Source organism: Homalodisca vitripennis, chromosome 3 (assembly GCF_021130785.1).
Source record: "Homalodisca vitripennis isolate AUS2020 chromosome 3, UT_GWSS_2.1, whole genome shotgun sequence".
NCBI lineage: Eukaryota > Metazoa > Arthropoda > Insecta > Hemiptera > Cicadellidae > Homalodisca > Homalodisca vitripennis.
In genome coordinates, this window is record NC_060209.1 from 121,408,260 (window position 1) to 121,627,556 (window position 219,297).

The 219,297-nt window shown below is 34.4% G+C and overlaps 5 protein-coding genes across 6 annotated transcripts; all 5 read left to right on the top strand.

Annotated features, from left to right (window-relative positions):
* Window positions 1-28,696: 28,696 nt before the first annotated feature.
* On the top strand, window positions 28,697-68,568 carry LOC124357450 (transmembrane protein 53). 2 transcript variants are annotated; one of them, XM_046809272.1, is made up of 7 exons: window positions 28,697-29,040; window positions 33,311-33,464; window positions 51,605-51,880; window positions 54,889-55,040; window positions 61,155-61,271; window positions 62,301-62,478; window positions 67,146-68,568. In XM_046809272.1, exons 2-7 carry the CDS (start codon window positions 33,381-33,383, stop codon window positions 67,326-67,328), a joined length of 990 nt encoding a protein of 329 aa, XP_046665228.1. In that variant the 5' UTR covers window positions 28,697-29,040; window positions 33,311-33,380; the 3' UTR covers window positions 67,329-68,568. The 2 variants fall into 2 exon arrangements, with proteins under 2 accessions (XP_046665228.1, XP_046665227.1); XM_046809271.1 differs by having other exon boundaries at window positions 28,697-28,947.
* A 16,580-nt stretch (window positions 68,569-85,148) lies between these two features.
* LOC124357451 lies at window positions 85,149-86,105 on the top strand. The gene has a single exon (XM_046809273.1). The coding sequence runs from the start codon at window positions 85,149-85,151 to the stop codon at window positions 86,103-86,105; it is 957 nt and encodes a 318-aa protein (XP_046665229.1).
* A 5,287-nt stretch (window positions 86,106-91,392) lies between these two features.
* On the top strand, window positions 91,393-92,244 carry LOC124358334 (zinc finger MYM-type protein 5-like). The gene has a single exon (XM_046810635.1). The coding sequence runs from the start codon at window positions 91,393-91,395 to the stop codon at window positions 92,242-92,244; it is 852 nt and encodes a 283-aa protein (XP_046666591.1).
* A 247-nt stretch (window positions 92,245-92,491) lies between these two features.
* LOC124358335 (zinc finger MYM-type protein 1-like) lies at window positions 92,492-100,224 on the top strand. The gene is made up of 3 exons (XM_046810636.1): window positions 92,492-93,115; window positions 99,430-99,626; window positions 100,092-100,224. Exons 1-3 carry the CDS (start codon window positions 92,492-92,494, stop codon window positions 100,222-100,224), a joined length of 954 nt encoding a protein of 317 aa, XP_046666592.1.
* Window positions 94,720-208,194, top strand: LOC124357452 (receptor-type tyrosine-protein phosphatase eta-like). The gene is made up of 25 exons (XM_046809274.1): window positions 94,720-99,626; window positions 124,392-124,485; window positions 135,427-135,753; window positions 143,204-143,488; window positions 150,774-151,064; window positions 151,554-151,829; window positions 152,008-152,271; window positions 161,631-161,764; window positions 164,036-164,177; window positions 165,345-165,626; window positions 176,527-176,853; window positions 179,934-180,088; window positions 182,621-182,765; window positions 185,017-185,295; window positions 186,544-186,714; window positions 190,381-190,480; window positions 192,360-192,625; window positions 193,903-193,970; window positions 196,037-196,174; window positions 196,979-197,101; window positions 201,080-201,228; window positions 201,323-201,464; window positions 201,745-201,814; window positions 204,002-204,034; window positions 206,797-208,194. Exons 2-25 carry the CDS (start codon window positions 124,401-124,403, stop codon window positions 206,910-206,912), a joined length of 4,368 nt encoding a protein of 1,455 aa, XP_046665230.1. The 5' UTR covers window positions 94,720-99,626; window positions 124,392-124,400; the 3' UTR covers window positions 206,913-208,194.
* The last annotated feature ends 11,103 nt before the right edge of the window (window positions 208,195-219,297 follow it).

Consider the following 219,297-nt stretch of genomic DNA (forward strand, 5'->3'; position numbering starts at 1 on the left):
AAAAGCCTTGTTTCCCGATCAAGAAAATATACATATCACAGATTAGAAAAGCCTACTTCTGTCAAAAGTGAACTAAGATGGGTTTTAATCAGTTTTTAAATGTATAGTAAAATTTAGATAGTAACATTTCTTTCAGATCTAATACTCAATAGTCGATAAAAAAATGTACCGTTAAAAGTAAATTAACAATGACAGTACGCGTTTTTCTCTTTATAAACTGAAAAGTATTGTTAATATCTTAAAACATTAGAGCTGGAATTGGTCCATTAGCTCAAAAGCACAGTTCAGCGAACTTACATCATAGTTCTTAATGACTGCTTCAAAGGTAGTTTTCGGTTTCAAAAATCTGACCATTTTATGTTGTAACGAATTTTGTAAGGTAGATCAGTGCTCTTTTAACTAATATTTCACAACTTTAGATTAAAAAACGGGATTTTTCGCTACTTGGAGGGATTTTCTAAATAAGATTATGCCTATATTTATCCAGGAACCGTAAGAATGTCCATCTAAAATTTCTGTACAATCGGTTGAATAGTTTACACGTAAGAGCAAACAAACAAACAAAGGCACTTTCGCACTTAAAATATTATTAAGATTACGATTGGGATAATACAGGTATATCATATTTAATATGTCTTAAATGGAGTATGTAAATAAATCCCTATTCACTAACTTGATGTTTAACGAATTTTCTTCAACATTTTTCAAAACTGATAATCGTGACACTGTTATCAGACACGTTTGTATGAGTGTTGGTCGTGTTTCAGTCCCAGAATCCTGGTTGCACAAACGAAAACGAAATAAATGATAATCTGGCATAGAATAAGATTATATATAATTTATATAAAAAAACCTGTTCACACCGAAATTCCGGCGACATTTTGGACGCGTCCACGGAAATCATTCGGAATCATCAAGGAGTATTTGTCTTGATACTCGTATTATCCACGAGCAGAGTTGACGTTAATTAATACAAATAAGACGAAATGGGCACAAGTATAAGTAGTTATGTAGTATTGTGTTCCTCATGATCGCTGTTAAAGAGTAACTCAAGAGAGAAAATGTGGATCAGTTCCAGCAGTATGAGTAGTGTATGTATATCATATTTAATGTGTCTTAAAAGGAGTATGTAAATAAATCCCTATTCACTAACTTGATGTTTAACGAATTTTCTTCAACATTTTTCCAAAACTGATAATCGTGACACTGTTATCAGACACGTTTGTATGAGTGTTGGTCGTGTTTCAGTCCCAGAATCCTGGTTGCACAAACGAAAACGAAATAAATGATAATCTGGCATAGAATAAGATTATATATAATTTATATAAAAAAACCTGTTCACACCGAAATTCCGGCGACATTTTGGACGCGTCCACGGAAATCATTCGGAATCATCAAGGAGTATTTGTCTTGATACTCGTATTATCCACGAGCAGAGTTGACGTTAATTAATACAAATAAGACGAAATGGGCACAAGTATAAGTAGTTATGTAGTCTCGTGTTCCTCATTATCGCCGCTAAAGAGTAACTCAAGAGAGAAAATAATTAGTCTCGTGTTCCTCATTATCGCCGCTTAAGAGTAATTCAAAAGAGAAAAATTTGGATCAGTTCCAGCAGTACGAGTAGTTATGCAGTATCATGTTCCTCATTATCGCCGCTAAAGAGTAACTAAAGAGAGAAAATTTGGATCAGTTCCAGCAGTAAAGGCCGTTTCACACCGCAGTCACACTATGCCACGTTACGTAACGTGGCAGATGTCGCGTACAGTTCACACCGCCACCGACGTCTGTCACATACTGGGACATTGTTTCAGCTCTGTCAGTCGGTTTAGTTGAAGCAGGTAACATGGCAAGTGGTGCCTCGGTTGGATAGTAGTTCGAGTAGTGAAGAGGAACTCATGCTGTTGTGTTCGCACTGTGAACGCACTGGGTGCACCGTATCAACCACTAGAACTACTTACTATTTTGTTCCAGTTGCTCTGCTATTTCACCCCATGCTGTGTCCTTTAAATTCCTGTCTCTATACTCCTCCAAATCTGTATTCCACAGCAGTGGACGCGTTCTGACGGCTTCAATTAACTGTTCCACAATAAATAACAAAAATAGCAATCCAGCTTCTTGTAAAGAGTTACAGCACGAAACTGCGCGACAGGTCTGGTCATGCGCGCGGCGGGGTTGCGAGCCAGTGCGCATGCGCGAGGCCACAGACGTCGACAGATGTTTTGAAAAGATCGCTCTCGGAGCGATTCCGCAGATTCGTCTGTCGACGTCTGTGATGTCTGTGAGGTTCTGCGAGGTCGGTGTGAATTACACCATTTAAAACTATGGAAACAGATCCTTTGAAAAATCTGTCACGTTACGTAAAGTGACAGATGTCGCGTGACAGACGTACACTTCACACCGCCACCGACGTCTGTCAGATACTGCATTGTTTCTGCTCTGTCAGTCGGTTTAGTTACAGCAGGTAACATGGCAAGTGGTTCATGGTGCGATAGCGCGTTTACTAAAAATGTGCCTTGGTTGGATGACGGCGATAGTAGTTCGAGTAGTGAAGAGGAACTCATGCTGTTGTATTCGGTTACAAACCGAACGCACTGGGTGCACCCTATCAACCAAAGATGGGAACAGTGCGGCGAGTATCATCATCTGATGAAGGATTTGGAGCTAGATGATGACAGATTCACAACATACTCTCGGCTATCTAAACCTGAGTATGAAGAGATCTTAACATTGACATGTAACGATATTAGTAAAAAAGATACCAACTACACAAGATGTTTTTACAGCAGAGAAAGATTGGCGCTATGCCTAAGGTAAGTTTACTAATCTTAACAACGAAAGAAGAATTTTCAACTATAGACTTTGTAGATGTAGAAGAGTAGTTGAAAATGCTTTTCGCATTCTTGCACAAAGATGGCGTATCCACTTCAAACCCTAAAACTGTAAGCTGCACTTAGTAAACAAGATAGTCAAAGCAACAGCCGTCCTCCACAATTATCTTTGCTCAAAGGGATCATTTTCTCCAGTAGTGGAAATTTTAGAAGCTTATGACAAAGCATGGAAACCTATTCCTTGTTATGGTGCTCAGGCATCTAAAGAAGCTACCGAGATAAGAAATCACTTTGTTAAATACTTCATGTCCAAAGAAGGAAGTGTGCCATGGCAGTGGAACCACATCTAATGATAACCGAAACAACAATTAATTCTTCTAACAATTTGTATGTATTCTGCTCTTGTGTATGATTAATATTTAAAAAATATGTTTGCTTACAGTTTGTGGCATGTAGTAAGAATGATTATTCTACTGTCTGTATATGAACATTATTTAATATGTAATTTCCGTTGAATCACTTTCGTATAAACATAATGCCAATTTGTATTTAACATGCATGTGTTTTTCTTTTTTTTAAGTCGTGTTTTTTACCCTTGCGAGATTTTGTACTAAATTTAATTTGGGCTGTTCATTAAAGAGTATAAATGACACAAATTTATGCTAATATTAAAGCCAGTGAAATAGGTATTAACACGCATTTTTGTGGTCAATATTATTAAACTATACTCAATTGTGAAGGGTTATTTGGATAGTTTTTAAGCTTGAAAAAGTACAATTAAGAACTACTTACTATTTTGTTCCAGTTGCTCTGCTATTTCACCCCATGCTGTGTCCTTTAAATTCCTGTCTCTATACTCCTTCAAATCTGTATTCCACAGCATTGGATGCGTTCTGAAGGCTTCAATAAACTGTTCCATAATAAATAACAAAAATAGCAATCCAGCTGCTTGTAAAGAGTTACACCACAAAACTGCGCGACATGCGCACCTCGGGGTTGCGAGCCAGTGCGCATGCGCGAGGCCACAGACGTCGACAGATGTTTTGAAAAGATCGCTCTCGGAGCGATTCCGCAGATTCGTCTGTCGACGTCTGTGGTGTCTGTGAGGTTCTGCGAGGTCGGTGTGAATTACCCCATTTAAAACTATGGAAACAAATCTTTTGAAAAATCTGTCACGTTACGTAATATGACATAGTGTGACCGCGGTGTGAAACGGCCTTTAAGAGTAATTATTTAGTCTCGTGTTCCTCATTATTGCCGCTTAAGAGTAACTCAAGAGAGAAAATTTGGATCAGTTCCAGCAGTACGAGTAGTTATGTAGTCTCGTGTTCACATTATCGCCGCTAAAGAGTAACTAAAGAGAGAAAATTTGGATCAGTTCCAGCAGTACGAGTAATTATGTAGTCTCGTGTTCCTCATTAACGCCGCTAAAGAGTAACTGAAAAGAGAAAATTTGGATCAGTTCCAGCAGTACGAGTAGTTATGGAGTCTCGTGTTCCTCATTATCGCCGCAATACGTGTTTTGCCATGAGTAATTATCTTGCTTTTATGAATACTTAGTTTAATTAGAGTAATATCCGAGTGTTTTACAACATAACCTTTTCTGACTTACTACTAATCGAACTCGTCATTTATGTAAATAATATTCATAAATAAAGTATATGCATATAAAAAATATATTAATTATGAGATACGGCATGTATAATATTGTTGCAGAATAAGTTGAAATTGAAGACAATAAAATAACAGTTTAAAGTGAGGATCACTAAGTCAGCACATGTGTAATTCATTAGCCTGTGTGTTGCCGGGAGGGTCCTTGTCTGTACACTTGTCTCCTTTATCACACTTTCTTTTCGACTAAGGAAAAAGAAGAGCTTCGTAAAAGTCTTGTATTGTAGAGTGAGGGGATAGAAGTGCCATTGTGTTTGGTTACCGATCTGGTTTTGTTATTGTTTTACTCTCGTAAATTTTCTTCCTGATACTAGAAAAACGAATTTTAAAAATGTAAAAAGTGCTTTTGGACAGAATTTAAATTGTTGATTTTATGCACACTTCTAGTCAGCTATCTCCATTAGTTGAATAATTTTCACTAGTGGTCATATAATTTAGTTCACTACTTGTATATAATATCTATATACAGGCAATCAAATGGATCCGTGAATCCAACGTTGAAGTATTTAGTAACAATACAATGTAGCTATCATACTCCACGCTCCGTGGCGCTTGTCGTAACCTTCAGATTTTTCAAAACATAACCAAATGAATTATATTTAAAAGTTTACATTTGTCCCAGGTGTACAAGGGGTTTGGTAAACCTCCTTCTAAAATGTTCTTCAGACACACACACAAATTTGAATATTTTTGGTACTTAAAGGTTTAGATGTACAGTACCTCTCTTGTATATTTGGAACAAAAGAATATTTTTAAGCCATGTAAATCATATTTTTTTATGATTTGTACATTTCTCTACGTCAATCCGCTAGTGTTGGCTTATGAATGGCCAGGTGTTGTACACTTCTGAGTTACTGTGTTTGCATAACAGTATGTAAAACGTATTACAGAAAACGTAATCTACAATCATTGGAAGCAGTCGCGCATTCACCCAAACAGCCGTTTGAAATTCCGGGTCCGTTTTACGCTCTTTCTGTCACGAAAGGACGGTAGATGGGTATACTTGATAGGTAACATTCAGAATGAAACAAGATTTTAACAGAAGGCTCTCGTGACAATTCCTATATTTTCCCCTTATATATATTATCTTGCCAAGGTTTTTACTGAAGTATAAGTCTACAGTATGGTACTTCATTTTTTGTTGATCGTATAGTCAAGGGATTCGCGACCGACCGACCTTATAGAGAAAAGATAATTTTACAACAATAGCATAGCATACTAAGATTTCTAAACCCCTATAAAGATTAAACAGTTTCACTTTCATTTTGAAATTACTGAAATTCATTTTGAAATACGTTACACATACTTCGCCAAAGAGGTTATTTTAGTAGTATTGTGGAATTACTATTGGACTAATAGACGAAGGTATCATTAGAGCTATTATAAGGAAAATACTTCTTAAATTAATACTTAACAGTTGGCACATTCTTAGTCCAACAGCTAAACAATTTTTACATAAAACATAATTTATGGCAGTATCAAATGTTATAATAATTACATCTCAAATAATAATGATTTATAGCCAATTTATAGAATAATAACACAAACAAAAAGAAACTCATGACAAAATGCATGAATAACTTCCTACGTTGAAGCTAAAAAATTTAAACTAAGAACTTAATGGACCACCTTAAGTTCTTCCTTAGTGTGTGATGGGAAATCCACTTCACAATTAGATACAGGATTAGATACCTGTATACGGCTTGAACGTCAGGAGAATCCAGAATAATACTTGATCTACCTTAAGGTGACTTAGAGTACTTCAGAGTTAGATATGTGGCTTTGAACGTCAGGAGAGTAATGGATTATAAGGTTTTAACAGTACAAGTAGGCTAGATCACTTCACAAAAAGATATACGGCTTGAAATCGAGGAGAATTCGGAATGATACTCGCTCGATAGTATAGATGACTTAGAGCATTTCACAGTTAGATATATGGCTTTGAACGTCAGGAGAAGACAGAATGGTACTCGCTCGATAGTATCGGTGACTTAGAGCATCTCACAGTTAGATATATGGCTTAAACGTCAGGAGAGTAATGGATAATAACGTTTTAACAGTCCAAGTGGTCTAGATCACTTCACAATTAGATATATGGCTTGAAATCCAGGAGAATTCGGAATGATACTCGCTCGATAGTATAGATGACTTAGAGCATTTCACAGTTAGATATATGGCTTTGAACGTCAGGAGAAGACAGAATGGTACTCGCTCGATAGTATCGGTGACTTAGAGCACTTCACAGTTAGATATAAGGCTTAAACGTCAGGAGAGTAATGGATAATAACGTTTTAACAGTCCAAGTGGTCTAGATCACTTCACAATTAGATATATGGCTTGAAATCCAGGAGAATTCGGAATGATACTCGCTCGATAGTATAGATGACTTAGAGCACTTCACAGTTAGATATATGGCTTTGAACGTCAGGAGAAGACAGAATGGTACTCGCTCGATAGTATCGGTGACTTAGAGCACTTCACAGTTAGATATAAGGCTTAAACGTCAGGAGAGTAATGGATAATAACGTTTTAACAGTCCAAGTGGTCTAGATCACTTCACAATTAGATATATGGCTTGAAATCCAGGAGAATTCGGAATGATACTCGCTCGATAGTATAGATGACTTAGAGCACTTCACAGTTAGATATATGGCTTTGAACGTCAGGAGAGTAATGGATAATAACGTTTTAACAGTCCAAGTGGTCTAGATCACTTCACAATTAGATATATGGCTTGAAATCCAGGAGAATTCGGAATGATACTCGCTCGATAGTATAGATGACTTAGAGCACTTCACAGTTAGATATATGGCTTAAACGTCAGGAGAGTAATGGATAATAACGTTTTAACAGTCCAAGTGGTCTAGATCACTTCACAATTAGATATATGGCTTGAAATCCAGGAGAATTCGGAATGATACTCGCTCGATAGTATAGATGACTTAGAGCACTTCACAGTTAGATATATGGCTTTGAACGTCAGGAGAAGACAGAATGGTACTCGCTCGATAGTATCGGTGACTTAGAGCACTTCACAGTTAGATATAAGGCTTAAACGTCAGGAGAGTAATGGATAATAACGTTTTAACAGTCCAAGTGGTCTAGATCACTTCACAATTAGATATATGGCTTGAAATCCAGGAGAATTCGGAATGATACTCGCTCGATAGTATAGATGACTTAGAGCACTTCACAGTTAGATATATGGCTTTGAACGTCAGGAGAGTAATGGATAATAACGTTTTAACAGTCCAAGTGGTCTAGATCACTTCACAATTAGATATATGGCTTGAAATCCATGAGAATTCGGAATGATACTCGCTCGTGGTATAGATGACTTAGAGCATCTCACAGTTAGATATATGGCTTTGAACGTCAGGAGAAGCCAGAATGGTACTCGCTCGATAGTATCGGTGACTTAGAGCATCTCACAGTTAGATATATGGCTTAAACGTCAGGAGAGTAATGGATAATAACGTTTTAACAGTCCAAGTGGTCTAGATCACTTCACAATTAGATATATGGCTTGAAATCCAGGAGAATTCGGAATGATACTCGCTCGATAGTATAGATGACTTAGAGCATTTCACAGTTAGATATATGGCTTTGAACGTCAGGAGAAGACAGAATGGTACTCGCTCGATAGTATCGGTGACTTAGAGCACTTCACAGTTAGATATAAGGCTTAAACGTCAGGAGAGTAATGGATAATAACGTTTTAACAGTCCAAGTGGTCTAGATCACTTCACAATTAGATATATGGCTTGAAATCCAGGAGAATTCGGAATGATACTCGCTCGATAGTATAGATGACTTAGAGCACTTCACAGTTAGATATATGGCTTTGAACGTCAGGAGAAGACAGAATGGTACTCGCTCGATAGTATCGGTGACTTAGAGCACTTCACAGTTAGATATAAGGCTTAAACGTCAGGAGAGTAATGGATAATAACGTTTTAACAGTCCAAGTGGTCTAGATCACTTCACAATTAGATATATGGCTTGAAATCCAGGAGAATTCGGAATGATACTCGCTCGATAGTATAGATGACTTAGAGCACTTCACAGTTAGATATATGGCTTTGAACGTCAGGAGAGTAATGGATAATAACGTTTTAACAGTCCAAGTGGTCTAGATCACTTCACAATTAGATATATGGCTTGAAATCCAGGAGAATTCGGAATGATACTCGCTCGATAGTATAGATGACTTAGAGCACTTCACAGTTAGATATATGGCTTTGAACGTCAGGAGAAGACAGAATGGTACTCGCTCGATAGTATCGGTGACTTAGAGCACTTCACAGTTAGATATAAGGCTTAAACGTCAGGAGAGTAATGGATAATAACGTTTTAACAGTCCAAGTGGTCTAGATCACTTCACAATTAGATATATGGCTTGAAATCCAGGAGAATTCGGAATGATACTCGCTCGATAGTATAGATGACTTAGAGCACTTCACAGTTAGATATATGGCTTTGAACGTCAGGAGAGTAATGGATAATAACGTTTTAACAGTCCAAGTGGTCTAGATCACTTCACAATTAGATATATGGCTTGAAATCCATGAGAATTCGGAATGATACTCGCTCGTGGTATAGATGACTTAGAGCATCTCACAGTTAGATATATGGCTTTGAACGTCAGGAGAAGCCAGAATGGTACTCGCTCGACAGTATTGGTGACTTAGAGCACTTCACAGTTAGATATATGGCTTTGAACGTCAGGAGAGTAATGGATAATAACGTTTTAACAGTCCAAGTGGTCTAGATCACTTCACAATTAGATATATGGCTTGAAATCCAGGAGAATTCGGAATGATACTCGCTCGATAGTATAGATGACTTAGAGCACTTCACAGTTAGATATATGGCTTTGAACGTCAGGAGAAGACAGAATGGTACTCGCTCGATAGTATCGGTGACTTAGAGCACTTCACAGTTAGATATAAGGCTTAAACGTCAGGAGAGTAATGGATAATAACGTTTTAACAGTCCAAGTGGTCTAGATCACTTCACAATTAGATATATGGCTTGAAATCCAGGAGAATTCGGAATGATACTCGCTCGATAGTATAGATGACTTAGAGCACTTCACAGTTAGATATATGGCTTTGAACGTCAGGAGAGTAATGGATAATAACGTTTTAACAGTCCAAGTGGTCTAGATCACTTCACAATTAGATATATGGCTTGAAATCCATGAGAATTCGGAATGATACTCGCTCGTGGTATAGATGACTTAGAGCATCTCACAGTTAGATATATGGCTTTGAACGTCAGGAGAAGCCAGAATGGTACTCGCTCGATAGTATCGGTGACTTAGAGCATCTCACAGTTAGATATATGGCTTAAACGTCAGGAGAGTAATGGATAATAACGTTTTAACAGTCCAAGTGGTCTAGATCACTTCACAATTAGATATATGGCTTGAAATCCAGGAGAATTCGGAATGATACTCGCTCGATAGTATAGATGACTTAGAGCATTTCACAGTTAGATATATGGCTTTGAACGTCAGGAGAAGACAGAATGGTACTCGCTCGATAGTATCGGTGACTTAGAGCACTTCACAGTTAGATATAAGGCTTAAACGTCAGGAGAGTAATGGATAATAACGTTTTAACAAGTCCAAGTGGTCTAGATCACTTCACAATTAGATATATGGCTTGAAATCCAGGAGAATTCGGAATGATACTCGCTCGATAGTATAGATGACTTAGAGCACTTCACAGTTAGATATATGGCTTTGAACGTCAGGAGAAGACAGAATGGTACTCGCTCGATAGTATCGGTGACTTAGAGCACTTCACAGTTAGATATAAGGCTTAAACGTCAGGAGAGTAATGGATAATAACGTTTTAACAGTCCAAGTGGTCTAGATCACTTCACAATTAGATATATGGCTTGAAATCCAGGAGAATTCGGAATGATACTCGCTCGATAGTATAGATGACTTAGAGCACTTCACAGTTAGATATATGGCTTTGAACGTCAGGAGAAGCCAGAATGGTACTCGCTCGATAGTATCGGTGACTTAGAGCACTTCACAGTTAGATATAAGGCTTAAACGTCAGGAGAGTAATGGATAATAACGTTTTAACAGTCCAAGTGGTCTAGATCACTTCACAATTAGATATATGGCTTGAAATCCAGGAGAATTCGGAATGATACTCGCTCGATAGTATAGATGACTTAGAGCACTTCACAGTTAGATATATGGCTTTGAACGTCAGGAGAAGACAGAATGGTACTCGCTCGATAGTATCGGTGACTTAGAGCACTTCACAGTTAGATATAAGGCTTAAACGTCAGGAGAGTAATGGATAATAACGTTTTAACAGTCCAAGTGGTCTAGATCACTTCACAATTAGATATATGGCTTGAAATCCAGGAGAATTCGGAATGATACTCGCTCGATAGTATAGATGACTTAGAGCACTTCACAGTTAGATATATGGCTTTGAACGTCAGGAGAGTAATGGATAATAACGTTTTAACAGTCCAAGTGGTCTAGATCACTTCACAATTAGATATATGGCTTGAAATCCATGAGAATTCGGAATGATACTCGCTCGTGGTATAGATGACTTAGAGCATCTCACAGTTAGATATATGGCTTTGAACGTCAGGAGAAGCCAGAATGGTACTCGCTCGATAGTATAGGTGACTTAGAGCACTTCACAGTTAGATATATGGCTTTGAACGTCAGGAGAGTAATGGATAATAACGTTTTAACAGTCCAAGTGGTCTAGATCACTTCACAATTAGATATATGGCTTGAAATCCAGGAGAATTCGGAATGATACTCGCTCGATAGTATAGATGACTTAGAGCACTTCACAGTTAGATATATGGCTTTGAACGTCAGGAGAAGACAGAATGGTACTCGCTCGATAGTATCGGTGACTTAGAGCACTTCACAGTTAGATATAAGGCTTAAACGTCAGGAGAGTAATGGATAATAACGTTTTAACAGTCCAAGTGGTCTAGATCACTTCACAATTAGATATATGGCTTGAAATCCAGGAGAATTCGGAATGATACTCGCTCGATAGTATAGATGACTTAGAGCACTTCACAGTTAGATATATGGCTTTGAACGTCAGGAGAGTAATGGATAATAACGTTTTAACAGTCCAAGTGGTCTAGATCACTTCACAATTAGATATATGGCTTGAAATCCATGAGAATTCGGAATGATACTCGCTCGTGGTATAGATGACTTAGAGCATCTCACAGTTAGATATATGGCTTTGAACGTCAGGAGAAGCCAGAATGGTACTCGCTCGATAGTATCGGTGACTTAGAGCACTTCACAGTTAGATATATGGCTTAAACGTCAGGAGAGTAATGGATAATAACGTTTTAACAGTCCAAGTGGTCTAGATCACTTCACAATTAGATATATGGCTTGAAATCCAGGAGAATTCGGAATGATACTCGCTCGATAGTATAGATGACTTAGAGCACTTCACAGTTAGATATATGGCTTTGAACGTCAGGAGAAGACAGAATGGTACTCGCTCGATAGTATCGGTGACTTAGAGCACTTCACAGTTAGATATAAGGCTTAAACGTCAGGAGAGTAATGGATAATAACGTTTTAACAGTCCAAGTGGTCTAGATCACTTCACAATTAGATATATGGCTTGAAATCCAGGAGAATTCGGAATGATACTCGCTCGATAGTATAGATGACTTAGAGCACTTCACAGTTAGATATATGGCTTTGAACGTCAGGAGAGTAATGGATAATAACGTTTTAACAGTCCAAGTGGTCTAGATCACTTCACAATTAGATATATGGCTTGAAATCCAGGAGAATTCGGAATGATACTCGCTCGATAGTATAGATGACTTAGAGCACTTCACAGTTAGATATATGGCTTTGAACGTCAGGAGAAGACAGAATGGTACTCGCTCGATAGTATCGGTGACTTAGAGCACTTCACAGTTAGATATAAGGCTTAAACGTCAGGAGAGTAATGGATAATAACGTTTTAACAGTCCAAGTGGTCTAGATCACTTCACAATTAGATATATGGCTTGAAATCCAGGAGAATTCGGAATGATACTCGCTCGATAGTATAGATGACTTAGAGCACTTCACAGTTAGATATATGGCTTTGAACGTCAGGAGAGTAATGGATAATAACGTTTTAACAGTCCAAGTGGTCTAGATCACTTCACAATTAGATATATGGCTTGAAATCCATGAGAATTCGGAATGATACTCGCTCGTGGTATAGATGACTTAGAGCACTCACAGTTAGATATATGGCTTTGAACGTCAGGAGAAGCCAGAATGGTACTCGCTCGACAGTATTGGTGACTTAGAGCAGTTCACAGTTAGATATATGGCTTTGAAACGTCAGGAGAGTAATGGATAATAACGTTTTAACAGTCCAAGTGGTCTAGATCACTTCACAATTAGATATATGGCTTGAAATCCAGGAGAATTCGGAATGATACTCGCTCGATAGTATAGATGACTTAGAGCACTTCACAGTTAGATATATGGCTTTGAACGTCAGGAGAAGAAGACAGAATGGTACTCGCTCGATAGTATCGGTGACTTAGAGCACTTCACAGTTAGATATAAGGCTTAAACGTCAGGAGAGTAATGGATAATAACGTTTTAACAGTCCAAGTGGTCTAGATCACTTCACAATTAGATATATGGCTTGAAATCCAGGAGAATTCGGAATGATACTCGCTCGATAGTATAGATGACTTAGAGCACTTCACAGTTAGATTTATGGGTTTGAACGTCAGGGGAGTAATGGATAATAACGTTTTAACAGTACAAATGGGCTAGGTCACTTCACAATTTTATATGCGGCTTGAACGTCAGGAGAATCCAGAATGATACTGACGAATAATATAGAGCATAGTGAGTTAGAGAATTTACAGTTAGTTATACTGTTGTTCCTGAATGATACTGGCTCTACAATTAGTTCACTTTACACTTTGTAGGAGGTTTTTTACTCCTGAAGAAAATGCAAATTCCAATCCTCGAAACATAGTGCCATATTTTTTTACATTATCGATGGCATTTATCAAGAACATGTTCTCCTTTCAAAATAAATTATTTATCATCAACAATAAACCTTAAACAAATTATTAATAGGTAATTATCAAGATAGCATGAAAACATAATACACTGCAGTCTCAATGTAACGTATCTCAAGGGTCCGATAAAAAATGCGTTGCATCGGGAAATTTGTAATAACGAGATTCGTTATATTGAGGTTAAATGCTTCTACTATTTTATACAAAAGGATTCTTAACACGTGAGACATCCCACCACCTCCTTCTGGTTACAAGAGATTGCGTGAAGGCGTTAAACTCACGCTTACTTTTTATTTTCATTCAGTAGGAAAACTTCTTAAGAATCATATGATTAGTTTGACTGTGTCTCTGAGTATATTGCTTTAAACTACTTTCAAATAAAGCTGTGTCAATAAATCGCATACTACAAATACTGTACAATTTTCCGTAAAATTGAGACTACAAAGAATATCGCCCGTGAGCAAACTGCCGCATTTACTTTTTAAGTGCGTAAATGAAAAAATGTTATTACATAATGTGATGTATCTAATAAAGATAGCCTTGCTATCGAAAGGCCTCAAAAAATAATAAGATACACCATATTGGTTGTTGTGAATTTGTAATATAGCGATTAAAATAAGAAAATCCAATGTAAGCTCCATATTTAGCATTGAAATAAAATTTGTGTAATAATAGAACAACATGCAAAATGTAACATGTTTTTATTATAAGTGAATGATTGTATTTATGAATTTATAGTACTATTGTATCAGGGAATATTGCCGGACTGGATATAGTGGACTACAACATTTTAATTCTTTGAAGACAAAGTGACTTTAAGACAGTAAAAGTGAGTAACAGGTGCACCTTGTGAATAATTATATAAGGAATATAGAATGTTATAAACTTGCAGCAAACTGTTGGAAGTGAGAGCTTTCTCGTGTTAAAGATGAACGTGAATATCTTACAGCTTAATCTGCATTTTATGAATAATTAATAACTGTAGGACCTAAGTCTAGGCATAGATTATTCAAAATAGGTAACAAAAATACACACATTCATTGAAAATAATTTAATGTATTTTACACTCCACCGTCATGCGAGATCAATTAATTTTTAAATTATAGGTTATATACTTTAAGTCATGTTTAGAATATATAATATATTCTATAATATTATAGCCTACGTTCAAAATGGTTTTCTCATAGATAATCTGTAGGCTAATACAGTAGTTACATCATGGCTAAAAAGAATAGATACGTATATTTTTTCTTAAATGTTTGTATAAACCTATACAAATGTTTAAAACACATTGAATTAAATCCTTTCGATATTGTTTAAATTTATTTAACATTACTGTACACGTACCCTATCTAATAAGTTTTAATGTTTTTGTTCAATGCCTTAATTAAGAGTAAAAAAATCTTTCACTTGTTATTATTTAACTCGTTCTTTTAGTCCACCCAGTTCACTGTCCTGCACGTTTAAATATTTGACAGCTCTAAAATTTAAAGTACTTTTAAAGAATAAACTGCGCAACACGTTAAGAGCGTCTCTGTCGTCTCTTGGTATAGGCTCTGGTTAATTAATAATAGAATCTTCATCCTCGACATCTTCTGTGTCTCTGCCCTTCGATTGGTTCTCGATGTTGAACTTCTGGATCATCCTCATGTAGGTTTTGGTTATGATCATTCACTTTAAAGTACCTTTCTTGAAACAGTTGGTAATAGATCGTCAATATTGGTTCCAAGCTTTTATAACCATCCCTGTAGCTTTTAAAACACTAATTTTGGTTGGCGACTGGCATTCCATGTCGTTTAGGAATTCATTGACAAATTACAATCCTCCTGTAGTTGGTTTTGAATGTTTTTATTATTCCTTCATCAAGCGGTTGGATGCTGTGTTAGGGGGAAGGAACTGAACGTAAAGTTTGTTAGCGTAGGAATGTTTCCATATACAGTACAATAAATTGTCAATAAGTAGAGGAATGTACGTATTTTTCTTTTTCCCTAACTTATTTACTGGTTTGTTTCAGTGAGTGACTAAATGCTTATACGTGCATCCACGCTTTTTTATTAGCATTGTAATATATTGGAAAGGTTTGAAGCATCCGGGATTTTTTGAACTTCCAACAACTAAAGGTTTCACTTTGTAACAGATGACTTAGCACCGAGCAAGACTTGCTGTTTGCTGTTGATTTGCTGTTTTTTAGCCTCCATTGCAAGTTAGTACTTAGAAGAAGACTTGCCTCGTCTGCGTTGTAGATGTTATCTCGGTGTTATCCACGTATCAAGTCAGGTAATTTATCTTCTAATTTTTGCACGTCGGATCATCCACGACAGCCCTTTTACCATAAACTTTTTTTAATTTATTTTCATGCCTTTTTTGAACCAACTCAACCAGCCATTACTGGCTCAAATTTCACCATGTCCTTGTGGTTTTGCAAACTGCTTAGCCGTTTTAGAAAGTTTCGATAACCCACCTTGAAACTCGCTCATCTCTTTATTTTTTAATGATTGTGGGGGAGTAGAGGGAATAATGTCAAATTAATTAGCAATGTATATTTGTTCTGTTTTGGAAAATCTTTAATAGCTTTTAAAACTTTAAACGTTTAAATTCCACTGTTAGCAATTTCCCCGAGGTTGTGTCCGCCATAGCACACTCGAACAGTTAATATAAACAAAAATACCGTCAGCTGTAACAAGATATACGAACACGATTTTACATATCACGTGCTGGAAGCGTGCTAATGTTTTCATGTCTAAACTTGTCTATGAGTCACCTGAACGTGATAAAATCGTAATTTAGAGATTACGTTCACAATATAGAGGTTTTGTACGTTAGATATTCTTAATATAGAGTTTTTATTTTCCCTCTCAAAATCATTAAAAATCGTTATATCGAAGTACAAGCCAAAATAGTTTGGAATATAGCCGCATTTTGAACATTCAGTGTTACGAATGTTTAAAGAGGATTTTTAAACATTTTTTATGTCGAAGTTCGTTGTACTGGAACTCCACTGTACGATGTTGAGGTACATGAGTGCTGAGGTCGCGGTCGTGCTCGAGTTTGATGAAGAGTCGAGTCGTTTCAGAGACCAAAGTTTGCAGTAAATATGTTTACTACATCGGCCGTTAAGGGAAATCGTGAATAGACCTGAAGGAGCTTCGCACTTTATAAAAACGCAATTTTATCGGGAAATTAATAGAGGAATTTCACCTATGACAGAAACCGCCAGACACGCTAGTTATAGCAGAGGTCAATATGTGACTAATTTGAAGTTGTTAAACAATACTAAATTATACAAACTTCACAGGTCATGTTTTTTAGTAAAAGTCAGAAGTGTAAAATGGCAGCCATATTTTTTTATTGGTTCAAACTACGTCGAACACAAAGATAGGACGTTGAACCTTGAAATAGTTTGTTGGCCAATCTTAACGATAAAAACTTTCAAGATGGCATGTATACACAAACAATTTTATCTCTGGTATGGCACACAAATACCAAAAATTACACATTTAAAATAGTTGAGCGATTTAAGCAAGTTGTTTTCTTGCCTGATATTCATATCTCTTAAAATTCTATATAAAAATAATTTCTAACCCAATCCAAACTTGCTACGAAGATTCTATTTATGCCTTAGGTAAGTTAATTAGCTAGTATCACTTAATAAAAGTATCAACGAGGCAACCTTTAACATTTCAGTATGGATTTTATCTCGGCTAACATTTATTATAGACAAAAATGTACATGTTTTACTGGCAATTGTGAACAAATTTTATACCATGCATGTTTCGATATGTCTTAAGGTTTCAAGAAGGTAGTCGTTCAAAGTTTCAGAAATTGGCTTTATCTCAGTTATAAGACATTATAGAACAAAATTATAACGAGACTTCGAGTTCTTCAGTAATTTACAACAAACGTTAACTAAACCCGATTTTGGCGATATCGTTAGCTTTCCAGATGGTTGTCGTACAGCGTTGTGACGAGTGTACGAGGATCGATATAAGTGAATACATCGATTCAAACATAACTGACAATTTTAGAAACGGTATTTATTTATTTCCAACGGTTCCACCATTTTTACAAAAGTAATTCAACAAATCAAATACTTAGCAATCAAGATGACAAATCATAATCAATATACACAGTCTTATGTAAGCTCTAACTTGAACAACATATGCAATAACAGAGTGATATACTATAAATATGAATAACAAAAACAGTGTTAGTTAATGTAAGTGGATCTGTATTAAGCATGTGTTAGGTGTTTACATTTAATAATTTTGTTTTTCAGGGTGTATTTTGAATCGTGAAAAAAGTCGATGTGCGCTGCCTCACTACCCAGTTTTAGAAGTCTGCATATTCCATGGTTTGATGCATAATATGTGGGCCTAAATCTTCTGCAGAAAAGTGTCTTAGAGCGGGTACCTCTTGGTATAGAGAAGTCTATATCCGACACTAGATGAGGGCAGTCGAGGAAGCCGTTCACCAGCCTGTACAGGAATAAAATATCAATATATTTTCTTCTTTCCTGGAGAGGTTGCAGTCCATATAGCATCTCAATCTCAGCGACGGGGGTTGCAAGATAATTATATCCCAGTTTGACTCCAAGAAGTCTTAAGCAACGCACCTGCACTCTGTTCAGCAGCACAATGCGGCCTGCTTGATATGGAGACCAAACAACGGAACAGTACTCCAACAAAGGACGCACAAGAGTCTTATAGAGGATAGCCAATGTAGAGGGGGATCTGAAGTCTTTGCAGGTTCGGGCAATAAAGCATAGAAGAGGCCTTATTTGTAACATGCATTATGTGTTCGTAAGGGCTTAGGGAGGGTGTCATAATAACTCCGAGGTCCCTGATTCTTTCTACTATCTTAAGAGGGGATCCATTTAGAGAGTAGTCTAAGGGCCTGGCTGTGTTGCTTCGAGTGTAGCTGATGACAAGACACTTGGCTATATTAAGCTCCATAGCATTTACTCTGCACCAGTTACTTATCCTGTCAAGGGAATGTTGGTATGTATGATCATAACAATATAAATGTTGTAAGGTTTATAAATGATGATGGAGTTTCTATTTTTGATTATTACTGCAAGCATATTAACACTCAAATAATTAATAATTTTTGATGCCATCGTTGTTTGCATGATAAATGCATGATACTTCGAAATGATACATGAAATCCACCTTTCTTTGGACTGAAATTACTATTTATCCTGTTTCAAAAATGCTAAATTTTTGCCCTCATCATTTCTTATAAGATAACTAGCAGTTTCCCGCGGCTTCGCACGCAATTTCCCCTTGAAAACAGTACACTATATTCACTTATTCTCTTTCTATCACATTCTAAACATTGCTGAGATAATTGATAGTCGTTCCTTCGTGAGCCTCTTGGGCGCATTATGAAGGTATATACCATATTCCTGCCTCTATCTTTCGTGGTTTTTGCTAGGTTTTGATAGGTTATTCAGAACAATTAATGTATATGGATGAATCTCGGTAAACTAATAAATTAGGTTATAAAGAATCAAATTCGGTCTGTTAAAATTAACTTTCTGTCTAAGATATTTCCAGTATTATTTAGGAGTGTGCCTTCAAGAAAATGTATCAAAGAAAACCCAATTTTGATCATAAAGTGTCCTCTTTCGGCTCTTTTCATTTACCTTCTATCCAACCAAATTCGATTACCTTATGGGCAAACATTCACGGATTTGTACAATGAGGTTGTTTTCATAATAGCATTTAATAGTATTTTCATTGCATTAGATAGTTTATTGATCATTGGTGCAATCTGAATTTAAAATTAGGCAATGACGTCTTCTATGCAACCTTCATTACACTACTGATCAAGCACTTTACAATACACATTTTCTAAATTTTAAATGTAAACAAATAATGTTTCTGCCTCTTTGATGAAATCCAGCTGAAAGTATTAACAGCTGTTAAGTATCAGTTCGCTTTGTATTACGTGTCGTAGCGCAGTCTGTCGGATCAAATATAAAATACTCCAACATCAAGAACAATTTATAATTAAAAAATTAATTAAATAAACTATTTAAATTGGACCAAATTGTGAATCTAAACCATTCTCGAATTCCACTGAAAACACACAACAAATTTCATCAAAATCGGTCCAATAGTTTCTGATGGACAAACACACAAACATTCATTAATATATATATATATATATATATATATATATATATATATATATATATATATATATATACTTTTCGTAAGCTTTGCCCGTGTATGTGCACTTCTGGTTCAAGTGAATTATATTTCCAGTGCCGATGTCGAGTTTGCCTTGTTGCCACGATCAAGAAAATCTGTGTATGTTTATAGCCATCATACACTTACATGTAATTTATTATAAAGTGGTCTAACACTCAAACTTTAAGTTCAATCAGAAATTTATCTTCAAGACAAACATACATCATAACTTCAATATAGTGTTTGGTTATTTAATACACATAACTGTCTCGTAATTGCAGTTTTTAGTGTGTAGGCGCTTTGAAAACTTGTATCTTTTGCAGCACTGCCTGGTGGCGAATTACATCAATGGGCATAGTATATAAACCTTCTCTGTGGGAAAATACATATACATACATATTTTCATAATGGTCGGTTAAATAGTTTACGATTCCATAAAGGACAAACACACAAACATTCATTTATATATATATATATATATATATATATATATATATATATATATATATATACTAGCGGGCCCGGCGCGCTTTGCTGCGCATTTCAATAATTTTTTGCAAAAGTTGCCCGCGGCTTCGCACGCAATTTCCCGTTGAAAACAGTACACTATATTCACTTATTCTTTTTCTATCACATTCTAAACATTGCTGAGATAATTGATAGTCGTTCCATCGTGAGCCTCTTGGGCGTATTATGAAGGTATGTACCATATTCCTGCCTCTATCTAGCTGTTACCCACGGCTTCGCACGCAAATCTTAAGAACCGAAGTCCTTATATTACTTAGTAAATTTTTTTTTTACTATAATAAATTTTAGATTAAATTAGTTATATCTCCGATGCCACGATTGAGCTTGCTTTGTTGTCTCGATCGAGAGAATATGTACACACGGAGTTTTGAGAACCATACTTCTGTCAAAAAAAACAACTAAGGTTGATTTTATAACATTCTTTATATTTGTAGCCAACGTAAGATAGTAATTATGATATCTGCATTACTCTTCTGATCAAGCATGAGCATGGTTTATATTAAATAAATATTGCAGTTAAAGGTGAATTTTTACGTCAAATTTGAATTGTACCATTATCTGGATAGTAAAGTCTATGTTTAACAGTGATTGCAAAAACAGTTTAAACAAAATTTGTCGTTTCTCTTAAGCTTACTCTATGCTTTAAAACTATAAGTGTAATATATGTTTACAAAGAACAGCTGATTAAAAATTTGAAAAGACGTTAACATATGTTTGCTGCAATGCATTTCTTATGGGTATTTCTGTAACCAGTGGGGCGGAATCCTGAATCGGGAAAGGGATGGGCATAGCTTATAAACCTTCTCCGTGGAAAAATACATATACGTACAAATTTTCATCATGATCGGTCCAATAGTTCACGATTCCATAAAGGACAAACATACAAACATTCATTTTTATATATATAGATATATATATATATATATATATATATATATATATATATATATATACATAGATTAATTGAGGCAACCATTTTAATATCCTCTAATGTAAATCGAAGACACTCAATTAACAACTCTTAATTAATCGGTGACAAATAAACCTTTTGTCGAATGTCAAAGAGTTTATCACAGTAATGAGTTACACATGTTCGGCCATCCGGGAATTTAATCTGTGGCTTCTGTTTGAATTAAAGATGCAATTTTGTTTACCTCACACCAAGTCCCCTTTTCAACGAATTTTTCTTAACTTTTATTTTGGCGATTCTTTAATGCGTTTGATGTAAATTTGATAATGCATATGTTAATTTTTATTCATTACGTTTAAGAAGAGCAAACAGGTACGAACTTAAATTATGACTAAGTATCAACTAAATTATGCTTTATGATATATGAAGCGCAATTGTAATTTTATTTTATTGAATAAAAACATAGGTACCATGTAATATTAAAGATAACTGATTAAGATGTATATTAGTTATTTCGTAAAAAAAGTTTTTGTAAGATATCTTAAGAGTCATATTATTAAATCGCTGTAAAATTAAGAATAGTGGTCTCAATCTACACTCAGAAAGTTCTGAAATGTATATAACTTTTTAGTTGACCAATTATTTTACTGTGTATTACTGAGTTTGTTACTGTTAACCAATAGATTATTGGTTATCTAATTGTTAATAGGCTGGTTGAGAAAAGTGTATTTAAAATATAGGATACTAGACTTACCACAAACAAATATGGTGTTGAGAATATTGAGTCAATCACATTCAGGTTAAGGGCCACGTGTAATTTGTGTTTCTCGACACAAGACGCGGTAGAGAGACAGACGCGCGCGGTGCTCGGCGACTACTGATGTATGATGCCGCGCTGCGTCCCGACGCCGATGCTGACGCCGACGCAGCTGGATTGTGTGACCGAAAATCCTTCCATCAAAAACCTTTATAATTTACAGAATTAAACTGCTACCTCGTATTAGAACTTCATTCATGCGTTGAGGTTAATTAGCTTACTAAACAAAATAATTCGATAGTGATGTGCAAGGTACCGTTTGTGGTATTATTAGGTCTTGGCCGTCGGATCACACTGTAAAAGTTTTATAAAATTTACTTTCATAGCTTTAATACATTGGGGGGGGGGGATCTGACCCCGACTGCCTAGTCAGCAACTACATCAGTTTTGCAATATAATGTTGCCCAAAAACGAGGAAGGCCTATGCTGTAAAAATAACCAAGTTTGGAGCATATGGTGAAAACCTTAAATATTCATAATAATTCTTTATTGCATCTTGTTCACAATAACATTATAAAGCAAACGTCAACGGCGATATTAAATAAAAACTCATAAACATCCACACGAATTCAGGCATACATTTCATGTATTCCCTCAGACACAATTGCATTGACTTCAGATACAACAACTTCATATATCTTAGCGGCTCATAATGAATGCATCACCGGAGCAGAACTTATTGAATATAAAAAGGTGCTTGATTCCAGTTTTAAATTGATTTTGACTGTCGGGATTACATTCTCAGAGAACGTATTGAGTAGTCTGGCTTCAACTTGCTGATGCAGATGTTGAGATAGCGTCAGTCTATGTTACTGAGTTCTAAATTTATGAATATTACAAAAGAAATTTTGGTTTCAAGAGAAAAACTAAAGATTGATTCAAGAATTAAATCTGAAAGCAATATTTCGACGCAGCCTAAAACAGTAAATAAATATATGATAATAATTTATAATATATTAAGACTATAAACCAAGTTCACCATTTTACAAAGTTTTTCAATATTTTAAAGTGTTACTAGTATATACAAATGCCAATATTTAGAGTCAACATAACATCAGTGTTGTAAACATTAATCGTCGAAACATAATAACCTTTAATTTGACATGATGGTGATATCACCACGTGAGATCGAACTACCTTTTTCAACTAAACCAGAAGGGATATGTGTTAATCAAAATCGATATAAAGTCAAAAGTGTAGGCTAATCACAAAATATTTTACCGGTACTCTGGGTATTTTTCTTCAAGTTCATTTCTTAAAGATGGAAATATGACGTTATGTATTTTATTAAGTACGCCTTGATAATCCAATGCATGACAAGAAGGCAAGTTTCTTAATTGCGTTTAGATATTTTTGCAACTTTTATAATCGATGTGTGATGTTCGCCATGACCACGACTTTCCTAGCAATCATGACAAGTGTATGATTTGCAATACTCCACTCCATGCTAAGGATTCACAACAAAAAATACTAAATAATGAAAGCATTGGTTATTTGTAATCACATTAAATTTAGCAATTTTTTATCTGAATGCCTTACGGCTGACTTGGAATTACACCATGAAGTCAACTTTCACTTAAAAAAATGTTTGCACTGATTTCATCTGCGATTGGCTTCGATCATTAATGTAATATTGTTATTTAACTAAGCATTAAGAGAGATCAGCTGTTGACCTCTTGATACTTTATTTAATTTTCCGCTGTTTAACACTGGTAGGTATTTAAATGCAATATGCGGTTGTTTTAAATCTCTTTGATGCATAATATAACTCAATTTGCCAACTCCTGTAATTTAGTTTAAGACTAGATAATTTCTAGTGTTTTATTTGGGTAACTACCGGCTCTCTATTGATTGTTGAATATAGGCTAATCAAATTTATATTTACTCTTAATAATTGATAAGTTGATATATATTATATCAGTGTTTGTGAATCGTGTTCACCCCTTTCATTGAATAAAGTGATTTTTATTCTTTAAGCACGTCGTGTACTCTACATCTTTTGTTTTAATTTTCGCAATTTAACACGGCTAATAAAATAATCAAGCTATTGACCTATGATCGGTCAACTTCTGTAATAAAAACAAGGTTGACAAATATCCAGACAGCAGTTAATGAGCTCGCCAATCAGGATGGCCCTTAAATGTGGTTCAAGTGCGAACTCTAGCTAATTATCTCACTGAAAGCAAGAAGAAATACGGTGAATTCGAAGCAAATCTCACACGCATCATTGACCATACTGATCATGTTTTGGAGGCAAATTTAAGCCAAGATGAAAATTAATGTATTAAAAGAATTTATGAAAATCTAATGGCAGTCAGTACAGCAGTTCTATCCGGCCAATTTCCCTCATTATGGTTTTAAATTAAAGTTATTTGTTGGCCCCTGATGATTTAATGACATGTAATCCTTCTTTCTATAAAAGAAGACGACTGTTACATCCACCAGCTAATCAAAATTTAATGATGAGTGGTTCTTCGACCATCAACAATTTTGAACTGATTCCCATCATGGGTGATGATAACGGTTTTTTAGCAATCTCTCATTGTTCATTTGGAACTAAAGATAGACACCATGAGATCCGTTTTACTGCTATTGACCACATTGCTCATAAGTAGCGTGCATTATTGTTAGGAATGAAACAGTATTAATAATGCTACTGATTATAAACGTGTAATGAGCGTCAATGGCCAGTTTTTAGGACATGCTGAAGTTCAGAGTGTGAGTGAGCTATTTCCATGTAACTTACTTACATTAACACATAAATCCAATATTAATACTTTTATTATTTTGTGAGGCCTTTCGATATCAAGGATATCTTCTTCAGACACATCACAAAAGTTTTATGATGTGTCTGAAGAACATATCCTTGATATCGAAAGGCCTCACAAAATAATAAAAGTATTAAATATTGGTTTTATGTTTTAATGTAAGTAAGTTATCAGTACCAATATAAGCTCCATCTACAACATTACAATATTTCCATGCAGTTTGTTTAGAATTTAGAGGAAAGTTGTGACATACTGTAATTGCTAATTATGATTCTGGAGGGACTATTCATGACTTGCTATTCTCTGAAAACCAAGATAATGGGCATTATAGTATAGAGCACCTATGAGGGAAACACTTTATATAAGTTTTGTAGTTGTTAATCTTGACATTAAGAGAGCTAAAGGCAAGGCCACTCTGACTAGCCGCCGCGAGGAAAAGGCCAAAGCCCAAAATGAGTGAGAGAGAAGAGTATTTAAGAGTAGTAAGAAGTTTACTACTTCAAGTTGTGCGGTTTCTGATGTTACTCCAGACATCAGTCCTTACTCTGTAGATGGTCTTGAGAGAGTTTGTCAGTATTGTATTTCAAATCTGAGAAGAATACAGGTGGAAGGTTTACTCTCTGTTGATATGATTAAAAATCAAATTTCCACCTCCTACTACACTTGAAGAAATGAAAGAGTTTTCTCTGATAATAATTAAAAAATCTAAAATTTCATACACAATATTTGCCAGTGTAATAATGCAATTTCATTTGTTTCATTTAGTGCAAAAGTTGATTTACCGCCTAACTATGGTCCTTATTCCTTTAGAATTCATGGCATGGTTTATCACCGAATTTCTCCATTACATCCTGGTTATTCCTTAAGTAATTCATATGGTCAGTTATATGTTCTTGATTTTTCCAAAATTAATGAATTGAAAATGTCAAATGACGCTAACAAAGGTTTGGCCAAACAGACACTTACAAACTTGAGTGATCTGCTTTGTAAGTTCAATCCTTATGTCCGTTCATATAAAACCATGCATACGAAACTTGAAGAGGAAAAATACCGTTCATCAATAAATTTTGTTACTGTATGCGATTCTATCCCAATGATCCTACATTTCGCGTAGAAGATTTAGATATCTAATACATACAGTTTTTTAACACTCCCAGTTCAACCTTTAAGGTGCGTGCGGGAAGTAAGTTGGCATAAATTGATAATTATAACAATTTACTTACATCTGGGCATTATTAGTTTATTTCAGTTGGTTTGTTCAGATTTATTACCCAATACTATCAAATATGGACATTACAACTATATGACAATGAATAAATATATAAATAAAACAATAACAGTATAAATATCAAGGAAGAAACAGCAAACGACTACAAAGAAATAACACCAAAATATTTTGTTTAACTCTAAAAACGTGCAGTGATAACATTTAGTAAACAAATATCGGTAATTGGCTAAGATCGAATTTTAAATATAATTCAATACTTTCATTTCAACTTTTAGTTTTTTTGTTAAAACTAATTTCATTGCCAAAGCATTTAAAGGTTTCGTAAAATATTATTGGTCTCATGTAATAAAATTGGTGTATGCCAGATGTCTCTCTTTCTCTTACGTAACATCGTTTGGTCCTTGGGGGCCGGAAGTATCTCTTTCTTAACCATAACAGGCATATATACTTAACTGCTAATAGTCCAGTCATTTTAGGTTTTTAAACCTCAATCTGCGGAAAAACTCCTAGTGAGCTGAATTTTGGTATACACCTTCATTATGGAGTTTTAATGAAGATGTGAAAAATCGACATTGATATCGTGCCGGCTAAAAAAGTTATAACGGTCAAAAGGTCACGAAAATAAGTTTTTCGCGAATATCTCGCGACCTAGAGCACAGCAGACAAAGAACCAAAAGATAAGAATAACTTTTTTTGCATAGAAGCGCAAGTTGCAAGAGTCATGAAGTGAGGACCTTACTAACAACGGAATCTATGTCCAAGGATATGCAGACGACATAGTCCTTATGGTACAGGGAAAATATACAAATGTTGTTGTTGATATCATGAATACCAACCTTCAACATGTACACAACTGGTGTCAGGGAGAGGGGACTGAAAGTAAAATCCCTCTAAGACAGTAGTGTACCATTCACTAGGAAAAAGAACCTAGAGTCTCTCTTTCTAGGCTGAAACTCGCATCCACTCAGCTGGAGTGGTCAAAGACAGTCAAATATTTAGGACTGACTCTAGATCATAAGCTTACGTGGAATGATCATCTTAATAATATCCTGCACAAAGCAAAGTGGGTGGGCGCTCATGACGTCCAGGAGACTTGCAGGATTCTCATGGGGCGTAAAACCCCACATAGCACTATGGCTTTACAAAGCAGTTTGTAAGGCCTCAAATCACTTATGGTTCATTAGTCTGGTGGACAAAGGTGAATCAGGTAACTGCCAAAGCCAAGCTTGAAAGCTTACAAAGGCTTGGGCACAATCTTTGTAACCGGAGCATTCAGGAGCAGTCCCTCAGCGACCCTCGAGGTGGCTTTAGGACTTCTACCTCTTGATGTCCATATAAAAGCTGAAGCGCGTAAGTCAGCTTATCGGCTGATGGTTGCTGGCTTGTGGAGGAATGGCGCGTCTAACGCGAGCCATGGCGCCATCACTGAAGCTGTAAACCCAAGCGCTATTCTCGAAATGGTCTCCGACACAATGAGAACGGAGTTCGTATTCAATAAGCCATTCTCAGTTGACTTCTACTCCAGAGATGAGTGGAAATCGCAAGATAACATCCCAACAATAAGAAAGAGCTTTGTCTGGTACACGGATGGCTCGCTTATTAAGGGTAGAACTGGATATGGAGTGTTTAGTCAATCCCCTAGAACTGCCCTTAGCGGCAGTTTGGGTCGGAACTGCTCCATATTCCAAGCCGAAATCTATGGTATCCTAGCCTGTGCCAGCCTAGGCCTCACCAGAAGGTACCTAGGAATGAACATCTGTATAATGTCAGACAGTCAGGCAGCTCTTAAAGCTCTTGACTCCAACAGCATTTCATCCAGGCTTGTGTGGGAGTGCTTTAACACTCTCTGCAAGCTTGGATCACGCAAACTGTGTGCGTTCTTGGTTGGGTACCGGGCCACACACAGGCATAGGTGGCAACGAATGCGCCGACAGGCTTGCCAAAAAGCGGAGCAAGCATGCCATACACACCGGTCCAGAACCGAGTTGTGGTATAAGCAAGTCAGCCGCTTACCAAAGTATAAACAAATGGTTCCAGGAAGACACACCGCGTGCGGTGGCAGAGTCACCAAGGACAAGCACTCGGGCAAAAGACTGCTTGCCGATTCTAGCTTCCGGATTCACCAGATGGCTGATGGGGCTGGGGCAGGGATCGGGTTTAAGCAAGTGATTGCCTTGATCACTGGACACGGCCACTTCAGGAAAACACCTAAAACAACTCTAGGTTTACGAAATGAGGCCTCGGAGTGTAGACTCTGCAATAAGTCTGAAAGAGACTGCAAAACACATAATACTGGACTGTGAGAGACTGGGAAGCAAGGAGAAGGGCTCTTTTCGGTGACAAACAACCAGCGACGAACCAGATGCTAGTATCGGGGAAAAGCTTCTTAGCCTAATTAAGGGCACGAAGATAGGCTTACCCCTCTAACATCAAAGGGGCACACAATAAGCTCAGGTTGACGTGTGAGGATCTATGAATCCACCCCAATATCCCAAAGGAAAAAAAAAGAGTCATGAAAAATGAATAGTGGAAACGTCATATCTCAAACGGCATATCTTAAGTTCGTCATATAATCATGTTATGGTATCTACGTTTTGAAGGTCTTTGATATACTAAAATCAGCTGAGCGATAAAGGTTAATTTATGTCTCTATGACTTTATTTGACCACTGAAACACTGACGTATGACAACTCAGCGGAACTCTGGAAATGATTCTATGTAAAAAAAAAAATAGTTATGGTTGGTTATGGACTAAGACTATTGAACTTGAACTTTGGAATGATTCGAATTTAATTGTTATCTGCGCTGCTTGTCATATTTTATCTTGGAGAAAGTGTTAAAAGTTATTCTTATCTTTAGGTTCTTTGTTTGCTGTGCTGGATCTTGTTGGTTTTGGTGGTGTGCAGTGTGTCTCTTCATTGTTATGTGAGAACTTGTAATTATTTTACTTAGTACGGTCTGCCGGTAATCCTAGTTAATTTCCAAACTATTTCGGAATTATTGTAATACAATTTTGAAGTAGGTGGAATAAAAAACAATGTTTAAATAAAATTTCCTTTGCTATTATTTATTTCTTTATTATTTTGTTTTGGGGGAGACTTATAAGCGTCTACACTCTATTTGATTGCAAAAATCATATACAAGTGTTATAAATAACCGTAACAAGAAGAATCTCGTACATCACAATTTTAAAAACATAGGGTAGAGTACGATAAGTGGACCCAAATCCTAGACTATCAATCTATATAAAAGTATCTGTGGTCCGCAATAACAAACATATGTTTTAAATTAAAATGTGAATTTAATATTAACAGTGATCAAACAAATTATTATAACCAAAATTAGGAAAACTGAAGACGATCATATTTGCTCCTCACATTTACATTCGTTTCTTTCCCACAAATTTCACAAAATTAGGAAAACTGAAGACGATCATATTTGCTCCTCTCACATTTACATTCGTTTCTTTCCCACAAATTTCACATAATGGGTTTTTCGGTAAGAGTCCTACATGTTGAAGCCACGAAAAACATGTCTTATCATCTTTCAAAGCAATGTTGTGTAGTTTTCTAAAATTGACTGCCATTTTTAATAATCAAATGTTACGTAAAATTGAAATATTACCTTACGTGTATTATTTGAAAGTGTTTACAGCTGTTGATATAGATTATTTAAGTTAATTGTTCAAAATAATTAATTAGTATCGATTGATTATATTGATGGTTAAGTTATGGTTTGCCAATTTCGATATAAAAAACCGGGTCCGCTTATCGTACCCTATCCAAAACATAAATTTAACAATAACATTACAAAACGAACTGTCACCTAGACTTAGACATCAAAGAAACCTTACAATATTACAACTTGCCCAGCTTGATATCAACGAGTGACCCCGCTTTTGTAAAATATAGAAAAGAATTCTTCCCATGGATACCATTGAGCTAAATCCACATGTTGAAGCCTCTTAAACAGTCACTTGTGTGAAATATTTTACATATTTTCCTCATACTCATCGCAACTTTCAAAGTTTAGAAATACTAGTCTTGTTGTGACTGTGAGTCAACCTCATGTTGGTTGCTGCTCACATTGGCTGTTGTACCGTCTTGGATATGTGAAATAACAATAATACTGAAATCAGTGAGATTTTGATCTAAATAAACAATTTTGATCATATAGACCATTTGAGAATAAAAGTTTATATCGGGCTGGCACAAGTGCCTTCGACCATAAGTGCAGGCTATGTATAGCCGCACTGCTGGCAAAGAAAAATATCCTAAGATAGTGCCTATCACTAAAAGATAAATTTCTAGAGGGCCATTACTGCGAGCTAGGAAACACAACTTGACAAAACAAACAAATACTCAAGTAGAGTACAATAAGTGGATCCGGTTTTTTATATCAATATTGACAAACGATATTAATTAATTATAAATATTGATACAACCATCCAATACTGATTTTTGAACTAAAACTAACGTATCAACTATAAACACTTCATATAATAAAAGTATTGTCTTTTATAGATAGCTAGAGTCTAATGAACTGTTGGACAAACAACAACATGGCTTTCGTCGTGGAAAATCAACAATAACGGCCAGTATAGAATTTATCCAGTCCATTATTGACTCAGTTGATAAAAGAGAAATAGTAATTGGGATATTTTTAGATCTTACCAGAGCATTTGATAGTGTCTATCATGTAAAGTTAATAAGGAAATTAAACAGCTTAGGTATATATGGAAAGGAGCAAACATGGTTTGATTCCTATTTAAGAAATAGAAAACAATATGTAGAAATAGAAGAAACCATTTTTCAAGGTAAAAATCATTATGTGAGGGCTCATAGATCACAGCTGCAGACACTGCAGCATGGTGTGCCCCAGGGGTCTATCCTGGGACCTCTATTGTTTTTATGTTATATAGAAGGTTTGCCAGGAGTGATGGAGGGGTTGGATGGTGCCGTATGTCTGTATGCTGATGATTCAAATATTTTGTTTTCTGGTCAGAAGCTTGTGAAAATTTAAATTTCATCATATATTGGTCTAAGTAGGATTAAGGATTTTTTTTTTACAAAAATAATCTTTTATTAAATTCAGATAAATCTAATTATATTTCTTTTTGTACCAAGCAATCCAGATAAAATTTAAACTGTGACATTTTTCTAAACAATGACAGACTTAAACAACTAGACCACACAAAGTTTTTAGGACTTATTATAGAAACAAATTTAGCTTGGGATAAACATGTAGATCATGTTACTAATAAGATGTCTACTGGTCTATATGCATTGCGACAAATGGCAAAAATTAGTAATTTACATACACTGAAATTAATATATTTCTCATTGGTCCACTCACATTTAACTTACGGAATAAGCATTTATGGAGCAACAACAATAAGCAGTTTAGATAGGCTATTGGTACTACAAACAAAATCTTTGAGAATCATCAAAAATTTAAGATATACAGATTCTGTTACACATATTTTTTCTGAACTTGGAGTTCTAACAGTATATTACACATATTGAATCAATAATTTATGTAACACAATTTTTTGATCTGATACTAAAAACCAATAAACATACATATAATACTCGTTTTAATAGACATATATCGATCGACACAATCTCGAATTTTACAAAAAGAAAACATATTACAGAGGTGTTAGATATTTACATAATTTACCAACAAAATTTATAAAGGAAACAGATCTGTTAAAATTTAAAAAAGAAGTAAAGGATTATTTAACTAATTTGTCTCTATATTCTTTTAAGGAATATTTCAATGCAAAAACCGATTAATTCATTTAAAGAAGAATTGAAGATAAATTTTTAAGATGTTACCCTTTTTTTAATTTATGTTTTAAAACTAATATTAGTATTTAGTTTTATTGTAGTGACGCTATTCTTTGTACCTTGTACATATTACAGAATAAAGTAGTTTGACTATTGACTATAGCCTATAACAAATAGTAGATAGGGACAGAATGGTATCTGGATAATACTGAAGTACCAACATTTCTTTTCCTTATTAAAAACAAACTGTGAATGACTAGATTCAATTCATAACAATGACTAGTGAATCATAACAATTAAGACCAAAATAATAATTTGACATAACAATAGCAAATAAATGTTTTATATATTAAGAGTAATATACAATTAGTACATAGACAGCTAATTTAAATGGATACAGACAACAAGCATGCAACATAGAGGCTTTGTGTTGGTAACAGATGTGACTATTATATAGGGTGGCAATAACCTTCATCTTAAATATTTGTAATTTATCGTGGACAAAGTCCGCTTCTCTGGGAACACAATTACCAAGCCTATGTACTCTAGAGATGGGTCCAACCTTGAGATAATTTGTCCTGTGGTGGTTGTGAGTTTAGTGGATCTAGTGAACCATTTGTTGGTAGTTATGTAAGATTTACTAATTAGCTTTTCAAATGTTTATAAACATTTTTGATAATTATTGTTTACCATAAATTGTTAAATAAATATGTGGCAGAAACCACTAAAAATGGACAAAAACAACATTGGAGCATATTAGTACGCAAGTACCTGGTGCTTATATGCTGCTGTGTACCTGAAAACATTGGAGTTGTAAGTATAATACAAATTTAAATTGTTAACAATCAACTACTGCGCATCGCTGTGGAGTACTACTGCCTACATGGCCCAGCAGTGTCTTACCTTTTTATAAACAAAATGCATATTGTTATAAATCAATATACACATTTTGGTCTCAAAGTGTCTTTTATCTCGTAATAAAAGTTTGCTGAACAATATTTAATGTACTGACATTTTTCTTCTATAATACATGAAATAACTTACCTAATGTTTCAAATAATACACTTAATTTATTACTTAAGTGAAAAGGTTATGATTGAACCTTATACAAGGTTGTTTACAATATTTTCTTGATACAAAAACTAAATAAAACATAAAATATCAAACAAAAAATAGCTACTCAAGGTAGGCATACTGTTGTGACCAGTCACAATAATATAAAGTAAGATAACATTGTTTATCATGTTCTCTTATTGAGTTTCATAATTAGTATATGACCATAGAAAATGTTACTCTGACCAAAGATTGAGGAATCTATTCTTATTTAATGCTTAAAAATTCACGTTTACAGACTATTGAAATTGAACTGTGAACTATGACTTTAGTTGTGAATTATTCATGATACAGTATTTATTAATTATATGGTACTACTCAAACCTAAAGGCATATTCTTATTTTACTTTGTATATATATTTACATACCTTTTGGTTTTTCAGTAACACCCCTGCATGACTTCTGTGCTAAAAGGAATTTACTGTCTGCTGAACCCTAATCCATTATACAACCATGGTAATCCTAAAGTCACTCCTTTCCATGGGATTTGGACCTTCAAGATTCTCTACAGCTTCTCTTAAAGGAAATACTAGCACAGTGAGTGTAATATTCATTTCAATTAGTAATCTACATTTATATTTATCCGTTTGCAAAATAACACTTTTTTACTAAAATAATAACACTTCTAGTTATGTTTTGAGAATTATTAAATAAAACTTTATTGATAAAATACAATACATTAAAGTGTGAAAAAGCTTTTATTAGAATAGAAGATAATATAGGGTGTATGAAATACAAATGGAACTGATTTTTGAACAAATATAACCTTATTTGACTAAAACTTACATTTTTATACAGGTATTATTTTTCTACATATTCTCCCACACTTGAAATATACGTTTTTCTATCATATTAGAAGCTTTTTTATTCCATCATTGTAAAAATTCCTTCAAAGTTCTCTTAGCCATTAGAGCAAAAATGCCTCCACTACTTTGTTGTTGTTGAAACGCTGAACTCCATACGCTTCTTTGAGTGGTCCAAAAAGATAAAGTCTCATACAGTTAAAGGCTACAGGGTCGATGTTTCAGTGTTTCTCATCCTAATACAACCAATTTTTACCTCATAATATTAGCGCATTTGGCCTGGCATTGTCATGCAGAAGAATGACACTTCTGACCGATTACTGTTTCCTTTCCTTCAAAACGATAATTTTGCATCATTCAGTACTTCACAATAATATTGTGTGTTGATCGTGGAGATAATCAGCATAAAAATTACCTTGCCAATGAAAACAATTGATGCCATTACTTTTCCAGCAGACAACCACATCTTTGGTATAGGTTTAGGTACACTTCACCTTCTGATTGGAATTGATTTAAGAACCCCTGCGTAACTTTCAATTGATGTTGCTTGTGATCCTCCGATAACAGATGTGGAACCCACCTATTAGACACTGTCCCATATCTGTCACGATTTGTTGGATACTCCTGTAAATGATATTGAGTTCCTCAACGATTTCAAAGAAGGTTGTACACTAATTCTTCTTAATCAGATTTTGGGCTGCCTCAATATCGACCTTGGTTACACTCGTTCTTGGGTGCAAATCATGATCTCATTCTCAACCTTTTCACACTATTCAGAAAATTCATTGTGCCAAGCAAACAAATGGGTTCTTGACAGTTTCAATGTATTCAAACGGAGCTCGTAATCGTCACAAAATCTTGGTTTCACTCACTCCTTCCTTGGTCAAAAATTTGATGCGTGGGTTATTTGACAAAGATATCAATGAATTATTGTGTCATGAGTTTAGTGAGTTATCTGATAGTGACAAAGAAAGTGAAGTGGATATTTTCAGTTGTGAAATATGTGATGATTTTATTTTTAATGAGTTAGTTTGTGTTTCAGTCTTCAGCTATGATTTAATATATATATATATATACATATAAATACAAAAACATCAATAACATTAAAATAGATAATAACAAATAAATCTTATAGGTATATGATATTCCAAGGGCAAATAATAACTGTAATGCACAATAATAATCAAGTGCCAGAAAAACCCTGATCAGTAGGGATACCTTCACCTGCAACAACCCGGGACTCAACAGGTTAAGATTGAATAAGAGTAAACACTGTAAATGACTTAAAGTTCTATGATTTCTTGTCCTCCCTTATTATCTATCCTTCATTCTACATACATGCAATATGCAATATTAAATATAACATATTGCTTATACAGTATTGAATATCTAATCTAAAATAACAAAATTTAAAAATATTACCTACACAAATAATGGACAGTTCCAATATAATAAAGTTAAATCTGATGAAAAACTTCTGAATAGTGCTTTTTTCTCACATAGAACGTAATGTGTAGAAACATTGCGAAAGCAACATAGGAAAAGAATGTCTATTGCAAATAAACAACTGTTGTTCTAAATACTGTAACCTCAATGCTTAATTGTGATAACCCCTTCTGCTTGTGGATTGATTCATTGTCATCGTCAGAGTTATCTTTGTTCTTATCCCTCTCCTGATCTTCGATTGCATTAACTATTTTCTTCTTCTCCCAATGGATCTCTGGCGCCATCAAAATTTATCCATTCCTGAACATAGTTATGTGAAATATTTTGACATACACGCCAAGAGTTGACAAGTACACCATTGTTAAAAAACATTGACTGCTGGCATAAATTGTACCTGAAAATATGGGTGGACCAACCAAATTGTCAAAATGCACAGACTGCCAAATTCCCGGGTGCTGAGTTAAGTGATATACTGCATATTAAAGTAATAGTTTAGGCCCATTTAAAAAGTCAACCATGTAACTCGAAATTCTTGTATAAACATCAGACAAGAGTCTTGATAGTTTTAAGATACCAGTAGACGGTGCATACTACAATAATCTTATCACCGATTATCTCAGTGCCAGTCATTACCTGACAGCAACTTGGATTCATCAGTGTACTTGTGCCGCCTGTTCGGAAACATCAATTTCGTGAATTCATGGAGTTACGTGGATACGGATCTCGCTATGTGTTACGTTCCGATTATTCTTCAAGGTGAAAAAACATTTTTGCAGTCATTTCTTTTCATCAGAAGCTGAAATTAATGATAATATTCATAAATATTTTGATTCTAATCCAAAAATTGAATGGCTAGGTGCTTTAAACTAGCGTGAAATGCATTGACATTGGAGGGAATTAATTAGAACATGCCAAACGTTTGGTAAGTCTAGCATGACAACTCTTCATCCATCTCAAAACTTTCATAGACCGTGGTATTTCCAAAAATTTTATAAACGTTTATAAATTACTTATTTATACGTAAATAAGTTTTTTCTGAAAATAAAATATAAACTTTTTTCAAAAACAAAATCAATCTTTTAAATTTCAATATAAGAAGAAAATAAGTCATTAATATTGTAATACTAAGTAAAAGGTTAATATAATACAATAATTACCTTCAGTTAACTGAATTTTCTATAGCAAATGTTCTTAACACCTTCACTGCTATTCTATACAGAGTAAGACCAGCTACTCTTAATCTGGCCATAATATCTGCTTCAGTCAACGTGTTAAAGTGCCTTTTCAATTCTGCAAGAGTCTGTACAAGTTACAGGTGGCCTATATTCTCATAAAATCTGACAATTACGGAACATTTCCTCTTGTGCGTCATTATAAAATTAATTATTTAAGGAAATATCCTAAAACACTTTCCTTCTATAGAGATTTAAGAGTTCTTGATTTAAACATCCAGTTAATACTTGATTGACGTTTTGTATAATTCAACTTTTTCTCCAAATGTTGCTTTACTTCTTCAATTATAGCTATTAAATCTTCCACAAATGTCCCTAAATAATAAAAATAAGTAATCATTTACAAACTCTGTTATATATAAAAGAAAAAAAAAAAAGAATTCAACAATACAAAAACAGTATTAGTGCACTCAAAAGTCACCAAGCAGGCTGAAATTCCTGAAAACTGAGTTTTTATACTATCCCTTTCCAATGTTGAATATGTAAACTTATTAAGCCTTTGTTTAAGTAGAGACATCTGAACATATTAAGTCAACTCTCCCATTTGTACAAGTCACAATCTTCCTTCAAATTAACTTTTTACACTGTACCTGTATCACATCAAATATTTTAAGCCTACTGTTTCACAATTTTACTTACAAGCTAATTTATTTATTTTATTTATCTGCAATTTATTACAAAATTTGTTAAATTATCCAAATTTAGCTAATATGGATATTATGAACTTATTTTGACTACTTCATATATTTATCTTATAGGTTCTGGTTAGGCATTATGCTGAGCACAAATGACTTGGAAAACAAAACAAAACGTATCAATTTATACTTTCAAATATACTTTTTGTTAAGTAAGCGTAAACTTTAATATTTTGTTATAAACTTTATTGAAAATTACACATATTTTGAATCAGGTATCTTTTATTTATATTGAATGAGAAGAAATATTTTTATTGTGCATGGGAAGTGACAGGAGATTGAGGGGATGATAATGTTTCAACTGGGAGGGTAGTGAACATGCAAACACAACTGATTCAGTTGATGAGGCACTCTAATCGCTGATGTCTTCTATCAACTACTTCTGTTTTTTGTATGTACAATAACGACCTCAATCTTTGCTTGTGACTGGCAAACAGTAAAACATGTTTTTGTGCTTGGCACTAAAACATAACAAATTTTTTTCTGTTTCATAATAAGAGCTACCCATTGTGTATTGGAACGTTTGTAATTCCTTCCCAGTATAATAACACATTGTATAATAGAAGTATTGATTTTGTAACTTCCTTATTACCTATATAATGAATGAGTAAGAAAACAAAAAGTTGTTATTTGGATAGTGTGTAAAGTAATTATATACATTTTCGAAAATCAAAAACCTGCTTATTTGTCAAATGTAGGCCTACATACAATTTTTAAAACACTTATAACTGTAACATAAAATTGTCAGTAGTCATTTTTAGTTTGTAGCTCTTCACAAACAAAACATTTCTTTACTCTGTATACACATTTAGTTTACATTTATTTAGAACATACGGTACTTTGGGATTATACCGACCACACTAGTATGAAGAACACAAAAATAGAAATTTATAGAAACAAACATGATAGAACGAAAAAACAACTCTTCAATTACAAAATTACAAACTTACAAGCATTTCCAGGTATTGTGATCGCTGTTATCTTATCTTTCTCGAGAATCCTGATTACGGCAGGCCGCGCGGCATCACGTGATTTGCACGGTACATAATTGCCTTTCCATTACAATTCAATTTATATTTCTGATTAGCCCCTCTAGAATTTGATATTTTACTGATAGGTACTATCTCGAGGGATGTTTTTCTTTCGTCGAGAGTGGGTGGCGGAATGTGATCAAGAATAAAAACAAGTTTTTAGTGTTTTTTTAATAAAGAGTTTAGTTTGGTAAATGATTGTTTTTGTTGCAATTTTTGTGTTTGGAGAAATGTAGAGGTAAAACACGGAAGTACAACAAAGCGATGCACCAGCTGAACGGGCGGCGAGACTGCAATCACGTTATCTACTAGACGCTCGACTTTGACCTCTGTCTGAGGATGGGGAGGGGTTTGCGATAAGACAATTCCTGTTTTATATTGACGAAATATTGTTCTACGCTAATCTAGTAATCAGTAGAAACGAAATGTGAAATAACGATTCATGTCTGGGTGTGGTCGGTATAATCCCAAAGTACCGAACATACTTTATTGTATACACTTAAATGCTTCTATGTTAAGGGGAGCACTTCGCCCTATCTTCGTAATGTTAACATAGGTACACTTATCTCAAGAACTACTTGAGGTATCTTCATAATTCTTTTTTTCATTTAAAGAGGGCTTCTAGGGGAACACGTGGAACCAAAAAAAAAAATTTTTTTTGGCATATACCCTAAAAGTTATATATTTTTGTTTTAACGCTTGTCAAAAACCTATATAAATATGTGTATATGTATGTATATAAATATTGAACTCAGTGAAATGTGATGTTATTTTAGTGGTTCCACATATGTAAAACAGTGCTACAAACATACAAAAAAAATTTCATATTCCTACCATTTGTAGTTTTTGAGAAAAATGTACTTTTGTATTGAAAAACCGCAACTTTCGGAAAAACACAAAAAAACGGAAAAAATACTGCTTTATTACCTTTTTCAGTACATTCCAGGTGCATAGGCTGGCTGATCTCCTTCCTGCTCCTCATATTCATCCTCCAGACTTCTTTTTAGTAAGTTTTTCTTCTGTCTAATTTTTTTCTCTATATCTTCTTGAGCTTTCTCTGCCTTCCAAATTCGCCGCCGGTCAAGCTTTTTCATTGCTGTAATAAAATGCTGCCCTGGTGACACTCCTATTTCTTGAAATACTTTGCATTTGCCAATGTAGCCATCATTAAAAGCTGTAACAGCTTCATAAAATGCCAAATTTCAAAGTTTTAATCTCCACAAATGTTCTTTTAGGTATGTAGGTCCAAATGACATTGTTGAGGGACTCATTGGATTTTGAGTTTTTCCCTTAGTACATTTGCCCAGTAGAGTTGGATTGGCTAGATCTTGAAAAATAGGTTTAATAAATGTCATTAGGTTTTCAGGCAAGTGAAAATGGCTGCCATGATCATAGTTTTTTCATTGGATTTTACGGCTTTGCGGTACTTACACCAGGTTTCTTCATCATCTGGACATAGTCCATGTTGAGGCCTTTCATTAGAAGACATCACATGGAAAAACTCTGCCCAAATGGCTTTTTTCATGTCTTCAACAGAGTTTGTGTTGCGTCTAATTTGGCCAATCCGTAGTATTTTTGGAGCTGAATAATGGCAGAATCTGTTAGCTTGTTCTTGCCGCCAAGTCGTGAGCCGTCAGGGAGTGTTTTAGTCTTAGCTTTTAGATTTTTTAATCTCGATCCCATCCGTTTCTGGACATGGCCTATGCATTCTATCTTTGTTATGGCAGTATCACCAAAAGGGCTTGGCTTCGCATACACTGGAGTACGCCTTGCTGTCTCCATCACCAAGGTATTCAAGGTAACGAGCCTCATACAATGCCTGCGAGCGCTGAAAAATTGCGACTGCTCCAGCAACTTCCATGGCTCCACTAGAACCTTCAAAGTTTGCGATACAGCCATCACCATGCGTGTTGTTTAGTCTATTAGTGCATCTGCAATATTTAGATAAAATCTCGATGTCTAGGACCTTACCGGTTGATAAAGATGTCACTGATACCACTCCATTTAGTGAAAGGTGACCCCGCTTCTGCCATGAGCCATCAGCAGCTATAGCGAGGTCCTCCTGCAACCATCATTAATCCGATACAGCTTTCTTGCACAGCACTTTGCATTGACTTCTTACACACTAACTCAGCAATTGAACCCAAGTAATGCTCATGTTCATGATAATCTCAAAGGCGGAGGTGTAAGATTCATAAAAAGCGCAAATTTTCTCCGCAGCCACTCTACCTTTGCCTATGTTACGCATAGCATAAACCAAACGAAGATTTAGGTCATAAAAATGTGTTAGGCCTATCAGACTTTGCTTCATTCTGAATAGTGTTAGGCCTGACTAATTCAGAGTTTGTCACAGTAATAGTGTTTTCACAATCAGAACAGCTGACTATAATTTTTGATGCTAGGCCTACAATGTGTTTTACTTTGTAAACAAGTTGGCCATGGCAATTTTTACACACTGAAACGTTACTAAGAGCCTCATTCAACAATCCTATATTAACTATACAGTTTTCAGACTCATCATTTTCATTCAATTGGTACTGTTTCAAAAAAGGACTGACCTTCTTAGAAGATGCACTTTGAGGTCTTGGCCTATCCACATTTGAGTATTGGTACCTCGATTGTTACTTGATCCTGAGAAAACTAGGCCTAGGACTAGTTGGAGGGTTTATGTTGATTTCCTTTGAAAACGCGTTTCTTGAAAGCAGGCTTTGAACGTGGCATTATAAAAAATTCACTACACTTATAACAAAAAATACTCAGAACTCTCCACTAAACTCACAAAAAACCATAATCATTTACGTAATTTTCACTCTCTAAAACAGAAATGTCAGTAACCAAAACATGTATGCTACCTAGGTTATAAGCAATGGTTATAAAACAGATGTTTTGTTGGTTAGTGAAAAGTTGTTGACATAACAAACTGTCACTGCCAACCAAATCATGAACATGACTGCAACGAAGTAGTACTATAACAGCACCATTCAAAGTGTGACTGCTACAGGCCCGAAACTGCCTGCAGGCCTATTTAAAAAAAAAATATTTCGGACACTTCTAGTCATCATAAAAAAAATTTAATACCACCATTGTTATCGGGAAATTCCAAACTTTAATAAAAAAAAAAAAAAATTTGTAATTTTTGAGATTTTTTACGAAGTGCTCCCCTTAAAACATTATTAACTAAAACTTAACACAAGTTTAACCTATTATGACAAACAATAACAAACACAGTACATCACCATGACAACAAAACAAAACAGGTACATCAGTACTGAAGCAAACAACAGTAATGTTGATGGCAGCCATTGCCACTTCTCTCTGAACTGTGTTGTTGTTTTATTTATGATCCTAAATACAGAATACTTTGGTTGGAAAGTCTTTTACATCGGTATTAATGAATATAATGTTAAAACAATAACTATTTTGAAAATGATAACATAAATGCATTACAATTTCAAAAAAATGTCATGCATTTTTAGGACACCCTGTCTCACATATTATATAATGGCCATACACAAATCGATAGGATGGTATTTATTAGCATATTATTCTATTGTCCTTAAATCCAATTGATCTTCAAATCTTCAAAGGGTTAGACTAACTAGAGGTGACAGTTCAAATTGTATTAGCTCTATTGAACAATGTAACAAATGTAAATAAGTGTAGCAAATGTAATGTGATAGCATAAGTGTAAATGGTAGTGTATTACACAGTATTGTATTACATAATATATAGGGAATTAATCAGCAACTATAATGCTCAATATATATTAGAACTTTACTTTCGAAATCCCATCTCAAATATATCTGTGGGGAAGACTTATATCTGTACTTTAAATCTATTTCTTAGTGAGAACCTTCAAATTAAACAAAAACTTGGGTAAAAACATATTTGTTATTAAAATTTCAGACAAATTTTTATTATTGAGCATTATCATAATTTTTTTTTAAGAAGAGATATTTCAATCTTTATTAACCGTCCAGATCATGTAGTGGCTGTTATAAGTTTCAGGAAAACCAAAAGACTTTAAAAAATATCACAGTAAAAAACTTTCACTATATAAAGTGTACAGTAAAAGCGAGTACTAACAACCAACACAGACCGGGTGCATATGCATGCTGTCACCACACAGGTCAATGACCTTGACCAACTTGGTACAAGCTGCCATACAGAATAACTTCCTTGACATCAATAAGTATCTTAAGTGAAAAGTAAAATAAATTTTACAATACACTCAGTAATTCGTCTAATCATAACAGGCGTACCATGCTTTGAATGGGTGGCCTCCAATTCATTAGAAAGTACCCATCTACCCATTGTACCCATTGAAAAATATCTAATCAATCAATCAAAATTCTTTATTACATGAACATTAAGTACAGTAATAATGTCATGAGCAAAGAATACTTAAGTTGACTATATACTACTTGTCAGTAACTCTTCCAGAGTGTATACTCTTGTCACTAGAAATTCTCGAAGTTCTTTCTTGAGTTAATTTCCTGATAAGTTCCTGAGGTTGTCTGGTAGCAAGTTTATGAGTTTTCGGACGATATTGAGGTAAAACGTATCTGGAAGTGTGGTGAGTGTGTTAGTTGTGGATGTCCCCATTTATTTTTAGGTCTAGCCTGTCGACATGTAAGATGGCTTCGTAGATGTAGAGGGCTATAACAGTGAGTATGCCAAGTGACTGAAAGGCTTTTGTCGACAGCTCTGAAGAGGCTCTTGGTTGGCTACAGATTAACTGCTTTCTTTTGTAGGACAAATATTCTATTGAGGTTTCTAGAGAGCAACCCAAAACTATCAATCCATATCTCATATGAGATTCGACTAGTGCATAATACGCTGTTTTCACAGCTTGCTCAGTTCCAATCCATTTCATTTAACAACATAGATGCCAGAGCTGATCTTTTTGCAGATTTAAAAGGTTACTGTTTACAGTAACCCCTAAAAATGTGACCTTGTTAACCACAGATACATCGGGGATACTTGGTATTTGGTCTTTTCTTTTGCTGAAGTGTACTTGTCTGAGTGTACGAGACTGAGTGGGGATGACTTGTCTTGAGTAAGACGTGGTACAGTTCGGCTCCGTATTTTAGTTAATTTTTGGTGGAAAACTCGTTAATTTCTTACGCAAATCTTACACAATTGTATTCATTATATTTTTTTCTAAACATTGCAAGTAATATTTTTCCAATTCTTAATCTTTTTGTTTCTATTCTTACGATAAAACGATCATTATTTCATGTTCCGTTCTCCGCCTCATCTAAGATCAGGTTCAAAGGGTAAACCGGTTCTCTTATCTTCAACTGATAAGCCCGTACTCCAGCGCTCGCTCTCCGCTTCTTCTGCTTCAAGTCCTACTAAATCGATAATGCCAGCTGATAACAAGCCCTCCAACACAGTTGACGCTGCCTTCGTAGAGAAGTGTGTCAACAACTACCTGTCAGGCGGTGAGGGACTGAGAGCGCTCTTCGCCAAGCTCACCGAAGAAGTCAAGTCTGCCGTCGAGTCTGCAGTGACGAATGCCCTCGCCAACATGCAAAAAGAGGTTAAGAAGTTGCAGGATGAGGTGATCATCCTAACAAGGCGTGTGGGTGAGCTTGATGAGAGGCTGGGAGAGAGGTCAGATGAGCTGGAGCAATACCAGCGCAGAAACAACATCCGGATATTCGGCGTAGAGGAGAAGACCGCTGAAGACACAGACCAGCTTGTGATCGATCTCTGCCGTGACCGACTAGGCCTGGAGATGACCCGAGAGCAGTTGAGTCGCAGCCACCGCGTCGGGAGATCTCAGCCTGGACCAGCACCTGACGGCCGTAAGAGGAGTCGTGCCATTATTGTTCAATTCTGCAGCTACAGGGACCGGCGGAAGGTTTTTGATTCCAAGAAACGACTTAAGGGATCTGGCGTCACAATCAGAGAAGATCTGACGGCCCGGCGGACGGAGGTGTTGCGACAGGCGACGGTGCGTTTCGGGGCCAGGAGCACTTGGACCCATGATGGACGCGTGATGTGGGTCGACCATCAGGGCGCTCGGGGTGTGGCGACGAGACTGGCGGACCTTCCTGTGGCGAAGATTGGACTGGCTGCACCTACGCCTACACCTATACCTATCAGCTAAGAACCTCCTTTTACTTCTAATATTCACAATTATTTTGAAATTGTTTTATATTGCTAAAATATGTTTTACTATTATTTAAAATACTTTTGTCTTACGTATAGAATGGAAGTAAACCTTTTTATTTATTTTTTATTCGCCTAAGTTGTGTATATGTGTTTGGGTGTGTGTGTATGCGTGCATTGTATGTATGTATGTGAATATGTAATGTATACCCTTCAGCGAACTACATATTTTAGTTCAGAGTCTCTTACCTCAAAGTTGGAATACAGCCATACTATTAGTTACTAGCCTAATGATATTTATACTTGATTTGAAATTAACTACATTCGTAATACCTATTATTTTGTCTTAATAAGCATATGCGTGTCGTATATATGTATGTATACTATATATAGCATACTTAATTCAAATATTTATAATTTATGAACCTACTGTATTAGAGATTATTACTATATGAAACAAAATATTTGCTCGGACATATTAATTCATTACTAAATTAAATATTATTTATTACATATTTGTTTTATGAGCTAATCGCCTTAATTTTTAGTCCAAGTCGTTAGAACAGTTTTAAGATCCCCCCCAAATTTACTTTTTGCCACTATTTAAATTATTTAAATTATTGGAGCTGACCAAGTGAGTAAATGAAAACTATGTCAGTACCCACGTTTTCATTGCGTGAATGTTTAAATAATAAAAATATTATCGATTTTTACTGTCAGAATATGTCTTTTTTTATTAAACCGTATGAGTGTGTGTGGTTAGAGTGTGTAGCCGAGTCTTGTGCCTGTGTCGCGTGTCGCTCCGCCTCGTCGTGGTCTTGTCACGGCTAGCCGTGCGGAGTCCTGACGCACCCGCCTGTGCTCGACGCGCTGTCGGTGCCTCTGCCTCACCTCCTCTCCACCATGCTCTTCGCCAATCACTGTCATCTTTCCGTTCTTTTCTTAAATTGGCTCACGTCAACGCTCAGTCCCTCTTCTGCCACATAGATGAATTCCGCACTATTTTCGATTCCATTCAATTTGATATCATTTTAGTCTCTGAAACTTGGCTTAAATCCCATATAACTGACAAGAGCGTTGAGCTTCACGGGTACAATATTTATAGAAACGACCGCACTTCGAAGGGAGGCGGTGGAGTGGCCGCTTATGTAAAATCTCATCTTCCTGTATCTGTCCTTTACTCTTCCGATAACTCCAGGTTAGGGTGTCCTGAGTACATGATTATCGATATTAGTTGTAATGGGATACACGTTCTAGTGGCTGTGTGCTACAGGGCACCTGGCCTGGATTTTCATGTGGAATTCGAACACTCACTTATCAATTTTATGGCTCCTTATCGACATGTCATTGTGATGGGGGACTTTAACTGCAATTTACTGGGACCTGATAACTACGACAAGACCAACTTGACTAACCTCTTCCTTTCTTGTAATTTAATTATTCTTCCACTAAACGCCACTCACCACACAGCTACTGCCGACACATTGCTGGACGTTATGGCAGTTGCTGACCCGGATCGCGTTGTGCATCATGGACAATACCCTGCCCCTGGCCTTTCTCGACATGACCTCATCTTCTGTGTTTACAGACTATCCATTCCTAAGGCGTGCCCCAAATTCGTATCCTTCAGAAATTACAAATATATTGATTCAGATGCTCTTCTCAATGATGCGTGGGCTTTACCTTGGAATGAGGTAATTCTAGCCCCTACTGTTGATCTTATGGTCAATAAATTTAGCTCTTTTGTTTCTTCACTTTGTGACCAGCACGCTCCACTGGTGACAAGGAGGGTTACTAGGCGGCCAGCTCCCTGGATCACAGATGATATACGTAATTTGCAGGCTCAAAGAGATTCTGCATTTCGTAAAGCAAAACGTACTAAGTCACCTTCTGATTGGCTAATATATAAAAGACTAAGGAACAGAGTCAAGCAACAATTTCGCAATGCCAAAATAAGATTTTACTATCTACAATTTTCTGTTCAACAATCAACAAAATCGTTATGGAAAAAAGTGAAAGAGCTTGGCATAGGTAAAGTTAACTCTGATAAGCCTATCTCAATTGATCTAAATATAATCAATAACTACTTTGTGGATATCCCTATTGATCTATCCGGGGCCCGTGATTATACCAATGAGTTGAGTGTTGTTCCACTTAATCGTGCTCGGCATCAGTTCTCTTTTGCTAGTGTGACTGAGACTGACGTTATGAGTGCGATCTTGAGAATTTCTAGTAACGCAGTTGGAGCCGATAAAATACCTATGAAATTGTTGAGATATATTCTTCCCGTAGTAGTTCCTATTATTACAAATATTTTTAACAGATCTCTTTCTTCTTCAATATTTCCGTCTGTTTGGAAACTCGCTATTGTTCGCCCACTTCAAAAATGTTCATGCCCTGCTGACCCCTCAGACTTCAGACCTATTAGCATTCTATCAGCTTTATCTAAATGCCTTGAGAGAGTGGTGCATCAACAAGTATGTTTCTTTCTCGAATCCAATAAACTTTTGTCCAACTTTCAATCAGGATTTCGTACTAATCACAGTACAACGAGTGCTCTTTTAAAAATCACTGAAGATATACGTTCGGCAATGGACAAAAGGCTTGTTACTATTTTAACGCTTTTTGATTTTTCTAAGGCTTTTGACTGCGTTTACCACCCATTGCTTCTTTTGAAATTGTCTAAAATCGGATTCTCTGATGGCTGTGTGGAGTGGTTTAGGTCGTATCTGTCGGATCGTCAGCAGTGTGTTAGGTCTAACGACAAAGACTCCTACTGGAAACCTGTGAATCGAGGGGTGCCACAGGGCTCTGTCCTTGGCCCTCTTATTTTTTCAATTTACATCGACGATTTGACTGCTATGATCAAACACTCATTTTTTCACCTGTATGCCGACGATTTACAAATTTACAACCACTACTTTTCCATTTCGAACTATCTAAACATTGTTGCTGACATGAACACTGACATTGACGCTATTGCAACGTGGGCCTTCAAACACGGACTGAAACTTAACGAAAGCAAGACTCAAACTATTCTTATTGGAACTTCCAGACTTCTGAGCGGTATCGACTTGAACAACACTCCTACACTCATTTTGAACGGTCATCCTCTTTCATACAGTGACAAGGTCAAAAATCTTGGACTGACTATTACAAAAACTCTTAGTTGGGCCAATAATGTTACTGAGACTTGTGGCAGGGTGTTTGCTGGTATTCATAGTCTTAAGCAATTTGCTATTTATTTACCTTTGAATTTGAAAGTAATGCTAGTGAAGACCCTGATTTTCTGCCATTTCAATTACTGTAGCGAAGTTATAAATGACATGACGGTTGAGCTTTCGGACAGATTACAACGTGCTCAAAATTATTGTGTTCGCTTTATCTTCAACCTCAGACGATATGACCATATAACACCCTTCATCAATCAGTTACATCTGTTAAAGTTGAATCTACTCCGTCAGTTCCACATTCTCAGCATGTTACATTCTATTTTGTATAACGATCATTCCCCTTCCTATCTGTCTGAACGCTTTTCTTTCATTTCTGAAACAAGCAATTGGAATACTCGACGTGGAGCCTCTCTGTTATCTATTCCTGTTCATAGATCCTCTATTTACAGTAAATCATTCACAGTCTCTGCTTGTCGACTTTGGAATAATCTCCCGGATCATATTAGAGGTATTCGTAGTCGGGAACGGTTTCGGGGGGTGCTTAGGGACCATCTTTTTTGGGCCTCTTCGGGTTGACGATATCGTGGCATAGGGTATGGGACGATGGCTTTGTATGAATGGTGATGGATGAATGTCTGTTAAATTCCTTGTAAGTTTTATTCTATGTATTTATTTTTAGTTTCATAGAAAACCTTTGTTTCATTTTATTACTTTATATAAATAGATATTATAATTTTCGATTGTAAAATAGTAATGTAAACTGTATTGTGGCTCTTATTTTACAGTAATAGTAGAGTTTATTAATTTATGGTTAGGTGTAAGAGAGGACTTAATAGTCCTAACCTCGCCAATTGAATATGTTTTACGTTGTATTCAATAAAGTCATTTTTCATTTCATTTTCATTTCATACTTGTGTTTTTCTCAGGGTTTAATGCTAGGTCATTATTTTAACTTTAAGTGAAGGTATTTTGCAGTGATGTCAAGGAGTTGGAATAGAGTTCTTCTGCTGAGTTGTATTTTATCAGGAGAGTTACGTCATCTGCATACATTATGCAGTGAGGTAAAAGAGGGAAAGTCATTAGTGAACAATATAAATAGTACATGGCCCAGCACAGATCCCTGAGGGACTCTTCTCGTGATTGGCATGGGGTCTGACCTGATTGTGTTTGTAAGTCCGGATGCGGTGTGCTGTAGCTCAACAACCTAAGATCATCCTTGCAGTAGCTCACAAACCAATCTTTTGTGATACCTCCAACTCCTAACAATGCTAGTTTTTCAGAAACCACGCTGTGCCTCAAACATTCAAAAGCCTTGTTATAACAAATTAATTTATAGTAATAAATTGTTTAAATGGCATTGGCAACTCAGACTTTTAATTATTATTGTGTAAATATCACTCAAAGTTGTATTTAAATTTTCTCTTGATAAATAATTATTTCAAATGTACAAATAAATAAGAAAGAAAAGAATCTGATAATTTGGTGTTGTACAATAAACGTCATGTTATATTTATTTGTATGTAGTTTAGATTTACAATGTCTAGCAAACAAATAAATATTAAAATCTCCAGCTTGTACCAAAATTCTCTTCTTTCTATTATTTTTTATTGTTTTCTTTCAAAATATAAAGAGAGGTTACCATTTGTAAATGTTTAGTAAGAGATCTTCTTCGGGGCCACTTCCTCAAAATTATTTCTCAAGTTTTATTTTTACATTCCTAATCATTAAAATATAAAAAATGGAAGGTGACAGATTTTTGTATTGCTTTGTGTAAGATATAGAAGAAAGCCTTTATAGATTATAAAAATTATTCATTTGCTGGATATTTTTCCAAATAATTTTGCCAATTTAACTGTAGCCTAATAATGTCTTCTTCATGGTTCTAAGTGTTGTCTTTACCCAACTCGCTTGTTACAGTCTATTGCTGTTAACAATGATTGTGGTTTATGATTTAATTGGTTACTTATTGGACAATGGACAGTAGATTGATTCAAGGTTGACCTAATTAGAATTACATCAATGTGACTGTATAACTAATCAGCTTTATATCCATCTTTCATCGCCTTTACTGTTTCCCTCTTTGTTTGTTAATGGTGTGTGTGTTTCGATTAAGTTACTTATACGGTATGTGTGTACAATGTTAATGGATATTGTTGTAGTTTGTAGATGTTGTTTACTATAAAACTGTACCAGATGTTAATGTGGCTTTAGAGAAGAATAATGATAACAATAAATTAAACTTGTCCTATTCCTTGATTGAGAATCTCATAATGTTTATTTCCTTTAGCTTTGACTTTACAAGAGAATAGACCTAGTTTAATGCAGCAATTTGTATATAGCACTACTGTGCTAAATCTCTTGCTTAGAGTTCAAATCAATTTGAATCTTCTAGTAATAACCTCAATTTAATGATTTTGATGTAAACATTAATTATTGATCGTTATTACCACAGTTAACCCAAAAGATGTTTAATACTGTTCTATAGTATATTTATAATGAGTGTGTCTGGTATTTGCTGCTAGATAGAGTGCAACCACAATGTTTCAAGTGGCTACATATTTTAGCATTGGGTGACATATCTTTTCATATACAGATATGTAGTAAAATCCTGTAGTAAACATGAAAAGAGGTTACCTGTAATTCTCATTAAGGTGGCAGATGATTCGATGTAGCCTTTTTTACATAAAGATATCTGAGTAGTATTCACCAGACACTACATAGACAAAGAACTACAAGGGCTGTCCAGAAAGTACGATATTACTCAAAAAGTATTTTTCCAGCCACAACCAAACTTTAAAGTACTCTCCATTGGACACGATTCACTTGCTCAAACGATTCTCCCATTTTGAGAGACAAGTTGCAAATTCTCTTTCGGGATCACTATTGGCTCCACCATCGCATACAGTTTCACTTCTGCAGCTGTTTGAAACCTGGTTCCTTGAGGGAGGATATTAATTTTGAATCAACCAAAAGTCAGGGTCGGTGGTCAAGGCTTATTACAAGCATTGCGGGACTTCAAAACAGTCCATATATTCCTCTAACCCACATAATGTTTTCCAGGAAACGCGTATTCATTGTTTAAAGTTTGTTTTTGATGATATTAGGTTTTGTGAAGGTAACAGGGTTTTCTTGATTTGCCATCAGAATAGAAATCAATTTACATTTATGTCAACCTATTTTGTGCCGGAATTATCGGAGACAATTAATTAGAAGAGTAGATAAAAAGTACATTACACTTTTAAACAAAGTCTCGTAAAATAAAACCAAAAATTGGCACACAATATTTAAAAAACTGAGTTTACATTATAAAATGGAGATGTAACAGGGACTATATTGGCAAGAAAAAAAGATTTCTAAACGTTACAAGAGAAGAACACAAAGAAAACATGAGAAAGGGACTAACAGAAAGATTAAAAGTACACAACATTGTTGATTCGAAGTTTTATTGTATAAATTGGGATGAAGCTAACATAATACATTGGGAACCTCATTTCTGTAAAACAAAACTAGTGAGGCATTATGCATTAAATTAGAATACCTATTGATCAGTCAACTGTCAGTTGGAATTCAAGATTTTTAACTCTCTAAAAGCTGGGTCTCAATGTGCTCAGGTTAAGATGTTTCTGAGTATCCTGATAGTTGTTCTGAATATTTTTGTTTTGAAATAATAATTTAAAACTGACCACTCAACATAGAGACATTTGTTGACCACCCAATTACCAATTAGTCTCAGCAATCATCATAGTCAATAATCAACTGAAGTGTAAGCATAACAACTGTATAAAAAGTGGTCAATATTTATGAAGGTGAAAAGAAGCAAGATACTAAGTGCCATGAATTACTTAACTGAGATATGCTTTATATCTATATTGAAACCATAAATGACTCAGGTGATCCAGGACAGTGCACAAGGGTTAAGAAATACAGTTTTTTTAATTCCGTTTTTATTATTATATACCTCTTTAAAAACTCAATAAGTCAACTTTTAAAAGATATTCCAAAGCTTTGTTCTATTTTAAATGTGTTTTTATATATGATGTTTTTATGTATGTCTTATTAATAATCTTAATATTAAATGAAATTCTTATTTAAATACAAAATATTATTTTATGATATATTGATTCTCATATTCTGTCAAGTAAATAATGTTCACTGAGCCAAGTGATATGTCTCATAGGTACTAAGGTCGCTGGCCATGCTGATGTCCACGCAGGCCATGTCACGTCAGACCCTCACCAAATCTTTGGAGCTGGTGACCGCCGGACCAGTGCGAGTGGACCAGGGAGCAGTGATGACGGAAACACCCCGCCCTCTTGTCGTCATGCTTGCATGGATGCTGGCCAAGAAGAAACATATCAACAAGTACTGCGAGTTCTATGTGAGGCGTGGCTGTGATGTGCTTACCATCAATATCACTCCTTGGCAACTGCTCTGGCCTGTCAGTGGCAGTCAGGTGAGCAGTCATCAATTTTCCACTTTAACCCTTTCCGGGCCAGGCGGCAATGTATTGCCGCCACAGATCGCGTCTGAAAAGTGCCAGGCGGCAATATATTGCTGCCTTGATATTCGTCGTTTTCTTAAATAAATACAACGTCAAATGGTTAAAGTTTTATATTTTTTTATTCCCAGGTATATTTGTAGATAATTAATATGAATATCATTTTTATTTTGGAGGTCTATGTATTTTTATTTCGTAATTGTCACGTGACATTATCAGCTGACTCGATCTATTTTTGTTCATTCAATATGCTTTAGTGTAATCGTACTATTGTATGCTGGATTCTCCTTTATTATTTTATTTTGTGGTTGTAAATATTAGTAGTGTTAGTAGTTACGTGCTTAGCTATTGTGTGTAGTAGTTACAATGACTGACAATTTGCAATCTCACGGGAGTAAAATTGTAAGTATGTAGCATATTTGTAAATAGAAAAAGTGTAAATAAATTTCAAATAAAATTGTGTAAATATTTCTTGGTAAATAGTGTTTTTAACTGTATTGAAACTGTTTATGGATCCTACAATCATCTGTTTACCGGTACATCCATAATGTGAATATTTATTTTAAGTTTCTTGAAGTGTAAGAGTCAGTTTTTTTTTTTTTTTTTTTTTTTTTTTTTTTTTTCCTTCTGAGGGAAGAGGACACTTTGTCCCCGCACTTAGTCCTAAAAGGACCTTTGCGCCTCCCTTACTTTTATTTGTGCCCTCAAAAACCGAGGCTTTTGCAAAAACCAATCAGATTTAAGGGCTCCTGTTCTTTGATGTCCTTGGGGCTGAGGAGGTATGCTCCCAGGTATCTTTTCCTAGTCTCTACGATGGCAGGACAATCCAACCAAATGTGCTCCGCTGACTCCTCCTCCTCTCCACAGAGTCTACATTCGCTGCTCCGACTAAGGCCTACCTTCAAAAGGTGCTTTCTCAGAGGGCCATGTCCTGTCAACATTCCTAATATCAGTCTTATATCCTCCTTATTCTGGTCTAGGAGAGCTGTCCATCCTTTTGCATAAGGAGAGATAAACATTTTGGATATTCTTAAACCCGAGGCTCTGCTCCAATTCTTATATCTTGTCCTCTTTTCCCAATCTTTAACCAGAGCTTTAATGCTGGAGAAGGATATTCCACATCCTGGCTCTGGCCCCACCAATATGGATTCCGCTCCCTTTTTGGCGAGGATGTCCGCTTTTTCGTTTCCATGAATTCCTTCATGACCCGGCACCCATCCGAGTGTTACTCTATTACTTGTTGCTAGCTCTGCTAGGGCCTTCCTGCATTCCCAGACCGCTTTCGAATCAATCGAACAGGTATCCAGTGCCTTCAGTGCAGCCTGACTATCAGAGAGTATAAGGTATGATAATCCTTTAGTCCCCAACTGTGTGAGTCTTCTAGAACATGAATCTATTGCCATGACCTCCGCCTGAAAAACTGAGGCATGTCTTCCCAGGGGCACAGCCATGTCAACTCCAGGTCCATGTATTCCATATCCTGCCCTTGAGTCTAGGAGTGAACCATCGGTGTAAAACTTCAGGACTCCTTTTTTTGGGTAGGCCTCCCTTTTAATCCATTCCTCCCTACTTCCGATAGAGACCGTGTATGGTTTTTCAAAGGAGTATTTCTTAACCATAGTATCAGATACTTTGGTTAGCATTTCAGCCTCAGGGAAATTTTCCAATATCTTCATATGGCCTTCTAGGGAGGTAACATTTATTACCTTTGTCCCTAGAAGCTTCATTGCGCTCATCGCAGCTGTTCTCATCACTTCCTGGCCAAGAGGAGTATAACCCAGAACCGCTTCCATTGCTAGTGTTGGGCAGGAGCTCATTGCTCCCGTGATGCTTAAGCAAGCTAACCTCTGAAGACTCTGTAGCCTTTTTGCAGCTGTTGTTTGTTCGACCTTCGGCCACCATACTAAAGCAGCATATGTAAGAGTCAGTTGCTTTATCACTTGTTGCGAAGTACAATTATGCGTATTTATACAAAATGTGTCATAAAAAATTTATTTATGAGAGAAATAACACAAAATTTTGTATGGTTGTTCCTTTCTAAATGTACAATATAATAAAATAGCTTCCCACAGTAAAATTATACTTCCTTTTTTAGTTATTTACAAAAAAAATTAAAAAAATAAAAAAATTTTATGTAATCTATTAAAACACTATTTTTTTTTAATTTTAAATTACTTAAAACTACATCTATATATTTCTTGTTGATAGTATATATCTATACGAGTAATTTGGTGCAACTTTTAGGTCATTCTCTAATTGTTATGAAAAGTTATAAATTTTAATCTTAGAGACTGCAAAATCGCCAATTTTAGCCTGGCACTTTTGACTAGTCACAGGGGATATGATATGTGAAAAAATTTTGCGACATCTCATATTTGGTCCTGGCCCTGAAAGGGTTAATCCTTTCAGAATCAACTTCTGATGTTGGTTGTTTCATGATTATTTCATTCTCATTCCAATATAGATTTTAGTAGTCACTTGCTTACAGTCCAAGTGTCTAGTGCCCAACCTAGTGTAACACAACTAACATTTGATGTTAATTGAAAGAAAAATCAAGTTAATGGAATAACTACACGGAAGTGCAACTGCACAAAGGCAAAAGTTCCCTTCAACAAAGTGTGGTGAAGGTCCATTTTCAACACATTGTGTACACAAAATTTAAAATATTTTTTAAGCTGCTGTAATTTTAGGCCATGATCTGATAAGGATAACTTAGAACACATATGCTTATCATGCATTTGTAAAAATTACTTTATATTTCCTATTTGAAATCTCAGCATTGTTTGATATCCCAAAAAAAGTCATGTATTTATCATAATAATTTTACTTGTTTTACAATTGTTAAACCATGGTCTTTATCGTCTAAACATATCAATGGACATTACAATTTGGATTTGGATCGTAATATTAAATATTGCTTTGACACATATTTGACTTTTAATTTTATTATTGATGTATTCCAGGTTGTGGCAGATGAGGTGTTGCACTTCCTTCACAAGAACAAATCGTGTCAACCGTTGTATCTGCATGGTTTCTCAGTTGGTGGTTACGTGTGGGGTGAGGTTATGGTCAAGATGAAACAGGACCTTCCTCGTTACCAACCTGTAATTGATAGGTCAGTATCAGTCTCTAGCCATCCAACAATACTTCACTAAATACGTTGCATCCTTTTTGTAGAGGACCTAAACATTTATACATTCCACATGTCTTGTTTTTAAAATTGTATAATTACCTGTTATTGCATTAATAATTTTAAAACGATTTACAAAATCTTAGTGTATGATTTGTTTAACGACTTGGATTGTAGATATTAATATTCAGACATCTAAGACGATATAAAATATGTTTTAATTAGTAAGCTCCGAGTGAATGTTTAGTAAAATTTATTACTAGATTTTTAATTATTAAATATTATCTGGTTTGTCTTGAATAAAAATCACAGTTCTAAATAAAAATAATTGACTTGTTTTAAACTGGCAAATTAATAAGTTCAATGTTTCAGAATTTTCATCACTTTATTTTCCACAAAGAATTGACAAACTGTTTAATAATTTTAAAAGGTCCTTTGGCAAGAAATAAAAATATTAATCAAATATATCAAACTAAAAATCAGAGCTCTTTTTTGAAATAAAATAATAAAGTTTTCAAATAAAAATCAAATACCACTTGGAAATAATTAAAATAAAAATGTTCACTTCTAAGTTCACTCAAAATTCAAAATAAAAAAATCAAACTTCTCTTTCCACTAGTTGTACCTTAACTTTCAAGTCTTTGCAATTCAGACACAACTCTCTCAAACAATTATTAATGTTCAATTAATTTCCAATTAATAATTCACAATAAAACATTTCCAATTAAATATTAATAAATTGCTAAATTTCCAAATTTCACTTAACACGTTCACTGCGCCACGAGTAACCGGTTACTCATAACACACCTTAAATTTACGTGCAGAGGCAAAACATCAAAGTGTTCACCCCAGTGTGTACGCTGTTTTTCCTGAACCAAAATCTTGTGGTAAATGAAAGTTGTATTTTTGGAAATGTTATTTTCCAAATAGTCCTTAAAACTGTAAATCTCATAACAAGTAGTGGGTTACTCGTGATGCACTGCAGTTATAACTTTTTAATTTTGTGCGGAACGAGTAACCGGTTATTCGTATAGTTCAAACGTTTCCCACAAAGCGCTAGTCTATTCCAACACACGTGCTCCGCTCCGGCACAACGGTGATGTGACTGAATTGTTTTGTGCGTGGTGTACTGTTCTGAGTCATGTTTGCGTTTACATATTTGTTTTCATCATGAGTTCGGATGGTGATGATAACCTGCCACGTGCTAAACGAAGTAGTACTCGTAACTAATACGGACCTACTACAAGAACTAGTTACTGAGGGGTTAGCTTCCGACGTTCCGAGTAGCATCGATGCTGACATTGTGTAAAGTGACAGTGAGGAAGAGCTTTTAGATTTTTGTGGAAGTGACATATAGGACCCCAACTACGAGCCAGACAACGATGATGTTGATGACTCTAGTGAAGAATCGTCATCAGAAAATGAAGATAATTTTTTGTCTGGAAGCCGTACATCAGACTTAGCCATTACGGAATTGAGTTCTAGCGTAGGTCGTGATGGCAGCAGACATCTTGACGGCAGCAGAAGTTGTGATGGTAGCAGAGTTCCTAGTAGCCGTTCTCAGCGTGACCGAGACATATGTGGTGGCCATGGAGAGTGTATTTGGAACACGGAAGATACACCTTCTGCTTTTCCAGAAACAATTAATTTTTCTGATTACATGGAAGATGCAAAGGTTACAGACTTATCAAACACTTCACCTCTAGATATATATACTGCCATTTCTTGGATGATGAACTTTGGAACTACATGGTACAGGAAACCAACAGGTACGCCTATCAACACATATCAACTGCTAACTTAGATGATAGGTCTAGAGTTAAGGAATGGCAGCCTACAGATGTTCCTGAAATTAAAAAAATATGTTAGAATCCTTATTTGTATGGGTTTGGTTGAATGCCCACACATAAATCTGTATTGGTCAAAAAACATCTTGTATGAAAACCACGTGATAAAAAGTGTGATGACGAGGGATAGGTTCTTTTTGCTAAACAAGTTCTGGCACTTTACAAATAATTTAGAAGTTCAGGATCCAAAGGATCGCTTAGTTAAGGTCAGACCTATTGTTGATTATTTGAATACAGCATTCATGGACACATTATTTCCAGGTAAAGATCTTGTCATAGATGAAACAATGGTACCTTGGCGAGGCAGACTACTGTTTCGACAATATATTAAAAACGAAGCTCATAAATACGGCGTAAAACTGTTCAAGTTATGTACGACTGATGGCTATACACTGCGTACTTCCATGTACGCTGGTAAGCAAGGAACTCCAAATAGCATTTTTGGACACACATACGATGTAGTCATGGAGTTAATGGGAGAGCTCAATGACGGTGGTGCACACTTTGATGGCTTTTTAAATCAGGGTAGAACACTTTTCACAGATAACTTTTATACTGGTGTTCCTATAGCCGAGAAACTGATGGAAAGTAAAACACGTTTGTGTGGTACATTGAACTCAAAACGAAGAGGATTGCCAGAAGGCATTAAGGAAAAAGTTGGTAAGGGTCAATCTACAGGCTTTAAATGTCAGCATGGCACCAGCATTATAAAATGGCATGATAAAAGGAACGTACTACTGTTGACAACTGCACTAGATCAGAGCAGCAAATTGATAGATAGCGGGGAAAAAAACAGAAAAAATGAACCGGTCCTCAAACCACAGTGTGTTCTAGATTACAACGCAGCAAAAAAGGGAGTGGACTACAGTGACCAAATGGCTGCCTACTACACAACCATTAGAAAAACCCAAAAGTGGTATAAAAAGGTTGTTGTTGAACTATTAACAGGTTCAACGATGGTAAATTCCTGGATAGTCTTTGGTAAAACAAGTGGAAACAATATGCCCATCATCAAATTCAGAGAAATTGTAGCCAGACAGTTGATGGGAAAGGGTGAAGGCATATCAACTGCCCATACAGAAAGAAACCTCACACTTTTCTTAAAAAGGAAGGACTTACGCGAAAAACTAAGCGCCGCTGTGTAGAGTGTTACCAAATAAACAGGGCGAAAAAAATGTCATCAAAAGAGGCGGACAAATTAACCAAACAAGTGAACACATACTGTAAAGATTGCCCCGGAGAGCCACACATGTGTCTAGACTGCTTTAACAGCAAACACAAATAAATCAGCCAGACTTAATTAATTGTGGACAAACAACTCATAAATTGGAAAATTAAATTGAAACCTGTTAAACTTTAAATGGATAATTTAGCAGTACTCTTGATTTTAGATTTAAATATTTTTCTGTACAGTAAATGTACTTAACTGTAATTTTCAGTTTTTAGCTGTTTCTAGTATGTGCATGCATTGTATAATAATAAATTGTTGTTCTATCTTTATAAAATATATCCATAAACAAAATTAAAACGTAGTTTTTATTCTGCTTTCTCTAAATATGTGATATTTGTAAATGGATTACATGACAAAACTTCACAAAAACTAATTTTTCTTATATAATAGATTTACTATTGCTAATAATACTTTACTTAATAATAATTACTTTACTTGTGTGCGTAGCGAGTAACCGGTTACTCGTTTAATGGCGTCAGATTCTCTTCCTGAGTTGCCACATAGTCAACAAGAACGTTATAGTTCTCCCAAACTAACCTAGAGCACTCTGTTGTATTCGGCTGCTGAGAAATGATGCGCAGAAAGTTCGCTTTTCTTGCAAGTTTGAACCAAATGTAACTTGTATGATTCTATTGTGCTCTATTGTTTATCAAGAATCAGTGATGCAGATTGCTCTGTAGTTTCTATAAATTAAATTTTTTCCTATAAAAAAGACAACAAAATTAATTTAATATCAGATCTGGAAGACTATTTCAATATAACGTACAATAAATTTGGTGCTTACCTCAAAATCCCTCGCAGAAAAAATTTAGAAACACGGCGCACTGTAATCAACTTAATTCACGATAATAACCAAAAGAATGGCGAAAATTATGAGCTGGCGGTTTTTATAGTTCCCCTTCCCCCCAACTCTGATGGACATCCGCGGTGTTCTCTCATTGGCCCAGCCGCATCCAACTTGAGAAACAATAGCCTAGTCAGATCTGACATAACTGCAGTACACAAGACAAGTTCTGACCAATTAAAGGCAGTGAACCGTCTTCTTAATAATTTAAAGTTACCAGAACTAACTTGCCAAAGGATTACATATTCGTTTTTATCCTAACTTCTCACAATCTAATTTAAAATTAAATCCCAATATTTCTTTCCCAAAAATTTTCATTTAATTTAAGGTTTAATAAAAAAAATCAACCAATGTAGCTTTAAAAACGCAAAAATTTGGTACTGACATATCAATCTATGTAAAAAGAATTCTAATGTTTAGTTGAATTCTCGCTGACCAGAATATCCAGAATTCTCCACTGACACATTTCTAAATATGATGGATGAATTAGATGTAATTTACCCTCATGTGAACTAGCTAAATTATTTGTCTGACCACCAATATAGAGTACAGTAAATCAGAAGTAACTATTTCCTGTCAGGGACATAGATTAAAGTTCAATCCTATCAAGAGTGCTACCAAATGATCAAACCTGGTATCCCAACTCCTGTTCGTGTGTGCACGAGCTTTATGGAGTGTTTGAATAGGGCTTTTATTTCAGCTGATTTATATTTGTTTGATTTAAGCCATAATAACTCAAAACTTTTTAGAATAAAATTTATGTTTTTTTTTTTTTATTTGAGAAATTTCTAAAAAAAATTTGAAAATGTGATGAAAAGGTTTTTTTTACCTAAGTTTTTTTTAATTCATCCTTAGGGATATTATTAACCCTTTTAGGACCAGGCTGAAATTTTACGTATATATATATATATATATATATATATATATTTTTTTTTGTCCATGTTTCAAAAATTAAGTCCTTGGAAAGTGTGTGATTTTGTGTGCTTTTGGGGAAATAATCATAATATCTATCTAATTATTTATTCATTAGCTCTGGTTTTAGGTCATTCTTTTTTACCTATAATGTAGTATATTGAAAAATAATATATACTTAGACATATACAAAATATACATATATATACAATATATTTATATGTAGAAAAATAAATTTTATGCCGAAAATTTTTAAATTCCATCATGAAAAACCATTGAATTAAAAAAAATGTTGTGCATAGGAAATGAAATGTTATATTTTGATTTACATGTAATTTTGTATAAATTTTCTAAATTTTAAAGCTCTAGAGTGTTATAACTAAATAATCTGTGAATACATAGTCCAATTAGGTATATTTACTAAAACAAAGTTATTATCGTGATTACAGGCAAACCTTAAGAATACAAAAATAATATTGTTGTGACTATATGAATGTAGTCTATATTCATGAGTATATATTATGAAAAATGATAAAAATCTACTGGCGAAAGTTGCTCGGATGGTCTTTTTCGCGTAAGTTACAACTGGCGATAGATCACACGGCTGGTCCTTCTCATGTAAGTTCCGACTGGTAATAAATCGCACGGTTGGTCCGCAAAGGGTTAAAACGGTGCTGTATTTTAAGAGTTTAAAACACAAAACCCTTTCTTTAATTATTATTCTACTGGTATTTAGGATACATTATATAGGCCACCCCGGTTTATTAACTGCCTTTAGTCATAATGACCATAATACTCTACAAGTAGATGTAAGTTAATTTCTTGAAAATTAGTGAATGGAAAGGGAAATAACAATCATCTAATTCTGGTGATGGTTTGCCAACCAACATTTTTGAGAAATGTTATGCCTTTCTTTCTGTTCATTTCTGGCAGAAGGTTTGTTTAGGTGTCAGTTCCTTTCTATTGGAGAGAAGTTACATGACTAAAACATAGATTTTATTCTGGTGAAGTATGAAGTGTTTATAAATCATGGCTAGCTGGAGTGTAGTTTAAAGCAACATCTCACTGAATATAAACTTTTTTTAATTCATGTATTCAGGAGTAGAAAAATATTCCAAGCTATATTTATTACAAAACCAGTATTATTTTAGTTAAAGGTGAATTTGAAATTTTCCCTGCATCATTACATGGAATAATTATTTTTATTATGTTTCTTATTCAGTGATTTTATTATGTTATAATGGTTTACCGTGTTGACTTTCCAGGATTGTCGGCCAGGCCTGGGACTCAGCAGCTGATGTGACCGAAATACAAGTGGGACTGCCATTGGCCGTCTTTCCCAGGAATCCAATCATGAGGATGGCCCTCAGCAAATATATTGCGTAAGTCTTTCATTATTACTAATTTCCAATTCTTTTTTATTAAATTAATAAAAATCTTCCTATTATAATCGCCCAGAACATGGAGTTTCTGAGAGGGTTTTTGCATTTTCATCATGATCCCCATGGCCCTTAATCACCATAATCCAAAAATGTGTGTGTGTGTGAGGGCTAATACAATATCATGTAGGCTTGTGATCACAATAACTGTTGTAATTTCTTATTGATTCAAAGTAATAGTACATATGCATAGCTTGGATAACTTCATTAACCAGTAACAACTACTAATAAATAGTTTCTAGACGGCAATTCAAATTGTGCAAATGTTTTCTTTTTTAAGTATTTTACAAAATAAACCAAAGATTATATATTATTTAGTTCAATTTAAAGCTATGTTTATTCTTAACATGTCTTTCAATATCTCTTAAGTCTTCAAGTTGCTGGCCATTCAAGGTTTGAGATGGAATGGTTATACCTCAATTACTGTCATAGAGCAAAACAGAAGCAGGCTTTAAAATTCTCATGTCATTACTATTGTTGTTACAAGACTTTTAATATCTCAGTGTTTCCTGATACAAAGACTCTACAAAGTTTTGAGGAGTAAGTTGTTTCTCGATAATTCAATACATACAGGACCAGAAGCCTGTCAGAAAGAAAGACTTTTTATTACTAGAAGTATCATTATAAAATTGCTAAATAACATCTTAGGTAAGTAAAAACTGTAAAAATGGATTATAACCTTTAGAACATCATTGACATGAATCCCCACAAACTTCATACTTGATCTCCACATCAAAATGGCTGATATACAGTCATGATTTTAGAAATCCAAGCAAAGTGAATATCCTGTGATCTATGTAGATACCGGAGAACAGATGGTGAAATAGTTACATTGGAACAGCTCCAAACAAAGAATATTAGCAGGAACTTTGCTATGTCAGAAGATGATAAGATGGGGTTAACCATCTACTCATAAGTTAAACTTTATTTGCTATATTGAAAAGGGGTTTATTTAGTAGTTGTTGCTGGCAGGTACCATCTAAAAGCATTTGATGAGGAGGCCACAAGCCATTACATTCGCTCTAGTCAGATGTTCCATACAAGTCTGGTCCATAGCCCAGCACTGTTACTGCTGTCCAAGACCGATCCTGTCGGCTCGCTTGCCTCCAACCTGAGGCTCAAGGAAACATGGGAGTCTATGGGCATCAAGGTAACACTAAACTTATTTAATATGTGACCCAAGTAGGTTGTTGGATATCAACTAGCAAATAAATTTGTTAGGTCATTAAAAAAATTTTGCAAATCAAAAAAATTATTATTATACTCTAAACGAAAATAGTTTAATAATGTTTCAGGATGTTGTTGATGTATCGCTGCTGACCACCAGTTGTTCTCACTATGAAGTAGCTATAGTCACATACTATCTACTTAACCTACATGTTGCATATGAAACAGATGAATAAAATAAAATGTATGTTCATTTGTTTTTAGTAACAACTGATAATGTTTGTTTATTGTAACATGTGGTCATTTTTCATACAGAAATGACTAAAATTGGCATTAGTTTTAGGTGCAAAGTGTAGGGGGAAATTCAGATGTCCTAGCCACCAGTTTAGACTAGTTTTGTGCGGGCTGATCTAAAACATAAAATATTAATTCGTGTGTATGAAGTTCATATAACTGTATCAGAGAATTCTAGGTGTGATATATCTGTGAGATGTGAAAACCATACTTACTAAGGATTTCATGCTTCACGATAACTAGACTTCCCGGTCATTGTGATGTTGCTACCAGTATGCATATTTGAGATAGAGACAGTCTTGAAGACTGGTTATCTCAATACTTGACCTCAGGCACACTATTCACCACTTCAGTGTCCCTGATATATAATCTTTTAAGAGTTTAACTGTATCTTCGCCCAGTACTGCCAGGTTTATTTGCCTGCTCCACAGTCAGCATACATATAGTGTTTTTCATATACCATGATTAACTTTAGCAACATCTTCATGTACCAAACAGGTGCCAAATCTCTTGATTCATCAAGTCAGATAAATTGTGGTTAATAAATTGAGTCCACATCCCGACCGCCATCATTCTCAGAAATGTTTCACTCACAATAATACATCTGGACAAATCTAAAATTAATCATTATTACAAATAATTCCTGGACCACAATAAAAAAAATAAATTTTAGTCACAACTTAAAAAACAAAATTAGAAAAAACTAGAAAACAACATTCCGTTTCTAATGTCCAGGTAAAACTTCACAATGTGTTTTTGTGATAGTTCCCTAGTTAGCCATCAGAGTGTAGCAGCAATTAAACAGTACTACTGTGGATCTGTAGTAGTTCAAATAAACACTACTAGAGGCCAATGTGTATCATATTGCTGCCAGGCATTGCGTAGCAGCTGTTGGCACGTGATAACACGGGCATGGCAGTGAAGGGGTAAAGCATTCTCAGTATGTCATCAGTGAAGGAAAAAGGATTTTTCCGAAAACTTGGCATCATTCATTGATACAATACAATACAATCATTAAACGATGGAAAATGTTTATTATCTTTATATTATCGATATAATTGTATAATAATATAGGCATTATCTTCTACCCGCTAAAGGAAAACAACTGAGTTTGATATCTCATGGGACCAGAGATTTGTTCTACTTTATAATGATTGATAAACAAATGTTAAATAATAATTAATTGAGTTAGTTTAATTTAAGTTACTTTGAATACTAGGTAACTGCACTTCATGACATTTCACTTCCGATCATCACCAACTGCTTTATTGTTGCTCTCTGCTTTGTTCTGCTATCTTTTGGAATTTCTAATAGAAAATGTGCATTGACAGTATTATTGTCATTTTTTGAATTTTGTTATGCCTAAGCATGCTATCTAGTAGTAATTTATGAAACATTTTATCAATCTCTTCGTATACAGTGATTTAGTCAATTGTTATTGCAATTTCTTCCAACTTGTGCTGCTATGTTACAGAATTATTGACACTATTCATAATTTTCTCTAACTACTGTTTTAATAACTCATATTATTATTTTTTTATCTCAATTATATGTACAAGACAAACAAACTTATTTTTATAAGACAGTACAAACAAACAACTTTTATACAAGTGAGTTATTGTTTGGATTTAGTTTACCTTATAAGCTTAATAATTTTTCAAACACCATCATATTATATAAAATTGAATAATCGTTACAACAGTGTATAAAATGTAACAGTTTTATTCAAATAATGTTAAAACAACAAAAAAACATGAAAGTGTTCTGTTCCTGGCAGAGTAGTTGAATGAATTCAGCCTGAGTGCCAGAAGCATGTGATAATTGGACCAGGAGGCACATTAAAGGGTAACATAATGTGTTCAAAACCAATCTTGCCATCTTTGTTACTAGTTGTGCAACATCTTATGCTCTACTTGCTATGTACTCCATAAGGAAGTCATCTCTACTGTTTTCATTCACAACTTTGAATCTAATATAAAAAGCCCCATTAAACAAACATGGAATGGTATGAAGATTGAGAAAAGAAAGCTAATGCTAACAACTCTTGTTTGGTCTTGATAGTAGATGTTTGCAACAATACATATCTCCCATGGTTTTACACATGCTCAATCAGCTAGACTCCCCAAGATTAACCCTTTTACTGCCAAGGGTAAATATACAGGCTTAGTCATGGGTGGTGGCCAACTGTCCAGGGCCTTTGTGTAGGCCCTCTACATTTAAGATTATTATGTAATTAATTAATGTTAGATTATTATTTAACTAATTGTTTTGCATTCTTAACAACATATGCTTTAAAAACATTGTTGATTTGTTACTTTTTTATAATGTACGTGTTGGATAAAATGATTGACTTAATTTCTGTTTTTTCTTCCATTAATCAGTGAGTTTTTGGTGAAAGGTTCTGGGAATCCGAAAATGAAGACATGAACACTGATTTTTCTGTTTCGTTACTATTTCAACCTACTTGGAAGAGTATTGTATAAAATTGTGATATTTAGACAACAGTCCTGTGACAGCAACCAAGTCAATTGCAATTTTGTTTGTTTCCACAATTGTTATTCTTAGGTTATGAAAGGTAAACAAACACTATATTTTCTTATAGTAGTATAAATTTATTCAAGGCATTATTCATTAATATTCTGGGGTTGATGGTGTTGGGAGCAGCCGTAGCCTTCGCACACCCCTCCCACCACCACCACCACCAACATATATATATATGTATACTAGCAGTTGCCCGTGGCTTCGCACACAATTTCCTGTTGAAAAACAGTACACTATATTCACGTATTCTTTTTCTATCACAATCTAAACATTGCTGAGATAATTGATAGTCGTTCCTTCAAGAAGGTATGTACCATGTTTCGTGCCTCTATCTTTCGTTGTTTTTGTTAGGTGTTGATAAGTTATTCAGAACAATTAATTTATATGGATGAATCTCTATAAACTAATTAGGTTATAAAGAATCAAATTCGGTCTGTTAAAATTAATTTTCTGTCTAAGATATTTCCAGTATTATTGAGAAGTGTGCCTTCAAGAAAATGTATTAACGAAAACCAATTTCGATCATAAAGCATCTTCTTTCTGCTCTTTTCATTTACCTTCCATTAACCAAATTCGATTACCTTATGTGCAAACATTCACGGATTTGTACAATGAGGTTGTTTTCATAATAGTGTTTAATAGTATTTTCATTGCATTAGATAGTTTATTGATCATTGGTGCCTAATTTAAAATTAGGCAATAACTTCTTCTATGCAATCTGCATTACAATACTGATCAAGCACTTTATACAATAATAATTTTCAAAATTTTAAATATAAACAAATGTGTCTGCCTCTTTGATGAACTTCAGCTGAAAGTATTAACAGCTGTTAAGTACAGTTCATCTTTGTATTACGTGTCGTAGCGCAGTCTGCCGAATCGAAGGTAAAACATTCCAAAATCAACAACAATTATAAATAAAACATTAATTAAACAATTCAAATTGGACAGAGTTGTAAATCTAAACCATTCTCAAATCCCCTTCAACACACACAAAACATTTCATCAAAATCGGTCCACTCGTTTAGGAGGAGTTCAGTCACATACACACGAACACAAGAAATATATATATAAAGATATATATATTAATATGTTATATTTTTTATCAAAATACATCTTCCAATACAAGTTAATATAGATTATCATGGCAGTGTCATTATCACGCTTCCTGCCTCAGCCTGCAGCCGTGGCACTGAACCCTCCAGTCGCCCCCTCCCCTCTGTTCGGACCTGATTACTTTTCAGTGTATTGTACTATAAAGTTATATTATTCGTAACATATTTTATTTACAATCTTGGCTAAATTGTTATTGTGGTCATTAAATAAAAATCCTAATTTTTATGTTCTACTATGTAAAATCCAGATTTGACAGTATTCAGATATTCTTTATTTCAATTTTCATTTGAGGTATTATTGTAACAAATTTTCATGGCAGGAGAGCGACATATGGTCAATCTAAATGCCTGGTGGTCTACGTATGTAACCGTACCGGTGGCTCTGGTGGTTAGCATACCAACATGTGGCTTAAAGCCTGGCGGTAAAAGGGTTGAACACTGTGCCAAAATTTTAAATAAAATCTAAAACTCATTGTACTGTACAATTATAAATTACTGCCTATAAATTTCCTTAGCGCATTAGCTAATCAAGGGTTGGCCTTTCTTTTTCTTTCCATGTAGATTGATGATTTGTTACTTCATTCAATGCATAGCAAGGTGTGCATAGACAATGTGAGAGCAGTTAACCACGAATTAAAGCTAGTTCATGTGGTTTTTCGTTTGTTTAAATGAGACTTCCTGATCTCTTATTTTGTCATAGGTGAGCTGGAAGTGTTGGGACGATTCGAAACATGTCAGCCACTACTTGAAATATAAAGAAGAGTACATCAAAACTCTTGAAAACTTCTGGGACAGTTTAAACCTCACTAAGAAGAGTCAGCAGGAGGAGAATCAAGCTGAGCAGCGGGAAGTACAGAGAGAGAAGTTTCAGGCTAAGTTGTAATCCATCCCACATTTGTATTATCTCTTTTGGGACAGTTGTTTTACAATATGAAAAAATCATGACCAAGTCAAGTTAGGTGTGACAGACGATTTTAGAGCCTTTAAAAACTGCTTGAACCAGTAAATATTTGCAAAATGACATTCCAGTAAGGTGGAAGAATGTCTATTAAACACCACTAGAAGCACTATTATACAATATAGGGCATATTTAATTTAAGACTTAAAAGTCGTATACAGAAGAAATTGTTGTTAAATTAAAATCTACAAGAATCACTTTTAATGTGGCTTTATATGTTATAAAGTAATAGCGTTGACATACAAATCCTTATACTCTTTACTTATACTCTTTGACAACAATATACTCTTTTTTAAACTAAAATCAATATTTTTTGTTACAGATTAAATGAACTATAAGATAAAATAATAGATTATTTGAAAATATCTTTAATAGTTCACAATAACATATCTGGCAATAGTGAATATAATAGTAACCCAATGAATGGTCTAAAGTATGTATTCTTTAAAGTATTAATGATGTAAAATCATTTTCAGTTGTTCCATCGAAACTATTATTAGGCCAAATAAATATTACAGTTAATTTTTGTTACTCAAGTTTGAACAGTTAATTCTGTCAGTATACATATGGTATTTGTAGACAACGTATTTTCAGGCTCCAACGTTGTCTTGTTTTTGTTTACCTGATTAAAAAGAATTATCTTTCATTATGACTGCGTTGTTACAGTAACTTAACAACATGTATGTAACGTTTTTTTATTTAACACTTCTCAATGGAGTAATAGATATGCAGTGCACTCTTTATTACAAGCTCACACCATATAGAATCCTCCGTTATAAGTTTAATGGCCATGCAGTTGTTTTATACTGATAATTATAATTTGATGTTCCTCAGTTTGTTTGAATATAATTTAGTAATGTGTCCCTCAAATTCCATACAGTATTCCATTAATGGTTTTTCAGTTTCATTAATTTTTTATTTAATAAGTTTTGTGTTTATCTATGGACACAGATAATTATTTGTGGGCTGAAGACTTTTCAGACACATCAACTGTAATTTCTTTTCTCTTATTTTATTTGCTTCAATAAATACTTTCATATTGTATCAGAAACTAAAGACACTGATTATTGATAAATAAGTCCAGTAAGCAAGAGGAACCAAAGACATATGCAATGCTATTCTTGTATATACTTAGTTATTTTCTCAATAAACAGTTTATTACTTAGTTAATGTTATTATCCAGGAAGGGCTTACTACTGGCTGGTTTATACCTTCCAGATGAATCTACACTGGGTACAGTATAAACCGATGTGTCACTTAAATCTGGACAACCTTATGGATGTCCAGGAGCGGCACATCACTAACCCTAACTATCAAGATTTTGGAATGCAAGGGTAGATCGATAGGTCTAGTCTACTGCAGGAGATGACTGTAGGAGTTTGTGGGGCTCCCCAAGTGTTAAGGGCTGTTGCTAGCCTAGACGTAAGGGCACAAGGGCCTGCCACCCTCCACCTGCTTTGACTGAGAGGCTGGTTCAGATCTGGCTTCCCCTTTTTCTGGGGAGACATGACTGAGATTAATGCCCAAAATCCTTCTTCATGGGTCTTGTCAGGAGTTTGCCGCTACCCCAACCTTACCCATCCAGAATATCCTTTCACTCCGGAAGCAGTGCAAAGGTCCTTTTAGGACTACATGCAATTATTAAGCTTGTAGTCTTAAGAGAACAAAAAAAGCTAATTTTATCAAGGAATTTTTACATTAACCCTTTGAGTGACAAAAAACTCAAATAATGCAGTGCATTTTTCATACATCTTACAATTATTTTCATGCCAAAAAAGCACTGACCCTATTCATTTATTCATTTCTTTTAACTATACAGACTTGGAATTTGTGAATAGTGAAATTTGAGTTTTAATCAGATAGTTTCTAATACAAATATATAATTGAAAAATACAGTTGAAAATTGTACAAACTATTGAATGTTCTATTTATATTGTGCACATGAAAACTGATACATTTATTGAACCTTGTTTACTTATAATATATTATCCAAATAATGATTCTTAATTTTGTGCAATAATCATATAACATGTTCGCTATAAAAAATTACAGCTTTAGTTCGTTATATGCCTTTTAATATTCACTTGGTAGTCCAAGTTAACATTGTATACTACTATTACAATAGTGTTGACATATAACATGTTCGCTTCAGATGTTTTTGAAGAGAGCCATGGTCTGTTAGCATCCCAAGTTCTAATTGTATATCCTATTCACTTAGATATAGAAGTCTTGACCACCCTTTATATATTTTTGAGACCTATCTTCTCTAATAGTGTATATAGAAAAGCTATACATACACACTTTGGCTTTGGGATTTCAGAAATTCTGTAGAAAGTTCATTTTTTGTTTACTTCATTAATATGCTCAACCTGAGGTTTAGCAGTAAAATATAGCCTATAATTGTGTTCTTGCACACTGTCATCGGTATGTCCTTACTTAAATTTCCAACATCTTCTCAGTACACAATCATTTCTTATAAAATTACTCTACACTTATTCTGAACTGAATTTCAATAACACTACATATTTCTACTGGCAGAATAGTTTTATGCTTTCAGCGATAGCATCAATAATAGTGGTAATGTTCTAGTTCATGCGTAATTCAACAGTTACAGCAGAGATGTAGTTTGGTACGGTAGAAATGGCCTACACTATCTCATACTTACTTACTTACTCCTGTGGCCACTCGAAACCCAGATGATTTTTGACCTCGCCAACAATGTCTCTCCAACTTCCTCTATCTTGAGCCACTTCCAGTGTAGCGCCAATCGTTCTTAAATCCTTCTCCACCTGATCTCTCCATCGCATCCTAGGTCTGCCCAATGGCCTCACTCCCTCTGGTTCCCCTCGCCACACCTTCTTTATCATTTTATCTTCTCCCCTACGGGCAACATGGCCCATCCATCTCATTCTTTTACTCCTGATCAGTGCAATCACATCGGGATCTTGGTATATTTCTCTTAATTCTCTGTTCTTCCTGATTCGCCATATGTCTCCTTCTTGAACTGGTCCAAAAATTCTTCTTAGTATTTTGTTTTCAAAGGTTATTAACTTTTTTTGGGATTTCTTTGTGAGTGCCCATACTTCCGACCCGTACATCAAAACTGGTAAGATCATGGTTTTGTAAATTCTTAATTTAACTTTCCTCATTAATAGTTTGCTTTTGAGAAGTTTTGCAAGGCTCCAGTATGTTCTATCTGCTGCTGCTAATCTACATTGGATTTCAACTTCTTCTCTATTGTCATGTGTTATTGTCACTCCTAAATACTTAAATTCCTTTGTAGCCTTGAAATCATGGTTGAGTACTTCTAGCTTTTCTCCTTCCTGTTCCATTTTTCTGCTTATTTTCATGTGGTGCGTCTTGTCTTCGTTTACTTGTAATCCTACTTTTGCAGCCTCAACTAAAAAGGCTTCTACTAGTCTGTTTAAGTCCCTCTTTCTCTCAGCTAGAATGGCTACATCATCTGCAAATGCCAGGATATTGAATTCCCAATTTTACTCCTTCAGGCATCCCCTTTATCTTTTTTAGTGCTTCTTCCAGAGCAAAGTTGAATAGAATTGGTGATATTCCATCACCTTGCCTCACTCCTGTATTTATATTAAACAAGTTTGTGTACTCCTTTCCCACCTGTACTTTTCCTTTGGAGCTGCTTACACAGAGTCTTGCTAGACTTATCAGTTTATTCGGGATATTAAACCTTTTCAAAATGTTCCATAGACTACTTCTAGAGATACTATCGTATGCTTTTTTAAAGTCTATAAATATTATATACAGATCCTTATTGTATTCATAGTATTTAGAAGCTAGCTCTTTCATTATAAATATCTGGTCTATTGTATATCTTTCTTTCACACTATCTCATGTTTACTTAAAAACAAACAGAGGTTGAATAAGAAAAAAAACAGCTGTGGCTGAAAGTGATAGTTTTATTTTAGATTTAAGATTTAAAAAGATATAATTATCTAAGCAATTACAATTAGGAGTTTTGAATATAAATAGTTTTTATAAGTGATTTGATTAACTGCTGTTACAAAAATGAATTAATAGAAAATTAATTTATTCTGAGAAGGTCAGTTACTGGTAAATATAGGAAATATATACCATGGTTTAAAATGAAAATATCCTTAAAAAAAAGCAAAAGAAGTTAAATTATGATGATTGATAACAGATTGATACTGGTACACTCAAAGGGTTAATAATAATTGCTTATTAATGACAGCACTTACATACACCAATACCAATTACTTTGTTTTTAACCATTATCAGTAATATCACATGGATCTACTTACTCAATATACTATATACTTGTGTATTATAATGATAGAACTATATATATGTATACACACATATATATACAAGACTATATATATATATTCTTGTTCTATTTAGTAATAAGGCTATAGTTATTTGTATTATTATATTAAAACATGTAAAACCGGTATTATAAACATTGTTAAATAGCAGATCGTAGAACACAAAGTAAAATGGAAGTAGTTATTTGGTAATGTATTTTCAGAGTCTTCACTTAACTCTTTGTGTTAATTTATTATTTGATTGGTTATGATATAGTAATCTTAAAGAATACTTATTCCCAAAGTAATTACTATACAACAGTGGCGTAAGTAGGGCTTCGCTGTGGAGGAGAATGAATGAGTCTGATTGTAGAGCACCTCACAACCATCTTATGGTTAGGTGTAAGAGAGGATTTAATAGTCCTAACCTCGCCAGTTGAATATGTTTTGCGTTGTATTCAATAAAGACATTTTTCTTTTCATTTTATTTCATTTCTCACACAGGATAGTACCGTACAGAATAAATAATCTGTATAAATATAAATTTGAACAGAGTAGATATGTCTAATTCAAGGTAAAATATTTAACTAATGTATTTAGAAAATTTGGATAGCTGCTATATGAATATTTTATTTGTAAATCTCTTAGGAGAGAGGTTCTAACTCCTCATTCTCTACCCCGTACTTACACCACTGATGTATAAGACAGTTTAATCTTACATAACGCTTAAAAATAACTATATATAATTTATATATACAATGTACGTATTTAATATATATTATACTTCCATTCACAGAAAATATACTGTTTTTCAAAATAACACATTTACCGGACAAAAGAAACAAAGTGTGAAATGGGTTAAAAGTTGTGAAACAGCAAACTTTTTTATTTTTTACTGTTTCTCAATAACTATAAATTATACTCCTCAAGATAGATGCAAACTCAGCTGACAGAGTTTCACATATGACTGTGACAAAGGCCAGTGACCAGAATAACCTCACTTATTCTGGAAGTGGAAACAATTAGCCGACATGTATTGTACAGTTGGTTACATTAACATCCATATTGGTGTGCTATGCGACAGATTAATGTATGTGTAGCAGCAACATAATAGACTGGTCTTACGATTTGTGTTCGATTATGAAGGCAAGGAGTTGTAGCAAAGCGTTACAGAAATCTGTAGAGAATGTTTTACAACCAGAAGCAGCTCAAGGCTACTGCATTGTATGGGTACCAAATATTCAAAATATATGCTGTAAAGATGGATTTCACTTTATAATGATATACATAATAAGAATAATCGATAAAGTTCCATATCGTCAGCAATCTAATGGATTTTGGAAAGTTCCTTACTATTCCCACTATTTTCCTCTCTCTGATTCTTTGAAAATTGAAAAGTACACTTGCTTTGTGATTTAAACACGACCACAACCATCTTGCTCCTTTTCCACCCGCTCCATCTCAGCAGTCCCGATGTTGCGTTAAAATTTTAAAAACTCTACCCATTACTGTTAAATTGCAGGGTCTTGTTCAGATCTGAGAGGCTCTCCCATACCATTAAAAAGATAATAGAAAAAAACCGTTATTATTCTATTTATAACTGTAGCATAAAATAAAATTGTTCATTTAATTAATTTTCAAGAAATAAAATCTCTTATTAAAATTGATTTAGGAGTGATAAATTTACATTTTACTTTTTTACTTCCGATCCAAGGACTGATTGAAACTCTGATATGAAGCGAATACTCACAATGGGCAACTCCACATTGTATTGTGTTATCTGGTAGTATAACCTGGGCCCTTACATTCAATTATTGTATTTTAACCCAATTTCTTTTATTATAAACATAATATATGTGAATTTCATAGAAATCTGTATAAATCAAATTAGACATTAATTGTATTGTTCCATTCATACAAGATTGGATTTATGTATGTGGTTAGAAACTCTTTATACTGGAACTTGTTTAAGAAATATTCCTGAACCCAACTGATATTAAGATTAATAAAAAAAAATATTTTTATTTGTTCACATTATTTATCGCTACATTGATGAAACAGTAGCTTCTTACATTTTATTATGGTACATTTGTATAGTGTTTGGTGCCTATACAACTATAACTTTAATATAACATCTTAAAATAGTCAATGTCAATCCATCCCCTGAACATACAATATGAGTTAATATTTCACCCTCTCAAACTCAAATCCTTAATACACCACTATGTGTATTTGCTACCAACTCCCTTCCCATTTCCTTCCACTTATAACAAATACTTGTACTAAAAGTGTGCAGCTGTTATGAAGGTTTTGGAGGTATGGTAGTTACAGAGTGGTTATTAAAAGGAAGAGGTGGCGAATTTGGGGTTGGCAGGCTGGAATAACGTCTTTCATAAGAAAGCCACAATGAATGGACAAAAACTGTACTAAACTCTCAGGATTACATTTTATTCCTGAAAATTCAATGTTATTCTGTACAGTTGAAAAGGATAGAAAGGGATAAAATATTAATACAATAACTGGTGTTCAATAGTGCCACCAAGTACTTGGTCCAATAAGATCTCAGGAAATGTGTAATAATGTCCATAATATCGGACTAAGAAAAAGAGTAGAAATGAGAAGCAGGGATTTAAAAAATCTATCTAAATGTCAAAATTAGAATTATGTTAGAATTTTTGTCCTTTTTTATTCAAGAGAAGATGGTTGTAGAAAGATTTTAATAGTGTGCTGTAGTAACAACTGTAACTATGCTGTAGTTATACTGCCTTTGCTATTCAGAGCAACAATCTCTAATGTTACTTCCTAATTGTTGTTTTTTTTTTTTAATGTATTTATTGGATTAAAATGTATGTGTTAAGTTTCTTTGTAATGTATAAGATGATTCTCAAACATGTATATTTATACATAGCTATTTTGAATAACTATGAAATTTGTTAAATGTTTTGATTAATATCTTAATTGTTTCATTTTTTTATAATTTTGTTAGCACTTTCTCTGTGATATCAATTTAGATCTGTTTCCAGTCACTTTTGTAACCATCAAATATATTTTTAATAAATTTGTTATATTTAAATTATTTTTTTAAGTTGTGAGCCTTGCTGTTCTTTTACCATGATTAAATTATTTGCAAAACTCCCTCAATTCATCTTGATTTTGCAATCATTTAACCGATGTTCATTATTCCTTTACCCTGTAATACTAATTTGTACAATTTTACATTTTTTCTACTTGAATTAATATTACATTAAAACATTAACACATTATTATTTGGAAGCCTGACATTTTTGTGCCAATAATTGTTATATTTCTGAAATCTAACTGAAATGTTAGAATGTATGTTGCTCTAAGTTGTTTGCATTAACTGAAGAAGTTCAATTTCCACAGAAATATCTACAGAGATCATCTGAAGTCGCAAATTGGATGTATCAATCTGGAAAATAGTAACTACACTAATTGAATTTTGGATTCCCAATTAACTACCTTGATTCACTATGGTTCATTGAACTATATAAATGTATATAATTAAGTTTAATGGCACAAATAAGTATCATATTATGTCATTAGTACTGAACAAGAGTACTAATGCTCTACTATTTTGATTATATTAACCCTCATAGTGCCAACATTTTATTGATAATTGGACCTCTGGAGTTTTACCGAAAATGCCAATAAACTTTCAACATTTATTTTTTCTACCAAATATTATTTAACAGTGCTAAAATCTAATAATATCCTTCTTAAGATATAGGTTTAAATGAATAACTATTTAACTTCTACAACAAAATATGCTATAAAATCTTCAACTTTCCTATTAAAGTTGAATATAATTTTTACTATAACTATAATATAAATGTTACATATTTCTAAAATATGTAATATAATATTGTTTGTATAGTTTTAAATTTTTACAAAAATAAATTGTATTTTTAATAGCCAGTCAGTAAAATACAATTATTGAAAATCAAATAATACAGTAACAAATTTAATGTCTGTCTTCATAGAAACTGTTCTTCACTGTACAATTCTTCAAGAGAGTAAAACAGGGTTTAAGCTGAGATGAAAATTTTTGTAGCAAAAATGCTACAAGCTCTTCAGACTTTTTAGCAAAAATATTTGTCCTGTAGCACTTGTTAAAAACATTGGTGTTCAGCAGAGATTCCAATTGTACTTATCAAAAAACAGTCTGAAGTTCTCTAAAACCAATATTTACATTAATGAATAATATACTGGTTGTTAAAATATTTAGAATCTTTTACAAATGGACCTGGTTTTTATATTGATTAGTATAATCATCGATAATTAATATTTATATATCGAACACGAGTCTATCAACATATCTGTAGTCATAACAATCATATTTTAAATTGAAATACTTAATATAATACACATAGTGACAATCTCATAAACAAACAATTAGAACTGGAAATAGGAAAACTCATAAATAATTACAAAATGATAACATCACAACAAATAACAGAATATACTAGATATGCGAAACTATTTATGTTTTCTCCTGGGTAGCAAGAAGTTCTTGAAAGCAACCTCTCTATTAAACTATACTTCTTTATAAATACTCATATAGATGATCTGCAAGCAGGTCGGCTCATATGTCACTTTTTAAACTTTGTTTCGCGGTCCTCCACAAGCTTTCTACAGTGTTATTGTCTGTAAAAGACAGTATGTTTACTATATATATATTAAAAATTGTTTAAAGTTGATAAAAGTTAGTTATTGTTCAAAACTCAATATATTGATACTTATAATTATATAATATCGTTTGTCAATATCTATATAAAAAACCGGGTCCACTTTGGTACTCTACCTATAAATTTGATAGTGTGGTGATTTTACTTTTTTATAAAACAAGACAAAACTTTTAACATCAGTTTATCTTAAACTAAATAATCCCTTAAAAAATCATTAAAGTTGTAGTCTTTTCTGTTATGTAGACACCAATGTTTAAACCTAATTGAAATTGATTCCTTTCTATTAGTACCTTCAATAGGGATCATTAACAAATTACTTAAATTGGTTATACTTAACCTTTTAGGAATTTTAAAAGGTTTTTTAATTTAATTTCAAAATAAAATCTAACTATAACATAACCTCAAAAAATCTCTATTACTAGTAACAGACGCCAAGACAAAACGTTTAGAAGCGTACTCGGGTTCATTGTTGTTTCATTAGTGTGTCAACCACATTCCATCAGCCAGCATCGATGTCATAGCAACAAGCATGGCTGTTCGTTGGATACTACTCTTGCATAAAAAGCGTAGATAACTTAGTTTGATCGTTAACTACCAACTAACTTGTTGAGCAAAAATTACTCAAATTTGAGTACAATTTAGCTTGTTTATTTCTGCGTTTAGACATATAGAGCGTATTGTTTACATACATTAAATATAAGTTTTGATGTCTGTAAGAATGAAAAACAGACCTGTTTATGCCTATTTCAACAAAACTGCAATTTTGAACATTCATAACCAGGAAAACTTGTAATCCTATTAAGACCAAAGTTTTTCTGCAATACATATGTACAAGTGTAATAATTTAGAGTATGTAATTTTAGAGGGTTTGAATTATGGATAAAATTTGTTAAATAACCATTTCAACTTTTATTCTTAATCGGGGTTAAAAAAACTGCATTCATCACATTATTGTGCTTTTAGTGCATTATTTTTATTTTAAAGGTTATTTATTTATGTAAACATAATTTTAAACTATAGTCTTAACACCATTTTAACTAAACAGATTTTGTTAATTTACAACAGCCAGCGCCTGCTCGCTGGAACGTCCGCGACGTCAGACTGTCGAGGGTGTTGTTACGACGATCGTGCGCAGTCCACATGCGTCCTTAACTGAAAGAGGAAACCATAATAAATGAAATATTGTTTTAATATATTTGGCCATTTCCCATCAGCTTTCATATGGGCTTTGGTCTCCAATGACATGTTTAACAATGAGAAATTAATGTTCAACATTGCAGTTTAGTAGTAAAGCGCCAAAAACCGTTACCTTTTTTTATTCTTACAGACACAGAACTTAATTATTGTTGGGAAATAATTTGGTTTATACGTCTATAATCAGAACTGAACAAGCCAAATTCTAATCGGGTATCTATACTTTTTGATCCGAGAGTAGGCAGCCGTTTTACAACCAGACTGTTTGTCACACGGCAACGGTGTCTAATATTTTATATACATTAAATTTATTGAGATGAAAAATATATGATCTTATAGTATCACTGAAAAATGAAATGTTTAACACTGTAAACTTATTTTCGAAATGCTGTGTACTTTTCACAGTCATTTATTCTTTCTCACTTTTGTAGGAATTTTGCAAAAGCCTTTCTTAACAGCATCGCATTTTCACGGTTCATTTCGCAAAATCCGGTTGCAGCTTAAACCCTGGAGTAAAATGGTCATTCTTGGAGCCATCCTCTTAGACGTCTTCTGAAATGAGCTTTGTCGATTGTCTTCAGTTCATCTAGTAGGGAGTTCCAAATTTGTGCACCTGTATAGCTTGGTTTTTTTCAGTGGATGTTAGTTTGTGTACCAGAAAGCAGAAGTTTTTTTACATATCTGATGTTGAACTGATGATGTACTTCACAGCTTGTGTTTCCAGGTTCTGTTATATAGACATAGGTAGCAGTTTCCAGGATATAGATGTTAACAGCTGTGAGGATCTTTAGTTACTATGTGTCTCGAAGAGAATATAGTATGCGGTGTTGGCTGTAGTTGAGTCACTTAGGTTCATCATTCTGCGTATTACAAATAGTCCTGTGTTCAATTTACTACAGATGGAATTAATTTGTAGTACCCATATAAAGTTGTCATCTAGTTCAACATCAAGATATTTAGTGGAGTTAACATCTTCTAGGTCAGGGAGTCTCGTCAAGTTTTCCCTGCTTTTGTTTTGATTAGCCACTAACTAGTTCATTACCCTGATAGTACTGCATTGCCATATTTAATGCTTTGAAATTTTCTACCTCCAGTTCTAGATTAGTCTGGCTTAGGAATAGTTCTGTGTCATCGGCATAAATGATCAGCTTGCTACAATCTTGCATAAAGTGAGGGAGATCGTTCGTAAAAATAATAAAGAGAACAGTGCCCAAGACTAACCCCTGTGGCACTCCTCTCATGATTGGTTTTGAGTTAGAGAGTGTCAATCCTGAAGTAAATGAGCTACGAACATCTTTTATTCAAGCCTGTGATCGTTTTTTAACTACAGGATAAAATGAAGACAAAGCTATAGCTGCACACAAAAAGAAAACCTATGATCTAAAATTAAAAATTTTGCGTAAGGAAGCTAATCACAACTTTATTGCTGAATCAAACAATAAAAGCAAAGCTATCTAGGAAGTCATTAATAGTGAACGATCAAGTAGAAGGGAAGATTCAGCTTCTGTCTGGAGGTTAAAAATTGCTGACGATTATGTAGATCTTTTTACTATAGCTGAACAGTTTAATTCTTATTTTACTATAGTTGTTAGGTTTTCATATTTAGTCATATCAATTAATCAAATTTTACGCATTAATATAGTTTTTACTAATAATTAGAATTGTATGTTATTTAGAACTGCTCTTTGCCCACCATTGTCCGATACCATTTTTATTATAAGCCATCTATTTCTACTTATCTTTGTACACACACACCCACCTGCATTCCAAATCTATAGTGGTCCGATCGTCACGTGGTATGAGGTGACTTCTGCCGACCAATCAGGCGTCCAGGACGCGGACAAGAAAAGCTCCCCAAGGCATCTCTCCAGTTCTTCTTAAGACTCCGTTTCGCTAGGTTGTACGTCAACACCAGCTCTAACCAAGTTCGGGCCGTGTCCCTTTGTCTTGTCTCTTGTGAACCGCAAGCCGTTCTATGGCAGTTAACAGTCCCTTCGAGCCGGACATTATTTGGTTAACGAGCCAAAAGTAACTTTGTCGCAACGTTCGTGAGTGAACCGAAAACAGTGTCAAGTGAAGGTGGAATCTTCATGGTGGAATCTTCATCCCTCAGCAAGGACTCCACCAGCGCAACGTTCCTTGGAATCAACCCAGGTCGAACTACAATCAACCCAACTTGATGTGTGTCGAGGTATCAGACAATGGACGGTGCAAGGTAACAGTGTTTCATCATTCTTATTATGGTCCTTCGCAACTAAAGACAATCTTCTTTTCAACCAAGATTTAAAATCTTCAACTAATTCGGACATTTTTGGACAATTTAACAGAAGAAGAAAATCATTTTAACACTTGTATTTTGCTCTAATTGTGTGCCCTTTTTTCCTAATATTATGTTTTGTGATCTCATTCGTATTTATATTTTTCCCAAACGACTAAGAGTTATTCCTTAGAAAATCAATGTATGGGCTCCACCTGCTCAGCTATCGAATTATGAGTTTTTAAATATTAGACATTTTATTGGTCCTTCGAATAATTGCGGTCCGCCAAGCCGGATCTAACATATCTTTGGGTCCTTCTGACCGGATATCATATATAATTTTTGGTCCTTGCGGAGCTGGATTTTCATCAGACTATGGATAAATAAACTTTATTTGGTGTTGGAAAATAAGACATTGTGTTTCCATTGTGTAAGAGACTAGTATTTGTAGCGCCAAAAGTTAGCGTCCCCAAGCGACGTGCGGCCATCTTGAACACTCATCCCCTCACTACTCTTACATACCACACTACAATTTTAAACGCATTGTTTGTAAACAAACATTGACACATCTTATACCTTACATCCATTGTCTATACACTACATTGCATTACACTTGCAACATTTATTGTTTTGCCAACTATTGTATCTCATTTGTGATTGTCATAATAATTAAGTAAGAATTTATTATGAGAGGAAATTGAAATATCTTGTATTAGTGTTTAACTACAACGTCTCTGGAAATATTGTGTAACCAATTATCATAGGTGATTGATGATTTTTATTGTGTATTGTTTATTTGAAATATTGTTACATTATCAAGGGTTAATTAATTTCTCATAATCGTTATTGATTTTAATTTAGTTGGTTATTTAGTTTGCTGTAGTAATTTCATGTTTTAAGTTAAATAGTCACTAACCAATCATGGCTCCAATCAAAGTCAGTACCTATGAAAGGTTGACGCTGCTAGTTAAGAATAGATTTACCAAAATTCTAAAAGAAGTTGAAAAAATAGTTAAGAGCGAAATCCCTTTAACTCATGTTGTTCAACGTACGTTAAACAGCTATCTGAGCGAAGTTTCCAAAAAACGGAATGACTTCGAAGCTAATTTAGCTAGGATCGTGGAGGTTGCAACGACCGAAGAATTGTCTGTGGAAAGACTCTCTACGGATCAAGACGAAATTAACGATCTTTTCGTTCAGATTTCTGGTTTGATAGAGTCCGCTATGTCTCCTGAGGAAGCGCCGTCATCACCGTCGGTACACAGTGAGCGGCAAACCCCCCTAGCGACGCTGTCACATATCAATCTGCCGCGCCTAGAGCTTCACCACTTCTCTGGCGACCCCGCCAAGTGGGTATCCTTTATCAACTTGTATGATAGCACTGTGCATCGCAACACCGCCTTAACAAGTGTAGTCAAATCTCAATATTTGCTCTCGATTCTTTCTGGCGAACCCCTCGCTTTAATCAAGAATTTCAACATTAGTACAGCAAATTATCTAATTGTGTACAATATCTTACGTCAGCGTTATCACTCAACAAGACGCTTGGTTACTCTACATTTGAATCATTTGATAGATTTACCCGATGTTAGCAGTCAGTCAGTACGAGGACTCAGAACATTCGTGAACACTTTCCATGAACACAGTGAGGCTTTGAAGGCCATTGAGTGTGACGTAACCACACAAGCCAACCCTTTGCTTTCAGCATTGTTACTTCGTAAATTAGATGGAGATTTACGCAAACGTCTAGAATCTTTTAGGTCCTCGAACGAAGAGGAAACACACACTTTGCCTACAGTCAAAGACATAATCTTGTTTCTGAACACAGAATGTAACATGAGTGAAGATGCAGACCTCCACTCGTCAGCAAAGAAAGCTCAGCTTTCAATCAGCGATCTCAAAAGGTCACGCGGTTTGAAGACAAACACAAACCCACCGCTTTAGTAACAGCTCACAATATAAATAGTAGCAGTTGTTTTGCTTGTGGTAACTCTGATCACAAAATCCATGTTTGTCCCACATTTCTAAAGCTTTCACCAGCTGAAAGGTTTCAACTTGTAAAACGAGAACGAAAATGCTTCTCGTGCTTGAGAGTTCATAATTTGCCTCAATGTCAATCATCGCATACTTGTAAACGGTGTCGCAAACGACATCACACATTGCTACATCTCCAGTCAGGCGCGACTGAGCGAAGTGAAGCAAGCAATCAATACTCGACACGTCATCAATCAGCTGTGGAGCGACGTCACAACACGACTCATCATCGATCGATACCACAGCCGAGAGTAGCGGGAACACCTCCTCCAGCTGACGTCACGAGTCCCACTCCAGTCACGCTGTCTACGACTAAGACGCTGCTACCTGTGCATCCGCCACAACAGTCAACGGTACTCTTAGGTACCATCTTAGTGAAACTAACTGCTGAAAATGGACAGTCCCACGTTTTCCGCGGATTACTGGATTCCGGAAGTACTTGTAATCTGATAACGTGTCAGGCAGCCTCATTGCTAGGAGCAAGACGTTATCATTCAAACATTCAAATTGCTGGTTTATCACAGCATGCCTCTAACACACGTGGCATGTTATCTCTTCAAGTCAACACTTTGTCGGGTCAGCTCATAGCTCCTGATCAGGAGTTCCACATCTTGGATAAAATATCTGTGAACCTCCCAAGGGCGAAAATAAGTCCAGAGTTGTCGCATCTAGTTAAGCATTACACCTTAGCGGGTCCGACTTTTGACACCCCTTGCGGCATTGATGTATTGTTGGGTGGAACCATAATACCCACTGTCTTCACACAAGAAAATCATAGTTTAGGACCGGGACTGCCACATCTGATCGGCACTCAGTTCGGCTTCATACTTATGGGAACAGCTCCTTGTGTCACCCCGACAGAGCCAGTTAGTAACTATTCGATTGCACTTTTGTCTACTCACGACAACTCGCTTCACACAGCGTTACAAAAATTTTGGGTTCAAGAGGAACCGCCTATCATCAATCACAAAAGCATTGAAGAAACAAAGTGTGATGAACTTTTTGATAGTACTCATACGCGAAATGAAGACGGACGGTATGTTGTTAGATTACCGTTCAAAACAGAACCCAGCTGTTTAGGCTCATCTCGAGCAGCCGCAGAAAGACGTTTTGTATCCTTAGAAAGGAAGTTTCAAACCCAACCACAATTCGCTGAACTGTACAGGAATTTTATGAAATACTACAAAGCAACAGGTCATATGACACTTTTGGATAAACATCACGCCGACGAACCGCACTACTATTTACCCCACCACGGAGTAATAAAGGAAAGCAGCTCTACTACCAAGCTAAGGACTGTTTTTGATGCAAGCAACAAGACCACTTCAGGTTTGTCCTTGAACGACGTGCTACTAACTGGAAGGAAACTACAACCAAACATTTCCAGTATTTTAATAAACTTCCGCTCTCACGCTATAGTGTTTTCATGTGATATAAAACAAATGTATCAACAGATCTTAGTGCATCCTGAAGATCAAAACTTTCAGTTAATCTTGTGGCGAGATACTCCGGAACAGGAGATATCTACTTTTAAGCTAACAACAGTGACATATGGGATGAACAGTTCTCCATATTTAGCAATCAAGACACTTTCGCGGCTAGCAGAGGACGAAGGACACGCCTTCCCGGACGCAGCCTACGCATTGAAGCATCACACCTACATAGATGACATTGTGACAGGAAGTGCTTCACTAGAATCAGCTATCTAACTGCAAGACCAACTCATCCAGCTACTGGCGAAGGGAGGATTCGAGTTGAGAAAATGGGCTTCGAACGAACCCCGACTTCTGGACAGACTACCAGCTACTCATCGTGAGACGCCTCGCTTTCTGCAGGACTCACAATCTACGCAGTTCTCTATTTTAGGACTCCATTGGGATCCAGTTGAAGATTGCTTTCGCTACAATTTCAAACATCAGAGATGTAGCTTAACCAAAAGACATGTGTTAAGTTTAATAGCCAGATTGTATGACCCGTGCGGCTTTTTATCACCACTGATAATGGTAGCGAAAGGTTTTATGCAGCTCCTTTGGACACGAGGGCTCCAATGGGACGAACAATTGCCACCCGAACTAGCTGAAAAATGGCTATTGTTTGTGAACGACACACGGGATCATCTGGGTGACATCAAAATCGATCGTGTATTTCCCCTCCACGCCGCCAGCAGCGTAGAACTTCATGGGTTTTGTGACGCGTCTGAAAAAGGCGTCGCAGCCGTCATCTTTATCAAGTGTAACCAAATGAATGAGGCCCCAGTGATAAGACAAGTCATGTCGAAAACTAGAGTATCTCCATTAAAGAAGATCACAATAACACGCCTTGAACTCTGCGCAGCACATCTGCTGTCAAAATTAGCTACTTATTGCATTCAACAATTCAGCAATATTACTTTCAATCATGTCATGTTATGGAGTGACTCAACCGTAGCTCTACACTGGATAAAAACACCACCGTATCAGTTGAAAACATATGTAGCAAATAGAGTGGCAGAAATTCAGAACACATTTCCGTCACGGTTTTGGAACTATGTCACATCAAGCGACAATCCGAGTGACGTCGGATCACGTGGCCTATTAGCATCACAATTGAAAAACCATACATTATGGTTCGAGGGTCCCCAGTGGCTAAAACTGGACCGACAAACTTGGCCTCATTTCACCTTCTTTGAAGATAAAAGGGAAATCGAGAGAGAAACTAAAGAGACTCCTCTGAGCGTATTACAAAGCTCTATTGTTGAACATTGGGAAATATTCACCAAATTTTCCTCTTGGAATAAATTGATCAGAATTATGGCCTATATTTTAAGATTCATCAACAATTGTAAAAATGGATCTTCAACTGACAAATCAAAACTATTGTCTGTTATTGAATTGAAAACAGCTAAACAAAAAATCTTTAAGCTTGTACAGCAGCTTTTTCTTCAGAATATTTGTTGTTAAAAAAGAATGAGCAGTGTAACAACGCAATCCGGAAATTGCAGCCTTTCATCGATGAGGCGGATGTTATTCGCGTAGGCGGCCGGCTAAAAAATAGCCATCTAAACTATGAGTCACGACACCCCGTGCTACTACCAAAACAACACCCAGTAGTAAACTTGATTATCGATTACTACCACCGGATACACCTGCATTCCGGACCACAGCTGACTCAGGCTCTTCTCTCACAAGAGATATGGATCATCTCTGCTCGCAGTGCCATACGTTCACGTATTTTCAAATGTACTACGTGCTTTCGTCACAAGCCTAGAAATAGAACACCACTGATGGGTGACCTACCTGCCTCTCGGGTTACACCCTCAAGGCCATTTCAGTCTACAAGAGTAGACTACGCCGGACCCTTTTGTGCGCGAGTGCATCATCTTAAAGCTCTTAGACAAATAAAAGTCTATTTGTGTATTTTTATATGCATGGTAACCAAGGCTGTGCACATTGAGTTAGTGACAGATTTAACCACCGAAGGTTTTTTAGCAGCATTAACCCGTTTTGTATCACGACGCGGTCTGTGCTCAACAATCTATTCAGACTGCGGAACTAACTTCATTGGTGCAGAATCATCTTTGAAAAAAATATTAAGTGAAACCGTGAAAGCCTCAACGGCTATGGACAAAATTTCACATTTTGCGAGTTTAAAGGGCATAGACTTTCGTTTTAATCCTCCAGCTGCCCCTCATCAAGGCGGACTCTGGGAAAGTGCCGTAAAAAGTGCTAAACACCATCTCCGGAGAGTAATGGGAGAAACAATCTTAACTCTTCCTGAATTCATGACGTTAACGGTTCAGGTTGAAGCCATGCTTAACTCAAGGCCGTTAACTCCACTCAGCGCTGATCCATCAGACCTATCAGCCTTGACTCCAGGTCATTTTTTGATTGGGACTCCGCTTGCCGCTCTACCGGAAGCTGACCACCACAACACTCCGACCAACAGACTACGCCATTGGCACTTGGTACAAGCCTTCCATCAGAGGATTTGGAAGCGATGGCATCTAGAATATCTTCATTCGCTGCAGCAGCGCTCCAAGTGGACATCACCACAGCCTAACATACAAGTGGGCGACCTAGTGCTCATCCAAGCTCCGTCACCATATTTAACCTGGCCAATGGGACGTGTCATCAAAACGCATCCTGGTGCAGATGGAATAGTGAGAGTGATCACCTTAAAAACAATTAATGGTGTTCTCACTAGACCAGTTGTCAAGGTCTTTCCACTTCCTATGGAATGACAAATGTAAATAAACAGTTTTGTTTTCAAGAGTTTTGTTTGTAACTTTGTGTTAACTATGTTTTATATATTTGGTTTTATCAACTTTAGACTAAGTGTGTTATTACCATATGTATCTTATTCCATAGCCAAGATTTTATTTTTTTTATTTTTCTCTTGAAACCTTGTAATGTTTCAAGGAGACGGGAAATGTTAGGTTTTCATATTTAGTCATATCAATTAATCAAATTTTACGCATTAATATAGTTTTTACTAATAATTAGAATTGTATGTTATTTAGAACTGCTCTTTGCCCACCATTGTCCGATACCATTTTTATTATAAGCCATCTATTTCCACTTATCTTTGTACACACACACACACACACACACACCCACCTGCATTCCAAATCTATAGTGGTCCGATCGTCACGTGGTATGAGGTTCTTCTTAAGACTCCGTTTCGCTAGGTTGTACGTCAACACCAGCTCTAACCAAGTTCGGGCCGTGTCCCTTTGTCTTGTCTCTTGTGAACCGCAAGCCGTTCTATGGCAGTTAACAGTCCCTTCGAGCCGGACATTATTTGGTTAACGAGCCAAAAGTAACTTTGTCGCAACGTTCGTGAGTGAACCGAAAACAGTGTCAAGTGAAGGTGGAATCTTCATGGTGGAATCTTCATCCCTCAGCAAGGACTCCACCAGCGCAACGTTCCTTGGAATCAACCCAGGTCGAACTACAATCAACCCAACTTCATGTGTGTCGAGGTATCAGACAATGGACGGTGCAAGGTAACAGTGTTTCATCATTCTTATTATGGTCCTTCGCAACTAAAGACAATCTTCTTTTCAACCAAGATTTAAAATCTTCAACTAATTCGGACATTTTTGGACAATTTAACAGAAGAAGAAAATCATTTTAACACTTGTATTTTGCTCTAATTGTGTGCCCTTTTTTCCTAATATTATGTTTTGTGATCTCATTCGTATTTATATTTTTCCCAAACGACTAAGAGTTATTCCTTAGAAAATCAATGTATGGGCTCAGCTATCGAAGTATGAGTTTTTAAATATTAGACATTTTATTGGTCCTTCGAATAATTGCGGTCCGCCAAGCCGGATCTAACATATCTTTGGGTCCTTCTGACCGGATATCACACAACAGTCGCAGAAGAAACCCTTAAACTTAATAAGGAGACAAGTACTAAAACCTTTAGCACACACAATAACTTCCCAGGAAATGAACTTCTTTCATTTGATCTGGCATTTTTGAGCTAAAATTTCTAATCTAAAATTTTGAATTTCTGTAAGGACGTGACTTGTCAGGCTTTAACTGATGCAATAAATAAATCCTTAGCACAGGGAGTTTGCCACTCATAGTTAAAATGATCTAAGGTCTATTCACTACACAAAAAAGGAAATAAGCATGACATATCAAACTTTAGACCGATTTCTTTAGTTCCAACTGTGTCTAAGATACTAGAGAAAGTAGTACTTTCTAGAATACTTGAACACCTTAAACACAATGACCTGATACCGAAAGGACAACATGGGTTTATCCCAGGAAAATCAACTATCATTGTCCTTACTGAACTCATTGAAAAATAATAGATAATATTGACCTTGGAAACACTTGTCACAATTATTTTTCTTGACTTAAGTAAGGCTTTTGACTCCTTGTCTCATAGACTAATTCTCACTTAAATTTGTGTCCTTGGAATAAAAGGAATAGCTCTTAACTGGTTCGAAAGTTACCTTACTGCGAGAGCAAGTAGTGGAATTAAAGCAGTGTTTGAATGGTGTTAATGAAGTTTTACAGTCAAGACCGCAAAATATTACAAGAGAAGTCCCACAAGGGTCAGTATTGGGCCCTGTATTGTTAATATTGTTTACAAGCGACCTGTCTGAAAAACTTGAAGCCTATAGTCACCCCGTCATGTATGCAGATGATACTGCATTAGTTACCTGCAATAAGTCAGTAGAATCACTGGAGATCAACACATTCATTTCACTTAGCTTAGCACAGCAGTATTGTTTAAATAATGCCTGGTGTTTAATCCATCTAAAACCAAGCTCCTTGCAGTGGGAAGGCTTAAAGATCACGTATCAGGACCACCTGATTTAGAGAGAGTGGATGAACTAATACACCTTGGTGTGTTTCTTGACCAATGTCTGTCATGGAACTGCCATATAGATAATCTTTGCTCAAAATTAAACTGTGCCATCTTTGCCCTTAGAAGAATTAAAGCAACTGGCACATCATCCGCCTTAAGGATTGCCTATTTTGCCCTTTTTGAATCTCACCTACGATACAGAATCACCCTATGGGGTGGCCCCTCAGTTGGTAATCTCCAGAGGTTGTAATTCTTCAAAAGCGAGCAATCAGGGTTATGGCCGGCCTCTTTCTCCTAGACAGCTGTGGAGAAGTCTTCAAAGACCTAGACATCCTTACAGTCATCTCAATCTACATAATGGAGGTGATTATTTATGCTTCAAAACAAAATCCGTTAAGAAATGAAGAGGTACATGCTTATCAAACTAGAAGAGCTCAGGCATATCGTCTTCCAGCCCACAGAACTACTCTACACCAAAAAGCCATCATTTGCTGGAGCCAAGCTTTTCAACAAACTTCCCGAGGACCTTAAAAGTTGCAACTCGAAGACGATGAAAAGACAACTACATGACTGGCTGGTGAAGAAGTCAATCTACACCATAGAAGAATTATATTGCATCCTTGACCTTTAAATTTTGCCCTCTTGTTTACATTTTCTTCCCTTGTAATGTAACCAATTTGGACTTTGTACTATTCTATGATGTGACAAATATTCTGTTCTCAGTGTTCATGAATAAAGAGTTCTCTTTCTTCTTCTTCTTCTTCTTCTTCTTCTTCTTAGCTATTTTTCCAATATTTGTTTGTTTGATTTCTGTTAGTTAGATAGCTAGTAAACCAAATATTTGTATTATCTTGTAGCTATTCCAAGTGTTGTTAACTTCTTTAATAGATGGTTATATTCATACTCTTGCAATGGCCCTATACAATTGTTTCAGCTCAGTCATTACACTTGTAGTATATTTACTATAAATTACTACATTTAAAACTTAAAATCGTGTACTTAACATTTTAAACAGTTTTGAAAATTCACTCTCTTGTTAAATTATTATACTTGAACATTTTTGTGTTTTTATTTTGATTCAAACGTCTAAATAATGTTACTTTTACTAGTTCTGAACTATGGATTTCATAAAATCTACCACATCAAATTAATTGAACAATTTTATTACAATTCTCTAAAAATGTTAAAAATTAAGATAATACATACCATTCTGTAGTTAATACATACCTGTTAATATTTATTTATCATACTTCATTTAATAGTCCCTCCTCTTATGGTAATACTATTTATATATTTTTCACTAATAATGTTTTAATTATTTTTCTTTACACACCCTGAACTATTTAATATAAATTCACTAAATTTAGATTACTAACACGTTTTGGTTATGTAATGATTTTCAACCATGTGCACCAGGGCTGTATTTCTAAATAGGCTAAGTAGGCTGCAGCCTAGAGCGGCAAAATTAAGGGGCGGCAGATTTGAAAAAAAAATTAAAATATTAAAATGAAATATTTGTGAAATACAATATTATTTTCCTTATATGAGTTTAAGTTTGTGTTATATAAATAGAGCTTTTAGGAAACACATACACTTTAATTTCCTATTTCGTTGTATATATTACTACAAAATATGTACGAACGCCTTGTTCCTTCGCGCAATGAGCGGCGATCTGCCGATTTACATTGGCAACACCCCCTGGCAGCCGGCAGCCCTGGGTGGCTGGCGCGACAGCTCTCCGCTCCCCTGCCCCTCCCCACCTCTCCAACACTGGCGCTCAGCTGATAGTCACCTGACGCTGTCACGGACCGACAGACGCACCCTCTGACTCACGACTCACACATCCACAGATTACACTACACTACAGTCTACAGTGACTACACTGCGCTGTCAGTTGGTGGTTGATGTTAGTGTTGTGCACACGGCGGCACGGTTACGGTGTTATATAAGTCGTTGACTCGTTGTATTCAGCTAGTTCAATGTTAAAGTCAACAATCAATTGTAAGTATGATTGAATCTGAATGAGACTTAGATGTAAGAGTGGAGTGAATGGAAAATTTTAGCTAACAAGTAACCATTGCAATAACATGTGGGTCGTTGTCAAATCAACTGTCCTTTCGAGGTCCCAATATATACAATTTTTAATAACTTTAATTTTAAGGGGGCGATTCACCATTGCGGTTTTAGCAACCTTTGGCCGGTCGGCTCCCATAAGCGCAATGTTAATTTCACGCTTGCAGGCTTGTCGAATTCAAATGATCATATTCCAACAGTGCTCACAAAATGTGCTCATAAAAAGTAATATTTTTTTTACGGAAATCTATTGACAACTAATCAATCTAGGGTTCTCGATTTTTTAATTTCCTCTCAAAAAGTCTGTTTAGCCTTCAACGGGCGGTTAAAAATCACTAACTTTTGGACTTTTTGCCAAGTCCCCTACACTGTATTATTTAATATTTTCAACATTTAAAAAACGGCAATCCTAGATCACCATTTGAGGAATACACCAATACTCTAAAATTTAGGATAACTTAATTCTGTGAGCAGTGATCATTTGAATTCCACGCCCTGTTTTCATGGTCAGCGGCGTGTTAGAGCACCCCCTTAATAAAATATACTCAATTGTCGTATGTGTTATCAATGAACCAATTAAAATTTAGGATAATTACTTTACTTGCTTATTACCGCTGCTCTTGTACTTATTACTCCTTATAAACCTCATGAGTGTTACTCTCTACATCATGGAATGTTAGGTAGGTACCCTAAATCATGAGTGTTACTTGGTAGTTTTAAGGGAAAATTGTTTAAACTACAGATATTTTGGCATATTTAACATATGTTTTAGATAAGTAAGAACAGAAGTACTCTAAAACTCATTATTAAGACAAAATAAAATTTTTTGGCGAGTGAAACTCAAAGAAATTGAAAAAATCTCATAAAAATTCATGTAAGTAATACAATGTATTTGCTTGCGTTCTCACAGAAAAAAGTCCAACATTTTTCCAGATCCCCTTTTGGCTGGTATATGTGTGCCCTCCAGACCTTCTTCCTTCTTCCCATATAAAAAGAGCTTTCAAATCTCGTTTTCTCCAGGACCCCTAGGATGGCAGTTACGCAGATTACGCTCCCAAATAACTGACTATTCGGTTCTAACGTAGAGTTTTATATTTTAGGCTACTACTAGCTTCTCTACAACTACAATGAGTGATGGACGGAAGAGGCTTAGCGGTGCGGAGTACAAGAAACGGGCGAAGAAGAAACTCGAAGAACAAGAACGTGTATTGAAACAAACCAAAAGGCTAGATTTGTTCTTTAAGACGCCAGGAGAACAAGAGATTGCACCAGTACTTGAAGGACCTGCACTTGACGATTCCGTTGACGAGACGGCCGGCCAGCTGGACGACAATGTTTCAGCTGGGCCAAGCTGCTCAAATCCACCAGCTAATCTAGCAAGTTTAAACGAAGACATCATCATACCTCACGAGATCGCCACTGAAAGCCTTTCGTTGGAGCTGCTGTCACCCTGCTGTTCCAGCGAAGATCCAGCTTTCTGGGTTTTGAATGATGCAACTCGAGATTCAATCGCAAAAAATGGGTTCAAACAAAATATCGACCTGGATTTCTCAAACAGCGTCAGAGAATACAAGGATCAAAAACGATATTTATCCAAATCTCTGTTTCAACGAACATTGAAAAATGGAGAGGTTCAGGACAGAAAGTGGATGGTATTCTCAAAAAGCAAGGGTTCTGTTTATTGTGGCCCTTGTTTGGCATTCAATTTCAAAGAGAAATCCCAGTTTGATTGTAAAGACGGATTCAACGACTGGAAAAATGGTGAAAGTCGGGCCAGTCATCACGAAAACTCACCAATTCACAAGTCGGCAATCATTACTCTAAAATCACGAGAAATTGCTCTGAAACGTGTTGGCAGTATGTTAACTGAGCAGCTAGACAAAGAAACCAATTATTGGAAAAAGGTTTTGGCCAGGGTTATAGCGGCCGTTAAGGCCTTGACATCAAGAGGCCTTGCATTAAGAGTTAAGAGGCGATGATGAAATCTTTGGATCAAACAGAAATGGAAATTTTCTTATGGCTTTAGAGCTTATCTCCGAATTCGACCCTTTTTTAGCTACTCACATTGAAAAATATGGTAATTGTGGAAGTGGTCATACAAACTATCTCTCTTCCCAAACGTGTGAAGAAGTCATTGAATTAATGGCTCAAAATGTAAGACAAGAAATTTGTGAAGAATTGAAACAGTCAAAATATTTTTCTCTCATAGTTGATTCAACCCCAGACATGTCTCATGTAGACCAGTTGGTTCTTGCAGTCGGGTATGTTTTAAATGACGGTGTACCCTGTGAACGATTTCTTACCTTCATCCCGTCAGTTGGACATACCGCAGAGGGTATGTTTAAAAGTGTGATGAGAGAACTAGGAAATCTGGAAATAAACATTGATGACTGCCGAGGCCAATCGTACGATAATGCCTCAAATATGTCGGGGACTTACAATGGTCTTCAGGCAAAGATAAAGAGCAAAAGTCCTTTAGCTCTATTCATCCCGTGTGCGGCTCATTCTTTAAATCTGGTCGGATCATCTGCTGCTGAATCTTGTGAAGAAGCGTGCAGATTCTTCATGTTGCTTCAAGAACTTTATGTGTTTTTTACATCTTCTACAAAACGATGGGAGTGCCTGATAGGTGTAATGGAAGATTCTTATCAGAATAATAAGACTATAAAAAGGGTGTGTCCTACACGATGGTCGGCTAGGGATGATGCATGTCAGAGCTTGCGAGAGTCTTGGGACGAAGTGTACAAGGCTTTGACAACAATTTCAAAAGACCCCACAGGAAAGGCTACAACCAGATGTGAGGCTCAAGGAATCGCTCGGAATCTAGAACGTTTTGAGACTGCATTTATGGTATGCTTCTGGAGCACTGCCCTCCATAGAATTCACAAAGTCAGTAAAACTATACAAAGTGGAACCGTTGACGTTTTGTTAGTCAGGGATTTGTATGGTTCTCTAGAGGAATATTTTGTGTCAGAAAGAAACAACTTTTCTTATTTCGAGGAATTGGGTATGAAGATAACCAAAACTGAAACATACGATTCATACGAAAAAGACACAAGCAGACAAACCAAGCGAAAAGTCTGGCCAGACGAAACCCGGAGTGAAGAAGTCAACCTGACTGGCAGAGATGACTTGAGAATTAACACATTTCTTCCAATTCTAGACTCCTTTATTTGTGAATTTAAGAGAAGAAAAGTGGCCTATAGTGACTTTGTAGATAAATTCTACTTCCTGACTCAATTGTGTGACAGCAAAACAGACATCAACATCACAGAAGAGGAACTAAGAAACAAGGCAACGAAACTTCATCAAATTTATCAAAATGACTTAGATTCCGATTTTATTGAAGAGTGCATTCACTTCCAAAAACACTGTGCGGTGGGAATGGACAATCCCTCAGATAAAACGTTGGAAGGAATTTCTACCTTTTTGAGAAAGAACTCGTTGCATGATGTTTACCCTAACTTGGACATAGCAGTACGAATTAGTTTGTGCATACCTGCAACTAATTGCGCGGGAGAACGTAGCTTTTCCTGCCTTCGAAGAGTTAAAAACTACTTACGGACAAGCATTTCTGAAAACAGGCTCAATTCACTTTCCCTCCTATGTATAGAAGCAAATTTAACAAAGAAGCTCTCTTATGAAGATTTAATTAAAGAGTTCTCAATTAAAAAGGCTCGTAAGAAAGCTCTGTAAAATGTAAATAGCCTACTGTATATACAATAAATTAGTTCTGTTAATCACACAATGAACTTGTATTAGAATGTACAAACGTTATTTTTAAATATTTCAACTCATGCTTATAATAAACCAGTTATTCAAATAATTTTGTCAACTTTAATTTCACCTTGCAAAACCATTTAATTGATTTAAATTAAAGAATTTTCCAAGATTTGAAAATATTTAACAACATTCCAAGTAAGTGTAAGTCTGCAAAAAATACACATTTTCTAAAATGTGTGTTATTTGGGCTGCAGTTCCATATAGTTCCACCGGCACAATCGAATACGAACATATCGATTGTTGATCAAGCTAAAACATCGTGCCGCGGCGTTAGGTTAGGTTATTTCACGTTATTTTGTGTTTCTCGGTCGGTAAATAACGTGAAATAACCTAACCTAACCACCGCGTCGCGATATTTCCCCGTTATTTGACTAAACATTAAAAAAATTTATAATACATTAAAACTGTTACGAAATGCTTTAAAAACGCCATCCAAATTACTATTTTGTTCCTGAAAAATGCAAATTTTCCCGGGGGGGGGCCGGACCGCCGGACCCACTTTTGGCGGGGGGGGGGGGTGTGCTCCCCTTTTTGGGGCGGCAAATTATCTTAAGCCTATAGGCGGCAAACTGGTAAATCCGGCCCTGATGTGCACTCAACTTAGAATTCAAGTTTAAACTTTTTATAACTTTTCACAAAACTCACTTTTATAAACTAAAAACATTTACATTCAAATTTAAATTTAAATGATTATTAATCATTTTATTGTAAATTTTAGTAGGCTTGTGGGCCCTTAAATGAACTTTCTATCTAAGTACAAGTCTACATTATCTTCCCTGAGCGTTATTCCTGAAATGGGACCAGGTATTTGGGGGCTGACGTGCAAATACCAATGTCTGCTGGAACCTTTCTTTAGACAGTACATCTTTAAAACACTTTTGATAGTTAACCCACTCAGTTGAGAAATAATCTGAGATTTCTGGGTTGAAATTAATTAACACTCCCAAAAATGCCTTCATTCCAATGGCGGTTACATTACCCCATGGCCAACAAATTGACCTCTTTTTTCAAAGGTGTTATTTCCTGGCAAACTTAAGTGTGGTGATTTATATCCACAAAAATGTAACTAATTACATTTAGTAAAATCCATGTCACCTGTAGTCCATTCTTTCTATTCATCATCTACTGCATTTCTAGCTTGTTCTTCTATAGCACTATCCTCCTCTTCTAAATTTTTACGTCTTCACTGTCAATTTTATATCTTCACTTTCTTCCAAATAAATTTCTAAATTTATAATTTCATCATACTGTTCACCCACTTTTGATTGTGCATTGCTGCCATGTTCTGAGTTATAGTCACCTGTAGAAAAATGACATATCTCATCTCTGATGGCATCTGAAATGACAACTCATTTTCTTCCTTCCTATTCATAAAAAAACCCAAAATACACATTTTATTTTATTTATCCTAATAATTAAATAAAATGTATTACATATATTACAACTGCTACATAAAAGCATTTAAACTATTATAGAATGAAACAGCTGAGGTAAAAAATGCATGAATATGACAAAAAATTGAATATATTGCAGCACTGTGTAAAGTAAACCCATTAAATAATGGAAAATAGATTTAAACATAAACTGTGAGTAATTGACAATTAAATGAATTTGCCATTGGCCACTCATAGTGGCTATACAAGTGAAGAGGACTTTTACTACAAAAACTAATTACAAACTGTTATAAAAATGGCTGTGATCTCTAACTTGTAGCCATACAACTCCTTAAAGTTGCCTCTCAATTGCAAATGGTCTTCCTGTTTAAACCATGTCAAAAATTGCTAAGACAATAATTAAGTCTAGAAATGTTTGTCTCAGAGAAAATTCTTGTGTTAGTAAATACTCGAACAAAACTGGTGGGCTATTGAAAACCTTGAAAGTAGTCATGACACCGGCTGAGTAAACCAAATAATTAAGATTGCTGTTTAATGCTTTGACTTTGTCTCCTATCACAACCCCATTTCCAAGAGATTTTCTAAAAAGTAATTTAGAATAGGACGAGAGATTGTGAGTAAGTGATATTAATGATTTAAATGTTATTAACCATATTAGTCGTAGCCCCAAATGTATGTGGCAATGGTGGTCCAGCTAAAATGCCCAGCATCCATTAGATCAGACGTCTCCAGATTTTAATGTAAGGGCATCCATGTGAACTCAACACATTCAATTTAACTTACCATTTTAGATATTGATGTAATCTGGTATACTAATAGTGAGTGCTAAGACTAAAAAAAATACGAAACATTAAGTTTTTTCCAAAAAGATATGAACAGATGTTTTTGAAATTGCTCTAGAAGCTCTTCTAAGTGTCCCAGGAGCTGGGAGATGTTAATTTGCAGCATTTGTACGCTCTTTCCATTGATGTTCAACACAACATGGGTATATCAACAAATATTTTGTCAAAATGTACATGAAGCTTTTAATACATTTTTTCTCAAAACATTTTCTAAATATTTCCACAAATGCTTAGTATTGTAAATCACTTAGTAACATATAAATGTGGTATTAAATTTGGGTTTATAGTTTTTTTAAATTACTTCTGATACTCGTTTTTTACAAGAGCCTGTTTTGACTGAATAATAATAGTTATCTTTAAATAAATTGGTATTTTTAATTTGAGGTTTTCCAAAAAGTACATAATTTTATTAAAGCGCATGACTACCAATACCAATACAAGCTAAGTGCAGAATACCCTGGAGCCGAGCCATTGGTGTATCTTCTTCCACCTTTGACCATCAAACAAGACAGCCATAGGAGATCACTGGCCTTACAATAGTCTTGTAAAGCCAAACAACTTGGGCCTCACACCTCAGTTTCTACTACAGAACAGTCTGCTGGTATGAAGATCGACCAGTGTTTCATGCAGTAGCAACTTCAAGTGTTCATTCCAGGTAAGCCTTTAATTGAGCACCTCAACCAGACATTTAACTTCACTGGAGAAGGCTACACTAGTATCCCTCCAGGACAGATTCTGTAACATAAGCTTTCTCTGTTGGTTGAACAGAACTGTAGTAGTTTTGGAAGGGATGACACACATTTTTTCCATCCCACACCACTTTCATATCAGACTCTGAGGCTGAATCAATTTTTCTAGGAAACCGAAGAGTGCTAATCTATAACCTATCGGATAGTCAAGCTGTAGTGAGATCTCTCAGCAACTGCACCTTAATATCCAAATGATCTGGGACTGTCTAATATTACTTAAAACCCTGGATACCCATAAAAAGGTACTCTGAAGTGGGTACCAAGACATGAGGGAACTAAAAAATGAGACAGTAGGCAAGTTGGAAGCTAAAACTATGTCATGACTTGTAGGTCTGGAACCCTTGTGTGGCTTGTCTAAGTGCTAATTTAAAAACAATGCTATGAAATAGATGGCTGTGGAAACTTTGCTCTATTGGAAAAGCCTCTCAGGTCTGAGACAAGTGAAAGCAGTCAAAGGTCCCTAATCCATAAACGGAGAAGCTATTTTTGAACTCAGTAGAACCGATATCACATTGTTCTCTAGTCTGATGACTGGACATTGCCCCCTTAACTACCACCTGTTTACAATGGGTATCTAAGTCAGAGACATGTCCTGCAGAAAGACTGCTATACACATAATTTGTGGCTGCAAAGTTATTGCCCTGATTATATGGAGACAGCTGTACAAAGCATTCCTAAAACATAGAGGATTGAATTTTTTAGCTCCTAGAGATAGCTTGGAAGTTTATCAGGAACTTCAAGTGACCTGGGTTTTTTAGATTTCAGGGTTGTCACAATAAATCCCTGAGTTTGCGGTGACAGGGAACTTAACTTGCCCTTTCACCTTTTAGTATTGTTTGGTTGGTAAATTGTCTTTTTTTACACAGTGTACAAACTCTTCATCAAATTATTCCTCAAACAACTGTCTACTCACTGATGCTTTATTTTGGTTCCTATAATTCGATATCAAATTAACGGTTTTAGAAGCTTGAAGCTTAGCCGATTTGCCTTATAACTTGTGCTTACCAGGAGCACTAAATCACACCATTAATATTAAGATCTTTGCTCATTTTAAAACCTGGAGTAAGGGTTTCTTCTTCTGATGATAAGCTCTTTGTAGGCAGTACTCTTGCTCTTAAGTTTAGGCCGGAGAACTGTACTAACTGTATTTGCATACATTTTTTTCATACATAACATTTTTTTTTTACATTGAGTACATTTAAATCAGAAAACATGTCTTAATATACTATAAGCTAATTTACACCACAATAATACTAGCAAGGAGAATTTTCCCTTAAAAACTTATTTTACTGTTATTCTGGGTAATCCAAATAATATGTAATCCAAGCAGGCTTCAGTCCCAGTTGGTTCGAATTAACTGAACTCCAATGTATAATAATATAATTCCTCTTTGATATTTTGTTCAAAATTTAAATATAGAAAATTACAAAATAAAAAAAAGCTACCTATTGATATTTTTTGTTTAAATTGCAATAGTAGAAATATAACCTAAATTTATACAATAGAATATAAAATGATTGGTTAAGAGCCATTTGTACTGTTGTCTATATTTACACACCCTAAGAACAATGTTAAACTTCAAAAACTTTTACATTTTGTCTCATAGAATCGTGGGAGATTCAAGCTCATGGTTTGTTTGGATCAAGCATCCTGCCTGATGTGCTTGTGCTGTAAAATGAATCCCAGGATCTAGCCTAGTGCCCTCTGTGATGGTGGTTGTCCTCGACACCTCACAATAGTAATTCCAGTTCAGGCATGACTGGACAGACAGAATTGCATCACACACTTACTTTTATTACACTGGTGTCCTCCAATCTCATGTACAGCATGAAGCGACTTTGGTTGTGAATTGGCATGCTTCTTTGTACTCAATATTATCTTTTATATGTGGAAATAAAAATTGTAACTGTATTCTAAATGTACAAGTTATTGGGAAATGAATCAGCCTCTTTCTTTGTCATATCTCGGTCATTTCACCTTGAGAGGCCAGCCTATCCAGTCAAACTAGGCAGAGAACAACACTTTCTCATGTTAATGTTAATCATAGCTAAGGGAGCTCCACCCACTCCAACAATTATCCATCCTACGCAGTAGAATAGACCTGTCAATTCACCCTTGTACCCCAATATTTGAGGTTAGTGATGAACATTCATAGAGTTGTCCAGATTTAAGTATCACCTCACTTTTTATGTACCCAGTGTAGGTCTTGCTGGATAAGATAAACCAGTCAGAAGTAAGTCTTCTGAGGAAAGATTCATTTTTGTACTGTTGTAAGTTTTTAAATAGAAATATATTTCTAGATTTTGGATTCATATAATCAAACAATGACATTATTTGGGTTCTTTATGAGAAAATCATGAGGTCACTGAAAATATTTGTGAATGGTTTGTGTACAGATACACAGACTGACTCCTGTGTTGGCTTGTTCGGATAGGATGCTGAGAGTTCTAGATCACTCCACTCTACTGCACAGTCTGTCACTGACAGGGGTGCCAACTGTTCTGCATCTATCCAATAACGATGGTGGGGCCATTGGTGATCAGCTTCTTTATAGCACTGATGATGGAACTACTGGATTAGTTCAAATTACTAAGTGAGTCATGAATCTGGTATTTCATAACACTTAGTATACTAAGTGTGGTTTTAGTCAAGGTATGTTAATTGTGAACTCAGTTGATTTGTAAATTAAATAGTGTAGCTCTGAATTTGTAGTTTTTAGATCAACAACATTCATTGTTGTATGATATACTTAATTTTTATTGTAGGGCATAACTTGTTATTACTGTTTCTAATATTAATGTGAAACATAAGTGAGCAGCATAATCGGACTAATTACTGTCATTTTGTTTCAATAATTTTAAAATTAAATTACTTTATTAACTCATGGTTTATTTTTAAATTATTATGTGGTGTTTCTACAAAAATATAATTTTAAATGCCTAAGTTTTAAAGATATTTAAAATTAATGATATGGCTATCATTCATAGTAAGATTTATACATGGTATCATTAAAAAGGGAGGACTATGTTGCAGTTTCCTAATTGGTGTTAAAGAACAGGGATATTTTAGAAATGGTGGATGGAGCCAAGCAGGCGTGGCAGTGCCTTTATTGCTATGCCATTACAGGAGATGGTATGGCAGACCTGCTGTGGAACGTTCAGATTGCACTCTTTGCTAAATCAAAAATTTGACTTAAAAAACATTGCACTCAAAGAAATATAATTGTCTATATCTAGTTTCAAACTTACTAGCCTCATAATAAAAAGTTTTCTATATACACGAGTATAGTAATTAAAAAAAAATATATATATATATACATAGTTTGACTGTAATGTTTACTCTTAACCCTTAAGTACTGGCATGGGGGGGTAAAAAAATGCTGGGCTTCCCAGCAGTTCCAAATTAACTCATGCATGATCTGTTAAAGTGGTTTTCGTCAGTTCACGTCACTTCACTGCAGTGAAAAGAGGGTTTGAAACGCCCTGAGGTGTCATCAGATCCCCGCGGCATTATATGTGTTTCGTTGTTCCATGTAATTATCATCTCTAAAGACATAGAATGAAGTTGATAACTTTCTTATTGACCCGGAATCAGTCATGATGAAGAGGGCCATATCAGAGCTTCTGACCATTACCCTAATTCTACTACAGAAACAATGAGGATAGAAATTGGATTTGCAATGGTAAAATCATAAGCTGTTAGGTAACCTGTCAATACTCCGAAATACATCCGTCAGTTTACAAAGAAAATTGCACAAGTTCTGTTGAAAGAAGGAAACGCTAATAGAGCAAATATGAAAAGTAGGAAAATTGAATGCGTAGTGTGCCTAAGGAACAGAGGCATAAAAAAGTACTTGCTGTGCAAAATGTAGTAAACCAATGTGGATAAAGCACCTGAAAACTGTTTCTGAAGAGTGCTTGAATGACATCAGAATAATTTAAATCAGAATAAGGACTAATTCTATATATTTTCTGCATAAGTAAATCATTAAGTTTTCCTGGTAATGCTGCATACTTTTTATATGTTGCTCTTGATTATAAGCAGTGAATTTGATAAATTAAACAAATGTATGTTATATTTTCATAAACAATGAAGGCATATTTGGAGTTTCCAAAAGTTAGGTAATATTAGTATGCAAAATAAAAAGTGTATAAACCAAAAGAAAATATATTTAAGACATTTTCAATGTTACTTTACATTTTTATAGTGTTAAAAATCTTGGATGGTATCATCTTTGTTTTCTAGACAAATTTATTAAAAACTGTTACTTTTCAATTCAAGTATTCATATTCTTTATTCATAATATAGTGTACATAGCATACAACTTGATATAGTACGTACAAAAATGGCATCAAACAATAATTGTGTGTTAAAAAATATTAATATAAATAAATAAAACTAGGTTATGAATATTAAACTAGTAAGTATGCTCTAAAATTTAAAGAATGCTAATAATAGCGGGAACAGAACTCGCAATATCTACTAAAATTTATTGGATATTAAAATTGTTTAAATCAACATATTCATCAAGGCTGTTACAGTGATCTTTCAGTTAAATATTCTTTTGACAAATTTTAAAATTTAGTTTTACTTTTTATTTCTTTCATGTACTGGAGTAATTTTTATAAAATTTACCACCTTGATAAGACGGTTTCTTTTTAAAAAGTTCTAAATTAAGCTGAACAGAAGCAATTCTTCCCCATTGTCTAGTGTCATAAGAATGAAAACTACCGAACTTCATCAGTGAATCAAGTGATTGATTGACAAGCATTACATTTTCAAATATATAAAGCGAGTACAGAGTCATTATCTTTTACTGTCTGAAATGTGATTTTATGGGTGTACAATAGTTCAGGTTCAACATTATTCGAGTTGCATGTTTTTGTAATAATAATATTCTATCTAAATTTTCTTTTGAGGTTGCTCCATAAAATAATAGAATGCTGATAATTACCTAAGTCACTGAATCTACCCTGTTTAAATAAAGGAACTATTTTTGTGATTTTTAGTTTTGTAGGAATAATTCCAATTAAAAATTATGAATTTATCAAATGTTTCAAGGTTTTGATCAGTTTATTACAACCATTCTTAATCACAGTTATAGGAACCTTATTGTATCCATTAGACAATTTGGTACAAGTACAATGTATTCGTTCAATGTACTTGTACTTATGGCAAATGTAATGGTCAAATAAAAAAATGTAAATTATACCATCTTTTAAATATTTGTTGAACGTAATTTTCAAAACCAGTTCATAAATGCCCGAAGTGATCTTTTTTGGGACATGATCTACATGTTCATCCCAGCTGAGATTTTCATCAACTACAAAACCTAAAAACTTAGATTCAGCCACTTGAAATATTACCATCTGATCAATGTGTATTTTGGGACTATGGATTATCTTTATTTTATTTAGTTTTGAAATATATAAATTTTGTCTTATTAGGATTCAATGGCAGTTGATGGTTACATAGGAATTCGTTCATTTTGTTCAAATATAGGGAAGATTTAAATTCAAGATCATAAATAAAGGATCACTAACCATTACATTAGCATTATCATAAGTTATGTTGTTGGTAAGACTTCCTTTAAAAACCTGTAACAATCCTCCAATGTAACAAACAACAATGGCCCCGAAACAGAGCCCTGTGTGGCTCCATTCTTAATAGGAAATAAGATTGAGTGGCATTCTAAATATTTAATATTATTTAAATAGGGTATTTGAACAAACTGTTTTCTATTAGATAGATATGACAAAACATTTTATTGTTTTTTTTAATCGTAAATGATGAAGTTTATCAGTTTTATACAGTGAACACTGTCAAAAGCCCCGGGTCAGGCCAATAATATTCCTATTGTCTTTTGTTTTCTATCAATGGAATCTATAACAGATTCAATAAAGTCTATCCCAGCACTCAATACTGATCTGTTTGGTCGAAAACCATGTTGTTCATTTACTATGATTCTGTTACTTTATAAAAATCCAATTAATTGATTATATATTTTTTTTTAACACAGAAGTAATGCTGATAATTACCTAAGTCACTGAATCTACCCTGTTTAAATAAAGGAACTATTTTTGTGATTTTTAGTTTTGTAGGAATAATTCCAATTAAAAATTATGAATTTATCAAATGTTTCAAGGTTTTGATCAGTTTATTACAACCATTCTTAATCACAGTTATAGGAACCTTATTGTATCCATTAGACAATTTGCTCTTAAAAGATATTATAATATTTTTTAATTCCTTATCACTGATTTCTCTGCAATCAAATTTAGGTTATTGACTATTTGAAAAACTGATATCTACGCTATTTTGTATTTTGAATGGGTTCATGAGTTTAGGTAGAATTTAATGCTCTACTGTAGCAATGAAAAAATTATTGAATGAGTTACTAGTAAAATTTGGGTCTGTAATCATTTTACCGTCTATACTAATACTATATTGTGACTTATATTCCTGTACATTTGAGGTTTCTGAAATAATTATTTTCCAAGTAGATTGGCAATCATTATTAGAGTTATGTATTTTACCCTCAAAATACCTCATTTTACCATCATTTACATCTTTAACAAGTACTTTTTTGAATTCTTTAATTTTTTATATAAAAGTTTACCTTTTTTAGTTTACTCAATTTACTTTGTTGAATTATACAGCTTTTTTCTTTCTTTAACACGTTCACGACTACGTGTACACCGTGGGGTACATGTGATTTATCACAACTGCCGTTGTGTATCCAATTGAGTACACACCGGGCTTTCGTAAAGTGCGTCATGTTCCCGATGGGGTACACATTGCTACACATTTCCTTATTGCATTTTTATTGTATGCCTGTCTTAGTGGTTTGTTAAATTTGATCTTGTGCTTAAATAAATACCTCAGACTATCATGTTCCCTGTTGGCCGCACTATTGCCTGATTTTTTTATGAAATTAATTTTTAGTTACCCCTTGAGATTCATGGAAAAACATTATAAAAACATGTTGAAATAATTTTGTTAGTGCAAAATTGAAAAACTTATATAATTTCCACGTTATACTTAGTCATTAATTGTAAAAAAAGTATTTAGGTTTTTTGCTGTTATTATTGAAAATTCTGACAGCATATAAAAAAGTGTGTTATTCTTTGTCATGAATGTGTTAAAGAATTTGTAACCCACTACTGTTTTATACATGTTACAATAATTCCAAAATAACATTAAGTTTTTCAAGATATAATTTAACCTTTGTCAAAGGTGAATGATAAAATCTATGGTAGGTGTTGCATATTAATGTGAGATATGGATATGTTATTTTGTTATTTTTACATTACGAGTTACCTGACTGTTAGTTATTTTTGTGTCTGAATCTTTCCTTCTAAAAAGGAATTTTCTATGTAACTTACGTATTATTTTTTTAGTGCTTATACTATCAGTTTTACAATTATTATTTATACAATGTTACAATGTGATGTGCATCTAACTACATCTTCACCACAATAGATTTCTTTATCACGGAACCATCACTGTACTGTGGTGATGTAGATGTCAGGGCAGCATTCAACATATGGTCCTCAGAAGCAGAAGTTTGCAGCTCTGTCATTGTAATTGCTGAATTCCTCAGCACATCCTCTGGCTGAAGGTAGTTTTCCATATCTATTGCAGTCAAAGTAGGAGGCAAGTTTTATACTGAACCATTTGTATTAGAACATGTTACTAAATCAAGATCCTAGGTCTTGACTTCAATAAGAGTGAAAATTTTGTGGAAAAAATTTTCATGTGTTAGCCCTTGTCTGAGTGGTCTGTAAGAGTTTACATCATATAATACAATCATAATCTTGGCTCCAGTTATATTTTTTTAATTTTGCCAAATTGTTGACAAATTGAGCTAAGTCAGCTTTATCTTGAAAACAACCAATAGGAGAGCATATAAGGTGTTTCAACCCTCTACTTGGGAAATCATCGTCTAGGTGATTAAATGCAGTGTCATATTCACTCATGGTGGGCTTTCCATAGTACCTATCTTTGATAATCAGGCTGTACACAGAGGCCCCCTATTGACTGTTCTGTAGGGCTAGGTTGTTGGTGAGGCGGTTAACAAGTTTTGGTTTGCAAAATTTCTTTTAAATATGGTTTGCAAATGCTTTGTTATTCAAACTTTTAAGGATTGGAAAGAATTCAGGTAAAATATTTTTTAAATCTGGCAAAAAATATTTTAAAACAATGGTGCAATAATTAAATACAACCTACATTGTTGTAAAATCACATTAATATTTAACAAAGTATTTTGGTAAGTTTATTAAAAATTCATTAAAATGGGGGTCTGGTAGACACCCGCGCCAGTAATGGTGTCACAAATAGCCACGCCAGTACTGGTTAATCTACATTTTATATAAAATTATATATTCTAACTTACAAACATGTAACTTAAATATTACATGCATTACCATAAAAATATAAAACAAACAATTAACTATCACATTATAACATTATGTAATGTAGAATTTTTTCTAGTTTTAAATAATACAATAACAGATGATATTATAAGTTTCCTGTGAACTGTGAAAAAGTAACATACTTGTATATGAGTCTTTTGACAAAATATAAACTTGCAAAATTATGCCATAGAATAAAATCTGTAGCTGAAGATACATAAAACATAGTAAAAAAATACCTCAGAGAAAAATTATATTTCAATAAGGAAGCAAAAATAATATAGTTTGCTATATAAAATACTTGTCATTAGTGATGCAGATACTATTGGTTATAATTTTTACCAAAGTTTAACATTTATTATAAAGGTATTTGTTTATGTAAACCTTAAGTATCTTACCTTATATCAAAATACGCACCACATCTTTTTGATTGTAATGATATATAGATTTGGTCACAAGCTGTATTCGAATTCCAATAAATACAACATTAAAAAAAACTTTGATCAAAAGACTTGCTACAAGTCTTCTGCCAATTGGGGAATACATACACAGTTTTGCCACAAGTCTTAGGCACTTCTAGGATAATAAAAGCATTTACCACATGAAAATACCTGATATTGTTGTGTTGTTTAGCAATCTCAAATGGGGAAATATCTAAATTTGCTCCTTTCCATACAAGTATATAAATTATTATGATTAATTATATTCACAGAACCCTATAAAATTGTTCATTTCTCTGATCATGAAACAGTTGAGTATGAAAATAAAAGTATATTAAAGGAAACTACAGTAGATGAAACCCTAACAACTTACAAGGTTCATTTACAACAGAAAACCAACACTCAATTTACTATGCTAATGATGCTGAAGAAGCATACAAATCATTTCAAACCATAATGATGAGCACACTGGATTATGCTTGTTCAAAGAAAAAAAACCAGAACAAAACTTAAATCTAAACTTGAGATTAGCTATGGTAGAGATGTGATATTGATGAAAGATGTAGATACAATACTTGAAAAAACCCGTAATGAGCTATAAAACAAAACCATAACCCTCCTCACTGGTAATGCCTTATCCTTATATTAAGGTGAACCATTAATTCTAACCTCTACTGACTCCAGAGAAGTACTAATAATCATACAATCTCTGAAAACCAAACTCTCATGTTGTGTTGATCAAATTCCATCAAACGTAGTAAAACACTGCAACAGAATTAGCAGTACCACTTGTGAGCATAATAAATAAATCATTCAGTCTAGGTCAGTTCCAATCTGATTTGAAACTCCAAGATTTATCCAAAACACAAGAAAGGCTCTACAACTAAAGCAGAAAACTATCACCCAATCTCACTGATCCCCACCTTTTCAAAGGCCATGGAGAAGATTGTGTCTCAAGAATGCTAACTCACCTTGAGCACTATAATCTCATAAAAAAATCAACATGGTTTCCTCAAAGGAAAATCTAATATCAGTGTCATTGCAAGCATGTCATCGACCAACTTAAAGACAATCATTATGTATCAACAGTCCTTTTAGACTACAGTAAGATCTTCAACTGCTTAGGGCTTAAGCTGATTCTAAGGAAACTATCAGTACTGGGAGTTCAAGACAAAGTAAGAGATCATGTAGCTAGCTATCTTGAGGAACTCAAACATATCGTTGAACCACAGAAAACTCTAGCAATCAACCCATCATAAACCACACAAATCAATTTTAGCAGAAGACATGAACAAATTCTAACATCAAAAGATCACAAAAGAAAAACTATTAGGCATAACATTTTATAGAGATCTTAACTGGACTGATCATATAAACAGCCTAATCACAAAACTTGGATCTGGAATATATGCAGTGAGAAGAATTGAGTGGATAGCAGGACTGGAAGCACCAAAGATAATGTACCACACTGCTGTTGAATCATATATCAGATATGGCATATTAATGTGGGGAGGAACACCTCAGCATAATCTTAACAAGATCTAAGTACTCCAAAAAAAGGAAATAAGAACACGCAAATTTAGAGCCAACAGAGTTGGAGAGAAGCTTTTAGGTATTTAAAGCTTATGACTAATAGCACCATACTACTCTGTAATTGTCCAGACAGTTCAAATGGAATTACCAAGAGCTAAGGACACTCATTCACATAATACTCATAGAGCATCTGAATACCTACTTCCTGGACACCACACCACATGATACAGCAACAAACCATCTTATATGAGAAGAAAACTGTACAACACCTTGCCACATAATATGTAAAAAAATACTTGAGGAGAAGGAGTTCAAAAAGCTCACCAGAAACTGGTGGCCCTACTTTTTGGCGCCTTACAAGTGGTACCAATTTTAAATTTATTAATACTATATCAATAAAAAAAAACTAAAAAATAATTCTGTAGACTTTTATTTATAAAAATATTTTTTGGAATTCAGTTGCTATGCAACATACAATATGTTAATATGTTAAAAGAACTAAGAAAACTGAGTTTGATAATCTTCTTAATTACTTTGACAACTGATATTTTGATATACTGTAGTATAAACCCTCAGCCAATTAGAAACAGGCTACCATGTCTAGAGAGCTCCTTTCAGTGTGGTAACTAACTAGTGTCCATAATCAAAGAAGAAGGTGTGAATCATAGTCTCGGTCTCCATATGAGTTAATTGGGCCTGATTCGTACTCTAATTGCAAAGAGGATTAAGATTATAAATGTTTGTCATTCCACAGGCCTTTGCCCCTTTCCTCATCTGTATATAAGGTAGAAATATAACATTAACTATTATCCATGATGCATTAGTTCTAAACTTAAAGTTCAATTAGCTGAAAGTAGATAATATTGATGTCAGAAGCATAAAGAAAACAAGCTCTAAAACCACAACTTGTATCTAAATTCTAAAAGAATAAAACATTATTCACAAAAATAGAAAGAGGAGAAGTCAAAATCAAAATTGAATTACAATTATATCAAAAACACTATGATGTCAACAGTTTACAGTTGTATTTACAAATATATTAAGTTTTGTTAATATCTAAGATGGATTGTCTGCTACAGTATGTTATGTGTAGTTCACTCTAGGCTCCTGTATTCACAACTGCAACTATTTACCTCATCAAGAATGTATATGAGTTCCTCAAGCAGAATGTAGCTGTTATGACAAGGATTATGTGGTCCTTGAGCTCCTGTCTGGAGCTCTCAAGTGCCAACAATCTCACCACAGCATTAAGGGTATGTTTTTGCATCATAAGAACTTTCTGAATGTTTGTACTTAATGTCCAACCCAAAGTATAATCATGTCTTAGAGGCCCTCAAACAGTTCATGGTATGCGGCAGTAAAGTTTTTGCCATTACAGTATTGCAGTGTAGAGTTTTGGCACAGGAAATCAATACGAGACTTTCATGAAAGACGATTGTCGAGAACCATTCCTAGGTGTTTCAAAGAGTTAATGATGATTATAAATAGGTTGCATTAATACTGAGTTCTTTAGTTGTCATAGATTCATATGCTTTGAAAATTAATTAATATAATGAAATAAAATGTATAATAATATACTACTCCTGTGCCATATTTACTGATCCCGCTGTATACATGTACTTCTCATTCTTTTACTGGATGAAATAATTTTTTTAAATTTTAAAATTAATAAATAATCACAAACTTGCCCACTTGCCATATCATATCCTGGCAAGGCTATTTTTAATTACAAATTATTTAATTAAAATGTTTTTTGTGAATACCATCATTCTTTTTCATTTTAAATTCAGTACGAATGGAAAGTTCAATACATATACAATATACTACAACACCGTTGCCTACCTTTTTTCTAACAATAATATCTGGATCTTAGACTATTACACAAATGTATTTATTTAAAGTTCTTCTGCAGACCTACTGATGGTGAGCAATGCGGTGTCCCTGGATATATAATAGGTCTACAGTATGCTTTTAGATACCTTTGCAAATCCAAGTCAAACACGACAAATAAAACCAGCCCTAGGACCGCTTCTTGTGGCACAACTCATACATGGAAGATGATGAAGATACTTTCTTTGCTAATCCTTGGAGAACATTTGTGATTTAGATGATATACTTCTGTTATTCAAGTAACTCTTGAACCACTTGAGAGGTGTTTTCCAAATCTGCAGAGTGTTAAGTTTGCTCAGTTACACTCCATTTTCAAGGCAATACTCAGGTCAAAGAAAGTGGCAAAAACTTCCTGTTTCAAGGTTGTCTATTACAAACTCTATTAGGTCAACAAGCCCAATTGTTTTAGATTTCCCAGGGATAAAATCGTGTTGCCTCTCAGATCGGGTGTGTTAAACTGGATGCGTTGTATTAGTCTTATTAGCATAATTTTTTCAATAACCTTTAAAATATTGCTATTGATATAGATATGGATCTAAAATTTTGTATCTCATGTTGTTTATCTTGTTTATGTAAAGAATACACTTTTGAAGTTTTGAGTCTATCTGGAAGGATTCTTTATAAAAAGTATTTGATTATTATGTCCATCTTTAGGAGTAGCACCCAACAATTTAACAAAGTTAAACTCTCAATAGAAAACCAAAATATGTCTAAATCACCAAAGGCACGTCAATCCTTCAGCACACACAAAAAGCTAACCTCTCTGAAATTTGCACATCAAAATATTGGCTGGCTGTCAAACAAAGTAGAAAGGCTCACCCACGTCCTGTGTAGTGAAACACCAGATATATTAATAATAACAGATCATGGAGTTTTGAAGTTTATGTTTTTATTTTTTATATAAACATACATTAATGCAGATCCATTTTGATATTTCTTTGTCCCAAGGAAGGTTGCATGCAAATATAAGGATTTTATATTCTATCAATTACAGCAGGCCAAGGGGGGGTAACCATGAACTGTGGCAAATACATAATCACCTTCTTTCAACTCAGGTATTTTTTAGTTTATGTTATTTATTATTTAGAATTTGTACTGAGATTTTATTGTAGAATTTCATTAAAAATATTATAATAATTAATTTTCTTTTTTCACTTATCTATTAATTGCTTTCTAAGGAAATGTGAATATCAATTAAAGTGGTTTAAGGGATCTGTGCAGGGGTAGAGTTAAAGATAAAAGATTTGAGATTAACAGCCAATCCCAGAGTTAGACATTTATTTAGCTGATTGACAACTGAGTAAACCAGTAACTGCAAGTAAGTTCAACACAAGCAAGCAGAGGATCAGCTGGTCAATAGATCATTATGCTCTTGTGTTGTATAGGCAGGCTTCCAGGATACTACAGTGGTAAAGGTGCTTATTACTCTATTATTGTTTTGTTATTTTGTAAAAGTTCTTTTCATTCTTTTTAGAAAATGTTCATTACCATTTGCTGAAGATCAATTTGGCCTATATCAATTTATGCAATACTTTTAAGAAATCAAACAGAAAACAATCAACTTTTGGACATTTGAAAGTTTTTCATAATTAATTACTGAAATAGATATGATTAATCATTAAGACTGAATCTTGGATTCCTCTGATGAATCAGACTCTGCAGCTCTAATCATTGTAGTTTTCTTGTAAAGAACTACAACTAATTAATAAAATGTGTACTTTAGAATACAAAAAACACTCGTCTCACTATTTGACTATACCCACATTGAACGTGTAAACAGGAAGTCTGATCTAACCACAGCTTTTTAGCTTATCTTGGTCATGCCAAATATAATGCAGTGATGGTCAGCTAGTGTGGTTTCTAGTTTGTCATCATTCGCTCTGAAATCACTGAAAGTAAGTTTTTGCAATATATATTTTTTGGAAAAGTTTAGTAAGTTTTATGTATTTTCTATTATACCTTATTATTTTGTATCAAGATATATTTCTAGATTATATTGCATATTGGGTTTATAAGATTATTGTAAAATTTTCAAAATGGCCAGTAATAATTTGAAACAAAAATTTAATTTATTTTGTGTTTTAGACTTCAAAACTTACAGACTTTGTTATTTACATGAAAGGAATCAATTTGTAGATTCTTAGAGTCCTAAAAGACACAAATTTTATACAACAATGGGTCTGTGTAGCTTTTAACACACTGACTGTAAGAGACACCTTACAGCGCAGAATCAGACAAAGAGTACACAAGATCAGTCAGTATAGAGCCACAGTAAAGGTGTTCAAACAATTATTTAGTGTTCAACATTTCACAAATTGTTGGTTTTAAATTGGTGACTGTGTTAAAATTTCAGAAAATGACACTCTGCGAGTTTTAAAAATTTAGTACAGCATACAATGGGATATTTAATCAAAGTTTTAGAACTGATGTAGTAACTACCGGCTTTTACTATGTTACCCAACTAATTCTTATTCATTGAACTTTTTTTCCTCTGCCCAACTTATACACTCCATGAAAAATTACTTTTCTAACTCTATAATAACAAGCAAGATTATTGCTACTGCTCCAGATCCATTTCTTTTAGAGTAAGTTCAAATTTTATCCTGCCCAATCAAAGTATTGACTCATGAGATTTTAAGAACAAGTGGAATAACAGGCAGTAAGCTAATGTCTCATCGGCATTCATAATACCACAAAATAACTAACTCAAAATCAAAACTAAATAACTTTTCACGTGTGTCTCAAGATATAAAATGTCAAATTTCAATAGTAATTTCGTTACATATTTATTACTTGTCTACTGTTCACACAACACTGGTTGATACTACAGACTGGGTAAATTATAGATACTTGGTAAATTAGAAAAAGTGATTAGGGATGTGGGACAGTAAAAAGTTTGTAGATAAATTCATGTCCCTCCCTTGTCCAAGGAATCACCTGTTTATCTGGCATATGGGAACTTTTTTTGTATTAGTGTGTCTGTAGCTTTGAATGTAGTAGCTAGGAAATGCTAAACAAAATCACCAAATGAATATTTGTTTGGAGGGTAGTAATCTTGCTAATAACATAATTTTATTACATATCTTAATGACATTTTTTTAATTGTTAATTAATAAAATTGTATATTTTGCTTAATAATGTGTTGAATAGGTTGAAATTAATTCTAAATTCTAAGATTTTTGTTTAATTGAATAATGCTGGAGATTACAGGAGATTTTTTTTAATGCCATGTCAAAACATTGCTTACACAATTCAATACTTCACACTAATCTAAAGAACCGTAATAAATCTCATAATGCTCTTCCATTGTCTCCTTGTTCTTTCATTTTTCCAGTTTACACACCAGTCACCTTCCAATTCTCAATAGCCACCATACTTTTCTTCTCCTACCTCAAACTCTACTATCTCATGATCCTCCTCATTTACTCCCAAGATTCCTCATACTCCTTACATCTGATCAATATATGTTCCAACTTTCTGTCTCCACACCACTACTTCTCTCAATCCAAATCCTGCCAAAAATAAACTTAACTTACCATCACCCGTAAAATATTGAGTTATGTGGTCTGCTTGTTTACTCATAGCCCCCTCACATCTACCAAAAAATCCAACATTGCTCTAGTTGATTTTGTGTACAACACATCCAGTATCATTCTCTTCTGCACAAACATCATCACTTTCATAGGCCTTCCCTCTTATATGACCTGTCTCCACAACTACAAAATATTTCAAACCTAATACTTGTTTAAAAACTTTTAAGTATGAAAGCTGTGATGAATCCTGGTACTGTACTGATGTCAGTCTTCCCTTAAGTCAGCAAAATATAGGATTTGATATCTCATAGTAACATCAATTGTTGTAATATACAGCAGTAGTCAAAACACTACAAACACACACACATGGCTGGAGTATTCGGTATATCTTACTATAATCACAATGTGGGATTTGACCGATTTGTATGTGAAAATTCGTATACTCAATGATTCGAAAAAACTCTATTACCATGAGACAAAAAATACATGGTGTTGATAGCTTTTTTAAAAAAAACCAAGACAAAATATGAAAAGAATATAGAAAATTTGCAGAATTAAGAGCAAAACATGAAGTAACATTTTAGGGTTATAAGCAATTTTGTTCAAATATAGCATTGATTTGGAGATTATAGCTAAGAGTATATTGAACATCAAAATATTTAACATTAACTCGGTTTTATGATGTTAATAATAGCATTGTTGATCAATATCCTGTTTAAAATTTTGATTTTGCAACACCATCGTTAGGTCCTTTTCAGAAGGAGTGCAACAGTGCCTATGGTGAAGATGGTAAGTCTTATGCGCAATTTGTCCATACTTTCTTTCTGTTGATCTCATTGCAAAAACACACAACTATTGTGAGATAATTTTTTTAAATAATTAGATTTTTATTCTATCTACTTATTCATATTCTAAGTTTAATGCTTTCAGGACAAAAGATCGTATTTTAAACATATTTAAAATCAAGGTACGACCAACATCATGTTCATGACAATGTGATCTATCAATCTGTGTAATAGGCATACCTCCATTGGGATCCGTTATAGAGATATTGCATCCTAGCACATAGACATATCTAACAACTTCAAGAAACCAACTAACTCTGGCATATATCGAGATAAGTCTGTTTATGTTGAACGGAATTGAGGGACATTTAAATTTGCTAGGACATATACGCATCTTTGTCATGAAAGAATGCAGACCACATGAATTTCAAAGTGAGTTATGTCAATATAAAAGAGAAGAAAAAATGCAAACGCTTTCTGCATCTTCCTGTTTGTTGTGGTGATTTAACACATTCCCACTGGAGCTGTAAATTTCCCATTTCATTAAAAGCTGTTAACAAAGTGTAGCGTTTTTAAAGCTTAAATGTAAAACTTAAATTAAATGAAATTTTTGGGAGAGAAATATTGGGATTTAGTTTAAATAAAAAAAATAAACCAATGTAGCTTTAAAAACGCTACACAAAGACTGTCTTCTTCTGTAAAATCTATACATTTTCTTTCTGTTCAAGTGCAAACTGTACTAGTACACCTATTTTTCAATGTTTTGGGTGGAACTATCTTTCCAGTTTTTGGACTTATATACTCTTTTAAAACTATTTCATGGGTTATTACTTTCTTATTCTCCTTTTTACTTCCTATCAGTGTTGTGCTCTCTATTACATCTTTCAACATAATAATCCTCTGGTCTATTGTGTATTTCTCTTGTTGCTGGTTTATTGGTTGTAGTTGGCATTTCATGAAGTCTTCTTTTCTGTATGTTTTTTATCATCTTTTGTTTCTCATGAATCTTGCATTTATTCTTGTTCTCATTCTTTTTACTTTTATCCTCTTCAAGTGTTAGTATAACATATTATTTTCATAAGAACATGTATTTATGAAATTGTTATAGTATAGAAGTGCAAGGCATTGTACACAAGCTGAAAATACTTCATTTTTACAGTTCCTGGCTTCATAAGTAAATGGACGATAAGTTTGATCAGCATCTTTGTCATCACTACCCTCAAAAATATCATGTGTTTATCACCTCCTTCTCTATACTTTATAATTTAATTTCTTTTTCTTACTTTACTTGAAGGCAATTTAGTAAGAGGTATCCTTTCATTAGTGTGATCACTACTCGTATGCAGATTAGAAATATTTTCTCATTGATTTTTTTGTCTCTCTTCATGTGTATCTTTCCATTTACTTAAGACCAATAAGGTCTAAGAGTATTTATTATTTCCTTCTTAAATATGGTGACCTACAAAAAGTGTACAAAACAATGTTTTTAAGTACCGTATGCGTTAGTGAAAAATTTGTTAGAACTACTTTGGAAAAAAACAGAGCAATGTGATATCATTGCCAAAGATGAAAGAGAAGGAAGAGTTAAAAAGCTTCAGTTGATATAGAAAAAGAGGCATACTGGAACATTTATTTCTAGTCTCATTATTGTAAAAAGAGTTCACATCGAGACTACTTACACTCTGATCTCAACAGATATAAAATTGTGGAAATTTTTAGTAATGAATATTAAGAAAAGAGTATCTCTTCATCATATTACATGTATTCCTTTTTAATGAAAACTCATCTTTTCACCATCCCAAAAAATATCAATGTAGCCTTTGTAGGTCATATAGAACAGGCACTATTCAAGAAAAGGAAGATGTGCGTCCTGAAGCGAGAGCGAATTTTAAGTGAATAAAAGCGCAACTTACTTGTATTAAAAATGATATAGGTAGGAATTTCTCTTAGAAAAAATTCAACTGTCAGTTGTTCTTTATTTGTGGAGTTTTTCGGAAGGATGAAAAGAGTTCAAAATACAAAATGATACATGTTTTACAGATCATATTTCTATCAGATCCTCCAGACGCCTGGATAGATAAGTGAATCAGTTGGTAACTTATAAGACAGATATTAACAAATTTGGCATGGATAGTACATGAGATATGTTTACCAGCATAATAAACATGTTTGAAGCCAACAGACAGGGCTCAATTTGAAAATAGTTTTGAAAACAATGTTTTGGGGGTTTTTTAGTTTAAGAGTAAACTAAAAAACCAAATATAGTGATTTTATTCATTTATCCCAGTCATGCTCTGTTTCAATCAAACATGACCAAAAACGACGAATAGTTAGGGTGGAAGTGGTGAATTAAACAACTACAAGTATTCTAGGTTTTAATCTCTTTAAACAATGTTAAATGGAGGAATAAAGTCTAGATGTAGGCTATTATTTGAAGCCATGTTGAGGAAAGACTAGAGGATTTACCTCAAATATAATTGGAAAATCCTACTTAAAAATATTATATTCTACAATTAAGTCTACATGATATTTTGCAATATTTCTCCCCAAAATGTCATAATATGGCTTTAATTTCCGAATATCTGTCAATACTCACAAAATTTATCCTTTGAAATGTTGTGGACAAACCCGTATTCACTTTGTTAAACTTTACTTTTATCATATTTTAAAAAGATATATAAATTATGTATATGTTTTTATTGTTTCTTTTGGTGTTTAGCTTTAACAGCTTTCATTTAAAAATGTGACCAATTTTTCTAAATCTTATTGTGTTTCAGATATTATCCATAATGTTATATTGTGGTGGAATTGACAGTTAGTAGTGAATGGTCTCAACATTTAGTAATGTTCAGCAGTTCTCAATACAGTTTAACTTGTGTTTGACCATAAAAGTATGATTAATCGAAATTAGTTGGAAATCAATTCGCTGAGTGTAGTGAAGCTAAACACTGGACATGAAACAAAACATTTTAATGTTTATCTGTATTTCTGTTTCTTTGAATGTATGACTGTTAGTATACAACTGACTGCAAGTATGAAATAAGGAGAATACAAAGTTGGCCTGTCATTCAGCCAGTTTGTACATAATACAGAGTATGTATTTTCTATAAGTTTTTTGGTAAGGTTTGCACCACAGTTAGCCGTGTAAAAATGAAAATGGAGGTTCATTATACAAACCAATCATACCAAACAGAACAAAGCTTAATATTTGTCAGCAATTACTACAGAATAGTTCTTGATAGTGAAGAATGAAAATTGATATAGTTAATATACAGATTGTGTTTTGACGTGTATGTTTGTATTTCTGAGTGAGTTACATATCGGAACAGGAAGAACATGATGGTTTCAAAGGAAAAGATAAGATCAAGTGGTTTCCTGACTTGAGCATATTTTTTCTGTTGTTCATGGATTAAGATGGAATTGGTTGTCCAAATGAATGTTAATTTAATATTGGTTTTAGTTCCATAAATAGTCTCCTATGCTATGACAGACTTTAAATATTACTGTAGTGATAATTAAAAATCTATATTTACATAATTTTAACAGTTATGTGAAGAAAGCAAGTTTTAGATTGTTTTATAAATATGTAATGTTGTCTCAATGACATTTTTGTAAATAAATACCCTTTCCCATTTTAAGTTGGAGGATTTTCTTTTTCATATTTGTAGATTACTTATCATTCAAGGATTTCACTTTACAAAGGTAAAATTTACATGGGATTAACCACTGACTTATCCAGTATTATGGATGGGGTTGTTATTTGTGTACTAGGATGTATGTCGGTACAACACTCCCCTGAGAAAACTGTTAAAGTTTAGTCACTAGAATTATGCTTTTCAGAATTTAAATTACTATAAAATAATACACCTTTTGTAATAATTGCAGAAACATTGGTTAAAAAAAATACAAAATTAAGCTAATATTTTTCATTTTAGAAACCTGTAGTTAAAATCTGCAAACATATCAATAACTTTTGAACCCTGTTGTTGTAGCTTTTTAATAATCCATTGGAATTATTTTTCCTTCTATTAGTTTTGTGTTGTGGACAAAATTATATTCAGCTCATAAGGGTGGTATAAAGGTATAACTTTAACTGTATCACTGGTAGGATGAGATTGTTAATGAGATTCTTGGATTATTTGCTGATATGCAGAGATTCACTTATATGAGAGGACCGTTATTACTACTTGACTTACTGATATATGAAATTTGTAGTATTATACATAATAATTTGGCTTTCAAAATTTACACAAAGCTTGTCTCATTAAGCAAGTGTGTAAATCTGATGGGGAGATATTGGCGTAGGTTGGATTGGACTTTGATGTGGAATTTCTACTATACAGTACTACCAAATAAGTGTGTTCTATGTATAGTTTAAATAATATGCAAGACTCAAATAGTTTAGATTATTTCTCCACCATTCAGATTCAGATTCAGATAATTCTTTATTCATAGGTATTACAGTCAATACATTGAATAGTGTCGTTAACTTAAGTATTCAACATTTCTTAAAATTAGGCTAATTTTACTTTATTGCATTTATAATTCCTTAAAAGAGTATAATACTTTGATTGTTAGGTAATCCTTAAGTATTTTTATAAACTTACTAGCGGGCCCGGCGCGCTTTGCTGCGCATTTCAATAATTTTTTGCAAAAGTTGCCCGCGGCTTCGCACGCAATTTCCCGTTGAAAACAGTACACTATATTCACTTATTCTTTTTCTATCACATTCTAAACATTGCTGAGATAATTGATAGTCGTTCCATCGTGAGCCTCTTGGGCGTATTATGAAGGTATGTACCATATTCCTGCCTCTATCTAGCTGTTACCCACGGCTTCGCACGCAAATCTTAAGAACCGAAGTCCTTATATTACTTAGTAAATTTTTTTTTTTACTATAATAAATTTTAGATTAAATTAGTTATATCTCCGATGCCACGATTGAGCTTGCTTTGTTGTCTCGATCGAGAGAATATGTACACACGGAGTTTTGAGAACCATACTTCTGTCAAAAAAAACAACTAAGGTTGATTTTATAACATTCTTTATATTTGTAGCCAATGTAAGATAGTAATTATGATATCTGCATTGCTCTTCTGATCAAGCATGAGCATGGTTTATATTAAATAAATATTGCAGTTAAAGGTGAATTTTTACGTCAAATTTGAATTGTATTATCTGGATAGTAAAGTCTATGTTTAACAGTGATTGCAGAAACAGTTTAAACAAAATTTGTCGTTTCTCTTAAGCTTACTCTATGCTTTAAAACTATAAGTGTAATATATGTTTACAAAGAACAGCTGATTAAAAATTTGAAAAGACGTTAACATATGTTTGCTGCAATGCATTTCTTATGGGTATTTCTGTAACCAGTGGGGCGGAATCCTGAATCGGGAAAGGGATGGGCATAGCTTATAAACCTTCTCCGTGGAAAAATACATATACGTACAAATTTTCATCATGATCGGTCCAATAGTTCACGATTCCATAAAGGACAAACATACAAACATTCATTTTTATATATATAGATTGAATGATGGTTCAGCCTTAATATGTTCTGGAATTTTGTTAAAAAATTTAATTCCTGCATACTGAGGTTTCTTGCAAAAAAATGCCGAATGATGAGTGGGAATAGCAAAATCTTTACTTTGTCTGGTGTTATACATGTGAAAATCACTATTAAATATTTGATCATGATATCTTTGTTTTAAAGATACAATTACTTCGTAAACATAAAGGCCATAAACTGTAAGAATGTTTAATTTTGAAAAGTGTTCTTTAACTGAGGTTTTTGGTTTCAGGTTCTGAATAATTCTAATAGACTTTTTTTGCATTTTTAGAATAGAATCAAGATTTTTTTGGCTAGTTGCACCATATAAGGAGATTCCAAAACTGATAATTGAATGAATGTAAGAAAAATATACGATTTTCAGTGTATTATGATCACATAGGTGTCTTAATTTGCTCAATGCATAAACACCAGATGATATTTTTGACATAACCTTCTGGACATGTGCGTCCCAGCTGAGGCTATGGTCCAGTTTCAAACCTAGAAAGTTTGTTTCATTTACTTGATTAATTTCAAAATCACCTGTACAGATTTTTGGATCAGATTTATTTTTAATGTTTATTTTTTGAAAGGAGATGAGATTAGTCTTTTCAAGACTAAGCAATAAGTTATTTTTGGTAAAGTACTGTGAAAGGTCTGTTAATATTTTATGTAATTTAATTTCTATATCATTCCAGGAAGGTTCATTTATATTAATACTTGTGTCATCTGCATATAAGCAAATGCCACTTGAACAACAGAGTTCTGGAAAATCTGTTAAATAGCAAACAAATAGTATTGGTCCTAAAATTGATCCCTGAGGGACACCATGTTTTATGAGTTTTGCATTAGATTTGTAATGATTTACGATATTTTTACCATCAAGATAGGTTAATTCAACAAACTGTTTACGGTTTTCAAGGTAGGATTTAATCCAGTCATAAGATTTGCCTTTAATGCCTAGTTTGTATAATTTTTCTAGTAAATTGGAGTGAGAAATAGAATCAAAAGCTTTGCTAAGATCTATCAAAAGTCCAACAGTTTTTTTATTACAATCCAAAGCATCTATTACTGATTCAATAAAGGAAGTGGCTGCTGTCGTCACTGATCTCCCTTTACGGAAACCATGTTGACAATTATGAATTAAATTATTTGTTTCCAAATAATCTACAAGTTGATTACACATAGCTCTCTCAAATATTTTGGAAATGGAAGGTAAGAGTGATACTGGCCTGTAATTTTCAACATTCCTTCTGTCTCCTTTTTTGTAAAAAGGTATAACTTTAGACATTTTTAATTTTGATGGAAATTTACCTAAAATAAAAGATGAATTGATAAGATGAGTAATTTCTTTAATTAATGGTTTTTTGCCTTCTTAATTAGACTCATCGATATTTCATCAAAACCACTGCTTTTTTTGTTTTTTAGATTGTTAATTATTTTTTCTACTTCCTCCTCATCAATCGGCTTACATCGAAAACATTTTTCTGTACTAATAACATGGCTATTTTCAGTAAAACAGGGCTTGTCAGATGTATCAAAATTTAATTTTGGGAGAATTCTGTTTTCTACAATGTTGCTGAAATAGTTATTAAAATTTTCGCAAACTTTCAAAGGATTGTCAATGTTTTCACCATTTACTTTTATCTTAATATTGTTAATTTTTGGTTCTTTATTACTGACTTCATTGTTAATAATTTCCCAAATAGTCTTACTTACATTAGTAGAGACTTTAAGCCTTTCATTAAAATGATTCTTTTTATGTTCGTAAACCTTTTTTCTATAAGACTTATTTATCTTCCTTAATTCTGAAGACATACATTTATTTTTTTAATTTCTGATTAACTGGCTAAATTCTATTATTTTTTGTTTTTCTAATTTCAGATCATAAGTTATCCATGGTTTATTTTTCCCTTGTTTTCTACACAACTTCGTAGGAAAATGAGAGTTAAAGTTAAACATTAATAAATCATAGAAAATATCATATTTACAGTCAGGTTCCCACATATACATCCCTATCCACAATTCACATTCTAATGATTGTATGAAGCTATGAGTATTTATTTCAGAAAACAATCTTAAGTATTCTAGTTTTACTATTGGTGGTTTAGAGATATTACTATCTGAACTTATAAATAATAGCTGACCATCATGATCTGAGAGTTGGGTATTCAACCCTGAAACACAAACATATTTCTTTTCAATATTCGTAAACACATTGTCTATCGTACTTTCTGATCTATCTGTGATTCTAGTGGGAAAATCCACCAAATACCTCATCCCATTAGCCGTTAACATATTATCGAGATCCCTAGCATTTCTGCTGTTTTCCATCACATCAATATTTATGTCTCCTAAAACAGCAATGTTATAGTTTTTTCTTAATAACATTTCAAACATTTTATTGAGTTTTTCAATTGATTCTGATTCATTATTTGCTATTGGGTTTCTATAAAAACCTACAATTAATAATTTGGAATTTTTTATTGGAAGAATTCCTTTGTATTCTACCATACAGCATTCAAAAATTGTTTCAGAGAGAAGTTGATTTATTTCACGAATGACAATGGGTTTAAATTTGATATGTATTTTTGACAAAATTATGACACCACCACCTCGAGATCTCTCACGGGCAAAACTTGAATTTATTCTATAATTTGATATTTTTAATCTTTCCAAATTTGATTGAACCATTTTATGTTCTGAAAGTACAACTACGTCAGGTTTAATTTCTTCAAGTGTTATTTCGAGAGATTCTATAGACGATTGAAGTCCTCTTATATTTTGATGGAATACAACAAAAGTGCTAGTATCTATAGGGGGTTTAAATTTTTCTCTAAAAAAACAGGTTTATTTTTTGTGTTATTTATGATAGAGTCTCTTACATTACTAAAAGAGTTTTTTGACCTTTCAGTAACACTTTCTTCACTGTACTGCACTTGTGGTTGCTGGCTGGGGTGTGTAGTAGGGCTGTCAGGGACAGATATCAGACTATTCCCCTCGCTGACTGGTGCTGCCCTTAAGCTGGTCTCATCAACTTCTTCAGGGTTAGATAGTGGAAAATCTTGATTAGAAGACGGACTCAAAGCATCACTCGAACAAGTTTGAATATCGTAACTTGCAATAGATGAGCGTAACTCATTGACAAATTCTGGAAAGCTCTTCTTATTCCATAGTGAGTTTTTTGTTTTTCATTATATACAACCACATTAACATTAGCTCCAGTCATCTGTTGAAATCGCACCAAGTTCTTTGAAAAAATATCAATTGAAATCTTATCTCTTGTACACCCCATGGGGGAACATATTAGTTGTTCAAGTGGTTTATTTTTAAAATCTTGAATTAGACTGTTGAAAGCTAGATTGTAATCCTGCATTGATGCATTATAATACTTGTCTTTGGTCACCAACCTATACACAGTAGGACCATTGTTGACAGTCTAGCAGGTTAAGTGTTTGTTGAGAAAATCTGATGGTTTAGGTCTTTCAAAGTGGTTTTTGAAGATAACGGCTACTCCTGCACTCATGTTTCTTTCCTGATTTATGTCTGCAGAAATGCAGTGAGCTAGTGCAGTTTTTTTGTCCATAACCGATTTTATTATGTATTTGCCCATATGTGCTTCAGTGATTTTTATTTTTCCAATGAGGTTTCCTGGACTCAAATTTAGATTATATTCCTTACTCAAGGTATTAATAATAAGGTTGGCCAGGTGATTTTTTCCCTTATTGTTTAAGTGTAACCCCTGCTCTGTAAAATGGTACCTTTTAAGTTGGTCCAAATTCAACAGTTTGGTGTTATCAATTCTGGCAACCAACTCTCCAATGTAGTTGTTTAATAGAGTTAATTTCTTGTTGTCCTCATGGTCACTAGGTTTATCAAACCGTTTTGGAATGGTTGTAATAAACACAGTTCTAGACTTACTTATGGCGGTTAATTTCTGTTCAAGATCTTTGTAAATATTGTGCAGGTTATCATCTAGACTGTCGTTTGTACCTCCCATTATGATGACAGTTTTTGTTTGATCAATTGTACATGACTCCAGTACTTGCAATAATCCAGCATTTACCCTAACATAACCAAAAGCACCCACTTTGTTGCCACTAAAATTTTCAATTTTGACTTGGACATTCCTTCCTTGGCTGTCAGAGCAAAAAGTTACATGAAGCTTTGAATTCTTATTTCCAATTTGCTTTCTCTGTTCTGTATGCGCATTTCCTTGACGGTGTTGTTTTCCAATTTGTTTAGCAAGTAATCTACTATGCTGCTGTGTCGATGTGTCATCAGACAAACTGTCATTTTTAGCATTTTCACAGTTGTTAATGGCGTCAGTGTCTATACAACTGTACTGATTTGTGAGGTTTACATGGTTTTCGCTGCTGTCAGTGGTCACATTATTTGTGGAGAAAGTTTGCCTTCGTTTTCCATAATTTACTTGAGTCCAGTTATTGTTATTTATGTTGCTTGTTACTTGGGTTCCCTTATTTTCTTTGTGTGTGTGTTTATTGTGATTTGTAGGGTTGAATGTAGGTTTTAACATCATTGTTTTAATTGTGCTGGCTTTTATTTTAACTTGTGTGTTATTACTGTACAACATAGCTAGTTGAAACCGTTTATTGGCTATTTCCCACTCAGTTACATAGGGGAAACATTTTTCCCACTCTTTACAGTGTATTTTTTCTGAAATAAGCTGCAAGACAATTTCAGTGAACATCACCATATACACGCCACAGTCCTGGCCATTTGATTGTTTTGGGATAGGGATTGCTGAAATATTAACATCGTTTTTGATTCCCATGTGTGTATTTAGTTTACAAGCAATAAAGAGAGCATGCTCAAAGTTGGCAGATCCTGTTGAGTCAAAATGTACATATTTGTGTTGATCTTTAATGTACAGTAACAGACTCCAGTGCGAGCCAGACCCTCCAGGAATGTCAATGGCCGGCGAGTTATTCACTGGAATAATAATAGAAGTTTTCTGTGTTAAGTTGAGGTCTTCAATGAGATAGAAAATACTTCTGTTATTTTAATGATTTAACCACTAAAATCCACAAAAAGGACCGTTTATAGACCAATCCTCTAGCCAGACTTATGATTTAGCTCAATACTAGTGAATTCTGTTGACTGGTCCTAGTTACTACACTCAGTGAGACGTCTAGGGTTGGATTGATTTTGGTTTCAGCAGTTTCATATCCTCATTTCAGTTTGATATTTTCAGGAGCAATAGATGATGGATTACTGGAATTGGATGTTCGTAGTCCTAATTTCAATAAACCTCAAAGCAGTTTCAGTACAGGAAATAAAATGTCCAGGTGAGTTTAGGTGTTTAATAATGTACATTATTGTTGAGAGTGTATATTTTTCAGTATTATGTTTATACATTTATATATAATTTGACTTTGATAAGTTTATTATTTACAATACTGTGATTACAATAAAAACTAAATTAAGAATAGTTTAGGTTTAAAAGACAAACATGAACTTTTCTTAAATGTTAAAATCTAATAAACAGATTACTGAAAACATTGTAAGTCACCATCAAAGTATTTTAAGCCATAATATTTAAGAACACGTTTAATGTTAAGAAAATTGTAAATTTTGTAACTTTATGAAAATAATAACGATGCATTATTTTTATAAAATTAGGTCAGAAACAGATCATCTACATCAGTTTGTGTGTGACTCTATACAGGCATTTAGTGTTTAAGTAGAAGGATGTCTTTCTCTACTCAACTATCATTAGATTTAAAAATTACATCTTTTATATTTATGAACTAATAATTTATATGATCATATAATCAATCAGTTCAATGTGTTTACATATTACAAGTATATCAATAGTGACTGCAAGTGTAATGACTGCAAATAGGGACCTAGTATATGATTTGTATGTTCTTCCTTTTTAACACTTTTTGATGGGCATAAATGTACAGAAATTCTGCAAAATGTTTAATTAATTTATAACTATTGTTAGCAACAAGGTCTGTCATCGAATAACAGACGGTCAACAACACAAAGCCCTTATTGTGTTGTTTGTACAACGATGTAGTTCTTTTGTTCATATCAGATTTATCAATCGTAAGGCATTGGAGTCATTTGTATTGAAGCACTAATTTGTACTTCACTCTATGTATATATATTTCCTGCTGCAATCAACTGTTTTTTTTTTATTTTTTTTTATTACAATATGGCTATAAATAAATATTTTGAAAGTCCTTTATTTTGAAACTATGATTTTCCTAGGTTTTCCAGTAATTTAATATTAATTCTAGCATAATGTTTATTGCTCATATTTAATTTGCCTTTTTTAATATGGTTGATAAAAAATAAAAACATACATATAGCCCAACAAAAATCAAGCGTTTTTAGACACATATCTGTAGGAATATTTTTCTAATTTTTATGCAATAAACAAAGTACACCACAACACATTTATAAATTTGAATACAGTGTTTCAGAACTTTTGTCAAATAGTTTTAGAGAAACTTTTATTTGAGTACACTCATTTTCTACTCTTATTCATTGTTGACGTGCTTCTGCATGTCTGTGCATGCTCTTCATTAAAAACATAGTCTCAACAAAAATGCCAGAGCACAAGAATTTTTTACTATTCTTTAAGATGTCGGCAGTTTTTTAATAAAACATAATAAAATATAATAATAAAACATAATAAAAAAATAATACATAATAAAAACAATACATAATAAAAAAAATAATACATAATAAAAAAATAATACATAATAAAAAATAATACATAATAAAATCAATTGTTTATTATGATAAATAAATGATCAATTGTTTTTATTATGTATTATTTTTTCTAAATTATTTTTCTAAATTCATTCTCTGTTCATGATATTATTTATTTCTCTTTGGTGTTAACCACATGTTCAAAAATTCTTGTTTATTTATTTATGTCAGTTTTTATTTATTTACTTTTGTAAATTTTGTTGCTTTGTTGTTATTTTGTATTATACCTTATTATACCTTTTTGAAAACGGCAAAAAGCCGAAATATTAAAGGAACTTTATATCAAGAAGTCTAATAATTGATATAACAGAGCAATTCTGCTTTTATACACTCGAAGTGAATAGAAAAGCCTTTTGGTAAGAGACTTCTACTTTCTACTTTAAATAACATTTGGTAATCATGAACAGAAGAACTCAAAATTTTCACAGTATCCCTAGCCAGTTTAGATACCACGCCATCAAAATTGTCATGTTGAATTGTAAGATTGCTTTTCTTACAGTCTGTTTGAATCTTGGCTTGACACCTAAAGGTTTACAGCCTAAATTTCCTGTGTTTGCTTTTCCAATTGAATTAAGAAATGATGTATTTTCTTTCGCAAGACAAACTAGTTTTCAACTCACTAGTTTTGCTCTTGGATTATACAAAAATTTATCTAAAGAACATAGTAACAAACTTTGTTCTCTGTTGGAGCTTCTTAGAGATGAACCGGAGTTTGTAAATAACATATTACTAGAATGTAACCATCTAATGAAAACTAAACTTGAACAACTTTACAAAAAACTCAGTAACCTTTATATAAACACAACTGAACCGAATAAGGTCAATTTAAAATATAGCTACAGTTATAAAGATGTAAACATAAAAACTGATCCACCAGAGACTATCAACATAATCTCCAAAAACGATACTACAAGACAATTGGCAGAACATTTCACTGTGATTTCTAGTGTGGACAAAACTGTAGATAAGAACAACGAACAAAATTGCATGGTAGCTTCTAACATACTTAACCTTTCCAAATATGATCTGAATTCCGAAGAAGTTTCTGTTTTATCCAAAGGATTAACTTTCTCACCAACACCAAAGTTCAATCATATGGATTTTCTTGCTGATGCCCTCGCTTTTGCGCGTAATATAAGGCTAAAGTTTCATTTTCTACAAAACACAATGAATGATAATAAAATCCCAAATTCAGTTGCTAAGTTCAAACCGAAGTCAAATTGGACCCCTCCTAATCTACCTCCAGATCATCCGATTGAACAGTTCATAAATGTCATATTATCTAATTTGTCACATCATGAATTCACGGATTCCTTAAAGAGTAATGACAATTTAACAGCAGGAGAAAGAAAAGCTATCACATCTCTTAGGAATAATAAAGACATAATAATTTTACCAGCAGATAAGGGCAACACAATAGTACTTCTAGATCTCGATGATTATATTTTTGAAATTAATAAACAATTAAATGATACAAAATTTTACAAGCAAATCGATTACGACCCAACTGAACGTTTTAACAATGATATTAAGCAATTTCTCGCAGTTGAGGGACCAAAAGAAGATATAAGTCAAGAAACTTTAGCTCTCCTAACTCCTGATGTACCAAGAACCCCTGTTTTCTATATTTTGCCTAAAATTCATAAGGAAACAAGGCCACCACCAGGGAGACCGATAGTTTCGGGTTATGGTTCTCCAACAGAAAGAATCTCCAGCTTTGTCGACGACATTTTGCAGCCAATGGTGAAAAATTTGAAGTCACACATCAAGAACACCGATCACTTCATCGAAAGATTGAATGAAATGAAGCAACCTATTCCCAGCGATGCAATTATGGTTACCATTGATGTCCAGTCTCTATACACAAACATTCCTCACAGTTTGGGCGAAGAAGCAATACATAGTTTTTTAACCACTAGACCTAAGCAAGCCAGTCCCAGCACAAAATTTATAATGACATTACTTAATTTTATTTTAACTATGAACAACTTTAAATTTCAAGATAAAAATTACCTCCAAATTAATGGAACAGCTATGGGCACCAGGATGGCACCTGCGTATGCTAATCTATTTATGGCAAAATTAGAAGAAGATTTTTTGAATTCTCAATCCTACAAACCTCTTGTATGGTTGAGATTCATTGACGATATTTTTATGATTTGGAATAATAGCTTTGAAAATTTAAAGAAATTTTTGGAAAATCTAAACAAATTCTCGATTTTGAAATTTACCTGGAAATTTTCTAAAGAAATCATAACATTCTTGGATGTAGATGTTTTTATTAAATCTGGATTTCTCAAAACAAAAATTCATATTAAAGACAGTAACACAATGGATTATCTACATTTCAACAGCTGCCATCCTGTACATGTCAAAAAATCAGTACCAAAGGGTTTGTCAGTTAGGGCCAAAAAATTATGTACTGATAGTGCAGATTTTCACAATTATCTAGAAAAACTTGGAAATGCATTTGTCAAAAGAAAATATCCTTCAAAATTTATAAATAATCAAATTAAACACTCTAATGTTCATAAAACCTAAAAGAATGATGACGTAAAATTTATAACAAAATATTTTCCTGGTTTATATAAAACAAACAATATTCTAAGAACGGCACACAAAATTCTTGAATCTTCACCAACTACTAAAAACTTATTTTCAAAACCACCCAGGCTAGTGTTTCGTAGAAATACTAACCTGAAAAATCTTCTGGTACGGCCCAAATTGCCACCTACTGATATTCAAAATTCAGAAAAGAAGAAAAATTTTAAGTGTCAACCCTGTAAAGACAAACGATGTAATACTTGCAAAATTATAAAATCGTCCAATTTTTTCACCAGTAGTAATACAAAGAAAATTTACCCTATTAGAGGAGAAATTAATTGCAAAAGTAAAAATGTAATTTACCAATTAACATGTAAAAATTGTGCAATGGATTATGTTGGATTGACAACAAATCCATTGCACATAAGAATGAATAATCATCGTTGTTCGTCTAAAAAACAGGATGAAAAATTGGTTTCACAACACGCATTAGGCCACCAACAAAATTTTGAACAATGTTATGCACTGACAGGTATTTGCAAAGTACCCGAAGATAGAAACAAAATTGACTTAGAAAATTTAGAACAGGCACATCAGTTAATATTAAAATCAAAAGTACCCTTTGGTCTGAATAAAAGATGAAATGATCAATTGTTTTTATTATGTATTATTTTTTCTAAATTATTTTTCTAAATTCATTCTCTGTTCATGATATTATTTATTTCTCTTTGGTGTTAACCACATGTTCAAAAATTCTTGTTTATTTATTTATGTCAGTTTTTATTTATTTACTTTTGTAAATTTTGTTGCTTTGTTGTTATTTTGTATTATACCTTATTATACCTTTTTGAAAACGGCAAAAAGCCGAAATATTAAAGGAACTTTATATCAAGAAGTCTAATAATTGATATATACATACATATATATATATATATATATATATATACATATAGTCTCTTAGAGCAGTTTCAAAAGAAAACTACAATATTTCGTTTTTCGTACAATATTTCGTTGTAATTAACAACTTTTTCAAGTACACTTTTAAATACACAGAATAAAATAAACAAACAAAAGAAGAAACACCTGATAATAAACATTCTAAATGTAAATACAATTTTGACATGTAAACAAGTTTTGATTAGTTGTTAATTTAACAATAATAACATAATATAATATAATATAATTTTGAATTTATGTAAATTTGTATCACAATCTAATTATTCAAGTGGAAAACAATAATTTAGCGAATGTTAAGTCCATATGGTTTTTTCGATTTTAATATAAGTTGGTGTGCCAATTCATTATTCCTTAAATTTAAATCATTTCGAGAGCTGTTTTCACAAGGAGTAATTTTGCTTATAGCTTTGAGTTTGTAACAATCCTCAAAGCTTTTGTTATGGTGAATAGCGTGTAAGACTACTGGTTTTTTGTCGTCTTTGTGATTGATAGAAAAACGGTGACTGGTCATTCTTACCCACAAAGAATTTGAGGTTTGCCCAATGTAGTCCTTGGGACAAAACCTACAGGTTAGCTGGTAAATTGAATTGTTGGAGGTACAGTCTAATTTACCAGCTATTGGATAAGTTTTTTTAGTGATGCTACTTTGGAATTGATCGGTCTTATCCATAATTTTGCAAATACCACAACGTGGTTCACAGCCAAAAGATAAATTTTCATAACTTTTGCAACATGAATGTTGGGTCTTACAAGCATATTCTTCAAATTTCAAGTTTTTTAAAATGTCATAACCAATTTTCATAACTCTATTGAATTTGTGCAAACCAGGATAAAATTTTGTTATAAATTTAGGATCATTTTGGAAGTGATTTGGAATATTTGTAACCTTTTTTGGTTGTCTGAGCTGCCGGTTCAAAAGTTTTTTAGGGTATCCCCTGTTAGAAAGAGCTTTAGTAAGTTTGCTTTTGTAAATTTTGAAATCTGAAGCGAAATCTGAAATATATATATATATTTTTATTAAAAGTTCAAATGCTTTACAGCTGCCCTTTTTAACAACGTGCTTAATGTGCAGAGAGTGTTTAGTTAGCTTCATTTTCATTCTAAAACAATAGTAAACACTGAGAGTGGTGGTGCAGCTGTGAGAAATTTCCAAGAACCGTGGTGCCTGCCTGGTGCTGGTTGCTCACATTCTCTTGGGCCCGTGACGTGCATACGCGGAAGTAGTGACTCACCACCTCTTCCCACCATCCCCTTGCCACAGGTTACAACCTGAACATCAAACAACACGATACTAAGCATGTTTCCTTCAAGCTCGCAATTCAGTGCTGTTTTTATGTTCTTATGTGACTGGTTTTGTAAAATTCTGTGTATAACTTGTAAGAAGATTAATTTAACTCTGATTTTATAAATCATACAGGTATTTGAGGGAATATTTTTTTTCGTTTGTTATCAGAAAATAGTTTTATGAAAAACTTTATCCTGTTAATTAAAAAAATTGCATTTAACTAAAACAACATCCTAAATTTGATACACTTTTTTAAGTAATCAGTTAATAAATCAATTATAAAAATTCTTAAATATGAATTTTTCATGACAGCATTATTAAAAATAGAATCCCAGTTACATAAAAAACAAACTAAAATGTATATTTGCTCAGTTATCACAGTATAGGCCTACCCTACTTTTCTAGTCTTTCTGTTGAGGAAGAGGGATTTAGAGACGAATTCAGTTTTTTCAAATGGTTTTTGACATGATAAATTTAATCAAGTTTGTTCCATAACTGTATCTCTCTTATTGTTTAAGATGTACTATGTAAAACACAAAAAAGAGCATTTAAAAAAAGATTTTAATAGTTGACGTACAATTAATTTGTTAAATAGGTAATAAAAACATACATTTTTACAGAGAAACTTGTAAAAAATTTTATACTGCAGAAAATTATGTACAATAAGGCAGTCTAAGTCTATGGTATGGAGGACTTTGCATTACAAATACATGTTTCCTTACCATAAACAAAATGTGCAAAATATTCAACCAAACGATCCTTCTCTTCGTTAAAATTTTGCAGCTGGTTAATTATGAATCACCAAAATCACAAATACATTTTATTCACAGACAAAGCACAATTTACTCGAGATGGCATCAATAACCTTCGCAATGAATACACTTGGGTAGAAGGCAATCCACACTATTGCACTATTGAATGTAACTTTCAATACAGATTTAGTGTAAATGTATGGTGTGGCCTCCTTTACGATCAGTTAATAGGACCGTTCATTCTCCGAGGACATCGAAATTCCAAAATTTAACTGGAATCTTAGAGAACAGTTACTGCAATTATTAGAAAATGTTCCATTGACATCAAGATGCAATATGTACTATCAGCGTGCTCCTGCCTACTTCTCAAGTAACGTAACTGTGTACTTTTTTTTTTTTTTTTTACAGAGGGCCAGGTTTCCTAGGCCTGGTAGTTGCCTCTCAGCCATCCGGCTTATTGTGCACCCTCTCCCAGGTTTAAGCTGTATCAAATCCCAGGCCTTTACAAAACCATGAGATCTTCTGAACAATGCTTTCCTGTTCCAACCCCTCTTCCGTATGCATAAGAACACCTAGGGATCTTGAGCGTTTGCTCTGTAATGCCGGACATTCAAATATGACGTGCTTGGCTGTTTCGTCAGCCTCGCCACATTTCCTGCACAGTGTTTCCTGAACTGGAATACCTATTCTGTTCAGTTGACTTCGGAATATCCAATGACCTGTAATAAAACCAGTCACCTTTCTGATCTTCGTTCTACTCATTCTAAGGGCATCTGCTGCAATGTTCCTTGATGGTCCCTTGAGCATCCGCTTTGCTTGTACATTCCCCTCAGTGTTTCTCCAATGTTGTAGGTGTTTGTTAGCCATCCACTTGGTAACTGATCTACGTGCTAAGTTATATGAGACCCCACACGTTGGTTCAGGACCGGTAAGAAGACGGTTGGCTCCCAAGTTAGCGCAACCGTCTGCCCCTTCATTTCCTGTGATTCCTCTATGTCCAGGCACCCAAGTTAGAATAACTTTATTGGTTTTCGCCAGCAATTTCAAGACCTTATGGCATTCCCAAACTGCCTTCGAATTACAGTCATGGTTGGCCAAGGCCTGCAGAGCAGCCCTGCTGTCCGAGTTAATGTAGATGTTTTTGCCTTTGTAGCCCCTTTCCACATTAACTCTTGCACATTCTGCAAGGGCTGTAACTTCAGCCTGAAAGACAGTTGCCAGTTTACCTAGGCTAAAGCTTAAGTTAACCCTCGGTCTGGCTCCCCAGACCCCTGCCCCAGTACCCTTCAGAGTCTTTGACCCGTCCGTGTACCAGGTTAGAGCCTTCTTCATGTAGTCAGGCTCACCTTTTGACCATTCCTTCCTTTCAACAATGTTGACTTGAAATGGTTTTTCCCAGTCCGTAACCTTTGCCATTCTGTCAGACATCATTTCTAGAATATCCAGTTTGAGAATGTCAACGATCTTGGAGTGCTTACTAGCATGGTGATAATGCCAGTTCCCATTGCACTTCAGTCTGTAGGCAGCCATCCTAGCCTCTCCTATGACGAATATGTCTAGGGGTGGGAGGTTTAGCACTACTTCCATAGCAGCAGTTGGTGTTCCTCTCATGGCACCCGTTGTCCCCAAGCATGCCAACCGCTGTACCTTTGACAGGTTTTTTGCGGCAGTCACCTGTTGGACTTTTGGCCACCATACCACTGAGCCATACACCATCATTGGCCTAATGACCCTGGTGTACAGCCAGTGTGACATGTCGGGTCTAAGCCCCCATGTGCATCCTACTGCACGTCTCACCATCATCAATGTAGTCTGAGATCGTCTGATTATGTATTCCAGATGAAAATTCCAGGTGAGTTTATCATCCAGTTTGACACCTAGATATTTGAACTCCCTGCTTAACTGTATCTGGCCCCCACATAGGACTGGCTGTGTGATTTCCAGTTTCCTTCTTCTTGTAAATGGTATCATGACGGTCTTCGAAGGATTTACTGCAAGTCCTTCGTCACACCATCGCTCCACAATGGCCAGTGCTCTCTGCATCATTTCCAGACACGTAACCATATGCTTACCTCTTATGAGTATGACAACATCATCTGCATAGCCTTGAGCATACATACCCTGTTCATTCAGAGTCCAGAGTAAGTCATCCACAACTATGTTCCACAGGCTTGGTGATAATACACCTCCTTATGGACATCCTCGCTGCGTTTTGACCTCTCTTGTGACTCCGCACAGAGATGCCTGTGCTCTTCTGCTCTTAAGCATGTTACTTATCCACCTAACAACAGTTTTCTCCGTACCCCTGGATGTAAGCTTAGACACTATAGAGTGAGTACTCATATTATCAAAAGCTCCTTCTATGTCCAGGAACACTGCTAAAGCTATTTCCTTTTGTTCAATAGCTTGCTCAATCTTGCCAACCAGACAGTGTAGGGCTGTTTCACAAGATTTACCTTTCTGATAGGCATATTGATTTGGATGTAAGGGACGATTGATGAGGACTGTGTCCCTTAAATGCCTATCCAGAACCTTCTCCATGGTCTTGACAAAGAAGGATGTTAGGCTTATTGGTCTATAAGCCTAACATATATACATCCAAAAGGTAAAAATCATGGCTTTGGCATATTTATTCTGGAAGAAAGAAATCAGTTAGTCAAACTAAAACAAAGTAAGTTAGGGAATAGTGTAATAAGTTTGGATTTAAATATTGCTTGCAATGTTAACATATAGCCAATATGTGGTTTTGTTGTGTTGAAGGTGAGTGAATTGTCAAGTTAAGTAGGTTGGTTGTCTGAATTTAGGGGCCCGGACTTCTTAATTGCATAGGGGCCCAAGAATCCTGTCACCAGGCCTGGAGTTAACTCTAAGCACAATAACTCATTAATGCTACAACTTGAATTCATTAATTCAGGTAATACCTTAATCAAACATTAAGTGGAATACCAATGTTTAAACAACAATAAATAATTTTTAAAATATTACATTGAGCTCATTAAATGTCAAATCCAAAAATAGTCTCCACTGTGCGTCGTTTAGGGTTATATTTGCTTACTACCATATTGTGCTGCAAAATTGCTTTGTTTTATGATTAATTAATTCATCGACGTTACCATCTTTTCTAATGAAAGTCTGTAAACTTACAATTAATTACTTATTATCTACATTATGTACTTTATATTCAGTGTCTATAGTGGTGTAACTCACATCTGCCAGGATAGTATTCTTACCATTACAATTGAATACACAATAACGCAGTTGTTATGAACTAGTAGGATAATATTTATAATAACTACAGTGAGTATGTGGTCAACCATAAGCAAGGCTTTTGTATTTAACTGCTTATCGCACGCCAAGTTTCCTTAAACAGGTTTTACAGAGTACATAACCGACTGAGTACATGTGGATCTCTTCTTGTCCAGTTATAATAGCTTTATTTAATCATTAGTGTATTGTTATGTCCCCAAGTTAATAGTTTTAGTGCTTGTTAATGTTGTAAAGCAGTAAAACTTTATACATCAATACTATAATCAATTATATTTTTGAAAGAAATTTATTTTTTGTATATCAGGGTCAGCCTGCAAGGAGTCAGAAGAAATTTTTAAACAAGAACAAATATCTAATGGTATATGGTTGCATTTAACATTTTCTTTTAACTCCTTGTGGGCTCTCCTCTGATATGTGAAAAATAATATATTTCCTTCAAACAATAGATAATTAACTATAGTATCGATGTGTAAAGCTTTACTGTTTTATCTGCAAGCTGTTTTTTGGAAACAAGCTCTGACTTTAAAATATTTACATCAAATATTAGAATATATAAATATACTATATCCCACACTCTAGTATAAAAAATGCAAAATTATGGGCATTCCTTTAAGGTAAACTGTCATTATATACTGTCATCATATTGTCAAATATATTATTAATATTAATTACTTTATTTTGAATCTTTATACTTTCAGGCATAGCTCAAAATCTAACTGTCTCGAAAATATTGTCCACATCAGCCAATTCAGAAAGTTGTGATATTACCTGGTTTACAAGTCAGCAAAACAGAAGTTGTGTGTACAAGTACAAGCTTGACTTTTGCTGGATGTTACAAAAGAAAATTTGCATGCATCTCAACTTCAGTGCATACACGACCAAGGGCTTGTATTATACACATTTTAGACAGACAATAACTAACCTGCAGCCTTGTTCTAAGTATCAGGCAACTGTAACGCCAGTGGACATGTATGACGTGCCATCATCTCAGGTTGCTTCCAGGTCTTTCACCACAGAATATCATGGTATTGTAAAAGTTAGCTTTCTTATTTCAATATTTAAAATATTTAAATTTAATTCAATGAAGTTGATTTTTGACAAATATACATAATTATTATAACTAATTAATAATAGTATAATAATTACTTTTAGTATACAGAGTGTATCAAAAAGGTTGTGCTGGCTATACATTTCCAGATTCTATATGTGATTCTATAGCTAGAAATGAAGAATAATTTTTATCAATTTTCACGTTGCTTTAGCAGCTATACACGATTTTTTACGATTTTATCTTTATTGTTATCTTTATGATTGTTACAATACTTGGTAAGCGGGCCCATGTCAGAAGGTATTATAACATGAGGTATGTTTGGAAAGGAAGAGTTATTTAAACTCTTTTTGTGTCATAAAATTTTGATAAAAACAGTGGTTTATTAGATATTTCATCAAACAAAAACTAAATTGTAGCCATTTTGAAAATATTAAAACTGAAAATTTTAAAATATTTGTTGTTGTTATAGACTCCTTCTGACATAGACCCATTTACCAAGTTTTGTTACAGCAGTAAAGATAACAACAAAGATGAAATTGTTTTAATAAAAACAACCAAACAGTTTATAGCTGCTTTTAAACAAATTGGAAATTGCAAATATTTTCTTCATTTTTAGTGTAGAATCATACATAGAATCTGGAAATGCATAGCCAGCCCAAGCCCAACCTTTTTGTTACACTCTGGATAATAATATAACATTATATTTTTAATGAACAATAAAGATTTAATTGGTTTGCTTTAGACTAAATTTAATAAAATACAAAAGTTGTAAATACTTAGAAAAATTGGTTTTTCATTTTTAATATAGAATGTGCTGCTCATTTTGGCATGAGTTTACTACCACCAATAAAGTAAATAACATGGTTATTAGTTTTACTTTCTAGGCACTAACGATAATGAGGGAAGGAAACCTCGAACTCTCCAGAGGTTAACTGAGGTATTCGTTGTGGAGCCTCCAAACATCGCCGTCGTTACCGGGAGAGAAGCCGGAACCGATATGGTTCTACTTGTGGGAACAGTCTAACCTCCAGTTCTCGCCTGGGTATCCATTTCGGGTGGATTTAACTTTAGTTTTGAACCCTCTGCGCTTTTTGAAGGTGACACTATATAGTACACCCAGTGCAGACGTCTTCAAAGGTCACGAAAAATTCGTAGTCCCCTCATTTTAGGTCAGAGCAAAATTGCTTTATATTGGTCCAAATATACAACTCTATCAAAAATTTAAAAAGACCAACAATATTTTCTAATACAAATTAAAAATTCCCTGTTTGGGTGCCAAAATTATGACGTATTCTGGGTGGGATGGAATAAATCCCTAATTAGTCACAAATTTTTCTAGAGTAACCGCGGAAAGCTTAAAGAAAATAGGTTGATAGCTTAATGGAAATTCGGGTTAAAGAAAATAGGCTCAGAATTCGAGTAAAACTAACTTTGCTGAAGTGTTTAGTCATTGGTTATCACCATCACCAAGAAAGGAAAGGAAAGGAGTTTGTATACTTACCTATAGAGTAAGCTCTCTCAAATATGCCTATGCGTTCCAAACATAGCAGGAGCATTGTCAGGGAAAACCCAAATTAGCTACTGTCTCAAGCCGCTTACACGTTCAATACTCTGCCGAAGCAGTGTCAGAGGAAATAACTTAATTAATGACTAAGTCTTAGGCGGCCTACACGCTCCAGAGTCTGCTAAAGCAGCATCAGAGGAGGTAACTTAACTAACGAAGCCTTAAGTCATCTACGCCCTCCAGACTCTGCCAGATCAGTTCAAGAAGAAATGATCTATGTATCGAGTAAATTCGCGACCGCCTGCCTATGTACTCCAAACTCAATCAGAAGAGTGTCGGAGGAAATAACCTAATTAACGACTAGCAATTTTGACCTGACAACACCAAAGCGATGGAGACTTGTATTTTAATACAAGTAAGATGCATCGCCGTTCGGTGGCGATCCCTGTAACCAAATCTACTTTGACTGTACTTACATGTCAAAGAAGAAGGTGCTGATTTTTATTTAGTTTCGTTGTAATATTTTGTATCGGTTCATCAGTTCATACTTTGAACTTGTACATTCCAGACTATCACAAAGATATATAACGTAGCTGCCCTTTGGAATTAATAATTTCATAACAGATTTACAGAAGCAACGAAACTCACCTTTAGAAAAATCCAGAGGTTAATGTCTATAAATGATTGCAATACACAGTGGCACATTCAGAAAGTTAGGGTATACAATTACTCTATCTAAAGAAAAGATTTTCAAAATGAGTCAAAAGAAATTTTACCTGTCCCACAAATAAACAGTGTTTTAAAATGTACACAATCCAACAAATTATAATCATATTATTATTGGTTAACACGGAAAAACAAACAAAATTTTATCCAAATAGACTGGTAGGACGTATACAAAAGACAGAGAGTATTACTTATTACTTAAAAATTGGTTCAGTTGTTGTTAAATTATTTTAGATACAACCATTCACGATTTTTTTTTTTTTTTTTTTTTTTTTTTTTTTTTTTTTCTGAGGGAAGAGGACACTTTGTCCCCGCACTTAGTCCTAAAAGGACCTTTGCGCCTCCCTTACTTTTATTTGTGCCCTCAAAAACCGAGGCTTTTGCAAAAACCAATCAGATTTAAGGGCTCCTGTTCTCTGATGTCCTTGGGGCTGAGGAGATATGCTCCCAAGTATCTTTTCCTAGTCTCTACGATGGCAGGACAATCCAACCAAATGTGCTCTGCTGACTCCTCCTCTTCTCCACAGAGTCTACATTCGCTGCTCCGACTAAGGTCTACCTTCAAAAGGTGCTTCCTCAGAGGGCCATGTCCTGTCAACATTCCTAATATCAGTCTTATATCCTCCTTATTCTGGTCTAGGAGAGCTGTCCACCCTTTTGCATAAGGAGAGATAAACATTTTGGATATTCTTAAACCCGAGGCTCTGCTCCAATTCTTGTATCTTGTCCTCTTTTCCCAATCTTTAACCAGAGCTTTAATGCTGGAGAAGGATATTCCACAACCTGGCTCAGGCCCCACCAATGTGGATTCTGCTCCCTTTTTGGCGAGGATGTCCGCTTTTTCGTTCCCATGAATTCCTTCATGACCCGGCACCCATCCGAGTGTTACTCTGTTATTTGTTGCTAGCTCTGCTAGAGCATTCCTGCATTCCCAGACCGCTTTCGAATCAATCGAACAGGTATCCAGTGCCTTCAGTGCAGCCTGACTATCAGAGAGTATTAGGTATGATAATCCTTTTGTCCCCAACTGTGTGAGTCTTCTAGAACATGAATCTATTGCCATGACCTCCGCCTGAAAAACTGAGGCATGTCTTCCTAGGGGCACAGCCATGTCAACTCCAGGTCCATGTATTCCATATCCTGCCCTTGAGTCTAGGAGTGAACCATCGGTGTAAAACTTCAGGACTCCTTTTTTTGGGTAGGCCTCCCTTTTAATCCATTCCTCCCTACTTCCGATAGAGACCGTGTATGGTTTTTCAAAGGAGTATTTCTTAACCATAGTATCAGATACTTTGGTTAGCATTTCAGCCTCAGGAAAATTTTCCAATATCTTCATGTGGCCTTCTAGGGAGGTAGCATTTATTACCTTTGTTCCTAGAAGCTTCATTGCGCTCATCGCAGCTGTTCTCATCACTTCCTGGCCAAGAGGAGTATAACCCAGAACCGCTTCCATTGCTAGTGTTGGGCAGGAGCTCATTGCTCCCGTGATGCTTAAGCAAGCTAACCTCTGAAGACTCTGTAGCCTTCTTGCAGCTGTTGTTTGTTCGACCTTCGGCCACCACACTAGAGCAGCATATGTGACCATTGGTTTTACTATGGTTTCATAAATCCAATATATCATTTTGGGTTTAAGTCCCCATTTAAATCCAAAGAGTCTCTTACAGGCCCCAAGGGCCATTATTGCTTTGGATGTCTTGTTTATAATATGGGAGTTCCAAGTGAGCTTCTCATCCAGGATTAAACCCAGATACTTCACTTCTTTTGTTTGGTTAATGCTGATTCCCTCCAGGACCGGTTTTGCTAGCTGGAATTTCCTTTTCCTGGTAAAGGTAATCATATTAGTTTTTGATGGGTTGATCCGCAGACCTTCCCCATGACACCAGTTGCTTATGAAGTTCAGTTCTGTTTGTATTAGGCGTTCCAGCCTGCCTATGTTTTTCCCTTTAATCATAAGCACTAGGTCGTCCGCATAACATAGTAGCCTTATCCCCCTCTTCTCTGCTTTTCTTAGGAGATCATCCACTACCATCGCCCACAGGAGAGGAGATAAGACTCCCCCCTGGGGGCAGCCTCTTTGGGCCGTGATCGCAGCCGATTCGTCCCCGTACTTGGCTTTCACCTGTCTGCTTTTTAGGAGGGCTACTATCCATTTGACTACGTCTGGGGAAACTCCAAAACGTTCCATCGCAGTCTTCATGGATTGATATGCTACTCGGTCGAAAGCTCCTTCAATGTCCATAAAGACGCTGACTAGGGCTTCCTTTTTTTCGAAGGTATTCTCCACCTCTCTCACTAAACTGTGGAGAGCAGTGGTGGTTGATTTTCCTTCTATGTATGTGTGTTGTGTGGGACTAAGTGGGTGTTCCAGTAATATTACGTCCCTTATGTGTCTATTTATTATTTTTTCCATAGTTTTCACCATGAAGGAGGTTAGGCTTATGGGTCTGTACGAGCTGGGTTTTGTTGGATCCCTGTCATTTTTTCGCAAGAACACCACTAGTGCTATCCTCCAGTTCTTTGGTATATATCCTAGGGCGAAACTGCTTCTAAATAGAATGCTAAGGGTATTTAATAGAATGTCCAGCCCCTCTTGAAGAAGGGCTGGAAAAACTCCATCCGCCCCAGGAGATTTAAATGGCTTGAAGGATCTTATCGCCCATTTAATTCTTTCGTGTGTGAATAGTCTGTTAGACAACTGTCTGGCTTTTGCCACCTCCCGACTGGATCCTCCCCCATATAGAGAATAAGTATCCTCATTACGAGTTAGCTGACCCCCCGGGAAGTGTGTCTCCAGAAGTAGTTCTAAGGTCTCCTTCCTGTTCATTGTTAGGTCTCCATTGTCCTTTACTAGAGTCCCCATAGGATTTGTATGCTCCGTTTGGAGAGTTTTTTGAAGCCTGGATGCCTCGGGAAGACTGTTAATATTTTTGCAGAAATTCCTCCAGGTTCTTCTTTTATTCGTTCTAAGTTCTTTTTTATATTCATTTTGGGCCTGTAGATAAGGGAGCCAATCGTCTGTCCTTTTTGCCCATTTTAATAATTTCCTCGTTTTATTTCTTAATGTTTCCAACTTCCCAGTCCACAACGGCACATCCCTCTTCAACCGGTTTTGCCTGGGAGGACAGTTTTTCTCGTAGGCCTTTATTATAGCTTGCTCTACTATTTGTGCAGACCTTTCTAATTCAAATTCATTTTTCTGAAAGGGTCCTATTTCTTCCAACTCTTCTGCCAGGGACTCTCTGTAATCTCTCCAGTTGGTCGATTTAGGAACCCTGTGGGTCACGTATCTTTCCCCTATCTCCTCTATGTCGAACCTAATTGGACAGTGGTCCGATAGTGAGGCCTCCTTGGAGACGTGCCACCTTACTATGTTTAAGTTTTTGAGTCCTAACCATTCACGTTAATGTAGAATAGATCTTATCATCAGTTAAACATGTGTTAATGTATTAATTTATTTGATATCACACGTACGATGGAAGCTAGACAATCACGTATCGTTCTCTAGCAAGAGTAACGTGGTTCTAGCAGATATCGCTTAAATTACAGTAGGTACTAAATATTGTATCTGAGTACATACCAACATGTCAAAAATCTTGTGATGTGTCTGACGAAAATAGCCTTGCCATAGAAAGGCCTCACAAAATAAAAGTTTTAATTATTGGTTTATGTGTTTTAAATGTAATTAAGTTACCGCTCTATATGTTTCATTTAGGTAGTTTAGGTAATTACACCCCTGTAGTATTCGTAGAGTACTATTTGTAACATGGGTGCATAACACTCACTTTTTGTAATAATTCATGGGTGGCCACCAAACCGGGAAAAAATAAGTCGGTAATTTGACGGACCGGGAATAAGCCGGGAACTTTCCTGAGAGTCGGGAAAATTTCAAAATCAATTTTCCTTCTCCATGAACTTATACAATCAAGACATAATTTGACAGCTTCTTGAATAAAGAACTGATGTATATCCCGGAACATCGTATTTTACGCGGTATGGTTCGTGATATAGTGAATGAAGATCAACATATTATGTTGGTGAGCTCCATCTGACGCCGGCCAGTTGATCTACGTTACCTCCACTAGTGTAGTTGAGTTTATCGTGGTTAGTTCTACTCCTGTGCTGCAGCAAGCCTCCCACCCCCCTCGAAAATACAGCCGACAATCGTTTCGGACTTTGGTACCAAACGAGCGGTACGCTTTAAGTTGCAAAGCGGTAGTGACCGCGATACAAACGGGTTTTGTGTATTTAAGTATTATTCAGTCGCCGAAGGGGGGTCTCCGGACGTAGTTGTCCAACTCTTATTCTTCAGTAAAAATAGTATTTTGAAAATACGTGTGGTAGATTAGATTGCATAGGATTAGATATATTGGATTGGCTAAAACAACTAACGCCGAGAAGGGGGTTTCACAGCAATGACAGAATTATCTGAGGGTTGAGGGGCAGGAGAAACATTTAATGTCTATAATTGGCGGCGAATGAGCGCCATCTCGTGTAATGTCATGCCGCTTTCTTATGCCATGGCTATAGTGTCGAGTGTCTCCTTTATGTACAACACAAACATTAAACTTTTAAGTCAGAGTTTGTGGAGTTTTTAAAGTACAATATATTTGTTTTATAGTAAGACTAAAAGGGTATAACCTCAATTATAGAAATATTTTGTTAATTATTTTACTGGATCGTCTTACAAACAAATTCATTGTTTGATAAACATTGATATTTGATAAACCACAGATCTATACATATCTCTTTAGTGTTAAGATATGAGAAGAAAATTGTAAAAAGGCGAAGAAAAGTAAAGTGATAGTAAACAAGTAGTCACGCAGCAGACTTCGCTGAGGTTGTATGTTAAATGTCAAGTCTATAGCTACAAGTGTAGCTAATCTTATTTTGTTTAAACATCTATTTATTCTGCTGATATTTTCGTTGTCATTCTGGTTGCCCAAAAGATTAATGCAAAAATGTTCAGTAACTCTGTCAAATCCAGTGAGTGACATCCACTATGATCGAAATCAATGTTGTCTATATAAAAATGAAGCTTTATGCAAAATTTTAAGTCTAGAGGTCAGATTGTTCTTGAGATATCGTGCGGACAGACAAAGAAATGAAATCTTGTAACAAACAAACATATATATGAATATGTTCACTAAAATTGTAATAATTTTATTGAGATATTAACCATTTTATGTAAACTAAGCTCCAGGAGTTGTTGGTGACATAAACGTGACGAAGGTGACTCCGGACTCGCTGACAGTGGTGTGGCAGGAGCCTACCTCAGCACCCCACTGCACTCAAGGATACAAACTTGTGCTGAGCCAGGATAGAGAGTTCAACCAACAGATAGACGAGACAACAGTTGGTATATCAGAGAGCAGGACCTACACTTTCACTGGGCTCTACCAGTGCACTCTCTACTACATCTCTGTTCAAGCTATACCAAGTCTACAATATAAATACACATCCTCATTTACTTCTGTTTCAAGTAAGTACTATGTATATATGGATATATTTTTTTCCAGTGAATTGAAACAATTAAATGTCTTGATGTTGGACTATGCAGGTTAGTAAGCTGGTGAAACTAATCTAGGAAGGAAGTCAGTAGCGTAGCCAGAAATTTCGTTCGGGGGGGGGTCCGAAACTGGAAGATCCGGGGGACGTTTTGTGTGTTATTTGCCAATGAGTTCACTGGTAAAAGGTAAATACCAAAAATATGGAGCTTTAGTAACTACGCCTTATAGAAAGTGGAAAGATGTAATAGGCAAATTCAACTCTCACAGCAACTCTAGTACCACAAATTTTCTTGTATAGCTACAGAAACTTTACGAAGTTCGATTCTGGCCGAGTATAAGGCTCCAAAGTGACGTTGGATTCACTGGATAAGAAAGAAAAAGAACAAAACAGAGCTTCACTCAAGCATATAATTGACACAACTATATTCTGTGGAAAAAATGAAATACCCCTTCGGGGACATTGGGCCACTGACGGCCGAAACCCTTTAGAAAAGGAGGGAAATTTTCGAGCGTTGCTCCGGTACAGATCAAACTAACGGTCGGAAAATGTACCGGAAAAACTCTACTGATTAGAAGTTCGGCTACTTTGGATTTCACTGATTGAGGTATTTATGAATGAGTTATAATGACGATTTTTTGTATCATTACACTGCAGACGAGTATATAATTATCGGAAAAAATCCAAAAAATCACTTTTGGTCGTAAATAAAATACACCTGAAAAACTCTAATGATTATACAGTAACTTCAACTACTTCGGACTTCGGTTATAGAGGTAAACGTGGTTTTTTGATTGAGTTAGGACGACGATTTTGTTATCATTAAACTGTACTCGACTACCTATATAATTATCGACAAAAAATCACTTCCGGTCGGTAAATACCGAAGAAAAGCTCTCTACAGATTCAAGTTTTGACGATTTTGGATTTCACTGGTTCAGTGGTTGAGGTAAAAGTGGTATTTATAATTTTGTTAGGACATTGATTTTAGGTATTAATTCAACGCCGACGAATAAATATATAATTATCGAGAAAAAAAAACAAAAATAATCACTTCAGATCGGAATATACTAAGGAAAATGTAGGCAAAGACAAACAACCTCAGTCAGTGAAATCCAAAGTAGTCGGAACTTCTTTTCAGTAGAGCTTTTAAAGTGTATTTTCCGACCGGAAGTGATCTTTTATATTTTTTTTTTCGATAATTATATACACGTCTACAGTTTAATGACACTAAAATAAACGTCGTGACTTAATTCTAAGCAGCCATTTTACGTCCCCAAGACGAATTTGAACGAAGTGGTCGCTAATTTAAACTGTCCAAGTCCAAGTCGGGTCGCTAGGATGGCCTCTGGCAGTGGCGTAGCGAAGGGGGGGGTCCAGGGGGTCCGGACCCCCCCCGAAATTTAAAGACGTATTAAAAAATAAAGCATGGAGCAAGAGAAAAAAAAGGAGAGTTATCATTTACTCTTGTCTACAAACATTAAATTGATTGATTTAATTGATTAAAGTGACCGTTGTTAAAAATATAATTGTCCTTTCGTTTAAATCATAAAGTATCAAACGATACTTTTGGGCTCGGGCTTTCGGATAGTGTAGTGTAATCACGGTATTGCTATAGAGCGCGGTCACGTTACGTCGCAAAGCAACCTAAATTGTAACACGGCGAACATTCGACATCAAGCGCTCGTTGTGTAAACAACTACTGGAACAACATGAGTGACATCTTCAAGAAGATGGCACAGCGTGCCTTTGGAAGCGCCGGGAAGCCAGCTAAGAGGCCTAGCTCTCCACCTGCCAGCTCGGCGCCTAAGAAAGTCGCTGCTCCAGCAAAGGGCCTTTTTAAAGGCCACAACGTCACCACTTCTACTGTGACATCTGACCAACCTACGGCTTCGGTTTCTACGCCCAGGATACCCTTGCTGTTCCTGGACAGTGTTCCGAACTGGCCTACCCACGCCAAGAAGTTGGAGGAGTTGGCGCGGGACGGCCTGACGAAAACATTCCACGGTGCTCACTATCGCTTGAAAGTGACCACCGTGGAGGACTTCAGGGCAGTTCAGCGGTACCTATGTTCCAAGAAGCTGCCCTTCTACACTCACAACCTTGGGCGTGAAAGATCGCTTAGGGTTGTGATCAGCGGACTGCCCGACACCGATGATGTGGAGCTCTTCGATGTCTTAACTGACGAGGGCTTCGCCGTCGACGAGGTTGCACGACTTCGGACAGCCAGGGGACCTACCAGGAGCTGGCTGATCACGCTGACCAGGGACAGTGAGCGAGAGAATCCTGACACTAAGCGGGCTTGCCAAATCTACAACGTGACAAGCCTGCTCCATGTCAGGGTCTCAGTCACTGTCTACAAGAAGCCGGTCGGCCCGCCGCAGTGCTAACGGTGCCAAGGTTTTGGCCACGGCTCCGGCAACTGCGGGAGGCCGAGAAAATGTGTCCGCTGGGGGGGGGGAAATCATCTGAAGATGAACTGCCCCAAAGTCTCGACGGAGAAGGGTCACTGCTGCAATGTGGCGGCGATCACAACGCCAACTATCGTGGGTGTCCAGCCTACAAGGAGGCCAGAGCGGCAGCTGTCCAATTAGGCCGCAAGTCCCGGCCTACCAAACCAGCGGTGAGGCGATCAACGGCCCAGCCGCCCAAGCGACCAGCGCGAGATGAGTCACCAGCGGACTCCGTATCGGAGAATGAAGCTGACTGAGGACCACATGCCGCAGAAGAAGAAGCGCCGGAGGAAACCCCAGAACCCAGCCAACCGACTTCCTCGCCCGCCGGCATCTGTGGCTGACCTTCCGGTCACACAGAGGCCCAGGGCGACTCCCAGGCAGAAACTAGAGTGGCCACATACACCAGCCACTCTGCCGCAACAAACGGAGGCGCCAGCAGCTGATGCAGCATCAGAACCAGCCGCCCCCGCCCAGCGCAGCCTACAAGCCGTCTTGAAATAGCTGCGCAGCTGACCGCCCTCACCCGGCTCTTCAATGAAGCTGTGGCCCTCAGTGGCACACCGACCAACTGATAGACTGCTGCAGGAGCAAATTGTACAGTTGACAGGCAAGTCATTGAGTTCAACTGCTCAGATACTGCCCACAGACCAGGAGGAGCGCCCAGAGGCCAGTAGCGTAGCCAGAAATTTCGTTCGGGGGGGGTCCGAAACTGGAAGATCCGGGGGACGTTTTGTGTGTTATTTGCCAATGAGTTCACTGGTAAAAGGTAAATACCAAAAATATGGAGCTTTAGTAACTACGCCTTATAGAAAGTGGAAAGATGTAATAGGCAAATTCAACTCTCACAGCAACTCTAGTACCACAAATTTTCTTGTATAGCTACAGAAACTTTACGAAGTTCGATTCTGGCCGAGTATAAGGCTCCAAAGTGACGTTGGATTCACTGGATAAGAAAGAAAAAGAACAAAACAGAGCTTCACTCAAGCATATAATTGACACAACTATATTCTGTGGAAAAAATGAAATACCCCTTCGGGGACATTGGGCCACTGACGGCCGAAACCCTTTAGAAAAGGAGGGAAATTTTCGAGCGTTGCTCCGGTACAGATCAAATTAACGGTCGGAAAATGTACCGAAAAAACTCTACTGATTAGAAGTTCGGCTACTTTGGATTTCACTGATTGAGGTATTTATGAATGAGTTATAATGACGATTTTTTGTATCATTACACTGTAGACGAGTATATAATTATCGGAAAAAATCCAAAAAATCACTTTTGGTCGGAAATAAAATACACCTGAAAAACTCTAATGATTATACAGTAACTTCAACTACTTCGGACTTCGGTTATAGAGGTAAACGTAGTTTTTTGATTGAGTTAGGACGACGATTTTGTTATTATTAAACTGTACTCGACTACCTATATAATTATCGACAAAAAATCACTTCCGGTCGGTAAATACCGAAGAAAAGCTCTCTACAGATTCAAGTTTTGACGATTTTGGATTTCACTGGTTCAGCGGTTGAGGTAAAAGTGGTATTTATAATTTTGTTAGGACATTGATTTTAGGTATTAATTCAACGCCGACGAATAAATATATAATTATCGAGAAAAAAAAACAAAAATAATCACTTCAGATCGGAATATACTAAGGAAAATGTAGGCAAAGACAAACAACCTCAGTCAGTGAAATCCAAAGTAGTCGGAACTTCTTATCAGTAGAGCTTTTAAAGTGTATTTTCCGACCGGAAGTGATCTTTTATATTTTTTTTCGATAATTATATACACGTCTACAGTTTAATGACACTAAAATAAACGTCGTGACTTAATTCTAAGCAGCCATTTTACGTCCCCAAGACGAATTTGAACGAAGTGGTCGCTAATTTAAACTGTCCAAGTCCAAGTCGGGTCGCTAGGATGGCCTCTGGGCGCTCCTCCTGGTCTGTGGGCAGTATCTGAGCAGTTGAACTCAATGACTTGCCTGTCAACTGTACAATTTGCTCCTGCAGCAGTCTATCAGTTGGTCGGTGTGCCACTGAGGGCCACAGCTTCATTGAAGAGCCGGGTGAGGGCGGTCAGCTGCGCAGCTATTTCAAGACGGCTTGTAGGCTGCGCTGGGCGGGGGTGGCTGGTTCTGATGCTGCATCAGCTGCTGGCGCCTCCGTTTGTTGCGGCAGAGTGGCTGGTGTATGTGGCCACTCTAGTTTCTGCCTAGGAGTCGCCCTGGGCCTCTGTGTGACCGGAAGGTCAGCCACAGATGCCGGCGGGCGAGGAAGTCGGTTGGCTGGGTTCTGGGGTTTCCTCCGGCGCTTCTTCTTCTGCGGCATGTGGTCCTCAGCTTCATTCTCCGATACGGAGTCCGCTGGTGACTCATCTCGCGCTGGTCGCTTGGGCGGCTGGGCCGTTGATCGCCTCACCGCTGGTTTGGTAGGCCGGGACTTGCGGCCTAATTGGACAGCTGCCGCTCTGGCCTCCTTGTAGGCTGGACACCCACGATAGTTGGCGTTGTGATAGCCGCCACAATTGCAGCAGTGACCCTTCTCCGTCGAGACTTTGGGGCAGTTCATCTTCAGATGATTTCCCCCCCCCCCCCCAGCGGACACATTTTCTCGGCCTCCCGCAGTTGCCGGAGCCGTGGCCAAAACCTTGGCACCGTTAGCACTGCGGCGGGCCGACCGGCTTCTTGTAGACAGTGACTGAGACCCTGACATGGAGCAGGCTTGTCACGTTGTAGATTTGGCAAGCCCGCTTAGTGTCAGGATTCTCTCGCTCACTGTCCCTGGTCAGCGTGATCAGCCAGCTCCTGGTAGGTCCCCTGGCTGTCCGAAGTCGTGCAACCTCGTCGACGGCGAAGCCCTCGTCAGTTAAGACATCGAAGAGCTCCACATCATCGGTGTCGGGCAGTCCGCTGATCACAACCCTAAGCGATCTTTCACGCCCAAGGTTGTGAGTGTAGAAGGGCAGCTTCTTGGAACATAGGTACCGCTGAACTGCCCTGAAGTCCTCCACGGTGGTCACTTTCAAGCGATAGTGAGCACCGTGGAATGTTTTCGTCAGGCCGTCCCGCGCCAACTCCTCCAACTTCTTGGCGTGGGTAGGCCAGTTCGGAACACTGTCCAGGAACAGCAAGGGTATCCTGGGCGTAGAAACCGAAGCCGTAGGTTGGTCAGATGTCACAGTAGAAGTGGTGACGTTGTGGCCTTTAAAAAGGCCCTTTGCTGGAGCAGCGACCTTCTTAGGCGCCGAGCTGGCAGGTGGAGAGCTAGGCCTCTTAGCTGGCTTCCCGGCGCTTCCAAAGGCACGCTGTGCCATCTTCTTGAAGATGTCACTCATGTTGTTCCAGTAGTTGTTTACACAACGAGCGCTTGATGTCGAATGTTCGCCGTGTTACAATTTAGGTTGCTTTGCGACGTAACGTGACCGCGCTCTATAGCAATACCGTGATTACACTACACTATCCGAAAGCCCCAGCCCAAAAGTATCGTTTGATACTTTATGATTTAAACGAAAGGACAATTATATTTTTAACAACGGTCACTTTAATCAATTAAATCAATCAATTTAATGTTTGTAGACAAGAGTAAATGATAACTCTCCTTTTTTTTTTCTCTTGCTCCATGCTTTATTTTTTAATACGTCTTAAAATTTCGGGGGGGGTCCGGACCCCCTGGACCCCCCCCTTCGCTACGCCACTGGTGGTGGATTTACGAATGAAGGCTGGGTGGAACAACCTGCAGCTGGCCTGGACGTTACCAGACATATATCGCATCTGTGTGAGCGAGTATGTTGTGCAAGTGTGTGGTCCCTCGGACTGTCTGGATGCGGTTACGGTACACAGCATGTTTTACTCTGTCTCCAACCTGAGTGTCTGCACACTGTACTCAGGCTCAGTAGTGGTCAAGCTCCCCGATACCAGGTTGTCCACCAGGAATGCCACAGTCTCACTGCTGACCAAGTCTGCAGGTAATTTGGGCTATGGTTATCAATTCGATTTTACTATTATACTTAGAATAAGCGTAATTCAGATTTTTGTGGTTCAAAGTTCAGAAAATATGTGTTTTATTTTTGAATTTTAAACTTAGATCTTGACCAATCTATTGTAAAAAGTCATCAGTCATTTACGGATGTATTGTATTCCTTAATGGAATTAACTTATAAGATTAATACAATTATTGATAGTAGTTTCATGTATCATACAAAAATATATACATCACAAAAAATATTATGACATGATGTTTTCATATTATTGTGCTACTACCCTATTAGTATAATGTTATAATATTTATAAATCAAATATGCTAAACGTAACAAATTTCTCAAATAGAAATTAATTTAAAAAGATTTTTGTTCTTTGCTGTTGAAAATTTTATAATTAATGTTGGTAAATGATTAACAAGGCTTGTATCACAGTTCACAAGTTTAGATCAAGCAATACGTTAAGTACAATAAATTGTAGTAACTGTGACACTTTCTGTTCCACTTTATTTCGTACAGTTAGTTTATTCTGACTGATAATAGCCAGTTAGATAAGGAGAAGGGACCAAATAGCTTTCAGGTGGACTAAAGTTAACTTTTAGGTTTTTTTCTCATGCGTATGAACCTAGCATGTTTGTTGTTGTATAAAGCCTTAACAATTTACTATCATAACAAAATTCTATTGCATAATTGAGATAATACATAAAATCTCTATTTTCAAACATATTCTTTAAAATATCCGTAAGTAATGAACAAATATTGTTAGTTTTTAGGGTAATTTTGTAGTATTTTGAACGTTTACTTGTATTCTACTTTCATTATTTCAGACCCTTATAAGTTACAATCCTTCCATGTAGTAAAAGTCACAACAAACACAGTAGAGTATCAGTGGAAAGTGTGGAAAATGCCACCTGCATGTGCCAGAGAATTCGTTTTGTCAACTTTCAGCACAAATGGTTCTATTATTGCGAACAAGGAACTCGATTACAGTCATAGGAAGTACACTGTCTTAGATTTAAAGCCATGCCAAAGCTACTCTTTTGAACTCAAGCTTGTGGATGAGCATGGCTCTTCTACAATCGATTACAATACTGTCAACGTAGTTACAGAAGCTTCAGGTGAGCCTCAACATTTGTCCTTAGTTTGAAGGCAAATTTTATATCATATAATCCAAAAATATGATTTGAAATCTTACACCCTCTTATAAGTAAATAATAATTACCAATACAATTACATGGATTTAGTATCGACTTAATCCAAATTGATGATTATGCTTTCTAGTATATTTGGTTCTTTATGTGTTGTGTGATTAATAATGAACTATAGACTTGAAATTTTGCATGCAACCTCAACAAAACCTGTTAAGTGACACTTGGTGTGCGCACGTTTGCCTCATTTAACAAAAATTATGCTAGAGAAGTGTTTTTTTATTATTTATTTATTTTAATTTAATTTCATCTTTATAATAATCAAGCTTACAAACACTGCTCTCAGTTTAATTTTTCTTATCTACAGTTAATTGTGTCCTATTCCATAATATTATGTTGATTGTAATATTATTATTTGGACTGCACCACATGTATATTGACATAAATGTTTATTTACAGATCTTATGAGTGTCAGCAACCTCGAACTGGACCGAGTATCCCTTTACTCACTGTACCTAAAGTGGTTCTTGCCAGAAGAGTCGAGTGCGTGTGTGTCAAACTACATGGTGACGTTTCTCACCACCGACAATAATACTATGGGGACCATTACACCTAACAAATATACCACCTGGACAGGTGGTACCTGCAGATTGGATTCTGTTTCAGTTCAAATAATAAGTAAAGGACAACTAAGGGGTGTCCCAGCTAAAATAGACATCAGGCGAATATATGAAGGCTAGTGTTGATCATAATCCGTCTTGTTATTTATTTATAGAATGAGACAACTGACATTCCATTCGATAACATTAAAAAATTATAAATCTGTTAACTCTTAATCACTCATTATACATGTTTACCAATTAATTGTCATATAATCATTATATAAAAATTATTCTGATGCCTATTATTGCAGATGTGAAGTTCTTGACATTCAAAGTGAACAAAGTAGCCACCTTGGTGCTCTTGACAAGTGAATCGTTTGTTTGTGTCACAAACTACAAGGTCATATGGTACACCCCTGGTTCTGGTGTCATAACCTCGCCATTCACTAAGTTCAACCACAGTGTCTCTACAGGTCATCTGCTACCCTGCACCAAGTACACGGCTGTGGTACAACCATGGAACGATCGCTTCATACTTCAGAATATCACTTACACCTTAGAAACTGCATATGAAGGTATTGTGTTTTATATATGAGTTGTCATTGTACAGTTTATACTTTATTCTGTCTAGTCCATAATGGGGTTTATAAGTTTGATTATTTGGGACTTCACATTTGGTTCTGTTGCTATTTTGCACAGAATTTAATTCAAGATCTAAGTTAATTTATAAAGTTTGATGAATTTCAGATCCATGAAATAAAATAATTGGTATTTTAGAATGAAAATTTTCTTTGCTATATAAAAATTTTTGCTGGATAGCATCTCCAACACAAGTGCAAATATAAGTCAACATATAACAAGCCTACAAATTATACCAGGTGTCTTAAAAGTCCCATCTCCTCCCCCTCCCCCCCTATTAACTATTCTTGTGAATAGAGATGGAGTAATTTATTGACTTTGGTGAATGTTTATATGACCAACTGAGGAGTTTTTTATGTATAAACATTTTTCACTTCCTCCTCCCCCTCCCACAATGGGGTATTTTGGGGATGAGTCAAAATTTTTAAATAGGAACCCCTAGCAAGTGACCTCATTTAAAAGGTATTAAAAAATAGAAACAGAATGCCACAAATTATAGGTCTCTAATGTTATTCTACCAAATTTGGAGGCTAACTAAAGTTTGCAATAAAATTAAATTATAAAAATCTTGAAATCTCACCTTTATTTTACTCAGATCAAATGCTCAAAATGACTACCATGTACTTGAAAAAAATAAAGCCTGAATTCAAACTGCGTCACACATTGTATAGTATTTCAGGTGTGATGAGGTAGCAGGCATCTTCGATCCTTGTCCTTAATTCATCAGAGTTTGTAGATTTCATGATATAAACTTTACTTTTGAGAAAACCCCAAAAAAAAATCCAGAGGTGAAAGATCAGGTGAGCGTGCCACTTTACCATAGCACCATGTCGACCTATCCATCTGTACAGAAACGTTTTGTTTAAAAATGTTTGGACAATCATATTGTAATGTTGTGGAGTACCGTCCTGTTGAAATACAGGCTCATACGCACCTTATACAAACTCATTTATTGCTGGAACAATGCTGTTTCATAACACATTTAAGAATTTAACACCAATTAAGTTTCCATCAATAAAGAATGACCCAACAACTGGATTCCCCAAAATGCCTGCCCATTCATTTAATTTTTGTGGCTGTTGCCTATCATCCAGTGGGGGTTAATGTTTGTGCAATAACAGTAATTGTGCCGATTGACTATTCCATTCAAAGAAAATGATGCTTCATAACTAAAACATATCTGTGATATTTAATTATTATTCTCTTCAATCTTGTGCAACATTTCCTCACAAAACTTGTCTTCGGTCAGGATCGTCTTCAGTTAATTCCTGATTCAGTTTTATGGATGAAACTTGTGATGCTTAACACTTTATGTACAGAATCTTTTGAAATTCTAACATTAAGCGCAGTGGAACGCAGTGAGTCATGTGGTATAATTTGCTAAAACTCAAATTTGAACCTCTTCTGTCATAATGGCAGGGGGCCATGGACGTGGAGCATCTTTGAAACTGAACGTTGTTGAAAATTTGTTAACTAAATGCTTAATGTATGCCCTGCCTACTGGTCTATCTGAATAGTCAGCATTAAATAAATGAATTGCTTCATGAACATTTCTCCTAGCTTCACCAATAATCAACTCTATTTTATCTTAATTTGACCGAGCCATGTTTATTACTAATGAAGTAACAATGAAACCTATCACAGTAACTAGACTGAATGTGACTCACATACTATAGTAATATATGTTTGCGTTGCCAATTTTTGTATCAGCTGATTTTTGTATGAGCCGCCACGATGACATCTTGTCTCTCTCCAGTTGTTTACATTCGTTTTGTTCTTTGGCACAGCATTTGATTATTCTCTATATTTTTATTAGATTACTATTTTTTGTTCACATTCTATGTCACAGAGTAAACACTTGCTAATTTAAATAATGAAGATAAGGATTCAGGATGAAATAAAGATGAGCAATGACATTGTGAAAACAATCAAATGACCACACAACTGTTGAATTCAGTCGATTATCCCATCAATAGTTATTCTTCCATTACAACTGGCAACACCATGCCACAACTCAGGCTTGCATTCATATTTCTCATACTATAACTAGTTACTAATAAAAGATAACATGGAAAACCCAGCTATTGGTATTCCTAAGACTTCCTACTGGACTTCGGTCAGACAAAACACAACTTAATAAATATTATATTATCCATAGTTTTTTATGTAAGTTGTTTCTCTTAATAACTTGTTTTATGATTTGGTGTCATAAGTTCTCAAAATAACTAGTGAGTTACATCTGCCTTACAATAACTTGAAATGTAACTTAAATTGCAGGGGTTTTTTTAAAAATTGTCACTTTCAATAGCCACGCAAACCTCAAATATTTTCATACATAAAGAAGTCCTCAATTGGTTATACAAACATCCTCCAAAATAATTATTCCATCTCTATTCATAAGGGGGATGGGATCAACTATACAAGCTCTGGCATTGTTAACCTGGGCACTAACAATTTTGATCCCTGTCACAAAAAGCCCTGATATTTTACCCTTACACATTCAAGGTTCCTGTATCTTCTTCAAGGGCCACATGAAAATCTTCCGACAGAAAGCGTCTGCAGAACACAGTTGAAGCAGCTTTATTGTGCTGCAGATTGACCTGAAGGACCTTGACCCCATGATCAGCCAACCAATTTAACCCATTAAATGCATCGGAAATACTATTTAATCGCTGTTATAAACCCACCTTAATGAACAAAGCTGTGAATGTCAAGCACATGAGGTACTTTAAACTAGTAGGCTCACTTCACATTATGTATTACATTGTACTGTGCTTTGAGGAAAAGAGGAGAATGTATACTCTCATGCTTCAACAAGCTATGCTTTCCCAGATTACAATCAGAAAAACAACAATACTTATTCCACTCAATCTTATTATAAATGATTATTTTGAAATTTTACATGGACATAGTTTCAAGGATTTTCCATTCTTCCCCTTATACCGGAAGTAAAACACGAGCAATGGAAGTAGATGCTTACTGACTAAAATAGTATTTTTTGTAAACTTGCGCAAGTAAATATTGTGTAAATTGGAGTAAAAATGAAGAAATAAAATTAATTATAGTGCCAGAAATATTGTGGATCAAAAGTAGGTACTTTTAAATCTAATTCTGTCTCTGACACCTATATATAGGTATATATATACAATGCAAACACAACTGTGAAACTAAAAATAAATTAGACTCTTAGGATGGAATAGACACTTTTTGACAGCAGTAACTTTTCAGTCACAGACGAATTCAGCTATGGCACTGGAAATACCTTAGGCTCAAAGTAAATTTAAACAGGTGTAAGTGACGCTTTGTGACCAAAGTATGTTTCCACGACCTTTATATTATATATGCATATTTTTTTTTATCGAACCATCAGTGCATACAAATTCACCTGTAGTGTCAGAAATGTAATTGATTTGAACCAGAAATTCACAATTCTAAAGCCATAAAACTTGAAGCGAGAATGAGTAAAAACGTTATTGAATTTTTGTGTCTTTTAACCATGGACACTGAAATACTGAATACCACATATATGCATACCATAGGGCTCCTTATTACATCATAAATGCTTTCATTCAGAAGATTACATCCTTCAATTTTGAAAATTGTGTGGGTAACTGCTAATTTTAAATTTAACATATACCTGTACAATATAATTATATAATTTGTTTTCTACTTGCACAAAAGTCTCTGATGTTTTAAAAAAATTTGGCACGTCTGTGTCAAGTAGGTGTCATAAATTGCATAGTCAACATGACATAATACAGCTAGTGACATATCTTCAGGTTAACTTGTGAAAGATGTATATGTACCTCGCCCTTGGCACATATAAGCAAAAATATGTCTTTATTAAAAACATTCTTACCTAAATATAAAGAGATATGTTATTTAGGTGACTACTATCCAATGTTACTACTGTTATGTTACTCAAACATCAAACTTTTGCAATTTTGTAGAACAAACTGAATGCCACAAAAACAATCAAAAAAATTAATGTATTTTCTTTATCGTCGTCTCTTTTTTTACTTAGTTTTATATAGCACATGATTACCTTCTAAGGGTTTGTCACATGTAGCAGTGAACTTGTTGGTGAGGTTATCTGAGGCCTGCATCAACGGACTTGACGACGCTGCTGTTTGTTTTGAGTTTATATTTATGTGTTTAGGCTGAGTATGAACAATCAGTGATAAGAACCTATGGTGCTAGCTACTTATACAGCAGTTGCACTCTCATATACACTCATCATGATATGATCGGCTCTCCCCACAGCTCTGTCTCGTGATTCCTCTATAATCAAGAGTATTATTTGTTGAATTTATTTTCATTATACCAGATTCAGATTCTTTATTGGCTATTAAGTAACACAAATTACAATAAGTTTCGTCAAGTTAATACAGCTAAGTCATATTATTACAACAATGAATTGTATATTAAAAATTACAACATTCAAATTCTTAGATCATTAAAATAACAATTAAAATATTCTTCAGTAGTATAAAAGCATTTTCTTCTTAACGAACTACATATCACACTTTTGTATTTATTACAAGGTAATTGCTAATGGTAACTTGTTAAAAACTATGTACTGTTGAAATTTAAAACTTTTATAAGTCTTGTCCAACCTAACATTTGGGGTCACTAAATTAAGGCATTGTCTGGTCTCATAATTATGATAAAAACTGTGGTTATTAAACATACCAACATGTTCTTTCACATGTAGCAGATTACTATATATATATATATATATATATATATATATATATATATATATATATATATATATATATATATACATGCAATTCAATGTCATGATGTTGAGATCAGGAAAAGTTTACTCTACAAGAGTCAGAAGCTGATAAACCAGTGATAGCTCTTATTGCCCTTTTTGCCAAACAAAAGCTTTTTTGGCTGCACTTGAGTTACCCCAGAGTCTTACACCATAGTAACTCAGTGTTTTTTAAAAGGGGCGGATTCGACATTTTTTGTCAAATTCACTTTTTTAATGTTTTGTGTTCTTTGAAGATAGGTTTATCAGTTTCTTTTAAAAGGGCGCCTGTATGACATCTCCTTATACAAGTAAAGCCAGCTGTTAAATCATGGTTTTTATTAAATGGGCGGATTTGCTTCAAATTAGCCCTTTTAAAAAATATATTCCTCTGTGGCTGTAGCAAGCAGCTGGTTGGTTGTTTTTGTTGCAACAAACCTAACCTCTATTTGCCACAGTAAGTTACTGTAAAGAAGTAGTAGTGTTTGTTCGCATTGTTTGCTGTATATTAAATAGTTTTGCCATGGGTGATCCTATTATTCCGAGTCCCAGAAAAAGGAAAGAAAGTAACTCATCCGAATACAAGCATAATAAGATCAAACAAGCTCGTTTTAATGGGGACGATCAAAACATTAATCACAAGGGAAATGAAGTTTTCACCAAAACATCCTGAGTTTACTTGCAGGTAAGGAAAATTTTTCCAGAAATCTTAAGATTATTGGAAAAACTCCTGAAGATAAAAGAGGAAAAGGTATTACTCACAGTATTTCTCAAAACGTTCATGATCTAGTAAGTAATCACGTACGATCATTTCCACTAAAGCAATCACATTACTCAGGGAAGAAAAATTTATTACCTCGATGCCAATTAAAATATAAAGGCAAAGTGGCAGCTGTTTTTGTGAAAAACAATCCTGATGTAAAAATGAGCAATGAGCTTTTACTGGAACCATTTCAAAACAAATTTTAACTTTCGCTTTGGCCGCCCACAAAGTGGACACTTGCTGTAAGTGTGAAGAACTAAATCTGAAAATAAAATCCCCACATCTTAATGATGTAGCTAAAAGGGCAGCACAGGCTGCGTTAGATGTTTATAAGCGCATTAGTAATAAATTTTACAAAGCTCTAAAACATGAAATGTCAGAAGATGGTTCAAAAGAGGAGCATGTTTTAGCATTAGCCTTTGACTGTATGAAGGACCATAAGTTTACCGAAAATTCCAGTTCAACAATTTTATTACATGAGACAGCTGTCAATCAATGTGTTTTTCTGTAAATGACCCTTAAGGAAGGAAAAAGTCACATATATTTGTACCATGAAGGTCAAGGAAGGAAAGGCCCAATGAAGTCACTACTTTTTTAAATGATTTTTTTAAGCTCAGTTCTACCGAAGTATACTACACTTCAGTTGTTTTGTGACAACTGTAGTGGACAAAACAAAAATCAAAGCCTATCACGTTTCTGTTTATATTTGACTGACAGTGGCAGGTTTCATAAAGTCGAAAACAGTTCTTCCCAATAAGAGGGCATAGTTTCCTCCCCTGCGATAGAGATTTTGGTATTATCTCTAGAGTTTTAAAAACACATGACCGGTTTTACCAATCCACCAACTCACGGAACTTATTATTAGCAAATCCAACTCTGAAAAGTTTACTGTAAAAGAAATATCAGATACAACTGAATTCTTTGATTTTAAAACTTGGAGCACTAATCATTATAAACGCGCTTGCATTTTCTGCAGAAACTAAGGGTAAAAATACTCCAAAAGAAAGAAAGATTCACTTTTCTATTAGTAACCTATTTCATTTTGTATACGAGCTTGACAAAAAAGGCTACATCAAGGGATTCACCAATATAAAATGGTTTGGTCTGTCATACGTTTTTTTATGCTCAAACATACTGGTGCTATACCGCAGGTCAATAATTTGGCTTATCCAAGTGGCCAGGTTAAACTTAGAAAAGCGAAAGTGAAAGATATTAAAAAAATTAAGCGAATATATTCCTGAAGAATTTAATGAGTTCTATATCGAGTTGTACTCCTGGCCAACCACTGCTTGTGAAAATCTCCCCGATAGTGACTTTGAGGAAGAAACGGAATAAAATGCTTGGATTTGATGCTTACTAATGGCTAGCTTAATTCAATAATTCATATTCATGTATTATATTAAATATCAAAACATTTTTTCAATTACATACGCGTGATTTTAAAAATGTTTTAATTTATTTTCCTTCCAGAAATTTTGTTTTTTTTTAAAAGGGCGGATTTTTTGAAAATTCATAAATTTTTTATAAGTTGACAAAAAATGTTAAAAAAGTGTAAGTGCACTAACAAGTTACTCTTGCATACATCTTTTGAAAGTATATAACAAAAATAATGAATATAAAATAGCCTCGTGTATAAACAGTTTTTTGTAGTTTTTCCGAAAAAATGGTTTTTAGAAAATCCGCCCATTTAAAAAACACTGATTCAGTTGAGTTGCGAATGAAACAGACCAAAGTAGACCATTAACAAAGTTTCCAAGCTGACACATGATCTTAACTTTCTTAAGAGACAAGTTACTCTAGATAGTTTTTTGCAGAGATAGTTAACATGTGCATCCCAGCTCAGTTTAGTGTCAAGATAAATACCCAACAGCTTGAAAGGATAAAAATAAGGATCATACAAAATGTCTATATTATATTTTAGTGAGAATAGTAATATGTTCAGTCTTACTTTCATTAATCATTAGGTTATTTACAGAGAACCAGATTTTGGCTTTTTCTAGAGAATCTGTAAGCTGGGTTTTAACATTAATAGGATCGGTATTATAACATAACAAGGTTGTATCATCTGCATATAACATTGAAAAACATGGTACATTTATACTAAAATCATTAATAAATATTAAAAATACAATGGGTCCCAAAACAGAGCCTTGCGGTACCCCTGAAACTACACTTAAGAATTCTGAGGAACAGTTATTAACATAAACCTTTTGTTCTCTGTCTTTTAGATAACTTTCAATTAATTGTAATTCCAAATTCCTTATTCCATAAAATTCATGTTTTTTACATAAAATAGAGTGATTAACAGTGTCAAAAGCCTTGCTCAAATCGATCAGTGTAGTTCCAGCCACCAACTTATTTTCAAAACAATTCAAGACAACCTCAATAATTGCTTCAACACCCATTATAGTGGAGTAATTTGGTCTAAAGCCAAATTGATAAGGATAGATCAAATTGTTTGATGTAAAATACTGAAAAAGTTGCCTTATTAAACAGGATTCTATTATTTTACTAATTATCGGGACTAGTGTAATAGGACGGTAGTTCTCTGGTAAATTTTTGTCTCCTTTCTTAAATATAGGGGTAACCTTAGAAAATTTTAAACAGCTAGGAAACTGACCACAATTAATTATATAAGTAAGAGGTACAATTATTACATCTATAATATTTTTTAAAACAAAGTTGGACATTCCATATAAGTCTTCACTACGTGAAAAGCTCATTTTGGAAACAACAGAGATTACAGTATCACAGTCAATTATATTCCACTTGAAATCATGTTCAATAACATTAACAGGGCGAGGATAGTTCTCTAAGAGATCAAAATATGATATGTTATTGCCATCGTCATTAACAATAGTATTTACACTATTACAACTAGGGTTGACAAAAAACTTATTGAAGGCATCAGGTGTTACAGGTACAATATTATTACTGGGCCCATTCAGATTACCAGATTCATTTTTTACAACTCTCCATGCTGTTTTACATTTATTCTTTGCATTTGTAATCATAGTGTCATTAGCAATCCTTTTCACCTTATTAATTTCTAGATTGTAATGTTTTTTGAAGTTATTAAAAATAATCTTGTCTCTAACATCTAAGTTTAGTTTCCATCTGTCATATAATACTAAAAGATAAGCTCATATCCTTAAGTTGAGGAGTATACCAGGTTTTAAGTTTACATTTAGGTTTTGCAGGTACAGTGATAAAAGGACAACAAATATTAAAATAATAACTTAATACATCAACAAACAATGAAAACATAACATCAAAACCTATATTATTACATAGACCTAAATTAAACCAGTCAACATTACTAAGGCAAGTTTTTAGTTCCCTAAGGTTACTTTGATTAAGATTTCGCTTCTGACGTACTTCATGTAGGCCTACAACATTAAACTTACTGGTATCTTTTTTGAGACTAAAAAACTAACCCACACATCAGCATGATCAGAAATTATATTTTGTTCTAACAATGTACTGCTAAAAGACGTTTTATCAAGATTACAATAAATGTTGTCCAGGCAAGCCATACCCCTAGTTGGTATTTCATTAGTGCAATACAAGTTTACAGATCTAAGTACATTTAAAAAGTGGTTTACATTGGTCTTATGTAACTCCAATGTTACCAGTTTCATTCATCATAACAATTATTTGTTTAACTTAAATTAAATAGCTCTATTTCTTAAAATTGAAATGTATTATATGACTAAAACAGCATCACATCAACAATAGAAGGGTAATAAATTGATTCATGTTATGTGTTTTAGAACCAACGCTGACACGTGAAATCAGTGCTGTACCTCGAGGATTTAACGTTTCCTGGCAATTAACAAAAGAAGAATCTAAAACATGTTTGCATTATATCAGTATATTAGCAAAATCCAATCACAGTTCCTATGAGGTACATTCTCACTATGAATAATTTTATAAGGTTCATTATGATACGCTTTTGGTATGGAAGTATTTCCTCCTTCATCCACAATTCAACAAGAATACTAAATTTAATACTCCCTATCCTAAGGAATGTTTTTTTTTTTCTGTACTCTCTCTAAATAAAACAGAACTGCTCATGGTTGGTACTAAAATCTTTTCTTGAGAATATATAAATGAGTTTTGCTAAGACGTTGGAAAAATAACACATTTTAAATATTCATTGACAGAATATTCATTGTTATAAGGAAGTTTCTTATATCTAAAATGACGTTTTGAAAATTTTAAAACATAATGTTCAAAAATGTTCCCTTTACCTTTCTTTGTATGAAGTTTGTTTTTGACAATGGAAGGATTGTGAAGGAAACAGGATTTTTCCAGACATTTGCTATCGTTCAGTGATACAATATAATCGTTCACTTTAACTGATTTTTTGTATCACTGAATGATGGCAAATGTCTGGAAAAATCCTGTTTTCTTCCCTATACCTTTTAGGATAATATTGCAGCATTCATCAGAACAAGTACTGTTTTTAACCACAGTTTGCAATCTGTAGTTTTAAAAACTTTAATTACTATCGGACATATTTTTTCAAAATTCAAATTGCTTATTTTTCTCAAACAAAAACATATACATGGATTGAACTTCCCCATAAGCGTATTAAGAGTGGAAAATCCTATAGTTAGTTAATGGGACTGATACAACTGATAGAAACCGATAAAAACTAAGTTTTTGAACTAAAAATATTGTTTTAAAAAGTCTCTTACAAAGATTTAATTAAAAAGTGTGGTTTTAAGTTCAATTTGCTATTAAGAGTAATGCATAGTAGTTAAAAATTATTTATATGAGATGGCTTCAGTAATAGCTTTAAGAGGACGTGAATTAGCTCAGACTTGCTTTCGTTCATAACAATAATGTTGCACTTAAACCAAGATTTAGCAATATAAAAAGCCCTACCAAGACAGAAATTTAACTGTGAAATGACTGTCATAAGATTGATTTTTACCAATCAGACAGGTTTCCCACAAATCCATATAGTAAGGATATATTTTGTTTAAAAAGAGAAACCTTGAAAGTACCAAAACAAATACAACTTTGAATACATACAGGGTGTAAATTAAGTCCTTATACACCTGGATATATTACAAACGTGAGATATTGATATAAAATCTTCATCATACCTATTAAAATACTTTTTTGGACTTTTTGGGGGGTAAAAAGTTTTTCACCCCCTTTTCAAAGGGGGATAGAAGGGATTGACTAAATTTTCAAACTGCAACCCATATCTTGTGATATGTAATATTAAAGGTCTATTCAAGAAAAACCAAATGACACTGAGAAAATACCTCTACACCGTTTCTAGCAAAATTCATGGTCAAATAACTCAAAAAAATAATAATCTTTATGCACAATGCCAATGTCTTGCACATATCAACACAAAGCATGCATGGTATCTATCTTATAATAAGACTTTGAGGGGCCAGCTTACCCCTTTAAGTAGTATCTAATGTTTCTAGGTGGCATTGCAGTGGGATTATATGCTTTTAACTTTTGGTAGGATCGTTATAGAGATATTTTGTTCATCATCGTGTTTCCATTGAATAGACGTTTAAAATGACATGTCGCAAGATAGGGGTTGTAATTTGAAAATTTAAAGTGGTACCCCCTTCTACCCCTTTTTGAAAAGGGGGTGAAATATTTCTTATCCTTAAAAAATCCAAAAAAGTAATTTAATAAGTATGGTCAAGGTTGTACATTGATATCTCAATCCGTTTTTACTTACACAATATTTATCCAGGCGTATCAGGATTTATTTACACCCTTAGATGTAAGGGGTTGTTTGCCCATAACTTTTACTAGGACCGCCGTAGAGATATTTGTTCATGTCACTGTGTTTCTTTTGAATTTACATTTCAAATGACATGTCACAAGATAGAGGATGTAATTTAAAATGACCCCCCTTTGCAAAAGATAGGAGGATATTTTTATCCCTCAAAAAGTCCATAAAAGTATTTTAATAGGTATGGTGAAGATTTTACATCGATATCCCAATCCATTTGGAATATATCCAGGCATATCAGTTTACACCCTGTATGTACTTAAATATTAATCTACACAAAGAAATCATCACAAAATGTACAAATAATTTGTACAACTATTTACAAATAAATAAGTGTCATAATTGTCAAAAAATGTAATACACACAAATTGTCACCTTATGAAATTTGTGTGTGCTTTACAGGTGAATGTTTCTTCTCCTTCGTCAAGTGTAGAAATAGATAATTTGGTACCATGCAGGACTTACACTATAACAACTCAAGTAGTGGGGATTGGTGGCAAACATAGTAAGAAGTTATCTGAGAATAAATCAGTCAGCCCACAAGGTATGTATAGATATATATGTACTGTTCTTATATTTAAGAACAGTTTCCAAATCGTTGATGCAAGTATTTTACTTTTTATAAAGTATCTATCTATCTATTAATTTGTATGGAACTGTATATCTATGATGGATGAAAACCACTTGAGCAGAGAAACTTTGTGTTTAAAATTCAAATAACTGAACATAGTATTATATTGTACCGTAACAAAATCAGTCAGAAACTAAAATAAGTCAACTCCTACAGTTTATGTTCTGTAATGATTTAGTTTTAGAAAATAGAGGGTCCAGTCCCACCTTTATTACCAGAACTAGACAAGAAGTCCTAGACATAACATCCACAGGACTCAAAAACATAAACATTGTAAGGTGGCACGTCTCAAAGAAGGCCTCACTATTGGATCACTGCCCTATTAGGTTCGACATAGAGGAGATAGGGGAGAAAAATGTGACCCACAGGATCCTTAAATCTACCAACTGGAGGGGATACCTTCATGTGCCCTTTAAAGGTAGACTTCACCTGAAGCATCATTGCACTTAATACGGCTGTCTTTATCACCTCCTGCCCCAGAGGAGTGTATTCCAGAACCATATCAAGTGCTAAGATTGGACAGGAACTCATTGCCCCTGTGATGCTTACGCAAACTAACCTTTGAAGACTCTGTAGTCTCCTGGCAGCTGTTTTTGTTCTACTTTCGGCCACCACACTAACGCAACATATGTTTATTAAGGGTTCATAGATCCATTAAATCATTTTGGGTTTCAGTCCCCAGTTCAGTCCAAAGAGTCTTTTACAAAGCTCCGAGGGCCTTTGTCACTTTAGATATGTTCTCAATACGTGGGTTTCAAGTTACCGTTTATCCAGGACTACATCTAGATACTTGATTGTGTCAAAGTGTTTTATCCTGATACTCTACAAAACAGGTTGTACAAGCTGAAACTTTCTTTTCCTGGTAAAGGTATTTGTTTTGTTGTTGGATACTTGTTTTTAATGGGTCAATCCATAGACCTTCCTCATGACACAAGTCACTTATAAATTGGACTATTTTCGTGCAGGATGCACCAAATACTTCCACCATAGTTTTCACTATATAGCATTTAAAGGTGCATAGAAAGCTCCAAATCCAGTCCAATTGGGGTTGTGCAAATGTTACATTTCTATTTTTTCCAGTATTGCCAGCTCCAGGGGAAGCAACTATATTACAAATTACAAAAAGGAAAGCAGTGGTGAAGTGGAAAATCGATACGTCAGGCTCGGACTGCGGATTCACTGACTTTAGGGTGAGCTGCGAGCCTTCGGCAGGAACCGTGTCCTTCTCCTCACTTACCTCACCAATAACAGTCACCATCAATGGGTTGGTGCCCTTCATGCAATACAAATGTAAAGGTGTAGTCGTCAACAATGCAGGACCATCCAATTTCTCAGAAGTTACCTTCAGTACATTGGAGGGTGGTGAGTACTTCACATCTAATAACCTATTCAAATTAATTGGATTATTTTTGTTAATGGTGGTGGTAGTTTAAAATAGAAATAAAATGTACATAGGAAAATTACAATTCCATCTCTAAGAAAAGGAACAGAGAGCAACAATTCAAAAAAAAGTTATCATAGTCTTAAAAATATTTCAATTTTTTATAGATTTTTTAATCAAATATTAATTATTTTGTTTCGTCAAATGTATTTTATTTAACTTTATTTACGTTTTCTCTCGTTATTTAATTTATATCTTTTATATTACAAGCCTATTCAATTTCATTTTATTATTCCTTTTTATGCCTCATAACAATTATTTTTCTCTCACTTTATTTTAAAGTATTGTAGAGTTTTCTCTTCTTTTTCTGCCCCTTTCAAACTTACTATAAAGTGTTTAAATGTTTGGTACAAAAGTCTGGGATGAAATACTATGGTACAGAAACAAGATAGTTAGGTACATTGAGGCACAGTATACTTCTATACAGTAATGTGCATAAAAATACATTGAAGTTCTATAACAGGAAAAGAATTAATTGTATGACCAATTTAAGCTGTTTTAAATAGAACTAATAAAAACATGTTACTACCATCAAAACATTTTTAGATGTATAGTCTATCTAAGACATTTTCATAATAACCATTAACAAAATAACTTGAGTTAGAAGTACCTAGACAGGTCATCTCCCCATTACCTCTATTCATTTATTAAACAAACATCATACCTTTTACCATGGACAAAAAGCTCAATTTCATTATCCTTTTAATTTAGGCCTAGTAAGAAGGCCTACACACACACACACACACACACACACACACACACACACACACACACACATATATATATAATTTCAATTTTTAATATTGAATCGTAAAAAGTACTTGCTCCGCCGGGACTCGGACCCGGATCTCTCACTTGCCGGGTGAATGTGCTACCATTACACCACAGAGCCCTCACTTTTTACGATTCAATTATTTTGTATTTGGCCGTTTCTTTCACATACAGGTATGTGTTTAAATAACCAAACATTTATATATATATAAAGATTTACTCTTAAAGACAAATAGTGTTATTTATTTGTGTTTAAGTACAATTTAAAATGTAGTTTTAATAGACTATTGTTTTAAATATAGTTAAACACAATTTTATGTGCAGTGGTTCATCCTTTCCACAACTACTGATTAATATTGCTGTATGATTCATATAGTGATAAGTATATGTTTGATGTTTTAAACACAATTAATTGGTTCAAGAACTATTTATTTTAAAACACAAATTAAATACCCTTGTGCAGGTTGCCTTAAAAATATAAATAAATATTCTAAGGATGTGATTTGCTGTGAAAAGTGTCAAATCTGATACCACTTTAATTGCACAAACGTCTAACATCGATCTAAACGTCTAACATCGATATAAATGATCTAACAAGGATTTTTTAATGGGAAAATTCAAGATGAAATGGATGTATAGCAAGTGTACTCTAGATAAAACAAATCATTTTATTCAAGATGAAGAAATGGATATGAGTGTGAATGACTTAAATGACTGTCCAAAAACCAACTTAAGAGTACAGAATTAGTAGTAAAAACTTTAAATGAAGATATTATAAATGCTCAAAAAGAAATAAATAAACTGAAGGATGAAACATTCCACTTGGAACATTTACTCCTAAAGAAGGTAGAAGAAGTGGTGAAATCTGAGAAAATAATTGATGATAAGTCCAAGGAGAGTTCCAAAACAGATGTGACAAAGAATTTTGTCAATACAAAGATAAGCCTGTCTGCTAGTGACAGTAAATTACTCTCCAATCTTAATTTTCCACCTCTTAAAACTAAAAACAAAAATTACCAAAGAAACACATTACACATCAAAAAAGGTCTCAGGGCAATGGTTTCTTATCTGAGAACCCCTTTGAATTGCTCAATAGATGACGAGACACAAAATAATATGTGTGTTGATATAGAAGAACAGGAAACGTTTCTAAACAAAGTATTAATGTGTGCAGATAGCCATTGAGGAGATTTGGCATTTCAACTGAACAAAGAAATCTCTGGAAACAATTGGCTTTGTAAAACCTAGAGGACAAACTAAACAGATTTGTGAAATGTTTAATTAATAAGGACAAAATTTTGAATGAAAATGATGCTTCAGTGATAATGAGTGGATCAAATGATGTCTCACATAATGAATCACAGGATTTTCTGTATAATATAAAAAAAAATAAAAAGAATTAAAAACTAAAAAGGTTATAGTAGTAGGTATACCCAATAGATTTTACCTTGCCAGTTTGTCCTGTGTAAATACTGAAATACACAAAACTACTTTGGCTCTAAAAGAACTTTGCAAACAATGTTTTAATGTTTGTGTGGTTGAAGCAAGTACTCGAGATTTGCACAACCGACATGGCCAACATTTCAATATTTGAGGGAAAGAATGGTTGGCAAACAAAATCATTGAAGCAGTGAAAAGCCCCAGAAATGAGTCTAAATCTGATCAAACACAGTCATTGATGGCAGTCTGACGGGAAATGAGCAGCAACCATTGATGAAACAACTGGTCACATAGTACTTGCAATTCAACAACAAATAGAGGACAAAGCCAGCACACATCCCAGCCACTGGGTATTCCGTGTTTGGCCCAGGTTGTTACCTACCATTGTCATTGACAGCAATGTTAATTATTGTGTAGATTTTAATGTCTTTCACTTAAATATACAGTCTATAAAGAATAAGATTGATAAGTTAAATATATGGTTAAGTGACTTTAAAATTCCAATTGATGTAATTACTTTGGATGAACACTGGTTGGCTGAAGATATATCTCTTCTATATGTTCCTTGAGGTTACTCACTTGGAAGTTACTTTGTAGGGATCTTCCTCATACACAGGGTGGCAGCAGTATGTATGTTAAAAGGGATATAGAGCTTGAAGTTGCAAATCTAAGTAATTTTGTTACTTCTTTTGTTTTTGGAGCTTCTGCAGTCTTAATTCCAAAAATAAAATTTCTAAGTCACTATATATTGTACACCAGACTCTGATTTGAACAAACGTTTTAGCTCCTCTGAAGTACTTTTTACATTTTTATAAAAAGCATACTATGATGTAAGCATAATTTTAGCAGATGATTTTAATATAAACATACTTAAGAAATCTGTTCAATCTGAAAATTTTTAATCTATTGCGGTCCACAATCTGTACGGTTTAAATTTTGAAATAACAAGAGAAGAAGCTTGCTTGAAAAATATTATAAGTGATACAAATAAAGAAAACTGCAGATGTAGCATAGTGGAGCCATATTTGTCTAACCACACTGGTGTTTTGACTAGTTTTTATGAGTATAACTTGTCAAAAAAACACAAAATTCATGTATAAAAGTCAGAACTCCTAACACCAAATACTATTAATATGTTTAGAAACTGACTGGATTGTACTTCAGTAATTTCCTAAAGTAGAAGAACCCTTTAATTATTTTATTTATTTAGTGACAACAGCTCTTCAAGAAAGCTGTGTTTTAAAAACAATCAGAACAACAATTCTAAGAAATGAAATATTAAACGGTTTACACCAAAACTTAAGAGTTTAAGAAATTTAGTTTTAGTTTGTTAAGACATAAGGTACAGAAAATATGTTTACAGCAAACAAATTATACAAAAATGCAAGAAAATAATATAAAACCATAATCAAACAAGAAAAACAAATAGCCAATGAAAGTTACATTAAAAACTCTAAGAATAAATGCAACGCATCTTGGAAAGTTATTAAATCAGAGGCAAAAATTGAGACAGAGTTTCATTGGTCTTGTATTAACTCTAACGATTTTAATACTTTCTTTGTCAATGTTGCAGTTGATTTGAACAAAGTTTATTGTGTGCACAACAATGATAGGGCTAATTGTGCCGAGTAATTATGCTAACAGATGGTGTGGTCAGAATAATAAATTTCATTGGTATTTAATTTCTATAAAGGTTTTTTGAAATATGTCACTGAATTAAGTTTGTAAAATAGCGAATATTACTATGGATTTTCAAATAAAAGTTTTATCCAATCTATAAGAATAAGGGTGATAAATTAGTTCCCTCAAATTACAGTCCAATTTCTTTAATACTAATCTTTAGCAAAATATTTGAGTAACTGTGTTAAAATACAATTGCAAGGTTTCTTTTTTTTTTAAATAATAATTTATGCAAGGAACAATGAGGGTTTTTACCTGGACTTAACATACAAAAGCTGTTGAAACCAAAGTAGATATTATAAATAATTGGAGTATAAAATGTTGTCATCTGCAACTTTAATTGACTTGGCCAGTCATTTGACAGTATTCCCCATGATTTAGTAATAAATAAGTTGTACTGTTATAGAGTGAAGGATATAGAACTTAACTTATTAAGATCGTACTTAAAAAACAGAAAGCAAATAGTTGTTCAAAAAGAAGATGTCTTGGACCTACAAAATATTCAAATTGGGATACCTCAAGGGACTGTTTTGGGTCCTTTCTATTTCTTGTAGCTGTTAATGATTTTTCCTTCAATGTTCCTTATAAGTTGGTTCTCTTTGCGGATGAGACCACGCTCTTAAATCACCACAGTACTCTGAATTAATAGCTCAGCAAGAAAATTCAATGAAGGTAGCAACCAAGTGGTTTCAGGCTAGTAATTTCATTATCAATGATACTAAAACTGAGTGTATAATATTTTCTCTGAATCATAATTTACATAAAAATATTAAGCCTGTTAAGTTACTGGGAATTCATTTAGATAGTAGGTTAAGCTGGGAAATCCATATAAATAATCTTTGTAAAAAGTTAGCTAGAGTTACCTTCCTTTTGTGTGAATTGAAAAACTGTGTTTATGAAGATTTATTAATAAATTCCTATTATACCTTTTTCATTCTCATCTGGTGTATGAGATAACCTTGTGGGAAACATTTTTGTCATTCTCAAAAAGCTGTTGTATGGCAGGAAAAGGCAGTAAGAATAATTAAGAACCTAAATCAAAGGGATTCTTATGTAACAGCGAGAGAACTGAACTAACAGAAGAGAGAACTACAAATAAAGACCTCAAATCAAATCATCAAATCAAATCACGTTTATTTCCACACACAAAAAGAAATGAAATACAAAATAAACCTTTACATTGAAATGATAACAAATGTAGCATTTGTATATTATCTAATTCATATAAACATACAGAAGTATTCTAGTAATACAATTAAAAAACTAAAATTAAATAATTAACGTTAAATAATATAAAAAGGACTTGTGTTACATAAATAAATCAATATAATGAATAAAGAGATGATATAATAAAGAGATATATATATATACATATACATGTACATACACATACACATACATACATATCCACATACATACACGCATACCTAGTAAAAACAGCATTAAATTTGCTACATAATTTCTGGATAAATTCAAATAATGGGAAAAGAGCCTACATGGGCCTCAATGGCCTGTGCGTAGACTCGAGTTGAAATTGTTACGATTCGAATTTTATCTCGAGCAGAGTGTAGATTAATTTTATAAAATTTGATAATTGAAAGAAGACATCTAAAGCAGAATAAACTACGGATATGACCTAGAATTCCGATAATCAGCAATATAGAGGAGAAAGTAGACAAAACAAATAAAAATATTGAGTGAACAAAAATTACAAAAAATAGGCTAATTACTTAAGTGATTGGATTTTATTATATATAGTTTGAAGAGGAGAGGAGAGAGGACAGTGCCGTCAGTCAGTGTTAGACAGTCTAGGTCCGTCTGTAGTCAACAGAGATAAGTAACTGGGCACTCTCACTGCTTATGAGAATCAAAAACTCCTTGACATGTTTCTTAAAAACCTCAAGAGAGGGAGAGTCGAACAGCTTGAAATTTCTAAAACTATTAGAATAATTCCGATATAAAATGTGTGCTAGATAAAAACTGTTTGTTGTCGCAAATGATTTGTGTTGGTGAATAGTGTTAATTCCGACTATATTTGCATATCTTGTGTTATAAAAATGTGGGATTGTAGAAAAAATTGAACCAAAATGTTTGTAAATATGAATAAATAAGACTTTAATAAAAATTTTTTTAATTGGCAGAATTCCTGTTTCTTGAAACAATAAATCAGAGGGATATCGTCTACACTTCGCAAAACCGGCTTTCAGAATAGATTTCTGAACTATATCTAAACTTTTGATATGTGAAGGAAAAGCACCCCCCCAAGCTAGAATGCCATACGAAAAAAGGGATTGCACATAAGCAAAATAAACGATTTTAGTTTCATCAAAACTCAAAATGCTATTTAACTGCCTAAAAGCAAATATATACTTTCTTGCTTTATTTTTTAAGAAATTAATGTGATCTATCCATTTCATTCGAGAATCAAACAACACACCCAAATATTTGTATGACGACACTTTCTCGATTTTATTACATCCACAGGCATTGTTATAGTGATTATTACAATTATGAATAATTAAATCGTGTAAGTTGTAATCTGAATTTGATGTAAGAGAAAGGGGCATAAATTTAGTTTTTGAGATGTTAAGTGATAAAACATTTTGGTCCATCCATTTTTTAATTGTCATGAGGGCATTTAAAGATTTATTTTGAACATCCTGCCAAGATTTACCTTTGATAATAATTAGCGTGTCGTCAGCAAAAAGAAATAGTTTACCATGAATCTGCAGTTTTGAAATGTTGTTAATGTATATCAAAAATAATATAGGGCCCAGAGTGCTTCCTTGAACTACACCATAATCCACAGGAAGCTCATCACCATTCACACCGCAGACAGACACAAACTGCCGTCTGGCCGCAAGGTAGCTCCTAAACCATGCGAGAGCATTACCCGTTACACCTATAGCTGATAATTTGTAAATTAATTTGTTTCTATCTACACTATCAAATGCTTTCTTTAGGTCAAGGAAAATTAAAAAGCTCCTCATACCATCTGATAATGTGTTTGATAATGTCTTTGTTTACATCAAAGAGAACGTCTGAAATGTTTTTATCAGCCCTAAACCCGTATTGACACTCCGCTAAAATATGGTTGTGTTGAAGGTAATTTACAAACTGCTCTTTGACGATTCTCTCCAGCACCTTAGAGAACACACTTAACAAAGAAATGGGACGATAGTTATTTTTCTCCGTAAATGTGCTAGCCTTGTGAAGTGGGATTACTTTAGCTAACTTAAAACTATCAGGAAATATACCGTACGCCAAGCTAAGATTTAAAATATGTAGAAAAGGTTTAGAGAAAATATGAATATTATCTTTGAGTGCAGAAGCTGTGACGCCGTCATAACCAGGAGCGGACCCGCCACGTAGTGCAGTAATGTGTCTGAATAGGTCCAATTCAGTGACAGTCCGAAGCGTGAACAGTGAGTCTCGCCCGTAATCTGCATCATCGATAAATGCACCCCCGGTGTTAATTGAACTTGCCAAGTTATGTCCAACGCTAGCAAAAAACATGTTGAAATCGTTAGCGACTTCTTTACATACACCGTGAGTAACACTTGGTACATTAGGCAGATACCTTTCTACCGGAAATAAACCCTTATTATTTTTTTTACCTGCCAATTCGTTAATTACAGTCCAAAACAATTTAGGATTATTTTGATATTCGTTTAATTTAGCCCTGTAGTAAATACGCTTAGACGTTTTAATAGAATTGGCAATAAATTGCCTTAACGTTCGATAATTATTTTTAAGAATTATATTAAAAGGCTGTTTTTTAATTTTTTTGCTCAATTTATCTCTATCGCGAATTAATTTGATCAGATCATTTGTAATCCAAGGCTTAAGCCTCTTGAATCTAGATGACTTTTTAATTGGTTTTCTAGAATTATCGATCGCTTGGCCTACCATTTTACAAAATTCGTATGTAGAACCGTTTACATTTTCGTTCTGAAAAATCGTCTTCCAGTCAATATGAGCAAGATTACGGGACAAGAGTGCAAAGTCTATATACCTTGTCTGTATATATATATTTCAGTCCTGTAAGTGTTAAAGAACATCTACAAAATTAGACAATTAGAAAAGATGTTCATGTATATAAGACTAGAAATAGGTATGTTACATTTATGTTAGGTTAGGCTTCAAAAACTAAAAACAGCCATAGTTATACGAAAATTAATCTATTTAATAAACTGCCAAAAAGTGTGTGGTATGTCAGCCTTTATAAATTTAAAATAGTCCTTAACAAATTGTTAAAAGATCAAACATTCTGTACAGTTGATGAATATTTAGCAACCAATTTTCACAATCTAAAATTTTATTTTCTGTGTTACCTATATGTTTAAGGAATATATTATTATGTTTGTTCTGACTCATTTTTATATTTGTTAAATTTGTTTAAAAAATATTAATACGTTATTATTTATTTATTATAATTGTTATTGTTTATCTGCTTATTATTAATACTACTCTTTGCTATGTTTAGTATTCTTATTTTACTGGACCAAGTAATATTATTCTTTGATTGTAAAAACAATCTATATACTTGTTTATATTTGTTGTTTAGCTATAAAGAAATATTTTAAACTAGCAGTTGCCCGCGGCTTCGCACACAATTTCCCGTTGAAAACAGTACACTATATTCACTTATTCTTTTTCTATCACATTCTAAACATTGCTGAGATAATTGATAGTCGTTCCTTCGTGAGCCTCTTGGGCGTATTATGAAGGTATGTATCATATTTCCTGCCTCTATCTTTCGTGGTTTTTGCTAGGTGTTGATAAGTTATTCAGAACGATTAATGCATATGGATGAATCTCGGTAAACTAATTAGGTTATAAAGAATCAAATTCGGTCTGTTAAAATTAATTTTCTGTCTAAGATATTTCCAGTATTATTTAGGAGTGTGCCTTCAAGAAAATGTATCAAAGAACCCCAATTTCTATCATAAAGTGTCTTCTTTCGGCTCTTTTCATTTACCTTCGATGTAACCAAATTCGTTTACCTTATGTGCAAAAATTCACGGATTTGTACAATGAGGTTGTTTTCATAATAGCGTGTAATAGTATTTTCATTGCATTAGATAGTTTATTGATCATTGGTGCAATCTGAATTTAAAATTAGGCAATGACGTCTTCTATGCAACCTGCATTACACTACTGATCAAGCACTTTACAATAAAAGTTTTCTAAATTTTAATTGTATACAAATGTTTCTTCAGCTGAAAGTATTAATAGCTGTTAAGTATCAATTCGCTTTGTATTACGTGTCGTAGCGCAGTCTGTCGGATCCAATATAAAACACTCCAATATCAACAACAATTTATAATTAAAATATTAATTAGATAAACTATTTAAATTGGATCAAATCGTGAATCTAAACCATTCTCGAATTCCACTGAAAAGATACACAAAATTTCATCAAAATCGGTCCAATAGTTTCTGAGTCTATAAAGAACAAACACACAAGCATTCATTTTTATATATAGATAAATAATAATAGTTTTATTTGTTGTGCTCATAAAAGAAATTTTCATCATTCTTATAAGTAAGTATTATAGACTGATTATGTAATCTCTCTTCTGCTTTACCAATACAAAATAATGTTGTAATCTTATTTTATCAAATTTTAACATTTTTTAATGTTAATTTTATTTACTTTGATTTATTTTTGTTCTACTACTTGTGTTGTTTTCATGCTGTTGAAGATTGTAACAGAATTGTTATCTAATGACAAATAAAGAATCTTGATTCTTAAATCGAGCGAAGTTAGAAATAAATTTTCAAATTTACTTGAGCAGAAGACTAAGATATCTGACATAATGCCAATGCTGATTCTTAATTATGCAAGTTTATTCTATATGTTCAATTTTGTGCTAATAGTTGAATGATATCATTCTTTTATCAGGATGCTACCAATAGAGATAATAATGATGTGAAGAATCATCGCAACACCCTAAAACAATTTTGGATATTTTAAGGAAAGTTTTTAACAAAACCTTATATCTTGTAAAATTAAAAGGATATTGGATCACACATCCTGAACTTTTTCTGAACTAAATATAAATACATAAAGGACCTATTTGATTCAAATACGCAAATTTATGCAAGGATTGCTGGAAAAACATGAAGTAAGACCATTCATATTAGGCTGCACTATGCTTCTATATATCTTATCACCTATCATTTCTTACACCATGTTTTTTGTATATAACATGAATTAGAACAAGTCTCTTTATGTGTTGCATTTCTGGTTCTCAGAAAGAAATGATCAAGCACATTTGAAGAGAATGTAGAGTGCACTAAAATGTTGTTTTACAGAATTGTAAAACAAAAAACCACAACCTCTAGAATTGGAAAATTATATTCTTGGATTGTAAGTAAAAAATATATATTCTAGTCTATTTTTAAATTTTATTCCTTTTTATGTTTACTCAATTGTTGAAACATTAATAATGTGTTATCAACAAAACATTTCAGTAGTGGTATACGAGTCAGCAGGAAAAAGCAAACCTGAACCGTAACCTGATTCCGTTTTACCTGATTGGTGGTAATTGAATTAAAGCAAAGGAAATCGCTAGTATATCCATTATTTTATATCTATACAGATATGTATTATACATTGTAGATGGCAATTTTCAAATGGATTATAAGAATTAGTAGAGTCCATATTTATCACATTTTCTACTGTTCATTCAATGTACATATAGTGATTATTATAACATTTTGGCCTCATAATGTTTTTCTATATAAAACATAATATAATACCTGGTTGGATGAAAACAAATATATGTAGCTTTCATAATCCTTTAATGGTTTAGATCAAAATTGATATATTTTGTGTACATATTTGTTGGTTTTTACTTTGTTGTTTAAATTGAGGTTATCCATAAGTATCGGTATACTAAACAAACATATACGTTTGTTAAGTTCCTAGCCAACCGAAAAATGTGACAGTGACTGCCATCTCGAGTTCTGAAGTGCGAGTCCAATGGGATCCTCCAGACCAGATGAGTGGAATACTCAACAACTACACTGTTGTACTACAGAACCGCACATTGAGGTACAAGGTAGCACCAGGCTGCCAGCTGTCAACCCTCCAGCCTCTACAGGTGGTGGTGAACGGAACTACGACGACTGCGGTGATCACAGAACTGCCAGCCGACATGCAGTTCCAGGTGACTGTAGTGGCCAAGACTATGAATGGTGGCTCCGGACCTCCCAGTACGCCTGTTACCTCTGAAACTCTTAGTGGAGGTGAGTTGACTTTTCGCTCTCAGAATGAACAATAAAACTATTTCAAGTTGTTCAACTATTTATGTTTAACAAAGCGTTTTTCCTCACATAAATGTAGATCTCTAACACGAAGTTCCATACTGTCACTATTCAACGAATAAACGGGCTAATGTATGTTGGTTCCGTTTCAGACCTTTACTCTTGGCCTTAAGGTCAACTTACTTACTTACTGCCGTGGCTCCTGGTACCCAAGGTGGTACTTTGCCTCGCCAACACACTGCCTCCAGATCTCTCTATCCATTGCCTCTTCTTCCCTTCTTCCCAGTTTTCTTATGTCTCTTCTGATCTGGTCTCGCCATCTCAGCTTGGGCCTTCCTGGTGGTCTTCTGCCCTCCGGATTGTTTACAAGGACGTTCTTGACTAAGGAGTTGTCCTCCTTCCTTAGTAAATGGCCAGCCCATCTCATTCTCCTACTTCTCACCTCGGCCACTATGTCTGGGTCCATATATAGTTGCCTCAACTCCACATTATGCTTTATCCTCCACTCTCCATCTTCAAGGGTTGGCCCATAGATTTTTCTCAATAATTTGTTCTCAAATACTATCAAACGTTTTTCTGTTTTTTTTACTTAACACCCAGTTTTCTGAGCCATATAACAGAACTGGTCTTATAATGGTTTTATATATACGGAGTTTGGTCTTGTGTGATAGTAGTTGAGAGCTTATTAGCTTGTGGCATGCTGATAAACTTCTGTGTGCTGCATTTATCCTTTGTTGTATTTCCATGTCTTCTTCATTATTATTCGTCAGCATTACTCCCAAATAAGTGAAGTTGTTTACTTTTTCAAATTTGTGCCCTTCTATTTCTATATTATTCTCATTGTTTATTTGGGTTGTTCTCCAACACTCCATTATTTTGGTTTTCTCTTCATTTATGCTTAAACCAACTTTTTGTGTATGGTTTAGGAGTTTTGCGACCAGCACTTCCAGCTCTTCTTTACTCTTCGCTATTATTGCAACATCATCCGCAAATGCAAGAAACATTTATTTTGGTCCGTATTGTAATTCCAGCTTCTGTTTGTCTTACTTCTTGTAATGCTTCCTCTAAAGCTAAATTAAATAGCAATGGGGACAATCCATCCCCCTGTCTTACGCCTGTGCTTACATCAAACTTTTCCGAGATTTCCCCATTTATCTTAACCTTGCATCTAGATCCTGATATGCATGATTTTGACAAGTTTATTAATTTATTGGGTATTCCATACTTTTCCATAATCTTCCAGAGTCTTCTTCTACTAATCGAGTCATATGCTTTGGAGAAATCAATAAAAAGGCATAGAAAGGATTTATTGAATTCATGGTATTTGGCAATTGCCTCCTTCAGTATAAATATCTGATCGGTAGTTGATCTACCTCTAGTAAAGCCTGCTTGGTGGTCACTATCATATTGGATGTATACTCCTCTAATCTTTTTTGTAAAATCTTTGATAGCACTTTGTAGGTACAGTTTAGGAGAGAAATTCCTCTGTAGTTGGTGCACTCTTTTTTGTCACCTTTCTTATGGACAGGGATGACTATCGCTTCCTTCCATTCATTTGGAATCACTTCTTTTTCCCAAATATTCAGAATCAATTTGTGAATCTCCTTCGCTAGTCTTGCCCCTCCTGCTTTAATCAATTCTGATGATACTGAATCCTCTCCTGGAGCTTTATTGTTTTTTAATTCCTTGATTGCATTTTCTACTTCTTGTAGTGTTGGATCTGGGACCATTGGTTCCACATTTTGATATACTTCCTCGGTTTCCTCTTCCTCTTCCTCCAATGCTTCTACATTCAAGAGATCTTTAAAATACTCTTGCCATACTTGTATCCCTTCTTTGCTCTGTATCACTAGTTCCCCACATTTGTTTTTGATTCCATATGGCATTGGGCTGTATCCCTTCCTGAAAAATCTCACCGATCGATAAAAGTCTCTGCTATTGTTTGCCGTCCTATCCTGTTCCACTTTCTCTAGGATTTTGTTCACCCATTCCCTCTTTTTTCTCCTGAGTGTTTTTACCGTTTCTCTTGAGCGTTTTTTATATTCTTCCCTATCTCTTGCCTGTTTCCTGTTGAGCCAAGTCTCTTTCCCTTCCTTTCTTTGCACCACTTTTTCTTTGCATTCTTCGTCAAACCATGGTTTTTTGTTCTTCCTTTCATTCTTTCCACACACATCTTTTGCACAGTTTTGTAGGGTTTCCTTTATGTTTGTCCAGCCCCTTTCAATTTTATCTTCCTCTGGGTTTCCTTGAGCTAAGTTACTTAGGGCTTGGAAACGGTTTGACAGTTTAAGTTGGAAATCTTTCCTTATTTTTTCATTTCTTAGATGATCCAAATTAACATTTATTGAGGTTATAGTGTTCAGAAAAGCTATAGCACCCTTCATTCACACAAAGAAAATTATATATTTAAATGAAGTGTTGTTTTCGATTTAGGGAATCACAAGAGACAAAAGTTAGCAGGCATTCTTCCAAAGTATTCTGAGATCTTTAAAAGGCAGAATTGTAGAATTCCACACCGAATGATGTAAAAATATAAGCAGCTGCCATATTTAAACTTTTTTCCAAATCTTGCTGGGTTTATAATCTTGTATAAAACATGTCTTATATTACCAATACCTTCATACCACATTTGGTTCTTGAATCAATCAAAACTTATTGCACGTTAATTACCTTGTTTGTGTTCTATACACCTAAAAACGTAAAAATAGCCACCATCTTGATATTTTATTACTTCTCAGTAACATTTAAATTGCAAAACATAGAAAAAATAACTATATATAAAGTATTTTTAGTTGTAAAAATATTCAAGCGAAGTATCAAATGTTATCTAAAGAAGTAAATGGAGATAAGCAAAAATTTTGCTTAGTATTGAGGATAAAGGAAGAAAATTTAACATTTAAACTATGAGTGCCATTTTTTATTATGTTTTTAAAACCTATATTTTTGCATTTTCACTTTTAGGAACATTTCATTTTGGTGTAATCTTTATACTGCTAGTTCATTGTTTTTTTACCAAATATAATGTTTTATATAGAAGCATTATTAACACATCTATTGTCTAGTGTCCGAGCCGGTCCGCAACATGAGTGTAACAGTGACACAGAACTCCACAAAACTGTGGTGGCTCCCTCCCTGCAACACAGGTGGACCGCTCAGTCAGTTCTTGGTTCAGTTAAATGGTTCGACAACTCTCCATCATAACCTACAACAGGGAAGGGTGAGGTGTTTTAATTATTTCTGTCATAAGAAATGTCTAAAGTAATTGTGAAATATTATAATTTGCTAGAATGAAGTAGAGTAAAATGTGTTGAATGAAATCTGAATAGGTTGTAATAGGATAGTCAAGAAGTTTTAGCAGTGTTGCACACCTTGTGTATTAGATACTAAATCTCCCCTTACTGCCCCCTCTTAAGTACCATTAATATTTTTTTAATAACAATAAGAACCAAATCCTCTATTTTTATAAAAAGTTTATGTTTAGTTTGGCAACCACTATTTAGTAGACTTATTTTAAAGTATGAAGGGTGGATTTAAAATAATGTAAAATCTATGTTACATTATTCAAGCATCAGTATTGACTTAATGTTATATACTGTATTTGGACACACTGGTCACACAAGGTTTAAGATTTAATTCCATTGTAGTTATATGATTGAATTTTATGGTATAATATCTTGAAATTTGCAGTCGAATGGGCCATCAAATCTTTAGAGAACTCTGCAGCAGATCTACAACTGGGGTGCAAGCCATCTCTGGGAGCAATTGATATTTAAATGTCCTCTACCTCTGAAACAAATTGGCCTTTACAAATTGGTCTGTTTCTACTGTTTCCAACAGAGGACTCAGAATCTTTATATTCCCAGTCCTATGTGAACTCTCTTGAAAATTAATTAATTTTACTAAGTCAACATTTGTTCCACAGCATGTTCTTAAGTTCAGTTTAATAAACTGGAAACTTCTAGGTAATTTTTGGATACAAGATATCAAGAATAGTTTATGGGTAACGTTTTGGTAGGAATTATTTCTCTGAAACTCCCCCCTCCCCCATAAGTTCAAAAAGTGTTCAATGCTGACAATATTGTTCTTTGTTATAATTAAGAAAATTGTATTCAATTTTAAAATATACCAGATATTTTGAATAATTGCATCGTTTTGGTCCTAGAGACTTGGCCTCAACCATGAATTTATAAAAATATTAACCAACGTAACAAAATTGGAATTAATAATAATAGTCACAAATTAATAAATATATTATGAAAATTTGAAAACGTAATGTCAATGCACATTTGGATAGCCTATGAAGATGTTCAGCAAAATTTTGTTAATCGTGACTGTTAAATCGGCTGTCATATTTTAGAGTTGCTCCAGAAACTCAAATATCAGTTTACGTTGCCTTTCAAATACTGAGTATGTTTACTGTATTTGTAATATTAGTAATTAACCCAGTTTGTGTTTGTAAGTAAATCATACAAGCTATGTTACTAAATTAAAAACGTACGTTGCTGTATATTCAAGCCATTCATAATCAGTCATTTGGCTCAAACGTCACCAAAACCATTACTAAATAACAAATAATTCGTTTTGAGTCCTAAACTGTTTTCAATCAATATACTAATTTAATTTATATAACAACTGTAAAAATTGTGTTTTAATTAATATTTCCTAAATAATTTGTCCCATAATCTTTTTATGAATACTGTCTACAAAATAATATTTTCAAAATATATGTGAGTAAAAAAATTCAAAAGTACTAACAGCCCATGGAAAGGGCATCATATCTATTCCTTCAGATGAAATCTGTATATAAATCCTAAACCATAGTGAAAAAATTCTGAAAAAGGTTCCAATTAAATATTCTGTAAAAACATACTTTTGGTTTGATTCATATGGGCAGCACATTATTTAAACATTTCCATATTTTAATACTCTAGTGTTTTAGTATTAATGTGTACAATTTTTTTTACTAGGATCAAGGTCGTGTTCTAGTGATAATGTTATATTAAATGATCTTTGTGTCATCATACATTATTAGTTAGAACTGTTGCAGAGGCTCCCTGAAATTCATTCTTTTATAAGAAGTAACTCAGTAGACAATGTTTTGAAATTTCCGGGAGTTGGATGTTCATGACGCATGGATATGTTCCAAATGTTGCGTTCCTAGCTAAAAGTTAAAAATTTTTATATTTTCAGGCAAGATAAACAAAGTACAGAAGTTCTAAGACCTAACTAATTTTAAGAACAGCATAACGGTGATTTCCAAACTATCACCATTAGGCCAGAAAGGAAGGCAGGTTGCGGATGTTCAAGAACACTCAATGATGCACATTCCAGTAGCAGCCTTTGGAATACTGGTCAAAGGTAGCGTATGATATCTCACAGGGAGCTCTTTGGTAAGTTACAGTATTTTGTTAAACTTCTTAAACAGACTGGAATGTACTGAACCTCTATTTTCACTCTATGGGAAGCGTAAAATCCCTTCTTTTTGACTGACATGCTTAGGTTTTAGGACCGCCCCTTGATTAATGAATGAATGAACCCCATTCACCTGTTGTCTTTGACTGTTTTCTCAGTGATAGCCAATATAACCATGAGACACAGTTCTTGGCAAATGGTAATTGTTTTACTACATTGATAGGAAGAGTTCAACACAATAAATGTACCAATGAGTTTAGGAAGTCAGTTTTTCAGATTTTTTATGTAGAAATGATATTTATCACAAGATAAAATATTTTTTTCTAATATGTTTCAGGACCTGAATGAAAGTTACAATGATGTATACAACAATTCCCTTCTGAAAGCAGAGACTTCTTATGAAGTAACAATTATACCAGTTGGTTATAATAGAACATATTATGGTCACCCTAAATCTGAAATCTTCACTGTCCCTCCAAGAAGTAAGTACTACACGTTGTTCTTGCCGCCATTTATTTTATAAAGCCAACGTCAAATTCAACATTTGGCATCAACTATTGTCCTTCACGAACTATTTATTTAATATGCTTTGAAAAATGCAAATGACTTAACATAGACTACATTTTATATTCTCAGGAAAAAATCTAGAAATTATTTCCTCATCAAGATTTACAGAGCAAAACAAGGTTATCTGTCTGTAAATTACATAGTTACAACTAAATATGTTATTCACTTTCCTTAAAAAATTAGCTGTATTATGTAATCGAACTTTTTTCTATATTTTTTAAATCTGGTACGCATTTTTGTAAAGAAGGTTTTACCCTTGATTCTGGATAACTGATTTTGTTATGTTTTATATCTTTATTTCAAAGTTACAAGTTTGACATAATTCAAGAGGGTTTGCCGACAAATAAAGGTAGGGGCATTTTTACTTTTCTCAATTTTTTGGGATGTCATCATGGAGTTGGAGTGATTTGGAATATGTGTAGTCTACTAACAGTTTCATGGAGCAGCAGTACAGGAGAAACAACAAAAATTGAAATTTTTCTAAATAACTGACAGGGTAGGGAAATTTTTCACTTTATGTCACAGTATTATGTTTGATCTACTTGAGAGTCTGTTTAACATGGATGTGGAATAATACGGAGTAAATCAAGGTTCGTTGTTTTGATTAACCCACGTAAATTAGCACGTTCTCCTAAAATAACATATATTACTAATTGGAGTCACTAAACGTCAGGTTCTAGTCCTGCAGGAATCTTCATCTGTATCCCTAATAACATTACACGTTACAAAATATTAGCCAATTAAAAGTAAAAAATTAAATATAATTAACCAACTTTAAAACCCAGCAGGGATCACTTCTGGCTGGTTTATACCTACCAGTTGAACCCACCACTGGACACAGCAAAAACCGATGTGCCACTTCAATCTGGGCAACCTTATGTATGTCCAGTAGTGGCACATCACTAACCGCAAATGTTGAGATTCTGGGGTTCATGGGCAATTCAATAGGTTTAGTCTACTGTGGAAGATGACTGTTGGAGTTGGTGGGGTTTGTTCCCTTACCTCAGAGGTTCTTGTTAACCTCAACAAGGGTGTGCCACCCCCTGCCTACTTTGACTGGAGAGGCTGGTTCAGAGCTGGCCTCCCCTTCTTCCGGGATGACTTTGAGATGTAGTGGCCCTAATTCTTCCTCATGGATCTCGATAGGAGGCGGCACCTACTCCCTACCTTACCCATCCTGAATATCCTGTCACTCCGGAAGCAGCGCAAAGGTTCTTACAGGACTAAGTGCAATTTATAAGCTTCTTGTCCTAAGAGAACAAAAAAAAAACTAACTTTAAAATTTTATCAACCGTAAAAATAAAAAGCAATTTCTTGGAAATAAAATGTATTCAAAATTAATTCTATCATACAATTGTTGAAAGCGATGCTAAAATTTAATGTATAAAAAATCACTATATGCAATTTGAAGATAAATCCCTGTTATGTAAAACAAATGTTAAACAATATCAATTTCTGGCAAGGCAGATTAAACACCTGCATTTATGACTCATACTTTAGTATAGAGCACTATTATGTAAATTAGCTTGAAGTATAGAATCAAGAATTTATTCAACAAATTAATACATTTTGTATAGTTGACGTCAATATAATGATATTCTCTAATTATTTCGTAGTATAATGTACCTATAGATTTGTAACTGTCGCATTTAAATTTGTTATAATTCAAAAAACTAAACCAAGAAACCGTTTTATTTTCCTTTCTGTTGCTTATGAAAATAGTAAACATTGTACTTAGAAGAACTGGAAATAAGGATAAAATTTCAGGTATGTTTCAGGTTAGTTTTGTAGTATATGTTTTTTCCAAAATTTTACGCTGCCTTCAAAAATTGTATGGCATTGACTTCAAATAACTTACAGTACGTTATTGAAAGCTCTGAAATGACAAAAAGTGTTCTCGGATTAAAATTATGCTTTGCACTTTAGTTACTTGAATTGACCAAATTGTGAACTGAGACTCTCCATTTTAATATTTTCCACTTTATTATAGTTCCTGCTGAACCTGATAAAGAGAAGTTCAAGTCCTTGCCGCCAGTTGACATTTCCAGTCGTTCCGCAGTGGTCACCATCCACAGAGACACTTTCCCCAACACTGAGGGCACTGTCCGCTACTTCTTTATTCTCGTGGCCAGAGTGTGTACATTAAAGTTTTATAATTTATTCTAGTACCTGCTGAACCTGATGAAGAGAAGTTCAAGTCCTTGCTGCCAGTTGAATCTTCCAGTCGTTCCGCAGTGGTCACCATCCACAGAGACACTTTCCCCAACACTGAGGGCACTGTCCGCTACTTCACTATTCTTGTGGCTGAGAGTTTCCCACATGGACCAAGTCACGGTTGGCTGACAAACGGAACACAGTCTACACTCAACACTTGGGCTAAGGCTCGCCAGTCCAGGCCAACACCTCCCTATCAGGCTCATCTACCCTGGCCAAACCCTTTTCAATGTAATTATTACGTACACTAACACATCTACAATATCCTTTGTTTTGTACTTCTGGAGTTACAACAGATCTATTTTCTGTTTTATTATTTTTTAAAGGTGTGCTTTGTACAAACACATCAGGCCATTTTAAATAATATACATACTAAATTTTATAGTTTAATTTTTGGTGGGACATGATACTAAATAACGTAACTTGCATTGTTGGTAATTTCATTGTTATTCATTTTGTAATACAACCAACTGATGATACTTGTATATTACTTTCACAAATAAAATAACGATTTAAAAGGTCTACCTATGAAAGTTTCTGGGAAAGTAGACTTACAAAATGTGGATAACGGATATTTATAACATTACTAGCAGTTACCTGCGGCTTCGAACGCATTTTCCTGTTGAAAACTCAGACAATATATTCATGTATATAATAAACACTCCTGAGATGATCAATAGTCACTCAAAGCTATTCCAATCTCATGATCCATTTTAGATTTAAGTTTAAAGAACAGTGAGGGGGAAATCTTCCCAAGACATCCCAGAGGATAGTGTCGGATTCGCAAGATGCGCGTACTGACTAAAACGCCCCTCCTTTGCAATAATAAAACATGACCAGTGACATTATTTTGTAATTGTAATTGTGGTGTTTTTTGTTTTTTTTTTGGGGGGGGGGGTAAGGAGGGGGAAATCTTACCAAGACATCCCAGGATAATTGTGTTAAGACATCCCATGTAATTGTGGTGTGGGCCCCTAGTAACGTGCCTATGTTGCCTATGCTTAAATCCGGCCCTGGGCATAGCTATAATTATATGTGTGCTTAAGTCATAATCAAAGGTTTTTGTTTTTATAACCCTTTGTAATAAAACAGACTTGTGTTGTTAAAAAATTATCAATCAGTATATTATTACAATTTGTTTTCTGTTACTTTTGATGATTTAATTTTCAAATTTAACCCTTGGCAGTGTTAAAAGATTGGTATCTGAAACAGTGCTTCTTCGGTAAATAAATTTTATTTATATTTATACATAAAAATTGTTTACAAATAATTTTAATATACAATAATTATAATAATTTTATTACAATTTATTTCTTCAAAAAATCTACTACTGACTTAGAAGTACTTTTTTGTAAAGAATGTTTGCTTAATTTATTAAATGTAAAACAAATTTCACTCTTAGATTAATAACATTGATTCGTGCTTTATATTATCTTAAGCTAATTGAAACATGTATTGTTTATGACATAATGCCAACAGCGTCATCTCTGGAAGAGGTCGAGGTGGAAGTGGGGTCGCAGAAGTGTTCTGAGACAGACTACGCAACTTACTGTGACGGTCCCTTGGAGTCTGGCACTGCCTACGAACTGCGGATCAGAGCGTTCACTGCTACAGGATACCGGGACTCCCAGTCTATCAAGTTTCAGACAGGTCAGCAGATAATAAACAAACCAATTAGGCATTATTATGAAATTTTTGTAAGGTAGATTAAGGGACAACTTCAATAGTTGCTTATGGTTTTTGACCTGATAATTTGAATAAAACAAGTCCCAGAACTGTGAGTTAAATAGTTTTTGAGAAAACCCATGTCAAATACAAAAAAAATGGAGTGGAAAACACATATTTTTATCTTTGGACAATAACTTTTTTATTTCACCAAGAAACAGATAAAAATTTTTAATAAAACTTTTAGAAAATCGTATTTTGAACAAAACCATGTAAATATAAGTACACAGAAAGCAAATACATGTTTGATTAAATGAATTTTTATTCATAGCAGTACAACACACTATTATTTTTACATGTAGAATGAGCTCTCACAGTTTCTGTAAATCTTCATGGATCACTCTTTATAATCATTTTATGTACTCATATGTATAACAGTTCAAAACCTAGTTGTTTTCATGATGGTCAGTGCTTTAGTGATAGTAAAATTTTGTTAAGTTGTGTTTATGTTAATTCATTTGAAGTATCTGAAAAAGGGAATAAATTTATACAAATATATGTATGTTATTTTCAATATATGTTGAAACTTCGAAATAAACACAATTCAAACAAATTTTAACAGAATTACACAGAACCAGGGTTGGATTTAGGCATGGGCCACATGGACCTAGGCCCAGGGTGACACATTTTGAAGGCCAACTAAAATTTCACTAATAAAATCAACAGCATTTTTTGAAGAATTTTGTTTTTACTCAGGTTTATACACTAATTAAAACTACAAAAAGTTCAAAGAGAAGTTATTTAACACATTCGATATTTTATATCAGACTTCACTATTATTCTGCGCAGCGCATTACTGCGTAGAAGGGCAGCCGTTGATGTACACAAGGCGAGTTGGGCGCAACTCTTAGTTTATTTCGCCAGGCTGGGCGCTGGTGTCGGATCTTGAGTAGGAAGCGGCGGGAAGCGCAGCATCAATGAACGTTGAGCCCTAGCCACATTCGGCCACCTTTGTTGCTATTCAGGTAGTGGTGGAATGATTTATTCTGCTAATCAGAACTCGCTTTACACCCCTTTGGCTTAGCTGAGTAACATCAAACATTTAAACCCATACAATGCTGTCAAACGCAAGCGTGTTTATACTCATTGTTTGTAAAACATTAGTGATGCCATTGTATTTTAAAACTGATATACAGTTAGATTTGATTCCCTGCAGAGGTTTAGAGTTTTTATAAGCCTTTAAATTTAGTAGGCCTAGTGGAAAGTTTTATTTTCTTATTATTTCTTTAAAAAATGGATGGTCGAAAGAGGTTAAGCTGAATACAGAAAGATAGCAAATGAAAAAAAGCAGAAAAATCGCTGATGTGATAAACAAAACTGTGAAACTTGATGATTCTTTCAAGCTCAATGTTCAGGTCGGAGAACCTTCTACTTCCTTAAATGTTCCTGCCGACATCAATGCTTCAAAACTCAACGAGAGAGTGTATGATGTAGGAGAGATTGTGTTTAGGAGAGATGACAATGAATTTGGATCGCCAAATAATGGAAATTTTATGATGTGTATGGAATTTATAACCAAGTTTAATCCATTTTTAAAATCGCACGTTGATAAGTACGGAAACCCAGGTCAAGGAAGGTACCTTTCCTCTACAATGTGTAAAGAATTAATTGAATTGATGGGTAAAAGTGTTCTTAATACAATCTTTAATGAACTGAACAAAAATATATATATACATATATCAGTCATTGTTAACTCACTGCCAATGCTACCCATAGCAACCAGTTACCATTTAATTTAAGGTATGTACATGTAAATGGACTTCCAGAAGAATGGTTTATTGGTTTCCTGAAAAATTAAGGCCATACAGGTGCACAGTTAACTAAATCAGTACTTACATTTTTTAGTATTTGCGGTCTAGATATTCAGAACTGCCATGGCCAGTCATTTGACAACACCCCAAATATGAAGGGAATTTATTCAGGCCTACAAGCAAGACTGAAATAATTCAATCCTTTGGTGTTTTATGTGCCTTCTTCAGCCAATTCTTTAAACTCGGTTGGATCTAGTGCAGCAGAGTGCCATCTCTTATCTAGGCAGTTTTAAATTTATTACAACCGCTTTCCAACTCTTTTTCTTCCTCTACTCACAGATGGAATTTACTTGAGTTATATATTAAACCACAGAATAAGAACCTATCTCTAAAGTCACTGAGTATTACTACCTGCAAAAGCCTAAACCATGATTTTGAACCTATTATAGAGGCATTGAAAAGCATCCTTGACAGTGAAGAATAGAATGCAAGGGTGATTACTAAAAGTAAAGCCAAAGGACTTTTTTTGAACCAGTTCTTGACAAAAGAAACTACACTTATGGCTTCCTTTTGGGGAGATGCTTTACATGAGTTTAATGCTGTTAGTGAAAAATTTCAATCCCAAAAATGAACGTGAACTCTGTACAGCTCGCTTTTGTCAGTGAGTTAAGAGAAGCCTTTAATTTCTTTAAATCTGAAGGGGAGAAGAAACTATGGTCGGTACAAGATGATGGTGAACTTCAGGCAGAATGTGTGATAGATTGGCTAACGAGATTGCGGAGAAGAAAGAAGTTTCATGAAAAAGAGATCACGGAAAAAACGTGGATGACAAACTCAAAGAAAACTATAAACTAATAATTGACAAACTTCTGTCTGAGTTAAACAAGGGAATTGTTATTTACAATGAATTTCTAAACAGATTCTCGTTCTTGTCAAACCTCTGCCACTTAAGTGCCACTGAAATTACATCTGCTGCAACGTCTTTTCATTGATTATACTAAACAGACATTTAAGCTCCTTCTTTTGTTGTTGAATATCTTATGAATGTCTTCATTTGAAAGGTCTATTGTGCAAAGAAAAAATATCCAGTATAGAATAAATGTCGCTGTCACAGTTGAACAGATATATTTTGTCAAAAGATCTCCAGGACTTATATCCGAATGTAAGTTAGCTCTTAAGATGTTTTTATGTACACCAGCCAGCAACTGTGCAGCAGAACGTTCATTTTATACTCTTTCACGAGTAAGGAATGATTTAAGATCAACTGTCGGCCAGAAAAGCTTAGTTAACCCGCTTTAGCCATAGAAAAAGACTTGATATGTAAGCTTAAATTTAATAATGTCATTGATGCTAGGCGTACAAAAATCTGAAAACTGGAGTTTTAACTTTAAAAAAAGTTTAAATATGAATTAATTGTTTCAGGTGTCAATAAACAATGTTATTATTGAATAGTTTTCGATTTCTTAATTTCCTGATGTTGCCTAATAATCTAACCTTGACTAGGTTAGGATTCACTTTGAAAACAAACAACATAGCTTTTTTATTTATGTTTATAGGCTAAGTGGTTTTAAATTGAGCAAAAAAATATTAATTTCTGGTAGGGGCGCTGAAATGCTTTGGGCCCATGGGTGGAAAATTCGTAAATCCGGCCCTGCAGGGTCTCACAGAATCTCCTACTAGTTACTAACCATAAAAAATGGAATTCAGTTAGTTTGTCTGTTACAAGCTTGTCATCCTTCTGCCCAATGCATCAAAATGATTCACTTTTATTTAGAAAATAAGACCGCCCAAATAATATTTTTATAATTTTATATGAAAAATGAATTCATTTGTGTTACAGAAAACCCACCTGCTGCTTTTGCTATTTCTTTTATACTTATTATCTTGGCAATAGCAATTATTGCAAGTGTGGCCAGTTTTATTCTCTGGAGGAGATGGAGGTGAGTATTTAACTAATATTAATTGGTCATTAATATTTCTTACTACAATGAAAATTGATTTACCAATAGGTGAGATATAAATAAAGTAAAAGCAAATTCTCTTACTGTTGGAGAAATGGATGATCAACTTACTATTCATCATGATACAAAAACTTGTGTGATATAAAAATATAGTTATACAAATAAAGCTAACTTTGTCAATAGGTACGAGCGCTGTTCAAAAAGTATCGGACCTTCTGTCCTCCTGCTTAAACGAATGAAGTGCTGGCGGCCAAGTTTAATGGGATGTGGATGAGACTGTCATGCTTGCGCATGCACTGTTTCGTATCATGACAAAGCTTCAGTTACCGGCAGTCAGCCTAGTGATGTAGACCTCTCTGTTGTGCTCAGCAGTTTTTATAAAGTTATAAAATGACAGAAAAACTTGTGCAGCATTACTGCATTAAATTTTTTCAAAAGCTGGTGATTCGCAAGTGGAAACAATTCACAAGATTCAACAGGCTTTGGAGATGCCTGCCACGAGCAGTACTCGAATAAAAGAGTAATACAATCGATTCAAAGATGGTCAAATGTTAGTGGAAAGTGAATCACATTCAGGTCGACCATAGACAAGTCACAGTCATGTTGGCAGTCTCTTTGACTCCAGTGGAGTCCTCCGCTGGGAGAAGTGTGTGCATCATCAAGGAGGCTGCTTTGAAGGGGATTAGAAGTTTCTATCTCTAGTTCAATAAATGCACTTTTAAATAAAAAAAAGTCCTTTACTTTTTGAACAGCCCTCGTATATCCTTCTAAGTAGTATGTGAATGAGTCTAGAAACTGGTTAGTGCTGAGTAGTTTAACAAGTCATCAGAATTGCTAGTATTTTTGTTGATGATATTGCATTCTTTTATTCTACCAAAAGAGAATGAAATGAGCTATAGATTTGAAAGTTTCCATTCAACCTCAGTGAAGACTTACGTGTCATGTGGTGTAGTGTACTTCTACCTTTTTTATATTAGAAGTGGTAATTTTAGTACCAATAATCTTGTGAATAGTACAAGAAGTTTGCTAAGTAGTCTTTACGACAAATAATGTATTATTTTTTTTTTTCAAACAATCAATTAAATATATACAAAATGTGTATTTAAAAAGGTAAAAGAAATTTTAATTTTGGCTGGTTTTGAATGTCTGATTTTCAATATATTTTTATTATGTTGGTACTCATGCTCCTGAAGTATAATAAAATTTCCAGCTGTATTCATTGTTTACTTTTTCAGTGGCAGCTGCTAAGGTCAAGTGTATTTTATGAACTCAGTTATTTTTGTTTGTTAAAAAAGTGGATCAAAGAATTTGTATACAATTTTGTGTGGAAAACAAAATGAAATTGTAACAAAGTGTGGCAAATGTAAACAAAGGTCTATATTGAGTCTGCTATGAGTAAAACAAGTGTTTACATGTTTTATAAATTTGTATGCTAATATGGGCTTATACAGAGTGATTCCCGATGAAAGTGCGCATTTTTTCAGGGTTGATAGAGGATGTGAAAGATTTGTTTTAGCAGTTTTGCTTATTTTTTGCTGAATCTCGAAGGGAACACTATGTGTTGTCTAGAGGAGGCATTTCACAAATTCTCAATGTTCTCAGAAACGAAACATTTGTGTCCACATGTGTATTGGACAAAAATTTTTGTATTCACATTCTTTATCAACCCCGAAAAAATGTGGTAGTGGTAGTGAGTGATTCAAATCTGTGTGATTCTGATTTTATATTTGTAAATTGTGGATGGAATAAAAACATTACTATCAGTTAATATGAATCAGCTAATGCACAGGTGTGGTGATAGGTATTATCACACTATGTGTAGAACAGAGATCTGTGAATCTATTTTTATCTTTTCAAGGTACACTGGCTACATCTGTTGCAGTAAAGAAGAAAAGAACACAATAATAAAAAAGAAACCAAAACTGAAGAAAACTAAAACTTCTGACTTGTGTGAGAGTCTAACCATCAAACAGTTTTTGCAACACACTGAAAATGCCCTGTCATCACCAGATCTGTTACAGACAGAGTTTAATATTTTAGAAAATGAAAATATCCAGTATCCTCAAGTAATTGCAAAGCTGGAACATAACAAGGAGAAAAACAGATATGGCAATATTTTCCCATGTAAGTACTAAAATAAATGTAAAAATTAACTCTTAATTCAATTAGTCCCATTCTAAGAAAGATGTTTAATAGTTTAAACTATTTTAATAAAGGAATCAATGATCAAAATATGTGCGGTCAATAATTGGCTGAGCGTTAGTGAAGTCTGTCATACCAAGAGCTAGAAATATTTCATTTCTGTCTGTCTGTCCTCAAGATATCTCTAAAACATATAGACTTAAAATTGAGCATGAAGCTTAATTTCTATATGAGGAACACTGAGTTTGATGATGGTGTATGTCAATCCATGGGATTTGGTTAAACTTTAGTGAATATGTTTACATTGGAATTACAGGCAACTATGACAGTAGCGATTATTTAAACACTGATATGAAGCTCAATGTAATCAACAAAAATGTGAATGTATCATATGGAAAGGTTTGTGATAAAGATTTTATCTGTGAACTTGAAATATCCAATGAAACTTCATTTTTACGTAGGCAAGAATGAGTTTCATAAAAGTACATGTTCAACCAAGGAATTCATTCAGCTGTCTATCACTCAGTAGGCTGACACAATTTCTCTTTTATTATCTGGTTGATGTACAAAGTTTTTTTCTGTATGATCATCATTCTAACTGTCAAAAATGAAATGAGCTATAGATTTGAAATCCTGCATTAACTCTCAACGAAGCCTGTTATGTGACACATGGTGTGACGTACTCCTACCTTGTATTAGATACAGATTTAATATTATAAATTTGTTTTTAACCAATTTTATAAGTTCTTTATATGTACCTGTAGTTCATTCTTGTTATACAAATTTTAATTTTTAGTAATAGATTATGATAAGAAATATGTGTAAAATTCCGCTAGTTGCTCCCAAATCAAATTTTTGTTTCTATAATATTATTTAATAACGCTAAAACGATTTCATACATTATTCTACATTTGTAACTACTAAGAACCAGTTTTAATGCCCCTGTTGTGGTGGCCAAAGTACAGTACCAACTACACGGGGATGATGGAGGGACAATTACTGGCCGCCACAATTGTCCGTGTCTGCAGGTGAATATATCCTGATCTTATGACTATTAAGGTTAGGGGTTAGCAACTGATCTGCCGAACTTGGAACTCCAACTGTTTTATAGAAGTAAATATATTTATTTATAATGTACGTTTGTTCAAATATAAACTACCAAATACTCCTACAGAATTAATTGAACAAAATATCTAACTACTTAATATATTCTTATGCTTACAAATTTGTTAATTAAAACCAATAATTTTATTTTTTAGATGATGTAACTCGCGTAATACTGGAAGGAGATGATAGGAACAACTATATCAATGCTTCACATCTCAAGGTTCGTATTTTCTTTTAAATTACATAACCAATGTAAAATTTGCAAGAGGGGCCTTATATTTATGAGTTAAAAGAAATTACTTGCATTGAGTTAGTTTACAGGAAATCACTACAAGTATTTTAATAAATATGTATTGTTTTATATAACAAGAACTTAAAATACTCTACTAAGACTTGGCTTAGTTATTGGGTTTAACTAAGCAAAACTTAAATATTTGTTTTAATTGTGTATTTGTCTGTAGGTTTGTCTTTCTGTGTGATAACTTTTCACAGAAGGTCCTTGAGACTTGAAACTTGGTACATACGGCCATTCCTCTTGGTCCAAGGAAGAACTCTTTTGATTATGGGATCAAACATTGCCATTGAATCCATAATAAATAAATGCCTTTGATTCTTGAAATGCCTCATTACATTTGGGTCCATTGATACTTTGTTGTATCGCTATATTTGCACTTGTTAAATTCAAATTCAAAGTATTTATTGCACATTGACATTTGAATAATTACATAAGTAATACAAACAGGTGCATGGTCAAGTTTTCTAAAAGTATAACTAAAATACAAGTGTTTCAGTATGTACTGCATGAATTATCTATACAGTATAGTGTTATGTCTATAAAGAATAATAAATCATCCTTATTTTACATAGACTGAAGTGATAATATGGTGTACTAATGAATAATTACATGGGTGGGGATTGTAAAATTGATTAGTTATATTATTTGAAAAATCTTTCTGCATTTCGTTTACTCTGTAATAAGCCTTTTCTATGAGGAGGTTTTTAGCACTTTTTTGAAAACTACTATTTTTATGCCCTTTTAGTGATAAAGATAAACAATTATATAACCAAATTCTGATATATAGTGGACTTTTTTCAAATAAAGAATTTTTATGGATTGGAAAGGCAAGAAGAGTTTTGTGTCTAGTATTATGATTATGCTGATTTTTGTATTGGTCAAAGGTGTTTGGATTTTTATGGACTAAGTTCAACAATTCAAAAATATATAAACCTGATACTGTGAGTATTTTAGATTTTTTAAATAGTGTTCGGCAGCTCTCTCTAAAGTTTGCACCAACCATTGCTCTCAGAACAGCTTTTTGAGCTATGAATACTTTTCAAAATCAGGAGATGAACCCCAGAGTACAATACCGTATTTCAGAATCGATTGAACATAGGCATAGTATACAATTTTAAAAGTAGAAATAGATACTGAATCTGCTAGTATTTTCACTGCAAAGCGAAAAGAGCTTAGTTTGTTTACTAGCTAATTAACATGAAATTTTCAGTTTAAATTTTTATCATTTTCAGTTTTAAAGAGAAATAAAGAAGTATAATTATCATTGTACTATTATTTATAGTTGGATTCAGTATTACACTATTTAGGTCTGCTATATCAAGTATGTCCTGGTGATAATGTGACCTTATTTTTATGCAGGTCGATTTTCTTCCTTGCCACCATAGTTTCTTCACTCACCTTCATTTAATTTTTACTAGCAATGAACCTTATCTAAAATGTTTGCAAGAAATGAAACATTTTTTCTTACCTTATTTCTCCGGTTCTCCTATCCTCATCTTCCCATCTCATTCTCTTGTATAGCCTTGCACAATATTTTACATTCCTCTCTTATTCTCCAAGGCCTACGTGATTAAAACATTTCAGTTATTGAAATTTTATGTAGTGATTAATTATAAATATAGCCATCTGTATAAGTTAGTATTGTGTTACATTTACTACTCTGATTCAACAGTACTTACTGTGGCCACTGGTACCCAGGTGGTACTTAGCCTCGTTAACACACCATCTCCAGATTTCTCTGCATTTTGCATTCTCTTTCCTCCTTTACAGTCTTCTCAGATCAATGTTCACTTGGTCCCACCACTTTAGGTTTAGTCGTTCAAGGGGTCTTCTAACAACAGTAATACTCATGATAAATTTATAGTCTGTCATTTACGTTGAACATTTTATAGCAAACTTCAAACACTTTTCATAGTAATAAAGGAGGAGTAAAATATTATTAACAATCTTATACAATTTACTGTAATATTCAATTTGCTTTTTGTCTACAGTTAAAAGAAGCCAAGTCAGTAAATTACATAGCTTGTCAGGCACCTAAAGCTACCAGCTGTGGAGATTTTTGGAAAATGATTCACCAGTTTCGTGTGAACATAATTGTAATGCTTTGTATGCCAGTGGAAGAAGAAAAGGTAAGTTTTATTATTTATATTAAAACTTTTGCAATCTTATAACCCAAATCATCCTCTGGATTATAAAATAAAATTTCTGTGTTAGTGATATAGATTTGTAAAATATATTAATAATAATTACAAACCATAAATTTAGTTAAAAATTATGCCTGGAAACAATGTAGAATATTTAAGTAGTATAGAACATAACTGAATGTAACTATTCCCAACATGATAGTTTTACTGGATCTTACCCATCCTGTCATTAGCAAAAGTAATTGATTAAATAGAAATAATATTTTTACCTTGCATTGGACAATGTAAAATTTTAATTTAGGTTTTAGTTTACCAATCCAACATTGTGTTTGTAACAGCGATTGGTTTCGCCCCTTTCCTCGCCTTTTTCAGGCTGAAATTCCCTGTTTAGATGCAAATTGAAAATCAGTATCTAAAAGATCTGCTTCAACCATTCACCACATCAATAATATTCTCAGGCACACCAATATACACAAGTAATAAACAGTCAAATTCAACTTTAAATATTTAGGTGTCTATTCAAAATGGGGCATGTAAGGTTAAATGATAAAATATCTAGAAGTTATAATGTTAAATTGCTGTTTACAAAACTCCTAGCAGCTTACCATCCTCTCAAACCTTTAATGAACCAAATGTAATTTTGGATGACTGAAAAAAACAAAATAAGGTTAAATGAGAACTAAAGGCTCATAAGATCGACAAAAGTCTATAGATGGCATAAAATACATAAAGTAGTAAACAGTTTAGACTATACTATTTCTATTTTAAATACATTTTCTCTGTTTGTAGGAAAAATGCTTTATTTACTATCCAAGTCCGACAGAAGTTGTCATGTACGACGATATCGTTATCACCTGTTGTAAGGAAGAAGAGTTCTCGAATTATATTGTCAGGCACATTGTTGCTGATAAGGTAAATATGACATGAGTAGTACATTATAAGTTTAAAAGGTTTTAGAATGATAATGGATGGAGTTTGTTGTATTATAGCTCAATTACTGGAATCAGTGTACAGCATTTAATGTAATGGTGTCACAGAGCTCTGCAGTTGAATTGTAAGAGTCTTCAAGTAGGATTGATAAAAATTTAAATCATGGATCCTTGAGTTGACAACTGTTTGATACTGGAAGTTCAGAAGATTCCTCTTTTCATGCGTTGAAAGTGCAATCGTGATACAGTTTGATACAATCCTGTGGTACTGGAAGACTAAATCTGCCTAGTGTTGTGAGTTTGAAATCCAATGAAAATATAATAAATGTCTCCACCCATCTTTTTCGGCTCTGGTTCGGGTTGAATATTCATGCCTAGGTAATTTATATACTATTCCCCACAAGCATATTTATGGGAATTAAAAAATTAAAGTATTTTATTTTAAGGTGAACTACTATTTCCCCCTCACCTGCACCTTGATATAATGGCATTATGCCTCTGCAATGCGGCATCTATTGTAACAATTTTTATTCAACTTAGTTCATAGATCTCATGGCTTCCTCAGCAATCTTTAGGTAAGTACAACTATTTTCATAATAAAAATCCCAATTCTGCTGAGCTAACTGACGTTTTACCAGTTTTCATATACACCGTGTCCCAAAAAAAACTGAACAACTTTATTAGATTGTAATTATTTTAATAACACACATATAAAAGAATTTTTTGATTTAAAGTAACACGCATAATCTTAAGTTATTTTGGGTACAACCTTTATTTGTGAACCTCAACATGGTTTCCATTGTTGGCAAAAAGATAGTCGATTCGGCTATCTAACTCTGCCCACACTCGATGACGCATTTCCTCATTAATTTTGGAAAAGGCCGTGATAATCCTTAGTCTCAATTCTTGAATGTTTAACACTTTAGACTTGAAAACCTGGTCTTTTACAAATCCCCAGACAAAAAAATCACATGGTGTTATGTCTGGGGGACCGTGGGGGCCAGGCTATGGAACCACCGCGCCCAATCCACCGACGAGGGAAAGTGTCATCAAGTGATTCTCTTACAAATAAGTTCCAGTGCGGAGGGGCACCATCTTGTTGAAAAAAAAACGTTGGGCTGTAGGTCTTCTAGCTGTGGGTAAGCGTAGTTTTCTAGCATGTCTAGATAAATGTTACCATTAATTGTTTTTTCATTGAAGAAAAACGGGCCAATAAGTCTGTCATAGGAAATAGCACACCACACATTTAACTTGGGACTGTCTCGAACATGTTCCCGAACTTGATATGGTCTTTCTGTACCCCAAATACGCACGTTATGTTTATTCACTTTTCCACATACATGGAACGTGGCCTCATCAGAAAACACTACCTTCTTTAGAAAGTTCTCATCAGCAGTTAAACGATCAAGCACAGTAACTGCAAAGTGTTTACGTTTAAGTTTGTCATCTGGAGTAATTTGCTGCAAAATTTGCAGCTTATAAGGTTTCATTTTCAAATTTTTCTTTAAAATTCTTTGAACACTGGATTTTGATAAATTTAACTCACGTGCTGCAGTGCGAATAGATTTTTGAGGACTCCGTAGAAATGTTTGTTGCACGTTCTCAATAGCTTCATTTGGCAGTTTAGGCCTACCATTGTTTTTTGAATGTTTTATGCTGCCAGTTAACATGAACTTATCATACCAGGCTCGAATGCTGTTCCTTGATGGTGGATGGCGACCATAGCGTGTTCTAAACCTTCTTTGCACTACAATATCTGATTTGGTTTCAATGTACCACTCAACACACTGCGCTTTCTCCTGTGCATTCATAGTGACTGCTTTATTGTAGGTTATGTTTTGGGGTTAAGCAGTTTGAGCAAACAACAATGAAACAGCTGATCTTTACAACTAACATTAAAAAAAACTTTATAAACTCTACCTTCATGTGGTCATGCTTATAATAATCTAAATTTAACTTTGCGGATTTTATTAGGCTTTAAAGTTGTTCAGTTTTTTTTGGGACACGGTGTATAATCAGCACCTCATAGTCTGTAGGAGATGTACGTAATAAATATGAACCAATGTTGTTTTGGCGATAGTTCAAGTGGTATCTTATCGGAAAAGCGATAGGAATTGCATCACTTCTGGTTGATTTATTGTTGTTATATTTCTCAAAAGTTTGATAACAGGAGTCACTCTACCACTGCTAACATTGGGACAGATTTTCCACGCTGGCATTGATTTTAGTGTACATGACTAAAATGCACCAAAAGAAAAAATATATTCTGTTGGGAAATAGCATCACTTGTTGTGGACTTCAATGTGAATATGATTAGTGGCATCTCCATGTATCATGGCCAATTGATGAGTCTATTGATTCCTTGGCACTCTTTGAAGTTCATGTACACACCTTTTATTTCCTGTCTTGATCACGATTTTTTTTGCTTTGAAACCTCTCATCAGAAAAGGGTATATTTGTGGATTACTCTGTTTGTGCTTCATTTAATCAAATATAACAATTGTAGAAGATGTAATTAAAATAACATTTTCCTTGCTACAGTAAGAAATTCTAGACCAGATGCCTCATCTCTCTGGCTTTCATTGCCCCTGGTTTATTTTTTTGAACATCACAAAGTGTTTATGTCACTAACCATGTCTTTAATAAGATTTTCCATTCTAAGATGATGTAAAAAGAATTGTTAGCATGCACAGCTTGTGATGATGAAGGCATGCTTATTCATTAGTATCTGCGAATGAGGTGGTGAGACAAAGCATTTCACTTCCACGCATTGTTTTTAACTCAAAGGTAATCTAAATATCACAGTGTCAACAACCTGGGTGGATGGATACCCAGCAGGGATCACTTCTGGCTGGTTTATACTTTCCAGTTGAACGTACCACTGGGCATAGCAAAAACCGATGTGTCACTTAAATCTGGGTAACCTTATGAATGTCCAGGAGCGGCACATCACTAACCACAAATGTCCAGATTCTGGGGTGCAAGGGTAATTCGATAGGTTTAGTCTACTGCAGGAGATGACTGTTGGAGTTGGTGGGGTTCATTCCCCAAGTATCAGAGGTTCTTGCTAGCCTCAACAAGGGTGTGCCACCCCCTGCCTGGTTTGACTGGAGACTGGTTCATGGCTAGCTACCCTTCTTCCGGGGGGACATGAGATTAGTGCCCTAATTCTTTCTCATGAATCTCAATAGGAGGTGGCCACTACCCCCTAGCCTTATCCATCCTGAATATCCTGTCACTCCGGAAGCAGCATTAAGGTCCTTATAGGACTAAATGCAAAAAGCTTCTTGTCCTAAGAGAACAAAAAAAACCTGGGTGGATCCTGCTTCTCTCCATAATCAATTCAATCATGTTTAATTCATGTTTTACAGCCTCACAACAAGAAAGGAATTTAGATGTCAGGTATTTTTTCAGTTGCCACACATGTGAAGGCAGTGTAAACTCAATATGGTTTTAAAAAAGCAAAGACTTCTTTGTTTTTCACATAGAAGTCCATGCGTTGGTGACGTGCATGCAAAGCGGTGACATGGGATTGCCGGTGGCTGTCACGTTTGTGTCATTAATTTATTAGTCAAATATTTGTGTCTTTATTTTTCATGTTTAAATGTTTTTAATTTTAATTTTTAACATATGATAAAATGTGTTTTAATAGTTCAACAACATTTTAGAGATCTGAAGATGGGATACAGAATACTAAAACTAGAGTTATCAAATATTATATGAAAAGAAGTGTGACAATTGTAAGATACTCTGACTTTATTTGTTGTGCCTAGCTACTTCTGGAAGCGAAAAAAATGTTAAATTTTATCCATGTAAGCTATATACCGATTCAGTGATAAGAAAAACTAATTCTAACACGAGCACTCGTGTCTGTCACAGTCAACGTGTTAAAGACAACATATTTAAACAATCTTTGAATCTGATGAATATAATATATCAATGTTTTTCACACATGTTGTAGGGAGGTGTTACACTGGAGGTGAAACAGTTTCACTTCATTGGATGGCCAGACTTTGGAGTGCCAGAATCACCAGACGTAATGGTGAAGTTTGTGAATGCTGTGCAACACGTGAGCAAAGGCAAAGAACACTATATGGCTGTACACTGTAGGTAAGTAATCTTTATAAATTTAAACTATGCACAAAATTACAAACATGAAACACATATATTATATGTAGTTAGCATTTTGTATAAATGATTCTAGCGCAGGTGTTGGCAGAACTGGTACATTTATAGCCCTTGACGCCTTAATGAGGATGACACGTCAAAAGTGGAACTGCACCTTCAACATATTTGACATAGTTCACAGAATGAGGGAACAGAGGTGTAAAATGGTTCAGACAGAGGTTAGTAAAAAATATGCAGTGGATATTTACTGCATTTTTTATGAATATAAGAGTACAAGTTTTATATTCACTCTTTAAGGTAAATTAATAATTAAAATTATTCCATTCCATTAAAAACATCTTTTAAATAAAACTGAGGTAAAGGTTTAACATGTAACATGTGATTGTTAATGAGGTTTACTTAAATAATTGTCTCCTAGCAAATTGTAATCTTTCATTTCATTAGCCAAGTTATAAATTTGATTTGAAGAGTTATACACTAACTCTAATTCTTTTTTAGGATCAATACAAATACATCTATGAATGTATGAAATTTGCTTTGGAAAATCACACGTCACCCTTTGTAAGAGGTAAGTCACCATCTTCAGTGCCCAGAATTATCATAATATAACCAACATTTTATTTACTGAAATCACCTGCTTAGTCACAGATTAGGCTACATCACCATTCACTAATGAATACAAATCTGCTAAGTTATAGGATTTTTTGTTTTTATCCACCTATTGTTTGAACACAAAAAGTAAAGAAACAAGATTTTCACTTGTTGGTCTAATACTGTTAGGCTATGTATGCACTGCATAAAAAACCATCAATTTTACTTAAGACTGTCTTTTTATTTAAAATACATTAAAATTGTTATTGCCAAACTTAGCCAATATAAATTTATTTTGATTGATACTGATTTAGTATTATGCTTTTGGTAAAGGATGTAGACTTTAATTAATAAATTATTACATAAAAACCTCCGCAGTGAAAATCTGGAACCATACATTTTAATAACTTTTCAAATTGTGTTTTAACAGTGTAAGGTTTTGTAGGGTTGGTTTAGTTTAAGATTAAGGTTGTGACATATTTTGAGCAAGGGTTGCTGTGAGAGGATTTAATAATAGGTTAGATTGGCAGTACAAATACCCTCAAATGAACCAACACATTTATTTGTGACAACATTTCATTAAATTGATTAATTGATTGCGTCAATCGACATATTAAGCACAAAACTTAATGTCTTAATACTTTGAAGACATATTTAATATTAAATTATTCATTACAATTTATTTTGAATTTAATTCATTATAACATTTACTAGTAATTTTGTAGTGTTGCAATAATAATGAGTTCATGGACTAACATGAGAAACTTTCTTTAAAATAGCTAAACATTTACATGAATTTATATTTTCGAAATTGTGAACATTTAAATAGATATGGAATTGAAAATGATTAATGAACCCTAAAATATACTAAGTTCTTAAAATTACTTACATTTTATTTCACATCACACTTATTACGCCTAGAGATATTTTTCCGCACACGAACACAAACACTCCCGAACTTCACTTTACGAATTCCCGTCCTCGACTTCCACCTCTCCTCCTTGTTCTTCAGTTTTGATGTTCTTCTCCCGCCAGCTCATTGACCACGCCTCTGCCAAATCTCTCCATCATAATTGGTGAGTAACAATTTTCCATATCTATTTAAATGTTCACAATTTCGAAAATATAAATTCATGTAAATGTTTAGCTATTTTAAAGAAAGTTTCTCATGTTAGTCCATGAACTCATTGTTATAGACATCCCCATTTACAAATTGTACTGCTCACATTAGTGTTCCATTAAAGGAAAAGTGCAAAAAGCTGCTAGATGATATTTGATATGTTGACTAAATATAGACACTAATTATTCAACATTTTGCATGAAATGTGTTACATGAGTTGTGATGCATTCAAACAGAAAATGAATAATACATGCTATTGTGTATATTAAGTACAGTAAGAGGATTACCAATAATTTTTAAACATTAGTTATAAAACTAATGAAAGTGTGCTTCAAATAATTCCTAAGCTTTTTTATAATAAATAATGTGGCAAAAAGATGTCATCATGTGTAACTTACTGAAAGCATAAACATACAGTTATATAGCCATTTGTATGACTACGCATCAGTGCAGTACACTCTGCTTGTTTCCAGTTTGATTGTTTCATGCTTTTTATTTGGTAGCACTTTCATCAATAAGTTTAATTTTCAAATTAGTTCCATCATTAACAAAACATACACTTTTTTGGGATACAGGGCCAAGGTGGTTTTCCACTCTGCTTGATTTCAAGATCCATATTCTCAGAATTCATATTATAGTGTAAAATGTAAAGTTGATCTGTTTTGAAAATACTATTATAAAGAAGATATGAAAAAGCATGATGATTACTTAAGTAGTTTAAATCAATTACATTTGTGTTATGCATGGACACTTATGCTTATTACATTTATGAAGCTTGAATTAGCTGATGCATACCTACCAGCAAAAAATCTCCTAATTCATCTCTCCTCTATCAGATAGCGTAGTCGTTTGAATGTTTGCTGTTAACATTTTAAGTGTTGTGTCCTGATCAATTGAAAATGTTGCACTACTTATCTATATGGACAAATATAATAGAAAAATATTGACAATGAGATTTGAAGTGGAAGTAAACAAAAATAAAACTAGAACAATCTGTTTGTAAAATCAAACTCTTTTGAAATAATAATTGTTTATATGTTTCAGTGAGAGTGTATTTATACAAGAGATCTAAGAAAGGTAGGTAAAATATATTCAAATGTCATGCATATCATGTACTGTAGGGATAGACTAAGAAAACTGTTTAAACTTTCTATTGTAAACTTTAAAACTGGTTATCATCAGTCAATCAATCAACCAATCAATCAAATATCTTTATTCATTTGAATACATCAAGTGTACAAGAATAGTGTCAAAATGCCATCATACATATGGCCAATCTTATTACTAAAAATATTTGCTAGTTTGGTCTTTTTAATGACATGAATTCCTCCAACGAGTATAAACTAAGGCTTATAATATACTTTTTTAATTTGGCTTTAAAAATATTAATATCATTTTCCTTTAGAATATTTTCATGCAAACGCCTTAAAAATACTTTTCCAATGTAATTTGGTTTCTTTTTATATAACTCAAGTCGATGGTGCTCTGTTATTATAGTATTTTTCCATCTGGTGTTGTGAGGGTGTATGTCATTAATTACACTTGAATCAGTTTTTACAATTAAGATTGTTTCATATATGTACATTCCATATACAGTCAAAAGTTCTAATTTTGTAAAATATTCCTTCACAGAATCATTATTTTTCAGACTTAACATAATACGAATCCCTTTTTTCTGTAGCTTAAGTAGTTTATCCAAGTTTTTTTTTTTTATGTTGCACCATATAGACTTATTCCAAAGTATATGTGAGACTGAACATGTGCATGATAGACTGATTTTAACATTTGGTGATTACATAGATATCTCATTTGTCTAAGTGCATAAATTCCTGAGTTAACTTTACTTATTACATGTTTTACATGGTCGTCCCAACTAAGGAACTTATCAATTTTCAGCCCTAGAAAATTTGTTGTATTTACTTCTTCAACTAAATCCGTATTATATAGTACCCTTGGTTTGTCAGTATTTCCATTCTGTTTTGTAGCAAAGGCAACAAATTTAGTCTTTTCAATATTTAAAGTCAGATTATTTGTTTTTAGGAATTGGTTAACTAATGCCAATTTTTGTGCTATATTCCGCTCTAGTTCTTGAAGAGTTTTTGCAGAAAATTTTAAATTTGAGTCATCAGCAAATAAGGTTAAGTATTGGTTTTTATTATTGTTTTATTATTTGTGGCATATCATTTATGTAACATAAGAACAGGATTGGACCCAATATACTCCCTTGTGGTACTCCAAATTTTATTAACTGCAAATCTGAATGAATTTTATTTTTTTTTGTTATTTTGAATGTATGATAATTCTACAAATTGTTTTCTGTTTGATAAATAAGATTCAAAGAGCTTGAATGACGTTTTTGTAACACCCATTTTTTGTAATTTATCAAGAAGTACATTATGCTTAACGCTATCAAACGCTTTAGACAGGTCCATAAAAATTCCTACTGTCTTCTCCCCCTTATCGATTGATTCAATTACTGACTCCAAGAATGAGGTGGCCGCTGTAATTACTGATTTGTTTGCACGAAATCCGTGCTGGGCAATATTCAACATTTGATTCATTTCTAAGTATTCTACTAATCTATTATAGATGGCTTTTTCAAAAATTTTGGATATATTAGATAACAGAGATATGGGACGGTAGTTTGAAATGTTTTGCTTGCTTCCTTTTTTAAAGACTGGTATTATTTTTGAAACTTTTAATAAGTTTGGAAAATTTCCAGTAACAAATGCAGAGTTAATAAGATGACTTAAAATTCTAGATAGATTTTTTTTAGCCGCTTTTACTACTGAAATCGGTATCTCGTCATGACCACAAGAGCTCTTATTTTTTAGAGAATCTATAATATGTTCTATTTCAGACTCACTTACTGGTTTTAGGTAAAATGCTGGTTGAAAGATATTATGTCTTTGGTAACTAATTTGATCAAGTGGGTAACTCATGCTATCCAGAGATTGTTTACTCCCCACACAATTTACTACATTAACATAGTAGTTATTGAATTTTTTACTTATAATAAAAGGATCAGTGTAGAAGTTATTATCAATTGTTAGAGTGATATTTTCAGACTGATGATGGTTCTTATTTCCAATCTCAGAATTTATTACTTCCCAAGACGCTTTTGAAATATTTTTGGCAATTTTTATTTTATGATCATAATAGTTTTTCTTGGTTTTGTTTAGTTTCATCTTAAAAATCCTATTTCTTTTCCTCAGGTACTTAAATAAATTATTATTTTTACTGTGTCTTGCCATTTTATATATTTCAGTCAACTCTTGTTTTTCATCTTTAAGTTCAACTGTCACCCATTCGTTTTTCTTTTTTGTTCCCTTAATTGTTTTAAAATGAAATGATAAGTCAAAATAATATTTGAATATATCATAAAAAATTTTGTACTTAAGGTTCGAATTTGCAAAATATACTTATATATACAGTGTACCAGCACTTTATTTAATTTAAATTATTAAAAGACATGTAATAAGGATTTGTGAACATCTTAATAATTTTGCAATTTTTATCACGATACAGAAAACTTATACAATGAACAGAAATAATCGGTTTACACTACGTTACAAAATTACACTATGTTTTGTTACAGACAGCTCTTCGTCTAAGAAAATTACTGGATTTATATTATAGTTGTAGTTGCTTATAAATATTATGAACTGTTAAACTTGTAACTGTAAGCATTGTGTATTTAGACAGTTTACCTTTACCTTTTAAGTTTTTAAAAACGAGAATGGAAAGTAGCAATAAAATTAATAACATTAAATAAATATAATTTTATTACAGAAATAAATAAAACAGTTGGAGAACTGACCAAATGTGATTGATTACAGTGAGGAGGTCAGAAGTATCAGACAGTAACGAGCTGCTACAGCTGGAGGATCTGTCTTGTCATCAAACTTCAGTAGTAACCACAGGCGCACCACAACCACTGACCAAATGTGATTGATTACAGTGAGGAGGTCAGAAGTATCAGACAGTAACGAGCTGCTACAGCTGGAGGATCTGTCTTGTCCTCAAACTTCAGTAGTAACCACAGGTGTACCACAACCACTGGCCCTATGTGATTGATTACAGTGAGGAGGTCAGAAGTATCAGACATTAACGAGCTGCTACAGCTGGAGGATCTGTCTTGTCATCAAACTTCAGTAGTAACCACAGGCGCACCACAACCACTGACCAAATGTGATTGATTACAGTGAGGAGGTCAGAAGTATCAGACAGTAACGAGCTGCTACAGCTGGAGGATCTGTCTTGTCATCAAACTTCAGTAGTAACCACAGGCGCACCACAACCACTGACCAAATGTGATTGATTACAGTGAGGAGGTCAGAAGTATCAGACAGTAACGAGCTGCTACAGCTGGAGGATCTGTCTTGTCCTCAAACTTCAGTAGTAACCACAGGTGTACCACAACCACTGGCCCTATGTGATTGATTACAGTGAGGAGGTCAGAAGTATCAGACATTAACGAGCTGCTACAGCTGGAGGATCTGTCTTGTCATCAAACTTCAGTAGTAACCACAGGCGCACCACAACCACTGACCAAATGTGATTGATTACAGTGAGGAGGTCAGAAGTATCAGACAGTAACGAGCTGCTACAGCTGGAGGATCTGTCTTGTCATCAAACTTCAGTAGTAACCACAGGTGTACCACAACCACTGACCAAATGTGATTGATTACAGTGAGGAGGTCAGAAGTATCAGACAGTAACGAGCTGCTACAGCTGGAGGATCTGTCTTGTCATCAAACTTCAGTAGTAACCACAGGCGCACCACAACCACTGACCAAATGTGATTGATTACAGTGAGGAGGTCAGAAGTATCAGACAGTAACGAGCTGCTACAGCTGGAGGATCTGTCTTGTCATCAAACTTCAGTAGTAACCACAGGCGCACCACAACCACTGGCCAGATGTGATTGATTACAGCGAGACCTGGACAATCCCAATACCAAAATTGTATCCTAATTTTAATGTAATTTTAAAACACGGTTAGAAATATAATTCAGTTTTAAATGGATTATTAAATTACACAGGAATATAATAATCAGTATTAACAATTAACAATTACCGCCAATATGAATTTTAAGTTTAGGTCAATTTATTACTTTATATTGTCATGTTATTAGTTTTCATATGTTGTTATATTCAATTAATATTTAGAGATAACCATGTACGATAAGTAACTGCAGTGTTAAAATATAGTTTACATTGTCATGAAATTCTTCACGCATGTACTTCTGATTGGTACTCCAGTACTTTCTTGCCTTACATTCTATAGAATAGAATAGAAACATTCTTTATTTCCAAAAACATATACACCAAGATATTAGATTTATTTACATTTGATACATAGTAAATTACCCTTTTACTATACTTACTAAGTGGCGATAAAATAAAACAATTTAAATTTAAGTACAGTAGTTGGATAAATATTATTTATATAATTTAAGTAAACTATATATTATTACATATTAACATATATTCTACAATGGAAATTAGCCTACTAGGGTAAGCAGCCTATGTGTAGGCTAGAGTCGTACTAAAAAGTTTATGTTATCTAGATGTCGAAAAAAGTGTTACTGTTACGTGTCGGTGTGTTTTAAGGCATAAAATGTAGAAATGTAGTTGTGTGTTGAAGGAGATAAGAGATAATACTGTTGTATTAGACAAAACCATCGGTAGAAGTAAGACCACATACATAAGACCGTGATATGATGAGCGCCGGGGGATGAGGAGGGGTCAAGGTCAGGTTGGTCCCCAGTCTGAGTGAATGAAAGTCTCGGATCCTTGGACTCCAATTTGTAACAACAGTTCTGTGACATTATATTTAAATTTTGTAATACTAGCTGCTTCAAATAAATTTAAATGCTGAAATTTGTTACATATGTTTCTAAATAGAATATGTAAAATATAGTAAGAATTGGTTTTTGAAAAGAATTTATCTAATCTAATTACAGAATACCAACATATTCTGAATATCTTGTTTGGTAAGAGTGCAAAATTTCTGGTAATATTGTATTAGCATTTTTGTAGATGTGAATTAGTAATTTTTTTATATATAACTGTCGTAGTGAAAGTAGAAAGGATTCCTGAAAGAGAGACTCAGTTGGATAATGCACATTTTTCCTCAACCCTGCCTTTAGTATACTCTTTTGCGTAATGAAAAGAGGTTCAAGAAGCGTTTTACACGCACCGCCCCACACAATGTTACCGAAGAAAAGAAGTGACTGGACGTAAGCATAATACGCTAATTTTATCTCGTTTCCATCTAAAATTTCACTTAGTTTCCTAAATGCATAAATATACTTTCCAATTTTGGTAGGGACATAATCAACGTGCTCAGACCATTTTAAGTGAGAGTCAAAAACAACTCCCAGGTATTTGTAGCATTTACGAGCTTTATTTCTTTGCACCCACATGTCGAATTCAAGTAACTACCGCACTGATGAATTATTAGGTCTGTCAAATTATCCAAACTTACTTGACTTGACTTGTGGTTTCAGAGTTATAATAAAAGAAATGATAAAAACGTAAAATCAACCCAAAACTAATCAATATTGTTCAAGGGGCCAAAATTAAAGTAAAGAACACAATAAACCCATTGCAATGTGTTAAAATATATCACTTTAATTTTAACACGTTACAGCCTAAATAAACATCAAAAATACTAATATAGTCTTATTGTTGTACTAGTGACCCGGTCCAACTTCGCGTGGGTCTAATACATATTTTTATTTATTTTTAATATTTCTATATTTTATCATAACTAATTACTGATTTTTATCTTCAAGATTCTCATATTGAACAGAATCTTTCCACAAAATCTGAAAATAATATAATATAACCATCTATCTAAAAAATATCCAATCGCCTTACCAATGAAATATTATGAAATTAGATCAATTTATAATAATTTATTTATATTAGACTATTATGATTATTAAAAACTACAATACCTTTATACACAATATTTACAGCAGTTTTTTCGTTGGACAACACAAATAGGTTATTCTTGGAAGTTACACGTGAAAGGGAAACATATAGTTGTCTTGTAAAAAACACTGAACACTTAAATCTAATCCTGTAACATTGAGTGTTTGTTTAACCCTGTGACTTATTAATGGTCATTGAAAAATACAATTTCACAGGAAATTGCAGCCACTTAAATTGGAAAGGTAAATCTGTAGTGATTAAAGGAATCTTAGGAATCAAAACTTCTCCAGTTCCACATCCAGTCAGTATTGTGCATTCTGTTATGCAGGTTTTTAAAGATTTTACCAGTAATCGTGTACCATTGTATAATTTAGTTGGATTAAGGTTACATAGTAAAATGATGGGACACCCTACTTTCAACACTAATTTTTGCGAAAGTATTCCAGAGGGCTGCAAGGAATTTTGTAGGAAAATGAACTACCTCATCAAGATTTACAGAGTAGTATGTTTGCATTTGTAAATCAATTTTTGAGAGAATCAAAATATTTACTTTGTCTACTTGTTCGTTTATAGAAGACAGAATTGCTCTCTCCCTGAACCAAGCTATAGTCTTATTAACTTATGTTATTGATTTTGGGAGCAATTCTTGAACGTAAACTTTAAAAGATAAAAATGGTTATTGTGGGTTATTCTTTGAAGATAGATATATGCCACCGCAGACTTTTTGTAGGCCTTTTAGAAATGTTCAATTCCATATTAAGTTGTAAGGTTAAGTCAGTATTAACAAGTGCTCAAAAATATTAGTTTTTGCATTATACAAACTTTTCTCAATTTTCTATGATTAAAATATTGATTGATGTACCATACCTAGGAACCTGCCTTAGATCATAATGAAGCAGACAGTGAAAACCGTATGAAAATCTATTGAGTAGCTTAGGAAATATTGATGCACAAACAGACCAACAGAAAAATAACTAATTCATACTATGTATTGATTAAAGACTGTAAAATGCTTGTTTTCTTTCTAGATTTTCATAATATAAATTGAATGTTCATGTCATAACAGCTGTAACCTATCCAAAGATTAATATCACAATTTAAATGATTGTATGATGAAAGTGGTATTATTATTTTTGAAATATCTGTAATTCAAATGAAATTCTTAGTTCTATTATTATACTATTATAATATTAAAAATATAGAATAAATGTCAATCAAGTAATGTCTTATAATTTAATATTACCAATAAATTAATGCCACATGCCACTGGCTGTGGACTAACCTGAGGCAGTGAGGAGTAGTTAGGTGGGGTGGGAAAGTAGTCTATGGGTGAGAAAGTGTTAACATAAGCAGACTACACATGTCCGATGCTTATCATTTGCAAGAAGTGGCAGTCACTGCACACTATGCAAATCCATTGAGTGATAATAATGGGTGGTCAAATAAAACCTGACACTTTTTAAACAGCTATTTCTCTTGATAGTTGCGACAATTAAAAACACAACTGATGCCATTTCAGTAATCATGGAGCCATTCAAAAATCAATAGTCTGTTACTGCTTCGCAACGGATATTTCGTAACAAATTCCATGTTCCTTGTAGGAATTACTAGTACCTACTCCAGACAATGTTGAAAATGTGCATGTATATCCTAGAAGCAGTCTGCTGCATTAGGAGTTTCAAAGACAAGTTTACAATGCTTTACATTGTAATTTGAATTTGCATTCCTAGAAATTAGCAGTTACACAAAAACTCAATCCTGCTGATATTGAATTATGTGTTATTTCTTGTGAAAGACTATTGTACTTCATTAATCATTTCTCAGCATTTAATAATGTCTGATGAAGCCCGTTTTGAGCTCTGTCGTAATGTAAACACGCATTTAGATGATGTTTTATTCCTTAAATGAAAATGGCATAACTATGTATATACTTTGACTACCTCAATACATTTTAAGTATTGTTTCATGTAATATTATTTCATTTTGAAAACTGTCACGTTTTTTTGGACCACCCAGAAGTTTTCTAATTCAGTTTGTTTTCATTATTGTCTGTGACAGGCTGTTTTAACTAGCATCTGACTGTGTAGTTTCAATGTGAGTTTATTTGCAATTATGAAGAGACACACAATCAATCAGTTCTTTAAAGCTAAAGTAATAAAGACTGAATCTATACCTGAAGTATGAAGTACCAACTGTGACAACCAGCTATAGCTCTCTGACATCTGATGCCAGTGAAAACATGGACATACATGCAAGAAAAGTCCTTACTTCTTTTCACATAGGTGTAATATCTAATAAACTATATGGCAATGAAGAGGTCGTTATGACCAGTGGTTTAAAATATAAGATTTTCACTAAACTGTTTGTTCCGGTAGACATTTGATTACCTTATAAGTGAACACAACATCAAGAAACATAAGTTTCAACAAAGCTGCTTAAAGAAGCATTTGCTTGTATATTATAAGGAGAAAGATTGTGCATATTTGAGAAGGTACTAAATTTGGAACATTTAAAGTTTCAGCGGTTTTCCTTAATGAAAATTATAAAATTCTCATTAAGGAAAACCACTGAAACTTTAAATGTTCCAAATTTAGTACCTTCTCATAAATTTCTGGGAGTATTTTTTGACGAAAACCTTAGTTCGAAAGTACATTTAGAAAATGTTGTAAAAAAGATTAGGTCAGTATCTTTTGTATTTTTGCATATGAGAGACTGTGTCCCCCTTGATACCATAAAAATTATTTATCATGCATACGTAGAGTCAATCCTGAGATACGGTATAGTTCTGTGGGGCCAATCCTCAAATATCAAGTATGTTTTAAATATCCAAAAAAGAATAATTCCCATAGTTACAAACTCCAACCCACGTAGTTCATGTAGAACTCATTTTGTAAATTTAAAAATTTTAACAGTAATAGGATTGTACATCTATGAAATTTTAACTTATATTCACTTTGAAAAAAATGCTTTGCCAGACCATCTCAGGTTTCAGCATAATTATAATACAAGAAATGGCCTCGTTTTAAGATATCCATCCCATCGCTTAGCTCTTTTTCAAAAAAGTCCTATATATGCGGGGTTGAAGCTGTACAATGGTTTACCTGCGGCATATAAGGAAATGAACCAAAAAGAGTTCAAAGAAAAATTGAAAAATGAACTATTGAACACAGCATTTTATTCATTACAAGAATATTTTGAAAGTGATTTGTATCTTGGTTTTTAGGATAAGTATTTTATTTTCTCTGTAATTGTAAATTAATACTAATTGACCTTATTAAATTTTCATAAGGTTTGACGATGCACCTGTTTTCTATGTGTATGTACATATTGTAAACGTCTTGTGCAAATAAAGTATGTCTATGTCTATTGCAAAAATTGCATAGCTTTTGGATCTGAATATAATGGCAAAGGAACTCATCAAATAATGGGGTTTCTGGTGGTTGCTCCATTTTTAAAATGGAAACAGAAAAGTTCACAGCTCATGCTAATTCACACTACCATAAATTTTCCACAATCACTGGCGAAAACTTACTCCAAGTGTACAGTGGTAAGTGATGTAGGTACTCTATTTGATACTCAAAGAGCTAAGGAAAACGAGCAAAATTTTGAGTACTTGAGACCCATTGTTGATACCATCAAATATTGTGGAAAGAAATCAAATCCGCCTTCGTGGTCATCAAGATTGTGGGCCACTAACTGTAGAAAAATCTCCAAATAAAGATGGAAAGTTCAGAGCCTTACTCAGATTTTGTGTTGAAACTAAAGAAACTTTCAAGCAGCATTTATGTGTGTGCGAGATACAAGTCCTGATGTACAAAACAAGATTATTAATGTTTGTGAAAATTTGATCCAAAGAAAACTCGTCCACGAGATAAATAGTAGTGATTGTTTTTCAATCCTAGGGATTAAACAATGAACGTCTTGGGGAAGGAGCAATTTTCATTATACGTTCACTCATTGCCAAAGATGCTAACCCTGTTCTAACAAAGTATATTCTTTCTTTACACAGGTCGTAAATTTATCTGCCAATCATATGTTCACAGTTATTTTGCAAATGTGTAGTACATTGGGCTTATATATGACTAAACTCATTGGCCAAGGCTATGATGGATGCTCCACATTCAGTGGACATATAACTAGAACCCTCAACAAGTGCAATTCACCAGGACCCTCTGAAGACAATTCACAGCCCCAGATCATAAGAGCCTCGCCGCCCTATTGAACTGCTGGGGCAACACAGGAAAGCAAAAATTTTTCAGTTTTTGTACGCCTCACAATTTTGCGCCTAGGAAACAGCTCAAATCTACAATCATCAGAGAATACTACTCTCCTCCAAGCTTCTTTGAGCCAATGCCTACGGTTTTTACACCAAATACGGCATCTCTTCTTAGCCAAGTCATTTAGTAGGAGTTTGCGAACGGCAAAATAAGAATTCATCCCTGCCTCTCTTAGCAGAGAGGAGACTGTTGACACACAAACATTAATATTGGGATCTTCTTGTTTCGATTTAGCCAATAGATCAGGTGTACTGTCATTACGGTTCTTCTTACTTAAGTTTACTAACTTTCGGTCAATCAGGGGCGTGGTCTTTCTAGGCCTACCAAAGCGTGGAGCTTCAATCACGGCGCCGCTTTCCTTAAAACGCTTGACTGTGTTCTCTACACAGGTTTTTGATACACTTAAAGCAGTTCTAATTTATCTATATGACTTACCAGTCTTAAACATTCCAACTATTTGCCATTTCATTTCCACTGACACAGAATGTTTTCCCATTGTTTCACAACAACACAAGTTATTATGAAACACAAACATAGGTTATGTAATAAATGATGACAGCAGAAAGAAACAAGAAGAAACGTGCGCGCAGCTCTTTCCGCATCAGCGACATCTGTTGAACACAACTGTGCAATCCGCCTCCGTCTAGTGGCAGTAACCCCCCCAGGCGAGAAATGTCACCTCAAACTTGATGTTTTGTAGCCAAATTTTTGGAAAAATATAAAGAAACTTCACCGAATTTACATGTTGGGTATGAATTTTTTTGCCATCTCACAAGTACTGTATTATTCTAATGTTCCATAACGATAAACTTATAAAAAAATAATCAGCTTAATATCTGTCATGGTTTAGGAGAAAAAAACATTTTTGTGTTGAAAAACATGGTTTTTTCAAGTTTTTTGTTAAACAGAAAAAAATATTGTGGGAAAACTATAAGAGCCACAGTGTTGGAAATTCTACTCAAAAGTTTGGTATTGTCCATAGTATAATGCAAAAAAAAGATCACATACAGTTAGTTTAAGGACAATGTTAGATATTCATGTTTACAGAGGTGTCCCTAAACTTTTTGGCAACACCTGTACTTGGACCAGAATGAGTGCTACGATGGTGCATATCTATCCGGCAGGGATTTGGTGAATTCTCATTGAAGCTTATCACTCAGTAGGCTGGCACAATTTCGGAATGGTAGGGCAACCATGGATGCTGTGGACGAACTTGTTCACCAATTGTTGTATGTCTTTGAGAATAGGCTCTTTGCACATGCTGCCTTATGTGATTTAAGCAGGGCCTTTGAGACTGTGTATCATGCGGACTTGTCTAAGCTTGAGCACTACGGCATAAGTAGGACTACTCTCAGCTTATTTAAGTCCTATCTTACAAACCGTAGGCAGAAGGTACACAGAATACGGATTGAAGGAGAGTGGTCACAGGATATTGAGCTTGAGTTTGGTATTCCCCAGGGTTCAGTCCTTGGCTCTCTTCTATTCCTAATTAGTATTAATGATCTTCCCCTAAATATTAGAACCAAAATTTTTATGAATGCTGACGATACCTCTTTTATTAGTCATAGTGATAATATATGTGATCTCAGTGACACTGTTGTTTGTTATAGCTGATGCATGTGTATGGTTTCAAACAAATGGCTTTTACTTAAATCATGCTAAAACTTAGAATATTGTATTCACTCTAAGGTCTTTTAATATGCCTCAATCCAATTTTATTAATATAACTAGTGTTAAGTTCTTTGGTGTATACATAGATAATCAGCTTACCTGGTCAATTCATATAGACAATATTTTGCCTAGGTTGTCTAGAGTAATTTACCTTGAGGTGATTAACGTTCGTTGTTACTATGAATTATCTTAGAATGGTTTACTTTGCCCTCTTCCAATCAATTATAAAATATGGTCTGTTATACTGGGGAATCCTGAGCTGCTTGAATGAAATATTAATTTTACAAGAAAAAAGCCATCAGAATACTTGCAAATACTGAATCTCTTGACCACTGCAAACCTATTTTCATAGAACTTAAAATCAATACTATTGTTTATCTCTACATCCTTGACCTTGTTATTTATGCTCTGAAAAAATCCCCTGTTTTGATGTTTAATGAAGATGTTCATAGTTATAACACAAGAGGTAAAAATAATCTGTCTTTTGGTCATTGTAGGTTGAGTAAAACTTAGATGAGTCATACAGTGATTTCAAAGGGAGTTTACAATAAGCTTAGTAACCTCATTAATAAGTATAACATGCAGACTTTTAAAAAGAAGTTAATCGCCTGGCTCTTGAAGAACCCCTTTTATTCTTTGACTGACATGTCAAGATATATCCTTTTAATTTAATAATTTGTTATTGTTTTGTTAATTAATTTAAATTAATGTTATTGTTACTTTGTTAGGTTCAGGCCAGTCAGCATTGTTATTTATGAGCCATATTTATTATAGACACTGCATCGTTTTAATCAAAGTTAACATTGTATACTACTGCTACAATAGTGTTGACATATAACATGTTCGCTCAGATGTTTGTAAAGAGGGCCATGTCCTGATAGCATCTCAAGTACTAATCATATATCCTCTCTGCTTATATACAGAAGTCTTAACCACCCTTTGTATATTTGTGATTGCCTGATCCTGAGACCTATCTTCTCTAATAGTGTATATAGAAGGCCTTGGGATTTCAGAAATTCTGTAGAAAGTTTATTTTTTGTTTACTTCATTAACATGCTCAACCTGAGGTTTAGCAGTAAAAGATAGCCTATAGTTGGCTTCTTGCACACTATCATCGTTGTCCTTATTCCTTATTCCAAAATCTTCTCAGTACACAATCATTTCTTATAAAATAACTCTACACTTATTCTGAACTGAATTTCAATAACACTATATTTTTCTACTAGCAGAATAGTTTCATGCTTTCAGCAATAGCATTAATAATAGTAGTAATGTTCTAGTCCCTGTGTAACTCAACAGTTACAGCAGAGACATAGTTTGGTAGGGTAGAAATGGCCTACACTATATCATGTTTACTTAAAAACATAATTAGTAAGTAGAAATCTACCACCTGCAAATTCAACCACTGGTTTACACTGGCACACAGTTCAGCGTCGGTGTCAAATCATTGCGTAGCGAGCCACGTCTTCATCGCTGGGAACAGGTGCTAGTCGCTCGGGTCCAAATCCTAGCTGTGCCACAGATGATTGAAAACTTCCCATTCAAAATGATCCAAGTGCTAATTTTTCTTCCTGACAGTAATTTCAGACATTCTCTTGGGTGAACGCGTTTATCCCCATTCCATCGACTGCCGTTTTGTTTTACAGTTAACGTGCTTTACCTATATCTCATTGCCGGTTACAATACGATCGATTTCTTTGTTTCTATTTTTGTTGCAGTCTTCCAAACATGTCAAGGCTGTAGCAGGTCCCTTTTAGTGGTCTTCCATTAGGATTTTTGGAACCCACCTGGCATAATATTTCTGGTAACCAAGTATATCAACCACGATTTCATAAACTAAACTCCATGAAATTTTGGGGAAATGTTCTGAGAGTTCTGTAATCATGAAATGACAATTTCCACGGATTGTTAAGTTGATTTTCACCACCAATCCATCACTCACATGATTAGGCTTACCACTGTGATGCTCATTGTGAACAGGCCCGTTTTACACCCTGCTAGCGCCCTAGGCACAACGAAGAGTTGCGCCCCTTTTTATACCTCTGCCAGCTGACTACGCCCCCCCCCCACCAACCCTACTATACCCCATAACTTTAGATTTGGTCTGAAATGCCAGTTTTGGTTCGGGAGGGACTTTAGACTTAATGTCCCCTTAACTCTCCTTTACACATTATCCTGATTCTTTTCGAGAGCCTTCTCATTATCCACCACCTATGGACCCGCCGTGTCCTGGACTGGCAACCGGTAGCCGTGAGGTATCTACTGGCCTCCGGGGGAAATGCGTGTAACATACCTCACGGCATCACGGACCACCCACCCTCCCTTCTTTATATTTGAAGTATGTACATTATTTATAGTATTCGTTTAATAAAATTTTCTTTGGATTATTTTTGGTTTGTTGGCTTAACACTAGACTGACTAGAGATTTATACAATAGCTTTTTCTGGTTTTCCGTGTTGCAAAGTCGTCAATAATGTTTTTGTAGTCTAATTTTATAGTAATGTCATTTTGGGTGCACAGCAATAATAAGCCATTAAGCTTTTTATCAACCATCGATGATCTAATTTATGACTTTACTCTTTTAAAATCTGAAAAACTACGTTCAAAATCTTGCCCATCAATATCGTTCTTGTATACTTCTCCTAACAGTTTAGCTTCACAAGCCAACTCTTTGAAATTTTTCTCTTCTAGATTTTGTAAGATCTTAAATCTTGTGTCGAAATTTGTATAGACCTTCCTTCTGTTGTTGAGCTGCGAAGCTATGTTAAGAACAATGGCAATAAACACCTCAGACAAAATCTTTCTCGAGAAGATGTTTCTTCCATGCTTCTGTCCTTCTTTTTATCGGGCAATACCTTTCTTTTTCTTACTTTGTCGTATACAGCTTCTTCATTTTCTGCAAGTTTTCAATGCTTTGGACTAGAAATCATCAAAATAGATCTCTCTTTTCACTCAAAAATGAGGATAGTGTCTCAAGTTCCTTTGTAGCACCAAATAGATCTAAATCTTGATTTTGAAGAATCTTACTTGTTTTAACAACTCTCTCGAGAATTTCGTCCCAGATCACAGTTAATAACGTGGTTTGGAAATTTCCAAGTGTTTTTAGGAACCCAGTGGCTGTGCATTGTGTTTCTGGTAATAATAATAATAATATTCTTTATTGCAGGAAACAACAATAATTGTATTGCAAGCGTCATATAGAAATAAAAGTCCTAATCTAATAACTAACACAATTAATTTTAATTCTGAGTAAAAAAATATTCGAGTAAATTTAAAATAAAAATTACTTTTTGGGTATGTGCCACCTGCCGCCGTTTTCTCGATAGTGGCCAAATTTTCTAGGATATCAGAAGGGGAGTTGGAATTTTTTTTTTTAATGTTAGTGAAGACTATCCCAGCGACCCATCGCAAACTCGTCAACTGAGTAAAATGCTTTGGACACTAAGAA

Bases quoted from the DNA above. Each gene is read 5' to 3' on its own strand.
- LOC124357450 (XM_046809272.1), top strand. From the start codon at position 33,381: ATGGTAATCCTAAAGTCACTCCTTTCCATGGGATTTGGACCTTCAAGA. The intron at 33,465-51,604 runs GTGAGTGTAATA...TATGTCTCATAG, and splicing joins TTAAAGGAAATACTAGCACA to GTACTAAGGTCGCTGGCCAT. The intron at 61,272-62,300 runs GTAAGTCTTTCA...TGTTGCTGGCAG, and splicing joins GCCCTCAGCAAATATATTGC to GTACCATCTAAAAGCATTTG.
- LOC124357451 (XM_046809273.1), top strand. From the start codon at position 85,149: ATGGGTGACCTACCTGCCTCTCGGGTTACACCCTCAAGGCCATTTCAG.
- LOC124358334 (XM_046810635.1), top strand. From the start codon at position 91,393: ATGAGTGATGGACGGAAGAGGCTTAGCGGTGCGGAGTACAAGAAACGG.
- LOC124358335 (XM_046810636.1), top strand. From the start codon at position 92,492: ATGTCTCATGTAGACCAGTTGGTTCTTGCAGTCGGGTATGTTTTAAAT. The intron at 93,116-99,429 runs GTATGCTTCTGG...GTTTGTGTACAG, and splicing joins GTTTTGAGACTGCATTTATG to ATACACAGACTGACTCCTGT. The intron at 99,627-100,091 runs GTGAGTCATGAA...GTTAAAGAACAG, and splicing joins GGATTAGTTCAAATTACTAA to GGATATTTTAGAAATGGTGG.
- LOC124357452 (XM_046809274.1), top strand. From the start codon at position 124,401: ATGATGGATTACTGGAATTGGATGTTCGTAGTCCTAATTTCAATAAAC. The intron at 124,486-135,426 runs GTGAGTTTAGGT...TTATACTTTCAG, and splicing joins ACAGGAAATAAAATGTCCAG to GCATAGCTCAAAATCTAACT. The intron at 143,489-150,773 runs GTAAGTACTATG...TCATTATTTCAG, and splicing joins CTCATTTACTTCTGTTTCAA to ACCCTTATAAGTTACAATCC.